Source organism: Pezoporus wallicus, unplaced genomic scaffold, assembly GCF_028554395.1.
Source record: "Pezoporus wallicus isolate ANWC-B61680 ecotype Strahan unplaced genomic scaffold, APGP_CSIRO_Pwel_v1 contig_8517, whole genome shotgun sequence".
NCBI classification, from domain to species: domain Eukaryota; kingdom Metazoa; phylum Chordata; class Aves; order Psittaciformes; family Psittacidae; genus Pezoporus; species Pezoporus wallicus.
In genome coordinates, this window is record NW_026635263.1 from 628,679 (window position 1) to 872,357 (window position 243,679).

Here is a 243,679-nt window from a genome sequence, read left to right on the forward strand (position 1 = left end):
ATCAAACAGAAGTAATTTCTGAGGAAAAAATAGGTTTATTGCTACAACTTTGTTACTTGATTACTGTGGGAAGCCAGAACTTGTTTTCCCTTTTGACTGTGCAGGCACAGTTATCCTAGGAATATTGCAAATGCAATTTGCTAGCTTTAGCCTGCAAGGTGCCGGTAATCAGGTGATGTCTAAGCAATACGGTAACATCTCAGTAGTATATATTTGTGTGGATTGAGTGGTGTAACTTCTTTCTTCTGTGTTGATCCTGTATAATCAGCACAGATGTGTAATTGCTGTGTAGAGACATGACTCCTGAGGCATCCTGTGCTCTGTCCAATAAAATATGGTCCACAGGGCACTGTTAAATGCTTGGAAGTGACATTACCCTCTAAAGGAACACAGCAATATATTAGTACTGATGGAAGTTGCAGCTTCACAAGTTACAAAGATTGTAACTGGAACCCTTCTGTGTGTCATGGAAATCTCTAAGGCGCCAGAGAATAGCTTTCCAGCTCAACAATACTGTTAGGAAAATGTCTGAAAAGATACAGTTTAATTTCCATTATACCAATTCTCTTATTTCATCTCATGAAGTTAAATTTTCTGTTGGTCTCCAAGGGTAGCAGGATCAAAGAGGCTGCTTGATTTGTTCTCAGAGCAGGTCTTGGAGAGTGGGCTTTGTACAGGACCTCGTAGGATCCTGTCTAGCTGCTTTAGATAATGCTGGTAGAAGAAAGTTGTTGTTTAGTTAGCATGTTTAACCCTGTGACCAGACTTGATGCTTTGTGGATGTTAATTATAGGGAGCTAGGGATAATTTCTCTCTTACAAAAGAAGTAGTAGTGCATGCTCACTGCTCTTAACTCCTGAAAAAAGGCTCATGAAATAGAAACAAATGATTTCACAGAAGAAACTTGGTTTCAGGTTTTCTGGGGCTTTCTTTACAGGCAGCTGATCTCAGCCTCTGGCTTCCCCACAGGGCTCTGTTGTTTGTTTTTCTTAGTACTATTTAATTAGTAAACAACCTATTTCAGACTTTGGTTTTCTCACAGCAAAATACAGGATTAAGGGGTAGGTGATAGTATTGAACAGAAATGAAGCTGGAGGAATGCAAGGAGAAAAGCATCACTTGCTCTTAGTTTTAGTCTGACATTTATTCTAATTCATAACCCCCAGGAAAGTCTGATTCCAATCTTTTGAGAGTCTGTGTGATAAAAAAGGACAGTGGCAAGCACTTACGGTGCCCTTGCACTCTTTGTGTCATCCTATACTGTGAGAAAGCTGTTGTAAATGCTGGCCAGAATTATTTCTTTGCAAGAGAATGCTTTCTAGATTGAATTAGCCCTCCAGTATTTTTAAGCGTACACTCTGCCATCCCTAGAGAACATAGGATGAGTTGCTCTAAGTGTTCTCAGATACAAGTCTCCTGTTATGTGATAAGATGGAAGAGAAAAATAGCTGCTAAGCAGAGTTCATTTCGGAAGGCAGTTACACTGCAGAGCTCCGCTGCCTTGTGGCTCCAGCAGCTCTTGTCCCTTGAGGTATCCATTGGCAGAGATCCCAATTCTGTCCAACAGGCTGGGGTTCAAAGCTTAGCGAAGTCAACACAGAAAATTCCATATTCCTCAGTGGGCTTTGGATTGGGCACTAGCAGGGATGAGAAAAACTGTTCAAATTCCCAGCGTCTGGTAAACATTTCAAATTCGGAGGGTTCCACTGGATCCAAAAAGGAAAGATAATCTTAACCCTGTGCTCACAGGAGCGTGTGCTCCGTGTGACGGTCAGATGTACGCTCAATGCGTGTGCTGTCTGATGTGTCAGCATCACTTGCTTCCAGCACTGTGCTGACATTTATTCTGATCTGGTTCTCCAAGACTCTCACCATTTTTGATTGAGCAACTTTTTGGGCTTTTCCCCAAATGATTTTTGCAAAGTAATGTTCCTGTCATCTCTTTGCAGCTTGTTTTCATGTGTCCCCATCAGCACAGACCAAACACTAATTCTACCCAATTCTAATGGTATATTCTTAACATTTCTGGTATTTACTTACTTAGGAGTTAGAACAAGGAGCCATCTGTCAGTAGGAAATGGTAACCAGTTTCGCTGTTTGCTGAGTGTTACTTTTCAGTCCTCAAACCTGCAAAACTCCTCATTTGGAAATGGTGATACTTTGAGAGTGAGAGATGGTCTTCAAGATTCTTCTTTGAGATTGAGAATGTTGTTTATATGTTCGTTTAACTCTTACAGTATTGTGTATTTTTCTTCTTCCTTTTGAACCTTGCATAGTTGCATTTCTAGATGTGGATTTTCAGAAATCATTGTTTTGCTTCATGTTGCCCTAAAATTTGAATACGAATTAAAATTTGTTCCACCCAAGATGCTGCAGACCTGAAAATCTACAGGCCCTGTAAGACATCTCAAATTTGAACTGTAAAATTAAAGTTCTAGCTGCCTTCCCAGTTAGATTGAGTAAGTTAAGCTAGAGGATATAGGGATAGGCATCACAGGAGTTCTGAGAATGCTCTGAAAATGTCCTAAATGGATGGTGCAGTGTGTTTTATCAGTAACAATTTGCCTAAATCCTTTTGGACTCTGCCTCTTTGGAGTAATGGATCTTTCCTTGATGCAGGCAGATGAAATCTTTTCACTGTGTCACCATATGCTCCCTAAATGTACAGTCACTCTTCAGCATACCTGCACATGCTTGTATGTGTGTTCTTGGGTAGTCTGTTGGACTGCAAGAAGCCAAATAGCTGATTTTGGACAAGCACGTGAGAAGAATGGTTAGGATGGGGATTTCAGTGAAGTTCCATGGAGGGATATCGCATTGTGTGACTGTTGTACCATAGCTGCTAGAGAGGAAAGGAGAGTGAAGTGTGGAAAGTATACAGGCTGGCTCCCAGAGCTTCTGGTGGGTCATAGAAGGTATGAGTCATTTCATGGTGTGGGAAGGTACAGAGGTGTTGAGAAGCGAGCTCAGAGTCAGCCCTCTGAGAAGGTTTTCTAGAAAGGCTGATGGGCTGTTTCTGAAGGGAACTGAAGGATGGAGTGGGAGTCCAGTGGGTGAGGAGAGGGGCATACCCGGGACATGTACCTGGGCTTTTGTGGACAGCAAAGGACATCAGCTTGAGAGCCCTTACTGTCATCTTGAGTGACATTTCTCCTAAGAGTGCATCCTTGGGCGGATCTAGGAAGACGAGGAGGGAAGAGAGCGCAGAGCTTGCTGCCTTTGCCAGGTTCTCCTTCCTGTGCCGGTGACAGTCATGCTAAATGCAAAGGGGACAAAGATTTCCTGGTCCTTCCTGTGCTGCAGCAAGGCACTGTGCTAGGCAGAGTGATTTTTGATTTATGCACGTTCTCCAGTTTCCTCTCAGTGAGGCACGTTCTCTTTGAACTTTGGCAGGTGTTCTTTCTGTGTTCTGAAGTTGCTTTTACAGCTTCACTCTGATTATCTTGTTTTGTATCTGCAACCAGCACAAGTTTTACGTCCAGACCAAATAAGCGCTCACTGGCAGAATGATTTGGTCTTCCCTGTTTGATTCCTGACCTGGAACTCTTCCAAATCTGCCTTTTTGCATCACTGACTTTCTCTTCTCTCTTCCTTGGCAATGAAGTGTGAGCATTGGCTCACTGGTTGGTTTGTACCTCCCTCGTCTTTCTGCGCTTTTGGTACCAGGTCTTCCATCAGGAAGCATCTGACGGGGCGGCTGTGTGCAAAGCTGTGCTTCAGGTATCTGAGGAAAGGCAGGGTCTGTATGGGATGAGATTATGCATTTTCCTGTCAGAAGAGGGCTTTTGCCTAAAAAAGACTCAGGGCACTGAGCATTAAAGCGTTTTTAAACCCAGCAATAACTTGTACTATGCTAGACTGTATTGGTTTTTACCAACTCCAGTGCCATTTAGACTGACTCACCGATGCGGTGCAGAACCAAGCGTATAACTGACCTGCAGTTACCATGTTTCTCAGCTGATGGTCCCTACATTTCTGACTCGCACATGTGCCAAGTTCCACTGGGCAGTGCTGGACACAATGTTTTTTATTGATTGTGGGTCCAGGCTTGAGTTTGTCATCTGGGATAATCACCTCTAACAAGTCTTTTAGCTTTCTCTGTTGGGTACAGATGTTACATCATAATCTAATTTATACAAAGAGCACATTAGAATGTATATACTAGGCATTGCCAGATTTGGGCATGCTGATATTTAAAGATTAACATTATTAAAATGTACGATGCAAAAATCTGTGTAATATTTCTAATAAATCTGTTTCTGTTTCTGATGTTTGTTGTAATGTCTCAAATCTCTACACACAAACAAACCAGATTCTCCTGCAGTCTGCTAGGCAGGAGGACTCCCAGGAGAGACTAAAAGATACCCAAGATCCATTGATTCTGCTCCACTGATAGCAAAGAAAATTTGGTCAGAACTGTCTTCTCATAAATGCATCAAGTTCCATGTTTTTAAAGTAATTTAGATGCATTTGGATGCCTTCCTCTGAAATTGTCTTGAGACTGAGATTGTCTTGGGGATAAAGGAGTGTGAGAGATCTCCCGGTTTCTGAAACAGAGTATATTGAAGAGACAGTAGGCAGTCATCCTAGTGCAAAGGTGAGGAAAGAACATGGAAGGGAGCAATGTGTCTGCATTGGGAGCTCTTAAGTGACTAGAGGCTTAAGAAAGACGTGGCCAAAAAGTGGAAGTAAGGACTCGTGGTTGGAGTAAGTATAAAATTAAGGTTTTCATTTGCATAATCCCAACTACTTTGCCTCTCCCCACATAAGCATCATGTTTCGGTTCTGGGCTCATCCTTTCTTGTGGCACTGTCACAGGCAGAGCAGTGTTGTTTCCATGGCTTGTCTGATCCAGGTAGCTTTATCTCCTGGACAGAGTGTGACCACATGAAACAGCAAACTAGATTTCCTCCTCCTGTCCCGCTGCCGCCACGCTTGATTTTGAAGGTTTGCTTTGCCTCACATAGGCTGGACTCAATATTTGCACCTCACTTGTCTTCTGCAAAGGAATTCTCAGAACCAGCCCTGTCTTGCTGTCTAGAAATCCCACCGTCACTGGCAATGCAGGCTCCTGTTGTGCTTAAAGTGTGTTTAAAGAGCAGGACTATGAACACTCAAGTTCTTCAGTTGTATGTCCTTGGAATAAGGCAGTTTATGTCTGTCTGTCTAAATTCCCAATTCTTTGTGCATTTATTTTCTCTATCCTTTGGTCTGTCCTTGTCTTTCTTGGCTATAAAACCTCTGCAGCAAGAGCTGTATTTGCTAGGAGTTTATCCAGCCTCCAGCCACAAGCTAGAGCTAACACACAGTATTATAATAGAGCTAATTAATCAGACCAGATTGATTTTGTACTGTTGTTTAGTTGTGATGGGGTGGAAGCCTGGATGTTTTGCCCTGCTCAGGGAAGCTGTGATTTATCTGCATTCCCCCTGCATTTGTAACACAAGTAGGAATTCTCATGTAACGCGAGCCGGTGCCGGGTTGGCATTCAAAGCTGTGTGTCACCAACTGCCTCATTTCCATCTCCCTGTGACCCAGCCAGATCGTGGCTCAGGTGTAAAGCTGGTAATTCCTGTCAGCGTGTTGCAGTAGCTGCAGTAAGGGTGGGGGTTAGGGTTATTTTTCCATCCATCAAGCTGTTCAGGATGCTTTTAGGACGTTCTTCATGTCTGATAGCACCCAGTTTTTTGATGGGGATAGATTCTTGAGTCCCGGGATGTGGAAAGGCAAAAATCCTTTCTGCCTTACAGACCAATGAGCAAAGATCGAACATGTTGAGTCTTGGTCCCATTCCCTATCTATAAAGAGATCTGAATCTGACAATGCTGTCAGAGTTAATCTGTTCTTTGTACAGCATGGAGATACCAGTGGGTAGCAAGATACCTGTCAGTGCAGCTGCTTTAGTTCGTGTTTGCTTTGCTTTTAAACAAATGATCAAACAAGATAGCTCTGGCTCTTTAAAACCCTGTCCCCGTAATCCTTCCTGCAACACAAGGCTCTGCTATCACAAACCATGCCTTAAAGCGTCAGCCGTGCAACTGCTCATAAAGAATATTTGTGGTCGAACGGACCCACTGCTCCTCCACCTGACTTGAGCAGGTTGCCTGAGCTGGGCCAGTGCCTCTGCTGTGGTGAGCACATGCTGGGGAGCCAGCAGAAAGCACCAGCTCAGCAATCAGGATCGACACGTGGGAAGGACGTAAGGCAGTTCTTGTCTTTGTCAGAATCTGCTGTGTTGGCCATTTTCAGCTGTATCAATGCCTGTGAATTCCCCTGTTACCTTACAGAAAACGGCATCTCCTCAGGAGCAATTGATTCTGAGGACCTGCTGCCTCTCGCCACCAGACTTGGGGTTTCTGTCACTGTCAGCTGCTTACAGGCTCTGCTGCCTCGACTCTTTTCAGAACACACTCCAGACGCTTTGGTTTATTCCTTGGGAAGAGCTGGGCTCTCTGTGGAGATGTCAGGGTCTAATATATGTGGATGTGTTCACACATGGTTCAGCAAGAGCCTGAAAGTGAGAGTTGAGGCTGATATTTACCCAGGATTATTTGTGTTGGTCATAGATGGGGTGAGGTGCCCACATTGAGAACTGCTTTGCTGCTTAGGACACTGTGATTGCCAAGTGTCTCCTAATGCATAAAGAACGTAGATTGGGGTGGAAAGACGAATTCCCTTCCTGACTGGTGCATGTTCTTCTCCAGATGGAGAGGGTTTTATTTGTTCTTCCATTTGAGATGGAGAGGGTTTTATTTGTATAAACACAGTGCCTCTGACCCCAGCATGAACCAGGACCTGTCTGTGAACACACAGACCAGCTCTAAGTGTGGATTCAGCGTTTTGAGGTTCATATTCAGGTGGGGTCCCTGGCAGAGACAAATGAAAGCAAGGTGCCATGACCTGATCTACCTTTGAAGCTGAAGACAAGGCAGATAGTGTAGTCTGAAGTTTATAAAGCCCAGAATGAGCATTAGGAGCCTTACATTCTCAAAGCAGAGATCTTCCATGGGAATTGAGGCAGGTGTGCTAGTCATAATAAGCATAAGCAATACAGTAGAATAAAAGTCTTCCAGATGGAGACTCAATAGGCTGTAAAGGTCAGAACCAGATACATGAAGTCTCAGAGGTATAGCTTTTCAGAATCTGATACTGGAAAACTATAGGCAGTAACTCTGGGAAGCAGGACCCTGAAGTAAATGTCACCCAGAAAAGATGGCAGTCAGATTACAGGGGCAATCAGTTGCTTTTTATTGAGCATAGCAGGAAGAAAATGAAAGCTGTAAAAGGCCAATGTGGGTAAACATTATTCACTGTATCTAGAATGTGAACTGCTGTCCCTTCTTAAGTACATAGCAATGACCGAGGCTTTATCCTTACCCACACACACATCATGAGTTTAAGCTGGTTAAAGAGAAAGTAACGAGATTAAGAGAATTAACATGGGAGCAAGTGATTTTTCTAACCTGCTGCACCCTGACATTTGCACACCCTCTGTGCAAAGCCCTGTTTTACCACTCCTCTTGGCTTTAAGAAAGAAAGAGTATACAGTAGTTGAAACCCCTCTTCCACCTCCATGTGCTGTAATTTTAGCTTAAGCAGGTTAGTGATTCAGCAGCACATACCCAACATTCTCCCAACAGGAGAACCTCCTGGGAAGCGAGGCTACAACCATGGCTCTGCTTGGCTTTTTCGGCTATAAAATGTCTGTTATTTTCCTCGCCAAAATCAAAAGCACAGCCAGGGCAGTTACAGTGAAGGCAGTGAGCTGGCCTCTTGCGTATTTGTAGCGCAGCTACAGTATTCAGTTCAGACATCCCAACCTGTCTGAATAGCACAGCAATAACGATAATACATGCATAGCTCTGCCCTTGAGAGCAGTTGTACTGCCAAGGCCCTGGAGAGCCATTCAGGGAAGGGAGAGTTCAGTCCGAAGCTTGCAAAGGGGCTAATAACATTAATAATACGTAATATACCAGGGGATAGCGCGGTCCAGGTTCTTCCCCTTCAGCTGTGATTCAGACATTGCTTTCATAGTGACTAGGAGGGCTTCTGGAAACCACACTGACCAGGTTTTGGGGTTTCAACAGTATTTACCACTAGGTTTACATAGCACTTTTGCCAATAGTTCTGGAAACAAAACAGACAAATCTCCTGTCTTTGCCAGAATAGAGGCTGTGTAATAGTGATCCTGGGGTTCAAACAGGTTTGAAGTGCTGGCAGCTGAGTGTGAGCCAGACGGGACAGGAAGGCTCATCCCTCCTCTGCATTGGCTGCATTGAATTCTGGAGTGTATCCTGCAGTATTCCCTTTGCTGCAGCCAAGATGCCCTTTATCCCCCAAGTGACCTGCATGGGTATTTACAAATCTTGGCTCTATCTTGCACAAAGAGGCTGAAGGATTTTACTTAAATCTGTAATTCGAGCACAGTTCTACACTTAGAGCAGTTGTGTTGCACCAGTTCAAGTCTTCTCATTGCGTTCATTCGGGGCTCTGCATAAAGCAGAATGGCTTTAAAGGCTTGGGAGAAGGGAGCAGTTCCCTGCCCTGTCAGGGTTTGGCAGGCAGCAGAATCGCTTCTCAGTGTTGCTGTAAAGTTGGTTGGGAGCGCAGCTGCAGTCAGGCTGTGGAGCAGGCACTTAGCGAGTCTTTTCTTAGGGGCATGGAGTTGTGAAGGTGCCTGGGAAGCAGCTCCAGCTGTGAATGGAGCAATCCCGGGGTGTTTGATGTTTGAGTTGCAGGCACATCACCGCCAGTCCGGCTTCACCCTGGGCTTTCCACTACTGACATTGGCCTGGAAACGTAACAACGCTTCCTATTGATTTCTGTGTGAAATGGGCTGTGCCAGCTCCACCAGCACAAACGGGACTACTGGCCCCAGTATGCGCTGGGAGCCCTCACAGCCAGGGCTCAGGGCATCATTCACTCCCGGCTTGAGCTGCAGGTTTCATTTGCAATGAGTGCTGGAAGAGGTACTTGGCTGTTGGTCATAGAAGGTGGTTGCTCAATAAAATCAAACCCTGAGATCAATTAAAACTGTCTGCAAACCGGCATCCTCCTACCCGGCCTCTGCCCAGCCCAAATCCTTCCTTTTGGATTACACCGCTCTTCAGAGCTCATTTTGTTGAGTCTTGGGGTGACTTTTTGGGTTTTAAGGGGAGGTGTAACCCACGGTGCACAAAGAACTCACGCACCTGCGTTGTTACAAGTTGAGTTCTTGCAGGTAATTTAAGCACCAGGTGTAAATTCCAGGGTAATAGACATTTATTGTGTGGCAGTGACCCTGGGGACCAGGAAATCCCAGGATTGCTGGTCTGCTGTTCATGGTTTACCTGTATTTTCCCTCTCTGTTTCCCAAGGGTTTTGCAGACCGGCTGAAAGCTCCAGCATGGAAACAGTTTCCTCTGGAATTTCACTCTCCGCTTTCCCAGTCTCTTCCAGATAAAACAGCTACAGCGATACAGCAGCAAACCTCACCTTTGGCCATTCACCTCCACCACTGTTTACTTCAGAGCTCACCTGGAATCTTTGCCTGGCTGATGCTCAGCACAGCAATGCAGCAATAACTCTCCAGGCAGAGCCGAGGGCTGGCTTCACCTGCCTGCACACTACCTGAGCCTCAAAAACATGTTCCCTTCACCTCCCTTGCGTAGACTGTGTGCGGTTCAACCCGTCCTTGGCAGTACCACTTTGAAGAGGGCTTTTGTACCTGCTCTATGGTTTAGAGGTTATACTGTGTCTTGGGAATCCTTCCTCGGAGTCAGGTTCAGGGCAAGCTATGTCTTGTCCTGCAAAACAAAGCAGAAGTGCTAGTGAAGACTTGAGTGCTAATGGGGATTTGGTTCACGCTGCTCTGCGAGGCTCATGGTTCCTATTGAGCAAGTTGTAGCTGGGCTTTGCTGCCCTGGCAGTTGGGTATGGCCATTTTAGAGACATGAGCTGGTTCTTCATGCAGCTCCTCATGTCCGCCTTGCAAATCCCCACCATCAGCACTGGCACCAGTCGTTCCGTGAGCGGACAGCTCTTGCAGAGGAGATAGGCAGTGAAAAGAGGTTTGAAATGCGTCTCCTGTGTACTGACAAGGTCTGCAGGAAGAGGGAACCTCTGTGGAGGGCACATGCTATGGCTTGGGACTGTGACACAGCCTGGACTCCAAAACAGGGCTTGTGCAGAAAGCTGTGGGGACTGCCTCTGTCTCTCCTCATCTCTCAGTCTCTCCTCTCTACAGGAAGGTTTTGGGATGGAGCAGCCTCTTCACGGAATGGATGGCTAGCAGCTGCTTTGCTTGTGGAAGCCTCCAGGTGCTGGGCTGATGCCCCCTACCACCCAAGAGCCAGTTCTATTCAATACCGCAGCTCTCATGGGTGGATGAAGGGTTGCCAAAGTCAGTATGATGGATGAACTTTCTGTCTGGCATCCACCTTCCTTTCCCTTCCCTGTTTTTGATACCCAGAAGGTGTCCGTGTCCCTTTGAAGCAGACACACTCCCACTTCAGCCCTTGTTACTCCTTAGCTGTGTGTCATCTCAGCAGTGTCTGAGATGGCAGATCTGGCTGCAGGACCAGCAAGAACATCTCTGCTGTCCCTGACTCTGGAGCTTTCCCTTGTGCTTAGGGACCTGCCCCTGCGGGCTGCCTGGGTGTGCATTGGGTGTGCATGGAGAGCTGTGTGCTGGTGGGGCTCTCACCCGCCCTTTGTGGCTGGGCCAAGGGAACTGGAGGTGTCAAGCCAGAGGTTGCTAGGGAAGTCCTCAGTGAAGCCCGAGGCTGCGCAGAGGCCTCACACAAAAGAGATCACAGAGGGCTGCAGGAAGCGCACGGCCTCCAAAGCAGCAGCAGCTCTGCTCCCTGGGGACAGCAGCGACAGAAGGAACAGCACGTACGAGGTCGGTGGGCTCCTGCCAAGCCCCGGAGCCGCCACACCAGGGTGCTGATCCTGCCTCCCACTGCATCGCCATTCATAACGTGGGATCTGTTTAAATCAGCTTCCCTCGGAACAAAAGAGCCAGATTAGTTCTTACACTTGAAAGAAGCAGGTTGGGGCTGGTGCCGTTTCCTACATGAGTGCTGAGAGGCAAATCCCCAGAGTAAAATAGAATCCAGGAAAATAATAGTAATGGTGATTCATTCGTGTCTCGCATCTTCGCATCCAGCAGTGCGCCAGTGACCTGTTGCCATGTTACTACTGCTCCCTGCTCTTGAATGGATTCCACGAGCTTTGGGCTGTATTTACCTTCCCACTCGTGTGACTTCCTTGCTCCTTTACAGACTCCCGTATATAAATACGGACATTATCACCTACGGACTCCCCATCCTCAGAGCCTCAGGAACTGCAGTGTTTCACAACGCCTGCTCAGATGATCGCTTTACAAGGCCAGCACATTCAGTTGGTATTTAATGGTAGGGTGCACAATGCCATGTATTTTAAAACAAGGCTGGAAGAATGCAGCTGGAGGGCAGTGTCAGTATCTCCAGATGGGAATGGGCTCATCCTCCTCCTGCTGCCAGCAGGATTTAACCACGTTTGGTACAACAGAGCTGAGCACGCTTGTCCTTGGCTCCGCTTGCAGCCAAGTTGTATTCAGAAGAAGTTCAGTTGCATCGGTTAGCGCCAGAATAAACCACTGGACCTTGGCAAAGCCTTTGCTGCTTTGGAGAGCCCTGAATCTCTGCGTAATGCAAAATCCATAACACCCACAGTGCCTCACTACCTGTCTCACAGAGAGACCTTACCCAGAGCAACCCATTCATCAGAATGTGAAACACTGGTTCCTCTATGTCTGACTTGATAAACCGCTCTTTCCCTTTGCTCAGGCTGTAAACCCTACTTTCATGATCACAAAAGCAGATCCGTTTCTTATAAAACGCACCCACGGTTTGTATGTACCCACTGAAGTTAATTCCCGCTTCACCCGAGTGCTATAAAGCCGCCGAAGGCTTCTGTTGGCACATGTTTCAGAGCTAGGAAAACAATGTGTGTAAAAACCCTGATGTAAATCCATTGCTTTGGGGGGAAAAGTGCTTTTCCATGCTAGTTTGCCGTCGTTTACATGATTATAACAGGCTCTGCACAAGGGAAGCTACACTCATCCCGAAAGAATAAATAAACCAAACCAGTGTAGACAAGTTGAGGACTGAGGCAGTGCTGAGGATGATGGAGCAGCCTCACATGGGGGCTGTGTACCAGCAGCCCTGAGTCCTCCTCAGAACTCTGTTTGAAGCTCAGGGGTTATGTGCCCGTCTGTTAGCGCTGTTGTGAGACTCCGACCTCTCTTTGTGCAGGCAAAGTGCTTGGAGGATGGAAGTGTGAAGGTGTTAGGTGGGAGGGCAAGGGGGAGGAATGTTCCCTGAGTGCAGATCCTTTTGTCTAAAAGGAACAAAGGGAACCTTGCTCTAAATCCCCATGGAATTAAATAACACCACAGCCAGGGCTTTCCTTCAGCATCCAGGTCATCCTTCAGCTTCCTGCTCCAAAGATGTTCAACTCCCAAAATAAAAAATAGCTTCATTCCATACAAATTAGGAGTTCCCTTTCATATCACTCTGATCTAAAGCATTGTTAGCGAGAGTGTCTCATTTATACCATGTCATAGGAATCATTTTGATCCATTTTTCCATGTGGTTTTGCTCTGCTTTAACTGTGGATCCCCAGCAAGCTTTCCCTGCTGCAGGATTTAATTTCCAACTTACTTTTGTATTTTAAGAAGCCATTTCTTCAACTTTATTTGCTACAGGAAGGTTCATTTTGCTTTAAATGTTCCGAGTTTTTCCTAGTTTCAGTCCTGGGTTTTCAGTACTGCTGGATGCCATAAAACCAGAATTAGGATCAGTCTCCGATCTGGTTGCGTTTTGATGGTGAACACAACGCAACGCATGAAAGCTGCGCTGGAAAGGTAAGCGGTTACGAAACTATATTTATCTTCACATCCTTTGCTGCTTCTAAGTGCAGACAGCCCCTGTCGCTGGTGATTGCGTTAGGTCTTCATTTTTTCCAGGCTCCTTAAACCCAAGCTCCTCGCCTGTAGCCCTGCGAGTAACCGCGCTTGCCGTTTGCTGACCCGCGGTATTTTGCCATCTCCTTACCCCAGGGACCGTCACGTTGGTGACAGCCCGGCCGCGGGCACGAGGCTTTTTGTGAAATCTCTTTGCTCTCCCCTTGCTCCTGGGGACTTTTCCCCGTGGGGGACCCACGGCGGCTGAGCCCAGCGCCGGGAGCGGGGGGGGGGGGGGGGGGGGGGGGGGGGCTCGGGGGAACTTTTGGTCCTCGTTTGGCTGAGCCCAGCGCCCCGGGGCTGGACCACCGGGGGCCGTGCAGGGGCCGAGGCAAGTCCCGGGGCCGGGCGGTGCGGAGGTGCCGTCCCGGGGCCCGCCGGTTCCCGGCCAATCGGCTCAGCTCCGCGCTCTCCCCGCCCCGCTCGCCCCATGTGCAGAAATAGCCCCGCCGCGGCCGGCAGCGGCGGGGAGCGGGAGGGAGGGCGGCAGCGGAGCATCCCCGGGCGGAGCAGCGGCGTCCGTCCCGTCCCGTCCCGCCCCGCCCCGAGGTGCCGGCGGATGGCCCCGCGGCGGGCGCAGCGGCCGGGCCCGGCGGCGGGCGGGAGGTGAGCGGAGCCCCCGGGAGCGCGGATGCCGGCCGGGGGCCGGGCGCTGCGGGCAGCGGGGGGCCGCGGGCCGGGGCTCGCTGCGCCCCTCGGGCCCCCCAGGGCCGGGCGGGAGGCGGCGGTGAGCCCGGACATGGGTGTTTGTCTCCGGGCAGCGCTGCCCCGTGGCCTGTTGGTACCTGCGGGCGGGCGCCCGGTGGAAAGCACCTTTTTCTCATGAACGGTTCTAGTTCCTCGCCCTGGGCTCTCGCCATGGACACTATGAAAACCACTTACATCGTGCTGGAACTGATCATCGCTGTGCTCTCCATCGCTGGCAATGTCCTGGTCTGCTGGGCCGTGGCCATCAACAGCACCTTGAAGAATGCCACCAACTATTTCCTGGTGTCTCTGGCGGTGGCTGACATTGCCGTGGGTTTGTTAGCCATCCCTTTCGCCATCACCATCAGCATTGGATTCGAGGTGGATTTTCACAGCTGCCTCTTCTTCGCCTGCTTCGTGCTGGTGCTGACCCAAAGCTCCATTTTCAGCTTGCTAGCGGTGGCCATCGACAGGTACCTGGCTATTAAGATCCCACTGAGGTAAGAGGCTGGAGTGGATGCAGGTAGCCACATTCCCTGAGAGCCCAGACTGTGATCTTCCTTGTTTTAGCGTGCAGGGACTGCTGGTCTCTAGAGGTTTGAGGGTCATGGTGATGATGAAAAGAACAGGGATTTTGCACTTACTTGCTGCAGGACTGAGATCGGGGTTCCAGTATCCTGCCTCTCATTTCAAAATGCACCTGATAGCTCAGTTTCTGCAGGATGTCTGCTCTGGGAAGGTCATGAGTCGGTGGGGTGATTCAGGAGTGTGCTTGGAATAGATGTAGCTAATCTATGCAGGTATTTATACAGCCCCCATTACCGTGGTGTCAGGGCATCTCCCAGGTAACTAAATATAGGAGCACCCACCATTCCTCCTATTTTCCAGCCTATTAGAGAAGTGGTGATGTAGGCTGTTCTGTAAAAGTTCTTGTCTCTTCCTCAGCTCAGGTCACAGTACATTCAGAAAAGCTGAAAGTTATCTTAAATAGTTTTTAATGTGACTTTGTACACACTTCACATTTTCAGCCAGGACTAGAGTCTAACCGGGCTGTCTTCCACTTTTTAGGGGGCTAGAATTGGACTGAAAGCACAATCTGTTGCATCTATAGATGCTGAAACCGTATTTCCATGCTTGCATACATACCTTTTCCTTCTGAGTGCTTATCACGAGTCTATAGAGCAATAAATGTCAGAAGGTGTCAGCTCTGTGCATACCCTGAAAGGAAAAGAGGGAAAGAGAAAGGTTTCTTCGCACATCGGACTGTTTTACTGTTTAGACTTCCATCCAAGTGCAGCATCAAAGACATAAGCTGGTTTCCTTGTAATTTATGGGATGTTGCAACATCATGGGGCAAACTATCAAATGTAATTTACAGGCACTTCCCCAGTGAGTTGCTGCAGCAGCTGCCTTAAGCTTAAATGCAACAAACCCCCGGCTTTGCATTACAAATGACCCGAGTCCAGTGGTCTCAGTCTCCTTCATGTCTCTGTTGTCCCTCCCTGAGAGTAAGACACATCATCGATGGAGCGGGAGTCCAGGACTGCTCCAGGGTTGGTGTAGGGACCTCAGCTGAACTGTGTGAGCTGCAGCTTTCCTCCACTCTGCTCATCTCTGGTATCTCCCTTGCATGAGTGATGACCTAAAATGACTTAAGAAAACCCCTTTCACCCTGTTCTGGCACCTCGTGCTGGAGAACCCCCATCTGTTGGGCAAACACGAATCAGGCATCGGGCAGATGATAAAGTCTGGTAGTGGAAACGTGCGTGTGCTGCGTGGCTCTGTCACTGCAGCAGCGCACACGGAAATTCCACAGGATGTAGGGTAAGCAAGAGCAGATCGGCAGCACCCGTTGATGCAGAGGCAGCAGGGTCAGAGCTGCTCACACCCTGCAGCTCCTCTGACACGGCTGCTTGCCTTCACAGCCCCCCGCCTGTACTGGAATACACTGCTTCGGATAACGCTGGGGTGCCTCTTCCATCCCTTCCTTGGGGCTTTCTCGGGATGGGGGCAGCAGCCATGGGAGCAGGTTGGAGTTTTGGGGTTTCAGTTTAACCACAAGCAGGCTGCTCAAGCACGGCTGTAATTCTCATCCTTTGAACCACAAGGGCTTTTTTGCAGCGCTTAACTGAGGAAATTGGATCTCGTGAGGGATTCGAGGGGAGAGCAGCAGCTCCGAAATGCTCTGATGGGACCATTCACACGGCTGTGGAAGGGAAGTGGTTTTGCTGAGTATTTCTTCCACTCTCTTTTCTTCTTATTTTCCCCCCCCTCGATGCTGGTCCCTGGCAGCTTTGCTCAGCTCTCCAGGAGCACAGCTCATACACCTGTGTGGGATGACATCCCAGGGCAGTTTTGCCTTGCTTCAGGGCTGCTTTTTCACCCCCTCTTAGGCCAAACCTTTTACTCCATTTGCACAAACATCTTTATTCCTGTGAGTGCTTTTTACTCCCTTCAGCTGTAAATGGAGATCAAGGAGTCCCACCCTAGGTTGGTCTAAATAATGAAGTTTGGATTAAACTTGGTCTTGGCATTGAGGCTCATTTTATTGCTTTCAGAGGTGTCAAAGAAGTAAAACTCCTTTGTAAGGAGGGAGGTTTCTTCCTGCTAAGAGTGCAGGGCAATGGACAGGGCATTGCTTTGGCAACAAGAGGTTTAGGGGCTGGTACTGAAAGGCCGCTTTTATTTGCACAGCCAAGATCAAGAGAGGATAGGGGATGTTATAGAACTCCACTGGCAAAACACTTCTCTATGGCACTAGGGCTAGAGCTGTCTCATCAGCATCGTTACTCCTGGGATGCTCCACGGTGTTGCCAGCAGCAAGCAGGAAGGAACTTGTCCATCCACCCGCCCTAGGTAGATGCACGTGGTGTTTCTGGAAGGAGCTTTGTGCTGTGGGAAGGGAACGGTGTCCATCACTTTGTAGGAATGGAAACCTTGGGGAAAGTGTTTCTCACTGAAACGCTCGTTCTGGAGACCAGCGCAGGGGCTGGTAAGAGGCTGTGAAGTATCAAATGCCTCAGGAACTGATTTTGCCCCAGTGCTAGTGAGTAATTCCAGAACAGCAGTGGCAGAGTGGCCAAGTGTCTGTGCTGCATCCAGCGCTCCACCAGCTCCCTGTGGAAACCTCTGCAGGGACACTGGGAACTGACTGTGCCGCATTACTTAATACAATTTCAGGGCTATTTAAGCACACTGAGAGGCTGGGAGGGGGTGCACAGGAGAAGTTTGCGTTACAGCCAGGCTAATAATGGATTTTTCAGTTCTGTGGCTGACCCAAGACATCTCATGGGAAAGAGGGAAATGATTCCGGTCAAACTGCAGGAGATACTTGGAGGTTTCGGTGAAACAAAGGGATCCTGAGCAACCCAGCAGGCTGTTGTTTGAGCTGCTTAACCTTCCCGATGTCACCGGGCCGCTTTTTGAAGCGGTGGCATCCTCGCTGGGAAGGAATCACAAATTCTGACCCAGACAATTGCGGAACAACAGAAAAAAACCCGAATCTCAGAACATTTAAAACTGGTGGCTTTGAACCCTCCCTCTTCTGGCTAAAAATATTCCCTGGATTTGACCTGGAGCCATGAATTCTTTCTGTCCCTTGAAACTCTGATTTTGTTTGTTTGCTTTTGACAATTCACTGTGTGCCGAGGAGCCCGCGCTGCCCACTTGGTGCAGCTGCAGCTCTGAGCCCTCCCCTCCCCTGGGTCCCTTCCTCAGACCCGCTCTAACCCTGCCTTGCTTTTCACATACGCCTGGACCCCGTGCTCTTGACCAGGCAGTGCTGCTGCCTGCGTGTGCCTATCCTCGCCCTGCTCCAGGGACATGGCACCGTCCCTGCTCCCCTCTGCCAAACAGATCCCCCAAAACCTCGCTCCTCCATTGCGCTCTCTCCAAGCACAGCGGCAAACCCCGGCTGTTGGGCACCTTTCGGGAGCAGTAAATCCATCCTGCAGAGTGTTTGGCACAAGAGCGGCGTGAGGCTTTCGCTCTCTGGCTTTCTTCAGGGCTGGATCTCACCCACAGTCCCACAGCTGTGAGCCAAAGAAGATTTGTAGGTGGAATAAAGTCTTTCCCTTTTATTTGCATTAACCAAAATCCTTTGGCATGGCTAATAGCTGTAGGTACGGAGAGATGCCTGGAACAAATGCGTCTGGAATTAGGGAGGGAGAAAAGTGTCTGTACTTAGAGCGCAAAAGAAGAATGAAATGCTGTGCAACATCATGCTGTGCGTGCCCTTGTCTGGCTGGTGATGTCCTGCAGGACAGGGAATGTGTTACTGCTGCTGCCCACCTGCAAACACCCCAGCAGAGACCTCCAGAGGGAAAATTAGCCCCAGGTCCCTGTGATTTGAGCTGATTTGATGCTTGTTCTTCCTCCCTGGATTTAGGATTTCGTTTTCTTTCATCTTCAGTTTTATCCCTAGCAGAACTGCAGGACTGCAGTTCCCAGGCAGCTTTGCCATGAGCTGGAACAGGGCATCCATGACCATGGCCTCTCCCTTTCTGCACTGAGCCCTTGCTGTCCTCCTGCAGTCGGAACATCCATGCCCGGGTCCCGATCTACTAATGGTGTTGCTCTGCTTCTGGTGCTGCCAGCCTCCCCTGTGAGCTGCTGCCCCTCTTGTCTTTGACACGATGAAGGTACCAGTCCAGCTCCTTTCTGCTGTCCTCATGGGGACATGTTTCACTTGGGTCGTTGTTGCTCCCCTCTGACCTTTTAGCTGAGCAGTGGCCTTTCTAGATGCTCCACGGCTGATGCTCACTGCTGCCTGCCCTCGCTGTGCCCTGCTGCTGCAGGGGAAGTGGTTCCCTCCGTGTTCCCCAGCTAAGAATGGTTCCTGGCTCCTTTCAAATCCCATCTTGCTCCTCAGCAAAGCAAACTGGGGGATACTAATGGCATGCGGGAGGCCTGGAGCCACTGAGGAGAAAATCCCCCTCAGAGCCTCAGTCTTCACTTGCCATTTTCTGTGTGGCACCAGCAGCACACAGCACTGCGGCTGCTCTTCCTCCTTCTGCCCTTGCTTCATTTCCTCTCTGAAGGGAAATCCTTGCATTGCTCTTCATCTGAAGCCGGCCATGCTCTGCTGTTCATGTGTGGCTCACGCGTGCGGTGCCTGACCCTGACACCCTGAGCAGCACAGGAGCCTGGGTGGATTTGCTGTTTGTCCCAGACCACAAAACAGAGCCTTTTAGGAGTGCTCTGCCCCAGACTTTGGCTATACCAGGCAGTCACTGCATGGGGGTGTTGGCCTCCTATTACTTATTTGATCCACAAGATTCCAGGAATCATTGGCGCCAGCTGTGCCCTACAGATGTGTCAGTGCTCTCCCCTCCCCATCTGCTCTCACGGCTTTGTGAAGTCCAGCAAGCTCATGGAATTTGTATGTGCCAAAGAGCGGATTATCTCCTAATCCTATGGATGACAGCAGGCCTGGGCATGAGCCACAAATAGCCTGTGAGGACATCAGTGGGGTGTGTCCGTGCCCTTATGCTCAGCCTTTGGTGCCATGGAGGTGTCAGTGTGAGCACCACCAATGGGATTGCTGAGCCTGATGGGAACAAGAGCCAGAGCAGTCCCTGTGCAGGGAGATTGGTGCCACTGTGGCTGGGGCTCTGCCTGCACCCCCTTCATGGTGCACTGTGCATCAGTACCCATCACCCCAGTGTTCACACCCTCCCTCCCACCCAAACCACAGTGCCAGGTTCCCAGGATCACAGTGCTGTGGGGTGGCCGTTGGCCACATCCTCCCTTCCCAGTAGGAGGTACAAGGGGCTGGATGCTGTATCACTAGCTGAACCTGGATGTGAGGACAGGATGGGCTCCTGGAGCTGCTGGAGCATGCTGGGAGGAGGCACATGGGGTGCATGGTGTGGGCTCGGTGCTGACCACAAGATCCACCAGTCCTTGGGACGGTGGGTCTGGGCTCTGCAGGGAAGGCAGGTGAATAGCAGCTTGCTGGTGGAGAGTGGTTTGGGGCCTTTGGGAAGGGCTTTAGCACCCGTTTCATTACAGAAAGAGCGACCCAGCGGAGACCTGCCATCTCCTCACCTGTATCTGTTATCTTAGTGAGCAGGGCACTGCGAGCCTGGCAGCGGGGTGGCTGCAGCACTGCTCTATGTACAGGCTCACACCCAAGCAGCTCCCTGGGAATCGCACTCCCTCTCTCACCTCTACCGGCTGCCTTTAACGCAGCCACGCGGGTGCTGCGCATCTGAGGTCTGCCCGCGCTGGGAGGTTTGGAATGACAAAAATGCTCAGCCCCAGGAGCTGTGAGTCCGGTAACTCTGGGGTTTAGAGCCTTGGAGGGAGGCAGGGAGCTGCGAGAGAGAGCTCGGGAGGGCTCCGGGCCCCTCTCAGCGCTGCGGTCGCAGGCAGGGCGCGCCAGGCTGCTGCGCTCCAGGGCTCAGAGCTTCCCTGCGGCACACGAAGCGCTGCTGTCCCGCAGCCCTGCCTGCGACGGGCGGCTTGAGGCGGCCGCTTCCGCGCTGCTCTCGGGTGGCTGGAGGGTGGCGGCTGAGCTCATCCCCTTCCTGCGCCCCGGGCTCTGCGCACCCCCGCCTGTCCCCCGGCATCAGGCACGGGCACAGGGGCTTGCCCAGCGTGGGCACCGAGCCCGCCCTGCGCCCCGTGCCCTGGTTCAGTTCTCAGTCACCTTTCCTGCCCCCCCCGGAGCTGGCTGGGGCGCACAGAAACCAGGCACCGAAGGCAAACTCCTGCCCGGCTGCGGGCTGCTGGGGGAGCGCGCATGAGAGGAGCGTTCACGGAGCCACATCACAGGAGCTGCTGGCGTTCAGCGGGCGCAGAGGTCCCAACCTCCCAGCCTGAGCCGTGGTTTCGCTTCTTAATCCTCCACGTTACCCGAACGCACGCCATTTGCAGGGCACGTTGGGCCAAAACTGCGCTCTCTCATATTGCTCCTTTCCACATTCCTGGTCCTGCAAGCCTGATGCTGTTCAGCCGTTCCCTTGCCCTGCGCTGGCTGTGGCAGGGCTGAGGTCGTAGCCTGTATGGAGCAGTGTGCAGGGATAGACTGGGGTGAGGCAGCTGCCCTCAATGGGACCCTTTCATCTCCCAGCTGCTCTGCCTCCAACCCAGGGAAGGAGTTCTCCGGAGGGATAAGCACATGGGTATGGATATCTTGTACTAAAACCTGCGGGCCCTCGATAACCTGAGCTTGCAGGTTGCAGGGCTCAGGGTGCTCAGGGGTAGGGAATGCTCCCCTCCATACACCCAGCCCATCCTGAGAGGCATCACCACAGCTGAGCGTGAAACACGGATGGGTTTTGTCTATTTGTCCTTGGAAGGGTAATTTGAAGTCTTCGTAACTGGGGAGCAGTAAATGTGGGGCTGCGAATGGGTTTGCTTCCCGCTGGCAGACACCCCCCATCCTTCCCCTGGGGGCTGCAAATGGCCACGGTCACCTCAGGGCTCATCCGAGCCAGGACGGCTTCACCCTGTGCTCCGTGCTGCTGCTCCCTGTGCCTTCCTCTGCCCCGCATCTCTGTGACTCTGCTCCCAGGTGGAATCACTTCCCAGAGCACACGCAGGCAGTGTGGCAGGCCTGGGGCAGCCCCAGCCCCTGACAGCCTCTGACCACACACTGGGCTTGTCTTCTGCTTGTATTAGTTCAAGCTCATCAAGCTTTTATTTTGGACTAAGGCTGAAAACGCCAATGTAAACAAAGCAAGCCCTGGAGAAAGGGAAAGCTTCCAGTTTTTAAATCGTAGAATCAAGGAATGGTTTGGGTTGGAGGGAACCTTACAGCTCATCCAGTTCCAACCCCTGCCACGGGCAGGGACACCTTCCACTAGAGCAGCTTGCTCCAAGCCCCTGTGTCCAACCTGGCCTTGAACACTGCCAGGGATGGGGCAGCCACAGCTTCTCTGGGCACCCTGTGCCAGCGCCTCAGCACCCTCACAGGGAAAAGCTTCCTAATGTCTGATCTTAATCTACCCTTTTTCAGCTTAAACCCATTCCCCCTTGTCCCGTCACAAAGTGCTTTTTGTGAACCTCCAATCTGAAAGTGAAACACTGCAGCCTGTGACCTTGCTGGTTTAGTGCCTCCCCACAAAGAGGCGAGGGGGTGGATGTTCCTCCTCACTCTGCGAAGGTGGGAGCCAAGGCAAGGCTGGGTTCCCTGTGCTCAGATCTCAGAGCAGCACCCAAACACCGTGCTCCCCTTTACAGACAAGACTTGAGCAGCAGCCTGCAGCCGGGCTCTGCACTGCGAGGGCTGGGTCTTCTCATTTACCTGTTACTACCCAGGGCTGCAGGAGCAAGGGGCCGCTTGCCCAGTGGGTACATGCTCAGGGTACCAGGAACTGGCTGTCACCCTGTAAGGGCTTGCTTCCCCCCAGTCAGCTTCTCCCGACAGGTTAAGGATGGAATCCAGCATCTTACGGCATGTTCAGTGCTGTCTCCATCCCTGGTTTCCCATGAATGCACCAGGCGGGCAGCCAGAAGTGGATGGTGCTGAGCCAAAGAACCCCGTGTGCTCACCTGGGTCCTGGCACGGGTGCAGTAACCCGGCCAGCGGAAGGCTGGGAGTGCGAGCGGGGGATGCTGCTGCTGTCCCCTGTCACAATAGGGGCAGATGTGGGAGGAAGTGATTTGTCTGCAACTGGACGTGGACGGGCGCAGATGTCCTGCTTCCTCTGCTCAGCCTGTAACTGCTAATCAGATTTCTCACTCTCGCCGCCAGCTCCTTCCTGGTTAAAAAGCTTTTTCTTTCCTTCTTGTTTTTGATGCCCTCTCTAAGGTGCCATTTGTGATTCATTTCCAATGTCCTGCAGGATGTTTCAGCTGCTGTGTGATCTCCATTCCATGGCTCCGCTTGGAGCAAACACAACGGCAGCAGCGGTGCTTGCTTCATGCTGTTATAGCTGAAAAAAACACCCCCAAAAAGAGCAAGACGCAAAGTCCAGCTGCAGGAGCTGACAAGGATACAATGCTTGGCAGCCAAACTGCTCTCACCCCTTGTGAACAGAGGTGTCTGTGTATTTTCCTTCACACTTAAAATAGAAACATATAAATTATCACTGCTTGTTTGTATCGGAACACCTGCATGGTCCAACTTCTGCAGACTCTCCATCTGCTCACCTCCCTGCATCCGGCAGCCTGGGCACCGGCAGGGAAGCAGGGGAACAGCAGGAAGCACCAGTCCCCAGGACAAGGACTGGGACTTTCCTGGGTCTTCCCAGTTCAGGCTGCAGAGATACCCCCATTGAAATGCTTGTTGTGAGCCTGGAGGCTCTGTCAGGAGAGAAGATTTTCCTGCTGGAAAAGTTAACACTGCAGCTTCAGCACTGTTACCTGCACAGGAGAAGCATTTAAACACCCAGTGTAAGGCTTTCACAAGCAGCATTTTGGGGGCTGCTGGTGGGATGGAGCCTGCCTGAGGGGTTGGATTTCTCCAAATATCTTTGTTGCTAGAAGCTGCATCTCAGCCATTCCCAGGGATTTCACTCAGCTCCCAGTGAGGATGTGGGACAGCGCTAGTGCCTGGGTGGGTGGACATCCTATTGCTGAGCTCTGAAGAGTCAGGACCCACTGTGTACTTGCCAGATTCCAGCTGCAGGTCTTCAGGCCATGACAGAGATGATGGAGCTCATTTTTGTGTCTCCAACAGCAGCCCAGCAGCAGGGGAAGTTGGGAAAGACTTTGGGAACAGGGTGGACAAATGTAAGGGGTCACATCCTGCCTGCCTGTCCCCAGGCAGGACAAGGGCTGTGTGGCTGGATGGTGCCCAATGTAGACCCTGCACTGCAGCGCTGATGAGCACATGGGGGCAAGTGCTGACGCAGTTCCTCAGCTTGCAGATGCCCCTTTGGTTCAGCAACGTCTCAGATGCTCAGTAAAACAAACTGCTTGCTATTGGCTTTGCTCTTTGCTAACCTCAGGTTTATTTACTCAGTAACTTATCAGTCAGGGCCCAGACCATCATCATGGTCAGGGCCACCCTCAGACTCTGCCCAGCACCAGGAGAGTGGGTTTGCGGCACCGCAATGTTTTGATCTGCTCAGCTTTCAGGGCTGCTTGGGGACCGTGTGGGATTCTTCTCCCCCTTTCCTGCTCTCAAGGCCAGGTTGGACACAGGGGCTTGGAGCAAGCTGCTCTAGTGGAAGGGGTCCCTGCCCATGGCAGGGGTTGGAACTGGATGAGCTTTAAGGTCCCTTCAACCCAAAGCAGTCTGGGATTCTCTGAGATAAATAAAGGATTCTCTGAGATAGTTCACATGGGAACCATGGTCCCCTTCCAGACTGGTTCCTCCAGGCTGTTGCTCTTTTCCACCCCAAGTCTAATCTCCCCAAATGCTGAATGACACCTTGGTGCTACTGTATGCTCCTTGTTTGACAGGAGCTCAGCAGCAGCAGTGCCTCTGCCTAGGTGATCTCCACGGGGCTGATGGGGAGATGCCAGCTACGTGCAGGACATGACTCAGTTCCTGCCATTCAGGAGCCAAATCCCTGCTTGGGAGAGGCTGGGCTGGCTGTGGGCTGGCAGCGCGTCCTGCTCTGCTCCAGCTGTGCTCAGTGCTGCCTGCCTGGGTGTCTGGGCTGGTGCCCAGCTCTAGGAAACAGCAGGAGAAATGCCATGAGAGCTGTTGGGAAAGATCCCCAACCATGACCCCTACCTACAGAAGCACAGTGCCTGGAGAGCGCAGAGAAACTTCGCACACCCTGCGCCAATGGGCAGCTTGGTCATTTTGGTGGTTGCCATGATGCTCTGCAAGAGAAGCTTTGGACCTTGCTGTGCCATCACTGAAACAGAGTGACAAGGATGTCTGCTGGGTGAAGGGCACCATCTCCAGGCCATGGGCCAGCTCAGGGGTCATCAGTGGCCAGGTCGTTGCTCACTCTATGGCCTGGTGACAGCAGAGCTGTGTCGTGCTCTGGGTGAAGCCTCTGCAGGCACATCCCAGCAGTGCTTGACCAGAGGGTCAGAGCCATGGGGTGACAGCAGCTGAGCTTTATTTAAAGCGTTTGACTTGGAACCCGGCCTGTGTGACCGTGACAATGGTGGCCAACATATGTGTTTATATATCAGAGGAATAGATCCTGAATCACTCCATGGTGGCAGCACACTGAGGGGTAGCATCGGGGCTTCTGCAGCATGTCCACGGCAGAGATAATTACCTGCTTGATGATGATGATGATGCCAGTAAAGAGGCTGCCTGGCAGTGCAAGAGGAACTGATGCATTGCCAGAGTTACTTCACCTCAATAAATCAGTTTTAAATATTCAGCTGTTATTTACATTGAAGCCACGTTTCATGCCTCTGGGCAGAAACACAGAGGAGGTTCAGTAGCTGTTATACAGTAGGTGAGTGAATTTACTTTAATGGTTCTTTGCCTAACAATATTAAGCTGAGAAAAGAATGAAGGAGGGGTTTGCTGGAGCAGTCAGAGCTGTGAAAACCTGGTTCCTCACTGTCTGGTCATGTTTTATAATGCTGAGAAAAAGGCTGGGGCCCAGCCCAGCTCTCCCAGAGCCCCTGCCTGCTTTCACTGGTGGTGGTTCATGACAGGAGCTGCTCCGTCATGTAGATTCTGCAACCCTTGCTGCTCCCAGCATGACTCTTCATACTGTGATTTGGTGACAACACGCACTTTATCTCTAAGCACGTGCTTACCTTCCCTTAACTTAAGGGCAGTACCGGCAGCGTCCCACCAAATCAATGTACTAAGGTAATGATTACGTTAGAACATCAAGCTATTCCCACTTTCACCTTGGCCTCTTCTGGCTGGCGACTCAGCACCCGGGTGTTTGCACAGGCCCTTTCTGTAGTCACAGCAGCGACCATCACCCTTACTCATGATCATGCGTGATGTACCCCCGTGAAAGCAAAGCTAATCCAAGGAGCGCAGGTGTTCACTGTGAATAACCATCTCCAACGAAGACCATCTCTTCACTGACAGGCTGTCAGCCCTCCCCGTTGCTCTGGCTCTTGCACAGCACATTTGCCATCTCCTTCTCACAGCGTTTAAACGTGATGCTGGTGGCAGCTCTGCTGTGCGCTGGGGAGGAGTGAGCAGCACTAAAGTGAACACGTCACCATCACAGCCCCTGGAAAACCAAGGGACTTCTGAACTGCTTCTGTAAACCTTCAGGACGGGCCTTGTCTTTGCAGAAGAGTTCAGAAGAGCAGGCGGAAGGAGCCTTATCTGGGGTCGTGTGTTCTCAGCAAGAGGCAGTGGTGGACGCGCGGAGCGGTGCTGGCTTTCCCTTGTGTTCCTGCGCACAGCCCGATTGAGGGACGCAAACTGCTCAACCCCTTCAGTTTCTGTTTCTGAACAATGGTCCCTTTTGCGTTCTCCAGTGTCAATACAGCAGCTCTGGGGATGTGGCAGGGGAGGATCAACTAAACAGGAACAGCACAAGCCAAGGAGCCACGTTTTCCTCTTCCCACGTGTGGAGCCGTAGGGCAGCAGCAGCTCTCGGTGCTCCTGCAGCACTGACTAAGCCTGGCCAATGCTGGAGCTCGAGATCCAGACTTTGCCAAGAGACTGGATTTCTGGGAACTTGCTCCTAATCAAATCTTTATGTTTTCAGGCCCCGCAACCCCAGACCAGCTCTGGCTGTTTAAAACTTACCACGGGGTTTTGAAAGCAATGGGCTTGGCCTCACTGGTGCCCTGTCTGATAACTTCTCACCTTCTGGAGCAGCGAGACTTAGTGGGAATGAGAGAAAAGTCCAGGAGAACCCTCTCAGTGGCTGCACCTGCCCTTCAGACACCTGTGCCGTGGAGTGTGCTCACACGTTGGCTGCTGTACCCGCATCCTCCTGGCCATGCCCAGAGCAAGCCCTGCTCCCAGTGGCCACGCAGAGGAGCTGAGGGCTCCCCCCAGCCCCCCCCCCCATTCACGCTCCCGTCCCCGTGGCTGGCAGGAGGAGCGGGACAGGGCTCGCACGGAGGCGGCCGCAGCGTGATTCAGAGGCACAGCTGCGGTTCTGTGGGAACCGAGCCCTCCCCGGCATCGCGGGCCGGAAGAAAATCAGAACAAACGTCCCTAGGAAAGGAGGAGCAGGGAAGCCGAGCCAGAGTAAACACGCGCTGGGAGCAGGGGGTGGGAAGGAGGGGACATGCATGTCAGCCGGCAGCTAACGGGCTGGGGGAGGACAGTAATGGGTTTCTCATGTTGTCTTGCTGGCAGTCGCTGGTTCTCCATGTCTCTAAGGAGAGACATTGGCATCTGCGCTGGGTGCACCCAAACCGGCTTGGCTTTTGCTGTTCGTGTCTCTGAGAAGCTGGGACGTGGAGGGGCACCTTGGCTTTCCTGGCCGTGAAGGCACCCGGTGCCTGGGGTTGGGAAAGGAGTGGGGCAGCACAGGGCTTTGTGCCCTTCGGCACTGCATCAGCCTGCCCCTGGGCCACAGCGGAGCTTCTGTGTAGCACATGTAAGAGCAGCAGGTGCCCAGGGAAGGCATTGGTTTAAATCTGGCTCTTTACAAGCAGTTACGGCGGGTGAGCAGCGCTCAGGCATTAGTTAACCGCAGGCAGCTGTGTGGTTTAACCCCACTGAGGGCTTCAGGAGCTGCAGATCTGTGTGTGGCTTCAGGGCCCCTCCGTGGTGCATGTCCTATAGAACGGGCACATCACATACCTGAGCAGTGAAGGCTGACACCAGAGCTGGGTGAAGCTGCCCACCTCAGTGCTGTTGGAGGATGCACAAAGCAGGGATGTCAAACAGGGGAAGAAGCCCATGTCCCTGGCTCCCAGCCCCATTGCCTGGATGCGAGACTGAACGGAGACACAAACCCTCACTTGTAATTCTCCTAAGCAATCCATCATTAGCAGTTGCTTTCAGATGTTGGCTCAGAAAAGTCTTTCAGGGTATTGCTATCCACCCAGAACAAGTTTGTGTGGGCTGCAGTCTGGCATCTGTAAGCCAGGAATTGCACTGTTTGGGAAACTAGCAGAATCCCTGCTTTCCACACACATGTGTACTTCCCACTTGAGTGTATGAGCTAGCATGGGAAGGGACATCATATTTCAGGACCGCTGCAATCTCCAGTGAAAGCCAGCATTGCTGCAGGCACATGAGCAGTTGAAGCAAGTTGGCTTTGGTATAAAGGCTGTAAGTGTGTGGTGAGGCTGGTTAAGTCTTTAGCTGCCTATTACAGGGGAGAATTGAGAGCCAGCATTGTCTCAGCTGTAACAGATCAGCCCAGAAGTTCATGTAGCCCAGCAGCGTGCCCCAGCATGCCCATTAGTGGCTGCTTAGAGCAAGAGGGTAAGCTGGTGGTTACAGAGTGAGCCTTCCTCCTGTTCTTGCCTTCCTTGCAGTTGGTGGGTTCGGCTCATGCAATGATAAAGCCCTCTTTAAGACTCCAGTTCATACCTCCCATTGAAGGATGTCTGTGGGCAGGGGCGGTGCTTGGTGCCTCTCCGGAACAGTAGGTAAATCACCTCCCCAGATTGCTGTGTTGGTGTAGAGCACAGGTGAGATTTTCACCCCTCTGGTGATGGCAGAGGTGAGGTTCCCACAGGGGTGTGGGTGGGGATTTTGTGGCTTCAGCCAAAATGGTGATGACTTTCACTGCAGGGAGGTCACGAGCACTCATTTATATAATGGCTCTATCCTGGTTTTGTTCTGGATGCTGTAGGTATAATAGTCTGGTGACTGGCAAGCGGGCAAGAGGCCTCATCGCTGTGCTGTGGCTCCTGTCCTTTGGAATTGGACTGACTCCACTTATGGGCTGGAATAAAGCCATGAGCGGTTGTCCCAACACCACCAACGAGACAGGGGTTGACACCAGGACACAGCACCATGGCTGCTTCATCTCATGCCTCTTTGAGAATGTGGTAACGATGAGCTACATGGTGTACTTCAACTTCTTTGGCTGCGTGCTGCTTCCCCTGGTTATCATGCTGGGAATCTACATTAAGATATTCATGGTCGCCTGCAAACAGTTGCATCAGATTGAACTGATGGGCAACTCCAGGACCACGCTGCAGAAGGAGGTCCACGCAGCCAAGTCTCTGGCCATCATTGTGGGATTTTTTGCCTTCTGTTGGCTGCCCCTGCATATCTTGAACTGCATCACACTCTTCCACGAGGAGTTCTCCAAATCCAAGCCTGAGTGGGTGATGTACATGGCCATCATCCTCTCCCATGCCAACTCTGTCATCAACCCCATCATCTACGCCTACCGGATCAGGGACTTCCACTACACCTTCCGCAAGATCATTTCCAAGATCCTCTGTAAGACTGACGACTTCCCCAAGTGCACCACTGACAACAACCAGCACCTGACCGTCACCAACATTAACTGCCCTGTAGCCTCTGTCACCATATGACCCTGCATGTCCTGCTCCCGGGATCCTGCAGTGTCCCTGACACTATCCTCCCCTGTGCCTCTGTGACCAGTTGCAGCTCGCTCCCGGAGGAGCGCTCAGAGATGACCACTATGCAGTTATGCAGCTGTATTTTTTGTTATTATTATTTTGTAATTAACACAGTGCCTCCTGGAGGGATAACCTGAGCGGGGAGACTGACTGTAAACCCAGGTTGCGTGAGTGCTGGCGACCGTGTTGTGTCTCCATTCCAGGTCAGACACTGACTGTGGAAGATCCACTTGCTGGGGGCGTTTCCCCAGTTGTGCTGCTCGTGTCAAGTCCTATTTTAATTGTTATTATTATTTTTTTTAAGCTTTTGATTCCTTTAGGAGTAATAATTTTGTGTCTGGTTTTTGAGTTGTTCTTTAAGTCCGTACTTGACAGCACTTTGGTAATACCCGAATTATTCCATCAATTGTTTGATGCAGCTAGTATTCTCCAATGGGAAAAAGTCTTACTTAGCCGAGTTGCTGGTGTGAAACTGAATCTGCGTTCCAGGCTCTGAGGGACGTGATCATGTGGCTGGGAAAAGAAGCTCAGAACTGGCCAGCTCTTTCTGGCCCCAGCGTGGAAGCCCTACTTACTGAAAGAGAAGAATTTTAGGGAAGAGTAGACTGAAGTTTTAGCTCAGTGGTTTTATTGCCTTTAAATCCCTTTGGCTTACAGGACTGTGCAGCCCAGTGCTTCAGGTCTGCTTTCAAATCTGTTTCCATCTAGGAAAATGCAAAAGGCAGATGTGCCCTGAGGCTCGGCTAGTCTGCTCCATTCACTGAGGTTACTGCAAACCCTGCTTTAGTGACACTATCTTTACAATGAGGTTTTTGCTCCCAAGTCAAACCTTGACAGCCTGGCAGTGCTTCCAGAAGTGCTGGGTTTAGCTGCAATAGCTGGATGCTCTAGCTCGCCTGATTCCTGAAGCTTAGTCCCGTTGAGGCTCCTCTGTAGCCCAGTAACCCCCAGAAGCTGTGAGTGCTTTGTTGTCTACTGATGATTCTTGTTTTTGCATTCTATTTTTTAATCCTGACCTGCACTGTTAGCAAGAGACTATAGGGGAGCTAATTCATTTGAGAAGCTAGAATGCCTTGCCTTGTTACTCGATTTTCACCAAGCTCTTGGGGCTGAAGCTCACCTTGCAGCCTCTGCAGTCAGCCAGGAGTCCTGGCCTGACCTAAGTACAAAGCCCACTCAACAGTGTAAATTGGTACTGCAGGTTCCTAACTGTCTGCAACCACAGCTCAGTGATTACTGCACCTGATTTAATATGTAACTGTGACATGTAAAACTAGACAAAGGTAGAACAGCACCTTCATTTCTGAATGCTCTGCTTCTCCAGACGCATGATGGCACGTGCACTGCTGTAAATGTTTCTGGCATGGCCTTTGTTTTACAAACAGGACTCTTGCCTGAAGGTCCCTGCGTGGTAAAGTGGACCTGTCTGTCTCCAGTAGCTTCACCATGCAACCAGTGAGAAGTGCAAGGGTGTGTATGAAATGGGGTTTTCAGTGGTAACTCATGCAGGGAGACAGAGAGAGTGAGCAGGACTTTCAGAGCAGGGAAGGAAGTTTAAACACAGCCAGCTCCTGAAGAACAAGTCCAGTGGGCAGACTGTGATGCCTGGATCAGTTTGTCCCTGATAAATTGTACTTGAATCATACAGAAATCGGCTTTCTATTTTTTTTTTAACTGCATTGCACTAAAAGGGGAGTAATAGAAGACCCCAAGAGTTTTATTTCTCTGGTGTATATAATGACAAATGCGGTGTAGAATCAGCTGAAAAGCTGATGTGAAGAACTCCTGTTCCTGCAGCATGTGCTGTGCCAGCTGGAGTGACCAGGCAGCGCTGTGGGCGTGGCTTGGGCCCACCATGCAGCCCGGGAACAGCTCACTGGTAGTGATGGATTTTGCTGCTCTGTGTGTCACAGCTGAGCTGTAAGAGCCAGCCTCAAACCTGGGTGAATCACCAGTAGGCTCTGAATGGGTTTGTACATGTTTATGCAATGTCCAAATTTAGCTACAGCTCAGTATCTCGGATACTGGCATTTCCAAGAAGAAGCTGAATAGTTAAAGTTACTGTCCCAAGTGTTTCTCCTTTAACAGCCCCATTCATCTTTGCTGCATGTGTCTTGGTCATAGTCCAGCTAACACATGTAGCCACCTCTTGCCATTTGGGCAGGGTTTGACTCTCTCCTCCTTTCAATCCTTCCCTTCTGTATGATCTTTGGCTGGGTTCCTTCTGTTAATCATGGCTGGAAACAAGCAGGGTTTCACCTGCAGGTCTGGCAGTGCTGCAAAGCAGTTGCAAGCCACATTTATCCTTACAACAAAGAATGTGATCTCTCCCTTCCTGCTGGCTGAAAATGAAGCAAGCTCTGGACAGCATGGACAGACTGAAACACACAGCGCTGCAACACGGAGAGAGATGTCCCAGAACACTTCTTGTATGTGACAGTTTGCACTGCAGCTCAGCAGCCATCACTGCTACCTTTCCTACACCTCCTATGAGCCAGAATTCCTGCAGACACTTGTGATGCAGCCTTAGTATGAACTTGCCCTTGGGTTGTTAGCCTTTAGCAACTATGGCCTGGGTCACCAAGGGCTTTAGGCACATTAAGTGCCTTTGTGGATCTGAGCCAAAGACATTTCAAGGCAAAATAAAAACAGAACACCTCCCTTTCCCCTCTCCAAAAAAAAAAAGCTCTGAAGGTATCTATAAAAATGTGAAGTTAAAATGGCAGAGGAATTTCTGTAGCGAGCGCAGCTGTAGCTATTCAGCTTTCATTCCTTACTGCTCTTATGTACATAGGATGATGTGTTTTCCTCGTGTTGCTCAGATTTTGTATTTGCAGTAACTGTTATTTACATACAGAATGCTTAATTTACCACCTACACAACCTGGCTCAGCCTCTGCCCCATCATTTCTTGCTGTGTTGTGTTCACACGTGTCATATGAGGCCGCCCTGTACTCCAAGACAGGCCCAATCTTGGAGCACTGGCAGGGATGCACAGAGGTGGAAGGAGCTGCTTCCCAGAGCACTGGCTGCTGTTCAGAACAGGGGAGCAGTAGTCTCCTTTCCCCCGTGTCTGGTGTGGACAGCCTTGCCTTGCCTGCCAGCGCGAGGTGCTAGACTTGTCTGAAACGGGTCAACTGAAAAGCACAGCTACCATGGTGATGCTTCCAAAGATCATGTAGTACAGTAAGCACAACAGAAACACCAGTCTCAAGATGCTGAGGAATCCCTGCCCTAATCCCTGGTACAGGTTTGACAGTGATGAATCAGAAATTGTAGCTGTAAAAAACAGGCTGTTTGTATCCCCACATCACAAGCATATAATATTACAGATTAGTTCAGCCATCTTCAGATACCCCAAGAACAGCCTAAAGAAATGAAGCTGAAGTCAACATAGGCTTTTTAACATTTATTAATTAATCTACCAATTCTAATGCTAATTAATGTCACACTTGGCTGCAGCACAGGAAGAAACCTACCATCCATGATGAATATTTGGCAGCCTTGTAGGTACAAAAAAAGCCAGCAACACAGCTGGGAGGGTATACAGAAAGCACATCCACATGTGATACAGATCCTTCATCCTTCATCCTCTTCATCAGCCAGTAAGATGTTTATGAGCTGCTCCTCAGACACTGTTAGTTCCTGACAGGCTCCCATGGCCCGACTGAGGTAGACAGCAAGTATATGTTTGCACTGCAAATAATAGCAAATAATAGCACAGCCAAGTTAACAGCAGGAGCTACACAGGAATGTCAATGCTCTATCTGGAAGCTACAAAAATCCATCCTGGTCTAATGAAGTGCTCTCCCCTCCCAGGAACGTGGTTCTCTCTTGGCACACCAAGCCCCAGCACAGGCTGGTGCTCCAGTTGGCTCTGGTCAGTTCTGCCGTCAGGATAACATAATACAGCGATCTGACACACAACAAAGTGTTACTGGCCTCTGATGTCCTCCCCACAATTGCAGATCAATTGGTTACCCTGAGCCCTTCCTCACTGGCACCAGGTGAACACCAGCCACACCCCATGTGGCAGTCCCATTAGCAGCAGTAGCCCTCATTCCAAGCGAGCAGAGATTATTCATCTCTGGAAAGTCAGAGCAGTAATGCCTAAGTAAGAACAAAAACCCTCTCTAGCCCTTGTAAAGCTGAGCTCCACCCAAATACCATGACTCCCAGTGGGCAGATGATGCAGTGGGTCAGGCAGAGCCTGCATGGCCAGCTCAACACTCATGCATTTACTCCTTGGAAACTTCAGACTGCTCAGGTTCAATATGCAGAGCACAGCTTCTCTCCTGCTCCCTGTCTCAGCCCCAAGTTAAGGCAGACAGCTTACCAGAAGGCTCTCACTCTTCTGCAATACACTGAACCCAAAAGCAGGACATGTGCAGAAGTGGCAGGAACTATAGCAGGTGTAGAGTTTGCCTGAGCTCCCAAGAACCTGAAACAAAGGCAGATGGAGGGGGTGAAGTCAGAGGCAGCGTTCACTTTTAATTTCCCTAAGTCTCAGCCTGTGTCTGGACTGATGTCCCTTTTACAATGACTCACTGCATGCAGCTGGCAAGTGGGTGTCACAACACAAAAGCTGTCACAACACAATCCATCTAATCTTGAAGCTCCTCAGCTTTCTCTCCACCTCTCTCCCTACAGGCGAGGAGTGCTCCCATACTTGCAGCAGACCTCAGACTCCAGTGACTTCCCTGCTGCTAAGAGATCAGGAAAAGTGCAATGACACCAAGCACAGAGCCCCCTCCCCTGATCTCCCATAGCACAGCGAGCTGCCAGCCCCTCCAGGATAGATGAACATGATGAAAACTCTCGTCACAGAAAACCCATTTGAGAATCCACCACAGGGCTGGGAGTGGAAAGAGAGCAGCAGTGAGCACTTGCAGTGAAGCCTTTTCTAACCAGCTCCAGTGGCTGATGGCTGCAAAAGCTCTTGCTGTTCTGCCCCCAAAGCAGCTGCAGCTATTGGAATCTAGTTTTGTCTGAATAAACAAAGTTAAGTCTCCAGAGAAGAAGCCTCTCTGCTCCATCTCTGGTTTGGGAACAGCACTGCCTCCTTTTCCCACATGCTGTTCCTCTGCGAGGCTGGTACTGAGGCATATTCCCTCTGCACCATGGGCACAGGATGTGGGATATCAGGTGTGGGAAGCATTCATTTCCAGCATGGAGAGGCTGACGGGCAAGCTGTGAGCTGCTGGAGCTGACTGCGTGATATAGGAAAGCCAACGTATGGATTATTTCTCTTTTGGTTTCCTCAAGACTGGGAAATAGATTTTAGAAAGCTACTTTGAGATCCAGCTGCTTTCCCCACTCCTATTGCAAGGGAAGGGTCTGCAGGAGCAGGACACACAGACTTTCAAGCAGAAACTTGACTCAATAGCATAGACTTCACTAATGCTTTGAGGCCTAAACTGAGTGCACTTCATGGCTAAGACACAATTACCACAGAGTATTTGCCATGATGTGTCTCTTACTGCCACAGAAAGTGCTTTGAGTCTGCTCCGTGGCCCCGACAGCTGGCACTAACTCTTCCTGGATATTACAGAAAACAATGGAGATTTACATGGGTGTAATCACCAGCAGTGCCCTCCTCTGCAGACAAACCCTGGTCCTCTGCAGACAAACCCTGGGCTCTGGTGGCACAAGACAGTCCTCTCCCACACCAGGCTCTAGATTCTGATTGGGTTTGTGGCACAAATACACCTAAATCCAAAGAGAAACACAAAGAATTGAAAAGACAGTGGAGCTCTGCAGAATGCTGCTCCCCTCCAGGACAACCCTGGCACTCCTAAGTCCCTGCTGAGGAACATCACCCACCCTGGTCCAGAGCTGCACATGCAAGGGGTGCCTTCCCCTGTCCCCAGGAGCTCTTTCTGCACTCCTTGCCTGACACGTAACATTCACAAGTTTAAGCTCTCCCACAGCAGCACCTATGCCTCCTAATCCCCCTTACTCCCAGTGAATCAGGACACAAGACTCACATTCCCATTTCAGAGTAAACCATTTTGTTTTCAGTCTGGCCTTTTACCCTGCACCCTCCTTATACTCCAGGCTGAGTTTGTTTCACTTGTGATAAGTTTGTTTTTCTCTAGGCCCTTTGATTGTTTTTTCCAAGATGAAGGATTCCGATGGTGCCTTTCCTTCAGAAGTGTTTTGCTTGAGGAGGGGGGGCGAGACACAGACATTGCCAGATTTGGCCTGAGTTTAGTGTTTCCCCGTACTGACCTAGATGGCAAGAATGCATATTTCTGTGTAATAAGGCAGACTAAAATCCAAAGACCACGAGAAAAAGGTGCCTCTGCTTCTGGCCAGCTGCAGCCAAGGCAGGCGCAGGGGTGCTCTCTTGGACCTGAGATGCTGTGAGATTTCTTTCCCCTTCCCTCCTTCCAAACCTGGCAGCTGCTGGCTGCACAGTGAGGAAAGATCACCTTGGTGGTGGTGTCCCTGCCAATGTGTGAGGACGCAAGAGACCAGCTGTGACAGCAGTTGCTAGGTGGTAGACAGAGCTAGGCAGCACTACAGCCTGTGCCAGGACCTGGTGCTGAAATCTTTCACAGTGGGGCAGGCTGCCATACAGCTCTAGGAAATTAATTTAAAAAGACATAAAACAGCAGAACCCGATAAAAGTGCAGGATGTGAGCAGTGCAGGTGACACTTAGCAGGAGGGCTAAAGCACTGCCTCTCCTCCTCCTAACTGGCTTCACTCTCACAGCATTTCTGTAGCTCAGGCATAGCTAATACGTGCCCAGCTGCTGCCTGCTCACCACTTGACACTTGACAGCTCCACCATCAGCCACATCCACCATCTCTGCAGCAGGTAAGAATTATTTATCCCTGACCTGGAGTTACAAGGGTTGGCTTTAGTCTGCAGCATGGGCAGGTGTCATACAAACCCTTCTGGGATAATTAACAACTCTGAGCTAACATCAGCACTTGAATACCTCATCAGTATTCATCGGTGCTACTCTTATGTAGCAAAGGCATTAATGCCCAAGCATTAAATGACAAATCATAGGTTTCCTTTGACTGATGGCTCTTTCTTCTCCCATCTCAGTGCCTGAGGGCAAGAGCTGCTTACACTACAGGCTGCAGGCCTAGGGCCTGTCTGAGCAGAGCCATCTTCCCATGAAATAGTACCTAAGATGTACTGGATGATACGGAGCACAAACAGCATTTTAACCTGTGAAGTGTCAAAATCTCAGGTTTGGCTGCGACAACCCAAAGGAGTTTCACAGTAGGACCAGCCTCATGCCACCAATGAGAAGAGTTCTCCAGATCCAGCTGCAAGTGAAAGCATCACCTCACATTCCAGCTCAACCACACCTGGGTGCAAACACCAGATTTGCAAACACTTTCTGGGGAATGAGTGAAAGGGATGACTGTGCGTGTGTCCAGGCAGCTACGGATGCCCCTCTCTCCCTACTGCACTGGGCATGCTTCCCTGCAGAGAGAGAAGTGCACACAGCTGGGATACACATCTGCACCACACACACACATAATGAAGAACCAGGGACACTACCCAGCTACTCTTCAGTGCAGGATCCCACTCATTGTTTCAGTTTCTAGAGCCCCAGATTGCGTTTCTGTCACTGCTCCAGCCTGTGGCCTCAGGGGAGGCTCTGCTCTTTGTTTCTGCATGTCAGACACATGTGCTGAGGAAGAATTTCGCAATGGGACCAGCCTGACACCCCCAGAGAAAATATCTCTTTGTATTCCTCTGTTAATGAACTCAGCAGCAGAGCCTTAATCAGAAATCAAGCTCCACTAAAGAGGAATGATGCTCAGAAGCACTCGTGCACCTGCAGGCAGGGACTGCTTCGTGTACGCTGCCTGTCATCTGGGAGGACACAGGCATAGACCTTGGGTGATGCAGTAGGGCTGCTCACATCATATCCACCAGCTACCAAGTGTGCTCAAGGCTGACCTTTTCCTACATTAACTCCTGGTGATCAGCCCTGACCTACCTGCCCAGGGGCTCCTTCTCTGCTGTAGCACATGAAGTGTTCAGCAGAAACCCTGCCCTGCCTAGAAGAGGGTGTCATGGCTGCAGCCAGCACATCAAAGCTCTCTTGCATGCTTCTCTGAACTCTTCCATGTTTCATGAGGCTTCTACATCTAAGAGATGTATATTAAGCCTCTTCAGATGCAGGTAACTTTGCCATGCTGCAAAATGCCGTAAGCATGTGAGCACACATTTAGGCTCCCTGGAAAGACCAGAAGCTCTAAGCAGTCCCTCTCATCCTTCAAACAAAAGGGTGCTAAGTGAAGGCTGTGTATCCCAGCCTGCAAAGCTCTGCAAGGAGAATGTGACTATTCTTTGCCTATTGGCATATTGAGCTGAGCAACAGTAAAAAAGGAAAGGCCTTTAAGCATTGAATTATGAGGCAGCTGCTATCTCAGGGTCCTGGTAGCAGAGCTTCTTAGGCTTTACCAAACACCCACAGGCAAGCCCTCAACTAAAATCAAAGGCTGTGTTCTTGGGCCCTGTGTATTTATGAATCATGCCTCTCTGGAGGGGGCAATGTCCTCTCCAAAGCCCCAGAAGTGATAAAGGCTCTATGTACAAAACAAGCAATGCAAGCTCTGAACATGTGAAAAACGTTTGTGTCATTACCCAGGCCTGGCTTTATAGCTCTTCTCTTACTCTAGATGACCCCAAAGCATCTCAGTACATCCAGGGAAGGAGGGAAGGCCCTTTGCAGGGAGGATATTTGGAAATATTCCTCTTCATTGCTACAACACTGAACAAAGAGATCACTGGTGTGTGGAAAAAGCACAGCACCAGGTTCAGTAGTGGAGGGGGTTGTGCTGTCTGAGGGGGTTAGTAGTGCTAAATAGTAGGATTTGGGTGCTTCTTTACCAAAATCTTATAAGCAGAGGATCCCACTGCTTTAGCTAGGGTGCAGCACACAGTGTCTCTCTGACTCTGACCTGCTGTGGTCTCACTGGTGCTGAGGCACAGTAGATCAAGAAATTGTGCATACAACAGAAAAGTCAGAAAGAAGTGCCAATGGCTCCTCACCTAATGAGCCTCAGCTCCATCTCCAATCCTGCGCTGTAAGAAGTTTGATCTTTAGGGCTAAGGTGAGCTCTTCTCCCTAAAATGCCATTTTATGAAGATGCTTCTGTGATTCACAGACTTGGCAACAGTGAATTAGTATGAAACCCACGGATTTGGCCTGCACTGCTTCCTCCAAGGCAGCAAGGATCCTGTTGCCAAGCAGAGGTCAAGAGTGTTCAGGACACTGTGGATCTGGAGTGCAACAGGGAAAGAAACGCAGTGATGGCAGATAACACTCCATTGCGTAGTTTGTCAAGAGGAAGGACTGCCTTTGCTGGGTGGGATGGAAGTAATAAAGCAAAATTAGCAATTCCTGGAAAACTTCCTCTGACCATGAAACCCACAAACATGTAAAAAATTGTCTTTGACTGGCTGGGAGCCACAAAGAAAATGGTAATGTACAAGGCTGTTCTAATTCATGGCTAATGCTTTCCAGTATCACTTTAGGAGTTTGTAAAACACTGATATTCTCTCTGTGTTTATCCAAGTGCTCTTCCACATACTGCAAGTTAGCAAAATATTGGCTCATATGTCAACTGGAAACCCCCAGAAAGTGAGACTGAAGAGGAGTAGGTACCTGGTATGCAGTCCTTCCACTGGGGGATGTGACTCGGGTGACAGAACGCTGATCCACCAGATCCAAAGCTGGGACAGCACATGGGCCAAATATGAACTTCAGCCTGAAAGAGAAAGTGTTTCTAGTAGGGTCACACCACAAAAGGAGATCACTTGGCTTAGCCTTATCATAGGAGATAGCCCTATGGTGTCCAGAAAGCCTGTAGCCAAAGGTTCCCATGACTTCCCAAAACCCCACCAGTTACAGCTCCATTGATTGTGCTACTAAGCAATTAAGAGCATTTGTCATTCTCAGCTCTGCTTCGTTTCACTAAGTGACCATTAATCCCTGCCCTGTCCCTCCGAGGACACCCCAGGACTCAGTTCTTAAGGACAGCCTCTATCCTGCGGGCTATGCAGACCTGGGTTTTGATATTCTTAAGATAACTTTCAAATTTCCAAGCTGCTCCTAAACAGTCCCACATTTCTTTGCAAAATCCCACTCAGATTTAATTACATGACATTTAAAAGATTTTTCTTACACAGGACATTACATCTTGTGTGTTTCTTCTTCAGCCCTATGACCCAAACACTACTCTGGCTGTCTGCTGCACAAACAGGGCATGAAGTGATTCCTGTCCTGAACTAAAATGAGACAAAGTGCATCAGAGACACAGAAGTGAGTCTTTAGTCAGTCTCTGTGACTGTGACACAGCGTTAGCCATGTAGGCAAGGAGATATCTTTGAGCAGCATTTCTGGCTTGACAGTCACTTTAGAGATCACTCATTACTGAAAAGGGAGGGTAGGTGAAATAAGAGCCACAGGCTGTCCTTACAGTGATCTGAGCAGCCTTTTTGTTAGTATTCCCATAGTTCTTCCGATGCAAATTCTGTGCAGACAGAGCACTGGAGATTTACCAATTTATCAAACAGTGAATCTAGACTCTAAAACTGGAAACTCTGCTTCTGCCCAGCACTCTAAATACACCAGGTCTTCTTTAAGGGAAACTGTACCTCTGGCAGCAAAAGCAAGACATGCTGGAAAAGAGAAGATGTAGGAAGGAAATCCTAGGGGATGCACAGTGCTGGGGTTAGAGGCAACAGGCAGTGTCACACACCCAGCCCAGTTAACCCTGTTGCAGTAAACTGTCACATGAGGACAATGAGCATAAACAGGGGTTTTAGTGGGAGCAGCATCAGGTAAATGAGCACATGGAGCCAGACTCACTAATTTTAAGGGGAAAAGCGGCTTGTTCTCTGGGACACCTTAATTGTACATACAGGCTGTCCTGGATGAGTTGCCCTGGGCGAGATTATTGATCAGTTGGTCTTGAATCCCACCTCCAGCCATGGCCCACACATCGTACTTTACAGCAAAGACAGAGCAAGGATGATATGTAGCTCCTTGAGCAACAGGAAATGTAGCAGCAGGGCTCCTTCCTCATCCCAGGGAAATTGGTTTAAACCCCAGGGAACAAATGAATCATTTTGTAGTGATTGTATCTCCTCTATCACAACTAAGTTCTAAATTATTCTTTCTCTACCCACCAAACTGCATCAATAGAAAGCTAAAGACCATCAGGGAAATACTTAAGACACTCCACTGCACATGACGCCACTGGATAGTGGTAGTTTTACATCTGTAATCCAGCTTCCAGCAGGGCTCAGAGACAGCAAATTTATCTCAGATAAAACCCAGGGACAGCACATCCCTTACGTCACTACATCCTCCCTAAATCCACTTTCCTTTTCCTTTCCTTCCAAGCAGGGCACATCACCATGCAGGGATGCACTACTGCACAGGCTTCATGGATCAGAGGGTGCCTGGGGTGGAGTAGAGACAAAGCTGGCCAGGTTTGCTCAGGTGTATGTTTGCTCCCTGCAAAACATTGCCTTTACACAACTATCTCCTTAGCCTTGGTGCTGCACATCCTGGCAAGGAGTTCTTTATATCCTGCTGGTGCTGTTGCAAGTTTCTATGATAAGCTCTATGTCAAATATGGACATTGGTTCCTGTAGCCTATTGTCCAGACAGCCCATAGACTTAAAAGTTATTCTAGACTTGTATACCCAGCTGGTCTGAATGTGTCCCAAAGAGCTCAGGGGCAACTCAGTTAACTTTACAGACCTTTTATCCACTGAGAAAAATCTGTGTAGTTGAGATTAGTTACAAGGATAAACAACAAGAAAATCAGCAGTGATGAAAAGATAGCACAAAACATAAGCAAGAGAACAAAAGAAATCAGAGGAATGTTTCCAACTCCAGTGAAGACACAAAGAGCTAAGGCAGAGCCCTGGCGTCTCAGCAGCATGGCTGACCTATGTGTCTGAGTCAATCTCATTGATAACAAGCCAAGGAGACAGACTTATTCCAGCAAGACCAAACTTCAGTTGCACAAACTCAAGGCAATAAGGATTGGCTTCATCTGAGGACTGAGAGGAGGTGGGTGGGGGAACACTCAACGTAAGACATTCCTTAATGATTAGGTTTGGACTACAAGGCGGCTGAGTTTAATGAGTTTCAGTAACTCTTTCAAATTTAGGGAATTCTTTTTCCATATACATAATTCTATCAGTCTAACAGGAAATAAATAAGGGAATGCCCAAAGGAAATTCAAAGACTTCAGAGATTTGGAAAACATTCAGAAATTAAATCAGAATTACTTCTGAGCTGCTGGTCATGGGGGATGGAAATCTGACTGCCAAGAGTTACCACCCAACTGCTATTAAACTTAACATGGGAATTTCTTTCCTCCTTTTTTCTTTTATGACAAGAAGGAAACAAAAAGTTAAGAGAGTTGTCAAATATAATCCTACCCTTCAAAGGCCATTGTGGTCCTAGAAGAGGAAGCCAACATGCATACCTTTCACAAGTGTTATGTTAGGTAACTTTAGACTCAAAGATAGTAAGGCCTGAAGGATTCTTGGTGATCTCTCCTGGCTCAATTATAGGCAGGCAGGAACACAAAGTTAAAGATGAATCTGAAAAGCCTTTCTTACTGTGATAGTGCCTTTTCTCTACCTTCAATACCAATTAGTGAGGGTCTACAGAAGTTGCGAACCTTGGTTCTCTTAGGAGACTGCTTGGAAATGACTGAAATATTCCCAAGCTTTAATCAACACCAGGGTGACGAAGCTGACCTGAAACCTCTTCTAAACAGAAGAAAACTCTCAGGGTAATCTTCAGTTAACAATTCTCTTGTGCAGAGAGATGATATGTACACTTCTCCCTTTCTATCACACATGCCCATGACTCAGATGGAAGAAGGGATCTCAGGATGTTGCTGTGCTCACAGTGATATGAACACAGTGGAGATGCAGCACTCCAACAGCATGAATCACTCTGAAACACAGTCCACTCTCACAGAAAACTCATCCCAGATGTGAGGGTGGACTCAGAGCTCAGGTTAAACATTCCGTGTTTCTGCATGTTTAATCCACCCGAATTAAAGCAAGTCATTACAAGGAGATTCAGCAATACAGAGAATTTCATGAATCTCTGGAAAAATCCTTGAGATTGTCTCTTTGGACCTTCATTTCCACTACTACATAGCAACTCTGCATGAGAAACACGTACTGGTCAACACAGGAAAAAAACAGTGGTATTATGAGAGCAGATTATCAACTGCCCTTTAGCAGGACACCTGGGATAAGAGCTGAAGCAAAGGATACTCACCCCAGCAGCAGGTCATCAGGGACTGCAACAAAAAGAAAACGAAATATGATTTTGCTGAACTTCCCCACTGTGACAGACATCGATATCACAGGCAGGCTGGGGTCTCCCTAATGTGCCCCACCATGAGGCCACACAGGACTGCACTACTCTAGCCATCCTCTCCAGCCATCAAAAAACAACAAGGAGCAGCAAAATGATCAGTTATGGTAGTACTAAAGCATGTATCAAGTACAGCAATCAGAACCACAGGGATTAATTTTCAAAAGAAATGCAGAATCCCAAATCTACCCACTTTTGTAACACCTGACTTTTAAAAGCATTCAAGAAAAGGCATAGGGCCTCAACATCTTACTCTGCCGCTTTAAGAAGTTGGTTAAAAATATATATATATTAGTTTCCCTGAAACTCTCTTGGCATGAGTTGAGAACTCTGGCATCAAGTCTTTAAAAATGTTGTTCTTTTCTCAGCACAGTCTTGCAGGGCGCCACTAGTTTATAGCTTTTAATACAGCCACAGAAACACAATGTCTTCACTTATTGGAACTTCTTGTTAAGATGGAAAGTTACACTTAGGAAAATTTGTTTGTTGCCATTTAGGCTCTGATCACCCTGATCAATCTGACCCTTCTGTTTTCACTAACAGGACACAGTGTACTGTGTCTCTGTATTCCAGTGGAAGATTGGGACTTCTGACTTTAAAATCCTTTGTTCCAACAATTCAAGGTATTCTCTATGATTTAAGCTTTTGGTTTGACTTTACCAGCTTTATTCTAATTTAATACCCCAAAATGACCGATCGGTTTGTTTCTGCAGTTATGCCTCAGCGCACTATTTTGCTTTAAGGAGAAGTATACCTTAAAATAATGTTGGCCTTTTTTTTTCCCCCCTCCTAGTTTACAACAGGATTTATAAAGCTCTTCTAAAAATTTACATGCAGATTTTGGATCTACTCTAACCTGACAGGAGCCATACTGCAAGCATGTCAAAAAGGTGTCAATGTGGTCACTCTGCCAGTTTAGACATTAAATCTCTGCTCATTCCCCACTCACATGTAGTGCTCAGACCTCTCTGAACATTTATTTGCTTGGGTTTAGCGCATTTAAAAACACTCCCTTCCTTAGGAAGAGCCATTCTGCACTACTTATCATGCAAACATAAAGAGTAATATTCTTTCAGCACAGATGACAGAACTACTTTAGTAATCCGAAGTGCAATGAAGGTAATTGTTCTTATCTACCTGTCCGAATTGGCCAAGATCTAACTGCTGGTTTCCGCTTGCTTCATTCAAGCAACGGTAAAGTTGTTCTCTGCCCTTGCTCACTAGCACCACACCCTCTGCCGGTCAGTCATGAAACATCATCGTTTATGTGAAGGTTTCCCTTTCAACTCTCGTTTTGAAATTAGCGAGTCTATAAAAACAGCAGGACATAGGCACAACAAAATGCCTGCCTAGAAATATGTAAAGCATCACCCCTTGAATGCAACCACTTGCACTATAAACTCGAAGCAAACAATATCTTGAATGTAAGTACCACATTCAAAAACATGTCCAAACTGGTCTGATTTGCAAAAGGGCTTGACTTCGAGAAGGGGGCTACTCCTCATTATCTGTGCTTCAAACCCCTTTGTGTTGTCTTCACACCGGGACAACTGGAAACACCCAATATAACCTGCTGCTCCTGAAGGTGAAGGCCACCCAGTAGGCTGGAGATGGGAACCAGGGGATGCCAACAGCCCTCACTGCTCACTGAAGGTTACGACTGGCCCACCGCCTGCTGGGATATTTCTGGGTTTTATTTACGTACCGTGTGAGGTCTCCTTAAAAGCCTTTTTGATCTCTCTCAAAAGCTCTTCTGCTACTGCGGGCAGGGTACTGTCCATCTTGTTGGCAGGGTACTGTCCATCTTGTTGGCTCTGGCCTTCTGACTGGAAGGAAGCAGTGGGAATCATTACACTGCAAATACCATAGACCAGGACAGGTTAACTGGGCACCACTACATCCCAACCCTGCAATGAGGCCAAAAGCATCTCCACCACCATTTGAAACGTGTTTTTCACACGTTCTCAGAACAAAGGGTTTCTCCACAACAGAAGAGTGTTTCTCAGACCCCCCCACGTGTGAACACACCCCGTGGAAGCGGACGGGGGGACACAGCTGGCAACAGGGAGAGGCCCTGGCCCGGGCCGCCCCGGCTGCTGCCCGCTGATCTTTCACAGAAGGGCCGGGAGCCGGCAGGCCTCAGCAGCGGGAGTCCAACCAGCACCGCCACTCCCCACCGCGGTCCCCGGGGGCTCTCTCGTTACGGCGGAGCCGCGTCGGAGCTATTTAGAGCGGCCGGTCCCGCGACAGCGGCCCTGGGGCCGGGCCTACCTGTACCTGCGCCGCCATGAAGCCGCGTCTCCATAGCAACAGGCGCCCTTTGCCCCACGTGACGCTGAAGCGTGCATCACGTGGCGAGTGGGAGCTCTTAAAGGGCCCGGGCGGGGATGATGCTGGCGGCAGCGCTGCCGCGAGCCCTCAGTCGCTTGTCCGCCCGGCGCTACCCCGCGGGGCTCCGGCCACCCCGGGCCGCCTGGCGCGGCGGGGAGCAGGGCAGCGGCAGGACGGGGTTTGAGCGGCGGCGATGGGCCCGGCCGGTCGGAGGTGCTCTGGGCTTCCTGGGAGGTGAGGCAGGCCTCGGGCTGCGGGCCGCGGCGGTGTGTGGCCGGGTGGCGGTCACCTTCGGCCCGCAGCCTTCTCCCTCTTCCCCAGGGACGCTGAAGAGGACGGCGAGGACGCCGTTATCCTCCTGCTGAAGAGAGCCAAGGTGAGGCGCCGTCCCCTGCAGGGCCGCGGCCATGGCGGGTGTTAGCTCAGCGGGGACCCTGGCCCGTGAGCTGTACCCCCCCGGCTTTGCCCTGTGTCTCCGCAGCTCAGCGTCATGAAGGGTGAGCTGGGAGAGGCCGAGAAGCTTCTGCACGAAGCCCTGCGGCTGTCGCACCAGTCGGATAACAGGAAAGCCATTATCTACACCTACAGCATGGTGAGGCTCGGGGGGCTGGCAGGGACCACCCTGTGTAGTGTCTGGTTCACGCTGGAAGGTGCTGTGGGGTGCTGAGTTCCCTTCGGGGTGTAGTTCTGAGGCCGTGATGGAGCTGTAGATATAAGGAAAAGCAGTTGTACTTAGGCAAGTCTCTGCAGTCTTTGTGGAGCTTCAGCACTCTCTGTCTCTTCCAGATGGCAAACGTGGCCTTCATGCAGGGACAGCTGGATAATGTGAGTAACTCTGCTTTTTACCTCTGAATTTTGAGGCTGACATCTTGTGCAGGCGCTGAGTTGTGAGGCAGAGGCCTCCCAGTAAAAAGCAGAGTGATCTGCCTTGGAACTGCAGTGCTGTAGAGCATGTTCTGCCAAGAAAAATGCTTTTGCAGATAGTTTCTGAGCTCCAGCATGGTGCTGAAGGAAAGGAATACTTCTCACTGTCAAATGCCGCAGTGAAGCATATTAGATGACTGTCCTAAGATGAACCTTGGAAAGCCCTGAAGGCACAAAAACGTGGTATACTCATTGCTGATGTAGCAGTCCTAAAGTAGAAACTGAAGAGACCTGCTAGTTGTTAGTATGTTGGACTCTGGTTAGCTTTTCACTTCTACCTAATATTGATGTACAATGTAAATGCCACAAACTGTAAGACAGGTTTTTCCCAGTAGTCTGCCTTTGTAAAGGGTAGAGATCTTTCAAGTGCCATCATTCCCCAGTGTTCTCTTCAAAATTCTCATTTCAGGCAGAAAAGCTCTACAAAGCAAGTATGAGCTATTTGCTCTCAGGGGACACGAAAGAGGTATGTTCTTCTGATAAAGGCTTTCAGCTGGAAGTTTTAACAGTAGTGCATGTCTCTTTGGTCTATTTCTTGTGCTGTAATACCTCCTGCTGGAAATCTGCAATACTAGCTATGAGCTTGCTGGCTTCTCAGGAACTTCCTTTAATGGATGGTAGCTCTGGAGAGAAAAGGATGAGGATTTTTAAGGTCTAAACTTGTACTCTGACAAAGTAATGTTTCTACTGGGGAGATGCAAAAAGAATAACAGTTGCATTGTGTGTCCTTCTGGCAGGATGACAATGCAATCCTTGAGATGTCCCTCAAGCTGGCCAGTATCTATGCTGCTCAGAAACAGTGAGTTCCTTGCTAAAGGCATCTTTTGCTTTCATCTCAGCTTCAGAGTGACAGTGGTATCAGAGAATAGAGAGCCTGAGGAAGCTTTGATGTGACAAGATGGCATCAGCATAAAGGTTCCCGCAGGCATGGTATTTGCCTACTCACAGTCTGTAGCTATGTAGTTACATGCAGTCATGTAGCAGGGTTTGCTACAGATTGCTGTTAGGACCTGCCCAGCTTAGGGCAGAAGTAGCCAGAGAAACATCACTTAAAAGCCTTCTTTCCTGTGAGGTGTGGATTTGAAGCAGTTGGTGGCTGGAAACTTGTAGTTTTGTTTTTCAGTGGTGCATTGGCCATGGGTTGCCTTAGCTGACCTTGTCTGGGGGGAAGAGGGGCCCTTTCCACCTCTGCACAGAGGGCAAAAAGGGTCCTGTGAAGGGGAAAAGTTGTCTTGCAGGCCCTGTAGAATGAGGGATTGAAGGTGTTCACATCCATCCCTTCAGGGATTGAAGGAGCTTTGCTTTGCTTTGCTCAGTTGCTGCACTTTGCAGGCACAAATTAGCCCTGGCTGGCTATGAGTTCTGCATCCTGACCTTAGAGGAGAAGATTGCCAAGCAGAAGGACTTGCCTGAGGATGTCTTACCAGGTAGGACTGCCTTGTCTGCCAAAGGCTTCTCGTTATCTTTTCTCCATTTCCCTCACATTGATGTTTCTTTCCATATTGTCTAAGTACCATCTTCATGTCAATCCATTGTCTTCACACTGCATGAGTTTCCTGCTCTTGTAGGATGGAGACTCATGCTTGATCTTGTAGAAGTGATCACTTCCACTCCTCTCTATTTGCAGCTGAAGAAAAGGCCAATACCCGTCTCTTGCTTGGGATGAGCCTAGACTCCTATGCTCGCTATCTCCTAAACATTAACCAGCTCCCAGCGGCCCAAAAAATGTATGAGAAGGCTCTGCAGATATCAAAAGATGTTCAGGGAGAGACTCATGCACAGGTGACTTGTATAATGGACTACTAGGGAAAGAAACCTAAGCTACCAGGGAATGAGGCAGCCTTAAAAGCAGTTTTGCTGGTATCAGCCATACATAGCACTAAATTGGGATCTGCTTTCTTGCCAGGAAGAATGAGCATACAGCATTTTAATAGAGAAATACAAGACACTTTCTTACTGAAAGCTTCTCTGGGAAATACTGCTTTTACTAGTGTGATGGGAGTATGATGGTGGTGCTTGTGATGCCCCAGACTTCTACACAGGTCTTGCTCTGAGGTTTCCTTTTCTGTCCTGATGCAGACTGTAGTCCTGATGAGCGACTTGGCGACTGTACTGGATGCCCAGGGTCACCACGATGAGGCATACTCCTATGTGAAAAGAGCAGCAGAGCTGGCAAAGGAAACTCAACACCCTGAGGAGCACATGGTGTTGAACAACCTGGCAGCAATTCTGATGCACAAAGGTAGGTAGATAAATGTTTGGCTTCTGTCACTGTGCTTGTGCTGACTGCAGACACCTGCATTGTAGGACCAAAATATAGTGTTATTTTTGTGTCGCTATTTGTAGTTTAAGCAGCAGGTCTGCTGACTTTGTGTAGCAACCTGTGTGGTGTTCAAATAGAATTCAGCTGCTGAAGGATCCTGTCCAAGATAAATGCAGTACTGGTGCATCTGACTCAAAAGGTTGCCAAGAGATCTTGTTTCCCTTGTCCTGTACATGCAATAACTTGTTCCAGAAGAAGAGAAGACATGCTGGAGACTTGTTTCTAAGAAATTTTAATGCTGAAGCAGCACTTTGTTCCATCATCATTGCTGTTGTCTTGCTCTCATAATTGGCACCCAGTGCTGGATGTTTTGCGAACCTTCCTAGTTCTTGATGTGTTCCAGTAGTCTTTGCTTGTTCTTTGGGACTTTGAAAATGCCTCTTTTTCCTCTTGATACAGAGGACTTTCTGCAAGCAAAACAAGTGTACAAAGAAGCTCTCAAGCAGGCACAGCAGAAGGGAGATGTTGCTTCTGTTCAGCATATCCAGGAAGAACTAGCTGAGCTGGCTAAGAGGAGAAAGGGCTCCAAGTAAGCTTGGCCACAGGGTCCAACCATGAGGTGGCCAACAGCAGCAAGGGCTGGTCAGTACAAACAGCCCTGGTGCAATGCTCCAGGGGAACAGCAAGGAATTTAAGGACTATATAACAAGAAGGGCTGCTATTACCCAACAACTTAGCCTAAAATAAAGTTGTGAAATCCTAACTGTGTAGATCTGTGGTGTAGTCTATGGTTAGTGAGCTACTATGCAAGTGATTTAACTTGGTCTGGACTGGGAGCAAAGCACAAGTATAGCCTGTTATGAACTTATATTACTTAGAGAGCATTTGCTACTCCAGACTATTCACAGAGGTATTTACTTTCAAACCATGGCTCTACTAAAGTTAAGTCATGAAGAAGAATAGGCAGGAATTGTCTCACTCTACATGCTGGCTACCACAGCAAGGTGTGCTTGTGTCAGTGCTGCAATTCAGTGTTTATTAACTTCAGTAGAGCATTTCCTAGGCTATACCTGTACTATGACAGAGCTGTACCTCCAGGTCCTTTTCAACCAGGTTGCCTAAAGATCAAATGTTTTTCTTCAAAGCATTTAGCATCCAAAGATAGAACATGTGCTCTGTTAGGAGGGGTCAGACTATGTTATCTGGCAGAGCTGTTGTCAGAAATGAATCACTCTGCCACCTTACACCAGTCAAGAGCACAGTGAGTGCCAAAGCTGGCCTCCTCTCCTGGATAGGTCAGTGCTAGAATGGTGAGGCTCCTGGTGGAAAAGGTGGTATGTACAAACCATCAGGTCTGTGAACTGCACCGTGACTCTAGAATGAACAGCCCGCTCATACAACAGAATGTTTCAGTTCTGTCCTGCAGGGACGCCTAATGTTAAAGGACAATTAAACCAGAAGATAGCAAATCTGTATTTAGCTAGGATGGAATAATAGAACTATTACTAAACAAGCATTAATTTAATGGCTCATTTGTAAAAACTTCAGCTGGTTGATACAACCCTTAATGTTAATTGCATTATCATTAGTTTACTTACAGTAGCATTAGTGGCTTCAGCTCTGTTTAACTTTGAGCTAAGAGGCAGCATGCAGGTTTTCCAGAGCAGATGTTCATTGAAGCTGGAAGAACTTAAGTCACATGTACAGCTTTGTTCTCAGCAAGCTAGGAAGTAAAAATACAGCTGTTACAGGCATGCTTGTACTAACAGAAAGGCTCTGACACAGTAGTACCAAAGTTCTGGGTTCTGTTTTTGAAGTGGCAGACCTTAGCCACTCCAGCAGTATCAATTGGGAACCCTGCAGCACCCCCTAAGGGAAGTGGTTTTTGCCTGTTCTCATAACTTGATGCTGTAAAACAAGAGGGAGACACAGGAAAGGCAAATGGAGAACTGATCCCCTTTATTGATTGGTCTGAATCCAGAAGTCACTGTCTACTGAAGACATTGTGTGGAAAAAAATAAAGTTGTTTTATGATGCATGGGTTTTTCAAGTCTTAAATGATTTCATATCAGAATCACGAAACATACCAAGATGAAGCATTGTGAAAGCGCTGATCAGAAATCAGTTAAAAATTTGTAGTAAACTACACTTTGTAAACATGACTTACAAACACCTTCCTGTTTGAAACAGGGCAGATGTAATTCCATACTTGAAGATTACTGGAATTGTGGTAAACCCTAACTTAGGCTCTGGAGAGGTTTTTACACTGGAGAAGTTAGAACTTGGATAACAAACAAAAAAGCAGCAACATTTTATGTGCAAATGCCACTCAAGCTGTATCTTAGGAGAAAGTGACTATCCTACTTTGGGAATCTTGCTGCTGCAGCAGCAATAACATGAAGCTTTGCAATGAACATGCTATACTTACAGTTAGCAAAGACATTTGTCTGTACATGCCTCTTTCACATTGTATTTGTTACACTAGGAAAGTGACAACGAGTGAGTTTTAGAATGGAACCGAACTCTCCATTCCAAATTTAGACCTACAAAAAGGGCAGAGCAACTTGTGTTCCAGTATCTGCTGCTGTGGGAACAGAAAAGTTAAAATAAGAGCACAGGTCTACAAACAAGATGAAGAGTTCACTGTTAAGCTAGAAGGATAAAGGATGGGAGGGTGAGAAAAGTCTTTCTTAGAGAAAGACTGGAAGGAGACTTAAGACTGCCAACTGATCTACTCTGATGCAGTGTTTAAATAAAGCAGCAAAATCTGTATTTGCAACACAGCGTCAAGTTTCCAAATGAGTTCCTCTGGATCTTTCCCCCACTTTCCTCCCATGTACTCAAAGTCAATTTGTATTGATAAGTAGTTCTGTACTTGCTGTTTGTAACTGGACCTTACAGTCCTTCTGCAAGATGTAGAACTTCCACAGCTGCATTCACCTTCCATACAACGTCACAAATACAGGGTTAAATTAAAAATAATCCAACTGGAAAATAACTTCAAGGCAAAGACTCTGTTCATGGATGAGATGCAAAAGCAGTCTGGAATCTGACAGATGGTGCCACCCCCCAGCTCAGTGCTATCTGTAAATCAGTCCTTCTACCCCAGAAGATTCAAATTCACTTCCTGAGGTCAGTGCAGCAAAAAATAAGATGCTTTTGAAGATGGATGTCAGGACACCCTGTGGTATCACTAACCAGATGCATGTATACATGAGCTACAAGCATATCATAGCAGGCATTGATAGATGAGTGATTAAGGAGACTCTCCTAGTACCATATACAATTTAAAAATCACCCTAACAAGTATTGCACACTTTAGGAGTTAAGCCAAGCATCTGTAAGGACTTCAACCAAAAGCTTGCTTACAGGGCCAGGGATGGGGATGCAGACTTTAAAATAATTATTACATAAAGATTTTAAAATCAGCCTGGAGGAAGGTAAAAATCACAGTACCTATTTCAAACCGGTTGTAACAGAAGCCAAGTAGTTGACTCATGTGTTGCTCACTTATTCTATAAAAGCATTTTGTTTTATTTAAACTTGGGATGTAGAGGTTTTTCTTCTTAAAGGATTTATCAACCCACCCAGAGCCTCTGTTCAGATAAGCCATTTGCTGTGGTGAAATATGACAGTAAAATTTAGTAGCCTGTCTTGACTGCATACAATGCAGAAACAGAAAACACTTAAGATAGGCTTTTGGGGCACAGTTAAAATTCCCAGTGTGCAGAAGTGAGGTATGCCTCCAGAAGCTGTTCTTTGTTTTTCTTTTATATCCTTTAAAAAATGAACCATAACATACCCATGCAATAATAGTTCTGCAGTGTTGCTAAATAAAACCAACTGCACCAAAAAATTTACAATGTGGCAGAATTTAAAATTCAAAGAAATATATCATCTTATTCCAGCGAACCGGCCTATGGTAATGTACAGAATTCAGTAAGGGGTCAGTCTTAAAAAATCAACATTTTCACAAGAGCTTGATCACCACTGAGAAAGTGTGTCTAGGGGAAAAAAAATGATATAAAAGCACAATGCCTGCAAGAAGTGGCCTGGCATTAACTGGGCAATGACGCTAGGCTGGTTGGGAGGCTAGGTTAGGGTTAGGCTAGGCTGGAAGGGAGGCTAGGGTTATGAAGAGTACTCTACACTGGAGAAAATGCTTAAAAAACAAAAAAAATTACAAAATGACCCCCAAAGTTTAGGCAATGATTTGAACATAAGTACACCAGATACTATAGCAAGGGAAAAAACACTGCAAAAAGTACTCTCTATTTACAGAAGAATGATTTAAAGACATTAAGGTTTTCTTTACAAATAGATGTAGAACAGGAATAGTCCACATTTTTTAAAAACTCTTTACATATTTATCTTTAGTAAGTCAACCTTCTTGTTAACAATCCTCCAACACATGGCCTGTGCAGAAGGCATTTAACGGACTCTCCAATTCTTCACTGTGTGGCCCTTGCTCTCTTGGAAAGTCTCTATGGGCACAAGTCAAAAATAGATTTCTTGTTTTGACCCGCAAATAAAAAACAAAAAGAATCTGCATAGTTCAGTCATCACTGTCAGACAGAGTCTCATATTGTGCTGAAAGCAGTGGTGCAGGCTCTCGCTCCCATATCCTGTTCTGTTGGTGAGTGGTTGCTTGGCTCATGGACGGTGGGGCACACGCAATGGATGTTGGTGGTGTACTGCTAAGCATCCTCATCGTCAACGGGTTGTAAGGAAACTGTGTTGAACCTGAATAAAACAGAGTTTCTCTGAGTCAAAACCATGAGCTGTTCCAAGAGACCCATATCTGAAAGACAGTCTGGGTTTGGTTGTGACAAGTCGCAGCAAACCTGTTATTTCTGAAATTCCTCATATGCTGTAAGCTCCTGACCAGTGTAGGAAAGAAACCCATTTCTCACCTGTTGATGAAGGCCTATCTTCCCAGGCCCATACTGGAGTCTGCCTGTGGTAGTCCCCTTCTGAATGTACAGATGAGACAGAAGAAGGTCTTTCGGTTCCCAAATACCCCTGTCCAGGAATTGGAGATTTTGACTTCCTATTATTCGACTTGTTGATGAGCTTCTGCTTGCCCCCTCCTGGAAACAGAAAGGACAGATTTTACAAAGATGTTACACTGGAATTTAGCCTCTGTTTGTTTCTATAAACTACCATGTACCAAAAAACAGGTGTTTCACACTGGTGCCTTCTGGAATGCTGATTTGCCTCCATTAGTGATCTAGTCTTCTAACACAGTGTTGCTAGAAAATCCCTATTCTTATCACAACAAAGTTATAGTTCCATGTTTAGGAAGGGAGATGTTTTCAGTTCAGGCTCCTGCTGGCACATGTTCCTTATAGGTGAACATCAAACCACTGACATGCTTCAGGTATCTAATACATCCTGTTATCTCTTCTGTATTTCATCACTGTAGTCATTCTCCAAGAAATACTGGATAATGCTCCTGAACTCTCCAGCATCACTGTGAAAGCCAGGACCACCAAAGGGAATGGAAACACCATCTCCGCTTTCCAGACGAAACCCACTGATTTTCAGTGACACCATGTTTATTCAAACTCTTAATTTTTATTTAAGTCCATGAAATATTTAGGAGTTGCAATGACCCACCTGAATTTGGTGATGGGTTAGCTTCCTCCCTACGCGTCTCATTACTTGCTGATGCTGCAGCACTGGAACTGCCAGGTACTACCGCAATAGACTGTGTCATTACAACTCCATGCTCCTCGCTCTTGTCATCAAAGTTTCCCATCAATGCTTTCCTAATAATGTCTTCCAGACCCAGATTACTGGCAGGATCTGCAAAGGAATGACCCCTAGAACTGACTGCACCTGGGAGATAAAAGAAAACATACAGGGAAAGGTGGGAGGGGAGGCAAAAAACGTATCTCGGAGAAATTACAATGGGATTTGGGAAAAGGTTTGAGAGAGGCAGAAAGGGGGGGGGGGGGGGGGGGAAGAATTTTTTAAGCACAAAGCTACATACACCAAAGCAGTTCACAGTGGCTACAAGTTAGGCATGCCAGCGAACACTGAAGAGCTACGTCAGTAGTACCACTGAATGTCAGAATCCTTGCAAGATGGTAAATCTTACTGTGTTTTGTGAGTTGAGTTTTTTTTACATAGCAAAGGAAGCTGAGCATGCTGATTGTGATAGCATATTAAGTAAAATCCGCAGCTATGATTCAGTTGTAAGACAAAAGACCAGAAGAATGCTTCTCTCATTAATAATCCATACTAATTTGGCTTATGAATTGTGATACGTGGCAATTTTTTATTGCAGAAGCTTCTCTTCCATCTAAATTAATGCAGATCAGTACTTTTCCATTTAGAAGACAGAAGCACTGTACCAGAAGGGGCAGTGACTGGCCAAAATCACATGAAGTCAGTCTGTGTTACAACTCAAGATTCAGATAGAGCAGCTCTTCTCTCCCACCTTTCCATTCAATTCTCTGCCTCACTTTCCTCTTTAACACAGTAAAAGTATAGGTTATATTTAATTTTCTCATCTCATAAAAAGTTGAGGGGGTTTCTAATGTATTCATCACAGGAAAAAACAAAAATCAGGAAGTATTTTAAATACCCCAGTTTATAAAGTAAATTGCATTTGATAAAAGAAGCTCAACTATACGATATTTAAATTCTATTTAAGTGAGATGCTAACCAATTTCTCTGTGTCAGATTTGCAGAGCATACATAAATAAATCACTCCTGCTTAAGTTCCCATTTAAATATTCTCTGAAGCTTCCTTTGGTCATTTTGCTTTTCCCTACAATACAGGAAACAAGTTTTCATGTAGGGTATTACCTTTTACATTTTCATCATCTTCCTCATTTACGGGACTCCCCAAAGCATACAGATGAAAGATGTGACATGGATTTACCTTTTCTGAACCATATGTTGTTTTTTCTTTACTGACTTACCTGAGGTAGTGACTGCTGGCAAATTAAATATTTCAGTCCCTGGCTGAGCAGTTGCTGCAATTCAAACACAACATTTCATTGAGTTTCTCAGTAGTGGCAGTCACGGTAAGTAATTGTTTCTAGTCCTAATGCACAAGGTGTAACTACTTTTGAACTATTTTCAATGTTCACTTTTCCTTTCTCAGTCTTCTAGGATGAATGTACACCTATGTCTTCTCAGGAAAATGATCTATACCAGCGTAAAAGTACGATCATGGCTGTTACTTCAGAAAGTAACGTGACTGAAATTTCACAATCTAAATGCTTTAAAATGCAAAGCTGCATTTGATTTGCTAAACTTGAATTTTAAACATTACCTGTATGATGACCAATTTGAGAATAAAGTTTTTAAACCGTAACACGGAATTCAATATATAAATGAAAAGACTGCTGGCACCAATGGAAAGTGTGCTTGTGTGCCAAACATGCACATCAGGCTTTCAACAGAGCAAAATCTATTGTGCACACAATGGGGATCAGTACTGCAACCCTTACTGACACAGCTTGCTTCTCAGAAAGAGATTAATTTATTGCTCAACGCAAGAGCATTTACTTTGAAGTAAACAGTCTCTATTAGGTACTGGGTTCACAAACAGCTTTAATTCTCACTAATGATAATTTTGATACGAAGTGCTGTTTAGGTTTCTAAGAGAAAAAAACAAAGCTACAGTTCTAGTATCATATTCCACCATGTCAGAATCCATTACTGAAACTATAGTAAAATAGGTCTTTTTAACAGCCATAATCATAAAGACCAAGGAAACACAAAACATTCTGTTTCAAGACACCTTTCCAAAAAGGAAAATATGTAATAGCTAAGGAAGATATAAAGCAAACTAGACACAAAGTTAACTAGAATAATGTCAGGTTTTAACAATTCTTTTGTTAATTATGTGGGGGTTTTTTCCATTTTTTTGAGAAACTATTTCCATCTCTCAAATTAAGTGTTAAAAAGCTTTAATGTGACAAGTCCTACATCCACCAGAATAAAAAAAAGAGTGTGTGTGAGGGAAATCTAAGAATGTTCCAGTTCTTTGGTCATAAGTTATTATATACTTGTTCTTTATTCATAGATTTATACTCATCCATGTGTTATTTGTAACATTTAGGTTGGGACATTGTTGTGGGGACAGACATCTGTGGATAGCAGTCACATAAAGCTTAAGCTGGAAAAGTTCAGGGAAAAGGCAAGTCCTGCATACCCATGTCAGAGTCACCTCCACCAGATGAGTTCAGCTTTCGAAATATCTCCTGTTTCTTGGATTTTACCATTGGTGAAGTGTTCTCAAGTTTGGTGAAAAACGAAGGCAGGTAGCTTATACTACCTGGAGAGCGAGAGTCAGTCCTGCCAAGACCAACATGTGTCAATGAGAGAGAACGTTTTCCAAGATGCACATTTCAATCTTTCCAAAAGCAGTCAGGCAGAAACCACCGACATTCGCATCAACTTTAAGATTCTTTCCTCAGCCTGTTTTCTGGGGACCAGGCAAGTCTAATGACTCTCCAAGAACATCTGCTTTATGCAGGTAACAGAAAAAGTGACCATGTCATTCTTTGTACCTGGAGTGGGGTATACAGATGATGTTCTTAGAAGTTATCTCTGGGGTGCCTACTGCCTTGCAATGTGCACACTGGCTGCAGTTTGCAGTGTGAATCAATAGGTGAAGAAATGTTTAAGCTAGAAGCCCAAATACTCGTCCTAGCTGCTCCTATTTACAATCTTCTCACTCTTGTCCCCAGTATGCCACTAAAAAGACATACTGCTTTTAAAGTCTGCTTGTCAACCCTGTCACAGATGGTCCAAGCAAATAAGCTATTTCAGGCATTCTTAGTAACCAGGTAAAACAACCTTATGGACTGGAATTTGGCTCAAGAGCTGTCAGTTAGCCACTCTTGCTCTATGGCACAAATTCAGACTGGGATCCACGTTCTGTATTTCATACCTCTTACCAATTTTACATTCACAGTGGCTGACACACTTTCTGCACATAATTTCTGTCACAGTGTACAAAAATGGCTGAAGTAAATGTCAAACCGAGTTTATCTTCAGATCTTAGAATGTGCAAAGTTTAGACTGTTTATAGAGATTATAAAAGCAGTAGCATTTCAACTACAGAAGGAGAAAAAAACACCCCTAAAAATCCAAGCTAAAGCATGAAGAAATTCAGGTGAAAAACCTAAGCTAATACCAAGGTCCCAAATGACTTACACTGTTTTGAAAAGTGGATAAAAATTATCAACTGTATGTTCACTTGTAACACTTGAGTTTGCTTAAGCAGCAGTAATCCAGCAAATCAGCTTTAATTTAAAAGCCCCACCCCATAAAAATGCAATCTGCCCTGCCACATTTCTGAAAATCCTTTTGCATCCAGCTAAACTTGCATCCTGGACTGTAACAACCCTGCCAGCAACTGCAGAGTGAAGAGGGTAGGGGTGAAACAAGAAGAAAAGAATCAATTTCACCAGCATGAGCTTTACGTAAGTATATGGTGAGCCTGCTGGTTGCTACTCCTTCTTCAGCAGGCAGCAGAGCAAATGACAGAAGCATCCATTCCAATGTGCATCTGCCAGCTATTTGAAGACACCAGCCCTGATGCAGTCTGACAGGGATCCCATGTAGTTTTATGCTGCAGATCTGGAGACTGGCAAATAGCCCTGGAAAACAGGGCTGCCTGACACCCCTGGGCACGGGCCTCCTGACACCCCACCTTCACACCTCCCTGAAATGAAACTCCTTAGCTTAACGCTATTTCATGAGCTAAGCTGCTCTAGAGTCACGAGCATTGGAAGCCTTGGGTTCTGCCACACTTCACCAGGACAGTATCCAGGAAGCCAAGCATGCAGAAGACGCCTGAATATTTAATAAAAGCTGTAGTAATTGGACCTATCCCCAAACCGCTTCAGTTTTACAGAACTGACACCCAACAAGGAGTTTTGTTATAGTGCTTTCTATCAGATATGACGTAGAACCCACTGCTTGCACCAAGAAACTGGAGACAGAACTGGTATAGACTGTATTTCCCTCAGGCTTCCCAAAGCATCTCCCAAGTAGCAGGTTGTGAATGCTAGGAGTACAAAAGGGGTCAACAGTGATAAACTACTCGCCTGTGGCACCAGAGAAAAATCACTTAAACTGCTCTTTAATAAAGATACTGTATGCAGCTCAAAGATCCACAATTATGTTCTTAAAATTCAGCTCTACACATACCTCTGTTCAGTAGGCTCAGTTCTTTGGGAAAGCAAAAGAACATTTTCCTGTTTCTCATGTACAACTGGGACCTGAGGTGGCGAGATTGGCTCATAGGGCTCTGAAGAGACATGACTCCTCTCGGGGGATTTTCCAGGTCTACATCCATAATTCAGAGACAGGTAAGTACTCTTAATGCATGTAAAGCAGTAGTCAACACATGTAATTGCATTCCAGTTGTTACATAACTACTTATGTCTAGTTATGTATGTTACATGCTTTTTAGTATGTCTGGTGATCTCGAAAAGATGACTTAGAACTTTATCAGAGTCATTATGGACAATTCAAAGTAATTAAACATTTTCATCCCCCTAAAGACTGGAAATTAAGCATAGGAAGTAAAGGTAGAACAGTTATAATCTATGTTATGGAGCCAAGCGATTGTCAAGAACAGGGCAAAAAAGATGTTCCAAAGAGAAGGACAGGAATATACCTCTATGTCTGATCTACATCAAGGTTACTGTATTTTATAAATATCAGATTTTATACATATCAGATCTGGGCATTAAATTTGCAGTAAAACTGAATACATGTGTTACCTTCCCCTGGACTTGTCAGACAGATTTTCAGGTGACACTCTAGCTCCTGGCCGCTGATGGTGGACGGACTGCGACTGGGACTCAGGGCTGTAGCGATTCGATGTCTTTGCCCGGGTAGCAACAGGTGTTGGAACAGGGGTGGAATTCTGGAATGTAGTGGTGGGAGGCTGCAAAGAGGCCTGAGAAGCTGCTTGGTTTCTAGCAAAGTCTTGTGTAATAATTTGCTGATAGTGGCCAAGAAAATAGAAGAGAGATCTCGGTCAGACACTGGCCAAGAGACTATGTATTCATGAACTAGATGAATACGAGACCGATTGCAACAAATGAGATGATTTTAAGTTCAGACACACTGTATAACAGCCTCAAGTAAAACTAGTAATTACAGAATTGGTATTAAGTTTCAAAACGTGTTTTCATCATCAAAATATAACTTTTCACATCTGAAAAGATGCATGCAAATAAACCTACACAGATGTGATCAGCAAGGGTGATAAGTCGATGGGTCCTGGGCACATGTGCCATCCCTTCTGCTTGGGAAGAGGGAGGTGGAGGTTGTTGGGGTGAAGGGGGTTCCTGTTGTGTCCTATAGCGGTGAATCGTCCCCTCGTATTGCCTGTTTGGGTCATCTAGTTGAAGAAGAAAAGGTCAGTCTTAACAGATGGTATTACTGAAGCTTCAAGGTTTGAAACTTCTGTGCTTACAAATTTAATAGAGGAAGTGTTTCTGCATTACGTTTTTGATATCCTGTGTGATAATCACCTTTTCCCCCTTCATATATAAGCACTACAATTTAGAGTAGATAAAATAAAGCTTCATTTCACAATCTAGATTAATTGCAGCTCATTTCTCACCTGCAAACTGTTCTGTAATATTTTGACCTTTACTAATAGGTAAAAACTTCTAGGCATCAACACCTGTATGCAGGACTTTGAAAGAATGTATTGGAAATAAATTTCTTACTAAATCAGCTACCCTATAATGTAAAGGAGCTCTGTCTGTCTAATGCCAAATGTCAGTTCCAATACATTTGCTCTAGTTTATCCAGATCACTGCAACAACATACTTCCAACAAAAGTTTCTGAAAAGTTAAGAATATGCTAAGCAGCCACTTAAAGACTCCCAAGATATTTATGATGCCATGGAGCTGGTAAATATAAGCAAGATAAGTGTGAGAATATTTACATATGCAGATAAACTTACTTTCTGCCTGGCTTTGTTTAGGTGTCTCTGGTTGATAGGGCTGTAGCTTTTCTTGAGTAGGTACAGGTGAATTTGCAGGGCTAATCACCTCAATGGCATCTCCAGGAGCTTCATACCGGTGGGAGGATACTGAGTATCAAGCAAAGGTTGTGGAATAAGGTGTAAATATCACAGAAAATTTCTCTTGCCTCTACACAGCAACACCAGTGTTTCCATTATAATGACACCAGTGAAATGAAAGTCAAAACACTGTATTTTCCTCATGATAACCACGGTGATACAAATGCTTGCACAGTGTTTCAATGTAAACCAAATTTTAGGTTTCTTGAGTTCTGATAAGGTTAGTCTTATTATCTTGCATTTCCTGTTGTAGCAGGGAATCTGAATAAAGCAAACAATTTTGATTTTGCAAGAATCTTGAGTAACTACATGCAAAAACTGTATTTGTCTATGAAGTGTTTCTACTGGGCAGAGGTGAATATTTTATCATTGAACATCAGAATCATTTCACACCTTATTATTTCCCTAAAAGGCTAAGACAGACAGCAAAGAAGTAGATAGTTACTAAGATACGTACAACTACTGGAAGAATCTGAACTTTGAGAGCCCCTATCTCGTGCATCCTTGTCTGAAGCAATCTGTCGAGTGATGATCACATCTATGAAGTTAGCAGCAGTAATTGTGGTCTTTCCTCGAGTTCTCAGCTCTTCCTCGTACCTGGATTTAGGAGGAGGTCCTTTCTCTTTACCAGCCTCTGAATATACTACTGAAGACTGTCCCTGGGACTTGCCACCAGAAAAGTTTGCAGATGTATAGGGGCACTGGACAGGCCTCTTTTCTACCTCCAGTGTCTTCTGTTCCATCTGCTGCTGTTCAGTAACCACAGCTGACCGGCGTCCCATATTCTCTTCTATCCTGGTGCCTTCATGCTTGTTCTCTTTTGCTTTGGCAACTTCCATCTGAGGAGCAGAGGCTGCAGCATCTACGAGTGCTGCAAGGGCATCAGCAGCAGTATTGTAACGGGAAGCTGGCAACCCTTGAGTAATAGAGGGAGCTCCAGGGGTGAGCTGCCTGTTGGCAAACATTAAATATTCTCAATTATATCGCATGAAAAAGAGAACCAGAGCCATATCACACACACAACAAAGTAAAGCTTTTCTGACACTAATTTCTATCCAAACTGGACTACTGAAAATGCATTGGATCATTTCCAATAAATCCAAGAGCAATCAGATAGTGATATATCCTCATCTTGTTGTATTTTCCTCAGGCTCAATGCACCTTTTAGTAAGCTCAAATGTTAGAACACATATCTCTGGAATAGTAAGTTACAAATCATACATGATACGTAGCTGAGCAGCAGGATCCAAAGGTGTGATTACACTTGTCCCATTGGTTCCTTGAAAAATACTAGGCCTTTGCTGCAGGATGTTTTCCTGGCTTCTAACTGAAGGGGATGGGGACCGAACATATCCATGACTGCCAGGTCTGCCAGGCTGCTCTGCACCTGCAGAACAGAGAGCAGAGGGAAACAAACAATATATATTGGTAACTATTATAACAATGCAGTACTACATATCAGTGTTGTCTCCTCCACATCCTTTCCCAGTAGTCTCCACCCCTCTAGCTGTGACAGTATGTATCAAAGCTTTAAACAGCAGCAGTATGTTTACAATGCTCTGAATGACATGGAAGTTGTGCTAGTGGTAACTGGGATTCACACCATTTCCCAGGTGCTACATTGCTATGAGAAAGATCAGAAGCAGTTACAGTCTACAAGACAACTGATTTAAATGTAATGATTTGCACTCACCTGGTCGAAGATAAAGTTCAGCAGGGACTGAAGAGATTCTCTCCCTCTCCCGTTCTCGTTCTCTTTCCCGCTCCCGCTCACGTTCCCTCTCCCTTTCCCGTTCCTTCTCCCTCTCCCTTTCCCGTTCCCTTTCAGCATTTGCAGCTGCAGAAGCTGCCAGGTGTGTAGGGTGTCCTGGAAGGTCCACAAAATAAAATGCAGTAGCAAAAAGAGATACTCAAGTTAAGCATAACTGGATGTAAACACTTGCCAATATATTCTGCTATCCACTTACAGCAAAATTTCCCGAATACACTCAAAACTATCCACTTCTCTAAGAAGACAAAAGCTTAACATACAGTAACAGTGGAAGGCTCAACAGCTTTTTACTAAAGTGTTTTTTATACAGTTAGAAACTACACACAGCTTATAGACCCAAATTCTACTCTTCAACACACACACTATGAAGTCAGCGAAATCATAATCAAATGACTATAAATAAAGACCTGACAGAATGAGGCAAATTCTGCGTTTGTCAGTGCTCCTAATGTAACTACAAAGGATATCCTTAAGAAAACCTTTGCTATCCAAGTTAAGAAGCACATGCAAAAAATACCAAGACGTGACATTAACAAAAGGTAAAGAAAGCATGTCAGACAACTAGAGACATCAGCAAATCACTGAGCACTTACCTGGTGATAGAGAAGCAGGATTGTAAGGCCTAGGAGGGAACGTAAGTTGGGTACCAGGGATATATGTGATTCTCTCCATGGGTGGTGTGCTTGTTCCTCCAGGATGAGGCACTAAGATAGTGGGAGCCATATTGTTCAGGTCAATAATTCCTGTTAGGAGATGACACATGTAAGAATAGTAACTCAAGGACAGACCAACAGCCCACACATTATATATTCTGTTCATTAATAAAGGTCAGCAGTGAATGCTTAGTGTAAAAACACAGAATAAGGCAAATGCAGAGCTATATTCCCGCTGGTTATACTCTCTTAGATACGGCAATCAGCCATTTAACTTGTCCAGATTCCTGTTTTCTCTGTCTGAGGAGCTACACTTTCATAAGATGTCTTTTTATTTTCAAACACTCCTTCTTGCTGCTGTTACATATCCAGATTGATTTAGGCTTTTCCCAATCCTGCAACACCTTATACACATTTGCTAACTCTCTAACATAACACCTTTAAACAATCACTCTGTTTTTCACAAACCTCATCCCTTTAGCTGTTGCTTTTGTTTTCATTTTGGAGAACTTCTCATTTTGATATAATTCTCTTTTCTGAAGTTGAGGATGAGTTAAATATGTTTCTGAGTACCAATTTAAACTATCAAAACCAGTCTAATTTCTTGAACACTAATAAGTCTTACAGCCTTCCCTTTAACAATATTGTTTACATATATAGTTCTCCTTTATGCCCACAGAAGCCAGTATAGAAGTAGGACAACACATTTGCAAACACATCTCTGCCTACGCAATTGTATGCATGCACACGAACACATCTTTATAAGCAGCAACAAAACAAACCAACCAACCACACGTCCAAAACATACTTTAAAGAACATAAGAAAAACCACGGGCATACCTCTTGCTCCCGCATATGGGAGAGCTAAAGTTTGCTCTCTGGGAGATAATCCTCTCGTTACATCGGGACGTAAATTGACTTGCATCTGCTGTGAGGTAATGTAGTCATTTAGGATTGTCTGTCGTGTGTTCTCCATCGCGTAAAGCTGATACTGACTTGGGTAGCCTGGGGTGGGTGAGAGCTGCCTTTGGAACAGGTAAGCAGCAGCAGCTGAGGGTGAAGGAGGAAACAAAACCCAGAAGATTTAGGGTCTGGGTGATATCAAATGGAAGTTTCAGATGTTTATGTAACTTTAATGAGAAGCACTGTCAATTCTCTCTAGCCAGTGCCAGATGAATTAAAACAGCATTTAAATACTGGTGGTTTACTGAATTTATGCAGTCTTCAGACAGAAAAAGTGAAATAACCCATATTGGAGATATGCATAAGAGACTTGATTAAAAATATAAATCCTGAAGTTCTGAAGATGTAAAGAGCTGAAATACCTAAAGAAGGTTAAAATATCTCACAGAAGGGGACTGAGGGATAGGTTAAAAGGAAGTCTACTGTATTTAGTATCACCAGGGACAACCTGATAATCCCTCAGTGAGAAGGAATCACAGTCCTGAATAAAGAGGTCCTGATTAATTCTATAGCATCTTCCACATCCTTCCCTGCATAGCTTTCCTGAAAGCTTTCATATATTTCACGAATACTTATCTAAAAATACTGTCTGTAACCAAACAGAAGCAGCTGGCAGCTTCTAGAAAAAAGTTACAGCCTTATACAATCATATTTTCCTTCAGTTTCCTGGCCAGATAATAACCCCCCCCCCAGTTGAAATTAGGCCACAACAGTGTATAATATATCACCTTTTATGAAATTAAAAGAAACCCAATACAAACAGATTTACCAGGATCCAGAGCCCTGTGAAATGGCATAGCGGGATCTAAATGAGGAGGGAGGTGACTCCTATAGACTTCAGGAGTTGCTCCTCTATGATGAGGGTCAAAAGGACTGTGAGTCACTACAGGATCAACCCCGGGGACTGGAGATTTTGCTGGCACACTCTCCCTCTGTGTCGGAGTGAGTGTGTTTTTCCTTTCATGATTTGCTGGCTTCCCAGAAGATATTCCACCTAAAAACAATGAAAACTCCAAATCAATAAAATGCATATTTTTTTCCTTAGAAAATTCAGCTGTAAGTATACACTGGCTCTCAAGTAACAGTCTAGAGGATCTTGCAATGTGATACATCACAGAAAGTATTTTATATCACAAACTATTTCTGGTGAAAAATCTAAATCCTAAAGCTGATTGCTTACACTTCTCCAGAACACCTTCCTCATCTAGACACCTCCATAGGAATAGCTTCTGCCCTTAAAATGTTACACTTACAGGTAACTGTTTCGATACAACCCATAATTAAATGCAAATTGAGAAAGAACTGTCTTCCCACATCCATGTTATAATATGGCAGATTTTAGGCTTAGAGCCTTCTAAAATTCCCTCTAGCCACCCTCCAAATAGAGAGAAACCATTAGAATACAAGAAAGTAGAACGGATTACAGAAAGCAGTTTAAACTTCAGTTTAAAATGAAATCATTAAAACTTCTTGTCTGGATAGGAATAACATACCCTCACTAACTCTATTCAGCATAGGTGAACTCCTGGACATTGGACTCTGATAGTTCACAGGTGTCCTCCGAGCATTGGTATCATCATAAATCCCAGGGCTCAGCTGTGATTTGGGAGTTTCATGAAGAGTTGACCTGAGAACAGAGGGACCAGAGCTCACTACTGACGTGTGACGGGAACGTACTGCATCCCCGGTCTTCACGTCTTCGTATTTTCCTCGCTCCACCACCTTCACGTTTTCTGGCACCATTTCCAGCTGAGGCATTCCACGGGGAAGCTTGCTTGGTCCAGTGATTAAAGATTTTACATTATGTTTGATGGCAGACTGGCCAGAGTTGCTTTCATATTTTATGGGTGTGCCCTGAAAAGGAGAAAAAGACCAGGTAAGCTTATTCTGCCAATGTTTCATGCGTGCTAAAATCCTCACATTGCTGACATTGTAGTTCATTGCCTGCATCACATTAACACACAATATAACTGGATCTTAGTGACTGTTACTTGTCAGTTCTCTCACATTTGCTTGCAAATGTGTTCCCTACAGTTGAATCATCAGGATTTATCTAATCCGCAGAAAATACTTTTAAGCTTTGCAAGTTGGTGGCTTTCTTAAAAAACAAAACACATCTCTCATTTGTGATTATTCAAATACCCTGGATTGATTCACTCCTGGGTCTGTAACCAACTGTGTGAGTGTAGCAGTGCTTCTTGTATTCACCTGAGATATGGAGCCTTCTATGATTGGCCTGGTCGTTTGTACCATTTCAGGAGTCTTGCGACTCTCCTGGCTTAGTAAGTCCTGTCTTGGGATTTCATGGATGGAACGACCCATTTCTTTTATAGTAGTGACTCCATCATATGGTTTCCCCTTAGTAATGGCTCCTTCAAATGTCCTTATGGGAGGAGACTCTCTCTTAATCTGTTTAGGGTATTTCAAGCCTTCTTCAAAGCTTTCAGCTGTTGCTCTTGGTGTACCTTTTATAGAAGGAAAGACACATTACTGGCATTAGTAATTACCAAGTCTCTTTTTTCATAAAGAGAGTAGAATAACTACATGTCATAATGGTGGCACTTTGGTTTGCTATAATCTATGATATGCTCTAAAGACTAAGAAAATCACCACAGAAGTAACACTGAACAAATATTCAATATATTACTGAAAGCATCCCAAGTTATTTCAGATGCTGAAATAAATGAAATAGCACACATCTTCACATTTACAAAAAAAAGAGCTAATTGCAAAAGTATTTGTATGAAAAAAAGTCTGATTTCCAAGAAGAAATAAAATGCTACATTTACACACTAGCTTTGTATACAGCATATCAGGAAACTGCTGATTTATGCTCTGAAAAACATGTTTAATGAAATTAGCTCCACCTTTAACACAGCTACCATTGTTAACATCAGTTTTAAGGTTCAGAAATCCAGATTTTTGAGGCTGTAATTAATACTTGCCTTCTAAACTCAGAATACTTTACCTTGCATTATAGAGCCAGACAACACTGTTCTCTCTTTTAGTTCAGCATGTGGGCTACCCCGAGGCAGTGCACGGCATATTAAACCTAAAATGAACATAATTTAGAGAACTAAACAAGTGTTCAAAGAAGCCCAACAAAATCCTCCTCCTTCTTATATACATCACAGATAGTATCTATATCAGGGTAGTGCCCAGAGGTCCTAGCCTCAGAATGCTAGGCACTGTAGCAACATGTTATAAACACCATCCTGCCCTAAAAAAAAAATAAGTCTTTCAGTTCAGGCATTCATGCCATTACATTCCTGCAAGTTTTAACATACTTAGAAAACACAAGGTATTTTTTATAATTAAGCTTAACTCTTGCCCCAAATGCAGTCACTGCTTCTCTTACACTTCACTTTACTTAAAGAAAGGTGTTCATGATAGGAACCCGAGCAAAAAGGAAAAAAAAACACCTCAGAAAAAATCTCGGCTTCTTTCAAATTAATCAAAGTTCATTCTGAATCATCTGGGAAGAGCTGAATTTACTGTTCTTAAGAGTAGGAATCTGAATCAAATCCCGAAAGAACTCATGGTTTTCCACAGTTTGAGGACAGAAAATGTGTCAAAGCAATGAGATACAGCATAGATGTATCAGAGCAGCTTCTCATATCCCAAAAAAGCCCAGAGATGAGGCAAATGCATAAGAAACTTAAAGGCAAGACTGAATTTCTAGATCCTAGGAACTTCTTATTCATATTGCTCCTTCTGCTGAAAGCGTACAGAAAATAGCGTTTAAGGGCTACCCAAATATGGGGAAAAAAAAACACACTTAAGGAGTAAGACTCCATAGTTCAGGTATGCAACATTTTCTTGCACTTGTATTTTTAAAAAGCAATCAGAAAAGTTATGCAATGGCCTGACTTGACCTTTGCAGCCTTAGTTTCATTATAGGTTATTAAATCAAAATCATAGTAGGGATGCCCTGAAGCAGAATACAGCAGCTGTGCAATCTTCTTCTTGGCATAATCCAAGAGGTTTACTGCAGGAATGCAGAAGGTCACACCAGAGTGTTCCAGAGTTACTGTGCCATGGCTGAGATCAGTATTTAACTAACGGGTGTGCCCATGGAGGCCACACTGGTGTTGTTTGAGCTCTACATGACCTGCTGGGACTGTGATTCAGAGTCAGTCACACGTGTCAGATCTACTAAGAGGAGTAAGTGCTAGCTGAACGCCAGTCATATTTCCAGCATGCTTGTAATGGTTATTACATAGATTTGGTTAGTAGTGTAAGATTTAAATCTCATTTCTCTTTTCATCTGCTCCATAAAATAACTCTAAGTACTCTTACAACAATGCAAAATATTTGGATAAAACACAAAACACCTTGGAAGCAGCTGTTTTTACCTTCCAGTGGTGCAGACACCGGAGACTCACGCATTGACATTCCTTGCTTTATATTCCCTTCCATTGTATCATAGCTTCTCTTTAAACCAATTTCATGAGCTGTTCTTGGACTCCTTGTTCCTTCACGAACATTTTTAATAGCTGGCAAAATTTATAAGAGTGTGGTTAGGAAAATGTGGCTGATAAGAAAGAGATACACGAGCATAACATTTAATGAGACCACAGGTCATTAATACTTTAACAAGACAACTTCAGTTGAATATTGTAACATTAAATCTCAACCTTCAAAAGATCCTTTATAGTTTGTTAAAAAAAATTATTTGTTCAGTTACTCTTTTATCCGTATCTTAAGTTCAAAGTTAAAGGATACATTTATTCTGATTTTAATGCAGATAATTTCAAACTTGCTTAACCTTTCAAAATAAAAATCTTCCATGACAAATTGGAAATAAACGGCAAAGAAATTAAACAGTTTAACTATTACTTTAAATATATAGTACAATAGACTCTTCAGAACACCATCACAATTTCTGAATCACTTTAATTCTTAGACTCTCAAAAAACACATGCAGGTCAATACCTCTCCCAGATGGCACCCCACCGATTAAGGTTTATATCTACCACTTGGAAATAGATACAATTCAGCTATGGATTATAAAAGCAGAACATGTTGCAGTCTTGCCTTTAATCAGGTATAATATACAAACACCCACCATCATAAGACAAAATATGCCCACTTTTGCCTTCGTAAATAACATGGCCTTTGGCTGAAGTTTCCTCGCGGCACTTTTCTGGGCTGTTGTCTTCTGTAGCTAGCCGGGTGATGGTTCCCTTCAATAATGCATCAGCTGCTATGCCAGCCTGGGAAAGAGCTGGTGTACCCTGCAATTCAATCAATCAATCAATCAAATGTAACTCAGAACATGGGCACTTACTTAAGATAATAGCAGTAAAGGGAAAAAAAAAAACCAACCTAAACCCACAACATTTTTTAGATGTAGAAAGCCACCTACTTTATCAAGCAGTATGGAAGTTGTTAATAACCCTCCAGCTAGGTTTACCAAAAGCACTGGTGGCTTTATTTAAAGACTCATTTACATGAAGATGAAAGCACGGTAATGGCAACTTCAGCAATAGTAGGATTTGACCATCTGATTGTATTAAAATTTCTTTATTCAAGGCAGTTCCTACTTGTGATAATAATTCACTTTTTCAGTCATGAAAATATATCCACAGTGACAGCTTAAATATGCAGGTTTGCCTCAGCCTTCTCAATAAGCAGAAAAATACCTGAGTTATGGAGCCTCTCAAAGAAGGAATGGCCTCAACAGATACTTTACTGGTTGGAGTTCCTCGTGTTATACTTCCCTCCTGTATCGTTGATGTACCTGATTTGAAGTAAGACATCCTGATACATCACAGAATAACAAAAAAATAGCTACTCTAGTTGAAACAATTAAAAACTCTAGTGAGAATTGTTAGCTTACATTAAAATACAGAGAAAAAAATCAGTTTAACAGCATGCATTTGAGCAGTCACATCATTTCCTCTTTTACAGACCAAAAGCCTTTTGCAGCATTAACCCATGGAATTTAGTTTCTTTTCTTTTGATGTATTTGGATATTTGACATGTATTGTTCTGCATATGCTCTAGTGAGCAGCTTCATTTTGAAACTGGCACGCCTTGAAACAACTGTTTTGAAGTGAGACATGCAGACAGGAGGTGCTAGCTACAAATACACATGCATTGGAAATAGGGAGCAGATTAATCATATAATCTTATGGTACTTATATAATCATATAATACTTAAAAGTAACACTTCAGCAGTTTGAGCTCTAGAAGTTAATCCTCTCAGTTTTCTCAGGCTCTGATAAAGTTTCTAAATCTGTGTGATTTTCTTTACCTCGAACCACACTTTCATGTTGTGCCCTGACCAGGAGTCCCTCAGGCTGGGAATTCTGGCTTCTGGGAGAGAATTCCTCTTGTTTTATATAGGGCAGGGAAGCTATTCAGAAGAAGAATAAAGAAGAAAAGTTTTGTTGGCTTTTTTTTTCCTTTAATTACAAGTCATTAAATAGTCTATATAAAACACGTCAGTTTTTCTTTTACCAGATTTGGCTGACTCCTGCTGCCTTGGCAGTCCAAGAGATATAGAACCCACTGATGGCTTTGCAGTTTCTTGGGTGTAGGAAGCTTGACTGTGGGATGTTAAGTAAGTGCCAGGTGTTCCCTGAAACAACGAATATATGTTAATTCTTGTCTGTGGAATGAAGATTCACATCTATGTTTACAGGAGAATGCTAATACTACTACGATACTGTCTCAAAATGCTACAGTATACCACTGCAAAGTACCAAAGTTAGTCTGGAGATGCAGTTCACCCAAGCTGAAGATCCTCAGCCATGTTCCTAAATGTAAATAGCTGCAAGATTTTCTATTTTCTAAAGCACCTGTAATTCCTGGACTTTTAGAAGCGGCATGTATAGATCTTAAGTGTTAATGCGGTGAACACATAAACCAGAACAAGATGCTGAAGGCTGGCAAAAGAGCAAATACTGATGTAAGAAGAGGTTTTCAAATAATAGTTCTCTTACTTGTGAGATTGAGCCTCCCATGATGAAGGAAGGCTTTTCTGATGGCACATTTGTTTTGGAGGATGGAATGAGTGGTGGTGGTGGTCTGGTAGGTCTGGTTGTTGGAAGGCGGACTCCTTCAGGTATATTGGTTATTACTTGGTGAGGTGCTGGCTGGAGAACTTGGGGAGAAAACATCGTACATTAAAAATAACGGTCTGTTTCAGCTCTACTACTTGTTAGAGAGACAAGAGGAACAAAAATAGCAAGTTCATCTGACAATTTCTGACAGGAATACAACACCCAAAAGCATACATCCCGTACGAAAGCTGGGGCTGTTCAGCCTGGAGAAGAGAAGGCTGCGTGGGGACCTCATAGCAGCCTTCCAGTATCTGAAGGGGGCCTATAGGGATGTTGGGGAGGGACTCTTCATTAGGGACTGTAGTGACAGGACAAGGGGTAACAGGTTAAAACTTAAACAGGGGAAGTTTAGGTTGGATATAAGAAGGAAATTCTTTCCTGTTAGGGTGATGAGGCACTGGAATGGGTTGCCCAGGGAGGCTGTGAATGCTCCATCCCTGGCAGTGTTCAAGGCCAGGCTGGATGAGGTCTTGGGTGAGATGGTTTAGTGTGAGGTGTCCCTGCCTATGGCAGGGGGGTTGGAACTAGATGATCTTAAGGTCCTTTCCAACCCTAACTATTCTATGATTCTATCTGGGCTGTATTTACAGTTCTGAAATTCATTATATCCAAATGTATGTTATGCATAGAAACTGAATTGAAAATATGTAACCTGGCATCAAGGCTCAAAAAGAAATGGCAAAAGCTGCACTACAGAAGTGCAGACCCTGAAAACTAAACTTTTAAAACCAGCGGCCCAGGGCAAATTCAGGTTTTTTTCTGTTTTGCTGTTTTTAAAGAAAGTTCTTATTCTTTGAACTGAATGCAACTGAGTCAAACATAACCTAAGCTTCCCTGCTTTTGTCTTTTCTTAGCATGACATTACACTCTGAAGGGAAAAGCAATAACCCAAGCTTCACAATTAAGATTTGTCAGTTATTTCACTGTTTTATAAACCACTCAGATTATAATAATAAGCAATTATAGTAAGAAACTAATGCCAAGGATAGTGGCAGCTTTCTATTTTCTTTAACTCCTCCCTTCATAAGAAAGGCCACCCATGAATATGACAGTACTTGTGTTAAGCGGAAAATCTCTTGATGACTGTGTCTCAATGCTGTTCTAACACTTTCCAGATCACCCATCTGCTTTAATATGTCATGCAGCTAATGCAGCAACAAATAACAAAAATACAATCTCAGAGAAGCTTGAAATTTACATGTACAAGGAAAACAATCTATTTTCTTCTTTTGTTAATTTACAAAGCATTTAGATACTAATTTGATACTATATCAAATTTCAGCAGTCCAGCTTCCAAGGAAGACTACATATCCCTATGATACCTAACAAAGTACTTACCTGGTGGAACACTATAGCGAGCTGCATTCATATCAGGCTGGGGAGAGGCTTTATTAACTTCTCTTGGAGACAGCCTGTACGGTGATGCTGACCTTGTTGCTGTGTTTTGCACTTGTGCTTCCTGTTCTATTGCTCGCTTGACCTCAGCATAAGGCATATAGGCCACCGGTTTTCCTGGGAAGGTTAAAGTTATCAGAAAGAAAAAAACTCCGGATTAGAAATTGGAGGTACAAGGTTCAGTTTACAGCACAATTTTAACACAGGGCCTGCTCAAATGTCAGATGTACTCATCAGGTAGAAATGTTACAATTAATTGTAGTATTAAGGTACAGCTTCATTTAATATGCTCTTGCTTCTATACTTCTATATCCAAAGCTTTGAAAAGCTTTCTCATACTTTCTGTATGTGAAAAACAGTATTTGAATCCTTTAGGTCCTTCAATTGAAAGCTCTACCACTGAAAAAGATTTCATTTCAAGAAGATTCCTTTCCAAATCCTGTGCACCAGCCAGGTTTACATACAAATACAGCCAGACTTACACACCAATCCCACCAGACAAAAGCCTATGTTCCTTGTTTGCCCAAAGAAGTTACAAATCAAATTCCAAATACTAATATTGCCCATCAGTGGTGCTTAAAGGGAAAAATACATTTTTCTTTAATTTAGGCAATTAAAAATCCAGTACCAGAACTTCAGAAATTCCTTTTCTCTGGCAATGGACAATTTAAGTATTCAAAATTATGAGTCAGAACAAGTCTAGTGCAGCTGTAAAGTTGTATCTTTAATCTTCATAAAGAAAGGATCTTTAATATTTTATCTCATGGTACTGTGTAGGTTGTCAGGCTCTTTAGTTTGACAAGATGCTCCACAACATCACCAGTGTTCTCATGTATGCAACACAAGGTTTCTAAACAAGTCTGTGGGCTCTTTGCTGCATGCAGCAGTTGGTGGACAAGGTTCATATGCACAGTGTATCTTAGGAAGCAGCTGTTGTAATCATCTGATGACAATCTCAGTCCCTTTTGGTTTTCAGACTAAGATGTCCAGGCTTGTAGAATCCATTTACATTAACCATGTTATCCCTCCCTCTCTGTTTGCCTCAGTAACCACCCTGATTTTTGCTGGCAGAGATTTCACCCCAGAACTTTCCCACACTTCATAATTGCATACTGCCAATGCCAAGAGTTATTCAGGTAGTTTTTCAGTTAAATGGTACTTCTAAGCAACCCCAGACCTTCCACCTAAAGGAGCAACTTCCAAAACCCACAATCTTACCCTCCCTCCCTGATCTTCCAGCTCCCTTCTCACTATTTTAACAGGCAAAAAAAAAATGGTTATGTTACTTTCATTTTACCTTAGTTAAAAAATAAAGGTGAAGCATTTTCATAACATAATTTAAAAGTTATGCATATTAAATCTACTCGATAGATTCTATTGCTAATACTGTGGAGACAACAGAGCACATGAGCATATAAGAATCTAAGAATGCAGAATTATGCAACGGTGATAATATCTCTAACATTGTAACATTCGGCACATTAATCTTAGTTTATTTCCATGTTACAATGTACATGTTTGTGGACCTATTCTTTTCTAGTAAGCAAAGGTGAGGTAAAAGTTACCCACTTCTGAGGTACAGAAGTGGGCATCCCATAGGATATGCTTTTCTTGTACACAGAAAAAACAACATTCTGCTAAGCTATTTGTAATTTGCAAACTGTTGACGAAATAGCTTCAGTTCAAAGAATGAAAATATAACCAACATACACAGAGAAAACCCATAATATGAATGTTTATAAGGAAAGCTAAGAAATGCATCCTGTGGCTCTTAAGCAGCAATGTGGACAATGTAACATCTACAGTGTCCATGTGAATCACGTTTCTGTAACCAGTAACTGTAACAAATACATCCTTATTTAGTCACCCTGACAGGTTCTGTGAGCAGTTTTAGCATTGTTCTCTGCTTGAGGTCACACTAAGAGCCACATTCAGGAAACACAGGTCTAGATTGCAGAGTTCAGTTCAAACCTTTACTTCACATAGCCTCTCTAAATACAAAAGCAACCAACCATCATACCCCCAGGAGAAAGAACCTTTCATGCAGCCCTTCTGAGGACAGACAGGCTGGAGTATGACGGTTCTTTTATGCCCTACTCCAGGGCTCAATGTCCATGTATGTACTCCAGTGCAGTAAAACATCCCTTTTAATTGTGCTCATACTCCTTTAGCAATTCTCTTCCATCTTCATCTTAAGTTTCTGAAAGGTGCTCCCCCAGAACCTGCACTTATCTGATTCCTCTCACCTGCACACCTAATCTTTCTCAATCTCTCTCGCTACCCACGGCAGGGGGGTTGGAACTCGATGATCTGAAGGTCCTTTCCAACCCTAACCATTCTATGATTCTATGTTTGAATTTCACCCGAATTAGAGCCATTTTTTTCTGCCTTATCTAAAGGGGCTACACCGTATTTGTAACAACACTGTAACTGCAGCAGGTTCTCTGTAGCAGACAGGTACTTTTACTCAAATGCCATCAAAAAGTACTTAATTATTGTTACACTTCCATTCTTAAATGAGGCAGCATTGTAATACAGAGACATAAAATGCAGGGCTGTTTCCATGACAGATGTGAAAACACCTACCTTCCCACTCAACATTAGGGCTCTTGGAAGTACTGCAAGGGCTTACAGCACTTCGATACTCCATATCCAGCTGCTCCTGCCTCTGGCGTTGCTCCTCCAGCAGCGCTGACTCATGCATTGCTTTAATGTGCCGCTGATACAGTGCGTAACCACTCACTGGTGTTCCAACGGGAACAGTACAGGGACTGCAAGAAACCTGCAAGGGCAGGAAGGTATTAGCATCAAGTACATTAATACAGGTACTTACTAAAGTAACTATCTTACTCAATGCCTCCACTGCAGCAGCTGCAGTTTATGTATAAGCGTTTCAAGCGATCCACACTTGTTTTGTAAGCTACTACTTATGTATTTATTTTCCCCCTCAAAAGTATAATAACAAAGCAAATGATGTATTTCTTCATTTGTTCACAACTGTTTGCTGCTGTAGTATTGCAAATAGTTTTAGGGACAACAGGTACTCCTTCAAATATCACCTAAAAAGCCCATACCATAGGTGGTATGACGGCAGCTCGGTGGTGAAGCTGTTGCAGGTCCATCTGCCCTTGCTTTATCGTGGATGATACCAGTATTGACCCAGTGGGATTTAATAGTGAGGGCTTTGACTCCCTGCTGAAGATACTGGAAATGGAGACAGAAGGAAGGGAAAAAAAATCACCATAAAGAAAACGATTAAACATCTTAATAAATTTAGAGGCAAAAGTATGCCTCTCAACTTATTAAAAACCAACACATTTAGTACACTGGACAAATAGCTGAATGATCAGAATCATGTCTGTTTTGTCCCACAGCACATTTGGTAGAAGAGGCAACAGATGCTGCTGTATTTCTGTAATACACAGAAACACCAAAAGAAGTGTTCAGAACCTCCATACCAGAAATTCATGTATGCAGTTTCTATATGCAAAGTACTGCAACAATGCAACCTTCTTTATAAAGAAGGTTTTCGGGGAAAAAAATAGATAGGAAACACCAAATATAGCACAGGAAATAAAAAAAGAGTAGTATACAACAGACTACTTTCACTTGGAGGTCTAATATATTTGTGAAGAGGAAGCTGATGTCTGAAAAGGAAAGAGAGTGTAAAAACACCATCAACTGCACTTTTCCACAGACCACATGCAGAACAATGATACTGGATACTTTTGACATTTAACTTGGTACTGCGTGTATATTAAGGCCACTGAGAGGGAGGGGGTACTGGGTCTGGTGCTATGCCATGGTTGCACAGGAATCACACCAAGAGAATACTAAAAAGATTATCAGTGGTCAGCCATCCCCAGAAGATAAATGGTTCCAAAGACATGCAGTGTTGTCCATTTACAGCCCTATCTACTCATGTGGATTATCCAGAATGTTTAGGGCCAAGTTTCCAGGAGCTAGGAAATTTGCATGAAGACACTGGAGAAAGTGGCCATCCATTTCTCAGGACACTTGCCCATGAATTTAGGGACATTGTCTGGTAAGAGTGAGAAATACTTCCACTACTCTATCATTAAGAGCCTTCAAGAGGTTCAGTTCTACTGATTGATATAGCACGGTTCTATGACAGTAACTGGGTACAGGACTCCAGAGGTTATACAAGCAAATAAACATGGAATGTTAAAAGGTAACTAAAATGTCAGTATTTTATGCCCCTAGATTGTTATCTTTTTTAAAGCAATTTTCATCACCTACTAGAAGGTTCATTCAGGCTCTTTTCCCTGCCAAATTCAAGGAGTTTTGGATGCATTCTACTAAACTGAGTTTGTGAGAGCAAGAATCAATTATAACTTCATCTGCAGATTTCTGGTTCTACATTCAAACAGTTTTTTTACCAAAGGGAATGGAGAGCCCACGTACTGTCCCACTCTCACCAGTCACACTATAAAAATAATAGATGGCAATATTTGAATGCTAAACAATTAAACTCACCCTTGTCTATCAGGTTCTCCATCAACCTCCTCATCAGCACTACAGGTGGCACTTGAATCATTATCTGAATGGGATTCCTGTCTTGCTGTATTAACCTGTTGTGACAGACTATAGTCCATTTCCTCTGGTTCTGACTTTTCCTTGGGTTTCTCCATTTCTCTCTCTTTGGTATCACTCTCTATTTTCACTTGAATATTCTCTGGTAGCCTCATTTCAGTCTCTACAGGTTCTACTTTGGTATGCACTGGAAGAGTAATCACAGGCTTAGCTTCAACCGGATGGCTTCTACTGTCAACTTCCATAGGCTCTTCTGCCTCATTATTTATTTCTTCCTTAACCTGTGGTTCAGGGTTCTGACTTTCAGCAGCTGATACACTTTGGGTTGTTAAAGAGGGAGATGCGCTGGCTGCAGGTTTAATGGCAGATTCTTGTTCTGTTGTCACCTCAGGGGTTACTTTTGAAGCAGTGCTCTCAGAGGGAGTTTCTTCACTTGGTTTAGCAGGTTCTGCTGGAGTTGGGGATGGAGCACTTTCTGTATCAGAACTATTTTCAGCACCTGGTGAAAACGAAAGTTTTACAAGAAAATCAGTCATACCTATAGACATGCTGACTTGCAAATCTTGCTCTAAGTTAACAGTTCTAGTTTACTTCCTTTGTGAATCACGACTGTTTTATTGAAAATTCCTTCTTTGCACTGTGAAAGGTATAAACAACATTGACACCTGGATACCAGTTATATACGGGTATTGATTTTTGTAGTAAAGAATCTTCCTCCTCTCTTCAGCCTAGCTCATGAACTCCATTATATTATAGATAGTTTTTAGAAAAATTGAAACATTTATGAAAAACTATGGCAACACCTAGAACAAACATGATATATTCAAGTCTTATCTTCTGATATGATTCTTCATTCCTAGAACCACATCATCGAATCATAGAATGATTTGGGTTGGAAAGGACCTTAAGATCATCTAGTTCCAACATCAATATTTTAACATTTGTTAAAGAAAATGGATGCAATAAGGATCCATCAATTTTAACCTATCAACTGTAAAACCAGTAATTAATTTTCACTTGTAGAAATGGACAACTTGCTGAATTGCACACATACACACTGCAGCTTAAAACAATACCAACAACTAAAAACCAAAATACCCACATTTAGCCATTTGTATTTGAGCATTACATTATGAAGTGGAACATAGCTTTCTGAGCATATAACTGGCATAAAACATAGGTCCCTTTCTGTGCATGCACAAGTTGCCTTCCAGGAAAAAAGTTACCTTCACTGTCTTCTGGATTCTCTTCTTCATTAGATGCTTCAATATCTTCATCCTCCTGAGCTGACACAGTTGAAGCTACACTCTCACATTGTGATACATCTCGCTCCTCACGGGGCCTTCGTGAAGACTGGTAAAAACACAACATAGGTTTGCAAATATTATTTCATTTTACATGCATTCTGATTTATCAATCTGAGGTTGAAATGAAAGACAAACTGTTTAGCACAGATTCATTCACAAGACCACACTTTGAATCTCAGGCCAGCTTTTGCTGGCGGATGACAGAAGTACTGCAGCAAACACAGATAACGATGCTTTCACTTAAGTGAGAGAAGACTAGGATAACGCTGATTTTAAAGGATCTCCACACTCAGAATTCCACTCTAAATGCCCCAAAACTTTCAGTTTCTGGGCTTCTGCCAATTCTCCTGCTCCGTTTTGCAAGGTTAGTGATTACTGTGTTTCAAGGTAACTGCTTTCCAGTGATGACCTGAACTTCTATAGTTGCTGACGTACTTATGAGAAATGTGGTTTTCAGAGCACTAAAGAATTCTTCAAGCTTGAGTGTTCTGATAGAAAATTTTCTATTAAACTTTAAAGCAAGAATTGATTAGTGTCACAGGTCAGTGAGCATCAGCCACCTTTTCTAGGAGATGCATGTCACAACACAGATCCAAGTGGTGACTGCAAAACAGTCTTAGTGAAGCATGATGAATGACTTCAGAAAGATGCCAAGTTTTCCCTTGCAAAATATTCAGCACCCATCATCCTTACCTTCTGTTTGTGCTGTTGGAGTAGACTGTCCAGATTGTGTCTCCTTTTATAGTTGAAGTAAAAGTTCTTACACTGAGCTTCACTTTTTGTCCCAACCATTTTGGCAATTGCTGCCCAGTTTCGTCCATGTTCCACTAGACCTGTTTAAACATACAAGAACCAATATTTACTATGATATATAATTCAGCTCTCCAAACCCTAAATAAATGTCTATGGGAAGGTAAGATACAGAAGCACTGCAGTGTCCTTAAGAGAATTCTCACCATGACAATGTACTTGATAACTACTTAATGGAGTGAACTGTGTCAACCTGAATATCTGCTTATGAAGCCTTCAAACTTAACTCTTTGCTGCTGCTAATATGTAAAAATTTTCTGCTAAAATATTGATTTTATGGATAAAATTTACAGGTAACAGTATCTGCCAAATGAATAGACAAGTTACAAACTACATTAGCATTTCTATGAACAGAATGTCTTATACAAAAGCACATTACTTTAAGAAGTTATATGACACACACACCTTCACAACATGGACATGTGTGAGTCCATGCTATATTCCATGGACCAAGTACAACATCAAACAGTTCTAAGTAAGCCTTATGAAAATAGTCAATGTATGTCTAAAAAAAATGATTCTGCCTGTTAAAGATGTTTCCTTTTTTTCAGCAAATCTTGAATTATTCATTCAGGGTAGTGCTGCAAAATACACAGCACTCATATTCTGTAGTTCAGTAACTTATTGTAATTGTGCAAAAACAAGTGTTCAGAAGTAGAATCAAAAGCTTTACAAGGTTTACCTTTCTTAGCAACTTCCATCTCTTCTTCTGTCCAGCGGGATGTCTCCACAGGCTCTGAAGAGGCTGAAAAAGAAACAAAAACACTGATCAGAGAAAGGACCAGGATTCCCTATTATGGCACCAATCGTGCATCCCCCAGCCAAGTAAACTAATTACATTAGACTTGTTCAAGTAATTTAAGAAAGCTGCTTTGGTCAGTAGGAAACAGTCTATCTCCATTAAACCAAGCTGCAGATATAGCAGGAACCACCTCAATGAAAAATAGAAAACCAAAAAACAGTAAGTAAAAACAAGCATGAAACTAAGTAGAATTCAACACAAAATAGTTCTCCTTCACATATCCGGATTTGTAACATTCTGTTTAAATTTCTGAACGGCATTAAGCTGTCACAGCCTCCATTTCCTTTTCATAAATTGTGCCATTATGCACAGCATGCAACATGGATCCTTCCACAACTTTCATCAAAAAATAATAAAAGGTGGGCCACTCTAAAGCATCTGATCCATTGAAAACCTGGTTTGGATTTTCCAGAGAACACCTCAAAAATGGTTAAAAAAAGAAAAAGCAAATCTCTGATGTTTACAGTTAAATAAGAACTGATTTGCCCACTTTGTTCTTTAGGATACTCAGAATATCTGAGCAACAAAAGAGCTGAGGAACCAGGAGCAAACTGCCACAGCAGAGCACTGCAAGAAAAAGCAACACAACCAAACCTGCCCTGCCATCCTGGATAATTATTTACTAGCCACAAGGTACTCTGTTTGCTGGTATTTCTGCACGACCACAAATTACGTTAGTCTTTTCAGAAATGCATTCAGATGCAGCATAGTCTTTTTTTTTTTTACCCACGAGCCAAGAAAGTAACATTTTATTTTAAAGAAGCCTCTTGCCATTCAAGGCAGAAACAACAACAACCACCAACTTGCTAGGATCTATTTCAGCTTATGAAACTCTGCAAGTACTCAAGTATCAGGCCTACTTATTTAACAATATCCTTTGTGAGCTACAGGGTCTAAGTCAATCTGTGTCAAAGGCTTTTGAACCTCTACAGATCCATCATTAACTCTGCAAAGAGAGAAAATGCAGCTATCACAGAAAGGTCGAACTGCCTCTTCCACCCCCCACACGATTCTAACAGTCATCTGATTACATATATACTATTCATGAAGTCACACTCGTGAAGTTTAACAGCACCACAAAGCCACAAAATACAAGCAACCCTAAGAAAAAAGATGCACAGAAAAGGGCCTTATGTCAGTGAATTGCCTGATGACCAGATGGGTCCCCAAGTGTCCTATAAATGCTACTCACAAGGTTCTGGTGGGGGTGGAAGAGGTGGAGGTGGTTCTTCAGTGGCTGCAGCTGCAGCAGCATTTGCTTGTGCAGCTTCATTTGTCATTGATCTGGTGATTCTGCCCTTACGACGACCTTGGCTATTGGCAGTTTTTCGGCCCCTAGGAGCAGCCTGCTCCCTTTCCTCCGTTTCCTCTGGTGCAGCTTCAGTTTTGTCCTTTTCTTTGGTGTTCTCTCTGGGATTAGTTAAAATAGAATTCAGTCACATTCAGATAGCCATCGTGGACAGATACTCCTGAATATCAATGTAAAAACTCCCATAAAGCCAAACCAAACCACAAACAAAACTCCAAAAGACGCCTTTAGTGAAACAGAATTCACTTACTGCCCCCAGTTTAGAGTTGCTAGAGAATAACATAGATACATATAATCAACTTCAAAGAAAACATGAACTGTGATGTGAAAAAAAGCCTAAACCAATAAGTTATGAATATTATTACATGTGCAAAAAAAATAATCCCATGGCTTTTTCCACCAGTCTGATTAGTTCAGCAAGACAGAGAAATTCAGACACCTAAAAAAAATGTTTAATGCACAAACCCTAACCTATATAGGAACAGTTTTCAGTCCAGATTTCACTGCAAGCTAATGCAAATCCTTCTGAGCCCTGCAAAATAGAAAAATGCAATCTAGGCTGAATGAATGCATTTTCAGTCCATATACTTACTTAGATTCCTCCTTCTCGTCCTTTTCCTCCTCATCTTTCTTTTCCTCCTCTTTTTTCTCTGCTTTGTCTGCTTTTTCCTCTTCTACCTTCTCTTCTACCTTTTCTTCTTGAGAAGGACGAGCAATTTGCTGCTGAAATGAAATGCCATTTACGTTCTTATAACAACTTGATTACACAAAGATGCACCAGCTCATACAAGCTTCTTTTGGAAGTGAGCAAAGAGGTTACAACGTACACGTACATGTGTCAACTATTACATGTGCTCTTGTATGCCACACTAAAAATGAGAGGTCTGACCAACATCTTGCATAGTAATGCTGTTGCTCCTCTCAAATTTTATTTTTAACGTTGTCCATTTTGAAACAGTGAAACCTGATAGCTCACAACTTGGAAGCAGATCTCACAGCACGAAAATTACGACCAACTCTAAGTCACCTTCTCAACACTGTCGTTAGTGATTAAGAAATACAAATGTTCAAAAAATTGGGTCAGGCTTTTTAGATTTAGGCTTCCAGTGAATCTGCAGAAGGAAAATTATAGCCTAGAATTTTATTTTTTAAAGAAACTGTAGTCTCTATTGAGATTATAGTTTTACAAGCATTATTAAGCACTGGCAAATGACAAAGTAATTGCCCGTTCTTATCCTAAGGAAAACAACACAAAACACTATTTTCACATTCCTTGTTAAGAGACTCTCACTCCTTGTCTTTCAAAGCAATTCAGATGACTACCATGTGCAAGGGTATCTTATTTTAGACAGCACACAAATTTGATTTAAACTTTCCAGAAAGTGCAAACAGGAATTAACAGAAGAAATTTCTCCTACTGAATGCGATCACACGGAATTACCAACATGGTCCCTTACAGCTGCTAAAAAAATAAGTAAATAAATCTAAAAATTATTTAAAAAAAATAAAAAAAAAGTGTACAAAAAGTGTGGCACTGTTTTTGCTATTCCCTATCACACATAAAAAAAGCTTTTGCATTCCCTGTCTGACTTTACTATTCGAGGTGGCCTAACATTAGGCAAGCCAAGTATTCTGTAATGTTTTAAGAAAGCATTAGAAAAAAAGCAATGCTCATACAGGGAAAACCAAACAAAAAGTATCAGGAAATGATCTATCAAATGTGGGTACAGAAAAGATTTCATTAAGTTTTAGTGTTGTTATCCTCCCTAAAATATATTTAGTAGCCTAAATATTGCTTTTTGCCATCCATAATGATATATCCATACACGGCCAAAGCATCTCGCTTTCCAACACTGCTGCATTTCTATGTCCCTAGCACACTTGCAAACCCCTTCCTCTCCAGACTAAAATCCCAAGGAGTAGTTGGCTACCACTAAATAAACCATGTAGGAGCCTACTCCCCAAATTACCAGAACCCTTATATGAAGCAAACAACACATGAATGAATACTGGTGATGAGCCTCAAAAGCCAGCAACCCATCAAGCATCTGATGATAAATCCATACTGCACATTCATGCTGAATAGTCTTTGTAACAAGGTGATGACTTGAGTACCACAAAAAAGTCCAACCTTTCTGTACGAGGCACCATACAAAAAGATTGAGAAAAGAAACAGGCTGCAGGTGAGGTTTTAGCAGGCAGGCCTCCATTTAAAGGCAAGGGGAGTGGGGGGAGGAAGAAAGAGCTCTCTTTCTCCTCTTCGAAAATATCTAAGTTTATTTAAAATGAATGATTACAGTTTAAATTCTGACATATTCTTTAAATACGTTTTCATAAGAAACTACAGAATATAAGAGAAGGTGGGGAGTTGGATATGGCCACACAGGAGTTTACACTAAAGCGGTTTGAATGGGTTAAAAAAACACTGCCCTTCATGAGTCATCCATTCAGAAGAGCTGCAATACCCAGATGGTCTCACTCAAATATGGTCTGTGCAGAACCAATCTGTTCCTTACCAGGCATTAGACTCTGCAAATCACCTTCAAAAAGCAAGATATATGTAATATTTATATAAAGCTATGTTTCAAACAATTTCCCAAAGTATGCTTGGCAATTCATGGAAAAACAATGACAGAGAACTATGAGATTGCTGATCTAGGACTTCATCAACTCAGATTTTACAACCCATTGAAAAATTCCTCAAAATAGGCTTTTCTTTTTCAACAGAAGAACCAGCCTTCCTGTAAGTGCAGCAGCAGGTGTCAGTGTTTCACTAACAAAAGTGAGGCTGGAAATAATCACCAAAAGGTCTTGGTTTTGACATTTTAATCATGTGAACTGGAGCAGAAAGCCCAAACACTAACCACTATCATCTTCCTGCAAATGATTAGCATTTAAGATGCTGCCATTACTTGATTATGCAAGAACAAGATGTCAGAGACACGCTAAGATAATTTATTTCCATCGTGCTAGATTGGCCTCAAAAGCACAGAGTTAAAAAATGCATTTTCAAGAAGAAAAGAAAATATTTTAAAAATAAAATCTGTATTTTACATATAATCTATTTAGAAAAGTTGCTGAAAATCCTCTGCTCTTTTTGCCTGAGTAATTTAACATCACGCTTTGCAAATAACAGGGTTCTCTATTTCACAGTGAATTTATTTAACATGCATATCAACAGGTCAAGTGCAGGTCAAACACAAACCTTAAAACAGTGGAAGCCTCAGTCGGCAACGTACCTGCACATTCATCTGTTGATTACAACTTTTACTATCCAGGCCAGGGGACGGGCTTTAACTCAGGGCTCAATTCAAAAGGACAAAACCCACACCAGCACCGACATCACACAGCTCTTTAGCAGAGGCCGCCTGAACCAGCAACGTGTTTATTCCAGGAAATTGTGTCATTCTGCCACTTAAGCTGCCTACAGCAGAGTTGCCCATCTCACATACAACCTTCTAATCTCACCGGAGTCACCAGAGGTAATCCCCACCGAGCCAGGCTTGATTGGCCGGCACAGACATCCAGCGAATTTCTGTCTCGTCACATCACTGGATGTACCAGCTGCTCTGAAGGCACACGGCTCCATCTGCAGCCATGCACTTGTGCTGAGCAGGCAGCCAGAACACAAGAACACCGCCCTGACCCACCACTGCTTCTCTAGGAGAAACTTTACTCAGAGAGAACCTCAATTCAAGGAGGTATTTAAGGAATTCTCTATTATCAGTGCAAAGCATTATATAGCCGCACTTTCTTCTGATAATCCATTAAAAACCTGCCCTTCATTTGAAGGGTCATATTTGGTTTACGACACACTTGTTAGTTGTCTCAGTGAACATTCTGGAACAGTTTAGGTAACATTTTATAAAAAAGCCCTCCCTAGACGTATCTGAGGACACAAAATAGTATCAGAATTTAATAAGCTTTACATCTCTTGATGGGTTGCAATCTAGCATTTAGCTCCTCTAAAGTAAAGGCGTCCACACTGAAACTTGAGTCAAGTTGTACTCGCTACATTCTCTGAAGGATTTCACCATCATTACCATGATTAATATCTTCTCCACTGCAATATTCCACTTGCTTGCCTCCTAATTTACAAAAATATATGAACTATTAAAAGTTTAAACTGAAGCATCCGTCACTGGCATAAGCTCATCTTGAGGCAGATCATAAATCTTACATGACTTGCCTTTGCTGATCAGCAAGGAAGTTTCAGGTTGCTACTCAGAGATATGAAAAATATCAGCTTCAAAGCTGGGGCACAGGAGGGAGAAGGGGGATGAACTGCATTCTGCAACCGTAAGATAAAAGTTCTGGCAAGCAAGGCAGTTCAACACTCCCAAGTTCTTTTTTTACTAGCTGTTACAGATGTAGGTAATTAATCATTAATGAAATTAAGAAATGCAAGTATGATTTTTGGTACTACGGAATTCCTTACTACAGCATTACTAGACATACTAACGACAATACTTCTGAATTTAAACTTCCAGATATGGGAAAATTTGCCATTTAGAAGGCTTAGAATATTTCCTTGAGTTTGCAAGTACATATCAACATTCTTCAGACCTATGACACTTACCCGCATCCTTAACAGAGCACACATGAAGCCTGTCTAGCAGTTGCTCAAATTTTAGTCATCTACTGTAATACTTAATGTGGATCAACAACTAGCAATTAAGACATATAACCCTGGTAAAATTCAAAGAGCAAGTGGCTGGAGTTGTACAAACAGCAACTTCAGTGTTCCTACTCACACACTGAGTTATTTACATATAAATTAGCATTCACAGGAGCAGTTACAAGGTCAGGCAGAGCACCTTGTGTTTCCCTTTATAGTGAGCTAAATTCACAAGTCTATGCCCTTGTGTACAGGGGTGTAACCAAAATCTTTCTGGTTTATACGAATTATCCAAGAAAAACAAACAACTTATGGATTGAGAAATCCAGTTAGACTTTGAGCCTGACCACCAAGTAAACACCACTATTAATTTCTGCCTTTTGACAAACATTGAGATTATGAAGCGATTATATTTTGCCCACTGCAAGTCATATGCTAAACCTAATTTCTGTTGGTCCCAACACAGGATTTAATGATGGATTCAATACAATGTCTATGGCAGGGTGCATAAAATGAACTGCCATATTAAAAAGTCACACAAATGTGCATAGGAAGGAGATATTCCACAGAATTACAAACAAACCAACCAAGAACACCCTTGAGCTCATGATTACTTACATTTAAAAAAGGGAAAAAAAGCAGTAAATAAAAAATGATTACTTTTCCTTCACCTCCCACCCCCTCCATGTAATATACTTGCTGTATCAGACGGTAAGGCAGTTGTAAATATGAAACCATAGAATAACAATACCCAAGTGATGAATAAATTTTAGATACCTGGTTTCTTCCTCTGCGTTTACCATAATTTCTTCGCACAAGGGCCTTATAATTTTCATTTTTCTTGGTCAAATAATAATATAATACACAGTCGGGAACATTCTAAAGTGAAAAAAATTAAAAAACAAGATTAGGGTTTACTCCTATAAGATACTATAGGCTTGGTATTTAATATCTCTCAACACTTAAACTATTCAGCCCCTAGACTAACATAAAATTCTATTAGGTTTGTTTACTCAGCAGGGAAATGAATTCACACACAAATATAACAATATAACTATGCATAAAATTATAGTGTTAAAGAAGTTTCATGCATTCATAATATCCCTTGGCTACTTCAGTCTGCATGATTTAATCTATCTGACAACTTGCAAGTTTGAAAGCTCCTATTTATCATGACAGCTGTACATATTCAAGATTCTGTAGCAAGTCTTGGCAAATCCTAAATCTCTATTAATTCTTACACCAGTTCTGCAAAATCAGTTCTAAAGACTAAAACTAGTTCTAAAGACTAACTCAGCCAGCAGTAGGCTCTCACCGACTTCAAAGGCGGTGGCAAGACTTCTTAGAGTTAGCACAGTAGCTCAGAAGAGCCAATTATATCCTTATCTGAGCACAGAGATAGTTAAAGAAGCTTACCTGCTTCAAAAAGAAAGTACGATCAAAACTCAATGAAGTGTCATTTTCTTTTATTGTTGTCAACAGTGACATTTCACTAACTTTTATTAGACATTTGCATGCACTGATTGTGTTACTGATCAAATATTATAAAATCCTGTCAAAGCAGTAACTTTTTTTGGACTTCATTTTTTTTTCCAGGAAGAGAAAATGATGCTGGGATAAATGACTTACATTTGCAAAGTAAAGGAGCCCACCCTAGGCTCTACTTAATAAAGGTCTTACCTTTCGTTCCAGGTAGGAAGCAATTAGACCAAAGTTCTTGGGATGTTGGACAAACCTTTTGTAAATCAGAAATTATTGAAGTTTAACAACATAATTCATGATCAAATAAGCAAAGCAGACTTCCAAACAATCTGTTCCATCAGCAAGCCTTTGATTTACACAACTGAAATTAGTCTAAAAAGCCCAGGTTTTGAACTGTGCAAATTTCAAACTAAGTACTTAAAATTAGCTGATATAATGAGATCATATACCTACTCTTTTCACTTTAATCTCATCATAGAACTCAGTTATTTTTGAGAAAATTTCTTATCTAAGGACTAAATGCATGTGATGAGCCTACTCAGGTGAAAAATAAGTGGCAAAGTCTAAAACTTTTACAACATTTCATGCATCCAACACAGAATATTATCAAATATTACTGCACAAAAGCATCAGCATTCCCGATTTAACTGATGTTTACTGTGGGGTTAGGTATTTAACTGTCATTTGCAATGCAATAAAAATAAAAGATAAGAAAGCCCATTACTTTTCCTTAAAAATCTCTTTCTCATGGTCGGTCCAGACATTCATGAATTGTCTGTCTTTATAGACTTTCATGGGATCCTCCATCAGACCATTCATATTAATAAACTTCACTCGTCTTTGTTCTGCATCAAACATCATGGGAGGAATGACAGAAAGCTGACGCATTTGTTTTTCATTATTCTGCAGGCAAAGAATAAAAGAAAAAGTAAAGAATACAGAAAGTTGCTTCTCATGTTTACAGTTCTTGAATTACACAACTCTTTAAAGCTCCACCATAGTATACATTCACAAGTTAGTCTGAAATTTCTTTTTGTCCACTTAACCCTTCCAGAAAAGTTGCCCCTACCCCAATGAACATTTACACAGTCAGCTGAAGGAAACAGTGTTTCAAGCGATGAAAAACTAAACTGGTGTTGGGTTTTAGAAAGGAAGAGTTTTCACATTTGTTAGAGCTGTGAAAAACCAGGTTGTGGCAAACCTGTAATGACCACAAGACACAGGAGAAAAATCTAGGACAGATACAATTAGGAGGAGGCATGATCCATAAAAGTATTCTTAAGACCTGTTTCAAGCCAAGCTTCCCATAGATTCTCTCAAATCTCTCAAATCCCCAAAGTTTTCTCTTATCAAAAAAATAAACCTTCTGAAAGAGACCTTTCACTGCCAATAAAAGGATATTGAGTTATTTGCTGTGCTGCTACAGCAAAGTACAGAAAATAGCCTCACCTCCTGCTCAGAGAGCCCATCAATGATTTCAGAAATCTCATGTTCACTTCTAGCAATAGTTGCTGAAAGTCCAGCTCCTCTTTGACCAACTCTAGAAAAAGGGGAAAACAGATGTAGTGAGGATAAAGCGTAAAAGAGCTGTACTTTCAGATTTGGTACACAACAATGACAACCTTCAGAATTCCTTAAAATCCTGTTGCCAGTCTCCCAGATCAGTTAGGACTGGTCTTTTATAAGTAGTCTCATGGTACAACTTCTGTTCATGTACTCCAAATTCAAACAACTGCTCAGTTTTAGAGGCAAATGTGCAAAGCTCACAAGAAGGGCATGCTTGAATCAACATCCAGCAAGGGGTGTTACCAGTGATTCCATTGTAAGCATGTGTTTTAGGACTCATTAATATGCTTCTGTTGAGTATCAGAAATGCTCATCAGTGGCACAGAAATCACCATCTTAATCAATACATCTGAGACACTGAATAACAGCTTATTTTTTTTTTTAAAGAAAAAACACAAAATTTCACCGATTTAATCAAGTTACTAACACAGTGCTGAGGCTCATCACAATAAAAGGAAGTTTTCAACTTTTGAACTAACAGGGAGAGCTGTAATTTTGAAGAATTTTTCAGCTAGTGATCTTTACACTTAAGAACATCATAATACATTAGGGCACATGGATCAAAAAGCATTTCAGAGATAAATATCACTGAGAGACATTAACACCATCATTTGCTCAAAGATTTTACTGAAGTAATCAGTTTGTACAAAATCTGTCAAAAAACCACCAAACCAATCCTTAGTATTTCTACATCAACAGTATTAGGAGCACAGCTATAGACAAAGATGCTATTGCATTAGAGAACATAAATACAGTGTAAACAGATGGCCCCTTCCCAAGCAGTTTGCAGTTACAAAGATGAGATGTGTTTTTAAAGTAAAAGCTTCTCATAGATAGAAGTGCTGTTTCCATTCTAACAGTTTACTTTTTCCTCTTTTCTTGATTCCCCAAAGCCAGATACTGCAGCCTTCACAATAAATTGCAAACCAGCTGCTTTTCCTATGTTTTATGAATTAAGGTGATTTAGACAGATGGGTAGGATTAAATCTTTATAGGGCTTGAACTCTCAAAGGTGTATTAAAATGATTTCAAACATTGGATAAACACATTTTAACACAACTGAATCAAACCCAACCTAATTTTAATGTACTTCCTACAACTTTGAACTCTCAAATGAATTGCACTTCATTCCTTTTAAGACTTTTTGTACAATTTCCATTTAAAAAGTGTCTGATAGATTAAAATTAAATAATAGGGACTTAATACTTAATAGGCAAAACCGTGCAATTCAAAAAGCAAATGTGTCTTGAATAAAATTACATAGCAAGTAGAACAAAAGATCACTCAAATGTTAATTAAAGAAGTCAAATGATTTTTAGAGTGTGTAGGCTAATGAATATAGGGATCATGAAACACAAGAGTAACGGAGACACCCAGTGACAGAAAAATAGAAGGATAAAATAGGGTGTAGGCCCAAAATGAACAGGCTCGCTTTAAACTGACGCTCCACAAATCTCTCTGTGCACTTCAGCTGCTTAACTCATAGTCTCACTGAACACCATAACCTATGAGCCTCTGCTAATTGCCCTCTTTTCCGTATTTCTTTTGGAAAATATGGGGTTTGAGCAGATCTAAAAAAGGGGGATAGGAAAGCACCAAACTGATGAAGTCAGCACAAAGCTGACAGGGACAGACAGGAAAGGCTGAGATATACAAGGACAGTGGATATACAAGGACAATCATGAAGATCCTGAGGATGTGAAGTGAAATGAGCTGAATGCCATGAAACACAGTGAACAAAAGAAAGAACATTTTAGTTTACATTGTACGATACACTGATGCTCCTTTTAAAGGAATAAAGCAATGAGTATAAAACAACCATTAAGCTGAAGCAATTTTCTTGTAAGTAATTCTAAAACTGAAGTTCTAAGATGTATTTTGTAGGAATATTTCAAATCCATGGTAATACCTTTGGAATCGTTCTTGCTGTTCTCTTTGCTTCCGAATTTCTGGAAATTGTTTTTCATAGTATTCTCTTGTTTTGCTCTCCTTTGCTTTCCTGCGTGGATTATTTTCTATCCTGTCAACTTTCTTCTCCCATGCCTCCATCAGCTGATCATAACGTTGACAGATTTTCTGTTCCTGTTAAATTCCAAAAGTAAGCCTTGAACTAAACAAAAATGCACTAAGACATCAGTCCACATAACATGGGTAGGCTCCCAGACTGAACAATCATATTTTTCCTGCTCTAGTGGCTTCCATTTTGATGATGACACACACACCCAATTTTCAGGAGAGAAGGTGAGGAAGTGGATATAAAAATGCAGATTTTGAATAGTACACACTATTTCTTTGCTTTATACATCACAACAGTACTTGGCAACTGCTATTACTGCCTTCCAGAAATCTCACATCTCCTGGTACCAGGCTTTTCATTAGTGGAATTTGTTTGATTTTTATTTATTTGAAATGTTTAATTAACAGAATGGGGTTGGAATGATCACAGTATATCCTCAAACTCAGCCATATGCTATTTAACCCCCCCCCCCCCCCCCGACTGTAAGAATTTAAATACTTCATTACATTTTCATGGTGGGATCTTCCAATTCAATACATAATCTTCTGCTATTCATAATAACAATAATGATCTCTCAGACACCACCAAAAAAAGCCTTCTGACTTTGTATGCCACTTGCTACAACAGCATGCACACAAAAGCATTAGATCAATTAATACTGGTATCTAACATATACAAGTTGGATTAAAATGCTGTCAGACTTCAAAAATCAGAAATCTGCCCTATTTTCTTTCAGATATTATAACTACTATACTAAAAAAACATTCAGAGAGAGGCCAGGCATGACAGTTAAAGATTTTCATTGGGTCCCTTTCATACATACTCTTTAGGAAGAAAAGCTTTCTCCTTATTGCAGTTTAGATGGTTTTCAGTCAAATAATCAACAAACCAGTTGTAAACCTGCAGTTTATTTTCCAACAAATCATCCAAATTTTAGCTTAAGATCTTTTTCTGATCGACAGGATTTACATGTTTGTAAATGTTTGGGGATGCAAGTCAAGGATCCAGACAGAAAACCAACTCGTATGTGCTCTTTATACAAAAAAATGGGAATATTACCCGTTGTTTTCTTGCATGATTTCTTCTTTTAAAGAACAGTATTAGCTTTTTCCTCATCACTTGGTTTCTGGAAAGCAAAATTAGAACAAAGTACATAAGAATTAAGCACTTCTAAACTACTCAACAAAGCCCATTAGATGCTAGATGTCAGATCATTATTAGAAAAAGTATTTATTTTGGGGTATAGAAAGCAGAGGGAAAATTCCTGATGAAGCAATGATCTTAGCAATACTGTATTTTATCAGATAGAAGATTCCTGAAGATAGGTAGAACACACAATTGAGACACAAAAGCTTCCAATTTCAAGCTAGGTGCTCTCTTTCACCACAAGAAAAATAGTTTGCTAAAACGAGTAAATTTGGCTTAAGATGATACACTCTGGGAGAGTGTAATTGCAATTCAGCCCTGAAGCTAAGAGGTTTACAGTATACCGCTAAAAAAAAATAAGTACACAGCTACAGTTGAAGAAGTGGAGCAAGTGTAGATCCCTTAAAAGGCACAATAACAAGAGATTAAAGCACTTACGTTTTGATGTTTTCATGGTAGACTTTTGTGTCTGATGGTTGGTTGTAAAGTGGCTGCAATTTTGGATTAGAAAAGGTACACTTAGGACGTCTCAATGTATGTAACTCTAAAAGTACATGCAACGTATTTAACAATATTTTAGTATTCTGCTAACAGTGCACTCAATCTGAGATGCAGCAATCTGAAAGGACTAGAAGATATTCAACACAAAGCACAGGTTACTTAAAATTAGATTATAACTAGTTATGTATATAACAGTATTATTTTTTTTTCCATACTGTTCTCTCAAGTAGATTCCAATCTGTTTTCAAAATGACACTTATGTGGTCAATCAGTTCATCAAGCCCCAATTCACATTTAAGCACACAGTTCCTATATACATACACACAGAACTACATCTGTTCATCACAACAGAATTACAGCAACTAGCAAGACATAAAGGGAGGCAGTAGGGAGGGAGAGACGGGATCAAAACCAAAACCAAATCCAAGCACAACTTACCAGTTCAACTTTTGGACCAAGACCTTCAAATATCTTGTGAGCTTCTTCTGCTTTTTTCTGCAAGCAAGATTTTTGTACAGTCCAAGTAAATAATCTGAAATCAGTGTCAGAAGTGTATCTGAACTCTTTCACTTACACTAGGTGCTAAACCCTTCTCTGCCCAAACTATATCCTTCTTAATCTACTTCTACAATGTTGCCTCAGCAAATCAAGAAACCTGTACTTGAATTGTGCAGTTACTACTCTGATCTCTGTGTTTGGAAGTTGACAGGGCATAAAGGCAGAAACTGACTACCGCAGTTCATTTAATAAATAATACAGCAAATAATTGTTAAGAGGAAGAGAGGTGTCCGGTAAAACAAAAATTAGTTAACTTTGGAAAATAGAATTAAGAGACTAAAATCCTCCAATTGCCAAGCCTGAGAGTGTGAATCAATGTGTACGTAAACAAACATGGAGGTTCATTAAAGGTCCTCCTTCCACTGGGTGAAGACCTCAAAATAATTCTGACCCTAAAGGAGGCAGCTCTACATGAGACAGCTGGCTTTCACAAATTTCAAGCCTGTACTGTCTTCCAAAGCCCTTTCTCAGAAGAGAAGGCTACCTGAAATAACCCAATCTAGTTCAAATTTGCTTCTTTCCCCCCAGTAGCTGTATGTGTTAGCCCTAAGGCATTTGCAAATATAGAATGGACTAATCCATTAAGCAGTTATTATTAGAAAGTGTTTTGCTAAGTTCTAACCTTTTTCCATGTAAATTCAATCTTGAGGAAGTATTTGGAACTCACGGCTGCACAAAGTAATGGTATATCAAGAAAATATTATAGTATTACCCTGGTACATTGTTTTTTCTGGTCTCAAAAGATTTAAAATTTAACTCTAGCCCTATTATCTTAGCCAAATTTTAACCAACAGTAGCTGAATATCAAAAGTAATTATCCTAAACTGTATGGTTTGAAGATGACAGCTGCCAAAGGACTGTCCTCTTGTACAACTGCAGAAGAGATACCAAACAGGTGCTACAGACACAAATGGCTTAATACATCTTTAATAACCCTTTAAGTAAGTCAGTGAGTATTGGCATGTGCTATTAGTATTAAGCCAATCAATGCTGCCATTCTACATGACACATAATTTCTGATATAAGAACTCAAAACAAGTGCTAAAACTGATTCACAAATGAATCAAGTTTGGTAATTCCCCTTGTATATAGAATACTGTACGAACAGCTACACAAACAGAAGCAGCTAATTGATTACTATATACTGACACACTACTCCACCTCAGGCAACACAGAAATGGGATTCCTCATCTCCTAGCACATACACAACATAGGGAGTGCAATAGCAAGTTCAAAATTCTCTTGTAGAATCCATCAGTAACCAGTTAGCAGAGAAAGAGTAGCACAGCAGCCCACTAAGATGTACATATTGCTGTACATTGCTTACATCAGTTCTTATAACACAGTAATTGCCTCAATGTTCTGTATTAAGTAAATACATCAAACTTCAGAGAGAGCTGGGGAAAGGGGAAAACAGACTGAATGGAATGTTTGGGATACAGTTCTACTCTAGAAAATCTAGTATTGTGTTGCAGTTTTTTACCACCTCAAATTTGCAACAATAGTCTATTGTAACAGAAGTTAGATGTTCCTCTAAACTACAAAACAGAATTGGGAAATTAAACAAACATATACTGCTCTCACAAAAGAGTAAAATACGTTCAAAACCAGCGGATATCCAATTCACTAATCTCAAACTACCAGGGGAAAAAAAAGCAGCAAGCACTTCGCTGCTGTTTGTGATCTACTGATCTCTTGTACTTTTGTCACCACTTATGCAACACAAGCTCACAATTCACCTACATACTGCTTCTTCATATCTGTTCATTTAAACAAAGTGCCAGAAGTCAGAGTTTAAAGAGAAGGCATGTAATCTTACAACATATGCAGCTTTTCCCCTTCAGCCAATTTAAACGTTGGGCCTTCAGTCAAGCTTCTCAGTTTTTATGCGAGGAAAAGAGCATTTAAGACTAATTTCTGAAGCATTTTTTCATACCCATCATGTGTGTGTTCATATATACCCATCTGAACACCAGGGTCTAGGGATGAGACCCACAGATGTGTTTCCCTAGAGTGCTTGCAAGATAAAAGAAGGATCCTGTGATCACAAACAGTCATGAAAATGTCATTCATTTAAAGAAGTAAATGGGTATTAAAAGAGGGGTGGGCAAATCAATAAAACAGATGAAGCAAAAACTGCTCCACAGAAGCAAATGAAGATGTAATGAATTTTAGCAGCTGGGTCAGATTCACAGCTACGCTATTCAACTAAAAAGCGCTCTTACCCGATTCTCGTCGTAAATGATTTGGACAATACTGCGGTGTTTCTGTTCCACTGGAGGAGGGGAGACAGGCCTCTCTGGCTCTGGAGGCTTAGCAGCTTCTTCTTCAAGTTGTTGCTAAGAGACAAAAGAAAGAAAATCAGCCATCCGTACCATGTTACCCTTACCAGTAATTAGTCACCAGAGATAAAATATGCAGCCGATCAACAGTTAGCACCGCCTGTTATTCGTCTTCTTAACTGACAAGGAGTGAATGAAGTAATTTTAATGCCAACAAGGAAGGTAAGAAGACTATTTTTTGTACTATTAGTAAACCAAATTAAGAGTTTACAGGACTCACCTGCATTGAAAAAGACTTGTTTTAGCTTGACATTTAAAGACATTGTCACATTTATCATCACTATTTAAGTTTAAGCAAAAGTATTAACTTTGGGGAACAGTTAACACCAAACCTGCCTTCTCACGGAGGAAATCATCCACAGTGCTCACTTTCTACATTCTAGATATTTCAGTGTCACTACTACTACTGTCTCATTGTTTAAATAGGCAGAAAAAGTCCTAACCTATTCCTCATCATTCCAAACGTACTTCAGAAATAAATCACTCCACATGTACTGAAGTTCCAAGATTGTTACAATACCAAACAAGCAAAAAAAAAATACCAACAGCAAAAAAAAAACCTGTAATCTTTTCCTAGCTGCTACACTGCTGTGATTTGCTTCCACACCAAATAAATCTGGTTCAGAGACATCTTCACTTTTTAATTGTAAATCTCCCTCATCCATGCCTGCCACAAAGATACAACAAAGAACTTCTGACACTAGGGATCCATCCTGTCATGCAGTAGTGGCTAGAATGTGCTATACTGCCACGCAAGATTTCCAAATCTGAAAGTTTTGTAGGAAAAACCCAGGCTCAATTACAGCAAGCAACAGAAACTCACAGCCAGGTACGTTGTGACATCCTTGGGATTTTTCTGCTGAAAGAAATTTTACAGGTCACTAAAACTACAAGACACTTTAGGGGCTTCTAAAATTCAGACATAATTAAATGCTTCCATGCGATAAGAACACACCACTCCAGAGTTGTCTATTTGTTTTCCTGGACATACAAGTTAACGAATCCTATTGTGCAACTTATTTCCTACAGAGGTCCCACTGAAAGAATAAAAAGGTAAAGCTGGTATTACATCTATGGATCTTTGAAAGCCTTAAAAGGAAAAGGAGACAAGGACTTTGTTTTTCCCAATGAATAACAGATGCCTAAATTGAAGGGTGGGTTTAGTTGGCCACAACAGCTACTGGGAAAGCAACAACTACTGCCAGAAAACGTTTCCTTTGCCTCCAGCGGCTGAAGTGCAGTTCTCTTATGCAAAACATAGCCAGGACCACCTAAAAAACGTGGTATTTCCTCCTGTATTTCTCTGCTGTCTCCGTTTACTTGCATCCCACCTACTACACTTTCCCCAAGGCTGACCTTAGCTCCAGATGTTAGGATTTCTTGCCCTTGTGGAAACAGATGATCCAGGGACTTTTGTACAAGCTCTGGTTTTGGAGATGCATGCAAGGATTCTTCCCTTGCATAGGCTGTGAAAGAGGAAAGATGACAGTCTCCCCTCACTCAGCAGTCATCTTTAAAGCTGACATTACAGTCACAGCGCCCTTGTTTCACCAGTCATCTAAAGTTCAATATAAATCCATCTACTGTTGGTGTTCCTCTATGGCTTCCTCCTAGTTTCAAAAATGTTTAAAACTACATGATGTCCAACCTGTTTAAACATTCTAGCAAAATCATATGCATAATCTTCCCTTTTTAGCTTGTTCATTTGGTTCATGTAACAAAAAAATTCACCACCACCAAAAATGAAGCTTTTCCACACCTTTTTCACTGGCAGATAACAGTAGTGTCTGTTATGCTTACTTGCTTTTTCTTCAGTTTAAGGATTTGCTGTTCAACTTTTGCAATTTCACGATCTACGCGGTCCATGCTCTGTATCAATTCTTCCTTTGACAGCTTTGAAGGTGAAGCATTTTGATCCTCCCCACAAGGCTGACCAGAAATTGGAGAAGATGGTCCCTCATGCTTTCCTCCAAAAGCCGGGTCCTTTCATATGGACAGTGTGGTGGGGGAGATTGAGAGAAATCAGTCATATTGATTAACATGTGAATGAGTGTTCAGTAATTAAACCAGCATGCATGAACTGAAAAGAATTTCCATTTATCTATATCTCTGTTGAGGAAATGAGTTAAAGTTTAATATTTCCGTTTATTAATGCTCTAAATATTTTAGAATTAACTTGACAGCCCATTTATGATATCGTAATTTCAAAGTCCACCTTCAAAAATAACAGGACACTTCAGTGTCTACCTTGAAACTGAAATAAGATCAAAACATCTCCCTTATCTTCCTTAAAAGTAAACAGTATCTTTTATCTTTAAAGGAAAGGTTACTTGAGAGCCAACCCTCAATACTCCGCACATACACTGAAGAGGATATTCTTGTAACCATGACCAGCCTGATAAAGTACATCTGGAGTTAGTTGTGGTTATAAATGTTGTTACGTTCTCTTGAACCTAACACAACTTAAAAATGATGACTTAAGAGAGGACAGGTCCCTATTTATTTGGTTTTGATTTTTTTGTCTTTGGGTTTTTTTTGTCCGTTTCCAAACGACACATTTCAACATGCTTCATGTTCTAACATCAGCACAGTTGTACCTTTTGTTTATGTTCTCAGACCATCATGCTCCATGACTACCTAGCTGGTAAATGCTAGCTCAGCAATACAGCCCTCATCCAAGCCAGTCTGACTGATGACATGTTTGAATGCCTCTTCTCCTCAAGATAATACTAGGCTGTATTGGTAAATTGAGACAGTAAATTTCCACATGTAGCACCTGGATAAAAGCTTAGTTACTGTGAACATGTTAATATCGCTTAGTTTCTCCAGCCCCCTTTGATCTTTGCCATGCAACACAGCGAGTTACTAAAAAAATCACACGCTATCATAATTTCACTTCACAGTTTATTCACGTGATAAAAGGAATGGCAGAGAAAAGACAAGTAATCAACTGTTTAAAGTCTGGTGCCTATTAGATTTTGAATCCGTATGGTGAAATTTTTCTTTACATGATCTGGGTCTAGGGACTTGAGCTTCAGAAGTCACACAGCGCCTTTTTGGTGAGTGAGGCTGCATGCTTGTGTGCGCACATGAGAGAAGGTATTAAATATTAGAGAGACTGGTCTGCTCTATACAAATAGCTCTCACCAATATTCAGTATCTACAATAAAAAATATCTACACCAAACTACATTGTCCTACCCTCACCCAAAATGAAGCAGTGAGAATTACTGTTCTGTAAATAAGCAGATTCGTTTTAAGTGCTTAAGGAAAAGGGGGTGGAAGGGTGTACTTTGACCATTCAATACAAATATTACAGAAAAAAACAGATCTACATTAATCTGCCACTAGATTTCAATTGTAAAGCAGAAATATTTCATGCACTATATCTTAATCATTTTGCAAATGAGTTTTTAATAACTTAAGAGTGCAATGGCAACTCAGAACATCAGACTCTTTACTGTGTTTGAGGCAGACTTATCTCCTTGTTCTTTCTATAAGAGTAACACTGACTCATGACAAGTTTGTGATAACGTGCAACATTAAATTTCTGGGATTGAAAAATGAGCCTTAAGCAAATTAAAAAAAAATTACCTAACAGCAAAGAATTTATTTGCTCACTACAACATAGTGATTTACACCTTCAGCACTGCAACCAGAAAAGGCTTTACCTTCTTAATATCTGCAGATCTCAACCCTTCCTGCAGAGGATGTACTAAAGGCAAGACAGTAGCTGCGCTGACACGCTGAAAATGGGAATCGGAGACTTGCTCAAGACGTGGTCGCTTAGATTCCAGTGAATCATGATCTGTCTGAGATGGACCTGGATGAAATTGCTGTTCATATCCAGTTCTCCTTTCCTGAGGCCTAATACACAGAAGAGAGAAACTATTAAAATATATACTGTCCATACAAGAAAAATATTTGGTGTTTCTCAACCCTTTTCAAATATACAGGAGACGCAATACAGTGAAGCCCCTTCTAAACAGTAAGACAAACGTTTCTAAGTATGATCTCCTAAAATACAGGTTAAAATCCACAAAAAAAAAAAAAAATCAAAGTTTTCTTCAGTCTTAAAAGACAGTTTAAACAGATACCCATCATTACAAGCACCCGAAGAAACTTAACCACTGCGACAATGACACTGTTCAAATCAAAGTTCCGATTCAAACTGTAAACAAAAAAATCCATGAGATAAACATCGTATTATATTCCACTGAACACAGATGGCCACAACAGCTCCATTGTTTCCTTTTTGCAGTCAAATAATTTTCAAATATACACAGAATGCTTGAAATGGGCCACGAGTCTATTTGGAACTTGATCTCTACTAAAACACTACTCTATGACAGAAACAGTCATTGATTCAACCCATGAGTCATCTAAAACCTCCTCCTCCTCCTAAAAATGCAGAACACTATCACTAGCTCCTTTACAGAGCAATGCACAGGATGTCCATAAAAGAACCTCATATGCTTCAACATCTTCCTATGAAGTGCCACTGAAGAGATGACAGTAGTTTCCTGTATTTTGCCAGAACTACTGAATAAGCTTTTACAAATTTACAAAAGGGGGAGAGGATTTATTTCTGCTGTAAACTGACATTCTGAGAACTCTACAAGCTACTATGATTCTCAGCACTAAAGCAGAGCCTTACTGGCATTTGGTGACGAAGGCAAGACACAAGCCCCAGGTTTCACTATCACCAAGTTATTTCTGGGAATATTCTAATGAGATTTTAAGATATAATAATATTTAAATAACATTAATCACTGGTATTTTTTCAGAACCAGGTTATCTCAGTTATAACCAAAATAAACTGCTAGCAGTAATCCAGCATATAGCTGTCCCTAGCAGATATACTTACTAAGAGTCCAAGGGAAAAAAAAGAGCTTGTTATAAGCAATAATACTTGCTTACAACTGCACATCAGCATACTAATATGCTAAAGAATTGAGAAGCATAAATCATATAGTAACCTCTCCCCTTAACAGAAGCATATTCTTGCTAACTTACTACAATCCAATTCATCATACCCTGATCTATAGTGCGTTTTTAATTTCTAAATTTGATTTTCAGAGTACATCCAATATTCCTCAGGTATACAGTCAATGAATGCTTAATATAGCCTGAAAACTTTCTTGAACCTATCAACCTTCCAGTAATACTAATGTACATTTGAGCATTCATCAATATCCACCATGAAGTAACCCATTTTATTGAGAAGATATTACTAAGATGAAACTAAGTTACACCATATGATTCAATGTATGCGTGCACTCCATTTGTCCTCAGTTCACCTACTGGACCCAGATCAGTTGCAGCTACTTACAGAGACAGGAGTGGTATACGAGACTGACAAAAAGGATATTTAAAACACATGATATGGAGCTGTCAAGTGTCTTGCCAAAAGTAATATACATTCCCATTTAGTCCTCTGTGCCTAGAAGTCCATTTTCTGCCACATTTCAGTGCTTTACAACTCTTACAACTCAAGTACCCAACTAGCTTTATTTCTTCTTACTTGCCCAGCCACACAGATATCATCTGTTGAATAAACAAGCCTAATCTAGAAAATATGACAGGTAGTATTCACTCTAACAACTCCTGCACTTGCTGCTTCTACTCATCAAGATGAAATTATCCAAAGGTACAAACTCTACACACTTCTGGCCTAAACAGCATGAAAAAGCTTGTGCTATGCACTTGGATTCTCAGAAGTTTGCTGTTAGGAGAGATCTGGGAAAAGTGAAGCAGACAGTCACTTCCTGTCTATGAAACAAATGCACTAGTTAAGCCAAAGGGACTGAGGAATTACACAACAGCTACAACACTCAAGCGCAGGAGACCAACACTACTACAACAACGAGCAGCATAACAAAATCCAGTACTTAGACAAAAACTATGAAACACAGAATCCTTTCTGTTCAAAAGTTGAAACTAACCTTACAGAAAGCACAGACTCATGGGAGATTCATGTTCACATACTTCAAAACCAGAATCCTCACCTGTCAGAGCCCGGGTGAAATTCGGAAAGCAAGGAAGGCCTGCGCCGAAGTTGCTGCTGCTGTTGCTGCTGCTGCTGCAGGAGCTGGGTTGCCTGACTGACTTCCAGGTGAGACGAGCGATAATCGGGAACTGCAAATTCCTAAATGAAAGACATTTCTGATGTTAACAAGAACAAAGGTACAGAAAACAGGATCAAAAGAGTTTGGCGTCCTGGAATGATCATTTCCAAAGATACTAAATACAGACCAAGACCATACCACTAAAACTTTAACCCAGCTCAAAAAATAAAAGCTTGTAAATGGCAGTTCTAAGTTTTAAACACTTATGCTAAGAATTTCACCCAACAATTTCTACCAAAACACAAATGAGTCAGCAGTAGAAAAATATCCACTCAAATCAATTTCACGCATCCAACCACAAAGTGGTAAAATGAGAATATATTTCAGCAACCCTGAAGCCATTTCTTCTGTTATCACCTCAAAACATTTTTACATCAGACATTTAATTAGAACTAAGAGTCAGACAAGACGCATTTCATTTATCATCAAAGTGAGGTACAAGACAATTTGTATATATGCGTCTTCAAAAGCAAAAACTTACTTTAAAAAATTATATGCAGCTGCGATTAACCAAAGAGAAGCTCTACAAGACACACAATAAGTCATTATCCATAATGATTTTGTTTTTATTAATTATCTGAAAATAAATATGGAGCATGCCAAAAAGCTCCTATTCTTGAATATCCTTTTGCAAACATGTAAGTAGAACAAAACATCTAAAGTGTCTGTAGCAGGAGAATTAAATTAAAATGAGAGAAACCTGAACTGTTCTAAAGCTAACAGCTAGCTCTCCACTGCCCACCATGCCATAGAGAGCACAGGATGGCAGAATGAATGCTCAGCAGGAATAACTAAGCAGGAGATTCTTAGAAATCATTACTCCAGTTCTGGCTAGCAGAACACAGGTAGCTGGAAGCACTGGTATAGCTGCTTCAGAAAAAAAAAGCAGTGTAACACAACTTTTTAACTTCAGATTCACATTCCCCACATTGCACACAGGTTTTGTCAAGCACCACATTTAGCTTACAGAGGATCTAGCCAAATACTCCTTACATAGGATGGAAGATAACTATGGGTGTACTTCTTATGCTCCTGGGCCTAATAGGAGATTAATTCGCCGTAAAAATTTAGTATCCACAAAAGCCACAAGAGCCCAGACTCTCAAAGGATTTGTTACAGCCAGAATGCTTCAGTCATATTACATGTACACTAACTGCAGGCAGATTATTCACAAATTCTTGGAAAATCATTGCTATCAATGAATACGGACTCAGCCACACTAACATTGGACAAATTTAGTATGACGACTAACCATTACTAAATTCAAGCAAAACTACAGCAGAAGTTCAAGAACACGATCCCTAGTGAATTTATTCAAACTACAAGAACCCAATGATAAAACCAGGAAGTTTATATTAATTCCCTGTGATAAAGGTCTAGAATTATAAAACTTGGATTTCTGACAAAAAACAAACCCCAAACCCCAACATAAAACTAAACAAGTAAAAAAGCAGATACATATATAATCTTAAAGAAGCAAAATGGAGTGCTTTCAGCAAAAAAAAAGGAGGGCAAACAAAACCAAACCACCCCACAACTATCTACCTAAGCAACACTGGCAGTTCTCAGCAGGGCATGTGGTCTGCAACTCCACTGTTTTCAAATGTGAACGAATTTTATTACATTGGTTTAAAAAGAAATAAAATACATCCCATTTGGCACAGCAAGCACCTGAATTATACTCTTGTTAGATTTGTAAGGCTCATGTCTCCTTACCTGCTGGTGCCGGGTGCTAGGGAAGGTGTACTGGACAGAGTGAGTAGGATAACGACTCTGTTCTGTGCTGAATGCTCCTTGGTTAGGAGGGTAGCCTGAACTTGACATTATCAGAGAAGAAGTCTTCACAAAGCTGTGAGATCAAGACCAGCAAGCAATCATGTTTCTAGGAAACCGCCTAAAGGAAAAAAGATCACTGATAAGCACCCAAGTACCAGATGTACTCACAATACATTACAGCCATAGTCACCTAAGCAAAACAACCATTACCAGTAAAAGCTTTTCCCTGATGTATTTATTTAATAGGTTACTCTAGTCTGAAACATGCTAACAGGTCTTAAATGAGCTCAAAATGAGACATGTCAGCATTGTCTACTTGAAGATTATATTGTTGGAATATATCATTTACCTTACCAGATGAATTAGGAGGGTTTTAAAAGCAAAGCAGGTTACTTAAAATAAATGTTACAGAGGATATAATAGTCTATAGATGGACTCTTTATTTACAGTAAATTTCTTTAACACAACATGAAGTTTACTTTCGTTTCTTCTACAGAGTGTCTGGATTCTATGAACTGTTTCTTACTTTCAGATTCAGGTAATCTTAGGGCTCCTCTGCTCAATATCACCTACAGTTTATTACACCACAGTGTATTAGTCAGGCCCTTAAATACTTTTACCATCTAAGAGCACCTTTACAGAAGTAGTTTATAAAAAAAGGCAGTCACAAAAAAAAAAAAACACACCCCAAACCCAACAATTTCAACTGACACCACATTTGTCTCATATAGGATGCCAGAAACTGAATATACTATGAAGCCTAAAAACAATCTTACTTAGTTAACATCTGATGGCTGCTTTGCCTCTATTGTATTCTCCAGCTACAGATTAACAGTAAACACTGTGATGCATACTGATCTGGAGAAGAATTTTAAAGACTGAAAACATCCAGACAAGTTCACTAACTCCAAGTATCTATGAAGCTGTGTATGTTTTCAGATGCTGAAGACCAGAAGACATTGATTAAACACTTGTGCCCATTAGGGCTTTAAGTGGGCAAGTTATGGGTCTAACCAAAAGAGTAGGACATATATATATATGTCCTCCATATTTCTAGGACAGTAATACAAGATATTTCTCTCTGATAGCTCAAAAGATGTAACCCTTAGAAGCCTTGGTCTTACATACAGAATTCTATCAGACCTGTAGCAAATTCTCAACCTCTGTTCCAGAGCCCAGCAGACATATCAGACCTTCACATAAAGTAACTGTTGATCCTTGCCTAGATCACTTCATTTCAAAGTGCATTCATCTGCAGCCTTTCACAACCACCACATGCGAAGTTATACTTCTGAACTGCACTTTCCATTAGCAATCAACAGACAAAATCAGCTCAGGAAAGGATCAGATACAACAGATCTTAAAATTTATCACTCCTGATCCAGTTGGGATTTTCCCCTGCCACGTCTCCATCAAACAAAGGAAGCTTTACACATTGGGCTATCAGAATTATGAGACAAGTCTAGATTTACATCTTACACCTAATTCTCAGATATGAAAAAAATCAAAGAAAACCCCTGCAGTTTCTCTTTCAAGCCAGTACTACAGATCACTAGTTGTGCACTTTACAGTACTATATATCTATTATAGTATCTGTAGTTTATATCTAAGTGACAAGTTTTAACATAGAATTCTTCACCATTAACATTTATTATGCTTCCTCATTCATACTGCATTCATTAAAGTACATCTTTACCAACTATGTGATGGTCTAATAGGTCTGAGTCATATGGTTTCCATTTAAGCAAGAAACAGCGTCAGAAAGCAAGCAGTTTTAGATAACATACATTGTGAGAGTTAGCTGCAAGCTATAGTACCTGAATACTATATATTTCCAAAGTCCAATGTACAGCAAATGAAAACCTTTGATTTTTCTCTCAGTTTTAAATGGATTTTCGTAGAAATTATGGCATAGAGCTAACTGCCAGCACAATCAAATGTTTACTAATGTGGTAACTACTTCCATCATAGCCTGGTGGACATCTATTATTAAATGAAAATTCTGCATGCCATAAGGATGCTCAAACAACTGAAGGTTACAAATGTACAAATCTTAGTTTGATGAACTGCTGATGCCCTAACTTGTGCCGCCTCACCAGCTTCATATGCAGTCTTCATAAATATGCGGAAGATGTCAAACTGGATTTTATATATCTGCAGCTGCTATATATATAGTGTATATATGCCACTATATATAGTGTATATAAGGATATGTGTATAAGGATATGTACATCTCCTACACCTTAAAATCTTCAGTGGGGAATAAAGACAGTAATACTAGATCTGAACAAAGCTCCTTTAGTCCAATACACTGTGACTGACAGTAGCCAGCAGCAGGCATTTAAGAAGCATGTACCAGTGTCTTCCCAACAAACTCTCCAGCCTTCCAGTGTCAACCCAAGAAGCAGTGCATGGCTCAGGGATTCCCTGAGTCAGAGCCTTTCTGTTTAAGATTTCTCAATGGCTTTCTCTTCCATTGGTTTGTCCAGCCGTTGTCTGAACTACTATGAACTCTCAAAATTCACAACTGCTTGTCACAAGAAATTCTATAGTTTGGCAGCATTTCACATGAGAATCTATCAGCTTTTGTTTGCTCTAGACCTGCTACCTTCCTTTATTGCAACAGACCAAACATCTATTTCATATTCTTATTTTCCCCATTGCACGCACAATTTCATAGACTTCCACCATTTCCCTTCAGGCCTATCTTTTCCATGCTGGTCTACTTGGTTATTCCTTGTCAGCCACTTCAAAAGATTCTCTAGTTCTTTGATACCCATTGTGAGGCACAGGGAGCCAAAAATGTACACCAGATTGTGGGAAAGTATCAATAAATACTCCTCCTGTTCTTATACTCTTCCCTTACCTGCTGGCCACAATCAGGTAGATCTGAATAATCTGAGGATGCAGAGAGGATCAGATGAACAACCACTTGAAAATCACACACAAATACAGGGCAACTGCTGCATGATTCAAAGTCCTTGTTAGTTTCTCTCTGTCAGGTATCATCTCCTTATTTTCTCAATATTCAGGCAAACCCACAAGTTGATCATTAACCCACGTGCTGAAAGTTCAATCCACACTCACTCTGTATGATGCTATAAAGACCATTTCTCCATTCACAAGAACATTAGTGTACAGATTGTTAGGTTTGTGTTAGGACTGTTAGTCTTGACATCTCCACCAATATAAGAAACTTTCGCAAGCAAAAGAATGAGAAGTCCTGACCATGTCTCCAGATTCCATGCTAGACATGGAAAGATGAGGGGGAGGAGGGGAACCTGGCAACAAGCATGAGCATCCTTCATCTATCCACCAATGTTAACTCAAACCACCATCTCAACCTACAAGTTTTACACAACACCTATGAAAGCCTTCAGTCCAATGGCCTTTCTGCTGAGTAGGATCTGCAAGCAGGATCATGGTCATAGCACCATAAAAAAATTAAAACAGGTGAAAGAGAGAAAAGCTGCCAACAGAAGGCAACAGAAATAGCATTAGAGGTTATAATTGCAGTCAATAGGAAAGGTGGGAAGTGAAGAGAGAAAACAAAAAAGCAAAAATTAGGTTATCAGTGCTGGGGGTGCATTACTCTTCCTCCCTGAGGGAACTGACACAACAGCAGGAAGAGATAAGGGTAACAGTAAAGGAAAATCCATGGCTATATGCTGGCAATTAGAAGGTAGGGGGGGGACCGAAAGCATGGAGATTCTGTGTAGGATCTCATTTCTTTCAGACAAAATCAGTACTGTAGTACAACAATGTGTAAGACGACATTAAAGTACAAAATATTTTTTCCCTCCAAGCCTCCTTCTGTTATTTCATTTACATGTATCTGCACCTTTTCCTAATTTGACCTCTTTAAATGACCTGCAGACCCCATCTTATCTCCCAGACTCTTATAGTATGAGCCTGTTTACACTCTGCCATATTAGGGGAAATGGGGAGTTTTTGCCAATATTTGCCGAAAGTATTACCACCAATATTCTGCTCATCTCTCCCTGTCTTGCTACCTTAATTCTGTAATTGTGGATCTAAGTACTTGACTTTAACTTATTTCTCTCCAGAAAACATTATGACCTATCAGCTAAAAGTACCTGCCTGTCTCTTCAGCATCTGCTCACATGCTTCCAGCAGACAGACATTATTTTTCATCAGCCTATTTCCTGGTCAGTGAGGGCAATGCCAGCTTCCTGATGTAATGGCTCTAAGTTCCATACGTTCAGATTATGTTTAAATACAGCAATCTTTTTGTATAAAATTGTAAGTGTGTGTGTAGACTGTAAACAACCTCATTGGGGCTTTCCTAGCTGCTGTATCCTTCCATTAGTCATGACAAACCTTGTCTTGCTCTACTCAAATCCAATCAGAATCCTCCTTTAAAGCTCCTCGCTATTAACACTCTCTGCCTCTCCAATCCTTCCACTGGTTTCCTCTTGTCTGCTACAACAGAGGCTGCTCATCTTCGTATTCAGCACCCTTGACAAAAATCACAATACAAGAAATCAGCTTCCAACTCTGCTCAGTCAATGTCAGCAAGATTCTATTTTTCAGACAAGTATTTTCAGCCCTTTTCATTTTATTCTGCAAATTTGAGGGGTTTCTCATATAAACATTTACAAGAGCTGTTATAGACTTTGGAATTTTGCCTTAACTGTCTCACAGAGATAAAGTCAGGTCATGAATACCTTCATACAGCTGCCAACCAGGCTGGCAAATTGTCTTGCTGACAATTAGAAGGGGCAGAAAGAAATATTTCTTGGTTTGGACTTCAGAATCCAGTCCATTCTGCTTTAGTGTCCCATTTCAATGACACTCCCATATTCCCAGACTCTGAGGTAAAACATATAAGGGATGGGGAAACCCAGTAGTAGCAAATGGATAATATTAATAGATATATATGAGAAGTATACACACACACACACATATATATATGATCAAAGAGTCAAAACAGAAACTGTTATGGCTGAAGATACTTAGCTGAGAAAAAGCAGTAACAAGTACCAGTTCCAGGAACCACTCAGCCCTGTATTAATTTGAGCTTCTCAGGCAAGGAAATGATTTAACAATGTTTATATCTAAAGGTATGGTTGTATTTTTCTCTTTGGCCAGCGCAAACTACGTGAAGAGATCCAATTCAGACTTCCCCTTAAAAGCTACTGTTTGCACTTAAATTTGTCACATGTGGAGAATTTTGAGTAAGTTACAAATAACTCAGAACTGGATATTACACTGGCAGCAGTCATAGTGTCATTTCAGATCTTATTTCTATAATGCAATACTAATTGGAACAATACCTCTTGATCTCCACATCTCAAAATGCTTCAGAAAGAAGCAGCAGCTCATACTAACTTCAGTAGACACATGGGAAAACAAGTCAGAGAACGGTTAAGAAATCTGCCAAAGACAACCAGGAAATAGTCAATGACTGAATCAGAAATAAGTGTCAAGTCTTGCAGCACTTCAAGCAGCACAAGCTAAGCACTGCCTGAGAAAAGCAGTTCTTCTCTTGGGAAAATGCAGCAGGTTAAAACCTGCGATTATTTTTAGGAGGCCAGTTCCCTCAAACCCTTCAATGCATGCCCACACACATGTTTATGCCAGCAGAAGGGAAGGAGTCAAGAGGCCAGACAGACTGCGGAGCTACCTACTTGCTGCTTGTGGAACCATGGCCCCACTTGCTGGAATACCCAGTCTCCTCCTCTTCCATTCACCTTTATGGATAAACAGCCAGTCTCATGTGTAGGCTCATTTTTAATTCACATTTATGAAACAAGCCAGCACTTTTGCATTTGGAGTAATTTTCATGCCATCTTGAAGTACTTAACCAACACTTGCTAATTAAATTTCACATCCTTTTGGGAATTTTCCTCCTCTTGTTTTTGAGCAAACTGAGTGCAATATAAAGAGTGCAAAGAATTAGATTACAGTCATATAAGGCTTAAACCGAGTTGGGGGATTTTGTTTTTAAATCAGTAAATTGAGCTGTGATGTAACTAACTGTGCCATATGCAGGGGATCCACAACGTATCACAAAATTAATTCAGGGATATTTATTCAAAATTTACTCTGGTGAGAAAACAAGGAGTGAAGGGACTGTTTCAGCAGTGGGTAGAGAGGCTTTATCCAAAAGCCTAATAACAACACTTGTGAATAATTCTTTCTGTGGAGTGAAAAAATCACATAGGAAAAAAAAAAATTAAAAAAAAAACAAAACCAAAACAAACCAACCAACCAACCTATTCAACCACAATAAGTAGATTTCATGATTTATAGACCTGTATCTGTACCTTCACAATACAACTTTCCAACTCACATAGAGTAAGACAAAACTACAAGTTGAGAATCACATAACTAGAAACCTTTCAAGTATATTGCTAGATTTGCAAAACAAATCTTTCTTGTAGTGTTCTTATTTTGTCAGATAATCATAAATCTGTTTGAACACTCCAGCAAAAACATCAAATCTGCATCTTGGGGATACGCCATACATGAGAAAGAAAACAAGTACATGTCTGACCCATTCCTAAAATTACCTTAATGGGTCCAACCTCCCTATAAAAAGTTATTTACTCAAACTATCGGACACAGTAAAAGGCTATCTATTACCATCTAAAAACTCCAGTGCTCAGAACATTAACAGCACCATTACAAGCGAGGACTGGCCTAACAGTTTGGAAGTCTTAACTAAAAAACCTTAACTAAAACTAGACCCTTCAGGAGCAGTTATTAGTCCTTCAGTCACTGCCTTAACTATCAGCACAGTCATATGACAGTTATTCAGAAAAACAATGAAAAAATTTAGTGACAAAGAAAAGTTTAGGTTCAAACTGATCTATGTTAAACCTTCAAGTCTGATTATTCGAAGTTCTGCAAAGTATTGTGGAATGGGATGGTGAGAAAATTAGCTACAGGATCATTACATAGGACAATCCTAAAAGATAAAAAGGTTTTCATTCAACAAGCTACCAAGAGGCTGATGCCTGAAGAAATTTAAGATAATTTTATGCTTTAAAACAAGAATTGAAGAAGTGTATTCCAGCTACAATATCCCAGCTTACAGGTGTGCTGTATGAAAATCTGCTGGGCATATCCCCCAAAAGATGAAAGATTCTTCACATGCTACAAGCAAAAAATGCTAATAGGTCAACACTGAAATTAAACACAATTTAAGTAATGGCTATTTAAACATGTTCCAGAATACCGTGCTTCCAGTTTTTGCATCAGCCTCATAGCTCATCAACCTCTTCCACACTTTCTTTAATCTTTTTCCACTCAGGTTTATGTTGCAGAATACTCTGAAGCTCGTAGTCAAAGTACACAGGCATATGCTATTAGAATGAATTGAAACAATTAACATATTTTCTCCAAATTGAGAAGTAACTGCTGAATTTTCCATTACAACTCCGCATATGCAAATGCCTTTTCTTCTTCTGTGGCAGACATTCAAAATATACCATAAATTCCTGAGAACTTTAATTTCACTTAGTTGCACCCCCTCTACTCACAAGGTTATTGACGTAAAAATTGCTATTTCTATCCCTTCTAGAAATACAGTTAAGAAAATAACCTCTATAAGGCCGTGTTTTACTAGCAACACTAAATAACATCCTCTCCACTAATTATTAACGTCATACAATTTGAGCCAGAAATACAGCAATGGGGGTATATGAAAAAAAGATGCTAAGAAAAGCCGAAACATCTGAATTTGACCCTTCTCACACCCTGAAATTTCCACTAACACACAATATCATCTTATTTCTGAACATCCAAAGCATTAACTCATAATTAATGCTATACAGTGTCTGACATATTCTACATGACATGGAAGCATGGTATACTTTAATTCAGGCAATTACAGACGTGACAGAAGTCAAGGAGCATTAAAGCCGTCAATTCAAGATGTCACATTTGCTCTACACTAGCAAGACTTTTCCATCTGCATCAACAGAGATGAAGAATTAACATAGGATTTTATACTTCGAATTTTAATAGAAAAAGATTTTCCATTACAGACTACCAGCTCCTTTGAGTACTTAAGTAACAGCTTTTGGAACATTAAATATTAAGTAAGTTTTAGAAGAGTACTTCAAAACGATTTTTACTGCCATTCCAAAAGGTGAATTTTTATTTCACACTTGCATATGCAATTTACAACCAAACTGCTGCCAGATCTCAGGATCACATTGTTGCACTTCATCTTTAAATAACAGTTTCTCTTTCTCTCCTGCTAGGTAACTACAAATACAAATAGAATTTGTGCTCCACCAAAATGGGGTTGATCAAATTCAGCTGACAAGATACTCCAGGAAATTCTATTTTAATCTCTCCTGTAATTTCTGAGCTTAAAGAAAAGTTGCCAATACCTGATATTAAGACCCAGGCCATACACAACTTTGCTATATTATACGGCGGACTGTAAGAGGGAAAACTAAGACTACATTAGCGTCTTAGGAAGCTTCTAATTAGCTACCCAGTTGCCTCACAAAAAAGAGGGATGCTGAGCGGCTACATTTCAAGTAAGAGTACCTATTTTCAGCATCTTCTCACCAGTTAACACATTGACACACCAGATTACACAGAATCCCTGAGTGAGGAAACCTCCTCTTCTGAGTTTTACTGAGGAATAGCACCTAGTGATGGTGAAGGAGCCTACTCAGCTCCCTTCTGCCAAGGAGGGTCACAGAAACACCAAAACTATCCAAAAGAGGTAGGAGGAAGTTCTCCACTCAGAAATGGAAATCAAGGATGTAGACATTTACTTGACTAAAAGTACCACTGAGCAATGATTTAAACAAGAGAGTGTATAACCATTACAAGGCTTTCTGGTTTTAAAAGCATATCATAGAAAACTAGATAGATTTATGAAGACACATTTTGGTTTTCCCTGCAACACCAGATTCTTGTTTCTGGTTGTCCCGGTAGAGCATGCAGTTAACATACACCACAAAAATTCTTCATGATCCAAAGACAAGAAACCAAACCTACAGAATTGAATGTCCAATAGAAAGCCCAAACACTGCACAGACAAGGTCTCTCTTTCACAAGGGGAGACAGCTTTTTTTCCCCTGAGATAACTGCAGCAGTTCCCAAACCCCAGACATCTATCTTACCCCTTTTGAAGGATCCCATCCCTGCCACAGGGGTAATTCAATTGGTTATGAAACATCAACTGAAGCATTCAAATTCCACCCACAAATCTCTAAGGTGAAACAGAAACCAACCCAAGCACCATCCAATGCACCAGTCTGTAGCATGCAAGAGGTTCAAGAGATGCTATGCAAACTGGTGGTAAGAACTACAACAACCTTCCTCAGCAAGTCATCCTCACTCATGAGTCAGTCGCCAACAACTCACAGGTTTACTCAAATTCTCCTATTCCCTCCCATTTCATTTATGATTTAATGAATCAGAAATAACCATGATGATCTCAGACTTCTTTTATATATATATATATATTTTATCATATATTACACATAAAATATTCTTTCCAAACAACAATTTTTGCTTCTCCCTCATGGATTGAAAGCACAGGCACTTTAAAAACAGCTACTGCATGTGAAAATATTCCTCCACTGTTAACCCATCTGCAGATAAAACTGCTTTTGACATCATCTAACATGCAAGAAATTATGTGGTCACAGTTTTAAGTTTCCAGCCTCTTCTTGTAGTTCAGTCATAATCAAAAGCGTATCTGTAGTGGCAGCTTTTTAAAGCACCTTTGGCATGGAAAAGTTAATATAACTTGACTAATCCATACTGACAAACTGCAATGTATTATAAGAGAACCCACATACAGGGCTTCAGGACAAACTAAGTATCAGCCTCATCTCTCTTCTGAGTTGACTGGGTTCAGATAAAATCAAGTCTAGATTTCAGATCCCTACAGGAAATGCACCAGAGGCTTCTGGAAACAAAGTTTATTGTTATTACATTTATGACTAAGTTTGAGACGTTCTACTTCACAAGGAATGCAACAAAACATAACTCCAATTGAGACTCAAACAACAGCTTCTAGGTCACAGAAAATGGCAAAGAATGGAAGAAATCTTAAACTATGAATGGCCTAAGTAAACCTTTGCATATATGAAAAGAAAACCCCAGAATTTCAAGGTTCAAAATAGCCTAAGTCTGATCTTTGAGACCTCTGTGAAAAAATCAGCACCTACACCAATAATGGCGATAATGTAACAGGTAAGTGACTACATTTATGGAGAAAGGTTTTGTGAATAACATTCCAAGAAAGCTAATCCATGAAATTACACTGGTTATATGGGAGAATTCCCATCTTCCAGACACCCTTTCTCTGTCAATACTACATTTCAGATAGCACCCAAGCAGGAACAAGAGTTGAAGAATATGAATCTGAGACAAAACTCTACACTGGATAACCAAGCACATACATCTTTTTTTAATTTAAATTAATTCCTCCTCTTCCTTCCCCCCACCCCAGAAAAAAAAAAAAATTAAAAAAAATCAAAACAATCTACTATTAATGAGGTGAACAGCACAGCTGAACTGTAATAATATACCTATCTAGTTTGATGAACAGCACTTGAACTTGTAATGAACTTACATAGGCTTAACTTTCTAACATTGACAAACAGGAGAGGAATCGGTAGGTTTCCTAACTGATTGTTAGACACCTTTCTTGGAACATGAATGCATTTTAATCCATTTAGGAAAGAATCTGCTTTTCAAAGCAGCCCCAGGTTCTGCCCAGGAACCCTACCAGACCTTTCACACGGAGCATGTGGCCTGTGCCCAGCAGCCAGAGAATGCTACTGTGGCTGTTTTCAACTGTCCCCAGGACAAACCTACCTCTGACTTCATGAAAAGAATTAGCCAAATGCACTTTCCCTGCAGCACAGCATACAGTGCAAGCGGATGTACGGCACAAGAGGAGGCATTAAAAGAAACATCATATTATTTTAAGCGTATTTTATAGTTTACCTCATCCTTTCTCATTTATAGGTGTTCTTTCTCTTGCCATCTTTGTGAATGTATTTTCATTTTCAGTTTTACCCAAGACTCATCACCCAGCATGCATGGACTTTTAAAGTCCTGGTCAACAGTCCAGGTAATCTGTTGCCTTAAAATTTCATTTCTGATATATTTTTTTTTTTACTGAGAGTTATGAACAATGGGATTTTTCAGAGATGGATGATCCATCTTTGTACCAATACAGTATCTTAATCTTGCAATATCCTTTGTAATCGCAAGCAGGTAAAGTCACTCACTTCAAAACCACACAGATCAACATCCTCCTTAAACTTGAATTAAAAAACTCCATATCAAATCGGTCTGGGAGTGGCAATGTTACATGAGTGGTTTAAATGTGAATCCATTTAAAGACATAGAAATCTCTCTTAGGATACTGGGAAGAAACATAGCTCCAAGGTAAGACTGAGCTTTCTGTATGCACACCAACTCACTAAACTTAAGCTCCAGTAGGCCCAGACTGCAGTTGTCATTTAACAGATGGTGGATAAACACTGAACTAGAACGGAAGAGGAAGGGAACATCACAAAACATCATTAGAATCATAGAACAGAATCAACTAGGTTAGAAAATCATTGAAAGACAGAAAAAAACAAAATGGAAGACACATTCAGCATGTTCCTTGCTATTTGTATATTTTAGAAGTAGCAGAAAGTAAATATTTACAGACAGCGGTCCTGCACAGGTCAGAATTTTTATCTGCAACTTTTACAGTAGAGAGACAAGGTAACACATTCACTTAATAGCTTGTTATCTGAAACACTGATTCAGATTTGACTTGAGAACATAAATGACTTGAAGAGTTCAAGACTGGCATCCAGGAAACGCTTGTTTGCATTCTGAAACCACTGTCTGGTTATAAGTCTATTCTCAAGATTGTCCTGTGTTGCAGCGCACCTGCATGAGGCACAGATCCCCTTCAGCTTAAACAACTGCTAAAATCTCAAATTTGAGTAGCTTAGCACATTAGAACTCCAAATAGTACTTTTGACCATGCAAGTAAACCTTCATTAAAACCATTTTTTAGGCAAATATAAAAGAAGAGGAATAAAACATTTCACCAAACTTTGACTGAGAGCTCCAAGAGTGAAATGCCAGTATTAAGAACATAATAAAGAGAAAAATAAAAAGAAAATACTGTTCTGTCAATACACAAGATTTTTTTTTCATTTACTTTTATGCACTTAACAGTAGTCGAAGCAGAGTCAGCTTCCCCTCCCCATGAGCATCTCTCACTCATGCTGTAACTGAGAAATAAAATAACTTATAAGATGCTCTTAGAGAACCATATGAACCGTGGAAGAGCACTAGAGGGGGGAAACTGAAAGGAAGCTTTAGAGCCTGTTCCTACTTTTATCACAGTTTTTGAAAGAGTTTTCTAGGTCTCTTTAGAGCACAACAAAACACTTGTGTGCCCAGGAAAAACAAGTAAAATGAATGGTTGTAGGAAATAAAGTATATTTAAAATAACTCAGCAGCAGTGTAGGAACATCAATATACTCTGGTTTTGTGCAGCTAATTCTGACCTGGAGAGTCGCTTTTAATTGATTGTTACAATAACTAACAAGCTAGAGAGAAGTATCACTTGTGGAAGAAAACACTTGTAATATCCTCTCCACCCCTTAAAAAACACTCCTAGAAAGAAGGTTCCATGCTCTTTCCTATGTTTCAGTAACAAGTTTAGTTATTTTAGTAACCAATATCAAACATTATATTTCAAATAGGCAAATTATACTGCATATAAAGCACAGCTGAACCTTTTTCCTTAGCAGCCTATACTATATCACAAAGAAAAGTGATGTCAATAAAAATTAACTATGCTTTTGCAAAAAGGGTTGCTGTAGTTGGCTTATTTCCTCTCAACTTAGCAGTCCTTGGGATAAGCACAAAGGTCTTTCATGCCCCAACATAAGACACTAGGTTTCAGCTAACTAGAAATCCACTTCAGATATTACATACTTCTTTTCCAAACGTCAAGGTTGTTTAGTTAATCAGGAATAACAAAATTCTGCAGAATATAATTCCAGTGCAAAACTGCAACAGATCTGCACAGTCCTCATGTGCAGTGAGATAACACTATGTGTCCACTTATTCAGGCATTTATGCTCTGCCTATGGTCATCTTACAGTAGTAATGGGGTTTTTTTGTAATAGCACTGGGTTTTTTTCCCCTCGAATCATACTGCCTAGGATAAAAATCCCTACCTGGGCTCTAGCAGTTCGTAACTACAGTGCTGTACCTAAAAATACTGCATAATACAAGAATGTTGCCACAAAAGCAAGTCCTTAAAATGAGACATCCCCTTCTCATTGTAATAAGTTGTCTTAGGTCACATCAATATTTACAGTCATAAAAAGGTAACATGCTTGTTAAGACTATATCTGTAAAACAAGAAGAAACAGGTTTTGGATAATAGATTGTTCAGACTACTTATTTACTTGAGCCTGTCTGACACTAACAGCCGATACATCCATCTAGAATCTTGACAAACTGCATTGCACTTGATACCCACAGATTTTTAAGTTCAGAAAAATCAGTAAGTACAAAGTTCTTTACCATCAAGTCAGAATAATTCTAGAAAAAGCCACTTCCATTGTGCCCTCCAACAGAGCTGACAGAAGCTGGGGATGTTTACAGGTCCTATATGGATAATTCAGCATCTGCATCAGCAACAACTCCTCACTACTGACAACCTCAGCGTGGGGCTGCATGGAGCAGGCAGCCGCGACGCACCTCCAACACTGCTCGGACAGCAAGACATCTTCAGGAACTAGCGCACTCCTGGCCGAGCATCCAAGTGGCCGATTTTTAAGAACTAGCCCTTTTTTATCATTATTAATAGTTTATTTTGTTTTAACTTGCACTTCTCCTACTACAGGGATGAATGGCCAAATGGCCAACACACCGATGCCCTGGGATTTCTCAAAAAACTTTCCTTCAAGGGCCATCCCTCACGGCTGCCTCAGGTCCCCTCCGGACCTCCTCGCACACAAACAGCGCAAACGGAGAACAAACCCCGGGGGCACCGGGCACCCCCGCCCCAGCCCGCACCTGATCCGCCCCCCTTCCCCATCCCCGGCGGCTCCCTCACGGAACCCCTTCCCCCCCAGCCCCAGCACCCTCCCCCCCAGGGACGAGAGCGGTTCTCTCCCCGGTGAGGAGGGAGGAGGAAGGGATGGCCGTGGCCCCCGCCTCTTCCCCCTCCTCCTCCTCCTCCTCCTCACAGCGGAGGCGCTAGGCCCCACTGCGTCCCCGAGCCTCGCCGCCCCCCCCGCGCCGCCCCTCCGGGCCCTCTGCCCTTACCGACGGCGCGGCGCTGGGGCGGCCCGGGCGGCAGGCTGTGGTGGGGCCGGACGGCCGCGGCGTCTCACCTCAACCTCAGCGCCACCGCCACCGCCATCTTGCCTCCCCTCCCCCGGCTCGGTGCGCTCCGCCCCCTCGCGCCAGGTCCTGGCAGCTACTGAACAAACGGCGGCGCCGCGGCTCGGTGGTTGTTACCGACCGCTGGAGCTCGTTCCTTCCTCCCGCCATGCCGGTGCACGTTGGTGCCCAGGCAGCGCCAGGCCGCGAGAAGCCGCGGGCGAGCCGGCGATAAGAGGGCAGGCTGGTTTGCTCCTTCCAGGACCCGCTGGCCGGTGCGGCGGCGAAGGGTTTCCTCCCCTTCCCCTCAGAGGGGCTAGGGGGAGGGGGGGCTGGAGGCGCCGCCATGAGGCGAGCGCTGGGCGCGTCGGCGCTGAGGCGGGCAGGTCCCGCCAGCCCGGAGCGGGGCGCAGGGGACCCCGCGGAGCCGGTAGGCCGCGGCCGTGCGAATGAATGGAGTCTCAGGAGCCGGGGACAGGAATCTGGACGGGACCCCAAGCGAAGCCTCGGGGGGCGTCCGGCCCCGCTGCGCCTTTCCCGCCCCTCGGCCTGAAGCACCTCAGCAGGGCTCCCGCGCGTCCCGGCCGCCGAGCCTGTGCCGCTGGCGACGGGTGACTCCAGAATAATGTGAGAGGTTTAAAATCGCAAAATCATTTTTATTCTTCCCCACGAATGAGGGGTATGTGAACTGTTCCCTGCTTTTTCAGTGCATTTCAAATCTGCATAGCGTTTTACGTGCTAATATGTAATCTCAGGTGTTTTAAAATCACAAATGCATCTCTTACCAGGTTTGCTATGGTGAAAAAGAGCATTAGGCAAGATTAAATTACCTCATGGGTACAGTTTCCATTAAATATGAGAAGTCTTATCCCACATTTGCAGGATGTGTGCCCACACATTTATTCAGATTAATAAAGCAGGGGCTCGTCCTGTGGCAAATGGGATTACTTATGAAACATATGTTGTATTAAGTATGTAGTTACTACAGCAGCCAAGATCTACTCTCATGTAGTGCTACGTTAAGGTGACGTGACACATCTCCAAACACTTCACATTAAAGATTTGCAGCCTTTAATCCCAGCACATGCCGATGCCTGCCTTTCTCCACTTGGAAGTTAAAGGTGTCCGAATAAAAGTCTGTGAAGACAAGTCAGGCATTTATCTTGTGAGCTCTCAGCTGCTCTTCAGATCCTGAACTTCTCTGCATAATTTTCACCATTTTATTCTATAAGCCCACTCAACTGGCATACACATTGTCTTCCATATTGGCCGTTTGTCTGGAAAAGCTAAGTTTCCAAGCCACAGTGTATCCTATTGCCATTTTTTCATGTTTATCTATTTCCTGTCTCTTTTTGTTCTGCAACCTTCTCCCATGGTTGACTTCACTTCCAAGATGTATCCAAACACTTTTTTTTTTCACCCTTACAGCCAGGCTTAGCACAGCCAGGTCTGCCGACAGCAGAACGTGCCTAAAGATAAGCTCCTCTTGCCCTGCTTTTGAGGCTGCGCCTCTTCCACAGCAGCACAGCGCAGGGATCAGAGGTACCACACGCTGAAAAGCTCAGCTTTTATCATTAGTAGCTATTATTTCCGGGCGGCTGGCGCGCTGCAAGGCCCGGGCAACGGCAGCTCTCCCCACGGGAATAGGCCCTGCTCGAACCGCGTTGCCAGGCCCGGCAAGGGCAGCGCAGCGAAAGACCTCCCGGTTGCGCCCCTCCTCCGCGGCAGCCCTGGAACAGTAGAGCCGGGGCACGTTTCCGCGGTAGCGGCCAAGCGGCCCCGCCCCGAGGCGGGGAGAAGAGGCGGAGTGCAGGGAGAGGGAGGCCCTTTTGTAGGCCGGAACCCTTCAGCCGCATCTTCCGTTTTTGGCCGGAGCAGTGCGGCTCGGGGCGCTATGGCAGCGGGGCCGTGGGGCTGGGGGACCGCGGTGGCGGTGCTGGTGCTGCTGCTGCTCGCGCTGCTGCTCGGTGGCGCGCGCCGCCTACGGTGCCTTACCGTGGCCGGCGGGGCTTGCGCCGACCTGAGGGGAAGGGCGGGTGGCGTCCGCGCGCTGGTAGTGACGGCGCACCCTGATGACGAAGCGATGTTCTTCGCCCCTACGGTGCTCGGCTTGGGCAGGGCCGGTGCCCGCGCCGCGGTGCTGTGCTGCTCCGCAGGTGAGCGAGGGAACGCGCCGGGAACGGCGGGGCACCGGCCAAGGTGGAGGCCGGGCTTCCCGCCGTGACGTCATGGGAAGGCCGCCATGATGTCTTCCACGCTGTGTGTGTGGGCTGTACCGTGGGGTCACCCACTGGCTGGATGCAGGCATGTGATGCCAGTGCTGTGCTGAACCTCACGGTCCTTTAGGTCTGTGCTGCCATCACCGCATGACAAAAGTTGTGGCTGCCCTATCCCTGGCAGTGTTCAAGGCCAGGTTGGACGGGGCTTGGAGCAGCCTTGTCTAGTGGAAGGTGGCCCTGCCCAAGGCAGGGAGTTGTAGCTATAGGAGTTTTAAGGTCTTTTCTAACCCAAACCAGTCTGATTCTATGATATCCATAGAATCATGGTGGAGAAGGTGATGTGTCATCCACCTGCGGTTTGATGTCATGGCTCCAGCTTGTGATGTGGTGGTGTAACATCCCGCACTTCTTGGAGAGCTACCACAGATGGGCAGCTTTAGTCAGAATGTTACTTTCCGCAGAGTATCAGCAGTGACATCTTCCTCTACACCTGAGCCTCACGCAGAGGTTTCACAATTCAAGCCTAGGCACTTTCAAACTGTGTGGAAGGGTCAGTATGTTATACAAAGGTGCTGTTCAGCATGGCTTTTTGACATCTGTATTTCCATCATCTTGCAGAGGACTTACTTTGTTGATCCAGTTTTAATATCATAACGATATATTTGCTGGAACTCATCTAAAAATTACTAAGTTATGTAATGCTCTAATAATGGAAAAATAGCCCTGAAGGAAGCCTGAGGTCATGCTGTCCGTCAGTCTGATGCAGCGCTGATGTCTCTTCAAGTGCTGCAGAAAAAACGTCTTGTTTGTTCTACAGAACTTACAGGGAGGTTCCTCAGCTTGTGCAGGCCGAGTAAGTGAGGTATTAGCTTTTCTTCAAATCACTTTTCCCTGAATCATTGGTGGAATTTAAGCTCATTTGTTTATTTTTCCTGTCTGCCATGAACATGGAAACCAAGGTATCCCTTTGTAGCAGTCTCTTACATATTTTAACGCTGTTATCTGCTTTTTCTGTCTTATCTCCCCCAGACTAAACAACCCTATTTCTTGCAATTCTTCCTTATATATAAGGTTTTCTAAGCCTCTCATCATTCTCACTGCTGTCCTTTGGACTCTTCCGGTTGGTTCACAGCTTTGAAGTGTCGCAGTCAAAAACTGGAAGCAGTACTCCTGCTGAGGCCTTTCTGTGGCTAAATAGAAGGGGAAGATTCTTACTTGCCCAAGACAGTTTTTCACTGCATGTAGCAGTCTTATGTTCTTCTTGTGAAGATTATTTTTTTTTCCCTGCAGAGCAGATACGTAATCAGTTATTACATTGTTCAGCTTTTTGTGCCTAAGAAACAATCTCATTTTAATTATCTTTCACACCATACTGCTGTACCAGAAATTATGAGCCTGCTATGAAAAGTAAAGGTACTGTTTTGATGCTTGTTGAGAGGACTGTCTTGGGCTTCCAAACATTTACGTCTTGCTCTGATAGCAACTTACATTTGGGAAAAGGGCCCTCTGAGGTTTTTGAAAGCTCCAGCTAGTTCCCTGCCAACTTTCCTGTTCTTGCTTTTCAAAGCTTTCTGTCATAACAAACCATCTAGGTGAGAAGACAGGGATTAAGCTATTGTTGAAGTCCTGTGGTGTCATGGCTTTACTGTACCTCCCATTCAAGATTTAGTGCAGAGCTTTCAGTTGTCTTTGCTGATGGACAAAGGTCTGTGGATCCCATTTGGCTGTTTCACAGCTATGGAGAGATTACTGAAGTGCAACTCTGCCATTTCAGTGTGGGGCACTAATATACTGCTGCTATTAGAGAACTTTCCAAAGACCTGTTGTGCTTCTGTTTATTTTGTTAAACTTTCTTTTACTCCTGATTCAGCACTGTGAAACTTTTAAGTGTGTTGGACATTGCCTTCTATGTACTCTCTTGTGTATCTCTGTAGCAAAGCTAGCAGCTCATACAGGAGAGTACATTCATTGAGCTCATAGATTTTTCCATGCCTCTAATTAGTCTTTGGGGTGATTCAGATGGTTCATCCTCTCACTGTTGGTGTGATTGATGATAAGTGCATTGATCAAAGACTGCAAATTGTAACATTGAAATAAAATCATTACTTAGAAACCATCATGCTTGCAGTTTTCAGATGTCAATCAAAACTACTTAGAAATGAATTAGAGTTGCAGCACCATGGGAAAAAAAAAAGTCTTTTACATGCTGAATAATCTTCTATTGAAATAATTACTCATTCTAAATGTGCTTTGCTCTCTGTAGTAACTGACTGTTGCGAGTGCTCCATGGATGAGGTCCAGCAGCATCAGCTGGTTTTGCTCTCAATAGCTTCCCATTTTTTCATGTTAACATTTGTCTATTCCTGATGTCCTGATACATTTCTCAAGCTGTGGAACACAGATATGTTCCCTGAGTTCAGTAGAAGTGAGGGATTTTGAGAGCAGGCGTACTATTTGGATAAAACATCACCTGCACTCAGCTTTTACACTGCATTGCAGCAAAAGCTATGTTATCTTAAATCACTAGTATTGTTAAAAAAATCACTAGTATCATTGTAAAAAGTCAATCTAAAGTAAGTCCTGCCTGTACTCAGTAATCCATCCAGTGAAGGTGCCCACACTTCAATTTAGTGAAGCTGGAACTTGCAATCTAAGCTGTAGGCTATGGACCTGTTGTGTTCCTCAGCAAACCCACAGATAATCATTGCCATAGTCTTCTAAAACCATTCACTCAGGAGTCTGCAGGAAGAGGTGGTGTTTTTTTTTTTTTCTAGTTACTCTCCCTCTTTGAACATTTGACAAAGCTTGCTAGTGATGGATCAGATTGCAACAGTGCTTGAGAGAAATGCTGGATTTGGATGACTCACACCCGCAACAATAAGAAGTTACAGTGCAATTCAAGACTTGAATCATACATTAATTCTCAGCTGTATTTTGTTCATTTTATTGCTTCAAAGTTAAAATTGGATTGCAAGTACTGCCCCGCACAGGGCAGCATTCTGGAAGGGGCCATCACAGCTCTGGCATGGACTTTGCATGGCTCATGCCAAGAAAAAATAAGGGACTGTCAGGGCAAGGTGAGAAGAAGATAGTAAGGAAAGAGGTGATGTATAAAGATCATGAATACCATTTCCCTGCTTGTTGTTGAGCTTTTCCCAAATGCCTTATCCAAATTAGGTTTCCTGTGTTTTGGTTCTCTAAGTTGTTTGCAGTCTTACCATTTTAGTTTCTTCCTGAATTTCCTGTGTGAATGATGCTGAAAAATCTTTGTCTTAAATCAGAGATTGTTATGATGGAATTCCTCCTTTCCTCAAGTCTTTTTCATTCTATCACTGTATTCTGTTATAGTGTCATAATGTTGTATGACAACTGCTGCTCATAAGAAGTGGTCCAGACTATTGTAAGCTTCAGTCACTTAAACACAGCATGGGTCAGGCTTCCTGTCATCTCAGCAGTTACCCTGAGCTGAGCTGGGTGTTGCTTAGGCAAAAACGGTGGAGTTTGTTCTGTGCAATTTATCTGTTGCTCTTTTATTTCATGTGTGATGCTCACACTTAAAGCTTTGAGAAAGAAAAGAGGAACTCTTTCCAAGCCAACCTTAACTAAGTTTGATGGCGTTGCTGTGTTTTCTACTTTCAGGAAATTACTACAATCAAGGAGAGATTCGTAAGAAAGAATTGGAACAGAGCTGTTTGCTTCTGGGGATTCCTGCTTCCAATGTAACAATCATTGATCACAGGTAACATGTTTTCATTTACAACATAATTTCATTGCAGTTTTAAATGGGAGGGGTAATGTTCACTTTAAAGTTGAGTGAGAGACTAAAAAGTCTTGAGGAAACTTAAAAAAGACCATATTAGATATTTGTGTTAGCTCTTAACATAGATCTGATCAATGCAGAAAACAATTCAAGGGTATAATGATGATCATAATCCCTATATTAAGCTCTGTTGATACAGCATGGAGAATAACGATAAACACACTTGTTAGGATTTGGCACAGTGTGTTTGGGCAGCATGATCACATCCTCTGACACTTGTTGCAGTGTTATAGAGACAATTGTAAATTCTCTGCATTGCCTTTGGCAGCTTTGTCTGTAGGTGAGTCTTTGCAGGGTTGGTGTGGAATTCTGTTATATTTATAATCTGGTTTAGTCCTGGCTAAAGACAAAAGTGAATTGCATTATTAAAGACAGTCCATAATAACATGTTAGTAAGATTCCGTCAATTTAAGCCATGTAAAAGTTCTGGTTTTTCTAAGGTGTGATGTTGTTTTCTTTAGTTGTGTGTATATGCAAAAGTAGGTGATAAAGCTGAGACTTCTTTTTTTTGAGATTAGTTCAGGAACTGTCTTCTGGGCAAGCGATTAAATGCTTTGAATCAGTGAAACTCGGAATTAACATTGTAAAGGCCTCTTCAATTGTCCAGTCCCTGTTTATGTAGGGTTCATAGGAGCTGAACTAGATACTGATTGCTAGGAAACACAGTACAAGTGATTGTTTCAATTATAAACAGCCATTATACAATCCATACGAATATTTGTGAAGAAATAGCTTTAACAGAAACATACTGATTTAAGGCCACACCAACTAGGACAGTTAGAGTTGAAAAAAATCTGGCTCCAGGCAGGCCCTTTTCCCATGAACATATTTTCCCTTGAGCTAAGGCAACAGAAACCACAGTCCAGAACATGAATCTTTTGGAGTTCTTTGCTTTTTTTAGCTTTAGGTTTTCTCTCCAAGTTTTCAGCTCACTTACAAAAACAGCATAGGAGTTGTTTTCCTTTGGAATGAAAAGAGGTGTTTCCGTTCACTTCTCATGAACTGGTTTTGGATAACTTCAAGTTTTGTTTTACAATCATACGACAATGCCCAAAACATTTTGGGGAGGTATAAGGAAAAAAGCTGCTAAGCTTTGCTAAGCATAAAGACTGCTCAATGCACCATGGAGAAGTGCACTGGCCTTTCATCTGTTAACCTTAGTATGTGATGTGAGGTTCCTGAACTGCTCAGTCACTCCCTACTACACACTGCTTTTTGCCAGTAATGCTTTGGTTTGCTCTGTAGGAAGGTGAGGCTGTTCAGAGAAGTTGCTTGGATCATGCTTCTTTGTTACTTTCATTGCTATTATTACACATATTTATACATGATTTCCTCTAGTGAATAAAGTGCCTGAAAAGACAGATCCATCCTATTGCCCACAGCTCCAGGGCATGGACCGGAATTACACCACTGTTCAAAGAAACAGGTTTAGATTTGAGGTCTCTATCTCTGAGGTTAGAGTGCTATGAGATAAACATCAAATCATCTTTGTTGTGCATTCAGGGAGCAAACTGAAGTGAAGTTCTTGCTGAATTTTGCTCAGAGCTTGTTTGCACAGTGAAGTCGAGTGTGTTTACAGTGCATTATTTACTCTGCAATAACTCGCCAGCTGGATGCTCTTTACGAAAAACATCTGTGGATCAGGTGTTAGCAGAATGGTAAAGGATCAGGAATTATTTTTAGATGACGCTGACTTTTTAGAGTAGCTAATTTTTAAAGTACTGTTTTCCAGCAGTTTAGACAAAGCACTGGGAATCAGGGTTCTTGAAACTTGCTCAAAATCCCTGGATTCCTTAAGGTCAGTAGCTTTCCTATGCCTCTGTTGTGACTTCTCTAATTTATAGATCGTACAAAAATATTTGCCAGTATGGCATCATGTGAAACTTGCTAAATTAATAAGTTATCTACCACTAGATTTCCGTGTAAATTCATGTCTATGTAATACATTTCAGGAGGTTGTTCCTCTTCAGTATCTTTTGTAGGCACTGTTTAAGGTCAGAGCCCTTTAGCTTTTTTTGTTCCCTTCCTAATTCCTCAAAAGGTAATTTTCCACCAAAGTAAAGAACTAGTATATTGCTTTAGGACTGCTGCTGGCCTGCTGCCCATCTAACATTTCTTCTACAACACTGGATGCTTTACGTTATCCAAACTGCAGATTTGTATTTTGGTGAGGAAAGCCCAAAGGATTGCTAGGTCTGGATCTGCTCCAGCCATTGTAGTGTGGAGCTGAGTCATGTTGCTTTCTCTTTCTTTGTATGATCTACAAGTGAGTGAGTAGAATTTTCAAGATGTAAAAGGGGAAATACATGTGAAAAGCCAGGTGATTGACTTGCTCTGTAATTTCACTTGACCAGGCAGGTATAAAATCAACATGACATTTTGAATTGCCTGTGAACTTCTAAGGAGAAAGCTTTTGTCAGTCAGCCTATGATGAAATCTGTCTTAAAGATCAAATCCTTATTAAGCAGTCCCCTGCCTTAAACAATGTCTCTCAAGTACAGCCAGGATTTTTAGGGCAGGACTAGGTCAGTCCCTATCAGACAACTGTTTTGCACTGATTCTTTAGCAGGTGCTTGATGTTGTCACTGCGTTTGTTACCTCAATTAAAGACAACTAAAATCTTCTGCACAGATAAAGTCACAAACTGCACCTATGTTTCAACCCTAGAGACTTGAATCTCCTGCAGGAAAGTTCTTCACTGTAGAAGGCATGTCCAAGAGTGGAAAGGGACATGCATTGTTGTGCAGCACCCAGTTACTGTAGGTGAGCAGACGGGCATGCAGGCACCATGCTCCAGACTATTTTAGAGTAGAGCACTTGACTGTTCCTACTTGATACCTGTAAGAATACTTCCTACTGTTCACTTGTGAATAGTACAGGTCAGGAACCACATTAGCAGAGGTATCCCCTGAGCTGTCATGTAATGATCGTAGCTCCAACACTGCGCTGACTGAACAGCTGCTTGTAAGGGAGACAAAGTTTTACAGGCCACTTGTGTTACCATTCCCACATGAGGCTCAATGCTTAGGGGAGCCCAGCTAAGAACTAGGGCCTGTGTTGTTCAAAGTTAATTTCTGTACTGAAACAGTTATTTCTGCTGCTGGGTGAGGGAGGAGTAGCAAGAGAGCGAGGTCGGAAACTCATGTAAGATAAAAGTCACTTCATTGATTGTATAAATGGCAATGTAAACTCTGTGATTCTGGTGCGTTTTTATCATCTTATGTGCTGCAGCAATGGACATCCTTGTAGCTGTAAAAATGAGAGATCATTTGGTTTATCCTACTTACAATACCAGCTTAATTTCCATAAAGTCTGGTATAGTTCTACAAATCTTCAGTGAAGGGAAAATGAACACAGCTAGCATACATGCCTGTAATGCAAACACAGACTAACGCAACTGAAAAATCTGCTACAGTGATATGTCTAAAATAATAGATAAATCAGATGCTGGACATTTCTGTGGTGGCAGAAGGGTCTAATGTATAAAGCATTTGGCTGCTCTGCAAACAAAACAGGACATTCATTTTCACCAAAAGTTCTGTTTTTCTTTAGGCATGTGTTAGACTTTGCTGCCAGATTTAGCTTGATTGCTAAATTGCTCTGGTAATGTATGAGCAAATGATCCACTTAAAAGACATGAGTACTTGCTGAGCAGGGCAGAGCTCCCTCATCTTGAGAAGAGCAAATCTGAGTAACTGATTTGCACTTAAGATGTGCAGCAAAGACAAGATTCAGCTTTGCAAAAAGAGCTTGTAAACAAGTAAAAAGTGAGTCCTGCATTATCATAAAACATAGAGATGTTTTCTCTTCTCTTCAGAATATGCAGAAAAGAATACTTCTGTAACAATGTGAAGAGAAAATATGTTCACCAAAGAGCTGCTTTGTATGCTGCTCTTTGAGGTGCACTGCTACATGTTGTCTTGGTTGTTGCTCTATCTGGTCTTGAGAACATAGTGAGATGAAGGTGTTCTAGTCTCCAAAGCCAGTTACCGGGTCGCAAGTTATTGCCGTGGTTTTGGACTTGCGAATGTACTTTGCTGGAAATTTACTCATAGTTGGGAAAACTCTTTGTAAGTAACTAATCTGTGAATACCTGCTCCTGAGCTAGAAAGCACTCTCGCAGTGTGTGGAAGACCAGGAATTAATATCTAATTGATCTAATATTAAGAGTTAGTTAAGCTCCCATTAACACTGGGCACATGTGCCAATGCTCTGGCTGTCTACTAATCTGTAAATTACACATAAACAGGAGATGTTTTCTAAGCTGTTTTCACTTTCTGAAGAGAACAAGCAAAAAGGAAGCCCAAATTATTCTCTTTTTCTAATATCTGGTTTGGGTTCATGGAAAGATAAATATCAGGCATTTTACTGCAGCTTCTGAAGCTTTTGTGCATGGTTGTACTGGACAGAAAGTAAAACTGATTATTTGCATCTTTAATATGACAGAAAATACTTGGCCCAAGTTTGCACTGCAAAGAAAATAATAGCTGAGATTTGTGTAAACTGGAAGATTTTTCTTTCACAGTACAAAGGCCCAGTGCAAATAATGTTACATCTGCTTCCAAGTTTCCATGGAAATGGCACTCCATTCGCTTTTGTATTATTATTTCATTTAAGTCCGAAAGGCCTCTGATTAGACAATGCACAGGAGAGGGAGGACATCTGCCCATGCAGAGTTACAGGCTTTCTGCAGGGTTTTTATGAGGCTGCAGAAAGGCTCAAATGCTCTTTTTTTTTTTTTTTCCCCCCACATAATAATTCTTTGTTGTTGGGTTTGGTTTTTCCCGTACAAGGTAAATGGGCTTTAGTGCACTTCCTCATGTTTAACTCCTAATGAACTTCCTTCCATGAGCTCCCCATGTCAGAGAACTGTCTACAAGATCATGGGAAAAATATATCCTTAAATAAATAGTGTGTGTGTCTGTGATGATCAAAAAGATATAAAAAAACCTCAGCCCCTTCAGAGAACAAAGAATGTAACTGGAAATTTAAACCTTTTAAATAAAATTTAGAAACATAGAAACATACAGACAGTTGTTAAGTTTATCCCGTTGATCCAGTTAGGTTTTACTGTATTTGGGTGGTTTGTTGATGGCTTTATTGATTTGAATGCAGGGTGCTGAGTATGTGAAAGCTTCAGATGCAGCTGTCTAGTGAGAATATTTACTGCAAGTAAGAAAGGCTCAAAACTGAGGGCACCAGGAGAAGTGTAGAGGTAAAATCCTGGCACTGGATTTTTGCCTCAAAATTTGTCTGGTGGCAAAGCTGTCAGTGATCTCGTAGCAGTTTCTGCCTCACTTATTTTCAGCCCTGTGTTATCTTGCTGAATGGGAATTAAAAAAAAATCTATTTATGTGTTTCTGATCAGAAAAGTCTTTCTTCTTTCCCTGTTCTCATATTTCATGCTTTGGGATTATTCTACTGAAATAATTGTGGTTATTAGTTACATTTTGTCCCAAGTTCCACATGGTATAATGGTTTGACATTTCATTGATAATTCTAAGAGCAGATGCTTGTGTTGATTAAAATTGCTGCCATGCTTTATTCTAGAAGACCTGCATGTTTCAGTAGTGAGTGATGGAATTCTCCTCATCTCAGTTAGCTGGAAAGGTCTTTATTTTTTGCAGAATTTTCTTTAATTAAGAATGGCATTTGTGGGACCAGAAAATCTTGGATGCAACTTGGTCCCACATTCAGTATGTATTACAGGGAAATCAACCTACATCTTTTGAATCAAACATAATCATGCTGAATACGAACATGCTTTACCATGACAAGGCAGCATGGAGCCTTTGTTAGTCAGATGGGTATTTGATGTTTAGGTAGTCACTGTAGCCAGATTTCACTGCTGTTTAATGTAATTCTTGAAGTTTAAATTGTTTTCTTTCAGAAAAGACAGTAAGGTATTTGGCCACCTATTTTTATTTACTTTTCTAAATAAACAGCTAGTTTTTCCCAAATGCTTATCACATGGCTGTTCATGCTGGTATTTTAGGACACCAGAACACTTTATACAAAGGATTATATCAAAGTCTGCCTTATGGCTTCTGCTTTTATAAGTGTAGCTTTATGCAATAATTTAAGAAGAAATTCTCCTGGGGATTGAGATGTCTCTTTGCCCTCCAGGAAAGCTGCTTTCTGAAACAGAGGCTTGTATTGCAGTGAGTTAGGTTTAGCTATTTTGTCCTAACTTATATTTCCTTGTTGAGAAAAATATCTGCCCTTTCGCTTCCCTCGGGTGTCTGTGAACTAAATCCTTTCTTAGCTTTCTAACACAATTAACTTCCTTGCTATCCAAAAAGGGAGAAGGATCTGTGGGGAAAGGGAGAATAAGCCTTTCAGTGCCAAAGGGGCATGTCCCCCAGATTACCTTTGCAGACCAATGAGCAATGGTCCTTCTCCAAACATTCAAGGATCCTCTTTCAGATGTCAACAGAGACCTGTCAAACCATGTCAGTGAAGTCACAGCAGTGTTTGATTAAGAGCAAGAGTCTGGCCAGAGAAGCCAAGGGCTCTGAGTAAATGCAAGGGAATGGAAAGAGTAGTGCTAAAGGACACAATGTCTTAAGAGAAATCAAATCAAAATACTAAGCATTGAGATTGATGCTTTTAATGCTCAATATTATTTTAGCAGAATAAAAACCATAAAATATTGATCTCAAAACATGACAGGTGAGAAGAGGGATCGTAGCCATCCCCTGAAGCTAACGCAAGCTTGATTCAATTTAAAAAACGTCATTGCTGGGAAGCTGATAGTAGGAAAAGCAGTAGTCTCTGAAACTGACTAGAGCTGAAGACAGGGATAGGGCACTAGAACAGAGAAATCCACTAGAAGTCATATTTTCTTTGTTCTTTCTTAGTTCATATCTTCAGAAATGTCTTTTATTTCATTAATGGGTTGTAAAAGTTCCACCCATATGTTAAAGGCAGGCATCTTCTCTGGAACAAAGCAAGCTGTATTGACCCATCCTGAATTCATGGATGGTTCACATCCCAGCTTTGCTGTCTCCTGGTAATACTAACAGATATGCTGACTGGAGCAATTCTGTAACATGACCGCTTGTGTCCATGCAGAAGGAAGTGTCTTTGGGTTTGCTGGTTTCCAGGATAAAATTCAGGGTTTCACATGGAAATATTTTGAATGTACTTTCTTGATGATGCTAGTAAGCTATAGAAAGATACAATCATTAGATTAAAGCTATTATCAACAGTTATACCTTAAAGTCCCCTTTTAAACATGGCAAACTATAACAACCCTATTTTACTAGTTCCGCAGTGGAAAAATATGGTGTGTTTTGCCAACAGACACCCTGAGGAAATAAGGGAGAATGACAGCATTTCCCTTTTGCCCCTGGAAGGTTCTCTGCTTTGATAGCCCAGCAACATCACTGTTAGTCCCTCTTTTTAACCTGCAGCTCCAAGTGCCTTGCAGTTAATTATAGCCAGACAGATCTTTTATAGAGAATATGATCAACTCTTAAAGAGTAACAGTTATGTCAAATAATCTCAGTAAGCTAATCAAAGAGGAGGAACAAGCAGAAAACAATCTAACAGGGATTCAGTTTAAGCTTTTGAATCTCTGCATTCCTCCTAGCTTACTCAGGGAAAATATATTCCTGTTTCTACCGAGAACACTCTTAAAAGCATTCTCACAATAATGGATTGGGCGTTAACGCCTTGTTCACAAAAACAGTGTGGTTTCTTTGTATGTTCTCATAATCTTTATTTTAATTGTAGCTACAGTACAGAATGTCAAGTGCCTCAGTTAAAGCTGTGAGATCTGAGTCTATGACATGGTTTGGAAACATCATTCAATTGTGTCTTCTGCATGTCAGATAATTACTGTGCTGGAAAAGAGAGGAAAGGGATTTGCAGCCTCTCTTGGTCAAACTCTTCTTTGGGATTCAGCCTAGCGAAGTGCAATTCCTGGTTTTCCTCCAGGTCTGGATGCTGGATGTACTGGGTAGCTCCCGCAGGCAGTGTGTGCCTGCACTCGCTTGTTAGTTGGAGGTAATTGCACTAACTTCCCCCAGGTTGCCTCCGTCTCCTGGAGACAAGAAGTGTCAGTATGTCCAGGGGCCTCATGACATTAAAACTAGTTGTTGGTTTATTCCTCTTCCCTTCATCTAACTGTTAGCTCAGTCACTAAAAAATTCATGGAATTATCAATATCTGAGCCTTGGGATCAAGGCCTTTATTAGGGTCATTAGGACAGAATGTTTCCAATTAAAAAGCATACCATCAGAGCTGTCAGACACCTTTAAATGCCACAATATGCTATCGTGCTGAATGCCGCCAATATAATCCTCATTTCTTGAGTTTGTTTTCCCATGAAGTCAGAAGGCATCTCCTATGCTGTCAGCTAGTATGGGAATATAGACCATGCATACAGACCGTGCATACAGACTGTGAGGTTTGGGTGGGAAGCATCCCCTTCTATGGCAGACTCAAAGGGTTGAGTTGATGAGCTACAGAAGTAAGGTGTCCTCAGGGTCTGTGGGACAGGACCATGGGGTGAAGGAAATTCCTGAGAATTTCACCTCCCTCTAAAAATTGTTGCAGGTCATTCAGTGGGGACCTTTCTGTCTCTTTGGTAGAAAATACAGTGTAAGGATAGGAAAAAGAAAAATCACTTTGTGGACATCACTCTTGAGTAATGAAAGGAGCTTAGTTACTTTCATGTTGAATGGAGTATTTCATTTTTTATAGCAATAGCAATGTTGGGTCTGCAGACGCTATAAGGACTCGGAGGACTTTTTTGTGAGGATGTAGATTTAAAATTCTGTGGATTCTTACAACATACGTTTTGGGTCTACATCAGCCCAATTCTTCCACACAGGCGGCAGAACTGGAGTTGTAGAAACTTGGACATCTCTTTCTTTCCTCAGAACCAACTTCCAGTCCCAACAAAACCAGTGGGGGTTGGCGATTGAGTTCAATGGGACCAGAAATGGTCATTGAAACAGTCAACAAGAGAAGACAAAAGTCTTGTTTAAAAAATGTTAGTATGGGGGAAAGTTGGAAAAGCAACTGTACAATGGATGTTGTGTAAAAAGTGTTTTCTCTTAATGACCTTTCAGTGCAGATTGGCTCTGTTTACATACAAATCAAAAGCTGGTTTGTCTAACTGCCAGCACAGCAAAACTCAGTCTGGGATCTGAACATCCAGCTGTGTCTTTTGCCTCTGACATCCTCCTTGTAATAAAAGTTGTGTGGCTGGGATTTGGCTAGAGTTGTAGATGATGTGTGAGCCAGAATTGAATTCAGCTTGCTCTTCCTCTGCAAGACAATAGAAGTTAGAACTTGTTTGTGTCAATAAAATAACCATATACAACTCATAACCCCCCAGGGACCAGATATGATGAATAAGATGCTCTTTTTCCATCATCACATTTCTAACCTTGACCAATGTTAGTAATAAGTCTGTGAGAACTTGGACTTTTGCTTTCCTCATTTCAAAGCTGGAGTAGAAGCTTTAATGGAGTTTACCTGTAAAGATGCAGCATCCAGACAACAGACATAGTTATGACAACCTTTGCAGTGCTGTCTAATCCAAGTTCTTTGTTCTTTACTTCCAAACCCCCTGAAGGCTACACTGTGTTAAGTGCTGGCTATGCTCTCTGGGCCTGTGCTCTCGCAACAGCTTCCTGCACATAGGCATAGTGACAGAGACAGTGACTTTCTCACAGATGAAATGGTACTGTGAGCATGCCTGTTAGTTATCACTTTCCTGTTTCAGTCTGTTCTCCAGTGGCATGAGTAGATTAGGCTGCTTTATGTAGCAGAGGTTCTCATACTTTGCCATACACAGATTTGTCTGTCAGCTTGTCAGGAACTGCACTTTGTGAGACAGATGCCAGTGGAGCATGTGGCAATGGAGAGGTTTCAGGTCTTGGGGTACTGCCTGGATGAAGGCAAAGCTATCTCAGCTCATAAGGGAGCAATGGTGATGTAACTGTATTTCTTATGAGCTTTTCTTTCTTAAAAGGATGGTGAGAGCTCTGGCTGCAGTACAGAACTGGGCAATTTCACTTGTAGGTTGCACTTTGGCCGCCTTATTGTAAAACTGCTTGTAAAGCTATATAGCAGTTAAGCACAGCATTTGTTATCTCCACTCTTTCCATTAATAAACCCCTATTTGACAGATGACTGAAAGCTCTTCCAGTTGACAGTTTCAGTGTGAACCAGCAAAGGTGTTTTCAGCATTGTAGAACCTGAGGCTCCCCAAATGCTTCTAGCTGACTGCAGTGGGATGCTGCTTTGCAGCAGCATGCTCCAGGGGCACCTTTTGAAGCATTCTACAGCAAGAGAACTCCCATTTGTATTTCCTTGGCAGAGTCTGTTGTGACATGCCCTGTTATTTTTGCATTGTGTCCATTCTGAAGTTCCTCCAGGCATTTCTTCAAATGAAACATTGCATCACTGAGGAAGTGAAGCCATTAAAAGTGAATGCTTTTGCCAAACACTTGGAGCAAATACAATCAGCTCTCATCTACCAGAAATGGACTCGCAAGTTGACAGTGCAAAATTTGGGAAGAACAATAGTCCTTTCTTGAGCAGTTTGATGCAGCTTTTTAAAAAGCTGAGCTGTGCTGTTATTTTTTTTTTTTTTTTTGCCACATCATGAGTGAAGGTTTTATATTTGCATAGAACAAATGTAGAAGTTACCAAATAAAGTGGTTAGAACAGAGCTTCACACTTCAAAAATCCTTTTGAAAAGAAAAGAAATTTGAAGTTCTCTGCTGAAATCTGCTAAGGTCTCTGACCTTTTCTGTGTTTCACTCTCATGCTATAATAATCCTGCCTTTTTGAAGAGCTGTGGGATGGACTAATTATTATTTACATACTATTGTCATGGTGTGAAGTGCTGTGTGAGTGTTAAGGATGATTATTAGAGTTTTCCTTGCTCATCAAAGGGTTAATTTATCTCTCCCAGAAGGAGGCCTGATTTAGGTTTGGCACAGGAGGAGGGAAGACAGAGGATTTTGTTCTGCAGGAAACTAGGTCAGCAGGTTTTTATTATCATGCTCGACAGCCCAATGTGGTTTGCATTTAGGAATGAACTCGATTGACATTGTGTATGGTTGATTTCCTCTTCCCAGAAAGCAGGCCTCAAACATCGCTCCATATATTATGGCTTTCCCAAATTGAATGGGAGAGAATATTTAGATGAAGGGGCTCAGGCAGTTGTATGTTCATTAGGTAGGTTTTCAGAGCTGTCTGTCAGGAGTGCCTCAGGAGCACAGAATGAAGTCCAAGACATTTTGGAGAGGTGGAACAATAGGGCTAGAATTTTCTCAGTCACTGAAGTGCATCAGAATCATGGAGATCTCCTTTGGTTTTACACCCCATGGTTGATGATTGTTTCTATAGCCTGTAGCATTGTTTCAGTTTTGTTTGGATGTGGTCAGATTCTGATCTTGGTCCTGCCGAATTACATTTGGAGTAATTCCCTTGCTGTCTCTGAAGCTACTGCTGTGTGTGGCTGAGATCACAGTGTTATCTCACTGTTTATTATCTGGGCAGTGAAAATAGGCATATGTCTTCTTTACCTCTGCCTGTTGAAGACCAAATTGTGGCAAACATCATACATGTTGGAGAATTCAGGCTGCCTTTCTTTGCAGATTATTTTGACTTTACTGAATAATGAAAATCCAAGTAGTTATAACTTAAACAGAAAAAAGAAAATCTGCTGTGTTTTGATTGTAGGTATCAGGTAAGGGTGATGGAGCTTAGAAAGGCTATTGATAACATCTAGGAAAATTTCTGAGTAATAGGATTGAAGGCTGAGCATCTATTCCCAGCTTTATGCTCTTGTTGTTTTACAGACTTTAATGTAAGTTAATGGCTTTTCAGCATAATCAAACCATCTAATTCTGTCCTGTTCTAGTCTTTATTCCTTGTTGGCATCAAGAAACCCAGACATTTTTGTAAACCAAGTTTGGCGTTTAAAGCTGAACAAGGAAAATACAGGCAGTACTGAGAAGAACAGACAGCACTAGGTTGCCAGCAATTCCTGGAAATAATGGAGTTTCACAACCATTCCCTGCAGGTTGGACATTTAGGGAGGAAAAATATCCTTGTGGCTTACATGGACAGCATAATAAAAATGCAAAATCTGTTGAGAAAGTTTATTATGGTAAAAATTCAAATGCCATTCTTGTATTTAAACTAAAGAGCAGTATATCAAATGCCTCAAGATGATGACAGCATAGAAATAATACAGGTCAGAAAATTGCATCCAGTCTCTCCTGAACTTGCTTTTAGTGTTGTGGGAAGCTGCACATTGTAGCTGTCCAGGCCTTTGAATCTTTAAACAGTTTCAGCTGCAATAAATGTGCTCATATAATCATCTTTTGAAATGTGAACATTTTAAACAGGGATGAAGGAGGTTGGTAATATGCTTGTGCTCTTACACTGTTGGCATCTGTGACTGAGAGCCAAGAAGATGACAGCGCATGTCAGAATGAGAGGGCTTGTAGCAGGCAGACACGTACACACAGCAGACATCCAAGCTGAGGCAGCACTTTGAAATTGCCTTCCACATAATGAAGCAGAAGGGTTTGTAGGAGAATCTCCATCACTTCATTCAGCAGTGACAAATCGTATCATCCAAATTCGTAGTGACTCAGAAAATGTCACTTGTGTTGCTGGAACACTTGGGTTATATTCCTGGCTTCCTAAACTGCACTAAGTTTAATTAAACTCTTAGCTCAGGAAAAGGGAGATGAAAAAGACTCTTTCTCCTGTAGTGGCTCTCCAGAATGTATATTATATCTCTTGAGGCTGTCAGCCATATGAAGCTTTTGGGATGTGACTCATAGGATAAATAAGTTTGGTCATTCTTGCTGTGAATAAAAAGGGTAAAATTCTACCTTTTTTTATAAAGGCTTTTTCTTCCTTAAAAGAGTTCAGAAAACATCATAAATCATGAGGATATCAGAGCTGTCACTGAAAACACAGTAGCTTCTGGGTTGAAAAAGCAACTAATAGCACTCAGTAATGACGTGTATGAAAAATGGCTGCTGTCATATACTTGAGCTCTTTCAAGTGGAAGAGCTCAAGAGTTTCTAGACTAAAAATGAGGTTGGTAATGAGGAAGAGCAGTGCATATACGTCAGTGAACTAACAGATGCTTGCAGAGCCCTAAACAGAGCCCGAGTAATGCTAGTGTATGAAATAAGCCATTTGTGCCCTTTTGGGAGCTCCACTGTTGAAAGGATGCAGACTACAGATTTAAGTAGGTTATGATGTTCTCGCCTATGGCTGGGGTTAGAGGCCAGTCCAGCTAAATGCAGAGGAGTTGCTTTGTGGAACAAACATGAAGGCACTGAACTAAAATTGTCTTTCAGAGAACAATGGTTTCATACGGATGCATTCCCTTTTTGTTTTTAAATGTAATCTCATCTTTACCAATTAAAGTGGCTATTTAATGGTTAGAATACAATCCCTTAGCTATGAGCACAAACCCTGTTTATCCCTTTTGTGGAATAAAATTTATTTAGTCTTGCTTTATTTGTAGTTATTATTTCTTCTCAGTGCTTTAACTTGTAATTAACCCTATCCTTTGATAGCTGTTTACAGCTGGGAACTGGCTGACAAGAATGGTGCCCTTCGTTCTGCAGTAGGGAGGGAACCATGCCAGGTAGCTATCCTGTATCTGTTTCCCGAACTCAAGTAGCCATCTCCCGGAACAATCCCTGTTCCAGCAGAGAGGGAACAGCAATCTTTTAAACATGGCTGCTCACTTCCAATCTTTTCTGAGAATGGAAATTGTTTGGTTGATCATTTTCTTTTTTGCTGTATTTTCTCGTCTCATACTGCAACTCAATCCTTTATGCATGATGCTTCAAGAGGGAGAGTAGAGCAGAGTTGAAGACAGGCTGTCCAGAGCCCTCAGACACCTTCTGCTTTGTTTAGTGCCCTCTGTATTTACAAGTAGGTGAGGAAGGACTTTTTGTCTCCATCCTGGTATATCCTTATTCCAGGAGAACAGGTGTGCTCCTGCAAGAGCAACCTGGAGCAGCAGTTTGCCAGCATGGGATGTCTTATACACAATGCATTCAATATTCCCTTCTCCAGTGACTCATTCTGTTGCAGGATCCTTCTGCAGTACCCTTCCTGGCGCTCCACATAGCTTCCAGGTGAATTCTGCTCCACAGCAGCTGTAGTACTGGAGTAATCTGCAGGCAGTCTTGGTGGCTGGACTTCCCCAGTGACCTGTATTAACCAGAAACGTCTTGGGAGGTTTCCCAGTTCCATCATTTTGCTTTTGGTGTTTACAGCTACAGTAACTCCTGACATTTATACCAAGCTTGTGCTCTGATTGCTGCAGCTTGGTGCCTGTTTGCACATGAGGCCTTCTGATAAGCCAGGCATTTGACCTTTCTATTCTTAACCCATTAACATTTAGAAGAGCTGCTCTCCTCACCTCCAGAGGTTGTGTACCTCCCGCCAGTATCCCTGTTCCTACCAGATAAGATTACGCCTGGATTATATATTGATCTAAAAGCAGAGTGCTGAACGTAGCCTGCACCAGTTCAAGGGCAAATACTGAATCCTTATGGGTGAGTCCACATGCTTTGGTTCAGCAGTGGAAAGGTAATGACCAATGGCTCTTTCTGCCCTCTCAGCAGAACCTGAGGGCAAACGAAGGGAATCAGTTCATACTGTACCAGTAAAATGAACATCAGGCTGCAGTTAGCATCAGTCCTATTTGCTGGTTCTGTGTCTTTGTGCTGTTTCTTCTTCTTCATCTGCACTTAATCGCTTTTACCCCTTCATCTGTTTATTACACTTGCTTGAGGCAGTGCATTCAGTAACCTGAACACACAAGGAAACTTTGTGTGTTCAGGTTTGGACGCAAGAGCCAGGATTCCTTTGTTTTAAGCCAAGCCTAGCTCAGTGAATACTGTACTGTGTCACTTGAACAAAGCTCTTCACCTGTGCATATTTATTTCCCAGTTTCTGAAACTAGCAAACCATTAGCAACCTAGTGAATTATAAATAGCAAAAACTATTACAGGAAAGTGACTATATCATAATGTATTATAGCCATTTATACTCAAATACAGTCATTCATTCTTTGCTAAAAATTAGTCATGGAAGAATTACCAGATATAGTAAGTGACACAAAGAAGCTCTAAGGGAGTAACTGCAGGTAGATGGTGGTATGTCAGCTCCCAGTGCTGTAGCTATCACACAGAATGGAATGGAACTATGTGAGCCAGGAATAACAGGAATAAGAAGATGGTATTGCCTCTTGTTCCAGTTCAGTATCTTGTTCTAAAATCTACATTTCTGAAAGGATATGAATGTTTGGAAAATACTTGGGAAACTGTCACCAGAATGACAAAGGATGTGGAAAACAGACCTAATAGTGAATGTGTTGTTTGCTTTATCCATGAGATAATCTGATAGTGATACAGGAGGATCAGCACAGGGAAGGGATTTGTTGGATGAGCTCTGTGGAGGAGTTATGTAGCATTTTGTATGAGAATGATGACCATAGTGAACACTGTTGGCTTTAAAAACTTTTGGCAATGATAATAACTACAGTTAATCATAGCTGGCAAGCCTGCAAACCCAAAAGCCACTGGAGCAAGATAGATAAAAATGTATTGCAATTATTAATATTTTATAAGGTTAAATTGTTTAAAATAAACCATTGTGATTTAATGTGCATTTGTGACCATCTATACAAAGAACTTCAAGTAGTCTACTGAGATCACTAACATGAAATTCAAGAGGCAGACAATATACTTTTTCCTGCCAGTATTTAAGAGAAAGTAAAACCACTGAATTGATGGAGGTCTCTGACTATGCATTAGACTTTTTTTAGAGTCAACGACTCCATTTTAGTTGTCTTTTCTTACCCAATTCAGAAGTAATTCAGAGTTGAGAAGCTCATTCTAAAGTGAGGGAGGAAAGCTTTTCTTCATCTGTGCTCTGTGAATAGAAATATATGTGAAAGTCTCTTCTGATGTTTTAGAAGCCTGAAAAGCACTTGTGATCCAAACCCAACCGCTTTATCTCCTTAGCTACAGTTAATGCTGCCTTTGTTACTGGACCTGTTAGTTCTAATGCTAGGTTTTGGTAAGCTTTTCCCTATATTTCTAGAAATCCTAATATGACTTACCTGGTTGATAGAAAACGATTATAAAATACTGCTCTAATGAGTTGGAGCTGCAGCTTCCATCTCAACTCAAAACTGCACAAATTCTGAATAAAAAAACAATTTAGTGGGGAAAAACTCATCACTCCATGCTTGATAGCACCATAAACTGTAAAAATTAAATTCTATGCTTCACTACAGAGTTGGTTTAGAAATAAGTAGATCACTTACTGAAAATGGATGGGTTGTAATCAACTTGTCCTGCACTCTAGGCAGAGGTAGGGGGGGATTTTGCTGTTCACGTACTACTGGATTGATCCCAGCAGTTGTGCCTTTCTGTGTAAGTGAAAAGCAGCTCCTCAAGCCAGGGATCATTGCTGGGTTGGGCCCTTACCCCTCTCCCTGTTCGAGTTTGCCCATAAGGCAGTCACTGTTGCAATGTCAGAAACAATCTCTGACCATTTGAGCAGCCTGATTGGAAGAGACAAGGCACAGGAATGGAAGTAATACTGGTTTACGTGGCTGATTTTTCTTTTTTTTTTTTTCCCCTCTTCAAGTGTTCCATGAAGTAAATTTTTTCCTGTGACTCAGAGCAAAAGAGTATTTCAGATTTTTTGTGATAAGGTATTAGATGTCTGGACAAGCCTTCAACTGAAAATGGGGGTTTGGGCTTATCCACTGTACTATACATGCTGAGATGTGAGTGTGTGAGCCTCAACTTACTATTAAACCAAACGTGTAGATGTAGGAAGCAATAAAGTGTTATGCAGAAAAGTCATTGTTTTTGGAACTTTGTTTAAAGGAAGCCCAGATGTGTGAGTAGATACCTACTGAGTCAGTCATTTCCTAAGCTACAGATGAGTAGAAAATAATTTTTTTCTTAGAGATATTAGAGAGGCAAACTTGTGGAACTTCATGTTTAAACAATGTATCCTGGACTAGTTTGGCTTTAAAAGTGATCTGCATTAACAGTAATTTATTTGGGAATGTTTAACCCTAAGGATTTAAATCCAGGAGATAGTCTTGTTCAGTGGTTGCAAAGGCAGGGAGACAAGATTACTCCAGTTTGCTTCTGCTGGGAGCGTGTCAGGTGGCAAGTCCCTAAATAGAGCTCCAGTAGGGAACAGGGGGTTTGCCATTGACTGCAGCAGTGCCAGGATTTTCTGTCCTCTCCATGTCACATTATCCCCATACAACTGTGTACGTAATGTCTGTTATGGCCCAGAGGGAGGACAAGGTGGCTGCTGGGTCGCAGGTTTAGAGAAGACTTGGAGGGATACCTGCATTGCTGTGCAGGGTTAACTCCTGAGCGTCCCCAGAGCAAGGCTGCTGTGTCAGCACAGCTGTGTTCCCAGATAAACTGCACCTCAGCTGGATGGGCGAGGGGGAGAGCTGCTCTGTGCTGATGCAGCAAGACTGCTCTTCTTGCAAGAGCTAATTATGCCATTAGCATGCAGATCTCTACACCTCCCTTCTTTGTGGGCTTTTTACATATTTGATGTGATCTTGTGTATCTAAAGCAAGACAGGCTCAGAAGAGGAACTTCTGCTAACAACAGGTGGCAAGAAAAAATAATTCAGAATCAACTTGCAGAGCAGCACCACGGTCAAGGCACTTTCTAACAGCTCAGTAGAAACTCCTATAATAATACCTTATCAACTCTCCTGGCTGCCTGGCCTATTTACAGTCCTTGTCCTTACCCCTAATCCATTTCAGATGATGTGTTTCCATTTTGATTCAAGGATTGCCCAGCAGGACATTTGTCTTAGCACACAGGGACAGCTGTGTTGACAGTCTCTACTGCCTCAGGGTGTTACAGGCTCTCCGTAGTCAGATGAGACCTGTACATGCTTCAGTGCCTCATCAGTGAACTGAAACAACCTTTGCCTGTTTGAGATGATAAAGGAAGTGACCATGTTTAGAAGTCTGGCAGTCTTTTTGTGAGATCATCTAAAGGATATATAAACTGCAAACCCAAGTGAAGGTCCAGGAGTCTGTTTTGCTCTGACAGTTCATCAGGATAGTCTAGTGTTGGAGAAATACACGCAAGAAGTGCAGATGATCTGAGTTAACTTGTAAAAATATGTTGAGTCATTTTTATACAGTGACTGTCCCCTGGATCCCTGTCCAGTGTTACGGTTTAACAGCTGTACATGGCTATTTTCTGGAATGTTTCTCTTTCTTTCTCTGTGCTGTATGGCAGAGGTAAATATGCAACTCTTTCTATTTGAGGAATCCTGGGAGTTTCTGGTAAAACAGTAAATTAAAAATTCCATTTCTGCCTAACTTTTAACGGCTCGAACACGATTTAAGATGCAGTTTGCATAGCAATAGCAATGCCCAAATCCCTGTTGAATACTAGCCAAGAGTATCCATTGGTGTGTTTTATTCATGCAGTGTGACAGTGCAGTTAAGTCTATATTGATTCTATTTATTTCAATTTAGAAAACATCTCCACTGAGCATTCGGTGTAATTATTATATGGACAAGGAGCAATGTTTAGGACTGACAGCCATGCATATAAATACAAATCTTCTGCAAAACACGCTGTCATACTGCTGCTCCAGGAGAGCAAGTCAGGCTTAAACAGAAGCAGATTCTGCTGTCAAGGCTCTTGCTGAAAATGCCCTTCCTCCAGCTCTCTTATGATTACATCAGGGCACCATTTGTTCTAGTGTCTCAGATGATCTCCACAGCTGCATTATTGTAACACAGAGAGACAGATAGACAAGCTTGAAGGTAAACAGGCTTAAACACACTTAATAGGTAAAGCATGCAATTTGCATTGTACTTTTTAACTAACAGACTGTCACCAGAGACCCTGGGGTATTGACACAGTGTAAATAGGTGTTTATAACTTCAGTGCTTCTTGTGAACCACAGGCAGTGTGTAGGTAATATATACAGATCCATGGTACGCAGTATGTAGTAAATGGCTGCAGGTTACTTGGTTGTCACAGGTATCTGCACAGGCAGAATTGTTTGAATGCTTTGGCAGGCCAAGGGTTGTGAAGGTGAGACACAAGTTTGAGGAAGTCCTTTCAGTGTGAGAACCTGCATTAATCAGCTTTGCCACTCATTGCAAGTGTTTCCTTCTGCTTATGAGAATTAGGTCACACTGATCTGGTCAACCCAGGTCAACCGAGACAACTCAGTAAACTAGTCGCTGCTCTTGAGTATTGCCTGCCACAACCCAGAGTATTGCCAGCTGAATATGGCAGCATGAAATTGCTCACAATTCCCTACTCCGGCTTAGTGTGGATGTTGGAAAGGTGATGCGGTAGAACAGAGCTTCAGTTCCTTGTACAAACAAGATCTTGATATAGCTGAAGTGTTGTTTAGTGTTCCTTGTCAGTAGCAACAACCAAGACGGATGAGTACTCAAAACCGGATTGAATGGGACCATGCAAAGTTTCCAAACAGCGCAGTATGTGCTTGGCCATAATCTCTCTTCACATGCCAGAAAAAGAAAGCACTTGTAAGGGGCTACAGACACCTACTACTTTAATCAGTTTCAGGAAGATGTTAGGGCTATGGGTAGGTAAAAGAAGGATGGTTGGCACATTCCACCTCATAACAGTGTCCTGTTGAAGGGTGTCTCTGCAACAGTCCCATTTCCTTCTTGCTAAGAATTTCCTCATTATATGTGATTAACCTGGAAGGGGGGAGTGAAGGAGAATGATAGCAATCATTAAAAAGGGAAGGGGAAAAAAAGACTAATCTTACAAATCCCTGTAGTTCATTTCCTCTTAGAAGATCTGTGCTCTGTAATTATATTGCCAAAGAAGCCTTTCTTCTTTTGAGTTCATGTGAAAGCTAAGTGGTTTTATTCCCCTTGGCCTTAGTTCTATCAGTACACATGAAATTACAGAGTTTTTCAGTTCTGGTGTAAACTTGAATTAGAAAATGGTGGGTGCGGTACTTCAGATTAGAGCAAACTATTAGCAAGAATAAATTCCTTAAAGGGGAAGCTGCTGGGTTAGGATTGGGTTTAATGTAACCCTACCACCAAGTAGGAATTTTGTTTGGGAGAACCTGCCCCACCAATAAAGAGTATCAGCAATGCAGAATTCTCAACATAAACCAGCTGTGAATAGAACAAGATACTCTTAGGAGGTAAATGATCCTAACAAATGGTTAAAAAAAAAAAGTCATTATAATGAGGAAAACAGTGTAAAAAATACTCAATATGATAAAGTAGTGGGATGGGATTCACAGAGTTTGCTCATGGAGTTTTACTGTTGCTCTTGATGAAGATACTGAAGCAAATTTTGAGCACTCCAGGTAACTTGTTCTGTAAGAAACATATTGGTTTGATGCAACACCCAACTGCTTTTAAAAAGGAGAAACCAGAACTTGATGAAGCAAATAGGAAGTGTATGTTGTCACTTGGCACATGTTCACCTTTTTTCCTAATGTACACTAGATTTTGCAAATGTGGGTGGTGTCTTATGACCCATAATCTCAGTTTAATTGCATGAGAGATCAGGAACAAAATTAAAAAATGAACGCTTTGTTGGGCATCATTGAGCATCTTTTGCCTCCTGTAGCTTTTTCAATCAGTTTTTCTTAAAAGGAAAAAAAAAAACATTTTTACTGCAGTACAGAAAACTGAAATACTTTTTTAGGAACTGAAATGGGGTTTGGACTGAATATTTTCTTATGTGATCCTTCTGCAGCAAGTGAAGGGCTAAATGAAAACAGTTTGATTACAGTTCTATGCCAAGTCATGCCCCCTCTTCTAACAAATTACATATTAACTAACTCAGGGTACCTGCAGGCTCCTCAGACAGTTATAGCAATACTTTCTCATTTCAGTGCTGCAGTCTATTTCTCTGCAGCTACTATTTGCATTGAAATAATTCAGTTAATTACATAGCTTTCCTTTCATGCACATAAATTCTACATTCTTTATAGTTTTTCTGACTGTAAGCTTAACAGATCTTATGTGCCATTCTCCCTTCTTTAATAGTTAATATTTAACTGAATTTCATTATGGGTATAAGTGTTGAGTCTGTTTTCACATGCAGGATGAATGTTTTTCTGTAAATCAGTGTTTAAATCTTCTGGGCACAGAAAAGTCTGGCAAAGAGTGCTTGAAAGAAGCAAAATTTGGGCTTGTGTTGGGGTACAAAATGGCAGGGGGTAGAAGGGGTAATTCACAATTTAAATTGGATGTATTCTTCATTAAATCCATTCCACTTCATGTCATTACATAGCATTAGCAAGATTTAATCCCTTTGTTTTAGAAGGGTCACATCTGTAAGAAATGATGGTCTCTCTTATTTAAACAGTAGCATTGTTATGTTTTCTTCCTGTATTTCTGTTTCATAAGACAAATACTCAGCATTTATCTGTTTCTCATAAGTATCCACACGATGGGCTGCCAGGGGTGGTTTATCCTTTGCCTTGGAAAACACATTGTGTAATATTGCAGAATAAAGCATTGGCAGACGGAGCTTTCATGTGTGGAGAAGAGAGCTAAGGTGTTTGCAGAATTTGTGCTAATAGATTGAGGCTTGAATGGGGAGTAATGTGTGGAGAGCTCATACACTAACATCAGAGAATTCAGCTGGTCTTAGCAGTCAGGGGCAGAGAACAGTCTATTGCAGTGATCCTCTTTCTGCAAAAATGAGACTGAGTCACTGATTTAACTTGAACTTTTTCAGTGTTTAGATTTTGAGCCAGAAAATTTCCTTTCAGAGTTTTTTATGAAACGTTTATATTTGGATGTAGGTATAACTGTGGATGAAGCTATCAAAGGGAGTTCTGATATCAAAGCATACTGACTTTTCAGTGCTGGATCTTCACGGTCCATTATTGCTACAATGAACCTGTCATCATAGCAAACGAAAGAAATCCACACAACCTCTTACTGGGAAGACCAAGGTTTTACAGGAGAACAAATATTTTAGGGCAATACATGAGTTAATGTAGGCTGCTCCTAAGTGACAACTACATAAGGAAACCTAGCCAAGACTATTGATAGAAACAGTCACCCATGGCTGTGTCATACCACTGCAGACCAGAGCACAGTTAGGTGGTGCAGAGGTTAACGCTTTGGCCATCAATAGGTTTTGGGGGGTACTTTGAAGCAGCTGTGACCTTGGGAGTAATGGTTGATAATCTGCAAATGTTAAAGTGTCTTCTGCTCAGTCCAAGTGCCCAGGAATATATGAAGCTCTGCAGAGCACCATGAGAGGCCTGTTCAAAACTGGATTGCTGTTTGCCCTAGGCAATAAAATGTATTCCTGGGGCGAGTGTGGGTGATGCAGGGAGCTCACACGCTCCATTCCAGGCTCTGCCCCTGACTCAGCTTGGTTGCCTCTGGCTCTCTAAGGAGAGTTGCCTAAGCTCTTAATTCTCTCATTATAAATGTAGAGGTTATTACTTGCTTACTTCCCCATTCCAGCCTCACAGGGGACTTAGTTAATGAACATCTGTTAATGTGTAGAAATAAATGCTTTAAAACTGCTGAAGTAGTGGTAGTGCTGCTCAAACTGTGATGGCATGGCTTCAGCTTGGTAATCTGCAGCTTTTTCTCACAAGACTGTGCTGTAAGATTAAATAACCATTTTAGCAAGGTCCTGTAGAGCACAGCTCTACACACAAAGTGCTCCCTGTGCCCCTGGTATTTGTAGGGTGCTCCAGAGAGGAGTTGTGCACTGCTGCATAACCCAGGTATGTGCAATTCAAAGCACGCAGCTCTTGATGAGGGCGTTATGTTCCCAGCTCCAGTTCATTATCCTCACTCCTTGAGGAAAAAAAAAATGAAGCTGTTCCCTAATTTCAAGCTTAGTGATTTCCTTACCCTGCCCTTGCTGAATGCCTGAATCCTGCTGTGTTTCCTGCAGTGGCATGGGGAGGGCTAAGCACCGCTTGCCCTTTCTCGTGGGCCACTGCAGGCGGCTGCCTGAGCATGAAGCCCTCGCTCGCAAGAGTTAATCTTTTCCAGCCTTCGGCAATCTTGGCCTGCTCCTAGAAATCCTGCTGGATGCTGGTGGCTGCCAGAGCCTCCCTCTCTCCCGTCATGTGAGCAGTGTAAACAGGGGCGAGCGGGAGGCTTCACTAGTGGGCCAAAGTTCAGCGGCTGCCTCACGGCCCCACGGCAGCGGCGGGGTTACTGCCGATCAGCCCGGCTGTTGCTATAGCAAAGCCATTGCATAACGCTCGCATTAAATCCGAGCGCGGAGGAGAGGAAGGCCAAACGAGAAAGGTCGCTGTGTTTATCCTCACTTTGTTCACTGCTGCTGAGTCCCACTTAGCTGCTGCAGGGTTCCCAGTGTAGTTCCCAGTAGAACCCCAGTGTGGGTTTTTTACCGGCTGCAGAGAGAGGGCAAGGCCTGTCCCAGAGCTTGCTCAGGTAATCCTGTAATTGGGGCATTCACATGAATGGGGCTGACAAGACAGTGCCTGCAAGAAGATTATTTGCATTAGTAGAAACTTTGCATGCCAGTAAAATTTGTGGGATCAAGCTTACAGCTAAGTTAGGTGTTTAACTTCTTGATACAAGCTGACTTATAAAAGGAAGTGATTCCCTGGTAGCAATAAAATTTGCACCAAGCTAGAGAGCTCAGGGCAGCAGAACCTCAGGATTACAAAGGGTGGGTACACCATGACTTCAAGAAGTAATGCTCCCTGATGCACTGTTCTTTTATTTCAAAGCATTTTACAAAACAAAAGATATGAGTAAGGGAAGAGTGAAGTCCTATGGTCTGCTCCTCAGAGTACTGGTTTTGCTGGTGACTTGTACTTAAGTTTTAAAACACAAGTTTTGATTGTGGGATTGCTGGGCATTCTGTTCTTACTTTGCACTACTTAAGACTGTCAGGCCCCAGGTGAATTCCTAGGCACTATGGCAAAACCAGTAATAATGAGGAAGTGAGCGCTGCTATGAGCTATTCTGGGAGCTGCCCAGCCATTCCATATAGGCATAATTATGCTCATTCCTTATGGTACAGATGGTGCTTTTGGAGAGATGTAGTCTGTGTTCTTCCCCTGTTATTGTCAGAAATATCAGAGAGACCAGAGACATCCCAAAGTGGTAACTAATGTGCCTAAGGAGCTCAAGGTATTAGTAGAGGTGAGTCTACCTTTTTTGGTATCGGGTCAGTTTATCCCTGCTCTGAGAGCTGACATGGACAAGAGCAGGTCATTCTAGGAATGAGAGGCAAAATTCCTAAAGGCCACCAAGTGCTATAGTCCCCATGTGGTATTCAGGCTTTCCACTGAGCATTTCCCTCATACATCTTCTTGGTGTTAGGAAAGTGTTGAAGTGAAGGGCTGCTACATAGAGACCTTTGTCCAGCAGTTGTACTCTAAGATCCCAGGCAGTTGCATGTTTGAAGATGTTTCTCTTATTAGAGGTCTACAGATGAGATTGCTTGGTGGTGCTGATAGGTCTGTTATTTGTCAGTCATCTGGGACAAATAACGGAAATGCACTTTGCCAACAGACACTCAGAAAAAGGTTGGTGGATTTTTGTTTTTCTGAACTATGTAGGGACTTTAATGGTCTTATTTTCCTGCATACCTCTCCAAAATGGGAGTGGAATTGACTTCGTTTCACACTGCCCTATTGTCTGCTGCCCAAACCACATTGCAGAGGGCCAGAGGAGGAACTGCTGACTCATAATTCAGCATGGCAGCCCCAAATCTCATGAGACTACCAAATCTGGTCTCTACTGATGTTTTCAGTAAACTCTGTTAATGGCCCCCAACAGATCACACAGAAGTCCAGCTTCTATAAAATGAAAGAGAGGTGGCTTGCCCAGCACTTGGCAAGTCATTCCTGGCAGTCTGTACTGCTAGAAACTGCTGGTTGTGCTAGAAACAGGCTATATAGTGGCTGGCTGGAAATGTGTTACTGATGTGGGACCTATGGGCACTTAGTATATTCAGGTCACATAATGCTGTCGGGGACAAAATGGTTGTAAGTGGCCTTGGCTTGGCATGCAAAATGTATGTGCAAAATGAATGCAACTCAAACATGAATGAAAGTTGGGAATAAAAAACAACATAAAAAAAAATGCATACAACTTGAGGGTGAAAGGTAAGGGGAGGAACTGCTTTTAAAGAATTCTCATTAAGGACTTGAACTTAATTGGTTTGTCATTACCAGTCCCACCAGGAATCCAGATATACTCCATGGCGCTGTGTGGTTCTTTCATACAACCTGTTGCAGACTTCTGCTTAAATTGAAGTCAGGCTGGACTGAATGAACCAGAGGCCCCTCCTTCCTCTGACAGTTGCATTCAAAGATGTGTGTGACTGTGAGGTATTTGGTGATCACTGCCTTGTGTGATTGATCAGTCAGTGATGATGACAACACAGGTTGGGATGTGCTCTTCGCGCTAGTTCCTGAGCACATTCCAGCAGCATAGTAATAACATGAGTGTCACAGGTGGAGTGTGGCACTTGCACATGAGACTCCCAGGTCTCATTTCTCCTCCTGCAGGTTATGTTTGCAGTGCAGTATTCACCATATTCAGCATTTTGGAGCTTTATGCAGTCTTTTATATATTTTGGGCCCTTCCTTCAAGCCAGTACTAAGATGTTGAACTTGATTCAGTGCAAAGAGTATAGGTTTGTGGGGTTCCCCATACCCAGGATTGCCAAAGCACGTGTTTTAGATTTCAATCTAGAAATCAGAGAACATACATAACACTTTTCTTAGAAGGAGCTCAAACTTCTTTACATAGGTGTGAACATGTAATTATTTCCCTTTCACAGTTTTGATGAGCAGAAGATAGGAAAGCTGTGACTAAATCAGACATCAGTTCAGAATTAGTTGAGCTAAATCTTGTTTACTGGCTTACACAGAAGCCCTGATGCCCCTCCAAACTAATTTTTTAAAATTACTTTCTAAAACTAGCTCTAGCCACCATAGTTTCTGTGCATTTCTATTCTTGAAAGGTCCCATCAATTGTTTTTGTTTCAAGACATTGAATATGAACTTGTTCCTACAGCGCTTTGTGCTGTAATTCATCAACAAGGCGCTGAGGCACAGACGTCAAATGAATACCAGATTTCAAATTATGATAAGCAATTGTGTCATCTTGGTGAATAAGCATCAATCTCTGCTGAGAAATCATCAATAATTCATTAAAAATTATAAATGAGTACAGGGACATTTGGATAGGTCTTTGCAAACAGTTACTGCTGTGTTCTGTAATAATTCCTTTGAATTTAAACCCAAAGGATGCTTATTTCTCAAACAGAAACACATGGTCATGCCCAAGACAAAAGTTTGTTCCCTGGAGATCTAATTACCATTTACCTTTGGGGAGTTACGGAGGAACTTGGAATATTCTCTGTCAGAGGTGTGCTGTGTTTTACATAGTTCAGTGGAGAAGCATTCACAGCTTGCCTGGACTTCTGAGCAAGCTGAAGGGAACACTGGCTTTCCTTGCACTCTTTCCCTTCACACATGACTTCTGGCTGATACAGCCACATCAGTGGCAGCAGCACTTGCCTGGCATCTAAACTTACTTAATTTACCTTTGAAATTTGTATAAAATAAGCCAAATAAAAGTTAAGCATAGAGGAATAGGATTATGTCCATTCTGCTTTTTTTTCTTTTGTGAAATATTTGAAGTGTATTATATTTTTAATCCTCCAGTTGTTATTTTCACCACTTCCTTTACCCTCTACCTACACCAAACCCTAAGATTCTTATTTCTAATCTTAAAATACGAATCCCAGAATAGCTTGTGTTTCTTTACTATGAGGAGAAGGAGGAAGCTGCTACTGTAAAAATTTCAGCCTGAGCTTCTCTTATCGTAGGTGGCTTTAATTGACAGTTAGCAGCCTGCTTCGGTCCATTTCTCTCCTAAATTGTAGATTGTTACATTCCAATAAGCACGCAGCATCTGTTCTGTGTATAACATGATGTTGCAAGATGCTGATCATGTAAGTGGGCTTTTTCCAATCAAATCAGAGATGTAGATGCAGCCTAACAGCAGTATTTCCCTCCTGTCTGTAACTGGCCATCATAGGAAATGTATAAATAGTTATTAATGTAAGGATTTAAAGGCTCTGCTTCAAGATCTAGGGCGAGCCTGCCTGGACTTATCTTACTGTAATCTCAGAAATAAAAATTCTCTGCTCTGCTTTAGGGAGCATGAAATAATTTCTGTTTGCACAGTTCTTTCAGTTACTTTGATGCTGTGATATAAAGGTCACCGATTGCCTCTGGTCATCACATGGCTTTTTCACTAATTGTAACCTCACGTCATTTTGTTCTGTGGGATCTTTTGCTTTTTGATCCAATTTCAATTGCCCAGATGTTCATTTCATACAGTTAACTTTATACAAAGGGCATCCTTTGTTCCAATAAAAACATCGTGGTCATTGTTCTCAGCTGGGAACCCAGTGCACAGCACTTCACCTGTTTCCTATGTAACCCACCATCAATCTGTCGACCTTTGTGCTGGTTTAATGTAAAGTCATTCATCGGGAGAGGAGGGATAAGGAAGAGAAATTATGCAGAAGTGTTTCCTGGTCCCTAGCCTTGGATTGATTAAGGTCATGCTGCAAGATAAAAAGGCAATAAGAAGTGGGAAAGCTTTTATCTTGACCCTTTTGTTCTGTAGTGGAATGGAGAAATCACATTAGTACCTTCAAAGTTTTGCTCTGGTGTCTCAGGATATATTAATGAAGACCTAAACATCTTCTAGAAGGAACCTTATTGCCACTTCACTCCCTTGCCACCTCTAAAGGTTTCATGGTAAGGCAGAGAGGGTGCTTGCCTGTCCATGTCAGGGTGACTGTCACACAATGAGAGGCACTGCTTCATGATCACCCAGGAGCCTATGGATTGCCCAATTCAACAGGTTTCAAGTGGGACAGATCTCAAGGTTATTCCAACTGCAAGTGTCCTATATAGAACAGCCCCTTTGCTGTTAAGCCCCTTGGACATCACATAGACTTTAATTTAACCTTTAGAGCAATCGTGAGAGCTTAGTTCATGAGCAGATAAATTCCATGGAAAGCTTTGAAAGAAGATTGTACATATAAATGCATTTGCTGTTGCTGGAAGATTTGGAAAGTAGTGGAAAATTGGGCAGGGATTAAGCAGTATATCATGTGAGAAGGGTGTAACTTGGCAATATATATGTGATGGCTTTTGAATCTCTGTTGTGGCCAAGAGACCTTCCAAATGACAGGAATGCAGCCATCTTGAGCCCAAACTTTCCTAGAAAGATGACCCTACAAAATTATCCAGGCTATTGGCAGGGATAGAGTTACTGTCAACATGCACAGTGTTTTAATGGCCAAGGTTGAGGCAGAAGAGGAGCTATGCTCCACAGCCCGCAGCAGGCAAAAAGAGGAGGCTTGGAGAGGTGCTGGCACTAGGCAGTGATTTTTGACATTTCTTTTATCCAGGCAGCTGTAAGAGTGCTGTGCAAGATCTGCACAAGATTGAAGTTTGGTTTAATGTGCTGATGTGATTTGCTGTGACCCCTTTGTAGCTCTCTGGTGCCTGGGCCAGGATATCCAGGACATCCACCATACTCTTCCTGTGCAAGCCTGCAAGTATCTGCTCAGCTTGGCAAACAGAACAGCAAGGAAGTGAGAAGGAGGAAACGAGGGGTCCTGTCTGTTTCTCACTATGCACAGTGGATAGATGACTAGAAAGGTACAGGGTTTTATTTTCGGAAAGCAATATTTCCCATTACTGATCCTGCCAAAATAGGTGAGCAGAGACAGACACTATCCCATGCTGCAGCAGCTGCAGCACCATCATTCTCCATTCCTCTCTTTTCACTCTATAAATCCCTTGACATAGCTGTAAATTCCCTGTACAGTGTCCAGCATAGCTTGCACTGAAAATAGCTGGGCAAACAACACTTCTGGAGCCTTATTCCATTAAAAATGTTGGGTTTTTTCTTCTGTGCATCTCCCAATGTTTCCATGGTCAACAAGGGCTGCATCCAAGCAGACACCTGCACTCAGTATCAGGCACATGTAATGCCTGTAAACATCACTTCCACACTGTAATAGTTTGGAAATAAGGCCAAGTGACCGAACCCCTCTGTCCTTCCCACCAGCACCCTCCAGCAGCATGACCTGGGAGGCTTCTGGTGCAGGACTTGGAGCTTGATCCATCCCAGTGACTGACAGCAGCAACGAGTAGCTCTCTCTGGGGCAGAGGATGTGGAGGGCAGGTGGGGAACCCTGTCTCCTGGGACAAGCTCCAGTCTGCTCCAGGGAATGTGCTAATTTTCACTCCTTTATAGTCCTTTATCTCAGCCCTTCAACCTTGAGCTCAGAGGCATTATCAGCCTTAGCCAGAAAGGCAGTGTGGAGTTAACCAGTGAAGTGCTGATTGTTTCTGATATGAAGTCCTGAAGGTAAAACCACAATGAATGCAAGCAGCAAGCCAGTGGACTTTTCAGGTTCGGTGAGGACTGATTTATTATATTAGGAAAACTATTTTGTACTGAATAGATGGTTTTGCAAGGTACAGCAGTTTTCAGAGTCTGCATGCCCCACAAAGTTCCTGTAGACACCTCCTGTAAGAATGTCTCTTGTGTGCATTGCAGTACATGCATATAAACTTGTTTTTCGTAGTCACCTTTTCATCCTTATCTGGACTCAATTATTGCTACATAGAGCACAGGCAGAAAGTTACTGGTCTCGTGCTTTCTGTGAGATCCCTGCTATCTGGGTAACACTTAATATTTTGACTTTACAAAGCATTAATCTTGATTAATGTATTGGCAGTTCTGCTACTGACTTATCAGGTGACATTGAGCATGTCGTTTAACCTGTGTGTCACTTTTCATGTTTACAGAATGGGCTAAGAATACTTCAGTGGGCCATCGTGGCTATTAATGAGTTATGAATGTGCTTATGTACACGTGTGTCTTGTTTGGCAATATCAGCTTCTCTGCTTTTGGTGCCTGACAAATACTATGTAAGAAAAAGAATTCCTGGAGTGATCCCTCCAGGAGCAGCAGTAAGTGGGTAGAAGCAGAATTAGTTTGCAGAATCAGGTCAGTGTTCATGGAGTTAATTTGCTCGTGCCTTCAGATTGTTTTGTTTCCAGGGATTGTAAACCGTTGCCTCCAGCTGTTCATTTCCATTGACGAGGGTGATCTTTATCTGTCTAAACTAGTTAAATCCTGCTCCACTACCGGGCTGCTTTTTTTGGAGACAACCCAATAAAGCTGAGTGCAGTGGCAGTGACACCAAAGCCTCCTGGACACCAGAAATTCCAAACCCTACATTTTTTTTTCCTGACTCTCACTGTTGGAGTCCCTCCTGCTTAATGGGACTCTTCACTTCCTCCATTTAACCCTTGTCCAAATAAGGGAATGGTAATTTGCATTGTAAGTGGCCAGTGAAAAATCCCTTTTAGACTAATTTACTACTTTAGTATTATCAGATTAAGCCTTGACATAACCTCAAAGGTACCATTTGAACAACTAAAGCACTGTTAGACTTGCACTTAGGCTCTGCTCCGTGTGCATGCTGCTTGGGATGGTTTAGTTGATGCATATTTTTAAAATGTGCTCCATTGAAAGCTTGCTGTGGTGTGCTGGGACTTCGAGGTCAGCAGTGCCTCTTCCTCTTCACAGATGAGATGTGCAAGTTTCTGTCTTAAGCAGATGAGGTGCAGGTTTGTTGGGTTGATGAGACAGCCACCAGATGTACCAAAGAATCTTTCCCTGTGATGGAATTCAAGCAAAGATGCTGTCTGTACAGTAAGGAACTGAAAACAACAACAAAAATTTCTGTTGTTGGTAACACCCCTACAGGGACCATAGCAGAATGTGTGCACTAATGTGGAAGTGCCTTCTCTTGCTGCGGGGGTTTCTCATAGCACAATATTTTGGCCTGTGCTGAGCAGGAGCACAAACACTATGGATGAAATGCTGATGGTCAGTTTGTACTTTAGGCTCTTCTTTCTGCTACTACTGTTAACAGCAGTGGGAAAATCTGTGGCCAGAAGACCTCTCATAAAGACCCAGGCTGAGCTTTAATTTGGAATGTGCCAAGGAGACATTTTCCTATTGCTGCAGATGTTCTCATCCTTGCTGTCTAGGGAGTCAGACCCTGCTCTCTGCAGCAAACAGCTGGATCAGTTCAGATCCAAACCCCTATGTCTGTGAAAGGCTCTGTAGCCACTAAACTACCTCACAGCAATTATCAGAGTATCAGAGGAGGGAAAAGGTCTGAGGAGAAGACCAGTTTAACATGCCATTATAGGTCTTTAGCAGCTGTGCGTTATCCTATTGTTACTAATAACCTTTTTAACTTTGCAAGCAATGTTTTCTTGGCATCATTCAAGCATAATGACTTGGGGGGTCAAATTCAGCTCTCAGTTGTGTAAATATGGGATGATTCTCTTGGCTGTCTGGTGTTATTTTGCATTTGGCTCATGGTTCTTGCCCCTAAAAGCCAGGCAGAGTATTCAGTCACAGTATTTCTTTGCATACCCAGTTGGTATGCAAAGCATAAAGTAAACAGATGAACTACTATCAAATCCATGCAATATAATTATGGCTTTATTGTCCTTTGGTTGAGGTGAATGGGTTAGTCCTTTATAAATGAGAACAGGAGTGTGCTTGTTACTTTTCATATGTAATTCCACCAATAGACAACGATTGTAAACTCAGGAAAATGTGTTTTAAAAGGGGTTTTAAATAAAGAGAAAGAAATTCGGTTTGGGTTAATAAAGAATCATTGAACAGAATAGTTGTTGCTTGGGGTAAAGCTGTCAGAAAGCCCACCTTAATGGTGAGAAAGGGAGACCTTGGTGAATCTATGAGGAAGGAGTTGGAACTGCTGTTTCCCTTCTAGCCCCCCAAGATACAAGCTTGTAAGACTCTTAAGTAAGGTTCAGTAGTTTTATATGGTAAATAAATTTATCTTGATTTCAGTATCTCTTTTCTAGCATGGTCTTTGCAAAGTTCTCAGCAATGAAATGACTAACTGCACTTCTTATTTTCAGGGATCTTCCGGATAATCCAGCTGTGGAATGGGACACACAGCTCCTTGCTGCCTTTGTGCTAAAGCATATAGAAGCCAACAACATCAACCTGGTAATGTGAAACTTTCTACAGCATAGGCAATTTCCACATTACTTTTGAGCTAGTGTTCTAGGTTTTTTATTCCCTCTGAAAGCTTTCTTTGAAGTCTTTAAATTTGGGATTTTGCTTCTGACATCTGTGAAATAGTCTAGGATAGGGAGAGAGTGTATTTACTCATTTTGAAATATTTGCTTTATAACGTTTGTCCGTTTCTGTAGCTAGATCTTACGAAGCTGCTTTTGGGTTGTAGCATCACCAACCTTCACGGAAGTAAAAGCTTCAAATTGGTTAAAACTCTGTTGAAACTAAGATTCACTGTAGTGATCTTGAGGTTTGTTAATTGTAGCAGACCCTCTGAACAAGCCCAACTGAATTTCAGGTCTAAAATGATACTTGAAAGCAAGTTTGCATTTTATAGTCTAAGACTTAGTGTGAGTATTCATACAGCTCCTTTGTCTTGACAAGTAAGACATGGTCATTCTGATCCTCTTCCAAACACTTCAAACAATTGCTACAAGTTCAAAACAAATAGAATTGCTCCACTGGGCAGTTAGGAAAAGGATGATGGTGTAATTCGGGTGGTTCTTTCCTCTCTGGAGATCTTTTATTGCTTCCAAGTGAGAAATGAACAGTGGAGGAATTTTGCTTTACTAACTCCTCAAATGTTTTCTACATTTTAAAGCAACCATTTTGACCCTGTTGCCAGGTTTCATTGATGAAGAGAGTCCATCTGGGACTTGGCTTTACATTTAGGCTTAGATTTGAAGTACATTGGCAGGCATGTGTTACACATTAGCAGGGATATAGGACAGGACTGAGGAATATTCAACTGGGGAAATTTCCTAGCACTGGTATAGTTGTGGCTTTTTTCCCCACAGAATAGGAGTAAGGGCCTAAGCATGGAAAAGGTTGTGTTCTGTTCTCTGTTGAACCTTGCTGTTATCAGGCATGTCACTGTCACACACTGGTTAGCAGCAAAATCCTCAAACTCTTAAGGCGTTACAGCAATTCACAAAATGAGAGGCCGCATCTCCTGTAGCATGAGAAACCCATGAGCACAAAAGCCCAGCATCCTGCATCCAAGTTTGTATTGATTCTGAAGCTAATTTTCCATTAAATTCATTGTTGTGCACAGACAGGTGCAGTTTTCCTGGACTCCTTTGGGTCTTTTGGTCCCACGAATAGATAGGTTTTCATCTAACCTGAAAGCTCCTAACACAAGAGGATTTGTATTGCATGTTTGTGTTCTCGTGGGCACTAGGACCAGTGTACCAGAATCCCAGTAGAAACTCTGAAAACACTAGAATTCCTCTAGATGGTTTGAAAGCATTAGAATGTGGCCTCAGAGACAGAACATGCACAGTCACTGGTGCTGTCTCGGTGTGCTGCAGGGTCAATGTAGCTGCAGTTAACTGCAGCAGGACCCACTGCCTTGCCCTCAGCACTTCCTTGATGAGCATTGAGGACATGTTACTGTAGCAGAACACAGCAGCAGTGCCAGAAGTGCCTGAAGCAGCTTCTGGGGGATGGTGGTAATGAACTGCTGTGTGAACTTACAGTATCTTAAGTGTCCCAAGTACTCACACAGCTCTGCGATGTTTGCTAAAACACCATCCTTTTAGGAGCAGACCCAGTTTGCCAACAACAGCAAGGGAAGCGTTTACCTTTGAACATTCTGCATCTTAAAATTTCAGAGCTGGCTATCTGTTAACCACTCTTGGAGCATCTCTGCTGTCCTAAGACAGAGGCCTTGCCTTGAGAGGTAAACTGAGTCTATTTTTCAGTAATGTTGAAACTGATAGAATTGGTGTAACTTGTTAGAAGAGGAGTCTTGTCAAAACATAATCTGACAGGGTTTCAAGCACAACAGGCGCTAACTCAATGGAGCCAATGTGACTGGAAGACGTATTGTTTCAGCTATCCCAGTGGGAAAACTTTCACTATTTCTCCCTGTAGTCATAGCATAGACGATGGTATCTTTTATTTACAGAACATATGTTTCATCTGGTAGTGGGGAAACGGGCTGCAACTCCAACATAGAATCATAGAATAGTTAGGGTTGGAAAGGACCTTAAGATCATCAAGTTCCAACACCCCTGCCATGGGCAGGGACACCTCACACTAAACCGTATCACCCAAGGCGTCGTGTCTGAAAGGGAAGATTGCAAGGCAAGGAGTCACACCATGTTGTGCATAATTTCATCCCATTGCATAGTTACTCATTTCCTCAATTGCCCTGGAAGTCCATGAGTAACTCAATCTTTTTGTGAGCTATAGGGACATATTTCATCCAAGCTCTACATTAAACAGTGCAGATGCAGAAATTAACAGTTGGTGTACTCAAAGCCAGAACTAATTTATAGACTTCGGAAATTATTTCCTGCCTTCTGGATTTTATAAGCAAGAGCAGTGTTGCTGGGAGAGGCAGCCAGGGCTAGTCTCTCTCCATCCAGATGAGAAAGTATTCTGTGTGTAAGGCTCTAGATTACAAAATCCTGTTCTTCAGGATCTTGGGTTTTGGTGCTAGCAGAGCTTGGATTAGGTGACATTCAGACTGTGTTTGGGGCAGATGTACAGCCAAGACCAGAATTCAGCACGTTTTTACAAGCTACTTTCCACTATGGATTGATGAAAGCATCATCCATGCAAACTGGTTATGGAAGAGTTCCATTGTCTTGGGTCAGATCAGATCAGCCAGACCTATCTACAAAAGGTGTTCAAGTTGGAGCTTATGTTTGAGAGGGTGCATTCAGCTTTGTTCTGGATCTTGGTCTCAACACCCCTGAAATTCAAGAGCATTTTAATGTGTGGTGTTTGTAGAGGATTTTAAATGCTTTTGAAGAATACAAGATACAGAGTGGAGCAGCATGTGGAGTTTGCTAGAGGAGGCAACAGAGCTGGGACAGGCTTTGGCATCCCTTTTCCTCCCTTACTTATGTTACAGTCTCCTCAGGTGTGTTTTGGGGTACATGAGCAGGAGGCTCCCAGAATCCTTTTAAGAGTTGGTGCATAACTTACACACCTTTAGCTCAAACCTAGTGGACACTGTGATGTTGATTGTGATTGGATTTTTCCATTTTCGTCCAGTCCTACTTTCTTTTTAATCTTTAGCTTCTCTGATTTAGTAGCAACAAGAGACATCCCCAAACGCACAAGAGGCTCAAAGGGCTTTTGCATGTCTTTGGCCTCTGCATGAAGTGATGCTCAGAGGAAGGCATCACTCGATGAAAATGGAGTTGCTTGCTATGGCAGTTTATGGATGGCCCTTCTTAAAAAGAAAAGAGACCTTTCTATCACCAGCAGTCTACTCTCAAGCAGATGTGTGCTCTGAAACACAGGGTGACGCCAGGAAGAGCAAGGGAGACCCACAGCTTTGTGTGCTTTTTTTTTCTGATGCACATGGTATGTAGTGAGAGCATGGACTCCAGACCTCTTGGGAGTTTTCTCTTCTGCTAGTAATTGAGTAAGTTCCTCTGTGCTCTCCCCTTTCCGGAAGGGATTTCTGGACCTGTTTGTCTTGGCTGTTGCTCTGGCTTGCACTAGTGAAAGCGCCATTTCCTGAATACCAAGGTCACCCAGAAGAAAACCCAGCAACACCGACAGCAGCAGCTCCCATTTCAGAGCAGGTGTGGGGAGGGAACTCCCTCTTGCCCTAAAGATTTCATTGAGTAATAATTTCCACATCAAGTATATTTACTATCCCAGCCTTTTGCTTCCAGAACTGGCTAAGCCTGTTTTTAACCCAGACAGTTTCAAGATGTTCAGGTTTTCTCATCCTGCCCTGAGTGTTTGCTTGGTTTCATCATCAGCCTGGTTGAGGTGATGGGTTAAAAGCAAGCACACCAGCTAGCTGCACCATGCTCCCGTGTGAAAGTATCTTCTGCATGTGAGAAAGAAATTCAGATCTGTTATCAATGAAATGAACCCCTGAAGCCAGAGGAATACATTTACATGTGATTGCTGACTGCTTCAAATCATGAGCACCATGGTGATGTTGTGGAGTCAGTGTGTAAGACAGCAGACCTAGAAGCTACATACTGGATAGGTGGCATCTCACTGCTGTCTCAGACCCAGCCAGTCAGTATGTTAAGAGGGATCTCTAAAGGTGAAGATCTCGTGTTTCAGAGGTGGTATATTTGCAGATAAAGTGAATGCCACCATGGCCACTATTCAGATACCTTGGGAATTGTACTTCAAATTTGTGTATTTGAAGAGACAGACAATTCAGCTGCAGATGTCCTAACAGTAAATTAGATGACAACTCCATGCAAACTCTTTAGCTACTTCAGATGTTAGGTAAGCCCAGCAGCACTAAGAACAGCAGCTCATATTTCAAAACAGATGTAGAGAAGGAGAACCTCCAAAGGTGTTTCTGACAGATAATTTCCGTGTCAAGAATGTTTCCTAACCCAGCCCCATGCTCCCACAGTTGGCCTGAGCCAGTTTTGTCAAAACAATGATTAGCTTATTTAGTCTGCTCACTGTAGTCTCTTATCTTGGTCTTCTGGTTTGTTCTCTTGTACCTCCATAGAAGGAAAAATGTGTGTTTTGGCTTGCCTGGGGTTTTGAGCTTGGTTTCCTAAGGAAACAAGAATAATGTAATTGTGTTTATGTGTGTGCACATCATGTTTCAAAATACTTTAGAGCCCATTGGCTAATTTTAACCGCATTTGACAGCAGGGTAATGGTCTTAAAAATGTTCTGTTTGTACAGATTACATGAAAATAAATGACCAGCAGAAGAGACAAACCCTCTCTCTGTCCCCGTTCAGTAGAAAGGTTTAGTGCAAGTCCAGCCCTTGGCAGACTCTTACTATTATTCACCTGCATAGGAATTTATTCTGCCTGCAGTGAGTGAGGTAATACTGTCATCTTAGGGAAGTACCATTTTAGGTAGAAATTACTTCAGAGCGTGTTTTTTCTTATCTGTAAAATACAGGGTGCACTGCTCATTTGTTTCCTGAGCTGTGCAGGATTTAATGATGTCTTTCCCAGATGAGCTACTCCAAAAGCTAATATCCTTAGGGGGAAGTTAGCACCATGCCAGGCCGTGGCTGGCATGCTGTCCCTGCAGAGAGCCTCTCAGGTAATGCAGTTGTATAGCAAAAGCAGCCAAAGCTGAACACAGTTATTGCCCTTATAAAATAGGGATTGACCAGAAAATGCTTCTTCGTACCTGAACAAAACCAAACTGAGTCCCACCACTTCCTGCCAGCCATGAATAACCCCACTGCTTGGTGGCAGCATTATTACAGCTGCTGGATGAAGCAGAGAGTCTAACTGGACTTGTCCTGGGTGGATGGGTTTATGAACAGGCTGGGCTGGAATTGGTGGTTTTGGAAGTATTTGTTATCGCTGTCTTTGTGCTTCCTCTCCCTCTTTACACAATATCCCCTGTGTTTGAGAGGGCCCCTCCTGCTGGAGGGTGGAGTAGTACGTTGTGGGACGGGCAGGGCGGCTTTTGATCTTCCCTTGATCTTTAACCCAGTGCTTCAGGCCCTGCATATAGAACAGATTTTGAGAATGGAGCTGTGGTGAGGAAGCAAGGCAGTAGCATTTCCTTCCCTGAAGAGAGAACAAGTTGGCAAGGAAGCAGACATTGATTGAAATGTGGGGAGGTTATGATTTCTTCCTAGCCATGGAGAAGGGATCTGTGGAGAGCCCTGCTGCTTGGCCTCTCCCAGAGCAAACACTTAACTTTAGACTGTCCAAGGACTGTCACTTTTGCCTTCTGGAAAGCCTACCAGCACATATACCCTGTCTGTTCTGCACTTTATGCTGCCAGTTAGTCTTCTAGGTTGGAAGTGGGAGCCTTTTAGTACTTGACAGTACTGTGCAGAGGGAGCCCTTGGGGTGGGTGGTTCACCCCTGACACATCACTGGTAGGTCTGAGGGCAGGAAGCCAAGGATATTCTGTGCTTTGGAGAGTGACTTGTTAGTGGTGGGTTCACTCATTACTCCTGCGTTATGAAGTTCCCATTTCTCCCTCCAGAGAAGCAATAAACAACATGATCTTCTCATGCAGTGAAAAGCCCAGCTTAATGGTATAAAAAGCGCAGTCAGCTGAATCTTTAAAAAAGCTAATTCTCATATCGGAGTATTTTATCACTGTGTTATCCTGTGAGGAAGCCTCGTTGCAATCAGACAGTAGATTGTGTTGCTCTTGTTCAAGCAATTCATGGTACAACAAACTATAGTTCCACCCTGTAGTGCTCAGGCATTCTAATACGTTCTTGTATCCAGGAGAGAATGATTCAGAGAGCGAGACCTCTTGGGTCAGGAACAAGTTAGTAACAGATTGCTTTGAAAGTAACCTTTTGGCCTGGCAATAAGTACCAAGTGCATCCTGCCAGTGGGAACAGGGTATTCGTCATCTTTCTGTTGTTCAAGCTGTTAGACCATGCAGTCATCTAGGTCCAGAGAGTCTTGTTTGTTTAGTTGTATCTCTGTAGCATGAGTACACACAAGGCCTCATTGTGCAATACAAAAGCAACTCTCTGGAAACAATGGGCTGGGACAGTGCTGTTTGAGATGTCAAAGTTGGTAACTGCACAGTTTCCTTCTTCAGAATGGTTATTGTTCTGTGGTTTTATTGCAGGTGGTAACCTTTGATGCAGGAGGAGTGAGTGGTCATGCAAACCACATTTCTCTTTACACGGCTTTAAGGTACAGTGTTCTTCATGCTTTACTGAATGCCTCGCTATAGTGTTACAAAGTGAACATGGTGTTTGGGTGTAAGCAGAAAGTTAATAGCTACAGCTAAAAGCAGTATGAAGTTCACTGATACAAGTGAGTGGCAGGCTAGGGGACATGATACTACTTGGAGAAACTCTCACAGCTCTGCAGATGACCTACAGCATCCTTTATTATTCCATCTGCTGGTGCTTTGCCAGTCTCCCTTTCACTGGGCCCTCTTTGCTCTTCCTGTCCTTGATCCCACTAAAATATGCCATAGATCACATTGCACTTCTGGTTTGAGGAGAGTGTGTGAATATCTGATGCCTGAGCTGGTGGTACTTGGATTTTGGGAAGTTCTACACCGTTGTTCCAGAGGATGTTGCCATCTTGTGCAGGTACCTGAATTTACCTCTCTGACCCAAGGATGTTGATCCTTCACTGAAGCATGTCTCTATTTACCACTCTTCCTAAGTCAGTTCATTCCTTCACCACTTTATTTGTTACATTCTGAGAACGTCTGTCCCTATGCTGTGACTGGAAGGCTACTAGACAAAAATACCTTGTATTAAGACCACCCAAATTTTGTAGAAAAGACAGCTACTGTGTTTTATTTTAACCCTGTGCTCATTTAGACCTCATTGTGTTGTAGAGAGATCTCCTCCAGAGCTGCCCCTGCCTTTCCCAGGCATGAGAAGAACTCTTTGCAAGTATATCTTATATTTTTAGCACCCATTTGTTTTCTGAATCATCTGTGTGATTCCAATAATTCTCTGGCTCTCCTTGCTAACAGCATCACAAAGATTTGCCTTTCCTGCTTGCCTAGAGAAAGCTACAGTGCCACGGAACCCATACTCTGACCTACAGAGCTGCTCTGGGAAGATGCTGAAAGTCTTTGATGCTATCTGAGGGCTGGAATTCAGTGTTAGAGGGGTTCATGGCTTTTCCCAGCAACTTCTGAAATAGCCTCACAGAAGGCAAAGGGGTGGAGTTAAAGCAAACTGTGCTTGTTTGAGCTAAGCAGAGAGATGCTTTCCAGCACAATGTTATTTGAGGAGTGAGGAACAGAGGTTGATGACCGATGCTCACCCCACTGGCACAGAGGGACCAGAGAGCTTTCAGATGCCTGGACTTCTGCTCAGTCAACTGCTGTATGCCCTGCAAATAGGAATGGAGGGTGGATTGTTAGGTGTCACTCTAAAGCCCTCTAATACAGGGAAAACAAGCTAGCAGCTGAATTATGTATGAGAAAGTTAAGGAAAACTCTCCATTTTGATCACAGCTCTACTGTTTTCTCACTTTGTGGCTGTGCAGAACTCGCTTTCCCACCTCACGCTGTAGGTTGCCTGTGTGTGCTCTAGGATGGTAAACCTCTTCTCAGAGTATGTTACTAGGAAGTATTCATTACCTGCAAGCCCCTTGAACTCAAACCTTTGCATTATTCCATAGCCTCCAGCAGAACATTGTCCTGGGTTGATGAAATACATGCTGATAGAGACACCAAAGTCTAAGCAGGGTCTCATTAACTAAGGGCTGGTTTGTGTCTTGTTTCTATCCCAGTCCTGAATCAGCAGAAATAAGCATGGTGGCCCAGTCATCTACATGTGGCAGGAGTGATGCTGTGGCCACTGGAAGGTTAAATTTATTTTTAGTGGCTTGCTTGCCCTCATTATTTTTCAGTTTGTGCTCTGGAGGAAGTAGAGCGTGACTGCATCACTCCTGATTTCCAGTGCCCTGATGAGTTCTCACATATTGGCCAGTACAGGCAGTGAGTGCTGGGAGCATATGCTGAGGCACCCCACATCCCTCCCTGCCAGCAGGGCTTTGCCAAGCAGTGGTTGCTGCCTCTGGGGCCCCACTGCTACATGGCAAGAAAAAAGCAAATGAACTCTTGCCTCCAGGTACTGTGTGCAATCTACTAGTAACCATCTTTAAAAAGATCTGCAGGGTTCTGCCTCCACTGTGGCTGTAAGTGGAAAGAATGAAGCAGAGGGCTGGTGCAGTGATCCTCAGCTCTTCTGGATGCTTGTAATCAATGAGAGATACACTTGTGCCCGCTACCTAAGTGATTGCTGTCTGCAAGAGCAGGGGTAGGACAGGCTCTGTGACCTGTCCCACAGCTTCTTGCTTCAGCAGGTTCAAATTACTGAACAGCTTCAAGGAACAGAACAGTTCAGCCAATGGTCATAGCTGAGCAGAAGCTCAGTATTATCTGCTAAGGGCATAAGTGTTCTTTCTAGTGTCTGGAACAGAGGTTATATTCAAAGGAGCAGGAACCATTCAGAACAAATGTGCCCTTTCCCTTGCAGCAACCTTCCTCCTGACAGCTTGCAGGGAGTCCAGCTGCTGCTGTGTGTCTGGGCTTCAGATCTGGGAGGAACTGTGAAATGCCAGGGTCTGAGGTTGGTTTTTCCTTCTGCAAGGGACAAATAAGAAAAAAACAGGATGGCAGAAGAGCGCAAATTGCTGTTTGATTTCAGTCTCTGCTGGGAGTGTTTCAGTTCTGGCTTCCAGATGGGGAAAAAAAAACAAAATCCCAAACCCAAGAAAATCCTGTTATAGAAAAGAATTGGAAGCAATCCTCTCTAGCTCTGCTTATTTCCTTGTCACCTTGATTTGGCAGCATCATTCTCTCCTATCCTCCAAAAGGCCAAGGGAGGCTGCATCCTTTACATGTGTCTACAAGTAAGAGCAGGTCTTGAGTGACATCAAGGTCACTTTACTCCCCTCTCAGCACTTGGCCAGTCAGTGGGCACTACAGCAATAAGCATGGTAAACACTACGTGACAGGAATATTTGAGAACCTCTTTCCCGCACTTTGAAATGACAGTGTTTGCACAGAGATCACATGTAATATCTAGGTGGTTTAGTTTTGAATGAGTCATTGTGCATTTTTGATTTTAAACAAGCCCTCTCCCAGTAGCCTGGCAAATGAGGGGCTAGTTTTGTTGTTTGCTTGCTTGCCTAGGGTGGAGAGGAATGGTCTTTGTGAGGGGGAGGAAGGATTGTACCACTTCTTCAGTGAGTTATCAAATCCATTTCATCCCAGCTAGAACAGAAAAGAATAGTCCTTGTCTGCTTAGGGCAGAGCAAACTGAGTGGAAAATAGGAGCTGCTATATTTAACCACTGTGCATTATGTTGTTATAGCAACTGCATCCATAAAACTTATATCAATGATGCCATATAAAAAGGCTACATCAAAGACTCATTAGCTGAGCCTGTTCTCAATTCCATTTGGAAAAACACTTCTCAGTCCTGCAGGATGTTTGTTAACATTCACCAACTCAGTGGCAGGTTGTAAATGAGACTGTGCAGAGATAATATTTGGGAGCTTAGTGCTTTATCACCCTTGAGCTGATTATGACGCAGCTGGAGTGCCACCAATGCCTTGTTGCACTTACCTGTCACAGCCTGACTACTGAATGCCCCATTTATGAATGCCATGGGATGTGTCATGGAGCAGAAGGGGTGCACTGAGGCTCCCTGGAAGGGGAGGATTGATTAAATGCTGTTTTCAAAGACATATATTGGAACAACGAACAGTGCATTGTCCAGCCCAATCCCACCGACTCTGTGGGTAGAGTTCTCAAAAGCCACCAGCTGCATTACATCCCAACAAAGCACAGTTCTTGTGTTGAATTTCCAAGGCCAGGTCTTTAACAATGTGTTGAGGAAGCTGTTTTTGGGGTGATTAGCAGTGAATGGTGTCCCATCTCCCATTTTTATTTGATGCCTTCTTACAGTGTGAGGCTAGAATGGGTCTCTGATCTCTCACTCCAGCAGCTGTAGCCCATGCATTTCAAATGAATGGTATCTCATTTATGTTTTTTAAGTAAGGTGCTGGTTTTATTTCCTTTGCCTTTTCCCAGAAATTATTTCTCTACCTTGGAAAAGGATTTCCCATGTCACTGATGTGTTTGTTCAGGATTGTTTAGCCCCTGCTGAAGTTCTAGGTTCCCTGCAAAGTAGAGAATTGAAGAAATAACAGAGTCCAGTATCTTATGTTTCAGCCTGTCCTGTCACAGTCCAGCTCACTTTTAATACTTTGTTTTACTGATCTTAAATGTCCCAGGGGGAACTGAGGAGTGGTGGCTGTGATTGCACCCAAACTGCCCCTATAAGGCCAAGACAGAAGATCCTCCTCCATTTACCCTTTAAGATTCTGTCCCTTCTCCTCAGAGAATTGCTCCATGCCTGGCACACATCCAATAGCTGGGTATGTTGTCTTGGATTTTACCTCATTACTTCACCCCTGCTCTCTCCTTTCCTTAACTTGATGAAGTTCATTCAGTACCCTTCTATCATACTGTAGGGAGCCGTTAGGATAAAGTTGAGCAAAGGGCACCATCATCGGAGGGATTCCCCCCAAAGAATTTTTGTGCCTCAAGGAATGTCCTTCCCATCCTCACTAGGCTACTAGTGGAGCAGTGGCACTGCATCTTCTCCTAGGCATTGCAGGGACCAAAGCAGAGAGCCACAGAGCAGCTCTGTCAACTGGAAGATCTCTGAATCACCACCTTCCTTTCTGACTGGCAGAACCATCTTTAGCCACTGCAATACACGTGAGTACAGGGTGCCTGAATAGTGTTTTACAGATTGCATGTTGCTACATAGAGGAGTTCAGGGTGCATGGAAATGGAGCCAGAAAGTCCGGTTAGGGAGGGAGGAGATGTTCCAGATAGCAAACATTCAACATCTGGCAAGTATATCCTTCTAATGTCTCTGTGATTCCTGGGAGACTGACTGTTCTTCCTCCTTCACATCTGTTTCATCAGATTAATTGGGCTGATTAGAGGTTAGGATCCTAATGGAGCCCCAATGCATCTTTAAGACATCCGTTCTTTGCCATGCTCTTCAGAATTTTATTTCCCCAGTGCTCTGCAGCAGCCAGCTCAGTCAGTTCAGTGAAGGGTTTTGCCTTTGGCCAGGGGATACTATTTGGAGAGTGAAGTCATTGATTTCAGTGAATAACTTCTCACCAAACAGAACATCACCAAAACTATAATCCACCCACCAGGGCGTCAGTCCCCCTCCTTCTCTTCCCCAGAGGAGTTCTGTGTTCCTCAGGACTGAATTTTCAGCTCCATCTTGACTTGTTCTTTCGTACCATTGTGGGATGGTACCAGTGGTCAGTGCCTTTTAGGAACTTGCCCACTCTGCTGACATCTTAAGAATGACTGAGTAAAGACAGGGAATTTGGGAGCTAGCCCACTTCTGCAGTTTGCAGGATGAGGATTGTTGGGCCATTTCAATTTTTCTCCTGAGCAGATGTAGCCAATGGCTGCAGACAGCAAAAGCTTTTAAAGCAGCTGGTCCCTGAAGGAGGAGCTGGTGCTGAGTCCTTGCAGTGCAGAAATAGTGGGTGCCTTCAGACATCTCACAGCCTTTTGAAGCTCTTCATTGCAGAGGGTCTCGCTTTCATTCAAATGTAGATCTGAACCTACCACAGGCATAATAAAGAGTGTCCAATGAGAGGTACCCTGTAATAGCTGGCCTCTGGCACTTGGTGGGTAGGTGGGAGCAAGCCACTTGGATCACTTCATGTTTAAAAAGAATTTATAAAAAGTCTTCCCAGAAAAAAAAAATCAAAAAACAACAAAACCGCATGGAAATAGCTCCTGAAAAAGAGCCTGTTTGTGTTTGACTTTGAGATTTGATGCCAAACTCTTTCATTTCACCCAAACCACAGCAAGTCCAATCTATAAAACAACATTCCCAAAATGGCAACAACAAAGAGCTGCAACCTCTCCCCTACTTGGAAGTGTCCAACAGAGACGGCTCCAGCAGGGTGGAGAGGGGAGATGGAGATTGATTTGGGAGAGCATTAGCCAGTTTTATGAACGTGTGCAGGAGGTAGAGTTTTGTGTTCCTTTTGCTCTCTGCAGCCACAGTTCATTGCCATCCCTTGCCTGAGCAATACAACAAGCAAGGCTGCAATTCCTCTGGAGCATTTCAGCTGGGTGGAGTCCATTCCCATAGCTCTGTGCTTATCCTTGCCAAGTACTGAAGCGCTTGGCTCAGGACAAAAAACCATGAGGAAAGAATCAGTTTCCTTGTATCTGCTCTTCCAGATCAGTGACAGGTCTGCCTGGTAACAGCCTTGAGCACCTTTCAGTAACCAGTTTGTGTCTCCCTGAACCTTTATACAAGCACAAACTCTTGAATTTGCTCCTGCATCAAACTTCCCTGCTGAAGATGCTCTCTGCTCCTGGTGAAACATTTCCATACAGATCTCTCCTTGCTTCTGGTTCTAGTGGCCAGGAATGGTTATTATTAGCTCACTTGAGCAGCTCTTCACATCCTCTAATTTGCTGTCGGTGCTTTGAAGGTCCCTCTATGGCAGAGCAGCACGCCCAGCATAGACACTAGGGCTTGGATAGTTGGCCAGATTTCACAACCACTCACTGCTTTATCTCTCCAAGCTTGTTTTAAAAACTTCCCACCCTGCTAGCTGTACCAAGTGCTGAATCACTTCTTTGGGTGGCCAGATTGAAGTTGTGGGGGAAGAAACTTCTGGCAGAAGAGCAGAGCAGACATTAATGGAAACACTTAGACTTTCCTCCCCCCCTCCACCACCCCTGAAAAATTGCTGGTAATGTTTACAAGGCAACATTTAACAGTCTTTGACAGAACAGTAGGACTTGAGTAGTGGGGTAGAAGGTGGCCAAGTCAGTATTATAAGGCCATTGTTTAGTAAAAAGGGTATTGCTTGCAGATCTTTGGCTCTGGAGAAGAAGAGACCATTGGCAGGAGAAGAATCTATTTAAGGCATATGTCTTCTGATGGCTGTTTGAGTTCAGCCATGACCCACGTTTCTGGCTTGACTTTTGCTTTGAATTGCTTTGAGTATTCATTACTCTGTGCTTCCTATTTTGTCTACACCTGTGTAGCTAATCCTTTTCCTTGAACTTAACCAATAGCCAGAGATAATCCCAGTTTGAAAGTGACTGAGAAACAACAGTTTACATATAATGTATGTTTTATCCTAGTTGATTTACACATGAGCTGTCACATTGCCCCTCGTTAAATACACCCCTATGAGATGATAACAATCTCTTTAAATATTACACAGGGTTAAATAACTTTTTTTATTTTCTTTCTCCTTTTGGCAAATGTTCCATTGTTTGGATGTTTTTCTCTACGGAAGAGCTGGCCGGGGTGTGGGACAGCTCTGAGTGCCACCTGCTGGACACCGGCTTCCTCCCATCCCCACCATGGGCCAGATCTGGAGGCGATGCAAATAGTGATGTGAGCTTAAGTGTCTAAAGCCATGAACCACAGTCTAGAGCAGGAAAAACATGAGAATTAAAAAGGAATTGAAGCTAACACCTCTAATGCCTTCACCATATCAGGACCATTTCCTTACACTTCTTGGTGGAAGTACCATCACTGCTCACGTCTCCTGCACTGGTCCTCTCATTCTCTTTCCAAGGGATGCATTTTTGCTACAAAGACTTTATAGAATCATAGAGTGGTTTGAATTGGAAGGCACCCTAAAACTTGTCCAGTTCCAACCCTCTGCCATGGGCAGGGACACTTTCCACTGGACTAGGTTGCTCTAAGCCCCTGTGTCCAACCTGGCCTTGAACACTGCCAAGGATGGGGCAGCCACAGCTTCTCTGGGCACCCTGTGCCAGTGCCTCACCATCCTCACAGGGAAGAACTTCTGCCTAAGAGCTCATCTCAGTCTCCCCTCTGTCAGTTTAAAACCATTACCCCTTGGTTGCTCACTACATGCCCATGTAAAAAGACCCTCTCCAGGACAAAGTCTTTGAAAGGATCAAAGTCTTAGTGAGCTAAAGGTCAGAGCAGCTTCTCCAATGACCCAGTGCCAGCAAGGGTTAGAAAGAAAGAAGCTGGTCCCCAAACAGGAGCTGCAGCTGAGGCAGTGTCCCTGGTCAGCAGACACAAGGCTTTGAAGAGCCTTGCCAAGGTGGCAACCTTTGGCAGCCTCTTGCAGTTTCCCGTAGTGCAACATGAGGAAGTTTGGGAGTGAGCTGGATTTATGGAGCTTGTTTGTGCTCAGTCCCAGCAGCCAGGGTAAGGAAAGTAATGGCAGAATTGTGTGAGGGATGAGGCTTACGTTGCCTGACATGTGCATTCAGTGTCAGCTCCTGAACTTTCCAATAAGATTAGCTGTTGTAAATGTGTGTGTGTTGCTAAGAGAAAAGGGCTGGTTTACCATACAGAGTAAACTCAGGATCTGAATGACCTTACTGAGTGTTTACCCCCATGTATCTTCATTCACAGGTACCTGCATTCGGAGCAGAAGTTACCTGAAGGTATGTGACATTGCTTCATGCCTGCAGGCTCTTGGATGTGTAATCCTTTACATGAATGTTCTGACCAGGCTTTCATCTGCCTAACTCACATCTATTTGCAATACAAATGAAACCTTCAGCTGAACTCTTCCTTGCCCTTTTATCTGCCTGCAGTTTTTCACCAGCTCAGGCTTTTCTGCAGTCACTTTTCTGTCCTTTGGGGTTGTCCTGTCCCTCCCTCTTGTTGTCTTGCATGCTCATGAGTGCTGTTTCCAGGTCTCTCAGCTCAGTCCCAGAGGTTTCTCATGGGGGCTTTTGTGTATGTGTGTTACAAGGGCCTCAGAAATCATTACCAGCTCAGCCCAGAATGGTTGCATGTACCAAGCTAAGCTACCATCAAAATGTAGTCAGTATGAGAAAGATACCTGAAGTCTTCATTGGCACAACAGATTGTTGGAGTGGCTTCTCTCATGTGTAAACCAGCAAGTATATCTGAGAAACTGCACAAGTAGCGAAAAGAAAGAAGCAAAGTACAGAAGCAGGTTGCTCCCATCCCCCTTTTCTGGCTGCTGTCTCTGAGCAGATCTGCAGCCCTTATCTCTAGCAAACAATGCCTGACTCAGGGACAAATTTGTGGAACTAGTTTAAGCACAAAGCTGGCAGCTGTTTGGACAGCATAGGAAGGTGGCTCAACCAGGCCCACCCAGTCAACCTCCTGCTCCCTCAGCAGTCATCCAGGCTGTGATTCTTTACTGCTAATTCCTGAATCATTATAGGATTTGAATGTGCCACAGCAAATCAGTTTTAATGCCCTGCTAGCAGCAAATTGCACACTCAGGTTTGATGGAGAGAGTGTAAGCCAAGATGGCAGAGTGCCCTTTAACTGGATTCTGAGTCCAGCCTCTTCAATTCTCCCCATCTATGAAAGAGGAATATTAATGTCAGCTTCTTTCCTAGGACCTTTCCTTTATTCAGCTTTGGGATGCAGGAAAGAGCTCTGTGTATGCTGTGTGCAGTACAGTGAAAGAATAAGGAACTGCAATGGTAGATGACACTGCTAGATGTCAGGCCTTGTCTAGACTGAACCACCTTCATATGCTGTTCATGCAGGTTTGTTAGATAAACTGTGGTCCAGAATATGGGCTGTGCCTCAGATCGGTTTATAGACATTTCCCTTTCTCCAGCAGCTTCAAGAGACTCCTGAAGCTATGTGAAAGCTTTGCTGCTCTGATTACATCACATCTGACATGACCTACAAATGCCAAAGGAACGGGGAGCTCCCATACTGCTGCTTGCACTAAGCCTTTCCAAATATAGTTCCAGTCTCATTGAAATTCCCAGTATTTATAATTCGACCTGGCAGGCATGCAGGGCTGTGCATCCGAGGGGTTTAATGAAACAAGAGTGATGCTGGGATTGAGGCTGCCTGGATAGAGCTGAAAGCTGTGTTCAGGCCATGGAAATGTGCTGCTTTCCTGTTAGGAAGAGGGAATTGTTTGTGGGTGAGCTTGTGTAAGCCCACGTGATCAGGGAATCCACAAAAAATCTCCCTGCAAATGCAAAAGCCAGCTAAGCCTTGCACTGCCTCAGTGATATGCAGATGAGCACCCTAAATATCCTGCTTTGCTTTCTAATGCCTTTAGCCAGCATAAACACAACAGGCTTTTTATAATCTGCAATCAAGTTCTCCAGCCCAGGCACAAGCACAGAGGCTTGTTTTAAGACGCTGGACAGCTGCTGGTGTGCATCCACCCCTGCTACTGGCCCCATCCAGCTACAACCAGTGCTCTTCCAAAAGAATAGGTGTGTTAACGTCTGTCAGGAGCAGGGCAAGCTTTTAGCACCCACAGATCTGCTACTGATCTTCTCATTCTAGGCATGCTTGCTGCATAAGGGATTTGGAAGTAGAAAACCAAGCTGAACAGGCTGCAGGCTCTGTGCTCTTCTATTCTGGGCCTAATCCACTAGCTATATTGATCTTGCTCTTTCTGCCAAGCTAGAGAGGTTGTATTACACTGTTAATCCCATCCTGCCCAGGTCACAGTCACAACAGGCTCTGAGAAGCTTCACCTGCTGGTGTCAAAGGACTAGACTCATCAATGGCAGCACTTCTCTTAACCCTGCCTGGCAGGGAGCAGCCTGCTTCTCTGAACCCTTTTCCATCTCTCCCTGGACTGTACATTCCTTCCTTGCTTCATTTCATCTCATGTTCCCGTGTGGAGCAGCCTTTCTGTCAGCATATGGAGATCCTTGTCATATCACTGACACAGAACACTCTTACAGTGCCCTTCATTTTGTGAGGCTGGAATGCTATTGCTTCACCTGAGCTGACTGATGGGGCTCAGGAGGTCGGACTGAACAATGAAATCACCTGCAGGTTTTTTTGAGCCATTATTGCTGAGCCAGGCTCCATTAACAGTTGCCCCATGCTTGCTCTAGCTGTGTCCTCTCCAGTAAGCACTAAAAAGCAAACAGGTGGATAGTGGGAATGCTGACTGCAAGAGGAAGGGATCCGTATCTATTCCGCTTCTGTGCCATAGTGTAGTACCTTGATAATTCTCTCTGAAACTACCCACCAAAATACTGGGCCTGCTGAGCAGCACAGGGGATCTCTGCAGAGGAGGGAAGAGTGGTTCCTCTGCTCCTAGCACATCACAAGCTTGCTTCTGAGTTTTCTACTTGGGAATAAGAAACGTCTTTAGTGGGATTAATAGAGCTGTCTGGACACTTTGTGTTCAACTGCAATGCTTGTCTCTGCAGAGCATCCTCTGCAATAGCAAGATGAAACCTTAGGGCAGCCAGACAGCAACTGCTCGTCTGTCACTTGTCAAGGAGGACCATGAGCAAGATGGGAGCTCAGGCTCACAGTCAGGAAGTGGCACAGGCCATGCTAGTCACACAGCTGCCAGCATTCCTGCACGTCCCCCGAGAGCCATCGCTCCTTCCACATGGCACCACACAGCTGCTGCTCTGCGTGGACGGGCACCATGACCTTGCAAGGGTTGGATGGCTGACCTGCAGTAGGACACGATACTGACATGTGTAAGACAGGAGGGTCTTCAACGTAGAGGGGTGCCAAAAGGGATCTCGGCCTGATCCCAGCCTAGGCAAGTGAAGCGGCTGTGGGTCCCGGCTGCCCCGCTGCTGGCGGACACCGCCATCTCCCGGCAGCTCCTGGCAGGCCGGGCTTGCAGCAAGTCTCCAGCAGATGCAGGAGGGCTTTTCCTCTGCTTCCTGGCACAGCGCACGCTCGTGCCAGAGTTTGGCCGGATGGAAGTGCCAGTGATGTTTGCTTCTGCCCCTGTCCTGGAGACTCTTTTCCCTTAGCAGGACACAAGTCCTGCGTACATATTAGGGCCAAGAGGTGTCTGAGCACCACCAGTTTGCTTTGTGCTTTAGCAGTGTTAGATGCGAGCTTGTGAGTTCAAAGGGCTCTTTAAAACAACAAAAAAATTCCACTCACTAGAATCTTTATACATGTTACCTTCATCTGCTTAATCACAGACATTGAACAGTGAGTTCTGGAGCTCTGCTAAAGTGTAACAGCCTAAGTTAATATTTGATACAGCCATTCCTGAATCTTGTGGGTATTTTTGCTGTAGCTAAGTATTGGAGTAAAAAGAGGAATTTTTATTTATTTTTTTGTGTAGCTGAACCACAAACTGCTGTCTGAAATGTCCATGAGATAAGTGCCAGTACTCAGAGTCAACTCTGCTTTTCCTTTAACTACATAGGAATAATTGAAATTATAAGCAAAGCAAAACCAACCAAAAAAAAAAAAAAAACAACCAAAACCCTCTGGTATTCAAAGCTAGTGTTGTTTACTGTAGTCAGCAAGTTTCTATACACAGCAAGATCCAGTACAAATGGTCATAGATGTTCCCTTTTGCACAGAAAGGATCCCCATGGCCAGCAGTATAGGGCAGGCTGCAGAGACCTGTTGAGCCTGCAGAGGTGGGCATCTTACAACAATACTGTTGTTTTGAAGTATTTATTCTCTTTTTGTGTCTAGGGTGCCGTGTGCTCGTGCTGGAATCAGTCAGTATCTTCCGGAAGTACATCTCCATGCTGGATGTACCCGTTTCCTACCTCCTGCCCCATGATGCACTCTTCATACTCACAGAGGAGGAGACTGAACAAGCCAAGGTGAGACATGGTACCTGTTTCACACAGCTATCTCACACATTTAGTGCACAGTCCCACATATCGGAATCTGATTAGCTCCCCTTCCATAGCATTAAAGTATTTGCCCAGCAGACAGTCCTGTTAATCCACAAATGACAGAACTTTCCTGCTTTTGAGGCTGCCAAATGATAGAGTTACATATGGAAACTGCTCTGATAAGGGCAGTGTTGTTCCCTTGTGGGTTTTGTTTCTGACATGTGACCTTTCTAAGCTGTGTACTATAAATAGATGAAGTTTCAGCTGGCAGTGTATGATCGGAAGCAGCATGCAAAGTGTTCTCAGATGCACACCTATCAGTTTCTGCCTCCCCAGGTTGTGAACACCCAGGCGTGAGATCACATAGGGAGGAGGAACTACATGTGACAAAGGAACTGTCACAGCACCGACCTGCAGCTGATAGCAGGACCCCTCTGAACACAAGGCAGCACCACACCAGCAACATAGGGGTGGAGAGGGCTCTCCCCACTCTTTAACCCCATAAAGTAGACAGCTTTCTACTTCCCACTACTTCTTCCCTACTACTCACTGAACACAGGCTGTCCTATAAGCTGGCAGTGAACCTCACAGGAGGCCTGGGAAACTGCCTTCATGTTAGGTCTGGAAGGTTCTTGTAATGCTTTCCCAACTATTCTTCCTTCTAGAGAGCAATGAGGTGTCATCGCAGCCAGCTCCTCTGGTTTCGCCACATCTATATGCTCTTCTCACGTTATATGGTGATCAATTCACTGCGCTTTCTGTGACCAGGACAACTTCAGGAGTAAAAGAATGAGTGAAAAAAAGACCAGACCAGACCTAGGATTAAATCAAGCTCACCTGTGATGTGCTGAAGAGGATGGGATTCTCTTTGTGTAACATTCATTCAGACTACAAAAACCAGACTGTGTAAACTTCCTTCTGAATATCTTGTTACCTGATACATTGAGATGAACAGGGTTTAACAGCTACTCACTGTCGAAGCTTAAATAGAGTAAGAAATTCAGATTAACCTAATACAGGAGTATCCTGCATTAGAGAAGATATGGCACAAACTGTTATTCCCCAGGACGATACAGCTGTGAGGACTGCTTGGCAACTGTTACTTCGTGCTTTTGTAAAAATCCAGGTATCAGGAGTAACTTTTCAAAGGCCATGCTATCTCCAGAGATTAAACTAGAACCACCAGACCTGTCTTACTCAGACTGAACTTTAAAAAGCCAAATCTTATGAATAAAACATCAGAAATCACACAAATATCTCCAGCTGCACTGATCTTTGCTGCTAATGCTGCTTCTTTTGTACACATTGTGTTGCAGGCTCCACCTCTGCAGTGTCCCTCATGCAACATGAGCATTTATTGCTTCAGAATATGGGGCTCACAGTCAACTCACAAGAGTCTCAATGGACCTAAGAATGATGTGCAAGAGTTACTGTAACTAGGTCTTTTATAGAACAGAGATAAAAATTGCAAGAGATGTTTCAAAAGCTGTAACAGAGAAGCGCAGGAGTTAAGAGATCCTCTCCCTTTATGTTAAAGGTAAGTGAAGCAGCGTTCGGTGGTTTTGTTTCTTAGCCCACTAGTGATTTGGGTTTACATGGGGTCATTGTGGAGCAAAGTCAGCACTACTCAACATTTCTGTAGGCCTTTGCACTCCTTCATGTGGGCTCACGTCTGCAGGAAGCATCTTTCCTGGATCTATGCACCTTGTCATTGCATAGTCAAGATCCAGCCCAAATGGCGAGATCCTGACCTGCTGCTGTGAGCACATCCTCCTCCTGAGATAACAAACTGGTTCTTGGTTGTACTGAAGTACATGCCCATTGTATGACAGTATTGAACTGTTCCCTGGCCATGAGTCAGTGCCTAAGCATATGCCGAGTCAGCCTTAAGACCACAAATAAGGCCAGGCTTAGGCAAAACAGTGCTTAATCACATGAATAACTTCCGTGGCCTCTCTCTTGCATACAGCTAGGTTACCTGTGTAATGCTTTAGTGAACCTGAGCCTGCTAAGCTCTTTCAAATCCCTTTTAGATACATGGTCAATTCATTAAAGTCAAGGGAGAAAAGTCAATGTATGTTAGCATTATGTCCTAAGCAAGAGGTTATCTTACACAGGATGTTTTCATCAGGCAGACTTGAAACAGAGGAAAGATCCATACAAGCAAAGATTAGATTTTTTTTTATTGTCTTTTTCTACTCTGTTTATTATGATTTAAACTTCAGCACAGCTAAGGACAAAGTACCAAAACAGCAGCCCTGGGGTTTATGGAAAGGAAGTAGTTTGAAAATTGAAAGCCACAACTGAATGGGACAGGCAGCATAGAAAGATTTATTTAAGAAACAGAGAACAGATAACAGTAATGCAGAAACTGATTTTGCCTCACCCAGGAAAGCCCAGGCTACAGTTCCACAGCAGTGCCCCAACATCAGCTGCTGGAAAAGCGTGTCAGGGTTTTGACATGTCTCTGATGGTCTTGTGTTCCTTCACAGCCTTCTCCCATTCCTTGCCATTGATATCCTCTGTGACAATGGTCTGCACGGTGCCCTCATCCAGACAATGGGGAGCTATTCCTGAAGAAAGAGTACATAGAAACCTGCATCCACATCCTGTGTGGGAGATGCCTGCACTGCTCTGGATGGGGCTTCTCAGGGAATGCTAAATGCTCAGTCCAGCTATTGCTGTATATCTGAGGAGCCTAGATGGGAAGAAGCCCACACAGCAATAGGTAAGACTTATAGAGGAGCTACAGGTTCAGACTGCAGTTCCATATGCTTAGTACTTAGTACTCTTAAAACACATGCTGCTCACTGCTGTCATGTTAGCATCCAATGGAGTCTTTACCCAAGGTTTGCTTGATGGTTACTTTTGGTTACCACAGCTTTCTCTTTCTACCTACCATAACCATCTGGATTAGAACGAGGAGTATAAAAGCTCTGTACACCACAGGTCTTGCAGAATGTGTGCTGGGCACTATGGGTGTTGAAGGTGTATGTTGTCAAATTATCGGCACCCTGAGCAAATGAAAAGCAGTGTAAGTGTTCCAGACAAGCAGAGGTACTAATTCCTTTCTACAGGTCTGTAGCTAAGAAATATAAAATCTAAAATATCAACTTTGTGTCTTTACTTGAGATGAGTTCTGTATTCATGCTCCTTTTCTGAACCCGTGTATATACACATGTCCATAACAGTCAAATCTGAGAACTGTGAAATCAGCTCACTAAGTAAGATGCACACACCCACACCAGGCAGCATAAAATTCAGCTGTTTCCCCCAGTCAGGCATAGACAAACTTAGGATAGAAAACTGGCTGCCACTTGCATCTTTGATGAGACTGGCTTATCCTGCTCATATTCACAGACATGCTCTTACTGCATTCTTACTCTACCTTCAGCAGCTTGAAGCGCGACGCTGGGACAATGAAGTGTCTGTTCCGTTTCTTTGTGCAAATGCTGCAACTGTAAAGGAAAAAAGAGACCTTTCTAGAAGCAGTGGACAAGTTGTGGACTGCAGTCAGATCTATCACAGACCTCTGGACAACAGAAATTCCACCAACAGCTAAACTGGCTCCTGGACACATCACAGAGGTAAGCAGCAACAGTGGACTTGTGGTATCAGTAGCGTTTGGCTAAGCGCGCCCACTTAGACTGACTCTACATAGGTACACCAACAAAGTGTTCCCTTACACCAAACATCAGATGCCATTTTTGATTCACATACACAATTTCAACAGCCATTACAAGGCTCTAGGCCTTGTTTCTAGGCCTGAGAAACCCCTTTAATCTTTCAGAGCAGACTTGGCCAGTTTTGCCACCATGAATTATCTTGCAGACAAGAAAGAAAGGGTCAGAAGTCTACCTGTGCCTTAGAAGCAAACTACCTGCAGGCAAAGGGGGATTACTACTGAAATCAGACCATGTTGTAGTTTGAGGCACATGTGGTCAGAGATGTCATGTTAATGTTAAAACAGGATTGATGTCCTCTGAGCAGACTTGCACTGAGAGGAAACATAAAGCAGGCAGTTGAGTCCCTATATTTGTAGATCTCTCCTGAGCAGTGAGCAGGGCTGTGAGACCAGAACTGCCCAAAGAAGTAGCACCTGATCCCATATTGGATCAGGACATAATCAAGGGGTATACCCTATAGGAACAGCTCAAAGCAGTTGTGTCATCTTCTAGCTGTAAGGTGTTGGCTGGAAAAGCACATGAGCTTATATTCATCCATGAGACTAGGGAGCACATAAAACACTCACTTGCAGTTAAAAACATGCAGATCTGCTGAAGCCCAGACCTCAAAGCGGACTGCTCCACAGTGACAGCCTCCAGTGTGCTTGACCAAACCCCGGTATTCACTGGAGAGGGAAACAACAGAGATGTTTTCTCAATCTAATTTTTGGGGGTTTTGTCCAAGAAAACAGTAAGGTTTATGCTACATGATCCAGTTCAGCTTTCAGCAACTGCAGAACACCAGAAAACGTCCATTCTGATGTGTTTTAATAAAATGTCCCAGGATGACGTAGACGACGACTTTGGTCCTCTGTGGCAATGGCTCTTCTGGTTTACTTAAAATAGTGCAAAGGGAAGGAAGAGCAGTAGTTCAAGGAAAACACAGTCCACATGCAATACAACACGTGTGCTGTCCTGCCAGAGACCAGGGCAAAATGCTGACCCAGAGTCCGTGCAAAACTACCACAAGGAACTGAATCTTCCTACAATTATCCCACAGGTGCTCCAGCACTACTAAAATTCCTCCATTTAAAATCTGGGGAAAACAGAGAGTCTGCGCAGTATCTGAAATGCATTTTGTTGGGTACTGTAATTGCAGAGGAACATCACGGTCAAGCTTGTGCTTTCCCCCTTCCCCCAGCCACCTCCCTCGTCCCTGGGCAGCGCCGCCAGCCCAGCTCCAGCGCAAAAGGAGAGTGAGAAACCTTTTCCTTTCGGATTTTCACTCCCCCGGCCCATTACTGATTACAGCGCAGAGGCGCTGGGTTGTGCTCTGAGGTGGGGATGTAGCAGCTGAGCCTCAGCATCCCGCGCGGTGCCCCCGAGGGCATTTTTGGTGGGAGAGCCCAAAAGCACAGGGAGCTTTAGAAGAAAACGCCGCTTTCTCCGCGGTGCCTTCGCCCCCCCGCTCCTCACACCACAACCCCTTCTCCCCCACTGCAGCTCTCCAGATGTCGTGTTTAGTGCTGTGCTGTCGGGAGGGCAGTGATATGGCGGGGCAGTGACCGCCGTCCGGCTCGTACTCACAAGGCATCCAGCAGCAGCCGCGCCGCCTCCTCGCAGCTCAGCCGGTGCCGCTCCTGGAACGCGGCCCAGCGCCCGCGCTGCTCCCCGAGATCGAAGTCTCCGGGCGCGGGGGGCTGTTCCTGCGGCCCCGGACCGGCCGGGGCACTGACCGCCGCCTTCCCGCGGCCGCTGCGGGCAGAGCCCGCGGAGGGGCTGGCGACGGCGCTGCCCCGCCGGGACCGCCGAGCGTTGGCCGCCCTGAGCCGCCCCATGCGCCGCAGAGACGGGGCGCGCCGCGCCCGCCAGGGGGCGCCGCAACGCCGCGCAGCGTGACCGGGAGGGGGACCAGGGAGAGGGACTTTAACCTGCCAGAGGGGAGACTGAGCTGAGCTCTTAGGCAGAAGCTCTTCCCTGTGAGGGTGCTGAGGCGCTGGCCCAGGGTGCCCAGAGAAGCTGTGGCTGCCCCATCCCTGGCAGTGTTCAAGGCCAGGTTGGACACAGGGGCTTGGAGCAAGCTGCTCTGGTGGAAGGTGTCCCTGCCCGTGGCAGGTGTTGGAACTGGAGGAGCTGTAAGGGTCCCTTCCAGCACAAACCGCTCTCTGATTCTGTGACTGGAAACGCACTGTTGCACATCCCTTTTACGTGCCCACCCTTGGCTAGGAATAAGACTGCTGGTGAACAGTACTGTGGTGCATCAAAATGTGCCTTCAAAAGTGTGGTTAGTCCTTCCTAAAATTGGAAATCATTACTGCAGCTTCGCAGAGAAACAGGTTCTAACATGATTCCCACTAAATGACCTTTCACAAGTTCTGTCATCAAAGGATGATAGAAAAGGAGAACAATCAAGATTGTAGAATCATAGGGTAGTTTAGGTTAGATAGTACATACCATTAAAACAAAGAAACAAACAAATAAAAACCACCCCACTTCCCCCCAAAAAACAGCTTAGGAAAACATGAAAGCTCTCCTCTAGTGGTAACTATCTTAGAAAAGGTTATTCTTGAACATCTAGAAGACTGCTTCTCAAGTAAAATTATTCAATGCAGGGGAAAACCACAAAACTTGTCCAAGTCACATTTTGTTGGGGGAAAAGAACCCCGTCACTCCAAGGATGAGGCTTTGTGCCCAGCACAGGGAATTTCAACAGAACTGAATGTCTTGCTCTTCTCAGGAAGGGGAACAGGGAAAGCTGTCAACATGTGAGCTGACAGCTGGTTGTGGGGTGGAAGAGGCACTGACGGATCATGTCTCAGCCAGGAATACAGCAAAGCAACTGGACAGCAATGAATGAAGCAGCATCAGGTCTGGATAACAGCTTTAAAAACACACGACTGCAGTGTGTAGGCTGCCTCCTGAGATGGCACATACCAGGACTCACGTAACAACCCTGTCGCTCAGCACCTCTCTCCTCTGATGACAGGAAAGGTGCTGAGTTACAATTTCCTGTTATTCCTCATGTGAACCTCTGTTCTCGTTACTCATCCTTATGGAACCATTTTAATATGCTGTATGTGACAAATCCTGGTCCACGCCAGCATGTTTATCTGTAGCGCCTGAGCTGGGCCACTCCCAGACCTTTAGTCACCCTAAAGTTCATGTTAGTCACCTTGTATTTTGGGAAGAAAAGTCACTGAGGTGAAACTGGAGACCATGAGCCGAAACTGAGCTTGTGCAGTTTGCATCATGGAGTCATGTGCTGTCAGTGCAGGGTATGGCAGTTTCAAGTTTGAGCCTACATGGTCAGTCCTTTCCTAAAAACACTAAACTGCACTGAACTGAAAGAACATATTTTAGGAGTTCATTAGCAATCAGCTCACACAAATTACCTCCTCTCTGCAATACAGGAGACACTGGCACTTGTATGCTCTCAAAAAGCAGTTCTAGTGGCAAAAGTGATGTGCAGGCCATGTCATAGCTGCAAATCTATCCCTCTCTGCTCCTGTGCAATTAGTTCAGCATATTTTAAATGTAGGAAGCATTCTGAGAAGCTGAATTCTGTTCCCACTGTTACATTTCAGGATAAAGAACTAGGAGACAGAAATGGAAGAACAAAATGCAGCTTTGTTTCAGAAGGCTGCAGTAAAGAAATTCTTTCTGCTTTTTTATTTGTATCGTATTTTATCACAAAGGACTCTTAGAGCTCAAAACTGGGTCTCACATAAATAACCAGTTCAAGAGCTTTATAGGGGATCTCTGGCTGATGACAAATTTCACAGGTATTTGGATTTACAAGCCCTGCATTTCAGTGGTTGCGTAAGGTATTGTCGGTGTACCTGGGGGGCCGGTGTTACCCAGTGCCTGAAGACTCAACAGCTCTCATGGTACATTACTGCCAAATCTGATGCAGTATTTGCCATACTTCAGTAGAAGTCAGTAGCTTGATGAAGAATGGTTGTGGAGAAGGAAGCATTCAGAAAGATGAGGAAAAGTCCAGTAAATCAGTTTGTTTTCTTTAGGTATCTTGTGATACTAGAGTTCAACAGCTGACGTGGTTTAATGTTGAAGTACAAAGGTGTTTTTCCGTGCCAGCCTAGCCCTGCTTGTGTAACAATGACTCAGCTCTGCAGAGCTGGCTTGCAGCCCCCATTGAGATTCTGTCTGCAAGGGCATTTTCATTGCAAAGGCAGCTACATGTTTGTGGGTTAAAGAGAACTGGTTACTGTGGATGCTTTTCATCTAGTAAGCAGGGAACTAGAAGTAGTATATAGCTCACACCACATTTCATAGAACTGAAGTAGTTAAAACTGTATAGTTTGTGCAGGGGAGAAAAATGTCAGTGCTTGGATTTTAGTCTTCCTCTTGAGGAGGAAGAATTCTGCACATTCCCCTCCCCATCAAGGGATCTAGGCTGGATCTGAAAACAGAATACAGGTTATCACCCCTAGGCCACTGGATGCAGGCTATTCAGACTGACTTGGCAGTATTGGTTTTTGTTCACTGTCACAGAGGTTCTGTTGAAACATGCCGATAATGATTAACAGTGGGTTAAGACCTATTTCTTCTGTCTTTCTGTTTTTTTGTTTTTCAAGGTGCTTCTTTGCTATCCTGCTGAAAAACCTCACCCTAGAAACCACATGCTCAGTGGGCTCAGATGCAGCAGAGGGAACATGAACAAAGAGAGCTCCTTCACTGCAGTGCAGCTTGGATCAGATCCAAAAGACTCGCAGGCAGGAGGCAGACTGGAAAAAAAAAAAGATGCAGACAAGTAATTTTTAGAATAGACCTTATTATTGATTGTTGCTTTCACTGGTGTGACATGCAGACACAAACCTGTGATGGCATCCTCATAAAACGCCCTTTAGAAGTCTCCTCACATCAACAGCGTAGACAATTGCCACATGTTCCTTGGGGTCATTTAGATCTACACAGAAAGACGTGCCCAAGCCTATTTATTGTGGCAGCACAGATCATAAAGCTGTGTCCTGTGTGTCCTGCAAAGTCAAAATATCCTTTAAACAAACAGGGTAATAGAGGAGTATTGCTGATTCTTCTCTTTTTACTACAGATCTGGGTATCTGTTTGTTTTTCTTAAGATTTCATCTTCTGAAGTTGGTAGCTTATTAAAAACTTTGTTTATTTAAGGTATATTTAGCATAAGGCTTAAAAACCAAACCTCGGATGGTTGTCTTTTTTTGGTAATCTCATAATATTACACTCAATCTTACAGTACTTTGGCTTGTGACTCACTGTTTTTGTAACCCTTGAGCTTGGCAGGACAAGGACAAGCAGTAACATGCCACAGCCCTGTTTGTCTTGTGGCTGGAACTTCAGCAAAGATCAGGCTTTATTGCAGAGATACAGGTTTGGGATGAAAATATTTATCTCCACAACTGTAAATAGATGAATATAATTATCTGGTGTCATACACAGTGAGAGACGTCTGAGGTAGGTAATACTGTAAGAATATACATTGTGGGTTTTTTTCCCTGTGGCAAGTAGCCCTATTTTTATCTGAACAAAGGAACAGAACTGACCTGGCTGCACGTACTCACATCGCCTGACCAGCCGGCTGTCCCAACTTAAAGCCTTGTACTAAAGATAAACAGATTGCTTCATTTGACATTGCTCACTTAGAAATGATATGTGGTTGCTAAGACATTAGTGTACATAAAACGCAGACCCAGCTTGTGTTCTAGAATGTTACAGATTTGTTGGAAGCATTTCTTTGACCTCCAGATACTTCTCTTCTGAAAGTAGGTTGCTTTGTACCAGTGCCCAATGACCTACTTTTGAAACCACTTGGAAAGAAATACATGTTCCCAACTGCAGGCCGCTGGCACCACCTGTGCAGTCAGGCCAGTCACAAGATAATTTCTGTTTTATTGACCTTTGCATTTATTTATATACAGTTCACAGTCAATTGCTTGATGATTCTTATTCACCAAGAGCTACACAGTGGTGTGTACCTTATAGACTTTGTATTTATGTTGTATAACCACAACATAAACAGATCTCCTGTGTCTGTAGCAAATTCAAGTAATAATATACTTTCTAAAGAAATTCTGAGGTAAAGCTGAAATTCAGTAAAACAAAGTCACCGGGGCATGACCTCCAGCTTAGGAGATTGTTCTGTACATATAATGTGTGAAAATAAGGCAGAATCTGGCCCACAATATAGAAACACTGCATTCTGACTTTAAAAAGAAGTAGCTTTCAATTTGGTAATAATTATCTTTGAAGTAGTGTTAAGGAATCTATGCAGATACTAGGTGTGAAACATTCAGGGCATGAGTTTACTACAGAGAAAATATCAAGGGACGGGAAAAGAGTCATTTAAGAAGCTTTCTGTATTCAGCCCACCCCCTACCCAGAAACAAAAGAGGTGGGCTCCATACAGGCACATAGATGGCTACTGAAGATTAATAATTAGGAGAATTAAACGAATCCAATCAGTAGAGGCTGCAGAATGGTGGCCTGTGTGGAGTACACTGCCTACAGGTTATGGAGATTAGTTTAATTCTGCTGGGCCCAGGAGCTGCATGCACAAAGCCTGACTCTTTGTTTATCTCTTTTGACAGAGGGATAACTGGGGAAAAAAATGAGGCTTTTTACATGAAATTGATGAATTTAAACCATAATTGTCTAAAAGTATGAGCCTGTGTTCGATGTCAGCATGTTGCTGCCTGCGCTTGCTTAGGATAACGTCATTTCCCTGAAGAATGGATTTTTCAGGAGCCATTATTAAGAAGGTATTTAAACAATTACCCATGGCAGGCCCATCTGGTGGGAGTTTATTCTGATCTGTTGATTTGAATACTTACACAGAAACAGAACAACCATACTGAAAGCAGACTGGTCATAGGATTTAGCCATACTTGGAAAATACAAGGGAAAGCTCCTGTGTTTTCTGGTTTACACATAAAGGGGAAAAAAAAAAAAGAAATTTCTTTTTCTCCTTCTCCATTTAGAGGGACATTAAAAAGCAAGGACCTGCACACTAAAAACCTTAATGCAAGTCTGTGCTGAAACGCAGGCCAGACTTCTTAGCCTGTTAATCTCCAGTTTAAACATACAAGATGTGGCCTTCCACATTTGTAAGTTTTAGTTACTCTGGCCTTCCTCTCAGGACTCCATGATCTTGTTTGGCTTTGGAACGTGGTTCCCAGAGCAGTGCGTGGGATATGCAGGCCAGCTGTGGAACAAGCCTTTAGTCACCCTGGCACCAGGCAAACCAAAGAAAGGTATTGGAAACACTGAGCAAAAATGGCAGCATAAAGAAAACAAACGTGCTATTGCCTAAATCTGATACTGCCTTCTGTCCTAAATTTATGTCACTGGATAGTATTCCCAAGGTTGGTTATTGCCATGGAGCCATCTCTAAACTTTGCAGTTAACCTTTTTCCCCTCTTCCTGTGAATACATTGTGAATAATTTTGTTGGGATGATTTATTCTTTTTTTACTGCAAACCAGGAGGTATTTGCAGACACAAGCCCTGTCAGGAGAAAGGAAAACAGAAGAAGTTTGTTGTTGTTAAGGGTTTTTTAGTGGGTTTGGTTGTCTTTTAGGTTTTATTAAGGGGAAAACAAAGTAGCTGTGTACTGAATATTGCCGTTCACACACGTGCTTACGCTTTGTGAGTGGAGGATTTAAGCAAGTTCATCTGGCTTCACTGACAGGCTAGCAGCAGATAAAACACTGCCACATAAAAGCCTTTTTGGATTTTGTATACCTCAGATATATATGATGTAAAACGGGTTAGGAGCCAGCCTGAAAGGTATAATGAAGCTTAATTAACACAGAGCACATTCCCACATCAGTTCTCAGAAGGAAGTTGTTCCATAGCCAGATCAAAGCTTCCTGAAGTAAACAGCCGTTTGCATTTCAAATGTCAGCATTTCATCACGGGGGTTGTTTTGAAACCTCACATTAAAGAATTAAGCTGTCAGCTGCCTGAAACTGGTTCAAAGGGCTGCTCAGGAAACCAGCCGCGTGACAAGGGGCACCGAGCGTGACACACCGGGAGCTACCAACGCTCATGAATGTCTAAGGAACTTTTTTTCCATCTTTACTAACTCAGTCCTGCTTTTTTCATCTTTTCCTCACATCTACACATGCAAAGACTAAACCTACAGACTGTTCCAGGCTCTGCCGTAAATGCTTCACGCCACCCCAGGAAGGGAAGGGAGTTGGTCAGAGGTACTGGTACTAATACGGATCAGCAAAAAGCGGGTGCGGAGGGCAGTCCCTCTTCCCGCATCCCGAGCCAGGCTCTTCCCTGAACGCGGCTCGGGGCTGACACAGGGATCGAACACGCAACCCATTGCAGCCCTCCGCCCGCTGAACTCTGCCTCCACAAGGCGAATCCCCCCTGGCAACAGCGCTTCACAACAGTGCTCTTTTACTTGGGACTACTTTGGGAGGCGGATGGACACGTCAGCGTCGGTGGGCGGGGACTGTACGCTCGACACCATATAAGTAGGGGTGGGTCGCGTCATCAGCTAGAATACGGCTGCGGCGGAGGGACGTGACGCTGTTGGCGAGTGACGCGCAGGGCCTAAGACGTGAGTGGGGCGGCGGGGAAAACGGAAAGCGTTTAGTGGGCTGTAAGAAATAAACTGGGGTGGCGGCTTGTCGGGCAGGGGTTTTTGCTGGGCAAGGAGGGGAATGATGCAAAGTCTCGCTTTACCGTGAACCATTGTAAGAACTGTATTGGGGGGGGAGTAGAATTTCTCCTTGGGGAAGGAGGTGGGGGTACGGGAAGATGGCGGAGGCTGTATCTGTCTGTCCCGGAAGTGCGTTGCTGAGTCACTGCCGCGGGGGGAGCAGCGCGGCGCTGCGGGCGCGGGTCTTGCAGCGGCTGTGCGGGGCAACTGGGGGTCTTGCGAGCCGGCCGGTGAGAGGTAATGGAAGGAGTCTGGTGTAGGAGCGTAGGGTGCCGGCCTTGGAAAGGAGTTCAGGTCGTTAAGAGTGAAAAGTCGGGGAACGGTTGTAGACAATACTAACGGGAAAAAAAGGCAGTCAGAAACACCCCAAAAACTTTAACTGTTTTTTGTACAGTGTGAAACAGCAATAAACCGTTTAGTTAGAAATAATTGAAGACTGTATTTCGATAGCTGAAACTTGTGTATGTTTTGCAGTTGAACATGCAGATCTTTGTGAAGACCCTGACTGGCAAGACCATCACCCTGGAGGTTGAGCCCAGTGACACCATTGAGAATGTGAAGGCAAAAATCCAGGACAAAGAAGGCATTCCCCCTGACCAGCAGAGGCTGATCTTTGCTGGCAAGCAGCTGGAAGATGGACGCACCCTGTCTGACTACAACATCCAGAAGGAATCCACCCTCCATCTTGTGCTGCGCTTGAGGGGTGGTATGCAGATTTTCGTGAAGACCCTGACTGGCAAGACCATCACCCTGGAGGTTGAGCCCAGTGACACCATTGAGAATGTGAAGGCCAAGATCCAGGATAAGGAGGGCATTCCACCTGACCAGCAGAGGCTGATCTTTGCTGGCAAGCAGCTGGAAGATGGACGCACCCTGTCTGACTACAACATCCAGAAGGAATCCACCCTCCATCTTGTGCTGCGTCTCCGAGGTGGCATGCAGATCTTTGTCAAGACCCTGACTGGCAAGACCATCACCCTGGAGGTTGAGCCCAGTGACACCATTGAGAACGTGAAGGCCAAGATCCAGGACAAAGAAGGCATTCCCCCTGACCAGCAGAGGCTGATCTTTGCTGGCAAGCAGCTGGAAGATGGACGCACCCTGTCTGACTACAACATCCAGAAGGAATCCACCCTCCATCTTGTGCTGCGTCTCCGAGGTGGCATGCAGATCTTTGTCAAGACCTTGACTGGCAAGACCATTACTCTTGAGGTTGAGCCCAGTGACACCATTGAGAATGTGAAGGCCAAGATCCAGGACAAAGAAGGCATTCCTCCTGACCAGCAGAGGCTGATCTTTGCTGGCAAGCAGCTGGAAGATGGACGCACCCTGTCTGACTACAACATCCAGAAGGAATCCACCCTCCATCTTGTGCTGCGCTTGAGAGGTGGCATGCAGATCTTCGTGAAGACCTTGACTGGCAAGACCATCACCCTGGAGGTTGAGCCCAGTGACACCATTGAGAATGTGAAGGCCAAGATCCAGGACAAAGAAGGCATTCCCCCTGACCAGCAGAGGCTGATCTTTGCTGGCAAGCAGCTGGAAGATGGTCGTACCCTGTCTGACTACAACATCCAGAAGGAATCCACCCTCCATCTTGTGCTGCGTCTCCGAGGTGGCATGCAGATCTTTGTCAAGACCCTGACTGGCAAGACCATCACCCTGGAGGTTGAGCCCAGTGACACCATTGAGAATGTGAAGGCCAAGATCCAGGACAAAGAAGGCATTCCCCCTGACCAGCAGAGGCTGATCTTTGCTGGCAAGCAGCTGGAAGATGGACGCACCCTGTCCGACTACAACATCCAGAAGGAATCCACCCTCCATCTTGTGCTGCGCCTGAGGGGTGGCTGTTAAGTTATTGTGCACCTTCCTTAACAATGGGTTTGCCAGTAGCACATGTCTTTGCACTGTAGTTCTGTAATGTCTTAAGTTAAATGCAGGGTTAAAGCAAGCTGAAATATCTGCTGAACAACTGAAATGCTAATAAAGTTTTCTGTTGCACATTACAACTTGTAGTCTGTCTCAGTTCAAGCTAGTAAAACCGGTATATTTAAGTGACATGCTTACCGTGGTTTTCTTCCATGGCAGTTAAAGCCTCTTTGCATGCTTAATGAGGCTGTTGTGGATGAAGCAGATCTGGATTAAAGTCTTAATTCAAGCACTAAAACAATGTTGTTTCTTTTTACTGTAGTTAATTTCCAGGAAGGATAATTTGGTAAAAGACTCAGAAAGCCACACACGAAATACAAGGGTGAGCTTGTCAGTGCAGTGGGGTGGGCTTTGCTGCAACTTGTGAACTTGCAATGTGTTTAAATTGTCTTCAGTAGTGGTGTGAGCAGCTGCACTGCCTGACAGTGCTATGGGGAGACTTGAGCTGCAGCATGCATACTGGAGGTGGGGTGTACATGAGCAAATACAAGTAGTTTTGTATTTTATTTAAGTGGGGAAAATCCTGTTGCAGTGGCAGCCTCTGGAAGGTGCAAAATGGGGTGGGGTGGTAGTCTGGCTGATGTGCATGGAATGTGATCTGGGGAAGTGCCAACTGCGGTGAGAGTGGCTGGTGGGGTAGGAGTGGGCACGTGGGAGGGTGTCTTCATGCACTGTGTCTAGTGAACTGCCTGAAATTAATGGAAATACATGACTACTGAGCCAGGGTAACAGCTTTCTGGTTTGGGCCAAATACAAGTTTTCTACACAGTCATTTAATGCCAAAAGCTGGGAAATTCTCACTGAAGCCTGGATTGTGGTTATTTTGTTTTAATGGGGTGGGGTTAAATGGTTTGGTTCCACTGAGCAGTGGTGGGTCTGTTAACCTATGTGCCTATTCACGTGAGTGTTACCAGGTTGTACCCATGGTGGCTGCCTGTCTGTTGAATTTTGACAGCTGCTTACCTTGCAATGGGAATCCTGGCACCTATATGCTGTGTGCACAGGACACTGTTTCAGCACACCTTGCTTTTTACTGATAACCTGGTATTACGCACTATCTTGGTAGTTTGGGGGTTGGAGGGTTTTTTTGTCCATTGTAGGTTTGCTGTGAAAGTTTGTTCCTCCTGAATGTCAGCTTTCAGTGTAACATCACAGTGTCTGTGGTAAGTAAGCCACTCATTAGCAGTGTGTTTTTGGCATGGATTCAATCCTGGCTAAGAAGTTGCACTACTCATTTCTGGAAGGCTGCAGTAAAACTGGTTGTTTTGTTGTAAGTAAAACTCATTGTGGTTTAATAGTTAGATTTTTTTCTCAATAGTAGGATTTGCTTCCCTGCCTGCTATACCTGGCTGTGCCGGCATAAACCTGAATATTTCTGTAACCAACTGCTCTTTCTACCATACGAGATACCTTACTTAGATTGAGTTTTCCTGTAGTTGCTGTTTTGCCTTAGTTATTTCATACTTTTTGCTGTTCAGGCACACATCCAGCTCCTGCTTTTTCCAGTCCAGCTGCCTAGGCAGGCTGCCCAGGGAGGCTGTGGAGACTCATTCCATGGAGATCCTCCGAGGTCGGCTGGCCGTGGTTCTGGGCAGCCAGCTCTAGGTGACACTGGTCAAGTAGGGGAGCCGGCTGAGTTGTCCTCGAGAGGTCCCTGTGACCCCTTACCATTCCCCAATTCTCTCTGGGTGTCTGATAGCCCAGTTCTCCACTCAGCAGTGCACGAACTCCTGTCCAGAGGAGATAGAACACTGAATAAATTTACATTGCTTATCTTTTTCTGCTGCTGTTAAGCTCCATGGTACAACTAGCTGCTTTATCTTCTCTGGCTTATAATTAACAGATGTCCTTTCTGAAGTTGTAATAATTAAGCTAATCTGTGTGGTAACAGATGCTGACTGGTTGGTTGGGTAACACAGGCTGCAGGTACAGTTTGCCCTGTTTCAGATAGAGGTCTGTAAGTGGCAGATTGCCAGTGTAGGAGCTTTGGCCGGTTGGGTGAAACTGGATGTGCCCATGTGCTTGTTTCCCCAGCTCTGTAGGAAGATTTCCTTAGGTGAAGCTTGTGCACAAAGTTAATTAGCATTTGGCTTACTAAAAATGCCACATAATGGCACATCCATAAAGCTAAAGCACAAGGAGTGAAATCCCCAGAGCTGTAGTGTTGCAGCACTACCTGGGTGAAGTGTGGAGCTGGGCTCACTGTGAGGATGTGGGGGCACTTGGGTTTGCGCTCTGCTGCTCCTTGTTTTATCCAGACTTCTGATCCCCTAGCTAATGGAGCGATCACAGTCACTAGCTGGAGAGATGGCTGCAAGGGATTTTGTCATTAATGAAGAAAATTCTTTGCAATTTATCTTAAATGATGTGAATTAGGGACATTATGTAAATGACAAGGAAATGTAAATACGAATGTGCATAACATGCATTGTTTGCACTGAAGAAGATATGAGCAAAAGACACAGGAAGAGGTATCAGGCAATGTAAATGACTGATGTTGTTAAGATACAACTGTGGTACCTCAGTTTGATCTGCTTAGAGTCAACTATTCATAACTAAAGAACTTGATAGGCTTTAGCCAGAATCTGTATGCTATTTAAATGGAATAATCCTGCTCCCACACCAACAGCAGGTTCTAATAACATGTAATCCTACTGCAAGGTGAACTTCATGACTGGCCTTTGGGGTTTTTTTTCTGACAGCTTCAGCTAATTTCTAGTCTGTTCTCTCTTGAACCAAAAAAAATCCGGAGATTTCAAGGGGTTTGTCTTCTGTGCTCTTAAAAACATACTTCAAAGAAGACAACTGAGATAACCCCGTGACAGTGGTATTTGGTTATGTTTAGTGTTTTGCTGTGTTAGCAACTGTCCTGAAAAGTAGTCCTGTAGGAGAAGTGGGGATTAAGGCAGATAAACGTTGGGAATACCTCAGTATGTTTGCAGTCTCGTCTGCAGTTCCAAAGGCATTGTGTAGCAGCTATGTCCAAAGATCCTTGGCTGCACGATTTTGTATTTACGGAATGCTGCTGCATCATCCAAACCAGTTTCATTTGGAACTTGAGGTTTTCAATTAGACGAGTTTCTGTTAACTCGTTTGATACAGAAGTGAATGGCTGTAATTCTCACAAATATGTGATTGCAGCCCCGCTATTTCTGAAGAATTTCGTACTGAGGGTGTTTTCATAAGCAGCAGGAATTCAGGTTTCCTTGGTGGCCACTCGATGTCACTGTTTCTCCACAAAAGCCTTTTGTAACTACCCTTGGGTTTCCTATTTTGCTATTTGATTGTCAGGGGAGCATTCCTTCAGGCTATAATCCTACAGAAAGGGATACATCAAGTAGAAAGCTATCTCCATGTAAGGAATAACAGAAGTGGATGTTTCCTTCAAGGTCTGAGAAGTATATATAGATAGGAACCTTTAAATATTACGATGTAAGACTAGCATTTACAGAAATACTGTCATGTAAATGAATTCAGTCCCCAGGGACATCAGACAGGTTCTGACAAGGAATTATATGTAAGAATATTTGGATTTGATTGGGCACTGGCTGGTGTCTCTAGAAATACACATTTCCATCTGTGTAGCTATAACAAAGAGAGCTGCTAAAATTCATGCCTTCAGAATGGGGTTGCATGAAAAAAGACTCTGTATTTTCCAAGGTGTGAACGTACAACTTTAAAACAAACTCTTCTTTTTTAATTAACCATGTGCCTTTCGTGAGGTTTGAGTGAAGCACTGCCCTACCTGTTGGTTTGGAGAGAATTTGGTCCACCCTTGTGTGCTGATACTACAGCGTGCTTACCTTTCTCCTGTAAAGGTAAGTTTGAGCTGCTGCTCCTCAGAGTGGCTACAGATGAATACTGTAACTAAATTACAGGCACGTGTAAGTGACTTTGTTCTTCTATTTACAGCATCCAAAAAGGATATTAATCATAAGATGATTTTTTAGTATTTGGTAAAAATGGGCGCTTAGGTGAGCAGAGAATACATATTACAGGAAATATGCTTGTTCCAGCTTTTCACAGCACCATCTTCCTCATGCTTCCTTTTGAGTTCTGCTTAAGCAGGTTCTGGTCATCACTTTTCCTGCCATGAATTACTCTGTTTCATCTTATATCATCTATAATTTTATCATGAATATATTTTATAGTAGTATGAAATGGAATTTACTGATTTGACTTAAAGTTTCACTTAGTAGTTAAGAGTTTGACTTCTCTCTTCCCAGATTTAAGGTTTCGACGTGTCTCCTTGTCAGGAGAAACTTAGTGCCATCAGACGCATTTGCATCAGTAAAATAAGTACTGAGCAAGTGCAGGATTCCTTCTTGTTCCACAAAATTAAAGCCTCAAAAGGCAAGAGGATCACATGGTGCTTTCCAAACTTCAGGTTGGCAGATAGGTGAAATGAATTTGCTGCTTTTATTCTCCCTGCATGCTGCTTTGGATGGCTTCCTCCTGAGTCCCAGCAGCTTTCAGGACTTGAAGTTTTGGTGGCAAGATGCTTGTTAAGCATTCCAACCAGCTCAGCTGGCTGGTGTGCAGCAGTGTCGTCATCCCATGACAGACCTCGGAACGCTGTCACTGGCAAGTGCATGTTTGGGCAGATCTTGTCCTTTTTCACTGCCTTGCTCTGAAATGGGAGCACAAGTGTTTTACCCTAGCGTACTCTGCAGAAGCATGTGCGCATGTGTGTGCACATACCAGTGTTTCTGTGTTCCCCAGCAGCTCCATGGTTTTGTTTTGCTGTGGTGACCCCTCAGCTGGCAGTGATTCCTTTCCCAGCAATCTGCACATTCTCCTTCCTCTGTGTAAGCTATTAAAACCAGATGCGCAGAAAGAACTCTGTTATGATGAACTTTTGTGGGCTGATTTCATTTCTTGGCTGGAATAGTGGGCTGTCTCCCATGAAAGCTGGGGGAAAAGTCCAAGGGGATTTAAACTCTTAAGTCTGAGCTAAACTCCTGGGTCTGAATCTATGTCTGTTGATATCACAGTAAATTAAGTGTAACGCAGCTAAACCAAACTGAACTAAATCAATGCAAAGCTGGAATGAGAGATGGGAGAGATGAGATCTGACCTTGCATTTATCTGCCTATGTTTGTTCTTTGTAGGTTATTCTGTGGGTCCTAATACGTCATTAAACCTGGAAAGAGTAAGTAGCTCTGCATTGGTCCTGGATCAGCTTAATTTTAAAACACAGGAATCTCAGAAATAAGCTTGTGATCTCGTGCAAAACCATGAAAGAGGAAAAGGCACCCTGCCATTTAATGGGTGTATTTATAGGAAGGTCTTCTCACAGCCTGTATCTGACTCAAAGTAGAAGCCATCTGGGAATGTTTCTATGGGTAAGGACCACATTGCAGGAAGTGTCACATCATCCTGCAGTCCCGTCAGACAAGGACTGCTTTAGGCTCTCTTTCGGCTCATGGTAGGTTTGGAAGAAGAAAGCAACAGCCAGAGTTCAGCGTGTCATGATGTGACACCCCTTCTCAATGTTTTTGGACCAATGGTAATTAAAGTTTTGAGATTTCTTATGGAATCTGCCCCCACTATCAAGCTATTGATTAGAAGAGCTCTTTACTATTTTGGCAGTTAATAAGGTTCTCTAGATGACCCTTAGATCCCATTAAATGCCTTTGTAAACCATCAGTCCTCTACGGAGTACAGATGAGAACCACTCTGCGGCAACACTGTGCTGGGGAAGGCTGTTGAGACTGTGGGTGCTGAATGTCATCCTGCACTGATGCTGAGGTCTCAGTTGTGTTAGGAATGGAAGAGAAAAAACTAAGACACTTGGTGTGGGTTGATGTCCTCTGTTTCCCAGGGTCCTGTCTTGTGAGTGGTAAGTGAAGTGGTACTGGTGTATGTACATGGTCTCAGCGACAGGCAGTTATAGGAGTGACCGGTCAGTGCTCCTAGAAGTAGCTTCACCAAGATGTTCGCTCTTTTGGAGTGCTCATTTCCTTTTGCATAGGGCAATAAGCACTAAGGGCAAATGAAGAAACCAGTGGCCTAAGTGTCTGGAAACTAAGTCTGCTTTGTGCAGTTTCCTGTGCCTGTGATGGGTAGCTGACACTGTACTTTGTACGGTAACGTTCTGGCTAGTTCATTGTCTCATACCATTTGCACTACCTCGTAGCTGGGCTGTGTGAAGTTGTGCAAGGAGAACTGGCTTCCCACAGAGCAGTTGACCTCAGATGTTTCGCTGCTTACTTGCTTGTCCTGGGGCTAACTGAAGGAGCCTTGTGACACCTCACAATGAAACCATGGGCTCTAGCACTGTCAGGATCAAACCAGCTGCCTCCCTTCTGATCTGAGTGGGCTATTGTTGAAAGCCCTGAGATGCTGCCTCTATACGTGCAGGCATGGGTTAAGCATTATGAATTTGCAATAGCCAGCCAGCTTTCCCATATAAGAGCACTGCACTCATTGGCTCTCTCTTTTACTGAGAAATCTATCTAGTCATTTCCTGTGCAAGCCCTTTGCTTGGCAGAAAGCTATACAGTTGAGTAAATAACAATAATCCGTGGTTATTCCCTCTCACAGACAGCTTGGATTCTCTCATGGACCACCACCATCTAGAAGTTCAACGCTGCACTGTTAACAGGCTGCTATTATGAGTGTGGTCATCTCTGCAGAGGAGGAGGACTCTCACCCATGGATGTAAATAACTTGGGGTCTGCTTTCACACTAATTAACACTTGTTGGTATTTGGCTTGGTTTATACCGACAGATTATTTACCCTCTGAAGAATCCATTGGGACTCCTTGTCAGATCAGTTCTTGGGTGGAGCTTGCAGCAACTTGGGGTAAGTGCTGTGCTCTTCCTCTTTTGACAGCCGGGCTTTTCTGTGCTGCGCTACTCAAAATGGCTTGTCAGAGTCACGGAAAGAAACAACTCGGCTCTTGAGGAGAGAAGTGAAAGTTGAGCTGGCAAACAGAGAGTGGTCTCTGTTTTCTAGGAATGGACAAAGTGGATATATATATTATAGGGTCCTTTTTTTATAGGACCGTTTGCTCTCTCTTTTAAACCAGACGGTCTGTCTGTACAACTCTCTCCAGTGCTGTGGAGAGATGGAAACTGCAGCTGAGAAATGATTTTGTGGAAAGGAAGACAGAAAAGCACAAGCAAACTATTATGAAAGTACAAATAGCTCTGTAAAGGATCAGCAAATATGCCAGTAAGTGTTTTGGGGGAGGAAACGAGTCTGAAAGGGTGCTATAGGGTGTATGCCTGTGTGTCCAGAGGAATGTTTGTCATTAGAGCGCAGACTAAACTGAATGGCTGAATTATCATAATGGTTTGTCTTGAAATCAGCCCTTGGATTTCCTGCTGTGAGCTGCATGGAGATGTTTTGTGGCCGTTTGCTGCCTAGAACTATGTTTCTTCATATCCTAATCAAAGGCATAATGCCTATGCTTTCTTATGTATGTCAATTTACCTCTTTGACGGTACAGACTATGGAGTCTGGCTGTAGTCCCAGCAAAGGCGATTTTGCTTCAGGGAAAACCTGTTAACCATTTGGAGGGAGTACATGTGAATAAGATGGAATTATTAAATAAAGCTTTGCTTCAGGTTTGTAATCGTGGATTACCTTGCTGCCTCACAAACTGGGTGAAACTGGAGTCGTATGCTGACGACAGATAGCTTGCATTGGGTGTGGATCTGAGATGTATCCAGATGCATATGAAGAGATGTCTCAAAAGAGTAAAAAAGGAGTACAGGACATACTTAATAAAGTGGGCTGGCTGGATGCTCTGATGAATACTGATGCTCTCTGTGGAGCAGATCCAGATCCAGCTTTATTGTTGGGAAACCTGTGCTCTGTGCAGGCTCTAAGGGTCTTGAGTGTTCCCCTGGCAGCTCGTCTGTGCGTCCGCCTGTGGTGTGGGGCTCAGGTTCAAGCCCTGTGCTCAAATGGATAGGCAGCAGATCCAAACACTGGGAAGATCCCACTCCTTTTGCCCAAGGATGAAAAATAAGAATGCCTGAGGGGAACGTAATTTGCTTGTATGTTTTCCATGTAGAAACAGCGTAATGCTTACTAACAAAGAACATGAACAAACTTCCCACTCACTTGCAAAGGAGGCCTACAGTTAATCTTATCTTTTTGGCCACTTGGTGACTAGCCTCTGTTGGCTGCACTGAGACAAGAACAATGACTATAGTCTCCTGAAGATCCACTTTCTTTGCCTTTTAAGTAAGGAACCTGTGCTGCTGCCAACAGGTGAGGTCATCTCACAAAGGGGGTTCAGATGTTCTGCAGACCAGTTGCTTGTATTTCATGAACTGCTTGTGCACTTCTTTTCCAGCGGTACCCTATCTAAGGCCTTGTATTTATTCAAATGCTCCCACTGTGCACAGTTTTACTGAGTCTCTCTCTCAAGGGTCCCATAGTCAACTGTCGGAACGCTGGACCTGGAAGCGTGCTTTCCTCTCTGTGCTGCGTTAAACACATTATAGGTTTGTGAACAAATGATGTCAATTCTCCCTCTCCCTTGCAGGTTTAGTCTCCTAGCGCAGAACATCTTTGGTGATCTGAAAGACCATCTCTCTTAGAAATGGATAACTTCACAAGTGGGCAGCCAGGCCCAGGTCAGAGGAACAGGCTGATGGGATTGCTAGAAACAGATGACAGTACCCCAGAAGATAAACGTGCACCTAGTAAAAAGGAAGAAAGATCAGGACCTGGAAAGAGAGAGCAACGACCCTTGGAAACACCGTATCAGGAGGAAAGCAGTAACTTTCCTCCTAAAATCAAGGTTAATCTGAACTATCGGCCAGGACTGGGTAGCAAGTGAGTAACTGTTGGGTATTTGACAAGGGTGCAGTCCTTCCTTATCTGTACTGATCCCTGCTGCTGGGGGCCTATAGGCTTCACAAAGTCTAAACTAAAAGTGGCAGTGTAGAAGTATTACAGGCATCTGGTGGGAGGTAGTTAAAAGAAGACAGGGGACATATTAGCCCTTCTGCCCTTGGGAGATAGGGTGTATGTTGTGTATTTTGTGTAAATCTGAACTAACACTAAATAAGCCGAGTTGGGTGTAAGAGCATCTTAGCATGGAGCCCTATACTTGCCACAGAGGGATGTAAACCAGTTCACAGAGTGTTTTGCACTGTATGATGGGACTGACTCTGGTCCTGCAGCTATCTTGGGCGTCTCTGTCTATGCTCTGGGTGTATTCCAGGGTTGCACATCAGACTGGATCTGGGAAAAGCTCCAGCTGATGGAAGGAGCAGCCACTTAAGAGAATTCTGGGAAAGAACTGTCTCTATTTTTCCCTTGACTTAAAAATAAAATAGTTGTTTTTTTCTGACAAACTTTTCTGCTTCTCTCCTTTCTTACACCATCTCTCTAGACCTTACTGCACACTCTTGTCTTGTGCTCTCCAAAACTTCCTAACACTGCATTTCTTCCATAGCCAAAAGGACCCAAATCGCTTTGACAGAGGCAGGCTCTTCAGCGCCGTCTCAGGGGGCAGCCCCGAGGCACTGGACGGTTTACTTGAGTACTTAAGGAGGACCTCCAAATTTCTCACCGATTCTGAATACACAGGTAGAGTCCTGCTCAGTACTCCATAACTAGGGTTAGCAGAGGCAGTGCTTCTCAATGCAAGGGGGAAGGCAGGGGAACCTGCTCGTGGTTCTTTGCTTTCTTCAGCCCTCCGTCCATACTTCTATTTTCCTAACGCTCACCTGAGGATGGAGAATACCATTAACTATATATATCTTAAGGCTTTTGCCTCTACTCCAGACTAAAAATACTAAGAAAGGCCTTTAGAATAATTATTTGGTCCTACAGTGAGAGTTAAGTTCTGAATCAAGTAATAGAGATGTGTGTAAAGCACGTGCAGAACCCATTCAGTTCTCTTTTTCTACTAGATGCAAATACTGGGAAGACCTGCTTAATGAAAGCCCTGTTGAACTTAAAAAATGGAAAGAATGACACAATCCCACGTTTGCTGGAAATAGATCAAAATACACACAATCCCAGGCCACTTGTCAATGTGGCATGCTCTGACTGTTACTACAGAGGTAAGGGTTCTGTTCTCGTGCCGTATCAGAGCACCTTTTTCGTTACCTGGGTAAGGGGTGCAGATACAAGGAAAAATAACTGGAGCTTATGCAGCACTGCAGTTCCAGAATTCTGGTGCAGTTACACTAACAGCCCACTCATATTTCTGATTCTGGTACTGCATCTTCTTCAGCTTTGAATTACACACTTCTGTAACTTCTTTTTTGGTCTATAAAATGAATGATATAACCCGAGAATATGAGAGGATATGCTTGGGAAAGTTTAAAAAGCATGTCTAAAGGGAAAAAAGAAATAGTATATCACTATTAAAGTATGAGTTTTTGCTGTTTGGGCTATTCTTGTAATAGCAGACATGCAGCGTAGTTATGTATGTGTATGATTGTCTTTATCTTTTCATGGCTGCTTGGGATTTTAGTGCCAGGCAGGGGCAGTTGTCTGGTCTTGTGCTGAATTTATGACTGTCTTGAGGGTTGTCTTCTGACTCAGTGTTTGCAATGTTCTTTTCCAATGAATGCTGTTGAAAGTCATCAATTGGCACCCACCCCCTGCCCAGCACTGAGGCTGTAGGATTGCTGTGCAGAGCACAGTGATTGTTGAAATAGCACTTTGCTGAAGATTCCTTTGCCTGTTCCCTCTTATAGTGGCACTGACTGGTGAGTTTTGCCTGTTTCTTTAGGTCAGACAGCACTCCATATTGCCATAGAGAAAAGGAGCCTAGATTTAGTGAAGCTTCTAGTAGAGAACGGAGCTGATGTCCATGCCAGAGCCCACGGTGAATTCTTCAAGAAAAAGAAAGAAGGAGTTTACTTTTATTTTGGTGAGTCACTGTGGAACATGTCCCTTTGCTTTTTATATTGCCTTACTGTATGCAATGTCACTAATTCTCACTTGGCTTTGCCCCTCTATGCATGGGTTGGCATCTCCACTGTCCCGTATTCAAGGTCTTGAGTTGAATGGCAGGATCCTTTCACAGACTGAGGTGTCCAATGAGCATTTGGCATCATCTTTGGTTTTGTGTGTTTTAATCCCATCTGAGGAGCCTCAGACAGAAACCAGCTCTTGGTTAGTTTAACCAAATTAGGGGTCTGGGAAAGTGCTTCAGCTGCCCCCAGAAATAAGGAGTAATTTACTGCAAAACCCTTTCTGAATCTAGAGACACTGAGGAAGAACTTATTCTGTGTTCCAGTGGTAAATCTACAGACTATATATATTTTCCTGGAATTGCTTTTATTTTTCTTTAATTCTTTTTCACCTGTTTCTGCTTCCCATTCAAATACTGTCTTCATCTCTTCAGGTGAACTTCCCCTGTCCTTGGCTGCTTGTACCAACCAGCCTGAGGTTGTGGCATATCTTCTAAACAATCCCCACCAGAAAGCCAGGCTCCAGGAGCAGGACACGCAGGGCAACACAGTCCTCCATGCCCTGGTGATGATTGCAGATGACACTGAGGAGAACACCAAGTTTGTGAGCACAACGTACGTTGAGATCTTGAAGGCAGGTGTGAAGATTGACCCAATGTCGAAGCTGGAGGAGATTGTGAATTATGATGGATTAAATCCTCTGCAGCTTGCTGCCAAGACAGGCAAAGTGGAGGTAAAGACAGAGGGGAACCCTGGGGTGGCTGAGAAACAAGGAAAACTGTAGTATACTTCCTCAGCTTAGGGCTTGATGTAGGAGCATCTTGCACCCAACCTGTAGTATGATGATGACAGTGGCAGTGCCACAGGAGACAATAAAGGAGGCTTCCTCCTGGCTACTGCACTTAATGTCCTACAGAGTCTGAGCTGGCTGCTGCTGCTCTCTGTCCCAGTGAAGGCAGCTGGTCTGGACTGAAATTGGTTCTACTTCTGGAGGAGTTGATACAAGGGGTAGTTAGATGAATGCCTGCTTTTAGCTTGATAATCTGTTTTTGGGTATATCAAAGCATATGCTGCAGAAAGCCAGGTGTCATGTATTTTGAAGGTGATTTGGGTATTCTTGTGTCATTCTGCACCTTCATTGCATACATATATATGCATCTGGTTTCTCTATAGATCTTCAAACACATTATCCAAAGAGAGATCAAAGACCCAGTGTACAGGCACTTGTCACGCAAGTTCACTGAATGGACCTATGGGCCTATCCATGTGTGTCTCTATGACTTGTCCTCTATAGACAGCTTCGAGGAGAACTCTGTGCTAGAGATTCTGGCATACAGCAGTGACACACCGGTGAGTCCTTTGACTGAAAGGCAGCAAAATCTTTTATGCCTTTCTATAGTGTTGCTGTTGTATTATGCAAATCATTTCAAGTTAATGTGGTGTTTTACATGGTCGTTTTTCTGGAAAAGAAATACATGCTGCAAGTATTGGCACATTTTATTATTTATAGTCTGCCTGGTATACCTCTGGTCATCTATAATATGAGAGAAATTCTTGAGCCTTTGGTTGTCGTAAGCCTGGATGTGTCCAAATACCTTGATAAAGCCGAGCAAAAGTAACTTCTTACGGGGTGGTTGATTTCTTTCGTACTGAAAGGCTTGACTGAATAAACCCTTAGCAATTCCCTAGTTGGAGCCACTGACCTCTAAACCAGAAAAAGACAATCCTCTGGTGAATTTGCATTCCTGTTGACACATGAGTACGTTTTTGTTTATTTTTCCATAGAATCGGTACAAGATGGTGGTTTTGGAGCCACTGAACAAACTGCTTCAGCAAAAATGGGAAACATTTGCTTCCAAGAGATTCTACTTCAGTTTTGTCTCATACTTGTCATTCATGATCATCTTTACAGCCATTGCGTACTACCAACCCCTACGGGTAAAGGTAGGTCCAATCTTCTTTTATCTAGAAAGGCCTGATTGGATGAGTTTAAAAGGTGCTGGGTGGTTATCATCACTACCTCTGCCTTCTTCAGTGGGTTTTTGTTTTGTTTTTATCCTGCAGCCTTCCTTTCCAGTGGAATTCACGGCTGGAGGCTTCCTGTGGGTCTCTGGACTCATCATTATCTTGCTAGGAGGCATTTATCTAATCTTTGCTCAGGTATGGGGGTCTTGTGTTTAGTTCCATTGTAAGAAAGGAAAAAAAAGAAACTGTCGCTGACATGAAGGCAACAGATTCAGTTCTCCTGATATGAGGGTGTGCATGAGTGGATGGCAGGAGGGAATCCTGCTCCAAGACACAGTGTCAGTGCAATCTAGTAGTGACAGGGGTGGCACAAGCCAGGTTGCTGGGCAAGAGGAAGAATAAGTTCACAATAGCAAATAATTATGAGAGACTTCTGTGATTTATAGTACTAAAATTCATCCTTGGCATTTAGTGCAGTCTATTAATAAAGACATTGGGCTGAGCCATGATTCAGCCCTTGTTTATCCATACGCTTTATAAAGAAGGCCTTTCATCTTGGAAGGATGAATAGGTGAAATTTGGGATTTTGAAAATGAAAGCATGAAGAGGAGCTTGTGGAACAAACCTTGCTCCTGAGCAATAGGCTATGCTGGGCAGGAATCACTCTCTAGCATGCCCTGTTTTTTGATGAATGGCTACCATTGATTTTTCTCTGCTAGAGTCTGTACTTGCGGAGGAGACGCCAGTCCCTGAAGACTATGTGTTCTGACAGCTGCATTGAGATCTTGATGTATGTCTCTTGAGGTTTTTTGCACAGTGAAAGCATGGGTGAAATTGGTGCTCTGCTGTGTGCAGCTAAGTTGCCTTAACATTTCTAGAGAGATGGTGAGCCCTTCCCTGCTTGCTTCTACTTGCAGCATCTTGTCATAACCTTTTGTTGTAATGGACTTTGCTGGGTATGTTCTGTCCTTAGATTTGTAGTGGAACACAGTGAAGGTCAGACCCTCAATTATTCCACAAATAAGAACATACACTTCTTAGACAAAGAGCTGAAGTTCTTTATCATGCTGTCACTGTGGCTCAGAGTTGACTGAAAGGAAAATAACTCCTCAGTTTTCTGAGGAGAAATGTGTGTAGATGCATGTGTGTGCATGTATGTGTGCATGTGTTCATAAGCGTTATATTTTTTTCCACTTAATATCAGTTATGTGAGTTACATTAAGCAGTTCAGAGTTTCCATACTGCGAGATTAACCAGTTCATAACAAAACTGCAGCAGCTTGTGGGTTGGGTTATAACAGGATTTGCTTATATAAACTATGTGTCTGATTAACTGCCACTTTATATGTTCCATGTAGCCTTGTAAAATGTGTTTGCTTTTCCTTTCAAAACAGAACAGATCTGCAAACGGGCCTTTTTGTTGAAGTAAGTCACTGTGTCACTCATTCTATTTCTCTCCAGCTTCATCCAGGCCTTCTCATTGCTGCTCTCAGCAGTCCTTTATGGTGCAAGTTCAGAAAACTATGTGGCAGTGATGGTGTTCTCCCTGCTTCTGGGGTGGGTGAACATGCTGTATTACACTCGGGGCTTTCAGCGCACTGGCATCTACAGTGTCATGATCCAGAAGGTCAGTACTCAGTAAAAAGCTTTGTATGAAAAGCTTTTGGGTGTGAGCAACTAATAGAAGTCCTGCAATCACTTTTTCTCTCAGGACCATGAAAATCATAAATAGGATTAATATACTGACTGTGGAAGTAAAGATATTGCACAAGGAGATTAGATCAATGTCTTCAAGGAAGTACATTTTCAGCAAACTGTTAATTTGCTATCTTTGAATTTAGGAAGTGGCAGCAGCTGACATTTCCCTGTTTGCCATAAGACAACTCAAAACTAGCAGTCAAAACTAGTGCAAGTTGCTTGGAATGGGCTGGGCTGAGAAATGTTTCCAGGTCCATAGAGGAGAATGGGACTAGAAAGACAAGACAAAGCAGAGGTGAAATGCGGTACCAGGGAAGAATTCTGATCACCACTTGTGTGAAACACCATGGGGATGGAAAAAGATGTGTGTGTTAAAACAATTCAGAAGCAGCCATACTGGGGAACTGACATATTTCTTATGTTTGTGTGAATAGGTTCTTAGAAACAACAAATAAGTTCATGTAGTACAGTCAGATTAAGCTACCAATGATGTTACTTACTTGAGGAAGTAATACATATTAGTAGTTTCTTAAACATATTGTTACTGGGGGTTGGTTTATGATGTGTGAGAGCAGGAGATCATCCATGGGATTTCATGTGAGATAAAGAATGGTGCTTCCTCCTGATTTGTGTTTCAGACTATTCTGAGAGATCTGCTGCGTTTCCTCTTAGTTTATATGATCTTCCTCTTTGGCTTTGCTGCAGGTAAGGACTTGCTCAGTGTTATGTAGTCTGGGCTGCAATAAATACACTTTTATAAAGAGGTTTCTAATCCTGTTTTTCTCCTAGCTCTGGTTACACTGATGGGGGATGCTCCTTCGGTGTCTCAGAACAAATCTCTTGCTCATTTGGAGAGCACTGGGAACCATGCTATGTACGGTGGGCTGCTTAGTGTCTCCCTGGAGCTCTTCAAGATCACCATTGGGATGGGAGACCTGGATTTTCAGGAACATGCCAGATTCAGATACTTTGTCATGCTCCTGCTGCTTCTTTTTGTGATCATCACTTACGTTCTTCTGCTCAACATGCTGATTGCTCTCATGAGTGAGACTGTCACAGATATTTCTAGTTACAGTAAAAGCGTCTGGAAGCTGCAGGTGAGGCATGGTGCTGCTTAGCAGTTATGTCATGGCCTAGACTCCTACTTGAGTCTCATAACATCAGAGGTGACTGTGCCTGTCTTTGTCCTAAGCCTCAGCTGTGAACTAAATCCTGTCATTTTCAGATGTATTTAAAACTCTTGCTTTTTTGGTTGGCTACCAGCCAGGCCAGATCCACATGCATAAAAAACTTGAGAGAGTGACTGGCACTATTAATCTAAGGACACTTTGGGGTTGGGTTCCAAAGTGATTTTCTGAGTCAAACTAATTGCTGATTGGGAAAGATTAAATCGAAAAGTGGGGTTGGGCTCTGTATGATCTGTTTTCTCTCTGACATGACCTCTTCTTTCAGAGGGCTATTGCTATTCTAGAGATAGAGAAGGCCTGGCTGTGGCGCCAAGGTGGGAAAAGGAGATCTGGCTGCTTCATGTCAGTGGGCCTCAATAAGAAAGATGAAAGGTGGTGCTTCAGGTAAGACAGATGACCATTAGAGCCTTGTAACAGGTTCTCATGATTCATAAGCCATGAATAACCCTGAACCACCACAGGGAATTTCAGCAGTGATTCAACAGAGTGCCTCAACCACATGTTCCTGGGTACACACAATTTGGTTGGTGGAAGTTTGAGAGCCAGTTGAACCACCAACCTATGCTGTCACCCAAAGATGTCTTGTTTAACCCACACCCGTGCAAACATTTCTGGTGGCAGAGTGTTGCAATGATGCTTTCTTTATTGCTGTGAGTATAGCTGTAGAGCAGGGTGTGGTGAGAGGGATGCAGGCTGGTTGCCCCTTCACTCAGGAACATGCAATTGGAGTGCAACAGGAGAGGGCAGCACTCTTCCTCACATAGAGGGGCTAGGAGAGCAGATGAACTTTCTCCACCCAGTGAAAAGAACTGCAGGAAGCACTTGAGTAACTTCAGTGTGTTACAGAGCATGTATAGAAAGTGGAACCTTGGAGCATCCTTTGTATTAAGCATGTTCCATGTGAGGAACTGGAGTATTTTAAACCAAACAACATAAACCAGCACACAGTGTGCACGGGGAGAACATACTGACCTCGTGGACTTAGACTACAGAAGACTTTTACTCAAAGAAAAGCTCTGTAGGGCATTGTTGTTACAGCTAAACCATTAGGATTGTGTTGCCAGGATGAGCTGGGTTCGAATGCTGTGGGACAATGAGATCTGGGTTGAAATGCTGTGTTCCATGTATCAGTTTCTGTTGTATTTTGTCTCTCCAGAGTAGAGGAAATTAAATGGACTGATTGGGCAAAGGATGTGGGAGTTCTTAAGGAAGACCCTGGCAACACCAATGATTCAGAAATAAACCCAGAAGGTAAAATAAATAATGAAGAAAGATCTTCCGTATCTTTTTAGCTTCCTGTGCTGAGCATGGCATGGCATGTTATTAAGTCTTTGGTAACACAAACTTCAGGCTTGCTCATGAAATTGCTTCCACACAGCATCCCTCAGTAGCAGCAGCATCATCACTTGTGAGCTGAGAAAATAAAGAATTAGAGTAGGCATGCACCTAGTCAGAGTTTGGGAACAAATAATGAGGATGAAGGAGATGCCATTCCTCCTTACCTCTGATAGAAATGGGCACGAAATGCTGCTGAGAAAAGCGAGGGTTGTTCTTGCCTTTCACTCAGTAGCCTAAATAGATGATGCTTTCTCTAAGGTAAAATTTAGGCCCATTCCTAGTGCAAATGTTAAAAACTATAGGGCTTTTAGAGCACAGATCAGGGCATTACTACTGGCAACTTTGGCTAATTCTGCCAAAGATAATTAAGTTTCTGTCCTTTGTTAAGCCTGGGAAGCAGCTCTGTGTGGGAAATGATGAGCTGTTACTCTCTAGAAACTTTCTTCAGCCTGGCAGAGAGCTTGGTCAGAAGCTCCACTGGATTGAAATACAGCCTCCTATTCTTCCAGCATAGGTTCTGCCTAGATGCCAGCTTTCTAGGACTGGGGATGTTGCAACACTTAAAATATTATCTCATGTATGTTGGGATTTCCCTAAACCTGCACCCTTCTAAAAACTGGATCCCTTTGTCAGCCTCCTGCTGACAAAGGGCTGCTGTTTTTATGTCTCCTGCTATAGAGACAAGATCATGGAAACGGACGCCACAGAAACAGCTGAGACCAGGTGGTTCAGAGGAGCAGTCACTATTGCAGCCCCAGATGTCAGCAACTGAGATGATGCCTCTAGAGGGACAAACCAGGAATCCTTAGGAGGTTTTCTGGATTGCAAACTTGCTTCCACCCTCAAAGGAGCAGTTCTTCCTCTGGCACCTGGAAAAATTAAAGACATTGTCAGTATTAAAGTGCATTTAATTGAAGACTGTGGTTCAGCCTGTGGCTTTAAGTATTTTCATGCACTTTAATCATTAATTTCCTCTGAAGATAGTATTTTTACTCAACGTTCTTTGCCTGGCACTTTCTTATTACTATGTCTAATGGTGCAAGAGCAAGATCACAGGGCAGTGGGAGTGGTCTGTGGGAGGCAGCCCTTTCTGAGCTGTATAGACATAATGCTGCTTGCCACAGAGAAGCAGAGGATGAAGTGACTGATCTAAGAACGGGTCAACTGTTATTCTTTTGTCACAAGAGACTGCCCTGAAGTGCTTTGGAATAAAGACTGTTGTAGAGTCATAAAAAGTTGCTAAGGATGGGATTAGCTTCTGTGCAGAACACTGTCGATATGAGACATGAGTGGACAAATACTCTTCAGTCATCAAAAAGCTCTACTGAGTCTTTGTGTCAGTGCCTGCAGTGCTCAGTGTGTAGCCCATATCAGAGCTCCCATTTTACAGTATTATAATGAAGTTGTTTGCACGATGTGCACACTTGCTTAAGAGCACAATAGTGATGTGGATTTCCTGAGCCTGTAACTTCACATGGGGAATTTCTGAAATATCTGTCTTACACAGGTTGCTTTGTGTCTGTAGAAAACAGCAGCAGAATCCTGCACATGGCTTCTGAGAGACAGATAGCCCACAATGCTTCATGTGGTTAACGTTTTCTGTCAGTCTTAGTGAGCATCCTGTCTTGCTGTAAATGATTACAAGGACTTCATTGCTTTTTGTAATGTGCACACTGCCTCAGGCAGGATGAGCAGTGTAATTTGGACTCTGTGAAAGAGGTAAAAATGAGCAGTCTCACTTTCAGCCTTTATTTAAAAATAATAACATGAGTATTTCTGTAAAGTGTCAATATAGCAAGTGTACTTCATTGAAAATGTTCATCTTTGAGCATACTTTCAGAGCTTCAGCCTCTCTCAGAAAGGAAGAGATGTGACTATAAGGCCTTATAAAATTCCTAACGCCATGTCACCCAGAACCGTGCTGAACACACTGCCACACGAGTTAGTGACTTTTTTCAGGACTTTATGTCAGTTTACACAGCCACATCTGTAAATGTCACAGCTGATGTTGCATTGGATGCACCTTTCATACAGGCAATGGCTCATGATAACCCTGGAAAAGCTGCAGGCTACAAATGTTGGCAAAACCTTTCCTTCAGTAAGATAAACTACACAACTGTAGATCTCCTGTCCTTCATTTCTACTCTGAGCAAGTGAAGCTAGGAGGTTTGTCTTTTGGAGGCATTCATCTTAATCCCGTTGCTTACTACTTGCATGTGACTGGCAGCAAAAGCGTTGCTTTAAAAACTTACTTCCTGTCACTTCAAATGGATACTTTCCCTGTGCTGGGCAATTCCCTTTGCAGCTTCACTGCATTGGGTCTCTGAACTGTAACTAACTTTTCTCACTCCAGCTTCTGCTGTCTTGCTTTGTGAAGCCTTCAGCAGCTTTTTCCATCTATGGCTTTGTCCTAAATGTTCCCAAGATTTGGCAAGGTGCTCATATTGCACAAAAGGATCATCTGGCATATAGTGATCTATTGCTGTGCTTGATGCTGTGCTGTGCAAGGGACACTTTGAGATTCTCAACGAATGCAGAATCAGATCTGCCATCCCTGCCTGGAGTCTTAATAAAGAGAAGTCTTGCTTACTGGCAGTGGTTTTGATAGCTATGAGCTGTGACAGCTTGCTTTCAAGATAACCTGCCTCTTCAGCCATTCCTTGAGACTGCTTCTCCAAATCCTTTTCTTAAGGGATTTAAAATGTTAGTTTATCTTTAGCTCTGCATCAAAAATGTTCTTAAACATCTGGTGTCTGCTCTGAAACAGGGCCCTAGCACTCCTTGTGCTTCACAGTCACACCACTGACCACCAGTCTCATCCCTCTCAAGCTCATGATGATGGACACCAGATAGGCACATGCAGCAAACAGGTAGATCAGGTTGGTCAGAAGATTTAGCAGTGCCCAGGCTGCCGTACAGTTCTTGATGTGCTGTGGAAAAAAAAGGAGATTTCTGAGGAGTTATAACCTCTCTGCAGTGAGAAGTGAGTTAGCCTTATTGAGATTAATATCAATAACCTCCCAGCTTTCTTTAATGCACAAGGCTCCTTTTTGGTTTCACCTTCTGAGCCACTTCCCATTTTGGTCACGTTAAAAACAGGAAGGCTGTCTGGGGTTTATTTTGAGGGATATCTGCAGTTCCTTGCAAGAGGAAGGACTTACAAGCTGACTCATAGCTTTGAAGGCCCAACAGAATTTTGGGATGCATTCTTAATAGGTCATAATGTTTTGCAAGAAAACAGTCATTTACACAAGAAATTATCAATAGGTGAACTGTTCCCTCCCTTCTATCTCTTGTGACAGGTAAACCCACCTGCATGTGAACCCATCCCTTTGCAAATGGGGAGGCTTTGCAGGGCTGTCTTCTGAGAAAACAGAAACCTTTCATAAACATCAGTGAAGGAATAGCTGCAGTTTCTCTTCTCTGACTGCTTAGGATGTGTGAGCCATGGAGACCCTGAAGTCCCAGCCATGCTATGAAGAAGTCACCAGCAGTTCTCATGACTTTTCATGCAGGGCTATGGATGCTCAAACCCTCTCCTAATTAATTTGGTCAAAGTTGCTTGGCTCCTGCCAGGGTTGGGAGATGAATCCAGATCTTGTTGCTTCCAAATTCCTCCTCCTCTACTTGAGCACACTTTGTGTGGTCATTGCTCTCTATGGCCTCACTACTAAGCTCCAAATACTTCCCAATGCAGTGATCTGTCTCACTGCTTCACATCTGGTTTGTATGGTTCCCAATTCCCTATAAAGCCATTTTCCTCAGGGCTATAGGTGGAAGCAAGACTTTCTTGTTCCTCAAATGCTTTGTACATTTTGTTTTATGGTTGTTTTTTCCCCCTGCTTTTTTCAATGCTCTGAAGCTGAAGCCAGTATGGGGAGCTATATCTGTGCCTCAGTTGAATCCTGTCTTTTCATCTCTTCATGACCCCACTTGCAAATGAGCATACTTTCCGTTGCCTCTGTAGCTAGCAAAAGAAGTCTTTGAAATGTGACAAGCGAAAAGGCTCAGACAAAGAGCAGATGCTTTATGTAAGTCTGCATAAGCTGCAAAGAGCTATTTCTGAAGCGATGCAGCTGGCACATTTCTCAGCTGGAGTGTTCCTGTGGCTAGCTATCAGCTTTTTTCTTCTTTGCTCTGTTTAAGAACTTTAATTTGTTAAATGACTAAAAAGAAAATAAAATGGGGGAAAAAAGAAAAAAAAAGGCATTTCAAAAGAAAACTGTTCCACTTCACAACCTCACATCTGCTTCAGCAGCGTGAATAAAAGTGGGGCCAGACAGGACTTGGTAAAGCTTCAGGAAAGCAAGTGCACGTGCTTCACAGCTGGCACCTAACTGTTACCAAAATCTGAGTGCAAAGAGCACTTGCTTTCAGTTCAGATCCATGAGATGTGGAGTGCTACAGCATTTATGGACTGTGAGAGTGGTGGTCAAATGTTAAACACAGGGAGTCCTTGGAGGAAGAGAGATGGAGGTAGCTAGAAAGTGTCTGTATGATTTGTTGCACTCTTTTCTGAGAATGTTTGGGAAATTTACAGTTTCTGGGCAAAGAGATCTGTCTCTGAAATGGCTTTCTCCTTCCCCGCCCCTAAAGGATTTGCCATGCAGTTAGTTGATTCTTCTGATTCCTCAGCATTTGCTACTTCAGCTCGTTTAGCACGTGTAATAACAACACACTGCATCTGAGTAATACACAGAGCTCTGATAGTAGAAACTATGTGGGAGTAATTCTGTGTGAGTCTGGTCGAGCCGAGGGTGAGCAGTACAGAGAACCAAGGGCTCAGCAGAAAACAAAGAGTTGTTGGTAGAGGGGAGAAGAGACGTGCAGAATCCCTTGAAGTACCCTGGGCATCCTGCCATAAAATGTCAAAGCCATAAAATGACACCAACAATGTACAAAATAAAAGGGAAACACCAAGTGCTCTGCGTGTGTGTGTGCATGGGGGGATCTCTTGCATTAAAAAATTTCTATGAAGGGCATTTGAGAGCTGACATCTCTCTTAAATCCCTGCTGTGAGTTCACGTGAGACAATTTGCACATTGCGGTGTGATGCAGCACATCTGTGTAGCAGGCACCAAAGGACAAGGTGGCCAGTACAAACATAGACCCTCACAGCCTTTCCTGGCAGATGCTATGTATTCTAGAAGTATTGCTGGACAGAAATGGAGCCACTGCTAAAAATGGCCTTTCAGGAACATAAGTTTACCTTTCAGCAGGTCTTTGCATCTAAAGTTTTATTACAGTGTCACTGGTGTACGCCTTGAAACCTCAGTTAGGAAATCCACAATAGAGTCACTTTTTCTCAGCGAGACATGCAGATCTGGAGAAGCATCAGAGGAAGAGAGCAGCCTTTGCCTGGTATCTCCACTCCTTCCTTCACCTTAAAGCTGGGAACGATGAGGTTGCTCCTATATCTACTCTTCCTAATGAGTGAGTTTTATCTCTGTATTTATTTTATATATTAGGAAATGAAAGTCTTAGTCTGGAAATAATTTCTGGAGACTCAGATTGGTCCCTTAAAGTGAGCCAATGAAATTATTCTTATGTAGAAAGTTCAGGATGTTTGAACTTGTGTGGAAGGTCCTTAGTTTGCAATGTGGTTTTCTACAATTCATACTTTTGAGTGGAGAGGGTTTTATGTGTCATCTTTAGTGGGAGAAAAGTGGCTGGTAGGTTAGAATAGGAGGTAGGTGACATTTCTTAATATTCTTTCCTTTCTATTATAATTTTAGATACATCCTGGATTAAGCAGGTTTTGGGTTGTTGATCTCCTTAACAAGATCTCTAGAACATGTAGGGTTTTCTGAAAGAAAATGTAGAGACTTTTGCTTGGGAATAAGTTTATGTAAAGTAAAGCATAGGTATGAATTAGAGGGAACATTTCCTGAGTCAGAGCCTGTATCCACATCACTGTGTCCCATAGCCTTGTGGGGACCCTTCTGCTGTGGATTAGTCTTTAGTTACTTACCCCAGAAAGGCCAACACCCTTACACCGCTACTCCATTACCTCAAGCAATGGACAACTGCACTGGGGATGCTGCTGGCCACTCTTCCAGCTGCTCCACAAAGAAATACTGGTTTGATTCTATGATAAAGTTTCTGTTTGCCTGTTGCCCTTTTCAAAAGACTCAATACCTACTCTATACCTACTCCACCTGTATGGAAAGAATATTATCCTTTAAATATTAATTCTGTGCCCTGACCGCCTCACAGACTTCATGACAAGCTTGAGTCTTCTAGTTTGGGGAAAAAATTGTTATTAATTTTATTCTTTTAATGAGATGCCCATCACAGTTCTCTGTAGCTTGCTTTGCTGTGATTTTAGACTTAACATCAAGATTTATGCTCTACTGTTTTCATTATTTGGGCTTGTCTTCTCCATGTTGTATGATGATGTATTATTTCTGCTAATGTCCTTGTTCTCCTGTTTGTTATTAGGGGAAGTAACTCCTAGCTTTGTAAATACATGAATCTTTAATGGATATACCTGCAGAAGTTACTGGTGCTTTTTCAAATCTGGATGTTTCTTCATTTGGTTTTTGCAAAATTAAGTTGGGATCATTGCTGGAGGTTTTTGTCCGTGTGAGCTTCTGCAGATCTTTAATATTGCTCTTCTCTAGCAACCTAGTTTGTTTTGGGTTTTTTTTGCATTTGTGGGTTTTACCAATGAAAACAGCAGAGCAGAAAGAGGTAGTTGGTGGGTCTCGGTTATGTTCTCAGAATGACTCTAGTAGACCTGTGCTGAGCATCTAAACTCCATAGATAATTTGTCTGTATAGCTGGCTAATTGGCAGCATGCCTTTCTTTTTTTTTCTTAGCTTAAGTCCAGTGCACTTAATTTCAATGAGTAAAGTGCTAAAACCCTCTTGGTCATCTGTGTTGGAAACCCCAGTGAGCAGGGAGTTGGAGTGAAAAGCTCAGGTAACTCAGCTTCGCAGGATGGCAGCAGCAGAGCTGATGCAGAGTTGAGCAGCCTCTGGTTTCCAGGCCAAACACCACACAATTGCAATACAGGGATATTCCCAACAGTAAGGTCAGCTCCCTGGCCATCGGTTCTTTTTGTTGCCTGCTTGAGAATTGCCCCTTATATCAAAGACAGTTGAACCTTTCAGGTTGCTTGTTAGTTGTATCCAGAATTCTGGTTTTGTTTTAAAGGAGGTTTGCTGGAAGCCTGTGTAAATGTGTGGTATTGTTGGGATGATTCTCTTCCAGTGGAAACACACGCTGGAGAATCTCTGGGTTAATTTAAGCTTTCTGACTGGTGAAGTGGGATTTGCAAAACAAGGTGGGAGTCCAGGATGGTCTGTCTGTGCTCTGAAAGGGGTGCCTGAAGTATAGGACATGTCAGGAAGCAGAAGCAAAGACTATCAGTTCAGAGTATTTGCATGTTTAATGTCATTGCTCCAATTGTGGTACTTCTTCTTTCACCTGTGCTTTCAGAGCCAGGCTGGGAAATGACATGGAGTTGATTCTGAGTGAAATTAGAATCAGGAAAGACTCTAGATGGACACAAGGACAGAATTTGACCTCTTGTTAGTACATCAGGGATTAAACTCAGAATGCGGTACTGCATGTTTAAATGCAGGCTCAACCTGCAGCTTCTGCAGTCAGAGTCCGGGCATCCAGAGCAAGGATTTTAGGTTGCAGTCATCTGTAAAATTCAGGCTGTGTACTTTAGTTCTGGCTTCAAACAGGAACAGAGCATGATTGGAGTCGCTTGGGCTTGTTCCTGAGATTAATGTGAAGTTCTCAAAGTTGTCATGTGATTGACAAGAGGTTTGGTGATACAGCATGGATCAGTGCTTGAATTTACAGAACTCACCATAGTAGCTTGCTTTCCCTGCATCCTATTGTGTGACATTTTCAGTCTGTCACCCAGATTCAGGTATATTTCTCTCCCCAGCCTGTGCGTTTACTGGTGTTGACACACTTAGAGAAATCAAGGGCAGAGGTGTGAGCAGCAGTGAACAACTGCACAAGCCCTGGGGTTTTGTTTCCTTGCAGGAGGAAACCCCAGGTTTGTGAGCTTCAGCTAGTCCGAATGTTCTGTGATGTCCAAGATGGACTTCCATCACAGAACAACAGGACTGGCATTATCTTATTTTTCAGTAGGCTGGGACAGAAAATGCTTCGTTAATCTAAATCAATGAGATTTCCATAGCTTGGCATCTCCCTCTGCCAACTGCCTCTGCTGCCCTGGTGGGCAGGGTTCAGGGAGAGCAGGCTCAGGAGCCTGTTAATTGTGTCTCTGCAGATCACAGTATGCGCTCATTCATTTCTTTGTTTTCAGTGGTCAAGTCCTTGAGGAGCTTTAATGTTGACACTGGCAAGACATGGATCACACCACACACAGCCTCTTTGTTGTGGCCCTCTGTTCTTCAGCACTGGGATGGAAACACGGCCATGTAAGGAACAGAATAAAGAAAAACACACCCACATTTCCCATGTCTTTATGAATGAGTGTGGCCTCAGGTCACGTAGCTTCTCACTTTCTACAGCTGTTAGCACAGGTTGCTCTGCCTGGGACCCAGAATTGTTTCTTAGTTCTCAGGGGCTGATGAGTGGTGTTAAGAGCTTCACTGGTGTGAAGTGTACACTTATCCCCTCACCCACACCTAAGTTGTGGCTCTGTTCAGAAAGGATGTCTGTTTATTTAACCAAGTGGCAGAAACATGCAGCTGGGTTTTTGCAAGACTTCCTGGCATGTTGCGTCGTTGCTGGGACTGCAGCAACCAGAGCACCCACCAGCAATCAAGAGTTATGTTGTGAGATTGGTCGGAAGGCCATAAAGCCTTGGAAACTGCTGTATTTTAAACTATTTGGTCTGTAGAGGAAGCGAAATGCATGACTAGGTCAGTGAGCAGAAGCCAACCACAAGTGGTTCCTGTAGAGATAACCTATATTATGCTGAGCAGATTGCTCAGGCTGTGTAGCAGGCAGCGTATTTTAAATTTCAGAGCAAATAAACTTGTCTAGCCCCTGAGCAGAAATTGGCTGACTTAAAGAGCAGTCCCCATTTCATACAGCAGTGCTGCCATTTCCTACATGGTGGGTGGACTTTCTTGCTGCACTTCTGGCCTCCATTTATCTCCAGTATTCTACGGGCAAGTCCCTTCCAGACCTCTTCCTTGATCTGGGATAGCTCTCCTGAATTCAGATAATGTTCAGATAATGGGAAGGATGATGATTTGTAGGAGAAAATAAGTGTTTTCATGTTAATGCCTGATTCAGCTCAAATCTGCTGCCTTCCCTCTTTTCCACTTTTTATTCGCATTCACAGGATTTTGGCTACTTCCTCAGTAGACAAGGGGCTGGGCAGGCTGAGGAAGTGCACCATTTTGCAGGAGGAGATCCAGTGCCAGGAGATACCTCTGCGAGGTACAGTCCTGCTTCCCCTTCCCAATACTTGCTTTGCCATAGGGAGGTGCACAGGCTGGGTGCTCCAGAGAGAACTGGGCACACTGCTAAGTAATGTAGGCCACAGCTTAAATCCTCACCTAAATTCTGTTGAAATACAAGGCAACATTTCTTGTTTCCAGGACATACATTACTGTCACAGTTGCTGAAAACATTAACCCTGAGTCCTTCTAGGACAGCAGATACAGCTGACCTCAGTAGTTGTAGCCTTTCTCTGTGTTTATTCTATTTGTCCAAGGCTGGCAAGTACTGTATCCATTTCAATTCTGTTCTTTATTCATTCAATCATTCATTCAATTTCAGGAAATATTAAAGGCTCCAAAAACGTCCAGGATGGCGGCATAGCTATTGACAGGAATTCAGATTGGATCCTGGTAAGGGAATGAAAATATCTTTGGCTGAGAACAGCTGTATTTTTCCAAAATGCTGTGTATTTTTGCTGGGAAATGCAAATGAACAAAATGAGCAGACATTAACATAAGGACAAAGGCTAAAAGCTCTTGGTTGGATGCTGGCTGGTTAGAAAACCAGATGGTGCATTGCCAGCCAGGATGGAAAACTGAGAAGGGCCCTTCTCATTAGCTGAGGACTGCAAAGGACCTTATACTTAACTGCAGCCACCCCCACTCATAGGAAAAGGGAGGATTGGTAGAGGAGGCTTAGGAGAGACACCAGTTTGGAGGCTAACGCCTCAGCCTGATTAGCCCTGAGCCCTGATCTTTGCCTCAGCTCAGGGCTGGAGCCCTGGGTAACCTCATGTGGCAGGGGGCACTTCAGGGAAGGTGCTTTTTAACTCCCACTAGGCTTTCAATGCTGTGCAGGGGATGCTGAATATTTGTCATATGGCATCTTCAGTCATCCTCTGTCTACACCTTTGCTCCTCATTCATTAGCTTGTCCTGTTGCTCCACAGGCTTGCCTGCAGAAGAAGCACCACCGACCCTTCACTACCACCGAGGACATGAATGGAGTCTGTACTCTGCTCACCACCAACCTGCACAGCACAGCCTTCCTCAACCTCACCAAGATGGGTATAGGAGCAAAGCCAGTGCTGTGCCTTTGCAGGGGGAGAAATAACAGCCTGAGGCTCTGTTCTAACAGCAGGGGCCTTCTGAGTTCCTAATGTACTGTCCACTGGGAGAGACCTAGTGCTGGATTTTAACATGTATTGTAGTGACTTCAACAGGGTTACAACGTTCAGCATTGCAGATCAGCACACAGCAGCAGGGAGCTCCTGTTGTGGTGTCCATGCATCTAAAAGATCCAGCTCTTAAACCAGAATTTAGAAAAGCATTGACATTCTCAGTGGATGGATATGACAGACATCCACTGGGAATTTAAAAAGTGCCTGAGCATTAAAGATGGTTCATTCCAACTGAACTGGACATTTAATCAAGGAAGCAGAGAGCTGGTCTGATTGTCCAGCCTTGCTCTGCTTCTTGCTGTCACTGCAAAGAAGCTGAGAAGTTTCAATTAGACACCTAGATGGTGTCATTCCATATAACTGCTGTTAACAGTCTGACCCCCAGGTCTTTTGTGAGTCTGGGACCCTGGTGGAAATAGCTCTTGAGTTTAAGATGTGTTTATTAGAAGATGTGTTTATTAGAAGATAATTTTCAAAAGCTAGAGTGTGTTTTTTTTCTTGCTTTTTAAACTCTTTAGTTGAGACCAAATTAAAAGGCATTCAAAGTAGAACCAGCAACAAGAAGATTGCTGAAGGGAGCAGCTCTGTCAGCACAGACACCACCAGCAGTGCTTGTGGTGAGCTCTTTGGTAGCACACAAAACAGCTCTATGTGCAAAGGTAAGTACTGGACAGGTACAAATATTACTTCCTTCTGTATTAGCTGAGTTTGAAGCAGCTTGCATGCATCTGGTGGGAGAGAGCTGGGGAGGGAAAAGATTGAGGTTTTGAAGTTCATCTGTAATGGTAAATGTCAATCATTGTTACAATCATCATTAACTGAGATTCTGAAAAATAAAACCTGTCACTACAGTGTAGACCATATCAGCTTGACCTGCTTTTAAAATGGCTGGATGGTGTAGTAGTCAAATTTTTGGTTATTTAACACTATGTAAATGTTCTTGAACCCTTGTTAAATGTTGGGCTGTTCACATACCCCTTCAAATGTCCTTTTATATTTAACTGCATTGACAGAAGTGGGAACAGAGATTGCTGTCATTCTGGCTGGATCAGAGAACACTAAGCCAGACGATTTCCAAAATGCCAAGACCTCTGTCCTCAATCTGATGAAGTCATTGTGGCAGAAATGCTCAAAGGTGCGTGAACCTCCTCAGGGTTTCATAATCTGGTAGACAGGATGCATCAGAGCTCTAGTGAAGAATGGAAAGTCTCCTAGATCATATAATTATTGCTTTTTAAACTTCACACTGATGCTGGTAATAATTCTACATATTCTAATGCAAGAGTTAAATGTTAGTGAGCCAAGGAGGAAGTGTAGCTAAAGAGGAAAGTGGAAGAGCTAGGAGTGGATTTTCATGCCAGAAGCATGCTTAGATATTTTACCAGGCAAATCTCTCAGGGCACCTTGAACCACGACATGCAAAAATAAGGAGTATGGTGTATAAGCTATTACTTTAAATCATTTAAATGAATCTGGGGACAAAGTGAGGCTGAGCCATATGCTCACAAAAGGTCTAGCCAGACAGATAAATACAGGAACTTCAGACAGAAATCACTGTGTTGAGCCAAAGGAAATAAAGTCAGTTCCTGGAGCTGATCCAAAAGGGATCACCAGAATACAAATGTGTGATGGAGACAGAGGGGTAAAGACAATATACCTATTACTTGCAATATATGCTTTTTTTTTGTGTTTGTGCAGTAGAGTTTGAGACTAAATTTGGCATTTTGAGGGTCTTAGGGGTCCTGTCTTAGGTCTTGTCTAACCAGCTCTGGCACTGCCATCTGCTTTATCCAGATCAGGTTTGCTGTGGTGCAGGGTGGAGCACAGATCCAAACTGAACTGAGCCTGCAAGAGAGCTGCAACAGGCTAACTGCTTTCTTCAAAGTCAGGAACATCAAGCAGCAGAGCTCACAGACTGACATCGCAGCCACACTGCAGCATGTGTTGTGAGTTCACGTGTCTCAGGAAACTCCAGGAACACTCAAGTGATTCCTTGTTTCATGTGCATCAGTGCAGCCTTCCACATCTCCTCTCTACCCTTCTTTATCTCACACTCTCAAAACCTTCGCTTTTTCAATGCTTCTCTTAGTGACAGGCTCTGCCAGCTGAGGCCTGTAAATGAGTAATTGCCAAGAGGCAAGGTGTAAAATCCTTTCTGGCTGACACAGGGGCTTCAGAATGAAAATTTAATCACTTGGGTCTTGCTTTAAGCAGGTGCTTTCCCATCTGCACTGCTCTGCTGCATCTCTGGGAGTCATGCTTTCCCTCTTGACTCCATTTTCCTCTCAGTGGCATGACTGTAACAATACTGACCCACACTGTAAAAATGCCCCATATGCTATTTGTGAAAGTGCTCGTGAAGTCAGAGCTACCTGTTGTGGGCAGCCAATGTCCCCGGAAAGCATAAATCCTGGTGCATGTTTGCCTTGTGCATCTCTGCTCTTGTGGGCTGAGAGCTCAGTGAACATCAGCACCCTGCTATCAACATTTCTAGCTCTGCAGAGATGACTTGTCCCATGAAATACCTCTTGGCTTCTTTTTCCACAGGAATAAAGTCTTTGAAAGCCATGACTTCAGCCAGACTGTTAACAAGATAATCATTGTCATGGCATCTGGGCAAGTGCTTCTGGAAAACCATAGGTTGGGAAATGTCATGAACTCCTTGGACATGGCTAGGGTCAAACTCTATGCTCCTGGGGTGAGTGGGAAGCACCATCAAAGTCATACTTCTTTTGCATCAAAGCAATATATAAGGGAGTGATGTTTCCATCCATCCCATGTGTCTGCTTTTATGGTTTAGCAGTGGGTGAAAGAAAAAGTAGCCATGCATTAGACTTGTAGGATGTCTAATCTGGCTCCTCCGTTTCACTCAGGCCTCCATCTTCTTGATGTCAGAGAGCTTATTTTGAAGGAGTTAAGGAATATATCCTAGAAACAGAAGTGCTTCAGTTGTGTATATCTTGTGGCTCTAGAGCTTTTATTATTGTTTTTTTCTTTGCAAATAAGGGCTTTCTATGGAATCTAGGATCAGGGTTGCTTTACCAAGCTTTCAGAAAATTCCCTCCTGTTAAGAGCTTTCAAGTTTTTAATGGCAATTTGGGAATTTGCTGGTTTTTTGGTCTGTGTATGAAATGTGTTCAATCTCCCTGTCTTCTCCCTAGATTGGAGAGTTCACAAGCAACCAGTGGGTCCCAGAAGAGCTGCAGAAAGTTAGAGGCGACAGGTTCATTCTGTCCACACATGAAGATTTTGACAGTTTCCTTTCAGAGCTGGAGAGAGAGACTCTGAGAGATTCAGGTAGAAGAAATCCCACTCCTGACACATCTATGTTCTCTGTAACTTACAGAGTGGCTATGTAATGGGGGGTAGTTTCATTACTCAAGGAATGTAAATTCATATACAGATCTTACCTGTTCTGGTAATCATTTGCCCAGCAACAGCAAGTTGCAGCATGTGATTTCTATTACACTACTAACAGTCCTCTTCAGACAGACAGGACAAGAGGATCATATTTGGCATCTGTGACCTGCAGCCATAACATCAGTACAGAGAGAGGTGCTTTACCATACATTCACTGCAGGCTCAGTGTTTCTGTTAAATTACTGGCCTTCTGGGTGTGCTCAGAGCAGTTTATTTCTGTTGAATTGTAGCTGCAGCTTTAAGATGCAGTCCTGGTCCCCACAGTCTTCGAAACTCCCAGTATTTCCACAGTACCTGTAGTCTTGCACCTGAACACAATATTGACTGCAGGGATGAGGAAGAGTTCAGCTGGCAAGCAGCAAGGAGCAGGAACACCGCATAGGCAATAATGCAAGGGTTTACTTCACCTTTTGCTTTCTCTCCCACCCTGTCATCTTTGTTCAAACTCGTTTCCTAATTCAGCTGAAAATACTCCAGCTGAAGCACCAGGGCACAGAAAACCTAATAACAGTGGGGACAGCAGGCTCCCGTCTTGGATGGAGGAGGACGAAGAGGAGGAGGAGGAAGATGGCTTGTGTACGTGGTGAAGTATTTTCTAGCAGAATCGTGCCAGGGACTGCCATGGGCTGACAAAGTATGGGGGGTTGCTGTACCATGAGCTGCCAGACCTGAGATGTAGGTCATGCTGGAATGACAGCTGAGCAGTCTTGGTGCAGTTCAGTTGCTTGTTTGAGTGAGATGACTTGTGTGTTGATCAATAACACTGCATAAGGAACCTGGCTCTGACCAAGACTGCTGATTGCCACCTTCTCATTCCTTTACTTTCCTGGGCAGCTTCTGGAACTGAGATTGCTTTTGTCCTGGATGGATCAGGGAGCATTGAGCCCGAGGATTTTGAAAGAGCAAAAGGATTCATCCATAAGATGATGAAAATGCTGTATGAGAAGTGCTTTCAGGTACTCTCCACTCTCTTTCTTTAGCAGGCTAGAGAATGTGCTGTGCTTTAAGCTGCTCTTCACCAGAACTTGAAACTGCACAGGTTTGTTTCTATTAGGATGGAAAAGCACTTCCGTGACTGGCAGGTATTCTCAATATAATTTTGCTTACATCTCAGCAGTACCTTCCCAGTCTTGATCCCAGTAACATTGTTGGTATAGAAAGTCTTATTTCTATGCTCAGAAATCCCTAGGTCTGCTACGCTGCCCATCTCTGCTTTCTTGTAAGGTGACAGTCATGACTCTCCTCTGGTTTCCTGTCTCTATTCCTATTCTGCAATCACAGAAGCACCAGTTAAGACTGCTTCTTCAGCCAGGTACCTTACCAGTCTTGTTTAACTCCGGTTACATATTCTGCGAGAAGGTACTCTGCTGCTTCCTCTTGTGAGGCTAAGAAGTGTCATCCACACAACAACTTTAGGAAAGCCTCTATCTCTCAAATGGTTCAAATGACAGCATATTCTAGGGTGCAGATACAAAATGAAGAAATGGTCCCATTCTCCAGACTGTCTTTGTTAATCAGACTGTCATGGCATAGGAGTACTCCAAGGAAAGGCAATGTGCAGCAGGAAGCAATGAAGGAACAATTCAGTAGTATCACATATAATCTCCTCTGCAGCCTGCACGTGGGCCAAACAGAGCAGGAAAATGCAAGGACTTCAATCAGTGTTTCCCAAAACAATTTTTCTCTCTGAACTGGTAGTGCCTTGGTTTTCCTGAGCTATAACATACTTACAACAATCACTGTGTCTGCACTAGACATACTTAAAAGCCATGTTCTCCTGAAAAAAAAATCTTCCTTTCTGCATAGTCTGGCTAATATTTCTGTTGGGATTTCTGGGCTAGTTATTGCAGAGATGAATCAACAGTAGTCACAAGCATGTGCTTATCTGCTGCTTCCTTCCAGTGCAATTTTGCAGTGGTGCAGTATGGGTTTGAAATCAGAACGGAGTTCGACCTGCGAGAAAACTGGAATCCTCATGCCACCCTCCAGAAAGTACTTGATATTGTGCAGGTGTGCAATGTGACAAAAACAGCATCTGCCATGCAGTATGTCCTGTAAGTAACAAAAGAGCACAAGAAATTAAGGGGATGAATTTCTGGGGCATTTCATGAGTAAGGGAGAGGGACATCTATGAACATCCAGGTCCTGAAAGCAGTGGTCCATCCTGGAAGCATTCAGGTCCATCTGGCAGTGGTTGAATGGCAGGCAGTGGTTCCTATGCCATGTTTTAGAGGGTTATAAAAACCAGCTGTTGGTGCCTAATTCTTGGTGTGGGGGCACTCAGGAAGCAATAGAAAGGGAGACAACCCCTAGCAGTTTTAAGACGTGTGAGTATGAAGATGTGTGAAGATGTGAATCCTCTTGCCTCCTTCCTGTGACTGTTAGTTGCAAGTGCATAATTCAACAGGACTCTTCCTTCTGTCTCAAGGAGGGAAGCTTTAACTTTCATCCCAAGTTCCTTGTTTTGATGTTTTCCAGGGATTATATCTTCACTGAAAGTCATGGGTCCCACAAGGATGCAGCCAAGGTCATGATTGTGCTTACAGATGGGGAAATACTCCTGGATGAAATGAACTTGACAACTGTTATAAATTCACCCAAAATGGCAGGAATCAAGCGTTATGCTATTGGAGTAAGCTGGGAATGTACTTGGAGAATATTTGCCTTCTATTTCTTGGTAGCACCAGGGGGCAGAGAAAAGGAGAAACCAGCAAATTAACCTGCGTGTTTGTTTGTCAACAAGGCTTTGTCCTGAAGTCTGAAGTTTAGTTTCAGACCTGCTCTATGTCTCCTCAAATAATATTCCTGCTATCTCTTATCATTCTTTCAGGACAAGAAAATGTTCAATTTTGTGATGTCTTGTAATCAGTTGATTTCCAAAATCAATTGTTAGATACAGCAAAAGTGTATAACTGAATATAGCACCAGCCAGTTATATGAAGATGCTTGTAATGGTTTGGCTCCAGGAGACACTGCGGCTGTCCAGTTCATTGGTTTCTAAAGCAATTGCTATTCCTGGGTTTACACATACTGGCTGGAGCTGAGGTTTTTCCACAGACTGTTGAAGGAATTAGGTCGGGGTAAGAAGCCTCTAAAGGCTGCTTCTTTTGTTTGATTTGCATCTCTTCTGCAGGTGGGAGACGCCTTCAAAAAACCAAAGGCCCTAAACGAATTGCGGCTGATTGCCTCTGGTTCAGATGACACTAATGTATTTCAGGTGACCAATTATTCAGCATTAGATGGGCTGATTTCAACCCTGCAGCAGAGTATTATTGGTATAGAAGGTAAGTAGCAACCTTTCTATTTCACTAGTACCTTTTGAGAAATAAGGAGAAAGTAGCTTACCCCATTTCTGCTGCATCCTCAGGTACACAGGGTGATGCTCTGGAATATGAACTTGCACAAGCTGGTTTCAATGTGCAGATCTTGGATAAGGTAAGTGTTCTGCATTTAACCCTGCTAAATGGTTGTATGCTGTGCTGCTGTGATAAGGTTTCAGGAGGTCTCCCACAGTAAATTGTGGTGATACAAAAGTGTGAGACCCATATAGTCAAATCTTTTTAGCAAGCCACTGCTTGCTTTGAATGTGTCAGATAAGCAAAAATATCACTTTTATATAGTCTGTGAGTAGGGATGGGATTTATCTTGTGATTCCTGTTCTAACTACTGCATCCTTTTTATTCCACTGGGCAAAAGAGCTATCTCCAGTTGATAGCTTTGATTTTGCTAGGAGAAATCAAAGCCACTAACTGAATCTCCAATGCGCAAGTCAGGGAGTTTAGGAGCCAGAAAACATTGCTCCATACTAAATTGCTTTGCGAGTGCTAGAGGCAATTGCTCTGTGTTCATCTCTTCTAATTTGCTAATGTTGCTTCTGCAGCAAGTCTTAATCTTTGGTGCAGTGGGGGCCTTTGACTGGTCTGGTGGAATTCTGCTGTATGATCTGGCAACCAAGACTGCTGTTTTCCTGAATGAATCTAAAGAAGCAGCCCAACAAGCAAAATACGGTTACCTAGGTAACAGGTTTACTACTCTCTGAGATCAAGTGACAACCTAACTGCGGTTTTGCTTAGTTTATTGGCATTTAGTGCAGTGTGGCAATAATGACAATATGTACCTGATGAAGGCCACCTCCTGCTGCATCATACTGGATTTCCAGTGTTTTCTCTAGCAGGGAGATCGATTCTGATGAAAACACTCTCTGCCTCCTTGTTTTGGGAAGATACAACTTGTTTTCTCCTATGAGTTATGATGCCTTGTGGTACTGCTCTGTTAACACATGCCATTTGTTTTCACTGTGCAAGAATACTTGCAATGAGGGGCATTTTTAGAGTTAATAAATATTTCACTTAATGCGAGTGCATGGAGAAGACAGCTTGTGAATCCATACTGTTCACGTCTTGGTAACAAGTAAAGCCTTGCTTGTTCACCCCAGTGCTTTGTAGCCTAATGATCCCTGTATCTCCTGACTGTAGCCTTGGCCATAAAGTCTTACCAAGTAATATGAGGTGCTGTGGACTTGTTTGTGTTGGGATAATCCCTCTCCCATTACCTCTGTGCTACAGAAGCCCCATAAAGTTCTTGTTTTGCTTTCTAGACAGAGTATAGCATATTCTTCACTTCTGTGGAGGATGATAAACCTTACAGCTTGCAGGCATAATAATTGAAACCAAAAAAGTGTGGATGATGGATAATCATGCAGGAACTCTGACAAATGCTAAGAAAAGTCATCAAGAGTTCAAGCATATTTTTCAGGACAGTAATTTATTCAATTACCCTAAGAGCTGCTAAGGCAGCTTTGCTGGCTTTGCTGTCAGAAAAGTTGCCTGCTATTTCCTAATCAGTATTTTTATGAGATGCTGTGTAATCAAAACTATGGGCTCCAACAGTTAGATTATGGTGTAAGTTCTTGGATCTCATTGAATATATAGGTCTGTGTCTCAGACCAAACTCTGTGGGTTTTTTCCTTCAGGTATAGAGTATGGTACTGATAACGTATGCTATTTTTATTCTTCTGTGAATATACCAGGGTACAGCGTGGCAGTGGTACACACAGAATATGGACCCTTGTACGTGGCTGGAGCTCCACGGCACAGCATGAACGGGAAGGTGTTGGTGTTTCAGGATGGCCACTTAAAACAAACACTGCAAGGAGAACAGGTACTGGGCTTCACTCACCAGGGGCAGGTAGGCTGCACACATCTGTCTGCTCAAACAGAGCTGCATTTTCTCCTCCAGACACACTTGGATTTAGCCAGATGTGTATTACAGAGTCTTTGTTCATAGTGCTTTGTGAACAGCAGAAGAAATAATGAAATTTGGAAAAAGACTGGGAAAGAAATTAGCTAACTGGGGTGTGCTATATTTATGTCCTGTCCTCATGGTTCGTGGGGAAAGAGGTCATCAGCTGTGGTACTCCTTTTTTCTCTGTCAAATTGTTGAATAATGATTTTGTTACTGCTAATCTGGTTATAGGAGCTGTCCCTGAGGATGGCTGTAATAAAATAAATAATAGGAAATGATCCACATATAAGTAGATATGTGGTGTTTTGTTCTAAAAATTGCCTTACTGCTGCAAAGGACACTAATTCTACAAAGCTATATATAGAGAATTCCAGTGAAAGAGCTGCTTGTCTTTTTCTGGAGCACAGGTTGGATCTTATTTTGGATCTGAGCTCTGCCCAGTTGATGTGAACCGTGATGGGGTGACAGATCTTCTCCTTGTTGGAGCTCCATTTTACCACATTCGAGGGGAAGAAGGAAGGGTTTACGTCTATCGCCTGGAGACAGAGGTAAAAACACTGGTAGCGTAAACACTCCATGTTGGGGATTTTCCAACCATGCCTAAGTAGTGACAAATAAAACATTCCTCCTTTGTGCTCTCACTGAGTGTGCTCTCCCTGTATGGTAGAGGACTGCAGGCTGAAGCCAGCAAGCCTGTCTTAATCATTAGAATATAAAAGAGAAGTAACAAGAAATAAAACCAGTCTGTGCCTAAGGTATACACTTATCACAGTGTGATGATATCGTATCTTTAGCCCATACAAAGGCAATTTGTTGATGCAGACCTTGCTCTGCCAAGCAGTGTTCCTTGTGATGCTTGCAATAAACATGTGCATGGGTAGCTGCTAAAACTTTGCTTCCTGGGACTTGTGGAAAACAAAATGTTTTGTGAGCCTTGCTGCAGGATCTGTTACATGATATATAGGATATAAGTTAATTGTGTCATTTCGAGTGAGATGTGAACTTTAGCAGTAGACCAGCAGAAAACACTCTTTGGTGCTCTGCTAAAATCGGCTCAGGGCATATAAAGGATGGTTGGAAGCAGGAAAGAACAGCCCGGGCATGACAGAATTCAAATAACGTGCACCCTCTTGTGGCTTATTTCTGTAACAGGGTGGAGGAGATGGGATGCTTTCTGTTATGAAACAAGCCCAGGATCAACTCAATCCGCTACTGATTTAAGAAAAGACAGGGCTTCAGTGTGTCTGCTTGAGTAGGGCTGTCCAGAGACACTGCTTCTGTGCGAGAATTTGTATGCTCTCAAGGCAGAAGGATCAATCTTCTGTCCCAAGAATTAGCTGGTATCTTGAATTCAATATATTATTTAGGACTTCATTGTTCACCTTTAAGAATTATTAATGTGCAGAAAAATATTAGTGTGCAGTAAGATTATGTCTTTTTTATGTAAGAGCTACTGATGCTACATTTGCTATAAATGGATTTCCTCTGGGGTGTTTTTCAGACTGGATCATTCACCTTGAAAGAACACTTAGATGTGCAGGTGACCTCTCCTTTTGCAAGGTTTGGGTTTACTGTGGCCAGCATTGGAGACATCAATGGGGATGGATATGAGGATATTGCAGTTGGAGCCCCCCTTGAAGATCAGCTTTCATACGCTTCCTCTTTCGGCAGCATTTACATCTTTAATGGGGATAAAGACAGGATCAAGAGCTCTTTTTCTCAAGTACGTGTCTTGTTGGGAATTGGCTCCAGTACATCTTGAGAGGGAGAAGCTTGTGGTTCTGTAGCATGAGGCTGGGAAGATGGACTTCCACGTGTCATTTGCATTTATGGGTGAGAAATTTGCAGATGTCAGATGGTTTATGTGACTCAGTAGGTTTCTGCAGCAGAGCTGCTTCTTAACTGTAATTACTCACCTGTCTGCTCAGGCAGAGGAGCTGGGTTCAGGTGCTGGCTATAGAACATCACAGCCTTTTGCAAGCCTGCCTGTCCTTTACAGGCTGTTCAGAGTCAGTATTTTGCATCTCAAGAATGTTACAAAACCCTCCTCACAGCAGCCTCCTGAAAAGACGTGTATTTTCCCAAGGACAGGAGAGACTTCATGACTTATTCATTTATGTTTCCCCCTTTTAGAGAGTAAAAGCCTCAGAAATTTCTTCAGGACTCCAGTATTTTGGACAATCCATTGATGGTGGCTTTGATTTCACTAATGATGGTCTCCAAGACATCACAGTAGGATCACTGGCGAACGTGATTGTGCTACGGTAGGTAGTAAGTTCTATTTTTTAGTGTGCTGAGGAAATGCTTCAGGCAAATTTAGAATCTGTGTTCCAAGCAGTGTAATGATTCTATTTTTAATTCAGTGCCAGAGGGACATAAAAAATATTTCCCAGTGCTAGAAATCATATAAAATGTAAAGCCTTTAGCTCAAGTTGCAAAGACTTTTCCCTTTGTATGTGTAAAGCTTTGAACAAGCATGAGGTAGTGAACATGAAATGATTAACACAGATCTAGGTCTAAGGAGACCTTGATGTCTGCAGTTCAGTACTGATAATGTAAGTCATTTTGACAAAAAAGATCATTTCTTTACATTACATACATTACATTGCATTTACATACCTCATTTTCAATCAGACATTTTTTAACTGGTAATGGGTTAAAACTTAAGCAGGGAAAGTTTAGGTTGGATATAAGGAGGAAATTCTTTCCTGTTAGGGTGCTGAGGCACTGGAATGGGTTGCCCAAGGAAGCTGTGAATGCTCCATCCCTGGCAGTGTTCAAGGCCAGGTTGGACAAAGCCTTGGGTGGCATGGTTTAGTGGGAGGTGTTCCTGCCCAGGGCAGGGGGGTTGGAACTTGATGTTCTTAAGGTCCTTTCCAACCCTAACTATTCTGTGATTCTATGAACTGAGAGACCTGTGCAGTTCACAAAGAGTAAGACATGGAAGACAGATTTGATTTTGTTCTTGCATTTTATGTTTGAAAACAAATTATAGATACAGAATTTGAACCCCTAGATAATGTGTTTACCTAATGGAAACATAAACAGCATGTTTAATTCTGAAACTCTAGCCATACTGGTGTATTTTGGCTGTCTGTTCCTTCAGACTCTTGGGATTTTGTGTGTTCTGAACATTCCCAGCAGAAACTGGAACTTCTGTAAATAAGCAGCCTGGTCCAGGTGAAATACCATGGAAATACTGAGCAGTTCTTACTCTTGCTGCCAGGCTTTCTTCAAACATTTTTCCTGTAATGTTTCAGTTCAGAGACTTCTTTTTGATTCTCTTCCTTATGTGTTCTTCACTGACCAGCTCGAGACCAGTTGTCCACTTTCTCACCAGCATGAGATTCAACCCTGACAGAATCCTCATTTTCCAAAATAACAGCCTTGTCACAGCACAACTATGTTTCAATGCAATCTCAGCTCTACCGATGTCTCAACAAGGTAATGAATGGGAGCTGTGATCAGATTGAAAGCTGCGGTCCTATGACAGTCCTTGGAAACTTAGCACCGAGGACAATTTCTGGTACCTCTAACAGGATTTTTAAAATCTTGCAGAGTTTTCACAGTTGTACATTTTCTACACGGTGGACTTAGATGTGAAAGTGGCAAAGAGGAGAGTACAGTTTGAAGATCAGAACACCACAACAAGTGGGAAGCTGTTGGTCGGCGAGCACATGTGCTCTGAACTGCAGCTTTACCCACTGGTAGGTGATGTTGGTCAGACTTCCTACAGAAAGAAGGGTTGAGAGGGTAGGATTTCATAACAGAATCTGCATGATGATGAGTCTTGAAATGTAAAAATACTGCAGTGGGGTAGGTTTTCCTGGTGTTAGGCTTGCTGAGCACGTTTTACAGCTGAAGATGTAGAGGAGATGTAGAATTGTAGGAGAGGCATGGAGCTGTGCAGAATTAAAGCAAACATAAGGAAACTCTTCCACAATGCATACCTGAATCACTGAACACATTATCAAGGAGATGTTATGGGAGCCAAATGTCTAAAGTGATGCAAGAAAACATTTGATAGGCAAATGTTCCACTGATACCTACTAAACACAGTGGCCCAAAGAAAACGTCTGAGCTAAAAGGTCCCTAAATATGACAGAAGCTGAAACAGAGATGACATGTGAACACTTCTGCAGTTTAATACCCAGATATTTTCTTCAACTTCTTGTTTTTCTTTTCTTGTAGCCGTGTGACTCTGACTGTTTTACCAGTGTGTTTCTGAGAGTTAAACACGACATCTTGAACAAAAATGATCCCATGGAGTTTGCTGTCCCTGTGCTGGATAGATACCAGCCATCAGAAATGCATTTTCAGGTAAAAAACCAAAGCAGTAGTAAAGAGCTTTCTGTCTTGCTTTACTTTTGACCACTTTTGACTTTCTCCTGTGCCTCTGTATAAAATGAGATTAGATGCTACTTGCGAAGGCAGGTGGTGTGTGCGTTTTGTGAAGTACTTCTCAAATACTGAGCTTTCTGTTGAAACTTATATTAAGACTTGTTATTTGAATGGTGTATTTGGTAGCAACAACTATACAATTGCCTAATGTACAATTTTAAATTCTACTTAATTCTAAATTAGCTTTCTAATTTTAAAACACATTCAAATTGTATTTATAATTTTTAGTTTTAGTTGTTTGTTTCAAATCAACATTTAGGAGGCAGCAAACTTCTAATAACCTTAAGTTTGATACCCTGTCTCCTCTCTTGCCCTTTAGTAGCTGCATTCCTACAAGCTAATCTGGCTTTTTCACGGTTTCTCTGAAATCCAAATCACAGCTTGTGAACAAATTGCATAAAGCTCTGTAAAGAGGCAGCATTTTGCTACGTAATAAGCGCTTTTACCATCATTCAATATTGTATTAGCTGCCCATAAAGCAGAGGACAGAAATGTTAGGAAAACATTTAGCACTGAGCAATAATGAACACTACTTACTATAGTTACAGTGCTCTTAGGGATTATGATGTTGATGGTACATTAATTTCCCAATAATACATGAGATTCTGGACTGTTAGTCAGCATTGCTTAGTGCTTATGCACACAACATCCAATTATTAATTCTCATTGAAATTCTCCAGAAACATCAGCCACAGACAGATTTTTCTTGGTGAATAAAACTTGCTAAAGAAAGTAACCTCATGTCTACAGAATAGCGTGGCTGTAAAATGGCACAGCATATGAGCATATTTATTCAAGGAAAACATATAGTCTCTGGAAAATAGATAAATATTATTGCCCTGTAACAATCCAGAGGTAAATAAGTGGCATTTCTTTAACAAGACCTTGACCCCAGTGAAGACTTTTCATGCTATTGCTAATGAACCTTGTCCTGGGAGCTGAATTACAAAACATCATCAATGATTTAGTGCTGGAGGGTCTTTTTTTTCCAGCTTCTCCTTGATGGAGGTCATGGGAATTTTGATTGTCAGAGGATGTATGTTTATATGTAGATATTCTGAATCTGCTACCTTAGAAAAATTAAGGCTGTTTAACTTGCTCTGTCTTTGCTTTCAGTTGCCTTACAAGGAGGACTGCAACAAGACCATCTGTGCTGCTCAGTTAACTTTGACAACTGAGATTCAGTGAGTCATACTTATTGCATTATCCAGATTTTGCATTTATCATTCATATAAAGTGGCATCTTTGTGCTTAAGATGTTTTCTTTAAATTCTCAGGCAAGATTTGCTGTCCTCCTTCTTACATTGCTTTCCATTCAGTTCATCCTTTCCCTAGCATCACATTCACACAGTGTTGTAACGTCAAGCCTCCATGGGTGTTGCTGGGGTGTTCTAGGAAATTTTAGAGGACAGACCAAGACCAAGGTTTAAGCAACTCTGGTCATCATAAAATCACAATTCTGATTTTTAATTGTGAACATGTGACAGTTCTAGGCAGATGCACAGCGTAGCGCTACAACAGATAGCTCCTCAGTTCACACAGCCTTAGACAAAATGGTAGCTTTACTGCATTGTAAAAATTTACCCTGGAGATTCACTGAGAAGCCAATCAAGCAAAACAATGTTTGAAATCTATCTTGATGTAAAACATATTATAAAATGCTACATAAAGTAACTGCCTTTGAAATTAAGAAGGAAGCATTTTCCTACACACCCTGAAGAATACAGAATAATTAATTGGACTATTGCATTATCCTGTGTATGAAAGCACCTGGAGGAAGTAATTATCAGAACAGTCAGGCCTCTTATTAATAACAACCCTTAGAAATTACATGTGATCTCATTTTTCTGTCTGTTTCTAGAAAGGAATTAGTGGTGGGCTACACTAAAGAAGTGAGCATGAAGGTTTCACTAATGAACAGTGGAGATAACTCATACATGACAACTATGGTCTTGAATTATCCCAAAACCTTGCATTTTAAGAAGGTGACATTTGAGGTAAGATTATAGAACAACTCTTCAGCTAGCAGCAGACTGCTTAAAGAAAACCCAGCTTAGACTACTATTAATTTACTACCTAAATAAAACTTTATGAGTTACAGGGAAGGGAAGGAGCATTTCAGTTGTTAGGACTGAATATTGCATTTATCTGATTTAATACTCCCAAGCTTTTATTGGGCTATTTGTACTTAATTCATTTTACGGGAGCAGGCACAGACTGAGTTGAAATTCCCAGTCTGTTTTTATTCAACATTAAAGAGCATTCCTGTTCTGTTGGCAGCCAACCTCTCCTGCTGTTCACTGTGGCCAACCAGTACCATTAACTTCTGCAGTCTTATCCTGTAACTGCAGAATTGGGTATCCAGTGTTCAAGAAGACAACTGTAAGTAGAGATCATGATTTCATTATTTTCATTTTTTCCATACCTCTAAACGGTACTTTGAGTAGCTGCTCTTGCATTCTCTATCTCTACAAATAGACCAGAGCTGCCATTCTTTCTAATTCAGCTTATGGCTGGTATGCATTTTCTGAAGGTAAGAGATAGCCTTCATATTCCTGCACTTTATTTAATGTTTAATTTCTCTAGAAGGAGAAATTACTGTGAGCAGAAAATACCTTAGCCCTCATGTTTTAACAGTACCTTGGAGAGTTAGAGTATTTACGGGGTAATTGATATTTCATTGTCTTTCTTTTCCCTCAAAACAGGCAGATTTTTCAGTGATTTGGCAACTAGAGGAAAGCATATTCCAAAATAAGTCTTCGATCACTGTGAATATCACAAAGTGAGTATTGCTATTTTCACCACACAATACATGACAAACTAGAAAGGGTATATCAGAATTCCTACTCAGTGTCCATACTATTTATCAGTCACAAAACTATACTTTTCAACCTCCTGAGGTGCTTGGATCTATGTGAAAAACTTTTCCTTCCCTTATGAAAATCTTAACTTTGCTCATACTTCATTATTTCAGTGAAAGATGGAGCACCCTTTAAGGTCCTTAAGTGTAGTATGTATTTAAAAGCTTGTGTGTTCTAGCATCCTCCCACCTTAGCAGAAAGAACAGATAATTAAATACATAATCCAGCTCTGTTCCATGAAAAGCTTTCACTCCAAATGATGGGGATGAAAACATAGGTTTAAGGCATTTTTCTTGATTAGGGGCTATCTAATGGGTGGAAGTTACCATTCAGATTCCTTTCTTGTCATCTTCCTACCTTTAAAATGTATGGGGACTGACTGGTCCCCATTAAAGGGAGAATTTTTAAAAAGGAAATGAGAACTCATCTCTGGCAGCTGTACTTCCTTGCAAGCACAGTTGAAGCCAAAGGGTTCTATATTAATTTAATGTCCAGTTTTGTGAGGGGTAGAGGCTTTAAATTTTAATAAAAGCACAGATGAGCATTGGTTTGTGGGGAAACATTTCAAGGCAATGACAGCTTTCCAAATCTGTAGTAATTACAGTAATAAAGGGCTACTCCAACACTCCTGTACCATGTCATCACTGTTTCCATCCCTCTTGTACAGCCAATATTAACAATTCTAAAACCATAGAAATTAAGGACCAAGGCAAGCAGATAATGAAGTGGCTTCTTCCCTTTTTTAAGCATAAATGAAAATAGGACCATTCTGACTGAAGAATACATCCTTGATGTCAGATATGCATTCACTGCAGTCCTTACCAGGTAAGTTAGTTTTAAGAAGATTCAATTATATTTTATTCCTTTAGTCAATTAAAGGCAAAAGGATTTAGAGGATGCCTGGTATGTTTCCAATGCAATTTCCGTCTTAATAATTTCAAGCACTGCAGATTGTCAAGTCGCTTTCTGTGGTATGAGACAGCAAAAGTAGAGCCTGGAAGACAAAACAATAAAGCTCTGTCATAGGCCGGGGGTGCCTTGGGTGTCCAACTGCTTAGCTTGTAAAAAGTAGACTTGAAGATGACTTCAGAGATGCATCTGATTGACAGACTGCATATATACACATATATACAGACAAACTGCATAGACAGCATTCCAGTTACAGCAAATCTGATGATGGTAGCTCTTAATTACACTTAGTGCATATGGGTCATTAGATGTACTAATTTTTTAACACTCTAACTCACTTCCCACTCAGTTTGATTTATCATCCTCTTTAGACCCATTTCTTCAATGTATGTGAACGTTGGTGAAGGACTACTTGAAAACAAAGAATTCAGATTTAATGTAAGTATAGCTTCAGATTTAGGTCATCTGATTCACTTCCAGTCAGGACTGAAGAACACTTACTACTTTGTGCATTTTCTTCTGTAGATAAATGGAGAAAATCGCTTTAATGCTACCATCAAGTTACAGATTTGGGTTCCCATAAATATACAAGGTCACAACATAATGACAGTCAAAAATGCATCAGGAACACAGGTACCTTCTCCTATATTTTTCATAATCAAATACCTATTCATTAGTCCTTAAAGTGTGTGTGGGAGAAGGGGAATACTTTCAGAGTGTTTTTAAAACCTACACTACTGAACCTTTACATATTTACGTTTTGCAGCACGGTTCCATGTACAAACTTTGCCAAACTGAACAAAAGTTAAGTGTTAAAATTAAGTCAGAAGGTGGGGTTTCCCTTCTCTGTCCCCAACTGGCCTAACACCATTTATCTTTGTCCTCACTGCCCAGAATTGGTTTTGGTTTGTTTTTTTGGTGGTGGGTTTGTTTTTGTTTTTTTTCTCCTTTTTTCTTAAAAAAAAAGGAAAGAATTTGTAAGGAGGACAACAGAGTAAGGCAAGAACTTTTAAAAATCCAAGACTGAAAAGGTAAGAAAATTTCTGTAGAACTGAAGCCATGAATTGAGCCTCAAGAAATCTGTCTTGCAATCTCAAACATCACCCCTCAAAAAAAGGACATATGGAAACGTGTGAGAGCAGAACTATTTTGGGAGGGTTTTTAAACATTTTTTACAGCATGTTGTACACATTGGTAACCAATGATAACACTTCCTTGTGCCCACATTTAAAAAAGATCATACACAGAAGCAGCAAAGGAGAAAGGCAGCATCAGTAACTTAGTTCTTGGAAACACTGTGCTCCCTTGCTCAGTGGAAGAGGCTGCTGTTTTGTAAAACTTCATTGGCAGACTCAAAGTTCAGTACTTCCCTGTGGAACTTCTCCAGCTGCTGCTTTATTTTCTTCAGAGCAGAAGTTTTTTCCTTTTTCTTGTAGTTCACACCTTTCAAAAGTTTATCTGACAAGTAGTGCAGCCAGAGGACATTGCTGTGTGGATGATAGTCAGACCAGCTGTTGGAGTTCTCCACTTTCATTTGCCTGTAGATATCAAACTGGTAGTCCCCTGTGCCTTGAAACAGTTCTTCATCAGTGGAAAGGTCACAAAACACAGTTAACCCATCCTTCTCCAGCCGAGATAAGGTGTAATCAATGATGTTGACATGAATCCCTGCTGTGGGGATTGTGTGTGTTGCCCCATTCAACACATAACTCAGCTTCTTGACATTAGTTTTCTTTACCAGCACATTCCCCCAGTGCAAGTCCCTGTGCTCAAAGTACAGTTCCTGTTCCGCCACAGCCAGAGAAGCGGTGACCTGGTGCAAAATGCTTTTCGCTGTTGCCACTGAATTTAACTTGTTTCTCATATTCTCCAAGTCGCTGCCCCCAAATTCAAACTCCAGTACCATGAATAGCTGCTTGTCCCCATAAAGGTCTGGCCGATCATTTTCTGATCCTATTACTTCATGGTATTTGTCCCAGGCTTCCAGGAGATACTTAGGATAAGCCCCTTGAACACAGTGCACAGAATACAAGCTGATGAACCCAACAGTTCTATTCACAGACTCTTCAGATAGAAGACTGAGTTCTTTTGATATTATTATCTCAGGCAGAATCTCTCCAAAACTCTTTTGAGATTCTCCATTTACTCTTTCAGTCCCCTCAATGGGAATTATTTTTAAGGCCACAGGTCCTCTCTCGCTGCCAACCTGGAAGACCTCTCCGAACACCCCTTCTCCAATTTTCTTGCAGTCTTTCATCTTATCTAGAGGAATGCATTCCTCAAAAGTAATAGGCCCTTCCTGCTGGCATTCCCCAAACACCTTCTCTGCATCTGTAAGCATTAGTTCCAGAACAGAAGAGGAGTTCATAGGAGCCAGCAGGGCCATGGAGGAAACAGACCAAATAGAGCACTGAGCCTTACCAGGAGATAGCATTGCTTGGTGCTCCGAGAGGTGGGATTTCATGGAAGGGGTGCAAAGGATGCTGTTGCAGGAACTGTCATCCATGGTAACTTTCTTCTTCTTATGGAAGGAGAAAGATGCTTGAACCCTACCCCAGGAATAGGAGCTGTTGAGGAGTGAATAGTCATCGCCGCTTACATCTACAGACATCTCTAGTACACCCCTTTTCATTCTTCTTTGCCTCATCTGTGGTCTGGAAAGGGGGTTCTTAGGCTGCTGCTGTCTCTTGTTTTTGAGCCGTTTTGGACCGAGCCTTCTTGGCATCCCCCAGCGGCTGGCACTAAAGCCACTGATGCAAGCTTTCCTACAGGTACTGGCCTCTCCAGAAACAACTTTGGTGGTTTTATGTTTATTCTCTAAGGGTCCTTGAAAGCCCAAAGGAGAGGCTGGCTGCTGCCAGGCAAGCTGAGTATCTCCCTTTTTGTTTTGTTTCATGCTTGCCAGCCACACTGCCACTTCTTGAGGATCCAGAACCACCACTGGCATAAGCCGGTACTTCTCAGCTCCGCTTCTCTGACATCTCGAGGTTCCTTTTGTTGCAGCTCTACTTAGAGCATCAGATGGCTCATTAGAAGCGGCACCGTCATCATACGGGGCAGAGTGCTGCCGGTGGCTGTTAACAGGAGGCAGTGCTGCGGTGGCTGTCCGGGAGGACAAGGGCGATTGTTCCCGGCAGGGTTCCTGCACCATCCTCAGAACCCTGGGGGACCTTTGCTCCTTGGGAGCTGGCTCAGGGCTCCCGCCTGTGCCTTTGGAACAGGACCGTCCGGCTGCCTCCCGCCTCCCGCTGTCAACCCCCGGCAACAGCGAGAGCTGCCCCGAGTCCCCATGAGACAGCTCCAGCGCGCTCTGGGGGGCGTCGGACGGGGCACTGCGCTGCTTGCGCGGCGGGGAGCGGAGCTGGAGGCTGCCGTACAGCCCCGAGCCGCCCTCCGCGGTGCTGCTCAGCTCGGCCGGCGGGGTCCGGCGGCGGCGAGACCGAAGGCGCGGCTGCGGCCATTGCGGGGTGCTGCACAGCAGAGGGCGCCTGGCCCCACAGCGTAGGGACGGGGGCAGTGATGGCGGAGAGCAGGCGAGGCCCGGCGGCCCCGGAGCCCAGTTCTCCTTGTTCGCGGCTCCGTTGCGGCGGGTCCGCAGGCTCCAGGGGCAGACGGGGCGGTTACCCAGCGGCTGTGAGAGGCGCTTGTGGGGCGGCGAGAAGTCGGGGTCGTCCGAATGGATGGAGTGAGCGCTGGAGCTGGCTGAAGCGGCGCTGGAGCCGGTAGAGGTCGAGCTGAAGAACCGCTTACGGTCCTGAGACGGCGAAATCCAGCGGTCTGCGCGCTGCTCTCAAAGTGTTGTTGCAGGAGGGGACGGCGTGCGCGGTCAGCGGGGAGCCGGCACCGGCAGCGCGGGGGGAGAGCGGCGGCACGGACCCCCAGGTGAGCCCTGCTGGCACCGGCACTGGCTGTTCAGCGGCGGGTCCCCTGTGACAGCCGGGGACTGAGCCGCTCCGTTGTATCGCAGGGTATTCGGGATGCGCAGTATCAGAGCGTGCACTGCTCTCTCCAAAGTGACGGCGACAACATTACCGTGATAGCGGAACTGTCTTTAAGCAATGCGCACCAGGTATATATGCAAAAAGTTTGCTTTGCTGCCTTTATTCATGGAATCATGGAATCATGGAATGGTTTGGGTTGGAAGGGACCTTAAAGTTTCTCCAGTTCCACCCCCTGCCACAGGCAGGGACCCCTTCCACCAGAGCAGCTTGCTCCAAGCCCCTGTGTCCAACCTGGCCTTGAACACTGCCAGGGATGGGGCAGCCACAGCTTCTCTGGGCACCCTGTGCCAGTGCCTCAGCACCCTCACAGGAAAGAACTTCTTACTAATATCTAATCTAAGTCTTCCCTCTGTCAGTTCGATGCCATTCTCTCATGTCCTATCCCTACATGCCCTTGTCAGATGTCCCTCTTCAGGTTTACTGTCAGCTCTGGGAGGCTGCTCTGAGGTCAGCCCGGATCTTTATTCACAGAATTGTTTAGGTTGGTGTCGTTTATGTTTAAATATGTTTAAGGTCACCAAGTCCAACCATTAACGTGTTGCATCTCAGCTTACTATTGATGCAGGGCACATGATCAATAGCAAATTTCAAAACTTCAGTTATGACTAAAATGGAATGGCAGTGAGCAGGGAGCATGCTGCAAGTAGAGGTTTATTACTGAACCCTGAATCAATGAATAACGAGTCTCATCAAATCCTTAGTAATGCCTTTATTGCTAAAATCTGTTACCTCTCAGAGGTCCAGGGTGAGGGTATCTTTGTACCACAGTGGTGTTGAATTTCCGCCTGTGACGCTGTTTTCTGACCCTGCAGAGCAAGAGGGATATTTTACTCATGCAGTGTCTCCCAGGAGGCACTCAGAAGAGGAGCCTGATCCCCTTGCTCCACTTCAGGAACTGCTCCTTGCGAAATGATTCTCGTAGTGCTGCCTGCCAGCTTCCACGGCACCCGGCAGCTCCTTATCGGCGAGTTACACACAACCTCATACACAAAAGAAACAGCTTGGTGGCAGCACTGCACAGGGTTGTTCTTACAGAGTCAATGAGGGTTTACTAATGCAACCCGTATTTTTCTGACAGGACCAAAAAAGCAACTGATATTTTGTTGCCTTTATTTCTTTTTCCATAGTTTTTAAAAAGTGGAAGTGCTTTGCTGGTCCCTGGGAAAATCACATTCAACAAAGAACGGTATCTGGGCCTGGAAGAAGAGAATCATAATGCTGAGGTATCGGAGCATCATGTAGGCAGCTTGGTCTTTGGAGCATGGACAAGTGTGAAACAAAGATGTTTTTGCTGAATCTAGAGAACCAATCCAGTTCCCAAAGTTAAATTCAGGGCCTTTTGAAGCAAACATCTGTTGTGCCATGGAATTTAGTGAAATCAGGTTTTGACTATAGGATAAAAGCTGAGGGAGAATATTTGCTAGTGCGTATCAGAAGTGTTTTTAGAGCTCTGTGTTGAACTTTCTGTATCTGACACTAGTGGCTAAAACAAAGGCCTCCTGTCCTCTCAAGGATTCCAATATCAGTATTCTTTCTCTTCCCCTAGTGAAGACAGATTCTTCTTTAATCTGAAAGACTGACACTGGTGGCTACTGTGATTACTGTAAGCTTATAAAGAAGACTCAGTAAATTTAACTCCCTTGGCTAGGCTTGCAATGAAAAAAACATCTTTCATAGTGTATCACAAACTACACATGTAGATGGAGAGACACTCCCTCTAGCATAGCTTAAAGATGAAGCACTAGCTCAAGCTATATAGCTTTCTCAGTTAAAAGCTAACCAAGAAAAAATAACTGGGCTTCAGTGTATGCTAAGTTGGTCTTGATTCTGTTCCAGATTACTCTTATCTTCCTGAAAGACGAAGTGTTTGATCCCTTGCCTATTATTGTAAGAAGCTGCTTTGGTGGACTCTTCCTGCTGGTGTTAATTATTCTGCTCCTCTGGAAGGTGGGTATCAGTAATGTATACACAACAAACCAGAAAACTTTTTGTTAGATGTTTTAACTTTTTTAAGACCTAAGTGTGAAAGCAGTATTTTCAACTGTGTGCTGAAGGACATCTGCCTCTTAGTGTTGTGAAATCTCTCTTGCGTTTTGAGCTGTTCTGAGCATTGCAGTAAAACCTCTTGAGTCCTGTTTTGAAGTGCTTTGCAGAATATTTGCACCTTACAAAGGGTTTATTATTGGTGTTCTGAAGAGTTTTGAACAATGTAGGCTTCAGGCTTACAGCTCTGCCAGAAGACATACCTGGGTTGCGTCCTACATTCACTCATTTCACTTACAGCAACCCTTGCAATTTTTGTTTTACATTGTTTTATGAAAAAAAAAAAATTCATATACAAAGACTTAATAAGATCTTTTATTTACTTTTTTTTTTTTTCCAGTGTGGCTTTTTCAAAAGAAAATATAGAGCTATGGTGGAGCAAGAGGATACGTCCTGAAGACTGAACTGGCCAAAGCAGACAGCTCTGTATGCTTTCCCCAGCTTTTGGAAAAAAAAAGTCTCTGGCAAAGTCAAAGTCTGGCTAAGATGCAAAGCAATCCATATTCCCTGGAAGAGCTATGGCACTCCAGATCTTGGCACTCTCCCATATTGCTGTTCTAACCATAGGGGCCCAGCTCTTTTGGGCAATTCGGTTACCAGCTTGTTTAATTTGAGGTATTTATCACAGAGGTATTGACAAACTCGATTCCCCATGAGAAATTTTGCTTATTGTAGATACACTAGGAAAAAAATCATCTTGGAGCTTGTTAGATTTATGTATTGGATTGCAGACTTAGTTGCTGTGATGCTGAGTGGCTCTTGATTTTGGTATTGAGTAGCTTCATAAAATTGAAATGAAAATTGATTAGGGGAAGCTTTCCATCCTGCTATTGCTATTGAAAATGGAGACACAAGCATTTTACATATACATGTATATATATATGCACAAATTTGTGCATTTTAATACTGTAAATAGTAACACAGTATGTCCCTTGATGTCTGGTTCTTGGAATCAGAAGCATGTGTATGTGGCTATTAGGGGGTTTTGTACCTCACAAACTTATTCCTGATTTCCCATTTTCAGTTGCTTTCAAATCCTCATTTCGTCACCAATAAACCTTTGTATCGTTGACGTCATTGCCAGTTCAGACAGACTCCTCCTAGATCAGATTTCCCCAAATTGTCACTAACACACACACCACCACCCCCCCCACCCCCCCCCCCCCCGCAGCTTTTACCACAGGTGTTTGCCATTTCCAAATAATGACAAGGACAGACATTTGATACTATTCCTCTCTCTGTCTTTCCCTGTCCTGAACTGTGTAGTTGTCTTATTTCTGTCATGTTTGGCTAACCATCAGCCCCACAAACCTAATGCGTGTTCATGCACAGCAGTAGATTAAACAAAGATTTTTTTTTATTCAGACCTTCAGTAGGCAAAACGGTTTCCATCCGTGTTGGCTTAACCCGTGTTGCCTGATGGAAATCCAAAGTTGCACGTAGCAGGGACTGAGAAGATGAGACTTCCTAGATGAGAGCTCAGAAAGGGAATCGCCTGAAACAGGGAAGCGCCTGTGTCAGGTCTTTTATCGTAACGGCTCGGTATTATTTGGACAGAAATGTGCGTTCCCTGGTCTGAGTGGCTTTGCTGTCTCCCCCCCTTTGTGTAAATCCTCTTTTTTTGTACTGTATTTAACCGCATGTTGTTTGAACATAATTCTTTGCACTGGAAGCCTGACCGAGTGTTGCACTTGCTGGCTGGAGGTGGTTTGAGGATTTTGCTGTACACTTTCCCAGGCAGCATAGCAACTCCGTGGCACTGCTCTCCATCACTCAGTCCAGACTTTGGCAGAGCTCTCACAAAGCCATTCTTCCTTGTCTGTCCCTCTGTGGAAGGAATTCCGTACGCAGAAAGCAGAATGTGCTGGGCTCTTTGAAGCTCTTCAGAGCTCTTTGAAGAGCCTCAGGCAAGACAGCTTCTCTGCAGTAGTGACTGTGGTGGTGGCATTATAAGGAAGATGCTTTTTTGAAGGTTCCTTTTTTATTCACTTGTTTATTTGTAAGTGTGAGGGCATGCTGGCTGTTCTTGTGGAAGGGAAAGGTTGTGTTCCTTTTTCCAATGCTCTACACAGGTCTTGCACTGAGTGACGTGTGCTGCGGAGAGCTGACAGTGGAAGGTCTGCAGCGTACTAGCAGTTGTGGTCTTGCAGCCCATCCTTCCTCCCCCTGCATCATCCCTTTTCCCCTATTTTCTTCTCTGAACTAAGTTTCCCTCATTACTTTGATCCCTTTTGTTGTCCCTTACGGCTCTCAAGAGGGTCTGCTCTTGCAGCAGGTAATGCTGTTTTCCATTTTAGATGTTTTTTCTTAAATGCATTACAGTGGTCTGTGACACGTAATTTCTGATGAGTGCCATTTGACCATGTAATTCTTTGCTATTGCTATAGCAGGTGCCAAACACGTGCAGTAATCGGATGGCACTTAAGAGATCAGTCAAGACTGCCAAGACTCACAGTCCTGCAAACCACAGCTGTGGTGCTGTTTTTCCATGGAAGCCTTGCTGTGCCTGCTTCTAAATTTATTTGCAATCTGTACTTTAAGCAAAATCCCCTGTGCAAAAGCCTTGTCAACACTCGTGGGCCTTGCTGCGTCGCCCTGGCTTTTGTGCACGCTGGCAGCGGTGCTCCCAATGACTGTGGCTGGGCAGGTGCCAGGAACTTGGGCACAACCACTGCCCGGCGGCTCCTGACCAGCCTTTCTGTGCTGCGTGTGAAGGACGCCATGGCCTTGGAATGGTGGTTGGAGTTTTGATCAAAAAGATGCATTTCCTTGAGCAGGGCTTCACTGCTGCGTGGCTTTTCAGAGACAGCAGCCCAGCGCCCACAGGGTCCATCCCAGTCTTGGCTGTGTCCATGAAGTTCTCAGGCTGTCCATGGTCTGCAGTGCCAGGACTGAGACCTGGAATTCGTCGGCTCTGCTTGAACTGTAGAGGGCTGCAACAGAAGGAAAGAGAGCAGAGCTGAAACCTGCTGATCTGCAGAGACCCGCAGGCATCCCTTCCAGCCCATGCCAGCCCCAACCATCCCTTTCCCTGGTCAGGAGGCGCAGGCGGACAAATGGATCACCTGGAAGCTGCTTCTCAGGATTGCAACAAATGCCCCCAAGATGTTCCCTGGAGCAGGATAGGGCATGGCAGCACACTGCCCAGGATCTGTGCCCTGCCCCCAGCCCCATCACACACGGCACTGCCCCTACTCACCGCTGTAAATACCCTGCAGCGTGTCTTTGCTGCTGTTCTCCAGGTGCTTCCCGGCCAGTCCTGTGCAGAGAGCTCGGTCAGACCTGCTGCTGCCCAGCATGCTCCCGGCAGCATGGCCCCAGCTCTGCCAGTTTGGCTGCACCCCTTCGTCCCCTCAGCAGGGTGACCCCAGGGAAAGACAGGACCTGAGGGGAGGTGGCACTGAGCAAGGTGCCACCGAGCCCTGCTGCCAGGGCAGGGGTAGGAGGGGGAAGCACAGAGCCCCTGGCTGCACAGGCCCTGTACAGGGCAGCTGGGGCTCTGGCAGCCACAGGGCTGCTCCTCGCTGCCAGTGCAGCAGATGGGACTGGGGCCAGGCTGCCATAAGGGGGACTCCAGGGACTGCGGCTCACCGATGAACCTCACGGCTGCCATTCGCACGGTGACCTGAGCGTGCTGCAGATAAGGCATGCTTTGACGCACATATTCTTCAGCCCTGCTCCGGTCGTGCTCCAGCTGGAGAGAGCAAAAGGGGTGCAGGGATGATACAGACCCTCCCCAGTCACCCGGGCATATCCCTCCTCCTGGCACCCCACACCCCTGCCTTGCTCCTCAGTCCATTTGCATCTCCCAGGCAGAGTGGGATCAGGAGGTCCTGAGAGCCCTCTGTGCCACTGCCAGATGGCTCCTCTTCAACGTCCTGAGGGTGGGGAGGCAAGAGGGGCACCCGTGTCCAGCCTGGGACTTGTCCTCACCAGGCACTCCACAGTTCTCTCTCTCTCCAGTACCCGCACGCGGTGACCAAGCCGTTTCCATTTAAGCGCCTTCGCAGCTACACAGAGGACTTCGTAAGATACCTGCAGAGAGCGACAAGGACTGGGGAGATTGTGGAGAAGGCTTGGGGCCCAAAGCCCTGGCCCCTGCAGGGGTCAGCTGTGAAGCCTCTGGGGACCCTGGTATTCGTGGACTGCTGCTGAGCCCTGCTGGACACATAGGGCAGGCGTGGCAAATGTCCCTGCCAGCTTCTCCTGCCCTCCCTGCTGCCCAGGCAACCCCCACGGGCTCAGCATGCCCTTCCCCACACCACTGCTCAGGTTTGCAATCTGTACCTTGGCCACACTCTCAGTCTCATCACTCATGTGCAACACGAGTGGGACCAGGCTCTGCCTGCACGTTCTTCCGCATCTGCCGCTGGTGCTTCCAATCCGCCATCTGTATTACTTCTTTGAATAGGCAGATGGAGAGCTCTCGCACCTGGCTGGACACCTGGTGAGGAGGAGG

General features: G+C 43.4%; 9 protein-coding genes and 2 long non-coding RNA genes across 30 annotated transcripts; 7 read left to right on the forward strand and 4 right to left on the reverse strand.

The window, feature by feature from the left end:
• Positions 1-13,625: 13,625 nt before the first annotated feature.
• ADORA2B (adenosine A2b receptor) lies at positions 13,626-30,252 on the forward strand. Its single transcript, XM_057415319.1, has 2 exons — positions 13,626-14,175; positions 28,282-30,252. Exons 1-2 carry the CDS (start codon positions 13,811-13,813, stop codon positions 28,973-28,975), a joined length of 1,059 nt encoding a protein of 352 aa, XP_057271302.1. The 5' UTR covers positions 13,626-13,810; the 3' UTR covers positions 28,976-30,252.
• Positions 30,253-32,444: 2,192 nt separating this feature from the next.
• ZSWIM7 (zinc finger SWIM-type containing 7) lies at positions 32,445-44,203 on the reverse strand. 2 transcript variants are annotated; one of them, XM_057415332.1, is made up of 5 exons: positions 44,125-44,203; positions 42,321-42,342; positions 38,667-38,769; positions 33,359-33,463; positions 32,445-32,718 (listed from the first exon to the last, which is right to left on the reverse strand). In XM_057415332.1, the coding sequence occupies exons 1-5, from the start codon at positions 44,198-44,200 to the stop codon at positions 32,602-32,604; spliced, it is 423 nt and encodes a 140-aa protein (XP_057271315.1). In that variant the 5' UTR covers positions 44,201-44,203; the 3' UTR covers positions 32,445-32,601. The 2 variants fall into 2 exon arrangements, with proteins under 2 accessions (XP_057271315.1, XP_057271324.1); XM_057415341.1 differs by lacking the exons at positions 42,321-42,342; positions 44,125-44,203 and adding an exon at positions 39,481-39,964.
• Positions 44,204-44,806: 603 nt separating this feature from the next.
• Positions 44,807-55,730, forward strand: TTC19 (tetratricopeptide repeat domain 19). 3 transcript variants are annotated; one of them, XM_057415429.1, is made up of 10 exons: positions 44,807-44,984; positions 45,053-45,126; positions 45,232-45,342; positions 45,537-45,575; positions 46,084-46,140; positions 46,412-46,473; positions 47,007-47,101; positions 47,302-47,456; positions 47,754-47,916; positions 48,397-48,700. In XM_057415429.1, the coding sequence occupies exons 1-10, from the start codon at positions 44,807-44,809 to the stop codon at positions 48,528-48,530; spliced, it is 1,068 nt and encodes a 355-aa protein (XP_057271412.1). In that variant the 3' UTR covers positions 48,531-48,700. The 3 variants fall into 3 exon arrangements, with proteins under 3 accessions (XP_057271412.1, XP_057271423.1, XP_057271433.1); XM_057415440.1 differs by lacking the exon at positions 48,397-48,700 and adding an exon at positions 55,055-55,730 and having other exon boundaries at positions 44,809-44,984; XM_057415450.1 differs by lacking the exon at positions 48,397-48,700 and adding an exon at positions 48,021-48,385 and having other exon boundaries at positions 44,809-44,984.
• On the reverse strand, positions 51,436-117,282 carry NCOR1 (nuclear receptor corepressor 1). 9 transcript variants are annotated; one of them, XM_057415362.1, is made up of 47 exons: positions 117,154-117,282; positions 102,722-102,899; positions 100,886-101,025; positions 98,549-98,744; positions 96,679-96,861; positions 94,762-94,875; positions 92,417-92,473; positions 91,916-91,968; positions 91,391-91,457; positions 90,224-90,396; positions 88,198-88,288; positions 87,473-87,651; positions 86,947-87,001; positions 86,044-86,145; positions 81,241-81,371; positions 80,532-80,749; positions 79,220-79,282; positions 78,421-78,560; positions 77,647-77,773; positions 76,364-76,919; positions 74,941-75,070; positions 74,453-74,648; positions 71,810-71,983; positions 70,352-70,512; positions 69,867-69,987; positions 69,661-69,762; positions 69,047-69,144; positions 68,470-68,638; positions 67,757-67,897; positions 66,370-66,453; positions 65,610-65,866; positions 64,895-65,255; positions 64,171-64,395; positions 63,279-63,488; positions 62,379-62,528; positions 61,708-61,881; positions 61,236-61,401; positions 60,472-60,965; positions 59,895-60,023; positions 59,163-59,320; positions 58,695-58,918; positions 58,117-58,254; positions 56,111-56,253; positions 54,870-54,923; positions 53,557-53,778; positions 52,851-53,027; positions 51,436-52,680 (listed from the first exon to the last, which is right to left on the reverse strand). In XM_057415362.1, the coding sequence occupies exons 2-47, from the start codon at positions 102,827-102,829 to the stop codon at positions 52,493-52,495; spliced, it is 7,599 nt and encodes a 2,532-aa protein (XP_057271345.1). In that variant the 5' UTR covers positions 102,830-102,899; positions 117,154-117,282; the 3' UTR covers positions 51,436-52,492. The 9 variants fall into 9 exon arrangements, with proteins under 9 accessions (XP_057271345.1, XP_057271353.1, XP_057271367.1 ...); XM_057415370.1 differs by having other exon boundaries at positions 81,241-81,368; positions 117,086-117,236; XM_057415384.1 differs by having other exon boundaries at positions 58,695-58,840; positions 117,086-117,236.
• Positions 117,283-119,036: 1,754 nt separating this feature from the next.
• PIGL (phosphatidylinositol glycan anchor biosynthesis class L) lies at positions 119,037-175,685 on the forward strand. Its single transcript, XM_057415473.1, has 7 exons — positions 119,037-119,298; positions 123,001-123,100; positions 155,255-155,345; positions 161,931-161,998; positions 170,260-170,291; positions 174,283-174,416; positions 175,097-175,685. The coding sequence occupies exons 1-7, from the start codon at positions 119,037-119,039 to the stop codon at positions 175,193-175,195; spliced, it is 786 nt and encodes a 261-aa protein (XP_057271456.1). The 3' UTR covers positions 175,196-175,685.
• On the reverse strand, positions 175,549-180,130 carry CENPV (centromere protein V). The gene is given in 6 exon segments (XM_057415463.1): positions 175,549-177,004; positions 177,331-177,445; positions 177,820-177,889; positions 178,684-178,782; positions 179,684-180,028; positions 180,030-180,130. Coding segments are annotated over 6 exon segments (855 nt in total). The 3' UTR covers positions 175,549-176,879.
• On the forward strand, positions 177,638-182,889 carry LOC130602543 (uncharacterized). The gene is made up of 2 exons (XR_008972930.1): positions 177,638-178,018; positions 182,692-182,889. It is a non-coding gene; the product is annotated as an uncharacterized LOC130602543 (long non-coding RNA).
• On the reverse strand, positions 181,751-183,550 carry LOC130602537 (uncharacterized). Its single transcript, XR_008972929.1, has 2 exons — positions 182,933-183,550; positions 181,751-182,841 (listed from the first exon to the last, which is right to left on the reverse strand). It is a non-coding gene; the product is annotated as an uncharacterized LOC130602537 (long non-coding RNA).
• Positions 183,551-186,620: 3,070 nt separating this feature from the next.
• Positions 186,621-188,775, forward strand: UBB (ubiquitin B). Its single transcript, XM_057415501.1, has 2 exons — positions 186,621-186,664; positions 187,241-188,775. Exon 2 carries the CDS (start codon positions 187,247-187,249, stop codon positions 188,618-188,620), a length of 1,374 nt encoding a protein of 457 aa, XP_057271484.1. The 5' UTR covers positions 186,621-186,664; positions 187,241-187,246; the 3' UTR covers positions 188,621-188,775.
• Positions 188,776-192,355: 3,580 nt separating this feature from the next.
• On the forward strand, positions 192,356-207,581 carry TRPV2 (transient receptor potential cation channel subfamily V member 2). Of its 9 annotated transcripts, none has more exons than XM_057415547.1 (18): positions 192,356-192,513; positions 195,242-195,503; positions 196,153-196,270; positions 197,200-197,492; positions 198,118-198,251; positions 198,578-198,730; positions 199,408-199,548; positions 200,026-200,324; positions 200,765-200,941; positions 201,377-201,535; positions 201,656-201,751; positions 202,276-202,346; positions 203,017-203,182; positions 203,892-203,958; positions 204,043-204,350; positions 204,706-204,824; positions 205,597-205,691; positions 206,457-207,581. In XM_057415547.1, exons 4-18 carry the CDS (start codon positions 197,257-197,259, stop codon positions 206,585-206,587), a joined length of 2,352 nt encoding a protein of 783 aa, XP_057271530.1. In that variant the 5' UTR covers positions 192,356-192,513; positions 195,242-195,503; positions 196,153-196,270; positions 197,200-197,256; the 3' UTR covers positions 206,588-207,581. The 9 variants fall into 9 exon arrangements, with proteins under 9 accessions (XP_057271530.1, XP_057271537.1, XP_057271569.1 ...); XM_057415554.1 differs by lacking the exon at positions 192,356-192,513 and adding an exon at positions 192,952-193,082 and having other exon boundaries at positions 195,246-195,503; XM_057415539.1 differs by lacking the exon at positions 192,356-192,513 and adding an exon at positions 196,723-196,922 and having other exon boundaries at positions 194,645-195,503; positions 195,757-196,270.
• Positions 207,057-240,344, forward strand: LOC130602037 (integrin alpha-E-like). Its single transcript, XM_057414552.1, is given in 38 exon segments — positions 207,057-207,114; positions 207,608-207,727; positions 207,730-207,876; positions 214,072-214,186; positions 215,062-215,159; positions 215,502-215,572; positions 216,111-216,228; positions 216,860-217,000; positions 217,355-217,476; positions 218,136-218,287; positions 218,889-219,039; positions 219,503-219,638; positions 220,224-220,337; positions 220,596-220,717; positions 221,664-221,815; positions 222,240-222,393; positions 222,895-223,045; positions 223,129-223,196; positions 223,642-223,777; positions 224,791-224,921; positions 225,413-225,553; positions 226,507-226,728; positions 227,139-227,269; positions 228,316-228,449; positions 228,564-228,712; positions 229,197-229,325; positions 230,523-230,590; positions 231,268-231,403; positions 231,687-231,788; positions 232,112-232,188; positions 233,015-233,092; positions 233,548-233,614; positions 233,702-233,809; positions 236,984-237,058; positions 237,144-237,245; positions 238,305-238,400; positions 239,014-239,124; positions 239,561-240,344. Coding segments are annotated over 38 exon segments (4,440 nt in total). The 3' UTR covers positions 239,618-240,344.
• Positions 240,345-243,679: the final 3,335 nt, after the last annotated feature.

Coding starts and splice junctions, on each gene's coding strand:
- ZSWIM7 (XM_057415332.1), bottom strand. CDS start 44,200: ATGGACAGTACCCTGCCCGCAGTAGCAGAAGAGCTTTTGAGAGAGATC. Junction 38,770..42,320: donor CCTGATGACCTGCTGCTGGG/GTGAGTATCCTT, acceptor TTTCTCTTTCAG/GCTGAAGTTCATATTTGGCC. Junction 33,464..38,666: donor GTGGAAGGACTGCATACCAG/GTACCTACTCCT, acceptor CCTTTGTTTCAG/GTTCTTGGGAGCTCAGGCAA.
- TTC19 (XM_057415429.1), top strand. CDS start 44,807: ATGATGCTGGCGGCAGCGCTGCCGCGAGCCCTCAGTCGCTTGTCCGCC. Junction 45,127..45,231: donor TCCTGCTGAAGAGAGCCAAG/GTGAGGCGCCGT, acceptor GTGTCTCCGCAG/CTCAGCGTCATGAAGGGTGA. Junction 46,474..47,006: donor ATCTATGCTGCTCAGAAACA/GTGAGTTCCTTG, acceptor TGCACTTTGCAG/GCACAAATTAGCCCTGGCTG.
- ADORA2B (XM_057415319.1), top strand. CDS start 13,811: ATGAACGGTTCTAGTTCCTCGCCCTGGGCTCTCGCCATGGACACTATG. Junction 14,176..28,281: donor GCTATTAAGATCCCACTGAG/GTAAGAGGCTGG, acceptor TGGATGCTGTAG/GTATAATAGTCTGGTGACTG.
- TRPV2 (XM_057415547.1), top strand. CDS start 197,257: ATGGATAACTTCACAAGTGGGCAGCCAGGCCCAGGTCAGAGGAACAGG. Junction 200,325..200,764: donor CCAAGACAGGCAAAGTGGAG/GTAAAGACAGAG, acceptor GTTTCTCTATAG/ATCTTCAAACACATTATCCA. Junction 201,536..201,655: donor ACCAACCCCTACGGGTAAAG/GTAGGTCCAATC, acceptor TTTATCCTGCAG/CCTTCCTTTCCAGTGGAATT.
- PIGL (XM_057415473.1), top strand. CDS start 119,037: ATGGCAGCGGGGCCGTGGGGCTGGGGGACCGCGGTGGCGGTGCTGGTG. Junction 155,346..161,930: donor AAGCCAACAACATCAACCTG/GTAATGTGAAAC, acceptor GTTTTATTGCAG/GTGGTAACCTTTGATGCAGG. Junction 170,292..174,282: donor GGAGCAGAAGTTACCTGAAG/GTATGTGACATT, acceptor TTTTGTGTCTAG/GGTGCCGTGTGCTCGTGCTG.
- UBB (XM_057415501.1), top strand. CDS start 187,247: ATGCAGATCTTTGTGAAGACCCTGACTGGCAAGACCATCACCCTGGAG.
- NCOR1 (XM_057415362.1), bottom strand. CDS start 102,829: ATGTCAAGTTCAGGCTACCCTCCTAACCAAGGAGCATTCAGCACAGAA. Junction 80,750..81,240: donor GACGAGAAGGAGGAATCTAA/GTAAGTATATGG, acceptor AACTAATCCCAG/AGAGAACACCAAAGAAAAGG. Junction 62,529..63,278: donor CCCATATGCGGGAGCAAGAG/GTATGCCCGTGG, acceptor ATCTCCTAACAG/GAATTATTGACCTGAACAAT.